This window comes from Scatophagus argus, chromosome 6 (assembly GCF_020382885.2).
Source record: "Scatophagus argus isolate fScaArg1 chromosome 6, fScaArg1.pri, whole genome shotgun sequence".
NCBI classification, from domain to species: domain Eukaryota; kingdom Metazoa; phylum Chordata; class Actinopteri; family Scatophagidae; genus Scatophagus; species Scatophagus argus.
Genome location: NC_058498.1, coordinates 16,734,545 through 16,981,485, shown reverse-complemented (window position 1 = coordinate 16,981,485; position 246,941 = coordinate 16,734,545). Strand labels below are relative to the sequence as shown.

General features: G+C 41.5%; 3 protein-coding genes across 6 annotated transcripts in view; 2 read left to right on the top strand and 1 right to left on the bottom strand.

The window, feature by feature from the left end:
- Positions 1 to 31,292: 31,292 nt before the first annotated feature.
- On the top strand, positions 31,293 to 38,762 carry rgmd (RGM domain family, member D). Its single transcript, XM_046392436.1, has 3 exons — positions 31,293 to 31,578; positions 34,703 to 35,214; positions 37,093 to 38,762. Exons 1-3 carry the CDS (start codon positions 31,485 to 31,487, stop codon positions 37,780 to 37,782), a joined length of 1,296 nt encoding a protein of 431 aa, XP_046248392.1. The 5' UTR covers positions 31,293 to 31,484; the 3' UTR covers positions 37,783 to 38,762.
- Positions 38,763 to 44,128: 5,366 nt separating this feature from the next.
- Positions 44,129 to 224,159, bottom strand: celf5a (cugbp, Elav-like family member 5a). 4 transcript variants are annotated; one of them, XM_046392403.1, is made up of 12 exons: positions 223,378 to 224,159; positions 208,151 to 208,233; positions 121,338 to 121,386; positions 77,944 to 78,072; positions 74,320 to 74,399; positions 67,844 to 67,990; positions 60,740 to 60,905; positions 52,881 to 53,093; positions 52,501 to 52,593; positions 51,149 to 51,292; positions 48,035 to 48,198; positions 44,129 to 47,610 (listed from the first exon to the last, which is right to left on the bottom strand). In XM_046392403.1, exons 1-11 carry the CDS (start codon positions 223,733 to 223,735, stop codon positions 48,071 to 48,073), a joined length of 1,590 nt encoding a protein of 529 aa, XP_046248359.1. In that variant the 5' UTR covers positions 223,736 to 224,159; the 3' UTR covers positions 44,129 to 47,610; positions 48,035 to 48,070. The 4 variants fall into 4 exon arrangements, with proteins under 4 accessions (XP_046248359.1, XP_046248360.1, XP_046248362.1 ...); XM_046392404.1 differs by having other exon boundaries at positions 52,507 to 52,593; XM_046392406.1 differs by having other exon boundaries at positions 60,761 to 60,905.
- A 16,144-nt stretch (positions 224,160 to 240,303) lies between these two features.
- The window catches only part of creb3l3a (cAMP responsive element binding protein 3-like 3a), a 7,556-nt gene continuing 918 nt past the window's right edge, over positions 240,304 to 246,941 (top strand). Inside the window, exons 1-9 of the mRNA XM_046392536.1 lie at positions 240,304 to 240,465; positions 240,847 to 241,002; positions 241,187 to 241,430; positions 241,980 to 242,116; positions 243,933 to 244,043; positions 244,144 to 244,250; positions 245,170 to 245,238; positions 245,459 to 245,543; positions 246,058 to 246,151. Coding sequence (XP_046248492.1) covers positions 240,445 to 240,465; positions 240,847 to 241,002; positions 241,187 to 241,430; positions 241,980 to 242,116; positions 243,933 to 244,043; positions 244,144 to 244,250; positions 245,170 to 245,238; positions 245,459 to 245,543; positions 246,058 to 246,151 — 1,024 coding nt within the window. The 5' untranslated portion in view covers positions 240,304 to 240,444. The remainder of the gene's footprint in view (positions 240,466 to 240,846; positions 241,003 to 241,186; positions 241,431 to 241,979; positions 242,117 to 243,932; positions 244,044 to 244,143; positions 244,251 to 245,169; positions 245,239 to 245,458; positions 245,544 to 246,057; positions 246,152 to 246,941) is intronic.

Genomic DNA, 246,941 nt, shown 5'->3' with positions numbered 1-246,941 from the left:
TGTGTGGACAGATAAGTAAGACAATCTGTACATGTGATACAGTTGTAAAATCAAATGACATGTAAAATAAGTCTATAATCTTTTTTCCGTATAGCATACAGTCTGTCCTCGGTTTTATGTTTGCACTCAACGTTTGCTGATGCAGCAGAAATGTCACGTTACAGACCATAAATAGTCACCTATCCATGGCAATAGTCCGGTGCTCGTACTCAACCATCATCCACCAGTCCCAATTTATGATTCTCTCTCGTCCTGCTCATTTGAGCACAAAGGACGGCCTTGAGCGCTACAGAAAAGAACGCCCTTGTTGCACACACATGTATCTTGTCATGCATGCTCACTGGCTCGGGAATGGATGTACGACTGTTAAGAATGGGACTCGAGAGCTGCCTGTGTGAAGGTGGCTGTGGGGACAGCGAAGGAAACCACAATCCAGAGGTGACACACAGGTGACATGTCAGACCTTCAGTAGCAGATGCACTGAAAGCAGTAAGACTGAAAGGAATTTCATACCCACAAAATATGATTTTAAAAACGTACTGTAATTTTATTTGTCCTCTCATGTCTGTACATGAGCTAAGAATGTCCAGCACAATGCCAGAGGTAAACTGGCAAAGAAATGTTCTCACAGTTTTGTTTTTGTAAGAATGTAAACACATGAGATATACCATATTAGCTAAGTGAGCTTTGGCGGTGCTGGCGGGCAGATTTTGTTACCTTTGCACAGAGCCAGGTTAGCCATTTTCCTGTTTCCAGACTGTATGCTAAGCTAAGCTAGCCTGCAGTGTCCAGCTATGTGTTTAAATAACAAACAGGGGAATAAATTTTCTTGTTTTAACTCTCGGTCAGAAGTACGTTTTACCCAATTTCAGACTTTAAAAGGTTTTGCCAACATTCTGTACATCATGTTGGAGATGATTGAATCATTTTGAAGCTGTAGTCGACGTACTTACTGCATTAGAGCATACGGTTGTGATGCATGTGAGTAGTTTAGTAGCTTGTAATAGAATGTTACTGAATCAAACAAACTAAGTAAGACTCATATGTAGTGAAAATTTAGCAAATTGTCACTCATCTAAAATTAAATTTCCTTCATTCATCAGCTCTCCGGGTTGAAACTAGCCATTGATCTGTGTAGTTTTGAGAGCCAATTAATTCTGAAAAGAATGCTAAGCTTCCTGAACACTGAGTTTGTGCATGACCTCTGAACAGTTTTCACAAAACATTGAGCTATGATAACAAAAGGAGAGAGTGAGCGAGAGAGATGGGGAGGTGGAGGGGCGGAGGGGTGAAAACCTATGAAAAGGAGCGTCAGTGTGAATAAAAACTGTGGGTGTGAGAGGTGGCTGAGGTGGCCCTGTGACCCCTGACCTCCTTTCCCCAGGTCCATTCAGAGCAGTACAATGGTTGACACCTGTGTCCTTTCAGTACTGGCACTATTATTATTTACATCAGTCAGTGGGAGAGAGAAGGAAAGACAGAAAGAGGCCAGAGGTGCTGTGAAGCAGAGAGCACCAGCTTCATGCCAACAACACCCCTTCCTCTCTCTCTTTCAGACAGGTGTCTTCCCATCCCTCTCTCTCTCTCTCTCTCTCTCTCTCTGCCAATCTCTTCCTCTTTAATTATTTCAGATAGCTCCAAACACATTGGCGGAAGGATAGGATCCACAAAGAGGAGAGCTGGGCTGTTTTTACTTCCTGTAACTAATGGTCTGCTCTTCTGTGTCAACGCGGAGGAAAAAGGTCAAAATATTCATTCACATGGCAGAAGCGAACTATTGAATAAAAAAATGGCTGCAGCGAATTATTTAACAGCTGTTACTTTTCCAAACAGACATCAAAAGCGATAGTTAACACAACCAGAACTGTTTCAGTTGTGTTTTACAAGATTAAATACAGAGTGATACAGAGAGATTTTAGTGTTTGTATGAGTTTAATGATGTTCATGGGACAATCCTTTTGTTATGTTCTTGTCATTTATCCCTCCCTTTCTGATCAGGCTGATGGGGAGAGTCACTGGGAGCATGGGTGGCAGGCTGGGGGTTACATGAATTCTTCTTTTTTCATTGGGGGAGAGAAAGCCCAATTAACAAAGGATAAGAAGTGAACCGTAAACACCCTCAACAAGGCCCAACAAACCTACAAGAACTCTCTCTCTCTCTCTCTCTCTCTCTCTCTGTCTCACCCCCCTCTGCTGACCACTCCTCTCCCTCTCCTACTCCCCCCTCTTGCTCACTCACTCTCTCTTCCACTTCCTTCACAAAAGGAAGGCTCAGAGCTTACAAAGTGCCAATTAACACTGAATGTTTGCCCCTCGCACCTCCCTCTCTGAACTGCTGACAGCTCTGGTGTTTGGGTTAATACCAAAGGCCTGCAAAGAATTATAATTCTCCTCCTTGCCCCATCCCCCCCTTTGCTCCCTCTCCTATCCTTTTATTTTGTTTCCAATGGGGTGGTTTTACAGTTCAATGCACAGTCAAAGGGTGATATAAAATGACTTTCCAAAGAATTTCATTTGGGGAGAAGAGGGGCTGTGTTGCATTGGGGCAGCCAGGGGCAGGACTGGGGATGGGGGGGACCCTGGTGAGACAGAGAAAAAGAGACAATCATAAATTTGTAGTTAAAGACACTGAAAAGATTTGTATCAAAATATTTGTGGTGTGTGCTGATGTGAATTTGTCCTATGATTTTCACAGGCATAAAATGATCATTTGCTCCAATTTCTGTCACTAAAGAAGACATTTCCATGACATCTTTCTTCAGGTTATCAGCTATTTGTTCCTCTTTCATCAGCACATTGTCTGCAAAAAGTAATGCAAACATGACCCAAGTTTACACACACACACATACATACATGTACACACACTCACCACTTCTCAACCACTGGAACTGGAGGTCCCACACGAGATGAAGACAGCAGTGTGGGTCATTTATCACAGGCAAGGCTGATGGCTGTGCTCTGCTTGTTTTTCTCCCTCGTGAACTCCAATAAATCAGCCTATTGAATAAAAGCGCGGCCAATGAGAAAAGGTGATAGGGTTAAACTCTGGGAGAAACAGAGACCACTAGACTCTTTAAGGGAGCTTCTGCCTGCACTCAATTCCCTTCTTAAACTCGGTCTGCCTTGACAATTTATGAACTCTTGGGACCAGGTCTCTCCTCTCTTTCCCCACTTTGAGAAGCCCAGTTGAATTCGGTTATTCTTGGAAAAGGAGCAAAGCATGAATTGGATTTTGTTTACTTTGAGAAATGGCCTCATGGATCCTGATCACAATATAGTTTGAAAACAAGACACTAAATAACTTGAATGTTAAGGAGAACAGTGGCCATTTTACACATCTAAGTGTGCTTACAAGTGTTGGGGAGTGCTATTGAACATGTGAAAGTTACCAAAGGCTTATTGTGGCTCCAGAAGAAGCTGCAGAAAGTCAAACTGATGACACTGAAGACCACAAGGTTGAAAATGAAAAAAAATTGGGAAGTGTGAAGTTGGAAAGAAGTGAGCTTCTCAGACCTCTGGAACCCTATAAGCTCCAGGCTATTTTAGCCACTACTCTGCATACATTTCAACCCTGATGCATGATAAAATATATTCCACAAAACACTCAAATCCAATTCAAATGTAGTTGAGTTGCATTTTGAGTAACGTGGGCATCAGGTTTTGACAAGGAATATGAATGTGTGGTATGAAAAGAGTGACACGTCTGGTTCTGCTTCAGTTTTGATGCTTTTAAAAACTGTCCATCATAAGTTCTAAACTGTTACAGAGGTGCAATGCTAAACCGTGCTCTTTTGATTGTTGTATCTAAAAGCAAACCTACAAATCTACTAGTTGAATTAAGAAGCAATAAAAACAGTTGTTCTATTAAATACACTCAGGAGTTTTACTGCTGCCTTTACTGTCTTGTATAACCATTAGCTTTTGGTGGCTAATGACAGCAAACTTAAGCTAGATATCGCTGTGTAACTGACTTTATTAAGTCACTAGCATTAGCATGTTACAGGCCTGTGCAGCTATTTAGCAAGGATATTAATTACCCTAATTGTTTTTGTCCACAAGACCATCCATTGGACCTACAGAGGAGAGTGAATAGTACTGGTGGTGTGGAACCAAGTCAGACTGGCTTTATTTACATTCAAGTAAGGGGAGCGGAACAGAGAGCTGACATGACCTGACACGGTTCATGGTTCCACCAGTGAGAGCTGTCTGGGCCTCCACCTCAACCCTGGGACCCCAGGGTCAAAATACTCTGTAGCCTCTCTGGGATGAAGGCGGCTGAAGAGACATGTGACTCTGGGCTCTGCTTTAAATCCTGAATTCTGGGATTTACTTAAGACAAGGGGAGTGCTAAATGGGAACTCAACATTGGAGCTTGGGGCAATAGATGAAGAATTCACATGGGAGTAAAACATCAGTATGTGTGCGTAAGGAATCAGATTTCCACATTTCCAGACGTATGATTGTGCTACAGTATATCATTTTTATCTGAAGATTTATTTGGAAACAGGTGCTCCTCCTTTTGGCTTAGCTGCCAGGCAGCAAAGGAGCACTCAGTTTCCTCTCTGTAACATCTGATTCACATGAACTATAATTTCTGCTTGCCAAATGACAGATCCAAAGGTCAGTGATGTGGCTGTGTCAAATGAGGGTCGTGAGAAAAGCAGAAAAGAGCACGTGCCTAAAAACAGACACATGTCAAAAATTGCTCTACTTCTCTCTCAAGACGCGTTTGAAAGCCTGAGTGCAATTGCAGGTCTCTATCAGAGAAACAGGATTTCCTCTTTCCTTCATTTCAACTTTCTTCTCTTTTTTCCTTCAATCTAGTATCCTTTATACCTCCCAAATCCATAGGAATTTCCTTCGATGAGACTGTGATGTGAGTGCTGTGTACAAGTCTGGAGTCTGTGTGACCCCATCACTAGAGCAGAGTAGACCGGCCATGGGGCCAAAGGCCCTGCGGGACCCAAATCTGGCTCAGGATCCAGGACTGTCCTGCACCGCATTGGATCCGGGGCCATAACTCACCCCCTGGCTGTGGTTTGGGACGGTGTGGAGGTAGGGGTGAATTGTGGGTCAGCCACGGAAAAGCTTGCTTTATTGTCTGTCTCAGTGAATGAGAGACAGAGGGAGGAGAGAGAAAGAGAGAGAGAGAGAGAGAGAGAGAGGGATGATCGGAGCTGAGGCTTGATGGGAGAGGAGAAAAGCTGGCGTTTATGCAAGAGGAGGAAAGAATAGGGAGAAGGAGGAGTGTGTTCAAAGGTATTGAGATATAGGTAAATAGAGAAAAAAATGTATAAAGTCTGTGAGGTGGACTCCCCTGAGTCCACATGTCAGTCTCCCTGCTTTTCCATATGGCTGAAAGACATTTCAAACTCAGCAGAATGGCTGTAAGCACGAGGCTGTCTTTAAAGCTGAGCCGATCGTCTTGACAAAGTTGATGCGTTAAACTGTGGCAAACAGAGGCAAATCTCCCAGTATGTATGAGCTGTACACTATAAGTGAATCTCTTATGAAAAAATGTATTGAGTGCTTGACAATTTTGAAATGTTGCACAGAAAAGCACAGAGAAGGCCACACAATGAAGAAAATTTTAAGCTATCATACGTATGAACAGATTTGTAGAGTTCTCTAGGTTATCAAATGAGCTGATTTCTACCAGATTTTGGGTGTCAAAGTTCTTGGCTGAAAGTGATTGATGAGTGCTTTGTAATTGTCCATTGTGAGGAGATGTCGGAGGGAGACAGCAAGTCACCTCGCAGTGAGAGTAAAAGAGCCGGCAAATGGAAACGATTACATCTAATATTCTCCATCTGGGAGAGATTGCCTCAGAAGACGAGTTTCAAAGAGAAGTACGGTGGGGAGGAAAGAAAGAGGCAACAGTAATTTGCACAGGATTTACAAATCTCCTGAATCAAATTTGGGAATCTTTGCGCACATCTTGTTCTGTTCCCTCAAGACAGTCACTCATGAAATGCACGCACACATACATGAACACCTCACACTGCACAGTTGCACAAAATCTTTGCCTGTAAGACAGCACAAACCTTCACATTCCAAAAGAGTATAGCGAGCTAATATTCACAACACCATGTTGGACAGTGAGGCTCTCACATCAATACTCAATATATAACTCTGTCTGTCTGCTAGCAATCACAAACCACCCAAGAAATGGTTACCAGTTTGTCAGAGCTGAGCTGGAGCCAGGTCAGAAGTGATCAAAGACTGCTGAGGAGAGAGAGGGAGGTGGGGGTGGGGGGTTATCTGGTCCCAATTACATTCAATCATGGGAAATTGGCAAAGTGCAAAGCAAGAGAGATCTTCATGATGAGAGCAGGAGGCCAGATGAGCTGAGGTGGTCCGTCAACATTTCTGACTTCACAGAGAAGACGAGAAAATGAAGACTGGAAACCTAATGGAGATTTTTGTAGGTTTTTTTTTTATTATTATAAGTATTTTCTCTGTTATATCATAGCACAGTGACATTGACCTTGCGATTTCTTTATTTTCATTAAGAATTTTTTCAGATTTGGGTCACAGATAATCATAATTAATTATTTTGCCAACATTTAGACGAAGAAGCTAGAAAACATACAAATAAGTACATAAAAGTAGATCAAACCTGACAAATTAAAAACTATATGTATGCACTGTGGTGCTCATGCTCATGTGACTGTGTGGCAGTCACATGAGCATTACAATAAAAAGTTATTGACAATTACATCGTTACAAGTTATTTTAAGATCCCATTGACAAATGTGGGCTGATGAACAAAAGTAAAGCCACAAGTAATGTAACATCGCTTTTTTTCTGTTGAGTAATTAATAAAGTAATTTAAGTAGTTTTTCAATCAATGTGTAAAGAGTAATTAATTACAGTCTCTAAATAACTTTCCCAATACTGCAATTCAGATATTTATACATGTGCATATAAATTGCTAACAGTTTGAGAATTTGATCACTTAACTGTTTAATGGAGCAACAACAAGCAAGATCAGCACTGCTAAAATCAAGGATTTAAACAATAAACTGTTGACAATGTGTGACAATCTAATGATAAGTTAAGAAAACCTTAAAAGATGATCTAGTTCAAACAAAGGCTTCTCTTTGTATACAAAGGAGTTGGGCAAACCACATTTCCCCACCTAATGAATGCTGATAAAGTGAGAGGAGATAACCAAACAGGCATAACAAAAGGGATTTCTCTTATTGAGGGTTTCTCTCTGATTTGTCAAGTGGTTCTGTCTTCCCTCTGATTGGTCAGGAGGACTCACCAAAGACTACCAACAAAAAAGTGACCCTCCAGTGAGCACCTCCCCTCTCTAATCCCCCATCCCCCACCTCACCCATTCCGATCTGTGTCCCTCACCCTTCCCCCCCTTCATTCTACCCACTTCCCTCTACCACCCTTCTCTCACTCTCTCCCCCTCTCTCTCTCGTTCTCTCCCAGTTGCCTCACGGCTTGCTGTGACCCATCTTGCACCTCCCGAAGCCCACAACAGACGCTTGGTGTGTGAAGAGGGTCAGGAGTTCAGGCTTGGCTGAGGCTCCATCCCTCCCTCTGCACAGAGGAGGCCTGCCCTGCGGGTTTATAATTATCTGCCGTTGGCATTCAGCACAGGTTCAAGCACAGTGCAAGCGCTGGCACCAGCGTGGGGGGATGCGCTTGGCTACACACTCGGTGATTAGTTGTCCCTAATTGTCAGTTCCTTGTTCCTTTTTACCTTTCTCTTCCTCTCTCCCTCTGTCTCTCTGTCTCTCTCCCACTCACTAGTTAGAACATCTTTACATAAAACCAGGCACTCAGTTTATTGTCCCAAAAATGCATTTGGTTGCGCTTCTTTTCTGCATCACCATTCTATTCTTTAGATTAGTCTTGCAACATTTTAGAATTCCTCTCAAAAAATAAATAACTAAATAACTAAATAAGGTATTCTGGACATGACATTCATTCACAGAGATTCATGCATCCAGTATCCCCAATCTCTGGATGACAGGAACATGAGGTAAACTGGAGACTTGAATAGCCTTTATTCATGACTCAGTGTTGAGAAATAATGAATGCTGTTTTAAATGCCATTGCTTTTTATGATAAACCTAAATGTGACTAATTCAAGGTTAAATTCGAAGTCGGATTGCTGCTGAGATGACTCATCGGAGAGTACAGCTTTCTGAACCTTACTGATGGCAGATGCAAGAAGCACACCATAAAATCCTTCGAAGTGAAAACATGAGGAGAGCTAAAGTTATATGGCCTCCACAGATGGTCTGCATGGGCCACAGTCACTGACATGGGAAAACCAGGTGGCCTTGATGATGTCGTATTCTTGTCTAAATGAGTTTATGTCTTTGACCGGAATAAGTATTCTTCTTACTCACCTTGAACTTGTGGCGTTTTCTTCTCAAAATCTAGGTGGAACATAGTGTCTTTCCCTCTCAAATGTTGCATGCATACTTTGTCTTGTGATTCACTGCAGATTTTGCCCTCAGTTTTGTGGAGTGACTGAATTGGTTTCAAAGGTGAGTGTGTGCTTTCCATCAGGCATTTATATTGGCACTGACAGTCAGTGTGATGGATGACACTGGATGAATCCATTCCTCAATGCCTTCAGAGATGTCTCCGCGCCATTAGTCACTCACACTAGAGTCCATCATTGTTGCTCTGAGAAACACATCTGCAGACCTTGAGACAGACCCTGAAATGGGCTGACAACTGAACCAATACTGTTGGGGGAACAGCAGTCAGGCAGATGTGGGGCCTGGATGGCTGCCAAGCAGCACCCAGTCATCCTACAGCAGAGCCTTCATCTCAATATGAGTGAGGCAGAAAGAGAGGGAGCTGTAGAAAACAGCAACAGGGAGTGAAGGGGGGTGGGGGTGGGGTGAAGACTTTGTACAAAGGCTCCATGACTATTCCTCTATCTGAGCACATCCTCTAAAGCTCTTGGCATCATTACTCTGTGACAGCACACCCACAGTTCAATCAGCAGTGCCACCTGATGTTAGGAAAAAAAACCAAAACAAATAGAATTTGAAATAATTTATTGTGCAAACACCTCAATGAATGCAGCACCGTGAAAGGCCTATTATTCTTTGACGTTTTAGTGGAAAGTAGAACTAGTCCTTTGAGTCTTCCATAAAAATCTATATTTAACACATGCACAGATGGTTGGAATAAAACCCACATTTGCCCTTCTTCCCCTCTGTTTTTGGTGTGAGGAAGAAGTTGAGATTTTTGCCAATTTCCAAGAGCTGTGTGAGATGAGACATGGACTTTTGACAGGTGTTTGTTTGAATATCAAACAGAGCTGTGGAGGCCTGCAGATGGCAGGCAGATTGCATTCCAGACAGGGTCTTCAGTCTATGGCCAGAGCAGTCGAGGCGAGCCCATCTCTGCTCCTCGATGGTTCTCCGGAGAGAGGGATGTACAAAGCTCTCGTCTGCATAACTGTCATCATCATCATCATCATCATCATCATGCCCTTCACCACTGGAACAGACGTCTGCAGACAGTCTGTCCATTCTGGAACAGCGCAGCACTTTGTTTTTCCATGAGCTGTGAGCAGAGATGGGCTGAATGCTGGGTCACAAACAAAGACTTTTTAGTCTAGTTTAGTGTTTGATGTTTGTTTTTGGTGTATGTGACAATATTTGTCTGACTGAATGTATTTATTTATGTGATCTAATATTTTAACTTTATTGGTCCTATCTGAAGAAAGATTTCATAGAAAATAATAATAATAATTCTGAGAAAATGTTGTTATGTTACATGAAGCCCCCTGCTCTTGGTTTGTGATCTGCGGAGACAATCTTTAGACTCCATATAGGTTTGGGTTAGAGGTATACAGTTTACAATATTTGAGAGACAGCAAAGGGGAATGGTAAAATTATTACCCAAACTATCACTTGCAAACATTCATCAGTGTTTACAGACTGATTTCCTGGTTCAACTTTGACCTACCATACTTTTGTACTAATGCAGTTATTCTGCACAATAAGAAATTATTAGTGATGTTGCTATTCTACTCAATTTCATTTGATCTATAAAGTGTTTTAGATAGGCTAGCCTGTCTTATTGCTTTGCGACATTTAATACTCTTGTTTCTTTAGTCTTTTGCCCTGTTGGAAGTCAATTCCACATTCTCCCATTCCCAGATGCAATTTCTTTGGTGAGTAAATTATTGATGGTTAATAACTGTGTAAATATCACTAATAACATAAAAAGAATACTGTTGGTTGGCTAGCTAGCTAGCTAGATGGTTGCGACCAGCAGAAGATGTCACAAAGGTTTTCAATTTTAGGGTACTGAAATCAAAGCAAGTTTTATTCCTGATTTTCTCACCTGGTTAGTGGCCTGATTTGCTGTAGAAATGAAATGAGAGTGGGAGGAAAGTATGAATTGCTGGCAAGATGCAAGTCAATGAGTCAACAGACATCAGCTTCTGCCAAAAAAGGTCCATGTGGTGTGGGCTAATGTAGAGGCAAGTCAGATTGTTTGTTCCAGGCTTTAGGCTCTGCTTCGTGTCACTGACTTTCTTTCACAAATCTTTATTGCATATTACCTTTTATGTTTTTCACCGTTGTTTGTTTCAAGTCTGTTATATTACATGTGTGGGTAGGCAAAGCACAGCATAACACTGAGTTGTTGAGTGACTAAAGAATATGGAAAAGACAGAAGAAGAGGTGAGACGCCTGAAACAGGCTCAGATCCGTTACTGTAGACAAATTCTGACGAACACGGCCAATGTCAACAGGAGCCAGGCCACAGCTCAGTGCTCCTGCCTACGCATACATCATGCATTTGGGTCTCATTACATAACCTCTTCGCAGAACAAATAGTTGAATGTGGTTCTGTTCTTCCTACAGGTTTCTATTTTACAGGCACTGATATCTTTGCTGCTGTAGCTCTGTTCACTTTCATGCAGGTCTTCTGTGTCCATGAACAGCTTAGCAACTGAACCAGCTAGAATACACCCCCAAAGGAAAAGTCAAAATTCCCCTCAGCTCTATTTTTTAGTATTTTTTATACATCTATAATGGAAAGGTTTTTCTTTTAAAGCAATACATCTGCACTTTTAAGAAAAAGAAAGTCCACACAACCTGTACCAGATGTGCTTTTCGGATCCACAGCCAAGTCTCCATCAGCAGCCTGCACTCTCGTTCCCCTGAGGGTGGCAGGCCAGCAGCATGCATAATGCCTGAGCTGTTTCATGCAACAGGTAGCTGAAATTTCCACATTCACCCCCACAGCTTTGTAGAAAAAGGATATTCTGCAGATCTCTCACTGTGAACAAACTCCCAGTGAGAGATCTCCATTGTGACCATCCCCATGCTGCCTTCTACAGTAACAATGACCTGTGGATGAATGCATGGCCTCCTGTCCCAGCCCCCACCCTCTCCTGACCCTGACCAATGCTGAGGCAAAGACAAGAGACTATTTTCTTAACCCTGATACAAGACAAATAGAACTCCCAGGGAAGGATTCTGGGACAAATTTGTCTTTTAATTGTAAAGAGATTGCCAAGCAGGGAGATGTACAGGCTGGAATGTTTGACTCCCATCTTTCCAAGAGTTAGGGGGGTTGAGCGCAAGTCAAGCAGAACTGAGGACTTAGTGGCTTTTTACAAGGAGGCTTCTCTCTTTAAGTCATACAACTTCAGTCAGGTTTCCTGATAATTGTTCCTCCCAGACACACAGAAGATTTTCACTGTACTTTCACTCTGAGGGAAACCACATGACAAGGGTAAATGTGAAAACCCAATAAAATAGCCCACTTGCTAATACTGGCATGACATTATGACAACAGAATGTGACCACAAACTGTAAACAAACTGAGACAAGCAGCTCCTGCCTCTCATCTTTAATTGAGTAGCAACAAGACTTTCTCTGAGCATATAAATCACATCTCAAGGGCTGAGTTTTGTGCCAGAGAGGCCAACAACATGGCAGTTTCTGAGCCTCACCCTGCCTGTGGTTGGTTAAGCCTACTTATCTACAGAAAGAGTTCAAGGTGAGGAAAGCCCCTCAAACAAACACAAACTCTGAACAAAGGAGGGATGGAGGAATCTCTGCTGAAAGAATGTGGCTCCTCTTTCAACTGTTGGTATGCTCGCGGCACCTCCTGTCAAGAGAAGAAAAATCCCAGGAAGAAACAAACTGAAGAAATGCAAAACAATCCCAACCTCCTGCTGCCTGCCGATTGATTGATTAGGACTTGTCGCATTTCTTTTCTTTTCAAATTGCTGAAGGCATTGGAGGAGGAAACTTAGACCTCTGAGATAATTCCATAAAGAAATAAAAGTTATAATCCTTCAGATTTTCGTGAAATCGACACCCATTTACTATTTATCAGCAATTGCCACTCAATATAGTTGCATGTTTATTTCTCTGTATAGTAGATATTTTTGTTGTGGCAGAGTTCGCCAACCCTGGGCTGGATTCAACTTGCCTTCAAGAAAATAATGCATGTGTACCATCCAACAATACTGTTTTTAATATAACTTATTGATATCGTCTTCATTGTTCACTCTCCTAATATTGTATCAGAGCTTTATTAAAGAGTTAAAATAATTCTGATATTACTAATGCAAACCAGACATCCCTGCTGTTGCTGATTCACATTGAAAGCGCTTGACTGGTGATCATCTGGTGGCTTTTATTGTGAAGCAGCCACAGGAAATGAATATTAATGTTAACATAGTTGACACTAACCATGGTCCTTTATCAAAAGTGTATCAGAGTTGTGCATCCACCATAACCAAAAGAATGGTCTTTTTGATCATTTATATTCATCAATCATTCTCAAATTTTGCAAGGGTGCAATGGAACAAGACAAAGCCTCCACAGTGAGCTGTGTGATGAAGAGTGGTTGGCTGCACAAACCTCCAACTCATCTCCAACTTTACTGTGTCCTGCTGTTGTGTGGAAAACCACTCACACCATTTGCATGATATCAGGTTGCTGTTGCAGTTTTACTGACTGAAACAATGTGAGTTTGTAAAGCGGCATACAGTTGCTCTTTTGTCCTGACAAATTAGCTGGTGTAGAAGTGCTTCCTGTAGTTTTTAACTGCACTTAGTGTAAGCTAAGTTATAATTTCAGAGAAATCTTAGATGCAGAGTGATTATTCTGGATCAGGAATTTTCTGCTTTTTTATAAGGATGAGCAAATCTCAATACAACTTTCACGCCCAAGAAGAAAATCCCACGCTTGTCACACAAAAAAGCCGCTTGTGGACTTGTTTGTTCTCTTGTTTTGCTTTCTCCCTCTCAAGCTGCAAGTCTTTAGTCAGAACTTTGCTTTGACAGGTGAAGATCAGCCAAAGTCATTGCTATCGGCAAACACGTGGGACTGGTGGGAGGAGGTGGCCACGGGGTTAGCGGCAGCAGAGGTATTCTATACCTATGCAATAATACAAGCAGTTTGTCTTCACATTTTCCTGCAAGTGCACTGCAGCACTATTTCAGATTTAACTTAAAGAAACAAGAAGAGAACAAGTGCTTATTTCCTGTCAACAAGAAATGATGAATGACATCAATACAAGTGTGTAATACCTGTGTGTTAATGACTCTTATAGTTTTCCTTTCAAGCATACCATTGGAAGAAGACAACTATCCTGTATCCTGCATCCTGTTTGCTGATGAATGGTCAGAGAGGAGAAGTTGAGCATTATAGACTTCCGTTGCAGACACTTAAAATGGCCAAACAGCGGTTGGAGCGATTAAGCGGCAATCACATTTGTAATTATGATCATGTCAATTGAGCTTGTCAAGGATGAATAATTTCAGGGGAGACAGTAAAACATACCTAACGAGGCTTTTCTCAGCGGTAAACACAGGGCTTTTAAAACTGTAATTAGCCCTTTAATGTGTAACACATGGCTTACAAGCAATCCATGGGCCCAACTTCCCTTCTCTCAACCACTTTCTCCTTCTCTCTGTAGGACACACTTTTCACATAGCTGGAAATCTAACCACACAAATAGGAAGCTCTCTCAGTGGGGTGGGGGTGAGGCACAGGCAGGCGTAATTCAGCAATTGTGGGACAAATTGTTATTTTCCTGTGCCCAAAATAGAACTAGACACACAGGAGATGCAGAATAATATTCCTACTGAGCCCGTCTTTGACTGCTTGCACTGAATGTGATGTGACACATTTTCCTGACTGTAATGTTTGTTTTGTTTGTTTGTGTTTTTCTTTTGTTCATTAGCAACGTAAATCATACATAGACAAGCTATAAATTCCCCTGCAATTCCTCCAAAAAGTTTCAGGTAAAAAAATAAATAAAAATAACAAGAAAAAAACATCAATAACATTAAACAAAATAATGTAGAACCCCGCTTTCTTTCTCTCCCACAACTGCCCTTATACATCCTCTCTATGCTCCCACCCAGAGTGTTCAAGAATTCCCCCTTGAGAGACAGACACAGATAATTGGTCACAGATTTTTGTTGGCAGGACACAAAGGGACCTCCTATTCACCCCCGCGCAGCTGTCTACTTCCCATTCTCCCATCTCTGTTCCCCACGAGTTGCGTCCCCTCCAACAGTTTCCCCCCACAGCCACCACCACCACCATCGGACCAGAGCTGAGCTGCTACTCGTCCCCAAAACACAGCCCCTTTCACTGCCACAGCGAAGCCATCGGGAGACATGCCTCTCATGACCCTGACCCCAGAGCTCGCTTTTCTAGCCCCCTCATGCCTTGAGGCCTCAGTGACACTACGAGACCTTTGAATCTGTTACTAGTTTTCTTTGATAAAAGTTGTTCCACTAATTAGCGATCCACTGGCCTTGATTCATGCACCTGTAGTGTAAGCGTGAAAACTTACATTCTGTCAAAGATTAGTGAATAGAAATTCATTTTTAATATGGGTTTGTGAGACATGGCAGAATAATCGATTATGTTTTTTGTTGTTTGTTTGTTTGTTTTTGCTTTCTTTCTTTCGTCTTTCTTTCATCTCTTCAGATATCCTGGCTATTAGTGGCCATGTTTTATAACCACATTGAATGTTAATTCATTAAATGTTTTCTTCACTGGTGGCCAGATTGTGCCACCAAAATCATTGTATTCTTGATGATATTACAGCCAATATAATACAATAATTATACAGCAGTAACATATCAACAGACCATTTATTTATGTGAACTTAATGTGGAGCATTACTTGTTGCATATATTGTATTTCATATGAGAGAGGCGCAATCTGCTCTTTAACATAACTTTATACATCTTAAAATGCAATAACAAAAATATTCTACTACACGTAAATGAGATATTCCTGTATTGTTATGTTTCGTCTGTGCTCTTCTCACTCACAGTGAGCAGGATTTGGTTGGAAAAGGTGATGTCACATTCATTGTTCACCGAATTGTTCACCGAATTGTTATGAAAAATTTAAATCTGCAGTGCAGGACTTTTACATATAAATGAACATTTCTCATTTTCAAGTCATTGCCAAACAAGTTTACACAATGCTGATTAACCTTGTCACTGCCAGATGAATATCTCTAAATTTAACAGTAGACATAAGTTTTAAAATCTGCTGTCTTTGCAAGCTTTCCGGCACTGGCATACTGGGAGAGACCAGCAAGGACTGGTTTTCGGAGAGCTGAAAGGAGGAGCAACCATAGTGAAGGAATGGGCTACAATAAATAGAACTGTAGCGAAACCTATACCGTCATAAGCATGTCAGCATTGCTGTATAATTGCCATAGGGGGGAGACAAAAGTTCTGCGCAACAGGTTTAAGTATAATGTTCCAAAACAATAAATTTGCTTTATGTTCATCCAGTCATGGTGGTCCTAAAAAGCTCAATTTGAGATCACTGAACAATATAGCAGTATTGTTATATATACATGCAGATGCAGTATATGTATTACACTTCTGAAGGAATGGGCGATGGAAATGTGTTGGTACAGAAAACGGGAAAGTAGAGCAACACATTTCACCTTCAGCTTCCTGTACTTTCTCCCTTTTCTACCTAGCATAATGGATTGCACGTGTGGAGTTGCCAATATGCTGAATACTAAAAAGACTAAAACAGACACAAGAAGAAAAAGAGTCCCAAATAAGAAATCATATGGTGCCTGAAGAGGGTAAAAAGAGGAAAATAAGCAGGAACAGTGAGAGTTCAGTGTGGAAGGGAAGAAGGAGAATGAGGTGATTACAATTCCAGTCACAACTAGCACAGCAGTTTGTGCTGTGATCCTAGATTGCCTGAGCAACTGAGCAAAGCTGTTCCCAAGGGGCTCATGGGAAGGCATAGGTCAACCACCCCTTTCCTGACTCACCACATGTTAAAGGAATTCGGTGGTGCATTGTGGGATATGACACTGGTAACCCCCACAACTAAGTTTCCAAATTACTAACACATACATTCTCAAACTGGTCTGCCGTTTCAGCATTGGAAAAAGGACAAATGTTGATGTAAAATATATGTAATGTCATAATACTAGTGAGTAAAACACATGTAGATTAAAAATCTACACACTGACTAATGGTGTGGATAGTGGATATCATTTCTAATTAAAACAAGACATAATCATTAGTTTTTCTTCTTATCTTTCATGGATAACCTTATAAGTCAAATCAAAGTGTGCAGTTTACAAATATTTATGACATTATTGTTATTATCATTATTATTATTATTATTATTACATAGACACACAGGTCTGAGCACACACAGAAAGTAGAAAGACAAGGATTTTGACATGACAGCATTAAGCAACACAAGGCTTTGTAGTATTTTAGGACATGAACGTGCAGTGCTGTTTATATCTTATCCAACTTTTAAAAAATGGTGAAATTATAAATGCTTGCTATATTATCAACTGCCATAAGTGTTCTCATGAACAGCATAGGAAATAAATTGTTAATGAAGACAAAATAGCCTTAACATTTACAGTTAATCACCATAACAGAAACTAGTCCCAAAAAGTGCAGAAATAATAGCAAAAACAGCAACAGTGTTTCACGTGGAAGCACACTTAGACCCCAAACACACAGAGACACCTGTCTTCAGGTGCAGCTGTTTCAAAAATGCTTCGAAAGAGCACTTTGTGCAAAACAGCATGGTGAAGCCAGGCTGCGTGCACACCCGGGCAGTCAAATGTAATTAATGGAAAAAGTGTTGTGACTTCAATGCCTTGCACTGAAAAGGTGAGAATACTTGAACTTTTATTCAAGTCTAAAAACTGCTAGAAAAATGCGACTGATCCACAAGAGAGGAGTGCGCCATGCCAGCGCTCAGGCTACAGACAAGATAGGAAAACTTGCCTGGAAATGTTATGCTTGTTGTGTTTACATGGCTTGAGCCAGCTCACTTCAAAATAATTCAAAAGTCTTTCAAAACAATGCTCCTTTGCTTCCTCATTTAGCTTCTCCTGGTAAAGAATCTTGCAGTTGATTTTTATCCAGTCCATTTGTGTTTTCTTCTTTCTGTTGATCTGTGCTTGAAAGGAATCTAGAAGGCAATGGGCTTATACACATGCAACTGAGATGTGGGTCTGCCACATGTAATAGCACCCCAAGCTTGAATTTCCCTTGGGATCACTTGACTTTCCCTCAGGATCAATAAATATCTATCTATCTATCTATCTATCTATCTATCTATCTATCTATCTAAGCGGTTAAAGGTTATGTATCTTGCTTAAGGGCAGCTGCCCCACACAATGCTCTAGTTTTAGTTGTAGAAAAAAAAATCTTATCTGTTTACCAAATGGAGACAGTACAAGCTATTGTAGCAGAAACCAAAGATAAGGCAGACAAACAAGATTGTTCTACTGGAGTGGCAAATGTTTGTAATTCAGTTTAACATTCAGCATGCAGCTGGAGGATTTACTTCATTTGTCACATTCCTCTCTTCTCATTTCTCTTTGACATTAAACTGATTAGAGGTTATTAGTAATCATACCTAAAAGTTATGGGCTGTAACTATCTGCTGCATGGCAGGAAATTGAGTTAGGGAGCTAATGAATGAAAACTGAGCCTTTGGACTTTTCACAGTCAGGGCCAGTGTCATTATTACATGCATTCACGTTGAGAAGGCTTGCGTTCATTGTGCAGTTTGGAGAACTAAATACAATACGCTGAGGGGACGGTGAAACAACGCGCCGTGAAATAAACAATTTGCTGACTGCTGATAGAAGATAGATTAATGTAATTAACAAATATTGCAGTAACAAATGTGCTAAAAAGGCTTTTAAACATCTTGACAGCCGGAATACTGGGTATCCATTTATAGGGCTGTTCATAGAGCAGTTATTAGCGCTGTGGGGCCTGAAGCTGTGTTGGACTTAAACAATGGAGCTGATGTACATCTGTCATTAGCTAGCCAAAGAAGAAACGAAGCTGCAGTACTATAAAGCGGGAGAGGGAAAGAGAGGAAAGAAAAAAAAGGAGAATTAACCGTGCTCTGACTATTATTAATGGATTTCTCTTCAATGAGTGGACAAAAAAGCAACAGTTTGAAGACAGACATAGTAGAGCCATCCACCCAGACTGTGAGGGTTCTGCCTGTGCCTGACCATCTCTGACATCCAGAGTTCCTGTGAGCCCGGAGGGACTGTTTGGAGCCACAACAGGCCTGAGGGAGGGCTTGGCCACAGGTGCTGTCCAGCAGCTGCTATGGGTCTGTATACACAAACACACACAGCCTGCACTAATGCACATTCCCTGAACACACACATGCATGCCATCACACCGTATAAGTGTGTAAAGTGCATGCCAACATAATTGTGTCAAAGAAAAGACTCACAGACAGAACCGCAGGTATGCAAATGCACGTTCACACACATTTGAGCCCTGTAATATAAGGAATCATTCATCCATACATACTGACAGACAGACCTGAATTCAAACACAAACACAGATATACTCCACAAACATAATCCACTGCTGAGCCAAATGATGCATGCTGTACGCACACACTTACAGCAGGCTATTGTTTAAAATATTCTGCCCGCATCTGGTCTGCACACGTGCCAGCACAAAGTCTGTCTGTCCCTCACAACCCAAGAGAAAAAAATGATTCCCCCATGACACAGTGGTATAAACATATAAACATATGCAAACACCACACATAAGTCAGATCAACCACAAACACTGCACACACACACACACACGGCTCAATGTGAAAAAGAAAAGGAAAAAAACTACCTCTCTGTAAAAAAAGTGTACAGTAGGCTCATGTGCACCCATTCTCACACCCACACAGATTCCTGTAAGTAAATGCCAATGCTGCTGTCCATCTTTCAGCTGTAATGCTAGACACACACCCGAAGGAGGGAAAGCCCACAGCTTTACAGTTTTACTGGCAGGAATCGACTCGAATTCTGGGTTATGACAGTGTACACTGCACACAGCTGAACACGTCTTTCTATCGAAAGTCAAGACCACATACTCAATTTTCAGTTTTCATTGGCTTAATTGCAAAATGGTAAATTTCAGCATTGATTTAATTATATGGCAGTGCATTTCCAATATGGTGAGTACAGTACATACAGTGTATTGCAAATTTAATTATGCTTAAATATGGAGCAGCTGAGTGGTCTGACTTTCCTTTTTCCTTAAGCATAAGCAAAATTCCTTCTGTTATATAAGAGAGAACAACAAACTCTAATAAATATGGTAAACACTCTCTAACCTTCCTAGCAAGACATCATAGATGAACAACGCTGGTAATTTATCCCAGATTCCAGAGCAATGAGGCAACAAATTAAAACAGGCATTAGTTGTGAATCTGAGCTCTCTCACAGAGTAACAAGACACATGACTGACAGCGACATCGTTATGCAAACCCTCCCACAATTGTCCCTTTCATTGGTCCCACGATTCAGACTTGTTGTCTTCCAAAAGTTCTATCCAAGGAGAGTTAGGTCTTGGTGGGTGGGATTCTTTCAAAAAAACTTGCAACAACCACGCAGTGAGAAAACAAAAACAGCCAAGAATTCATATATGACACAACAACAAAGATGTAGCTTTATAAGAGCTTCCAAACAGCTCCAAATGTTGACTTATTACCATCTGTGAATGTCATGTGTCCTCTCTTATCTAAACAGAATCAGCTCTTGTCTGATGGCTCTGGTTCGCTTGTGTGTTTGCCTTCGTGACCGCCAACCTGAGCCAAAAGTTGAGAGTCTCATCAAGCCATTCCATACCATAAAATAGCATGCAAGGACACATAAGGCATTTCTTTAGATTATTCTGGTGATGTCAAGAGGGGCCAAACAACAGAGCAGCTCCCGTTGGGGCTGCCTTTTCAGATGAAGTGGAGTGGCGCAGTGAGGTGCATCATGTACTTATGCCCCCCACCAGTAACCACACCCACCTCTAACCTCCCATTTTCTTTTCTCTGTGACAAATTTCATAGCTGCTGTAAAGACAACACAGGGCATTCAATTTGCCATGAGAGAGGCCTAATTACAATAGAGGCAGCATATTTCTCTCCCAGTGTCAAGAAAAACTGTGGTTATTATTAGGATATGATTCAGCAAGGCCAAAAATAAAGTGTTTTTTTTAACCCATGCATTCTTCTTGTTTTCAAAATCTGGTTCCTTTATTACCCACAACACAATCAAACTTTCAACAGTTCAGCATTCAGATGTGCTATTGTAGCTGATGCAACCTCAAGCTTAAACTTATTTCTTTCAAACTTAGCTAAACAATGCTGACTCAAGTGACATCTTAAGAGGAAATGCATCAGATCTCCCTCTGGAGCCTCAAAAGGCTTTATACAACATTTTTTCCCCATATGCAGCAGTACTCCCTGAGACCTGTAAATGTTCTTAAATTTGTAAAATAATTGGTGCTCCTCTTTAATAACTGAACATTATGTGTCTAGAAAAGGCAGAAGAAGTCAAGTGAGCAGTAAAGAAAGGTTGGTCTGAACTGGCTGCATAACCTGGAGCGTGAGGCTGTAATTTATGATGTGCCAAGGGAAAGATTAACAACATTTTTTTTTCTAGTTATTTCTCTCTTTGTTTCTGTTGTCCAGAGTGAGTTAAGATGATGGATTTAGGGTGTGTGAATGTTGTCAGGCATTTTGACTCTACAAGCAAAGAGTAAATAAATGCGCCACACATTTGGATCGGTAGACTCAGTAATGCTGATGCATGAAAGTTAGGTGGGTGGTTATTTGTCAATACTGCAGGCCTTGTCTTGCCCCTTGTTCTGCTGTTATACTGTATATCTCTCATCACATGACTGCGCTGGAGGCAAAGAGTGGAGTGAGCATTCATGAGAGCCTGTTTGAAATGATTGTTGTGCTCCTCTAATGTTTGTATTTGGGGGTGTAGGGGGGAGCTCTAAAATCTGACAAATTGCTGAAAATTGCCTTCAAACAGTCATTCCTGTTTGGACACACTTGGCACATCTGGTTGCGATCTGGCAACAAAAGCGGTGCGGCAGAGGGTTCAGCTCTCAGAGTGGTGCCACATATTATCCTCTCCTCCTCCTCCTCCTCCTTCTTCACCTCCTCCTCTCTCCTGGTTTGCACTGCAAGCATACTAAGGTTCATCTGTCTCTCTCCCCCCTTTGTCTCTCCTCTTTCTCTCTCTCTCTCTGCCTCTCTATGGGGTGCTAGGAGCTGATGGTGTTTGTATTGATGCCTGGCAGTTGTCCCGCCAGAGCATTCCTGAGCTCCCCTCCGACTTTAAGGGTATCAGTGAGTTGTAATTGAGGCGTCTGCAAAGATGAATGTAGCACTGTGACACTGCAAGCAGCACATATTTTCAAAGGGAAAAGCTGCTCACAATCTGGCAACTTTAAACACGGCCAGTGAAAAGATCCCACAGATAAATTATTTGTGTTTGGCATGATGTAGCTCACACATCTCCACACACACACACTTTAGTACTTCAAAAGTGGAGCATCACAATCTGCAGAGATATGTTTTTCGGCATGTGGCTCTGATCACAGTGTGTGGTGCAGCAGCATCACCAAACAGCGTCTTATAAATCCTCACTTCATTGTTGTACTGTAGCCTTTACTAATCTCTGTGCTCTGGACAACATCTGCTGGGATGAATGTGAGTTTTCCATGTTAGTGCTGCTCATGTTATAATGTCTCCATGGAAAAACACATGACACGAATAAGAAGTAAGCTGCTCCACTAACTCAAGCTGCTCTGGAAAAAGATGCCAAGCATAACTTTCAGAAGGTTTTAGACAATATTTGACATATTTTGGTCTGAAGTTTTGCATGACCTACAAAGGTATTTTTGTCACCTTAAGAAGAATTCATATTTTTCTTTCAACTAAATATAATGCTTTATGGGAAAATGGATTACAGATTCTTATGTGCATTCTTTTGTAACATGTGTGTCAAATAAACATTTGTTGGATTGTGAAGTAGAGGAGAGGTCATGGGTAAATACTCGCAATATTGTCAATCCTGCAGCTGTGTAGCTGGGAGAGAAAAACGGAGTGCACAGCTGCAGACTGAGGCCTCAGCTTCTCAAATTGCTTCTGCCTCAGTTTCCTGCCCTCTTTACCGACCAGGCCAAACCAGGCACTTATTAGGCCCACCCCCACCTTAATAATCCATGATGTCACCTCCACATCACGTTTTTGTTTTTCTTAATTATTTTTTTTATCCCTTCTGCTGGTGCTACCTCTGTTTGTTAAATATTAACAGGTGTTGGAGAGGAGGAGGAGAATATCCGTTCCACTATGGTTCTTCAGTTCCCATCTGTCCGTCTATCTGTCCATCTACAGCTATCACCACATCTGCTTCAGTTTTGACTTACCCTGGTTTGTTTGTCCATCTGTATTTGTGTTTCTTCCCCCTCCTTTTCCTCTGTCTCCCCCCTGTCAGTGGAGGGAGGCTGAGGAATGATCAGTTCGGCTTTGATGCCTCTGGCCCCTGCCCTGGGTTTCCACAGCACATGAGCCCAGGCAATTACGAAAGCGCTCCTAGCCGACTATTACTCTGTAATGCTCCTGTCTCGAGAAGGAAGAGGAGAAGCAAGTCAAAGAGGAGTAGAAGAAGGAAGACTGATTTTTGATTTGATATCATACCACATGCTGTATTTCATTACAGTACAGAGGATCCATGGCCTATATTTCTAAATGTTCAAAATAACTGGTAACACTGTGATTGGCAGCTCTCTCACTCGACCACTCTCCCTGGACTGAGAGAAGAAATAAAAAAAAACGGACATCTGGATGCTACAGCACACATGTGGCAGACAGGAAGTACTTGGCTAAGTTAGGGGGGGTGGCCCCCTTATCCCCAGCAATCATCAGACAAGACTCTCCAGAGGAAGTCAGAAATCACCATCCCATATGATCCATATTTCCTGTCCTCCCAGAATATATTTTTAAAAATATTCTGTATGTGTAGAAACAGTCCACAGCTGCTTAAGGTCTTTCATCCAGTATATAAAATGTTCTGTCTGTATGTGCAGCAGCAATTACAAATAAATCATGTGGATCATCTCTTTGATTAGGGACAATTATGCTCTGTGCAGACAAAGTGACAGCATATGCCAGGCAAAATGAACAGAGGCTGCAAGAGAAAAGGATAAACCAACAGAAGAGGAAACTTTAAATTAAAATACAATTTTCTTTTGTGGAAGATAAAGAGAAAATAACAGTTTTAAAGAGTACTAGAACATCGTAGGTTTATAGAGGTCAAAATAAAAAGAGGAGCTTTGGCTATTCCAACCAGAAAACCTGACAGAAAAAAAAACTAATTTTGAACCATGGGTGGACGAGAAGAAGAAAATACATGCTTGCTCAGCATTTCATGTTGCACCTCTGCTAGCCAGTGTTGAAAATAAAAACTCTCTCTTTTCTCAGCTAAGCTCAGTAGCCGCTGGGAAGTTATCACATTATTTATAAATTATACAGAATATTTTGTTTTCAATGAATTAGTTTTAATATCAGCGTCTGCAGCCCAGCGTGCCTTCTGAATCAGCGCGAGTCCTCACATCACCCTGCCTCCGCTTCACCTTCAGTGCACTGTGGCAGCTTGAAGATGTGTTTGATTTGTCGACCCTCCTACAGAAAGTGCTTGCCCTTTAACTCAAGGCCATCCCTCCCTTTGTGACTGCAGGTCACCAAAGACTTTGACACTTAATCCAGTTTGGCACCATTTTGGGTGATGAGTACGGGACTAATCTGTTTGGCTACTGTCAGAAATGTCTCAAAAGTTAAAATAACAAACTATAACAAAAGTATGAATCTTTCACATACAGCAAATCTCTTTGTGTTTCATATCTGAGTCTATTGGTAGCCATAATCCATGGCTAATGGCTTAATTCCAGTAAATTTTCCAAACCAATTCTAAAACAGCACGCACATATTAGGAACAATAGAAAAGTTGTTCTTAAGACTGCAGATCATCCAGCCACCCCCACAGCCAGGCTCTATGATACTCCGCCTCACACCTGCTCTGTGCCGTGAGAGGATGGAACAACTGGAGGCATGGATAGTGTGTGTATGTGTGTGTGTTTGGAAGAGATCACAAATGGACATGCAAGCTCTTGTATGAATGCGTGTGTTTACGTGTGCACAGTCCAAAAAGAATGCATCAGCGCTGGTGGCACAAGGCACGGCCTCAACTCGATTTAACTCTCCGCTGAATGCCATTGTGACGCCAGTCAGGCTTTGTGTGGCAGCATACCTCCACTGAAGAAGATATGGAAAAAATCTGTGGACCAGTAAGTCTTGGAGATTACATGGCTCCTCTCAGCTCTGGCCTCAATAATACCTCAAATCCAATGGTGCCGTGTCCAGCAATTTGGGGCTTTTGTCTTTAGAAAAAACAGTGAATCTCCATACCATGCCACCACCATACTCTTGATAGGGCTGTCCATGAGCGTGTGTGTGTGTGTGTGTGTGTGTGTGTGTGTGTGTGTAAAAGAGAGGGGAGGCATGAGAAGGGATTACATGTAGAAATAGAAATGGATCAACTGAAACACAACATTGACTTGATTTTTTAATTGCCTCTCAGCTGCAGTGAATGGTCAGTGCAGCTGTCCGTGTGAACAGCTGCTTGCCTAAAAAGATCGGAAAGAACAAACTGTGGGAGGGAGGAAAGAACAATGTGGGATGAATCACATGCAGCCCATGAGGTATTCTGCAATTTCACAACTTTAAAAAATGCATGCAGGATTAAGAATCACTTTTATTGGAAATTCACATCTGCTCCAAGATGTATTTCCCAGGGAGCTCGCAAAGATACATTTTCTATGCCGTCTGGGCAAGACAGAAACAGTATGGCGTATTACTGCACAAAATAAACTAAAGCAGACAATGTTTTTTTCTTCTTTCAGCTTTGTTAATGTGGAATATTTGAGTTTACAAGTCACAATTTACAACTGTGGAAGATCCAGGGGGTCTGAAGGATTTGATGGAGCAGTCTACATGGATTTCCTGCAGAATATTTGTCAGACCTGAATTAAGTACTGTTGTTTTGCCCTCTCTCCCCCTCTCTCTCACTCACTCATCCTGAGGCCTTGTGGCTGACTACTACACATCTATAAATCACTGCAAACGCATGCTTATATCCCAAAGCGGGCATGCTGAGTCAGTCCGGCAAGGTTAATCACATTCACATCTCCTCAGCCTGTTTGCAAGCAGCCAGCTGATAACCAAACACACATTAGGGGGAATGATCCCTCTTGTTTATGAGTTCTGCTCATATCGTGCTTTAGCAGTGATGCCTCATGAAAGAGCTGAATGCAGGTAACGCTGTGGGTCTGTAGTGTTTTTGTGATCATTATAGAGCATAAACAGCAGAGGTTCAGGTGTCTGAACAACAAAAAACAAAAACAAAGCACATAAAGAATTGTTGTAAAATGAATGAGGCAGAGCCCATCAGGGTGGAGCTGGGGTAGTATGGTGGATGAGGACTGACCATAATAACAGACAGAGGTCTCATTCACATTGCACACATGCTCAGCTTACACTGGGGCCAATGGTCGGCTGCACTCATATCCTTCTGTCTGTGTGTCTAATGGACTTCTAGAGAATATGGGAACCTTTCCAAGTGTGACACATGGTTTTGTAGCCTATGAATATCTTCTAATATAAGTAGCATAAGTGTAGTATAAGTGTGGGTGTGTTTGCAGGTGTTTCTGAATATGTATGCATGTGATTGTGCTTCAGTCTTTTTTTCCATTCAACGCTTCTGCTTTTTTTTTTTCTTCTCTTCACAGAAGTGCCCTACCCAGATATGTGGGAATTAGGCCACATCGCTCACTACCATCCTGCTCTAATCAAAGTGCCGATTCTTGAAACAGACAGCTGTTGTCATGTGCCTTGATTCCAATAGCTATCTGTCCCTGTAGCTGCCCAAGTTCTTAGTTGGCCAGCTGAAGTTGTAAGGGGAACGAGGGTTAACTGCTTCTGCCATTTAGAACTCCTGTTGGAGCAGTGCTCCAGTCCACTATACAGCATATACCACAAACACCCTGATCCAAGGTAAGTTTGTTGTTTCTTTCCTCCTCTCTGGTACTACTACATCATCAGCTTTATGTATCCACGAACACTGTTGGGCTGGTTTTGAATGCTATTTTGTTGCAGACATTCGTTTAAAGATTTAACAGATAATATAGTAATTCACTAATGTCCTGGATTGCCAAATAAAGCTGCTCATAAGCACAAACACAGCAGGTGGTGGGTTGTCTTAAATGTATCTATCACGTGTCATGCATGATGCCATATAAATGTACAAGAATTGGCTTTTTCTTTCAAATAAATGAGAATTTGAGTGCCATGTGCTGAAAAGCAAAGGGAGGAAAACTGTAATTTCCCAGCACCTTGACTTTACTCCACCAAACAGATCTGTGCTCAAAGCACACAGCAGTGAGTCAATCATATTCGACTGGAACAGTATATAACCTTGCCCTGTTCCTCCATGTTTTATGCTCTTAAACCAACTCAAGCAAAAGGGAACATTCTCTGAATGCCTTGGCTAAAAATTTAGTAGATCAGAATGGCTAATTTTAAACACCCATGAGTTATCGTCTATCCATCTATTCCTGGTTCAGGGCCGCTGCGTGGGTGGGCCAGGGCAGAAGCAAAACCAATTGTGGCAGACTTACCGAAGGGCACACTTTGCATCTGCTGATTATGTCTCTAGCCGTCAGGTGTAAAGGGCAAAGCGGAAAAACCTTAAGATTTGAGGAGGAATTTTGTCATAACATGTCATAAAGGCCTATTTAAACCTGCTGAAATGAAATCAGTCAAAAAAAAAAAACCTATTCATTCCTTTTTCTGGAAATAAAATTTAAATTTTGAGACAATGGGATGAAAACATCAAATATTAATTCCTGAGCTGGTGTGTGAAGACGTATTAGAAACGTTTCAGTTTGTGGGAGCAAAGAGAGTTGTCATAGGTCATTACAAAGCCACCTGGTTCCATAATGCAACACGGCTCTAATGACGAGGGGAGTGTTGTCATGAAAAGAGAAAGACAAGGCATGTTCAAACAGTTATGCACTGGAATCAGCTTCACAAGCTGTTCAGTGAAGTCCTACACTGAGCTGGTTTTGCTGCTTGTTTTATTTGGTTGAAAAAAAGCACACTTGGCTGGAACAAAAAAAAAAAAAAAGAAAAGAAAAATACTGCAAAATTCATGATCTTGGAGATGTTTGACCCTCAAAACACACACACCCAACCACAAACACATCGGCAGGGTTTAGGTCAGAGGTCAAACGGCTCTGAACTCTCTCCCTTTAGGCTGAGGACATCAGAGGTCCCTGTGTGTGCTGCTCCCCATTTATTTTACCCATCATCCCTCATCAGGCCGGGATGACCCCACGACCCCACGAGCTAGGGTTACCTGTCAGTTGACTGTCTATTCATGAGCATGGGTCTTGACACTGAATCAACATTTGTTCTGTAAGGAAGGAAGAGATGAAGAGGAGAGGAGATTCGTTGAGTTTGGCGAACACCAAAACAACAAACAGAAATGTTATATGGAAATTAAATATGAAAAATCACTCATCCACCCATAAGTTAAGATTTCAGGTAGTGCAGTGTTTTTTACACACCTTCTACACAGATGACACGCATATGCAGTAATTCCTGTTTACTTAGAGGAGCAGAGTAAACAGATGCCTGCATGGATACCTATTGAGGGGTATCTACAAAAACAATCCATCCCCACCCATGTGTGCTGTCAGCTATCAATCAGGGTGCTGTAAGTGGGATCCTTGAGTGAAGATGCTATCAGCGCTGGCCCGTATACACTCACACCACAGCTTCTCTTATCTCCACTGAGATAACAGATCCCCTCTAACAGTGAGAGGCCTGAACCAGACACGCTCGCTTTCTCCATTTCTCTCCATCTCTCTCTCTTTCTCATGTCTCAGCTGCGCTATAGGCCTCTTCATTTGAGACATGGGCCCTCAGAACACAAAAAACAACAAAAAAAAAAAAACAGTCAATTTGCTCTGGTTCCTGTTTAAAATTCAATAAGTGTGTCTCTTATATTGCAACCGTGTGGTGCTAGTGGAGGCTACAAAGGGCGCGTGCTCCTTCTGATTCCAATCTCTGATTTTATCAGCCTGTAGAAGAAACATGAGACATGTCTCAGTGGACTAATCTCGATGGGCATGAAATTGAACAAAAATCAGAAGCATGACACATCAACAATTTCCTGCAACTGTACCTTTTATTATTTTGTAAACATTATATTACTGAAAAAATGAAACTGTTTAGGGTTTACAGCCCCTGTTAACAGTCAAAGAGAACAGATGGTTCAGGGTTGTGCAACAGAGTGGTTTCATAGGTTAAGTGTATTCATTGGTTAAAAAGCGCAGCACAGGCATATAATTTATGCCTATCAGATTAGATTTGAATATAAAATTTTCTGTTTCGTGTAGGTATAACTGATGACCACCAGGTTTTCAAAGAGTGTTGTATGTTGACCATGTTGTGGTTGTAGATATGTCAGGTCACTACAGTTATTTTCTCTCTGGTTTGAGGACAGCAAGCCGTGGAGATGCTTCTGGATGGGCCCTGTTTTGGGGCTTCCACCAGACCACAGCTCGTTGGGCCCAATAACAAAAACAAGCATCCTGGTGTGGAGCTGGTCCCACAGTGTGAGGACCTTAATGAGGAACATGTGGCACTGCCCAGACACACAGTCAGAGGAAACCCAATCCCTCACTCCCTCTTTTTCTCCCCCAGCCACTCTCTTTCGATCAAACTTTACATTTTCTGTTGCTAAGTCCTAAACTGTAGCACTGCTTTTAGGTCAACTATTCTTGTGTGTGTGTGTGTGTTTGTGTCTGTCAGATGTTCTCAGTGTTTGTCCAAAACTCAATACACTTACTTTCCATTGAAACTGGCTCTTTAGATTTTTTTTATTGTACCAGAACAAGTGACCCACTGTCAGCAGGAGAAATATACTGGCCTTGTTTTTACCTGATATACGCCCTTGTGCTGCAGTCTCTCCAACGTGATTTAGAGTTGGAAGCATAGCTGTAGGGAAACGTGGGAAGAAAGAGGTCTTTCTCCACCCATCAGGCTTGACAGGCGATCTTGGAGTTTCTTTCATGTGCTTAATTCATCCTTACCGTCCACCTGGATCAATTAACTGTTTGCTTCAGTGGTCATCAGTCCTGCAGTGAGGAACCTTATCTCATTTAGCAGACAGCTGCTTAGCCAGAAAAACTAACACACACTAGACATGGAGATATTTTATTTCTGTCACTGTGACTAAAACTCTTCAGCTGTTATATACGAAAGTAAACAATGTGTTTTCTTCTCCAGGAAATGTCGTCTCTTACTGCTGAAGGCAAACACTGTAACAGGTGAGACATGTCCTGCAGGAATTTGTTTTCATTTGCAGCACAGCACATCCACACCATCAACAGATCTCCCTCCTGCACTACGTCAGCACCCCGTGTCCAAGTTGTTACAGGGAATACGAAGTGTAACCTGTTTGAGGGGATTTAAAATGTGACCATAAAGCACAGCCATAAAGCAGATCAACCAAGCAAGCCTCCAAAATTAGCTGAACAAACAGAGTAAGGTAGAGCCCTCTTGGGGGATAAACTTGGCACACTAGATCCAGTGTGACAGAGGCCCTTGTGGCAGCTCAGAACAATCCAAACGTTCCACTTGGGTTGAGCTGTCTTCGTTTCTCCCTCCACTATATATATCAGCCTCACATCAACATGGGCCTGTGAAGACCTTTCACAAGACTGACAGGCCACCTGAATCACGCAATTGTGTGGCCGGAGGAGCCTGCATGGGTATAGAAAAATCAGTGATCCAGTGACTGTCTGGGTTCACTTCTCTCTCATAAAGTCAGGAGGGAGGCGCAGAGGGAGACCCACAGCTACAAGGCAAACGCTCCAGCTGCACCAAAACAAAAAAGCTTTAACTTTTAATCTAATTCTGCAAATTACACAAACTTTTACTGTTGATTTTCTCAGTACCAATATTTTATTCCATAATTGGCTGGTGCTTTAAAATTCTTTATTTGCCGGGCACAAAAACCACAGCGTGTGTCTCGGGCTGAAAGCTGGTGAGTCTATGTGGTTTGCAGATGGTCCGGCCTCACAGCAGCTGTGCAAATGAAAGATGGAGTGTTGCTGAAGGAGTGAGAGAGATGGAAAGTTGGCCACAAAAGGAAAAGACTTACAAGTTTCTAACTGAAAATGTAATGGAAAAATTAATAGCAGGCTAAGATTTGCTGAGAGACAACAATTGAGTCAGGGAATTTTCTTTGAATTTTGTTAAGAGACAAAATCAGACCGTTTCTTGGCAAGTAAAATGCCACTTTGTAACCAAAAAAAATGACTGAAGGGGGCATTTATTGACCTCAAATATGAAAACAAATCAGTGTTACTGGGAAACACCATATTATATATGTGACCACTGTATTTCCATCAGGCTCTGTATTTAAAATTTTCACCAGACAGATAAAATGTGTTAGCGTGCACACACAATTGTCAATCAAATTGTATTACTTAAGCCCTAAGTCTGGAGTGAAAAAAACAACAGGTGGGAGAATCCCGCTTAAGGCAGAAAACACTAACATTTGTCCCTTGGAGGAGGGGGAGTCAAACAGGCCAGTTGCCCCTTTGCTTTGTAGTGCAAAGGATTTAAATTTTCCACACGTCTTGTTTCAGTCTTGCAGGAGAAAAGCTGTCACTTTTGAACATACTGACATGTTGTATGTGCGCATAAAATACCGTACTATTTATCAGTTATAATCAGGGCAATTGTTATTTCACACCACCTCCTCTGTTGTTGGGAAGCACTTTTCCACTGTCCTCATCCCCAGTAATTGCAACTACACGTAAACATCAAGTGGTTAGTGAATAATTAGTTTTTCATTGGCTAGCAATCACCTCTGGCCCCGGTCTGCACGTTAGACCCCTCCCTCGTAGAGCCGCCCTGAAGACAGGGGCCCCTTTTGAATGACAGCGCTTGGGAAGGAAGACGAATTTTTGTGTGATTTCCCGCAGCCGCAGCGTCGATGAGAAGCAGTCGAGGAACTCCATTCTAACTGAATGGATTGGTATGGGGAGAAGCGGACCACAAATCACGGCTAAGCGGCAGCTTTGGGACTGTGTAACGTTGACGATGGTTTTACTTTCGCTGCTGTTTCGACCAGGTAAGTGGTGCTCTTTCAATCCGTGCTCCTCCACTCCTCTCCTCTCCTGCATGCGAAGCTGCGTCCCGCTCTCCCCCGGAATGGAGGTGGTTATGGAAAAAGTTAACTTTTTTTTTTCTGGCGTTGTGTGGCTGAACTTAAACGCTTAAATCACTTCAGATTGTCGTCTCGCTGTGTTACCAAAGTTTTTGTTAGTGCTTTGTTGTTTACACGAAGAGAAAAGTCGCTGTTGTTGAAAAGCAGCCTGTCCACTGCGGGGACAAAGTAATGTCCTGTTGCTGCTGAGTATCCCAGCCTCCAGCCTGCGCTGCAATACTTCTATTGCTGCTAGCCGAGCAGCACGAGTTAACTCACTTTACGGACGTCTTTCTGAACACATTTCCAACAGTTCTCACTTAAAACAACACCAGCAAACAAGTTGTCACCAGCTGCTTAACCGTTATGTTTTCCAAAACACAAGCGCCGCCGCAGTTTGGGTTTTATCAAGTTGGGCGAAGTTACGGTTTAGCCCCCAGTTAGCATAGCTCACTAGCAAACTGGTGTGCAGCACCCGCAGTCAGACCAAAAGAAAACCACTAACTTGTTTTTCTATTTTTTTTTTATTAAACTAGAAAATGCCGCTAATCGGACACCAAACGGTCACTATTGCTATTCGAGCCACGGGTCCAACATTACCACGTAGTTCTGAGTGTTTCAGCTGCTGGCGAAGCTAAGAGGACCGTGGTATTCGCCCTATTCATGCTTCATTTATTAACATTGTTAGCTACCATGCATGAGGGTCCAACTTTCTGGCCTCTGAACGTGTTGGTCGCTCCTCTGTCCTCCAGCCAGACAACAGAAACCAAACAAACTGAGAAGCAGCTTGTGTTTTGTATTATGAATTTGATTTATATCATACGATTAGGACAACTCCGAATTTAGTGTTACTGGCATATTTGAGGCACAAAAATTAGTGTCTCCTGGCAATATATACATTGATAATATTATGATGATTATCAGTGTAATATGGGTAAGTTAAGTGTTTGTATGTGTTTGGTAAAATGGCCATGTTTCAGAGATGATTAAAATTTAAATTAATGCAGTTTAATTAAACATCGAAGCTGTAGTGCGAGCCATCACGGCTTTATAAGAATTAAATCCTGATAAAATTATGTGTTAAGATGATGAACAGTAATATTGAGTCATTGTCCAGTACCATAAATAAAGACCCCTTCCTCTTTATTTTCTAAGTACTTTGTTGTATCTTAATGTAGCACCCTTTTTTATTATTTACTTGTAGGTAGTGTTAAAATATCCAAAAATAGTTACTGAGATGCATTTAGACATATAGTAGAGTAATGTAGGTTGTTTCTTAAATGTGTAACACTGCATTAAAATATGTTTGCGTGTTTTTTTTAAGTGTCTACCTGTTATCACAGAGCTCTCCAAAGCAACTATATATGTGTATTAAAACGGTTTATCTAAGATTTAATCCTCTTTGAATGTCCTTTATTCCTTATTATGTACTAATTTTAACATGGGTCTGCATCCACTCATAGTAGTTATGTTGGATGAAAATACTGAGTTTTAACTCTTTCCATTCTGCAGTCTAAAGCCAATAAAAAGCAGTATCTTCATCTCCAGGTCTTAGCAAAAATCTGCTAGGACTTACTAAGACAGATAATGTCTGTGTGATTGTTTTGTTCCTTTCCCATTCCCCCCACATGGTCCTCAAACTTGTCGGTAGCCTACTAAGTGCTGAAGCCTAAAGACCCTTTAGGGAGATGTGTGGTTGTTGATGGCTGTGCAGCCAGTGGTTGTCAAAAAGTGTCAATCACAGCAGTGACCTCGCAGCAAGATGGGGTAGGCCTGTTGGAATTCAGAAGAGGGATGCAGAATGGCTCTAACTTGACCTCTCACACTCCATCTCCTTTATATCAGGGCTTGTGTTGAAGTGCAGTCAGTGAGCAATGATTGTGAGACGCATTAATCATCCGTCATCCCTCCCTCAGTGCTTCAGATGTATGCAAAAGGGAGGAAATGGTGCAAAAATATTCATGTGCACTGGTGTGAATTCTCCGTGCTTATCTTGTTGTCTGTGTCCATGCTGTTGGGAGATTATAAGGAGCTTCGGAGAAAACAGAAGATTATTGTGTTGCAAGAGAGGAGCAGTCTGATCATGCAGCTGATCCATTATTTTGCTGTAAAAGTGATGGATGTGTTGTGGAGGCTTGTTGATGCTGAAATGGAATATATATTCACAACATAGCAGGAGTTAATATCCTGGTCAGCGTATGAGACGTCCCCACCCAACGGTAACACAACACTGAAATGAACTTGATGAATATCCACACTTCTGCTTCCCACAGAAATAGTTGTAATTCTTTGTTTTCCTTTACAATAAGTATCCCACGTGTGAGTCATAACTTCACAGGAAGCCCTGAATTTAGGCGATACCACCCAAATATCACATGCTGTGCTTTGCCGCCCCACCCCCAAGCCCCACCACTCCAGCTTTTAGTTTAGAGTCTAAACTAAAAGAGTCACACCTGTTCAGGAACTCATGGTCTAAAGTTTAGACCATGAGTTCCTGAACAGGTGTGACTCTTTGTCATATTCCCCTTGTGATCTTCTTCAAGTTAGCTGCCCCCATGCACTGAGCACTGCTGTGCCTTATGCTGTAGCTTAATGGACTTCAATTACTTCTGCAGCAGCCAAACCACATTCAGCACCCTCAGGCAAACCACCACAGGTTGGTTTCCTCCTTCAGTGAGCCTACATGCTATTTCTGTGAGGGCTAGTTTGGGGAAATAAGTTCTGACTGACTCTGGAGCACAGTGTGGGTCCGTGGCCTTGTGAGCTCACGCATTTGGGTTTTAATGGCCCTCCTGATTGAGCTAAACTTGATAGTGGAAAAGTTTTGAGTGTGCTGAGGTAATGTATCCATAAATGTCACATGAATTTTAAGATTCTTAGTAGGAGTAAACTGCTTCACTTTCAGATTGGTAGATCTCGTCAGCATCATTTTTGCAGAGAGGGAGGTTACTGATGAACCAAGTTGAGAGGAAAACATTTTCACATTAATTGTGACACACTTGTGATATTGCAGTACAAAATGTTGACTGTTATTGTTTATGTTTTCCAGCTCACTGCCAGCAATGTCGAATCCAACGCTGCAATGCGGAGTATGTGGCTTCTACCTCACCCTCTAGTGGTCTGCAGGAGGACGTGGCTATGGATGTGGACTACTGCATCGCCTTGCGGGCCTATGCCCTGTGCACCAGGCGGCAAGCACGCAGCTGCAGGGGCGACCTGGTCTACCACTCGGCTGTCTTCCGCATTAAGGAGTTATTCTCTCAACATAACTGCTCCAGTGATGGGCCCACCTCCTCCGACAAGGTCCCCAGCACGTCTCGCCCTGCCGTGTCAGAGCTGTGTGACTATGAGAATCGGGTCCTCCTGTCGGGTTCAGCCGGCCAGCAAAAGAAATACGCCCACTGTGGATTATTTGGAGACCCCCACCTACGGACTTTCCGAGACGAGTTTCAGACCTGCAAGGTGGAAGGGGCGTGGCCTCTGATAGACAACCGCTTCCTGTCAGTGCAGGTGACCAATGTGCCTGTTGTCTTAGGCTCCAGCGCCACAGCAACCAGCAAGGTAAGCATGTGTCGAGAGTCGAGCTGAATGATTAGTTGGTCAGTAATGAACAGTTAATGTGAAAATCCAATAGCATCATCATTTTTCAAGCAAAAATGTCAGATATTATGGTTTTAAGATTGTAAAATATGAGGGTTTGCTGCTTTTCTTTTTTGTTTGTGACACTAAATTAAATATTTAGCTTTTGTACTGTTGGTCAGAAAATACAGGCAAAGTGAAGACATCACCAGTGGTGGGCTTCACAAGAAATTGTGAAGGCAGTCAGTTTGGTTTTTTAAAAAACATTTTAAAGACAAATGGTTTTTTCAAGTATAAGCAATGAACGAACTGTGAAATTAATCAACAGTGAAAATCATTTTTGGTTGCAGACCTGGTTTGGAACAATGGTTCCCATCAGTTTCCCTTAAAACAAACCAAATCTTTTCATTCTTCATCTGTTTCAAAGTTTTGATTTTCTTGTCTCATAGAAGCCTGAATAAGTTAATCTGTTGAAGTGTTCAAAAAACAAAACAGGAAAACAAACGAACAACAAAATCAAGATTAAAGAAAAGTCTGGTGGAACAAACCAAATCTTGGCTTTATTTTTTAGGGCAGTGCTTTTCTCATTACAGACACCTACGTCCATTTCAGAAATGAACACATTCTTGTACACTGGAAACTAATGGCCTCTATGAGCAGGCTGTTTCTGAGTCCGGGCTTGCTAGCTCAAGTATTGCCATAAAGTATCAAACATGTGAAGTTAATCGTCATTCCATGGTGCCTCTCGAGCCTCCAGCATTCCTCTTGTCTTGGAGCTCCTTCAGATCTGTGAGGGAAAAGAGAGAGGTGGGGAGTCCTTCAGTGGTGTTGAATCACAGACATGCTTGAGCGCTCTACCTTTAACACATGGGTGGTCATATGGTAGTGATTAACGCTCACTCAAACATTTTCCTCCACCACCACGATCTGGAATGTTTTTTCACCCCTCTGGTCAAATAATTAACTGGCTGCTTTTTGTATAAATATGGAATAATGAGGAAAAATAAAGGAATAATTGGACAGCAGCGAGGATTTTTGATTCTTTTAATTCAACTGGCTGATCCTACACTGAGTATTTCAGAACTAACTCTTCAAGGCATTTGCAGTGTTTTCTGGTTGTGCAACCTAATGTAAACCTTGTAATGTGGGCATTGTCTGTGCCAGCACCCGCATGCCCCCGTTATGCTTTTGGAGTTGTTTTCAACTGCCAGACTTGAGACAGGAAATCATCCATCAAATACAGTATCCCCTTAAGTGTAAACTTAACCACAGCCACTGCTTTGTCAAGGTACTTCGAAAAAAACAGAGGCTAGGCCACAGTTTTTCAAAGCTCAGCTGGAATACAAATCATAGTCAGTCAGTGAGTAAGCTCAAGCAGTGCCAGAGTCGGAAAAGTGTTGGAAGATACATGGAGATTTGAGGCTGTTATGAAACCATGTGGTGTGAGCCAACATTCAGAGAATGCTAGTGGAAATGTTGCTATTTTAGTGCTAGTAATTTGTTTTAGATGGAAAAAAGGATTTGTGATAGTGCAGACCACACATTGATTATATTTGTGGTTTATTTGAATTGTAACAATCCAGTGGATCATTGACAGCAAACCTCTGAACATTTTGCAGTAGTTATGAATTGGCTTGAGAGAGCGTCACTGCGTGTGGGCCTTGAACACCTTCCACAGCAGTTTCCTGCTGCCACCCTGTGGCTTCAGTTGATACTGCTGTTAGTCAAGATTAATTTGGGCATATTTTGTCTGCCTTCATATTGAAGTAAAGATGTGAGCTTGTAGCTCATTAACCAGTAAAAATAGTTTAGTAAAATACAAGACAAGAAATAAAATCTTATGTTTTCCCCTTATTTCAGATCACTGTGATCTTCAAGTCGTACCACGGCTGTACAGACCAGAAGGTGTACCAGGCCACCACAGAAGATCTGCCATTGGCCTTTCAGGATGGGACTCGCAGTGGCGGAGAGAGTGGCAGCCTGAGCATTGTAGAGCGGGGCGGCTCTGGTGTGGGCCGGCAAGTGAAGATACAGGCCCGCTACATTGGCACCTCCATCATCGTCCGGCGAGTGGGCAGCTACCTGACCTTTGCCATCCGCATGCCAGAAGACACGCTGGACTATTCAGAGGACAATGGCGGTCTGCAGCTCTGCCTGCATGGCTGTCCACGGAACGAGCTCATCAAAGAGCACACGCTGGGCCGTCAGAGCCAGCAGCCCCGCCTGCAGGGCACCAACACAGAGCTGGGTCCTTTACGGCCCCCTCATCAGATCTACACAGTGGAGCGGGCCACGGCCAAGTGTAGAGAGACTCTGCAGGTGGAGGACGTGTACTTTCAGTCGTGTGTGTTCGACTTGCTGACCACAGGAGACCCTGAGTTCTCTATGGCAGCGTATGGGGCTCTGGAGGATTTAAAGGCATTGCCACCCAGTAAACTGAAGCAGAATTCCCCAAGTTTTTCCAACCGAGGGGCTTCACGCACGTCGGCTGCATCAGCAGCCAGCGGCTCCCTGCTCTCACTCCTACTTCTCATTCTGCTGCTTTTGTGAAAAATAAAATGAATTTAAATGATTTTTAAAAAAGAGAAACATGTAGACAAACAGAACTTGGAAGCATTACTAGCTTGAGGAAAGAGTGACTAGAGCTCAGACCTATGTCTTTGTAATTTTTGGGGAGGGGACTTCGTGAGTGTTGTGAGCTTTTCTGTTTTTGTTAACTGAAGGATTTCTCTATCTCCACATCACTTTTTCTCTGGATTTCTGCATTGGTCCTATCATTTCAACAAAAATAGAAATGAATGAAATCATGTGGTTTAGGATCAACTACAGCATCTGCACCATTTTCACCTACTCACTGTTAATTGGTTTACAACAGTCAAAAGGTTAAACTCATTATCATGTGTGCTGACATCAAGGCAGCTAAACAGAAATAATTATTTTTTTGTAAATATTTCATTTTGACGGAGAAAATGAACAACCTCCAAACACTCCACTATGCATGAAGCTGCATATGTAACTCCATACTGTATGTAAGCTGTTCCTGTGCACAGCAATAAGGCTTTAAGGTCCTGTATAACCCAGTGATATCAATAGCACTTAACGGTTTTGATGGCAAGTTTTGTGTATTTAAATGTTATTTCTTTGCCTGCTTCAGCTGTTGTTTCAGAAATTGGTATGATAAATACACAGGATCCAACAACTGTATGTGAAAACTACCTATCCATAACGTATGATGTGCCAGTGTGATATTCAACAGTTCCATTCTCATCTTCTGTGAAACACTCCCTCTTCAAGCTGTTTGGCTTCCAGTTTTAAAGGTAAAAAGAAAGACAAATCTTTATATAATAATATATTAAAAGAGTGTATATATGTGTTTTATATTATGTACATTTGCCTGTGTATAGATGTTTTAACTGTAATATGTTTTACATTTGTTGTGTTTAGTAGGTTATTTGAAGACATTGTAAGAAAAGTAATATGTGTTGTGCTGTACATGTAATTTTCTGTATTAAAGGGTTGGACACTCCTAACCAGGGTCTGTTTTTTTATATCATGGGTCGATATTTGTATGAAGAGGTTCTCTGTCAGCTTCTCTACTCCCACAAATCTGGGTTATGAACCTTGCTGTAGCATTAATATGGAAACGAGTTTATGGTTTACAGTGTTAGATTTGTCTTACTGTGCCCATGTCCTGTAATACCACTTCTGTCCTGATGGGGTCCTCAGTCCATCAGGCCTGACAGCAGCCTGTATAAAGGGAGTTTTGACAAGCTGTCTGTGTAGCTGTAGGGATCCACAGTATGTTCTCAGTCCCCTGTGTAAATGTTACCTCTGAGTGCTGAGCTGGCTGCTGGCTTTGCTTTTGTGTGCCAGAGCTCTGCATGGCTCCAAATAGGATTTAGTTTGTGGTTAACACCAGGTTAGAGTCAACACACGCACGCTGCTGATATTTGCACTACATATGTGAACAGTGAGTGCTATGATTAGAAAGAGGATTGTGATCAGGTTTTATCGCCATCAGAAATGCAATTAACAAAGCTCCTGCACACTCGTTGTGAAGACATTAAGAATTAATGCTCTATAATTAACAGATTTCATTTATATCCTGAATTAATTTAAAAGTATCTTAGCCCTTACGTTACCGAATGACAGCATGTTTCGTCACACGTGCAATCATACTTAATCTCGCCACATCCCATTTCTTCAAATGAAGACACCACAGAGAGCTGTATGATTGGTAAGGGGCTGGCCAATGAAACGTGTCTCCATTTGGTCCCATTATATGTGAAGCTTGAATCAGGTCTTCTTAGTATGAGCAGGACAGTGGGGAGATGGAGAAGGATGAAGAGAGGGAGGGAGATGATGTGGATTGGTCAGTCTTGGTAAGTGACTGAAAGTATGTAATTATGTACTGAAGTATTGTGTTTGAGTACAATTGATGTACTTTCTTTCCATTCACCTTATACTTTTATTCCTGCACTTCAACAGCATATACGCTTTGTACTTTACAACTTTTATCTGTCAAATATAGTTATTTGTCACTTCAGATAATGATTTCACATAAAGAATACTCATGATAAGCTTATAAAATACTTTTTAATATTTTTAAAACTTGAAAAGTTGTTCCCAAAGTCGAGTCAAGTCGATTGTCAAGTCAAGACCCAAAGAGGTAAAATCATCCAACTAACGCCCCCACTCCCTACCCCCCAAAAATAGAAAAGTTAAAAAACAAAGAAAATCTCTCCTGCCCCATTAATCATGTCAAGATCTTTCAGATTTATCTTGTAATGTTTTGGAACTGTATACAAAGTAGTTCAAACTATCTCCACCTGCAGCAGCTACAACAAACAATGCCGCTTACACACTGACACATCAGTATCAATCATGACATTTTACTGCAGAAGAAGTACTTCTGATACTTTCAAACCAGTGCATTTTGCGATACTGAATTTCTTTCACTTGTAATGAAGTATGTTTACATTTATGTAGTGGTTCCTTTATTTGAGTAAATGGAAACTGAATACTTCTCTGACCACTACGCTCACCTTTCATGTGAATACATGACTCTAAATGTTAGGTTGGAAACTGAGCTGCTGAATTGTACTCTGTGTATGTGTATTCTTCCATTTGCTTTATAACATGAAACATAGTTAAAAAAGCTTCAGGCCTCGTCTTGATTGATGTCGTATTTTGAGCTGCAGCCACGTGACAGCACAGTCAGGCAGCTTCAGTCTTACATAATAACCCCATGTGAGAGCGCCCTCTCAGTCTGTTCAAAGACTGTGAGACTCTTGACAACTTTTGAATATCTTAAATTTAGGAGCTCTTTTTTGAAATGTAGATTTATGTTGAGAACTTCCTACTTTTTAAAAATTGGAAATAAGAAGAGCATGTCAAAGCCTCCAAAGTCAACACTTGATAGGCTGAAGAGGAGTCCCGTCCATGTTTATTAGCAGGGAGGATGTTGCATGGGTTGCAGGAACATACTGCTCGTCCACCCATCTTTGAGCCATCCTGTCTTGACTTTCTCCTGTAAACAAGGACAATTACCAAGTTAATGAGTTGAGAAAAAAACTGCTTGAGTGATTGATACTCTCAGTGGGGAAATTAATTTGATATTAATAGAGCACTTGGCAAGATAAATAGATAGTGGTGTGTGAGTCCTCTCCTTGATTGATAATGGATAGATTGATGGCTGTCTTAATGCAAGATGTTCCTTAGATTTAAATGAGGTGGCCTTGATGAGCATTATGGGGCTTCAAATTACTTTGATACAGATATTTAAAGGTACCATACCTCAAGTTAGAGAGGATATTCAGGTGCATATTACATGATAATATCAGATGATAAGGCGCATGATTAGTGATTCCAGCATGAATAAAGCATCTTTTGAAATTTGGCTGTTTAGACTCGATTTATTGATGCTAAATGATGCATGTGATGTCTGTCTGCCATAGTTGTAAACTCGTTCAGCTGCTCTTGTGAGATTGTATTTGCCTCCAGTTTCACAAGCGGCTCCTTAAACGATGACTTTGTATCATTCCTGCAGTTGCTGATGACTTGCAAGGCCCCTTAACCTTCCTTCGCTGAAGCATTTTTGCTTAATGATGCACTCAGAGTCTGATTGTTGCACCGGGTAGAAGACATTCAACATACACGTGCATTAACACCCTGTTACATGGGTCATTGCAGCAGAACAAAGAGCGAGAAGTTACTCATTTCTTGGCAAGTTTGTGTGTGTAAGTGTGTGTTTGTTGGGGGGGGCACTGCTCTAGTCGCAGTGATTATACAGCTATCTCATACCACAGGCTCTCATACCTGACCAACTCAATCCTTCTGTGTCTACTCAATAATCAGAGTGACAGCGAGCAACAAGACATATCTCACCCACTGGCTCACTCCAGAATGGGTATTGACCTACATATCAAATCATACGCTCCTGGCTTGTATGATAGAGATTCTTATAGGGGGGGAAAAAAATAACACAGAGTGATTGGCAGTCCTACTTCAGTAAACACGTTGCATCCCGTGGGTTTCTGCCTCTTCATGTGTATTTGCTGTTATGGGTAACATACCACGTTGAAGGGAAATGTGGTCTGCAAATCCTACAGCCAGGACGTCCTGCCATTTCAGCAGTGTTTTCTCTGCTACTGTAACAGTACAGAACAGCTGAGAGCACCTGGTTGTCTGAGTGTGTATTTTTATTAACGAGCCAATGTCACCAAACTTTTAACAAATGGCCCCCCGGCACCCTGACGCTCTGAAAAACCCAGCTCGGAAATTAAGCATCTGCATCATAAATCTTGGAAAGTTACAATAATTTGCAATTCACTCCCTCATCAAAGGCAATATTACCCTAATTTATTATCTCCCTGCACGAGGGGCGCGCAAAGGCCGTGGAGATAAGAGTTTATCAGGAGGGGGATTGATTTTCATTAACTGATTGTAATAAAGATGAACTGCCTGCCGTGCACACTGACCAAGAGCCACACTTTATTGTAATTGGGACAATTTATTTCATGAGCCAGTGGCTCTACTTTTTTGTCCCTCCCATTCCTTTTTTTTTTTCATACCCATCGCTGCTCCTCAAAATGTGAATGTGGTGTCTCTCAGCTGTACTGCTGCTGCTGCTGCTGATGGCTTCTGATGTATGAAGATGATGATTACAAGGTGGAGAGGCACGTCAACTGTCAGCACATACTGCATCAGAGTTTGGCTTCTGGCCTCAAAGCAGAGCTGTAGTTACTGTGTGTAAACTTGACTGATACTCGATGCCTCCCTCATTTCAATTTCCTGCCTCCCGCTTGTCAAAGTGTTAATGTTATTTGTTCCCCTGTCTCCGTCTCTTTCTCTCGCAGCTCTCTCCTCACAATCAGTGACACCCCCCAGCCACCTGATGTTTACGTGCCATAGATTTGTTTTTGAATTATGTACCCATCATATATGTTGTGACACATATTTCAGTTGTACTGTGTCTCCCTGCAACAGAGCAGCATCAGGGGACCTGCTAGCTGGTAAAGCCCCCAGTCTTCACAGTGACAGATAATCCAAATCATACTGCACTGCTGAGCTTCTGTATGAGTAAAAAAATGGGTGCCTTTCCTCACCTGAAGCTGCGGCGTTTTATGATGAATCCCGTCTAGTGAGAGAGAGAGACATCAACTGCCTCATGTGAAAAACAACATGTTTAAAAAAGTTGTACAGGATGTACAGCAGTAACCTGGTTGTCCTCTGAATGACACTATCACCATGGTTTCATGACTTAACAGGGATGAGGCTTCAGTAGCAGACTCCAAGGTGGCAAGCTGCACAAGGTCTTACAAACTTTCAAGGTCCTTGAGATGCAGAAAGGAGTAAATCCTGGTGCAACAACTCCCTCTGTCTTTGCACTGTGGTTCAGCACTCCATTCAGTATAATATGACTGGGAGAAACAAAAACCATCCAGTTTGAATTTTTATTGTAAAATTGGAAAAAAAGGAGAGAAAGAGAGAAAAGCCCCGATAAGCGTTTCTTTTTGATACATATCTTTATCTTACCGTAACCATTAAAGAAATGAAAATGGCTAAATAAATCATAAATAAATAAATAAATAATAAAATAAATAATAAATAAATAAACATCAAGTTACATACTTGACCTGATAATTATAAAATTATTAAATCATCAATCATTAATATGAAGTAATCTAAGCAGCAGGTATTAAGAAATTTCAACAGGGGAAAAAATGTTTGGTTTCTCAGGCTAATACAGAACACATAGTTTTTTTTTTAAGTTTTTTTTTTATAAAAAGATACTGCTTTCCCTGTCAGTTAATCCATGCTGTACTGACGCTGCCACAAAAACAGGTGGCGCTCTCCTTTAAAAAAAAAAAACAAAAAAAAAAGAAGAACAATACAACCTGTAAACTGCATTTTCTCCTCCAGTTTTCAAGAATAATACTGAGATTCCTCTTTTTGCGCCCTGTATGTCAGTAAAGTCTTCATCACAGACTCCATACTGCTATTTATATGTTTTTGTATGTTTTGTGCTGAGAAACCAGAAAGTTAAAATCTTTATAAAGCAATAATCCCCCCCCTCCCAAATTCAGACCCTAAATCTATATGTATCCAAAGAAAGGTCCTGTGCTGATTTTCCATAATATACAGATTTCATATTTATAATAAGCTACTATCCTTAGCATTCAAACCATAGTTAAAGAATCATATTGTTAATACGAGTAGTACCATAATCATAATCTTTAACCCAGCCCCCATTGAGCATGCTCAGAGATTGAAAGGGCACCATGGTAGGATGACAAATATTAAAAAATGGTTTAACAAATGGATGCAAAATTTAAAACGATGTAGAAGATAAACTTGAGTTTGACGACATGCAGCTTAATTATAACACCATTGAAATCAGTGCTGCTATTTCCTGTCTTTTTTCCAGTGCATTTTCAGTCAGCTCAAATGTTAAACTCCATCATATTGTTCTTGGATTTCAGTCATTTCATTACTTTTCTTTCCCTTTTCTACATTTCACCCTAGATATGTATGTTCATGCTTATGCACTCTTCTAAAGCCGTCTCCATTTACAAACCTTCACTATTTTAATTGCATTTGATCAAATTTCATTTTTTTTCCTGGCAGAATGAAATTAACTCAACATCTTTTCAAACTCATTACACTTCAGCCACAGCTGGCATCTTTAATTTGCATTACCCAAGCTGTTGTGAAGGCCGAATTTAATTTGATTTTAATTATTTAAAAAATTCTCACCAGTAGAAATCCCATAAGAAAAGATTTTCGAGTGGGTTTATAAGGCCCTGTATGGCCTGGGGAAAGGAGAGCATATATCACAGCTTCCTAAAGCTGCTGGGCCCCCTGACAGGAGAGAGGAAACTAACACTAACTCATCAGGGAAGGGGAAAAGAAGCTGTCTTCTGGAAAATATATATGGAATCTAATCTTTTCACTCATCTGTGTCATTACAGCCTGAACTGACCCCTTTTCCTACAATGCTATACTACAATCACATTATCAAATATTTTGTTCTACTGATCAGTATTTCCTGAAAAATAACACATTTAGAAGAAATTCTTAAATTTTCTAGAATTCATCTGGCACACATTTTAAGTGTTAAGGATGAGGAAATGCAGTGGATATGTTTACATAATTTGGCAATTCATAATGAGAAAAGGCATCTTCAAAAGACTCTTCATTCTCTAGTATTTCATTTCTACCTTAAGTATCCGCTGCAGCCGAACAATATACAGTGAAAGAGGATAGTGTTTGTTAACGAAACTCCCACTTTCTAATAATACTGGTCCTGTGAAGCAGTAATTGTACGAATAAAGTAGCTAAACCAAAGTAGATCTTAAAGGTACAGTCATCGGGACCTGGGAAGCCATTGTGGTGATGACGTGTTGAACCAGACTGCAAAGGTACAGTAGTCCTGTCTTCTTCCTATGTGTGATGGGGCCATAGGGACAGCACTGTAACTCGATGACTGAAGCACTGACGTGTCTAAAGTTTAGAGCAATGATCAGAGCGCTGAGGTCTCCCAGAGCCCTGAGGGGCAAGCCGCTTCACAGCAACCTGCGTCACCAAAGAGCATGTTGGGAAAAAAAAAAAAAGCAATTCAAACTAAAAGGCAACTGGATGGATGTTGAAGTTAAACAAATCTGAGCTTGAAATGGACTTAAAAAAAACAAAGCAGATAAACTCAGCTTTCATCTCGGATGTACTGTACTTGTGTCTCTCTTTTTTTTTAAAAAAAAAAAAAACACAATGATGCTACTTTGGTTAATTAATCACATCTGATACTGCGTGATGTGTCGTGACCACACTGTGTAGGAGTCATGTGTGACCGGCGCTAATGGTAAGCTGTCGTGTTGTTGAAGCAGCAGCAGCAGCTGTAGCAGCTACACTTACAGGCCTGCTGCTGTCTAATTGATGGATCATTTTGCTCTTAATTTGACCTCCTAAGGCTGGTAATGCCAGGCTGTTCCTCACTGTGTACAAGCTCTTACTGTGCTATTATACCCTTTGGAAAGAAACTATACAGCTGTTCTTCACTGAAGAACTTGTATAATCTACTCTAAACACTATATACAGATCAGATCTTTTGATTTCTCTGCAATCACGGCATGGATCTCAGTGTCTTTCAAACATCCCACAGGAGATGTCGCCTCTGTCAGATCTGAGGTCGCCTCTGAGACAGTGGACAGTAGCAAGGGGGTGAAAAGACTCCCATCCAACCACTGAGAGAAAAATGGACTCTGTCACTCAGTCAATTCATTCAAAATGCCAATGTCTAATTGATTGTGCATCTTGTGCCCTGCGGTGCTGCTCCCCATCTGATCAATATTACCATTATCCTAATTATGCTGTGGGTTAGCTCTTGGCCCCCGTGAACTGATGGTCCCTATTAAGAGAGAGATCTGCTGGCACTTGGAGGTGAGGTGAGGAGGAGGGCGGAGGGGGAGAGAAAGAGGAGGGAAGTCTTGCTCTCGCCTGCTGAGAGCAGCTGGAGGAGCTTGGCAGCGGGAGAGGGCACGACCCGGCAGGGACCACTGTGACATGCCGATGGAAATTTTTTACAACTGCTGTCAGGCTCATTTGTATATTTTATTATTACAGACGCTGTGCTGTTTTACTGCTGCGTATTCAGCTCAGCCGGGTGGCACTTTTAGCACAGTGCTTTATGGTCAGATTATCTGTAATATCAAGGCTTTAATGGTGACATGGAATTACCCTTGCTTCAATTATGGAATTTCGACATGCTGACAGGGACAGAAGACAGCATTACATGGCTAAATACACTGTAGATCACTGACGTTTGGTTTAGGAGGTTGTTGCCGTGTCACATTTGGCACTACGAGACTCGTTTCCTCTTCTGCTGACACAATAATCCCGACAGATCACACACACACACACCCGAGATGAAATGCTGCGATGAAGCAACAAGTGGCAAAAGAACATATCTGAACATGCCCAAATAAATATCTAACCCACATATTCTACGCCACTAAATTAGTATAGCTGTCTTTTTTTATACATTTTTTTTCTGTTTTGTTTTAATATCCTCAAACCCAGTAGCCATAAATGTAAACGGAAAAGAAACCAAAACCCTTTTTCTCTTTTTTTTTTCAACCTGAAGCTAGTATTTCTTCTTAAGTTTAATTTGTAATATCATTAGTAGTAGTTTGTAGTATTAGTATCATTAATACTATATATTACTGTTCAGAACAATAAAAATGTTTGGTCCTTTGGTCCCTTAGGGGTGAAAGATTTGCAGTTCTACTGTTGATAATGGAAACCTCAGTGACCTCCAAGAGTCATAGTTTTGCGCTTGCTGAGAGAGACGGTGAGAGAATAAGAGAAAGAGGGAAAGAGAAAGAAAGTCTGTCAGTGGACATATAGAATAGCTTCTTTTTTTCCACTGTTTTTCTTGATCTTCAAGTTTTAACCCTCATTTGTCCAGTACAGTAAAAGCCACAAGCGCCTCTTTCCTTAAATATAAGTGTATATAATATGTATATAGAAATCTATTTGTTGTTGCTGCTTTTTTGTTTGTAAGTTTGTTGCTTAATTAACAATTCAAGTCTCAACAAGAAAAAGTTCTGTTGTTCAGTCTCATCACATGTTTTTTCAGTTTTTTTTTCTTCTCGTCTTTCTTGTTCTGTGCCATCTGTTACTGTTAAGTCCGCCGGTGAAGCGCCTCCTCCTCCTCCTCCTCTTTTGCATCTTCTTTTTTCTGCCGTAACCTATATCTTCATAAGTAAATGCTGATATGTCTTCAAAAATTCCTTATGTGTTGATTTTTTTAAAACATATTTTGCTTTCAAAGAAAAAAAGTTTAACTCCTCCGAGATATCTTCATGTGTCCTCTAAAACCTGAAAAACAGAAAGAAAGGGCAATTTCAGATCTCACTGCTCATTAAACTGTCATGCCAAAGATCCATTTCTTTAAACTTTGGATAGTTCAATATGGCCCTATTATACCAGTGTAATGGTCCTGAGAGAGCTAACCCACACTGACACACCAATCAATCTTTGTCAATCACGATGATGACAGATTTTTCTTTGATTAAAACTCCTGCTGTGCAGCATATGAAATAAACCCTTACACTTTCGATATGGCTGCAGGCAGGAAAAATCTAGAGACATTAGAATATTTAGCTTTAATTGACAAATTTAATACTTAACATTAACTATAAGCAAACAGGCTACACACCAGGGCTGAATCTTCCGCATCAACGGAAAAAATATTGAGAATCTAAATCTTGAACCAGTGATGCGGGGGCTTCAACAAGCTCACCTGTGCTGCTGCAATGAATACTGAAGGTAGGCTGTGTCAGTAAGGGCGGCTGGCATCCTTCGGTCTCTTTAGCTGGACTTTCAACCTCTTCATCCCAATCTGAAAGCCATTCATGGCTTGAATAGCTGCCTGTGCACTAGCAGGGTTGTCGAAGCTCACAAAGCCTGTGAAAATGTAAACAATTCATTAGTCCTTTTAGGAATTAAAATAAATATGAGTGACAAGGGAAGCTTTAACATAAGCTGAAGAAGAAGAAGAAGAAGAAAAGAGGAGAATCAGTATTATAAGATGATATCTAATGCAAATGACTCAAATGGAGGTCAGAGAAAACTGCTGGAAGAAAGGTGAGAGATATAAACAAACATCTCTCTGTGTTTTCACTGCTTGATGGTCATGGCCTGCCTGCCTCCAGAAAGATCCTAGATAGCATTGTTGCAGCAGGTAGTGCCTTTGGGGTGCAGAACAAACAGTGCCTCTGACAGTATGCCCTTTAAAAAAAAAAGGCTACAATGTAGAGTAATATTAGAGCAGTTACTTTTTGTTGTACAACTTGTTATCAACAGTTTTTGTCTGCGAGAGATGTCATATCAGACTATTTTGTAATCCTTCACCGAGCCATGTAAGGGAGTGGGACATATCCAGGATTTGGGAGGGAAGCATGGAATGTCCAATTTCAGAATAATATATATTACTAATTTATAATTATTGATTCATTAATCTCTCATTAATCACAAGTCATCATCTTGGACCTTCCGAAAGTGGTCCACAGCGGCAATAACCTCATCATCACTGTCAAAATGGTGAACACTGAGCATCTTGGGTCTTGCAGTCTGAGGGCGCCACCCTCCCCTTGTATTGCCACCATGTCCTTGTGGACCTCGCTGTGATAACTCAATGAGACCAAGGTAGCAGATGACTGCACAAAGGCTCACGTTGTCTGTTTTCTCAGACAATGCTGAATTGCAATTTTCAATTACCCAAAACAGAAATACTACCAAAGTTACTAACTTCAAACTTTCTGTGTAATTACTCAAAGAGTTAAAGTGCACGTGCATGATATGAGAACTGTATAACTCATCTCCTTCTGCCTCAGGCCACAAACGTATCAGTCACCACATCATAATTTATTTGTGGATTACATTTTAGATAAATAATCTCGAAAGTAAATTAAGTTTCAAAATAAGTGACCCTAACCCAAACTATTGCTGGTGACATGAGCAAGAAGTAAACATGACTGTTGGCAAATGTCTTTTTCTAAGTCTGCTTTCTGGATTTCTGGATTTCAGTCCATTGGTAATCGGTAGCTTGAGCAGGTCACACCAAAAAAATTGCTTTTAACTCAACAATATCTTTTTCAACATAGTTTTCTAAAATCCCTAGAAAACCCCAAAATACCAAAATGAATGAGCACCAGTCACTGTGCAAAGTAGTTTGAGCAAAACAAGAGCAAACATAGTTCATCATGAGAAGCCAAGTCTGTCGCAGGCACAAAAACCCCTCAGTGCATTTTCCCAAGATACACCCCTCCTCAAATCTATGCTGAACATCCTGTTTTCATCGTGTGTAAAAATAAAGCCTTGAAGATTCAGTGACCAGAAACCTGCAGTGGAGTGTGTCTCTGCTTGATGTGCTCCCCTGTGTCTGGGGTGTCATTAGGAACAGCCGATGACCCATGAAAAACAGCAGGAGCCTCTCCACGTCCACAGCCACCTGGGAGAGATGTCTGCCCGGCCTGCTTGGCTCTGGGTTGGCCCATTAGGGTGAAGGCTGGGCAGTGTGGAGGAGGGTTGAATGAGAGTCTGAAGAAAATATAGATGCACGGAAAGGAGGTGACCTCCTAACCCACCATCAGGTTAACGCATTGGGGCTGGGAGCGGAGATGAGATGGAGACGAGATGCAGGCTCAGAGCTCTGAGCCCTCTGCTCACTCCTGTCACACATTACAAGTGTGCTTTCTCTCTTTCTCTGTTTCCCTGTCTTTTGCACACCATCAATCTAAGTTTATCCCCTCTTTCTCCTTTGTAGATTAATTACACCAGTGTGCTCCCTCCTTCCCCAGGCCTAACATTATGTTGTAAATGCATAGTGTATACGTCAATACTGCAAATAGCTCTTCTTTCATGAATTTATATGTTATTAAGTCCCCCAAGGGAGACAGGACTGGCGATCAATTTTGCCCAGGGTTCTGCAGTTCCCTGAAGTGAAAACAAATGCTGATCCATAATTGTCCTTTGCCTTCCCCCACCACCCCCCTCCCACCCTGCTGCTATCCCCGCCTGCCTCCTCAAAGTTTGTATAAGCCCTGGGGCTTGTTGGTGTGTGTAGGCTGACGGAGCTAAATGGGACAGGGAGGTGTGGAGGTGTGTGAATCAGCCTCAGCAGTGAGGGTATTGACAGATATTGGGGTTACAGAACGGTGATGTGGATGCTGATACAGCACCTCGAGGTTTTCAGGTCACACAGCTGCCAAACAGAAACAAGGACATGGGCTCTGATCGACTGCATCATGGCTAGTTTGGCTACAATGCATTCAGCACCTTTTTTTCACTCTCTCTATAGCACAGATGCCAAAACACAACAGTCATCAAGATGCAAATACAGGTCAGTCAGTCAGGGGTAAGATCATTCAGTCCTCTATATCTGGCTGCTGTCAAACATCATCAAAATCTGCAGTACCTAAACAAATATTTCCTTTTAACAAATGTCTATTGTTTGGCGTGCAGTGTAAAAATAAAAGCCCTGATTATTGTGAAAATGTAACTTACACTAGTTTCACACCTTAGCTGTGAGTTTTTACACATCACCCACAAATGCATGATTGTTTTGTGAAAACTATAAGAGATCAGACTGGAAAAACAACTTCTGTTTAGTGCAAGACTCCTGAAAACACCCATGATACATTTCCTTTAAATCAATTTTCTCAAATAGGTAGTGAGATCATTTATCCTCAAGACCTTAACATATTAAAAATCACATTAGCATCCAGACCTGCCATTAATTTCACCTTTATGTCAGTGGCTTAAAAAAAGAATTACAAATACCAACAAATATATACACAGCGCATTGCGTGTCATGGACTTGATAGCTGTGTGTGAGTGGCAGTGATTAACTCACCGAAGCACTTGCTCTGGTTGGTTGCCCGGTCCATGAAGACCTTAGAGGAGATGACGGTGCCGAAGGGCAGAAACATCTGCATGAGTTCATTGTCTCCAAACTCCTGTGGCAGGTGGTAGATAAACAGGTTACAACCCTCCGGACCTGGATACACAGAGGGAGAGAGAGAGGAAGGGAGGGAGAGAAAGAGAGGGTGTTTGAGAGCTGTGTATTTGTCATTTTGATCTACACAGCCTTTCATGTTGAATAAATCAAGATAAGTGGAAATAGATTTTCAGGACAGTCTGTGACATTATCAGCGATAGAACATAACTCTTCTTAAACGCACAAAAACTAATTGAAAATTTTTTTTTTCCGTTGATTTGCTGATACTATGCAGATATTGAGAGTGTATTTAAAAATTCTATTTACATTTTCACCAGACTTTCAGATTAAATGTGAATGATTAAATATGAAATCTCGATGAAAAATCAAGTCCTTCAACAAGCAACTATCTGCAGTGTGCTGCGAAAGAAATCAGCCCACCCCCCTTTTCTAAAGTAAGAAACTTATGTATTAACTTGTTCCACTCTCTCTACTCTCCCCAAACCCACTGGTACCTTCACAGGGGCAGGAAGGAGATATGAGGGGCCATTTGCTCCTCTGACTTGAGATTTTGTTTATGGAATGGTTGAATTTCTGGCAACTGATTTGTTCTCTGTTTCATGTGAAAAATATTGTGCATTTTGTTCTTTTGAACCTACTCAGATACATCTGAGCAATAAAAAAAGGTTAAATCAAACCTGTCACGTATGATGTTGAAAACTGAGGGCTTGATTGCTTCATATTTCATTTTTCACAACTACTCTCTGACACAGTTATTCATAAAAATTGAAATTTCACGACGTAGCCTGCCCCAAAAGAACTGCTGTTACTAATAAATTGAAAATTACACAACTTGAGCGCAACTTGAGTTACCGCCACAGTGTGGTGCCACTAATCTCACAGGTGGGGATCTTATTACATGAGCTTTAATTATTACTTGATAAAGCACAGGTCTACGAAGACAATTTATAACCTATTTTTAAGATGTACAGTTTAATACAGTTTTATTAACATTTTCTATCATCCTCATGCTTTATATATCTATTAACTGAGATGAGACGTGAATTGTGTTCCACTGCAGGGAGAATGAGATGTGTACAGTGTTAAAGTAATATTTTCCTCTCACCCTAACGTTCTTTATATATGCATTACACAGAATGAGGTGTGTACAGTGCTACAGTGATGTTGGTCTGTCGTGCTCGTCTTCTTTATACGTCTATCACACGGGATAAGATGTGTGAAGTGTAAAAGTAATAATGTTCTCTCACCCTCACCTTCTCTCTGCTGCTGCTGCTGGATGACCTGGGGTGGTTGGGGCAGTGTCTGGCCAATGGGAGTCAGTGTGGTGGCTGGGTAGATCGCTGCAGAGAGGGAGAGAGGGCGAGAGAGAGAGAGGAGGAAGATAGAGCGTGAGTGAGAGAGTAGCTTAAAAACAGGGATCCCTCGGAGGATGGTGTCAAGGATGCCTAAGGTCGAACACACTAGCATAACATGTGTAATCAAAGGCTTGCTGGTGTTATGTTCTAAGGCTGCCCGACACTATCAGAATACACAGAGCCTCCCAAAGCTTAGACATACTGTAAAATCTTACGCATAGTATAAAATCTCAAAAAAACACCATAGTAAACAAAGCGTCTCTATCTCACACCTGTGTATTGCTGTACACCTGTGAAGGCTTGCTGGAGGGTGTCAGCAGCGGTGGGGCTCTGGGTGGAGTAGGGTGGCAGGCCATTGGTGTACACAGTCTCCACAGCAGGGTGTCCGTTGGGCTGATGAGGGATGCCGGTGAATCCGTTGACGATCGGCGTGACGATGCTGGGCACAGCAGAGGTGGTGATGTTGGCTGGTGGAGAACTGAGGCCTGCTGGGAAAAAAAGATTTACTGTTACTGGACCATGAGCACTCTATCTACATAGCTCTACATGAGGCTACAAAGTGATGTAGGTAAGTGTACCGAAACGCGCGTCTACAGAGAGTAAACACTCACACAAACCCCAGCACAAGCAGATCCACACACACATACTAAGACACTCGCACGAACACGCAGAGCTCGTGACCAGGAGACACGCTGCATCTCCTCTCTAATGCAAGGACACGGCTGCGACGTGAGTCTGTCACATATCCGCAGTTTGTCGTGACACATCCTGCAGGATAGCTGGGAAGTCAACCTGTGAAAAATGAGCCTGTCTGTAGTGTTTGTGCGATACCCTGCTGGCTCCTACTGCTCAAGATGATGAAACCACTATGCAACTTCTGAGAGAGGAAAAGAAAAAAAGAGAAAAAGATCTAGACTAAATAGAAGGAGATTACAGAAGGAGATTTGCTTGAACGAGCAGGTAGCAAGAACACAAAGAAGCCTCTTACTTTTATACATCATAAAAAAAGACAAAATAACAACAGTTGGCAGTTTGACAAATGGGTGGGTCATAACATATTGTATATGGTACACGCCTGAAAGGCAGTTGCAGGATGGTTCATGAGTGAACTGAAATTGAATGCTCCCTGTCCTCTCTCATTCAATGCATTTTAAAAGGACCCTCCTTTGAAAAGTGTTTCCAATTATGCCGGGAACATCAAAGTGCCCATTTTGAGCAGAATCTCACTGTGTGATGGTCCCTCTAAAAGGGCCGCTCCATGGCAAAGCATCCAAGCTTGTTGAAGTACAGCTCCCCTGAGGACCACCTCTCAATCTGGAAACCCTCACCCTGATTGGTCAGAAAGCCCGGGTTGTCACGGAAACCCTCCAGCACCCCTTATCCTCACAATCTGGTGCTGAAGTAAAGGACCCCCTGTGAGAGGTGGTCAAGATAGGGAAAACAATCACATCCTGTATACACACAACATGCGCTGAGATTTATGTTAATACAACTGACCAACATCATATATGTTTCCTTATGGAATTGCTTTTTCTCTCCTTTATCTACAGTTTTTCCTCTCCTCTCCTCTCCTTTCCTTCTCCCTCTCTTCTTCCTGCCTCAGCATTTAAGTCATGAGGAGGCTGACAGTCAGGCAGGCAACTGCAGTGACCAGGGGAATTGCCTGGGTCCAGCGAGAGCTGTTGTGTCTTTTGCACTGTTTTATTTCTTTCTTTCTTTTTTTCTTTTCTTTTTCTTTTTTTTTTCTTTTTCTTTTTTTGTTTTTTTGAAGCCTCCCCACGATTGCTGCTTGATTCCTGCGGAGCTGTGATGAATTAGACTGCAGCTTCAGCCCATTCCCCTACCAGGACCCAGGAGACTGCCGCTCCTATTCTGAGGGCTAGAGACAGCTAGTCTGCTCAGGCCACACGCACTCTACTGTACCGCCAGATAATGCACCCTCTCCATCATCAGGCAAATTCATTTTCCAAAGCTTAGCAGTGCTGTGGGGGGATGCGTCTATGTATGTGCAGCAGTTGTAGTGATAGTAGGAGAGTCAGTGATAGTAGTGGGTGGTAGTGTGGACCCCCGTACTTGCAACTACATAAGCTCTAGGGTCAGTGGTTGGACGTGACATCTTGTAAAGGAGAACACATGACAGAAGTAACAGATTGGGGCCACCAAGTCCTTGTCGAGTTTTCATGCTGGAAATGTCACAGCACACAATAAGTATAAGAATCATAAGTGCAATAAAGACAGCACTGATACTATAGAGACTGGATGCTCTGAAACATTTCTACACAATCACTGAGCTGAATGGTAGAAATAAATATTAAAATAAATGGGGTTGTGATATAAGACAATAAACAGTACCATGGCCAACAAAACAATGATTACATGAGAAAGTCATTCAGGTAGCCTAATCATTGCCTTAATGCTCGCTGTCACAATGGCCCAATATTCAACACAAGCAAGTATTTCTTACTGTCCTAAACAAGAAAATAACAAGACATTTTGATTTTATAGCTCAGTGGATGTACAGTTCGTGCACTGTGCAGAATTGTATCCAATTGCAATGCACACAGAAAAACACCGATACACATGTGGCTGTGAGTATGTGCTGGGTGTGTGTGCCTGTAATAATGACATGTTGCTCCCCACTCTGTCATGTGTGAACACAAAGCTTTGGGACAACAAATTGCATATTATATACAGCTAGCTCTTAACTATCACTTCTCCACTCTTATTGCAGCCAGAAAGAAGCCTGTCATGCTAAACAGCATGTGTATGTGTATGCCACATCACGTACCGCATACACATGTTAAGGAAGCAGAATTCATATTCACACTCTTGCAGGCTGTTTCTTTGAGGGGAAAACTGTTGATTTGCTCCTTGCGATGATTGCTTTATGAAAAAAGTCCTCACATTCAACAGAAGTATTTATTATGCTAATTATACATTCAAATCAACAAGGAGCGCTATACCCATACTGGAGAGTGCAGTCATTACCAGCACAAGGACTGTCTTTCGCTGGAGCAAGCAATAAGCACTCAAAACAGATGCTTTCATCTAGCTGATTTAAAATGTGATGCATTTACACTCAAAGGAGAAAATGTCTGTCGGGTCCTTAAAGTGTGAATAATAAATCTGAATATGAGAAGGGCACCTTTTTTCACAAGCCAGTTGGTATATCAAGAAAAAACAATGTGACTTTGAATACTGCCCCTTAGATTACTAATAAATGTTTATGAAGCAAACACAATGGAAATGCACTTGCAAATGATTGTAATTCCTTGTCATAAGTACATTTTAAATGTGACTGGAGCATAGTATATTCTGCATTAATGGGTGGATAATGGGTGATTGTCAGCGATAATGTCATCCACAACTGCATGCAGCATGTATAGATCCTCCCACTTAAAGGTCCTCTGAACCATTAAAAGTCCATGATGTTGTAGAGGAGAAGGATTCCATCAAAGCTTTAACTAAACTTCAATGATTATCACTTAGCTAGTCTACTGAAGAGCCTTACAAGTAACAATGAATAGCAAACTGTCATGCTCCATACACAAAATCATCAGGGCAGGCCTGAGAATGGGAGCTTGGAGGAGAGTTGCAACTAAGCTAAACATACAGAGTTACACAGCTTCTTTCTACCAAGCACAGGTCTGCATTGTCATGGCTTGAAATTGGAAGAAAAGTACAGAAGTGGATCAGGCCACTATCTGTTTTCCCTTCTTCTGTGGGATTCACACCAACCACTGGACCTCTAAACCATGCTGCCTCCACCCCTGGACTGGACCACTGAACCACCCCTCCTTAGATAGAAGACCCCCGAGTGAGGTGCTGGACAGATGAAAGACACTGGTCTCAAAGCCTTGAATCTAAAATAATATTAGTTCCATGTGATATCAACTATTCCTAATATATGTGGCTACAGAGAGCCTGTGTGTGCCTGTATTTCCTCAGTGTGACACCTTCCTGCAGGCTTGTCTGCTCCCTCTCTTCTTTCACTGTCTAACTCACTCGAACCTCCCCTCCTCCCATCCTCCTCTCCTCAAGAGAGCGCAAAAGTGAAAAATAATGTTTCTATTTGCACTGTGATTCAGATGAGCTCCAAAAGTTAATGGGTTCTTCTTTGGGCCATGCTACACCCATCCACCAAGCTTCAAGAACCTGTCTGACAAAAAGACAAACAAACTGGACCAAAAACATAACTTTGCTGGAGGTAATAACGTTTTGTGATTTATCTTGGGCTAATATTGAAGACTATGTGAAACTTGCTAATGTACATACAATGCACAGCTCTTACTAATAAGCATGGCTTTCCAATCCCTTAACACACCAGCTGGACAGCTTGTGAAGCTCTGCTGCTTGTGCGATGCTCAGTTTTGCTTACACGAATCAGATTTGGTCCAGCCATCTGAAAGTACTCGCACACACCAGGAACAGGGGTACCTTTTGCTGCCACAGAGCTGCCTCACTTTTACTCCTGGGATTTGTTATGATTCTGATGCAATAGGCCTAATTTAAACTGAAAAGCAGAGACATTTTTATCTGAGGAACAATTGCCCTTTGTGCATATGGACATGTTTGCTCTTGAAAATAAGTAGTTTTGGGAAGACTTATAGAAAGCAAGTAGTGTAAGTGTAAGTAACAGTGATTTTGTTTTGGTTTTTTTTAAGTTTGAGATGGAGAGGTCACTCCATCAGTTAAAGCACACGGGCCAATTCCTCAAGCTGTTCCATCCGACTCTGAACAGACTACAGAATAGTGCTTTGTTCCAAGTAGCTTGGATGTGATGCATCAATCATAGAAGTACATTTTTAGGATTCGGTACTGATGCAAAGTTGGCTTCTAGCCCTATCTGCCCTTTTGATCGGTTCATATTAGAATTTGTCATTAATTATTAAAATGTCTGCATCTAATGTATGTGTGTCAGGTGCACATATTGAGAAAGACCACTGTGTCAAACAGCTCATTAGTTTCATGGTGTTTATCACCATGGAAGTGTTCTGCATTAATGTTGTAACTAAGATCGAATCCAGCGGGGGTTTTGTGGCATCCAGCCTGCCAGTGAGTGGGTTGTCTCTGGGTGTGGAGCATCTGCTGTACATTTTGTGTAATATGTACTTGTGCATGTACTTGTTCAGTGTAGAGAAGCACCATGCAACAGAACATTAGAGGGACTTTGATTACACACTTCTCACATCCTAACAAAGCATCCTTGACACAGTGCGTTCCTCACCACATACACTCAGCAGGATCCGCATCTCTCTCTCCGCTTCTCCCTTCCTCTCTTCCCTCACCCTCTTTATCCCACCCCCCACCCCCGTCTCTCTTCCTGCTACCCCAGCTCTGCCTCTCTTCCCCCTTGTTTTGTTTAACTTTTATTTCTTCAGCAGCGCTCAGGGAGCGGCACCTGGTGAACATTATTTTCAAAAAGCATCATCATGCATCATTGTAAGGATACATGCTCTAATCAGCTGAACCATCTGGCAAACGGCTTATGCACCATCAAGCTTAAATGCTTTGCATCTGTTGATCAAATGGATGTCTCATTGTTTTCAGTGTAACACCCTTAACCTCTGAGCCTCATTGTACTTCAACTTGCTGTCACAAACAAATTTTTTTTTTTTATGTTGCAGAGGTTATACTGATCATTTAAATAAAAGAGTAATGTCACGCATTTACCTGAATATCAGACAGCGTTCATCAATCAAGCAAGTTACTATTGGAGCTTTATGTTAATGCAGAGCAGTGCATGTAATTCAGAAAGGTGGTTCTTCAGCCATGAATTGGCAATTGCTCTCATTTTGTAAGGAAAGAGGACATTAACCTTTCTACCTTTTATGCTTTTCTACATTTCACACAGCTGGCAAATGCCAGAATTTATAGATTTGTTTAGAGCTCCAAATTGGTTGATGAGACAACTTAATGCATAAATTACTCCTCTGTCGAAGCACAGAAGCAGTCTGCTCTCAGACCCTAAAAACAGACTCTGATATTACAATGAATTATTCCACTGACTCGTGGCAGACATCCGGCAGTCTCTCAGTAGTGTCAGAGTCTCTTGGCCTACTTATACAGACAGCCTTGCCAGTAATGTTATGTATTCCTTCAATGAACTCTAAATAAGTCATAGCCACAAGTGTGAAAAGGGAGAGAGAAAATAACTGTGTATACCAAACACAAGCAAGACTACCACTCCTGCAGCTGCTGGCAGCTACACTCAACTTAATGAATGAAGAGAGAAGAAATAAAACATTTCATATTTATGATAGCCCTTGAAAATTCACGGAAGCCGTGCTTTCTCTTAAGAATTAATAATATATTTCATTCAACGATAAAAGGTAATCAGTCGACTGTAGCTTACACAGAAGCATGTCCGAAAGCAGATAAACGGCATCGCTTCACACACATCTGACTCACAGACGGAAATGCACTCACTTCTTTTCACTCCTTTTACAATTTCTTTTCTTTGCCAAAGCCAAGTTGTCAGCTCCTGGCATTGTCAAGTGATATAAAATTGCCTTTGTAGAAGTACTTTTGTTTGGCTTTTAAAGAATATCTAACAAAATTCTGAAATATTTCCTTTAGAGTATGGCATTGACTTTGGCTTCTGAGAGGCTACAGTTCAAAAAGTATACAAAAAGCAGCACAAACAAGACGACCAGACATGCGTGCATGCACACACACACACACACACACACGACTCGCACACACACACAAGCATTCCTTGCAATACAGTTGCGCTATCTTTCATCAGCACTATTGTGTTGCAAAATACAGGTATGCATGCAGAACACAAAGATCTGAATTGCCATACTGTCAGAGCTTCACCCATCAAAATAAGAGGCTTCTCAGCAAGACTGAGCTCCACTTTTAATCACTGTCTCTGATTGATTATGCCCGCCCAAAAGTGCACGCTTTGCACTGAAAACATCAACGTGAATATTTGACAAATGGGCTTCCTCTCCAGATCTATCGCCCAATGCTGAAAATTATTGTAGATGTACTGTACAGATACAGCATGTGTATCCACTGGCATGTTCCATCATCTCATTGCATGTACATGTGTTTATTTGGCTTGATGTGGAGACATGTGTCATTAATAATGGTCCTGTGGCATTGATTTCCACACTGTTCTGCTGTCTGTCCTGTTTATTCTAATTCAACTGTCTGTTGTGAATTACTCAAAGTAAAGCCAAACCAAATCAAAGACCCAAAGCAGAATCTTTCATTGTGTCTGTGGCTAAATGAGTAAACGGAACACCAACTTAAGAGAATATTTTTTTGTCCCCACAGGAATCATGGTGCAGAGAGAATTTGATATAGTGCTGCAAGTTTGTAGAAAGCTAAGCTCCCACAATGGCTATTAAAAAGTCTAAAATCAGCTTTGTTGCACTGATGGCGGTTCTCTCACTGGCTTGAAGTTACCAAAGTCATCACCTTAAAAACTCAATACTGCAGTGTTGACAAAGTAGGTGAGCGAGGCACAACAAAGACTTGGATACTGTATTATTTATTTCGGCTCATGCTTTTGTTGAGTGGAGAATCTTGAAGTTTCCTCTGTCTCAAGGAAAATGAAGCACTGCTGAATAAGCAAATGTTATGCAGTAGGAAGGTATTTCAAAGTCCTTCCCTTTCCTCTGTAATGTCTCTGCATAGGAGGTGTTTGTTATGGAAAACAAAACCAACTGCATGCAGATCATGCCCAAGTGCTTCAAAGCACAAGGTCAAAACACTACAGGGAAATTAGCGCCTTATCTGTAAACTTAGTTATTGATATTCCATATTCTGCTGCTGCTATCCCCAAATATCTTCTGCATTCACAAACAAAATAAACATGCAAATCCCATTAAATGTATTTTTTCATATTAGACTCTTTTTCTCTCCAGTGGAATAATTTTGGATTACCAGCAAGCAGGCACCCTTTCTCTTGGCCTTGCTGCAGATCTATTTTTTTTATCTCACACTGTGCACGCGCGCGCACGCACACACACACACAAATATTCACACAGACATTATCAAAAACACAAGTTTATCTACAACAAGCTCACTAGTATGTACATATACATAGACTGGAGACCCTTCTTGTTGAAATACACACACACACACAAGAGGAAAGGGAATGAAACTGAGTGCTCACCCAGGGTTTGATGAAACTCACCCGACACCGGGGTCATGGGGGTGGGTGGGAGACTGTTGATGTTGAGCGCCCCCATCTGGTGGATCTGTGTGGCGGGGAAAGCCACGCTAGGCGTGAGGTAACCTCCGTGGCTTGCTGCCATGATGGCTGCCTGCTGCTGCATGAGCTAAAGAAGAGGGACAAGGGGAGATGGGTGGAGGAAAGGAGGGTTGGATGGGGTGTGTTTGAGAAAGCAAGAGGAAGAATGGGGTGCAAGAGAGGTGAGGGGAGGACAGATGGTAATGAAAAATATAGTAAGTTGGGAAGGAGTCAGACAAAGACGGGAGAAGGGGAGCGAGAGAACGAGAAACATAGCAAGGGTAGAACAGAGGGAGGGATGTATGTTTAGGTTGATGGATGGATAGTGCACGGGAAGTACAGAGAAAGTAGAGCGGAATAAAAGAAAGGGAAGAAAAAAGAAGCCTGTCAACCTATGTTTAGTGAATCTGTCTATCCTCCCAGCAGGAAGCCTGTCACCAGCTGCAGAAACGATTTAATAGCTGTCTGTTGGGCTCATACAAATCAAGGCATTGACATGTGCACATTATCTCTGTGCTCAGGGAACAGGCAAAGTTTGCAGAAGTGTTTCAGTGCTTTTTTTTTTTTTTTTTTTTTTTTTACAATTGTCAAACTTCACAATACTCCTTTTGGCTGTATGGAAATCCTGCAGATGTCTCACACTAACTTCTACTTTTCCCTGGACTCTTCTCTAATTTTTCTGATGTATTTGTAATGATTTCTGCTTGTAGCCTGACTTTCATCCAGAGTCCAGAATTTGCTTTGTTTTATAATTCAGTTATGAACCAGTCAGCCTGTTTCTGGTCTACTTATGCCAAAGTAGAAGACACTTCAGAATACATCCAAGGTTGGAACATCACTAAATGGTAAGTCTTATCTATACAGCATTGTGTTCTTTGGTAGGTGGAACTGCTCTCTGTTTTGAGGTTTTGAGGAGTCATCACAACAATATTTTTAAAGAAGGAATAGCTGGCAACTCAGATTCCAGACCATGTTAGCAATACAGTATGTTAGTCAGAAAATTGCAGTGACAGTCAATTTTCACCCATTGGACAATCCCACAAAGAGATAAAATCAATATCCTTTCATTCACTCTGCATTTCCACTTAGTATCAACTGAGAAGCGAGAGCTGAAACTATTTTCCATCAAATGCAGCCCCACAGAGTGTTTATTCATATGCATAGGACATGCTCACATGCACCGTTGCCCTGCACTGTGCTCCCTCACACACACACACACACACACACCACATGCTGAATGCCTAATTCAGAGGAAAATCCATCAATTTACAATGGCTTTTGCAGCTTGTGAACCAGTGGGTTTATCTAGGTATTCAACAATCTTGTGTGGGCAGTGTAGCCATGCAAATCTGTGTGGTATAGGAATACAAACGCAGCTGGACCAACCTCTTACCCCTGTCTCCACGTCTATTTAATACTGCATAGCTGCTATGTTTCAGGGGAGCTGCTGATGGCTGTGGCTTGAGAATGACTTGTATAAGCAGAAATCAAACTCTTCTGCCACTGGCACTAATGCTAATGACGATGTTGTGAGACAGTGGAGGTATAGAATGCCACTCTGCCTGCATTTGCATGGGGACCCTGCAATGGAAAAGCCAATTATTTTCCCTCAGTGCCCCTGTCAGGTACCCTGAAAGCAGCTGTCCTGTTGTAGAATGCCCAGCACTGGCATCTCATCCATTAGCCGCATACCTTACCACTGCTATCTATTAATGCCTTTTGTCATCTGCATAATTTCAATGTGACAAATTGGGATCATCCACTCCTTTCCAAATAAGATGAATTGAGCCTTTTAGAGGGCATAACTGCAAAAGGCAGCAAGGGAACAAGAAACTAAACAAAAGTAATGACATAGAAACAAACAAAGAGGTCTAGAGGATTTGGGGAGTGGCAGTGCTGTGACTGCCCTCCTCTATTAGGATGTGAGTAAGGCTGGACTTGAGGATTAGGGGTCTGACTGATCTGTTATTACAAAATAAACACTGTCACACCACTCACTGTTTTCTTGTCCTTTATTGGGCTCTGCTTGCTGCTTTCAGTGAGTACCAGGACTGATTCCAATAAGCTTGCAGCCTATCAGTTCTGGACCCAGTAGCCTAACACAAGCTACAGACCTGGATGGAGTAACGATGGAGTGGGAGTGAATACTAGTGACTTCAGAATAGCAGCCTCTCTCCCAATGCATGTCTCAAATAATGCAATCCTTAATGCCATCCATCAGATTTTCATAGATAACAACTCTAGCATTCATTGATGCCTTGTTCCAAATTAAAAGACAGCAAATTGGAAACCCAAGCATGTAATTATGTTGGAATGCAGTGATTAATACAAACGGGCAATCACCAAAAAAATAAAATGAAAAGCAGGAAGAAGAGTGGTTATGTTGTAAGAGATATTTAAAGTAGTTCCATTTCACTTTTCAAATGTACATGCTTTTTTTCTTCTTCAAAATTTCAAGGGCATTATATTCAAAAGCCTTTCTCACTTCTTTATTTATGCACTACCCAGCAGATAACAAATGTCTCTGGTGGAGAATGAGCAGAATGAGTCTTCATCATCATCACAGACGCAACCTTTTCGGCTTCCTCTTGAAAAGAAAGGAAAAGGGAAGAAAAGGCAGACAGAAACAAGGGGGACAAAAGAGAAGCGCGTGAGATGAAAAGGGAGCAAAGAAAGTTGCCCGGACTCAAGCAGCATTCATTTAGTGTCAGACATCTGCTTTTTTATTGTAACCTGATGGCATTACTCTCCCCTGGTGCCAGCAGGCAATCACCTCTTTATCACATGGCAATTATCTCAGTAGCGCTGCTCTGTGACTCGCTGACTCTCTCAGCACTGTCACATGTGACCCCTTATAGCCCAACCAGGACAGAGGGAGAGGGAGGATGAGACAAAGAGAGGCAAAGAGGGAGAGAGAGAGAGAGAGAGAGAGAGAGAGAATGAAAAAGGTTGAAAAAATGGGAGAGAGAGGCAGACAGTAGGTCAATGAGGTGAACTAAAAGACTGAAGACAGAAGACTGAAGCTCAAGTGCCTCATTTTTTACCCTCATGCTAGCAGGCATTATTTCTACAGGAAGATTGTAATAGGTTTTTTTCATCTGATGCACTTTGTTATATGCATACATGCGTGTGTGCAGAGCTAGTCCTCACAGCTAAACCAGGTCACACACATGCCTGTTTGGGTGTGTGTGCGTGTGTGCGTGTGTACAAGTGATTTACAGCGCAACCAAATGATGCAGTAATCTGTTACCATCATTTCACATGTGTGCTGTGTTGCAAACAGCTCTCTTTGAAATGTGAGTCCCTCCAACAGGGGGAGATGTTTCCTAATGTGAGTTTACAGTCATCATCATCCTCCCTCTCATCCACCCACACACTGTCACTATTAGCACCATGTTAAACCATTCTCTCTCCTCTCATTTATCTATCTCACACTCAGCCTAATGCATCTTTTAGGGAGGCAAGAGGGGAACGGTGCTGGAGGTGCCTTTAAATCTAAAAGTCGTCTCTTGTCCTCTGCCACAGCGCACAGTCCTCCACCCACGGAGACCAAATGGCTTTGGAAGGCAGAGGAAGAAAAGTGACTTGAATCAAATCTAATCATGTACAAATATGATGTTTGCATCTTGAAGGGGAAATACAAAAGGTAATAAAAGCTAGTTTTATTGCTTGCATTCAGCAATTCATGGGAGAACTATTATCACTCACAAGTAACACTGCAATGAAACATGGACTCTCACTTCACTTCGGCTTGTGTTTTATGAAATCACCTTTTTGCAAATAGGATGTCTCCTGTCAGAGCACGCCAGTGTCTGTGTCTATCATGAAAATGGCACATTTCTCATTTTTGGCATATGTCGTCAGTGTTGTACCCCTCCAATTTGTGTTCTGAGCCCCCTCCTCCTTCTCCTGGTTTGACTAAAATCCAATTTACTGGCTGTCAGCTCAACTCTATAATCCTATCCACTGCTGTAGTGGAGAGGTAGCTCTTTGAATTTACCATTTACTGTACACCCTGGTTATAGCTATATATACCACCTCTCCCCACGTCTGTATCCTATACTGTGCCACCTCCTCTTCTCTTGGCCAGTGTATATGGAGAGTGGGCGAACATGTAGTGTGTCTTTGGAGATAAAGACCTTTTTCTGTCACTGCAGGTTTTTCGTCTTGGGGAAACATTCATCGCATCACTTCAGCGCATTCCCAGTGGCTGCCGGGGCATCAAGGCTGCACACCATGTGCATGGAGTAATGTAATCATAACCATGGCACGAGCTGGACACCCACACTAAAGATAACTAATATTTCCCTTTATTCCACATTATTGCGTACCTAGCTGAGTCAGAACCAGTATACCGATTCATTAAATAAGTCTTTAGCAAGATATGAAAACAAGAGCCTTCTTGATAATCCATTACTGCCTCTCACACACTCATTACTTCCCCAAAGTTGGTGTGAGTTTATCTCCAAGGTTGCCTTGCTTCAGTTTCTCCACCGACTTGCTTTGTTTTGCTAAATTCATTATATGCAGGTACATGGAATCCACAGTCTCTGTGATTCATAACACTAATACAAGGAGAATTTCACCTTCACTAACATCATTCATACTGTATAATCTTGAGAAACCACGTACGTACAATTTCTCCTTTACATTTAATGATAATTGATTCTCTCTAATGCTGAAGTATCCCCCATGCCCTTGTTACTCTCACTACGAACTCAATTTCTTGGCATCATCCTGCTCTCTGTCATATTATATGTGTGTATGAGAGAAAGGAGAGAGGGAGGGAGGAAGAAAGAGAATTTGCTGCGCAGCGCGTGTGAGTGCATACACTCCTGTGTGCGTCTGTATGAGTCGACACGGGTCTCTGCCACAGTAAATAAGAGTCATGGCCAACCTGAGCGGGGCACAATGGTCTCCCTGCAGACTGCCACTGCCTCCACCACCCCTTAAACATTTGCATTTCTCCACATTTCCTGGGAAAGGGCTGCATTTCATGAATGGTAATGAAGGTGGGAGTTTTACTGGAGAGAGTACAAGAGATGGCCTTGCAATTACTCTGGGATGGTCAATTTGCACATTTCACACTGGGTCCCATGGCTGTGATGTGAAAATGAGGGAAATGGATAAGCCCCCAAGACCTGGATAACGTCAACAATTAATCCTGGCATTTAGAAACAGAAAAAAATATACATCTCTGACATCCAAATAAGTAAAGGGAGAAATGAATTTGTGTTTCTCCTTCTCTGTGAATAAATACTCTGTGGATGTGTATTTATGCAGTGTGTTGTGACAGGCGCCCAGGTTTTTATCTCAGCGCTAGATGGAAAGCTCCTCCTAAATTCATTTTAGCCTTCTTCAAGTAGGTTGTGCATGCGTGTGCATGTGTGTGTGCTCACCCTCAGCAGGGAAGAAGAAAGTTTGTGTGTGCATAAGTTGCCCATGGAATATTCTGAGTCAACTATGGGCCCTGAAGCATGTCATGGGCCCAAAGGGAGGGACAGTGGGAGGGAGATGGGAAGGGTAGAGAAGGAGTGTGATAGAGGGTAGAGGGGGCACATGGTGAGAGGGGCTGCATAGGCTGTCTGAACTCATCAAAGGGCCGGGGGTCTGCTGTGTGTGTATAGTGCCATGCCCTGGGGGGGACAGAGGGTGGGGGTAGGAGGGCAAAGGGAAGCTGATGAAGGGGTTGGAGGGTGCAAGCTCACTAAATATGTGTGTGCCTACGTACTGCGGTTAGTGAAAGCCTGAATGTAAAGGCAAGACAGTGCTGCTTCAGATGGGGAGGAGAGGAAGAAGTGGTGTTGATTAAAATGATGGTATTTGAGCTAATTTTCATTAATGACAATGTCTACCAAGTAGCGACACAGTGTTGAAATTACCATAAAAGTTCTGAACAAAGTAAATGTGTTAGGATATGTGATGTTTATTTGGACCAAGCTAAAGACACAGAAAAACTGAGCTGAATCATGTGCCCCACGTGTGATGTGAATTCTAACACACCGGTGTACCCCCTTCTTAATATACTGAGCTACCTGCACAGGATTACAGGTCAAACAAAAATGTTGTCTTCTACACTAATTAGCAAACATGCAGACAGCATCACTGGCTGAAGTCACAACAAGACCAAAATACTTGTTAAAAGTCACTGGGTGTCAACTTTATATGTGATCAAGCAATCTGTCACCTTTAATTTACCATCATACCATACTTTAGCAGCATGATGACTGATTGGACATTTGCTGCAGCACCTGTGCCAATCAAATCCATCCACGCTCTATCTATTGACATGGGGCCCCAAGGGTCAGAGAGATGCTATTGATTATCTTATCTTATCCATATAGGACTGTAGCCACACATTAGTCTGACTGACTGACTGTGCTTGCATCAACATGCAGCGAAGGTCTGTCATAGTGCTTATGAACGTGACACCTACTCTGACAGCAGTAGCGGGAATTGAATAAACAAACAGTATAAACTAACCAGTCTGTTAAAATAATGTTGTATTTTTATATGATGACCATTAACATAGCACATATATCACAAACAATGTTTTAAGTCCTCTTGTGGGACATTGTAAGCACTCTTGGGGGCCCTATGGTGGCCTCTGGTATAAGCAGATACTTAGTTGGCTTTTGAGTTGGGGCAGCTCTGCTGGTCACCGATGAATCACCAGCTGCTCCTGAGGGAAATACCTGCTTCTTCAGTTGCTAAAAGCTCTTATATGATCACCAGCTTCTTGCAGAATGAAAAAGTAGTGGACTATAGGTTTACAGAGCATTTTGCTAAAAATCTAGCCTATGAGACCGGGGTTCAACCAAAGCAGTGAAGTTCTTGACATAAATTAAAACAAAGAGCTGAAAGACACTGAAACACTCCATAGAGCTGAGGGGAAATGCAGAGTCCATTATCAATTCTCCGTGGGGTCATTACTATGATCGACGCCTGTCATATACACGTCCATACTACTATTTTAAAAAATCATTATTTGTTCTATGTGTGCTACATGTGTCTTTTCCAACTCACCGCATGTGCGTAAGAGCTGTAGGTGCTGAAGGGAAGGGCGATGGCTGGGTTAAAGATGCCAAACTGTCCGACCATCTGCTGCATACGTCTGATGGTGCGCTCCTTGTCTGTGTCTGCAAACTTGACCACCAAGCTGGAGGAAGCACCCTGAGAAGTGGAAGAGAACAGAAAATCTGAGGGAAAAAAAGCACTGATACTTAACCCTGATTTACGGCAAGCACCTTTAACACCAACAGTCACGCAGGCAGTCAACCGAGGGACCACGGTCTCACGGCATCTAACGTGAATGTTGAATGTAATGATTTACTACATATTTCTAGTCAGCTACTAAAAAAGGCTTATAAATAAATAAAAGAAGATGAAGAATGTTATTGGTTATTATCGTTGATTTCCTGGTATGCCATGTTCATTAGCAACAACAGCAGCTGTTAACATCAATACCTAAAGAGTTCCTCTAATTGCATGTCAGTATTTTTATTTTTTTTTTTTTTTTTTGTTTTATTTATTTGTTTACTATTTGTGGCTTTCTAAATGCAACATCATTGCACATTTGACTATTTGCAAGGAATCATGCTTCTGTTTTGTAGCTGGCATACATAAATATGAACCTAATATGTGCAGAATGAAAATATTCTACTGAGAGTACAGATCTGTAGGCAGATGGGCAGACAGAAACAATCCTTTCCTTCAGTCAGTATTTATAATGCTATATGCAGAAAGACACTCAAGATAAAAGCAGCCGTGCTCTGCATGATATAGATACCTTATATTTCCCACCAGTTCACCCCCTTCCATATAGTACATGCATGTAACCTTGGTGCTCCTTCCCACAAAAAGAGCTGTAACGTACAATCATTTGAAATAGGAGCTACGATTCAGAGTGGATCTAATTGACCTTGGTGAAAGTGTGCTTCAAAGAAAATGTTGCTTTTTAGGGCAATTTCTCTCATTCTGTGCTCCTTCTGTTTCCTCCCTCTTTCTTTCCGTGGTTCTGGGTATCCATCCCCTTATTAACACTATTACCTCATTCTGCAGTCCAATAATGAAACAGCAGGTGTGTCTGCCACACACCCTTCATTAAGAATCTTCAAATGATTTAGCGCTACAGTTGACCTTTTGTGTGCTCCGTTTCTCCTCCCCTCTGCACCCCCAAACTGGCCAATCGATCCACATAAAAGGCCGAAATATTACTCTGATCTGACAGTGTAGAAAGGTTGGGTGTCAGTCACGATAAGAGGCCCCCTGAAATTGATGCAAGACTGTCAATAATAGCGGTGACTGGTGAAGTGCCTGGATTGAAGGTTAGCGGTTGGGGCATTTAAAGGGCTAAAGGGGTATTTCTTGGTCTGGTTGAATCTTGAGGAAACCTGGTGGGAGTTTGGCTCTAGACAAGTTGTTTTAACTGATCACAGTAATGTAAGATATTTTAATATGCATACATAATTCAGAAAAGTTTTTATTTTCCTTTGTTTGCATTTTTCCTTGCCTGAGGTCCCAGGAGTTCTGCTAATAAAGACATCTGCAGATTCCAACAGAAGTTTAAAGACAGGTACTGAATCTTTCGACTGTAACGTATAGATTTTATCCGATACCTTTTCCTTTCTTCCCCTTTGCTCCACATCCTCCCCCGAGCCCTCTCCTCTTGCCTTGTTCTCCAGCTGAATTACAGGTTTTAAGGATTGTAGGTGAGTAGCCAGTTGGTTAGTTGGCTGTCTGACTAAATGGCTGATTGTCCAGTTAGTTGAATGATCGACTGACTGGCAGACTAGTTGGCTCGATGGCTGGCTAACCAGCCGACAGACTAATTGTCAGACTGTCAAGCTGGCTGACAGCTGTACTCTGGCCAGATGAGTGACTAATTGTTTTTCTTCTCACTGTATGTGTCATTGAGAACTGAGCTGTGTGTGATTCTACAAAAAGGAGGATAGAAACAATAGATAGAACAATCATCTCTCTGTTTCTCAATCTGTTATGAATGACACATCATATTTAAAGAGTACCCTCGGTCACTTTGGCACAGTTTGCAGGTTTAGGGTTTGTCTGTTGTGTCAGTCCAGCTTTTTACTATCTGCATCATTAACTTTATTATGAGGTTTAACTTTGGGAGAGTCCAGGACAGGGCAGTGCAAGACCAGAATACAGAGGAGATTTGCTAGTACATACTGAATATTTCAGCTCCCTCTCACAGTTAAAAACGCTATTAAAGGTCTACCCTCTTTGGTAATGAGAGCTGCGTGTCCCTGCTCTGCTTCTCTAATTTCTGGGGAAGACTGGGTTTTATAATCTAAGGATATTAACGTGGAACACTGCAGTCAACTTCTTTTCCAGCTAGTACTTCACAGGAGTGTGCCAGCTTGAATTATAAAAACACAGTTTATTGTGAATTGACCTGTCTGGTTGTACAAAAGGCTTTGTGCCATTCTCGCTCTCATACAATGTATATCCCACTCTGCAAAGCTTTATTTCCAAGAGGTCTATACACTGACTTTGCACTCCCACTGGCTCTCCTCAGGACACCTGAATCTTACGGCTTGTCGGTTAAGCATCCGTTGCCATCCTTATTTATCTTCCAGGTTTGCCCAGTTAGGCCTGTCAATGTATCAGTGAGCAGAATCTCCATTGCTATAAAGAGAAGAAGATGAAGTGTGAAGTAAAAGTCTCATTAAATTTTTAAGCTGCCAAGTGTAAGTAGAACCCCGCACCCTCCCACCTCCCCTACCAGGCGGCTTCCAGCTGCCCGGAGTACCACTGAAGGGAAGGGAGTTGAGCAGAAAGGAAAAAAGGCACCACAGAGATTCAAAACCAAAAGGAAACTCTGCCTCTTTATAGTTCCTTCTCATTGCCAAAGGAGGCTTGTGTCTGTCCAAGCTACAAGCCCAGCTATACAACCCACACTTTTTAAACTTCATATGCTGACATGAATAAGTGCAAAATAAAGATAGAAAGACTGATCCTGTGTCCTCTGTATGGATTATTCAGGCAATTATTCAGTACAATCAAATGCTCAAAACCAAATTAAGAAAAGCACTCATCTTTTCCAACAGACTTGATTTCAACATCCTTAACACAGACAATTTTTGTAATCACTGCATGCAAAACAAAAAACATCTCCTTTAATCAGAATGCCACAACATATGGTATCATATAACATCCACTTTGCTCACCATAGATTAAACAACAATTCTGTATTCAATGTTACATTGTTTTGAGGCTATGATGAGTTTTATGTAGCTTTATATTAAACATATTTCCCTTGGTCACACTGAGAATCTGAAAATGATGAGTTACTTATTGGGCTCCCCTGAGTGCTACATTGAAACTGAATATACAGTTAGGTGCTCCAGTATAGAGCTTACAATTTATGCTCTTTGCATGATACTATTGTGCTAATAAGGCATTACTGCCCATGGAGTCATGTAAATACACATCCTCTTTGAGCTTGGCTGGTAAAATAATGCTTGCTGGTAATCTATCAGGTTATTAAAATGTAAATTGTCTGGGTAGAAATATTTGTGGGGGAAATAACTTAAAATATAAATGCAGAATGCTGTTTAATGAGAATCACTACAAAAATCTATCATCCTCGTGAAATACTGACATTAAATCCTACATCTCTTTGGATCCAAAAGATTATTACTGTATACTGTGCAGCTTTTTTTGCCTTTCATTTTATTATTATATAAGGCAGCAAAACCGTAAATTAAAATAATGTGTCTTCTTGAGTGTCAAATCCTGGCACTCATGGCACTTTCATGTGTGTGTTTTCTGTCTGAACTTATAGAGAAGATCCAGCAACAGGGGAATCACAGTAGGATATACATTTTTTTAACCTTCTTTCCTCTTCATTCTCAGTCATTCAGCTCTCTTCTATGAAAACTTTATCTCATTTTCTTTTCTTTGTTCTGTTCTTATCCTTCCATCATGTTGCTCCTGTGTTTCCATCTCAGTCCCTGTGTCAGCTGAAACATCCTTGAATCCAGGCTGAGCTGACGTGAATACGAAGTGCGAAAATCAGCACAGCTCTATGGACCTGACCTGGACACCGGACCCCCACCCCCACCGTCTCAATGTAATTCTGTCCCAGGACTTACTTCCAACACAGCTTGTCTGAATCCCAGCAATTTGCTCTACAGCTCTAGCATTTAAATGTTTAATTGAGCCACTCATATCCTGAACCTGTGTGTGTGTGTGTGTGTGTGTGTGTGTGTGTGTGTGTGTGATAGCTGAAGGAGGCTGAGGGATGGTGATGGTGTGTAAGAGAGGCGGAGGTCTGCACGCTTGAAGTATGACAGGTTAGGGTGTGATGGAGATCCAGCCAAGGTCTTGTATGTGACCTGCTGATGCACATGTCTAATTCATACACTTGCAGCATCTATAGTTAGCTCTTGGCAGATCATTTTCATTCTGTGTCAATGACAGATGTACACAGACGAATACACAGACATGTGATGCTCTATATGCTCCCACATATGTATGCATACAGACTGTGTATTTTCACAGGTGCTGACCATACATACACTCTCTTCAAACAGGTGCAACATACTCCATGCTGATTTCCTCTTTCTTTCCTCACTCACACATACACCACATAAAATGCCCATTCCTCCTCTACATGAATAACACAAATGTATTCAACTCAAGTCCTCCGAGCTGGAAAATAAGATCAGTCAGGGAGCCTTTGACCCTAGCCTGTGGCTGTACGAGCATGTGACAGTGAAACACAGAGAGAGGCAATACACAAAGAGCACATGTGAGTGTATGTGTATGTGTGTGTATGATGCTTCAGTTCATAGACGTATGCGTGCACATGCATTCATGTGCGCATGTGAGTGCACACCGACAAACTCTAGGAAGCCAGTCTTCATGCTTTGGGGGATTGGCAATAGATCTTTCAAACTGCCGCCTTTAGTCGCAGTGTTAATATTCAATGCACTTCAACACCTCCTTTATGCTATTGGTTGGGGTTTATTCGTGTTATCACACCTTGGTGCAGTAGCAAAAATATAGACACTTATACACATGACGGCTAAGTCTTTCTTAGACCAGTAAGAAGGTTTTCTAATTTCTATTAGCCCTAGAGAAGTGGATAGTTACAATACAGTATGTATCCTGTATTGTAGCTGTGACTCAACTGCAAGCAGAGTGAACTCAAACAGGAACAGGATGTGTGGTCCATGGTTTTTCCAGGATCTTTGCCACATTGATGGACACACGCTCTGAATAGCACCATCCTGCTGAGGTGTAATGGTCCACCGGTGGTCCACTAATCTCAGCGAGGCAGGCACACTGTGCCCTCTCCTCCAGCAGCCACAGGATATGAGATGCTGATCAGATTTCTATAATCAATTTACCAGAGCAGGAGGTATAAATCCTGTCCATTCACTCATTCTCCCTTTGCCCCCCCACCTTCTCTGACTCTTCCTCCCCTTCCCTCTGCCCCCTACTTATAGTTAGATGAATAATTCAGTAGCTAATGTGGTGAAAGGTGGAGTAAACAAGTCTATTGCCTAATATCCCAAGAGGCTGCCAAAGAGAGACGAGTGAGAACAGAGAGCTAGCAGAGATAGGGGGATGGAGCAACAGAGAAGGAGAGTATCTATGGAGAGTGGACATCCAGAGTCTTTCCTCATGACCTGCAGTCATTTGCACTTAGATTGACTCTGAGGTTGCGCCAAAATGGCACAGCTGGCTTCCAGTGCCTCTCTCTCTCTGCTTTTCACTCTAGAGCCACACATTGGCAACCATTAATAATGAAATCGTACAGTGAAACACAACATCTGTGAGATGGGGTGGTAAAGAGTTCAGGGTCCCTGCTTCTCTTAGGCGAGAGTTCCCGAAACAAAAATGGGTATAAAAGCAGAGAATACTTCAAGTCACTTTATAATATGGGACATGAATCTCTGTCCGCTTGCCGGATGTCACAGAAAATAACTCTATTCAGGTTTGGAGTGCAGAGTAAGTAGCTTTTGTTTTGACACCATCAGGTATACAGGGACCATGCCTAAACATGAGAGAAATACAAATGAACAGTACAGATTGTGCGCTCATGGTAAATCCAATACAGTGAGAATTCAGAGGACACGGTGTGCTTACATAACGAGCAAATGTAATCTCACACTGGAGTTATAGTCACTGACTATGCAAGCAGAACTACTGATTGATGACTCACCCAAAATTCAATTATCATTCTAATCAGTTTTATCTGGAAATTACATTTGGATTTTTTTTTTTAAAGATCTGAGTTAATTAAAGAGACAGAAGGTTATTTCTGGTTGTATCTGTATTTGAATCTGGGAAACGGATGAGGATGGTTGTACTTTTCTGAACACAAACAACATTCTGAACCTTGAAGTTGAAAACTAAGGGTTAATCAAGAGACGTGGACTAAACATAACTCTTGTGATTGCATGTTCTGAATGTTGCCAGGTGTGTGTATGTTTCTGTGTTTTATATTTGAGGGTGAGAGCTGTACTCACTGGCATGGTCTGGCTGCCATGGAGGGCACTGATTGCAGACTGAGCCTCAGTATGCGTGGAAAACTTGACAAAGGCGCAACCTGGAAGACAGAACAGATGCACATCATGCACATGTAGGCACACACACACACACACACACACAGTATATATGTATATAAACAATAAATGTAATAAATCAAGTGAGTTTAAAAGCTGGTACAGTATATTAAAAGAGGATGTTGAATTATATTTGACACTGCAGAAATCACTGTGCAGTGAGAGGCTCTCATTGCACAGCAGGCTGCCCCACTCCGAGCATTAGGCAGGCAGACAAGCAGGCAGAAGCTGCAGGGTAAAGATTGCACTGATGAAGCAGAAAAGCATGCTATTTAACACCACATGCCTGTCTGTGCATATTAAATAGTAGCTAAACTGGCTAAACTCATAATATTTTCAAATAGTAATTCCAATTCCATTCCAATGAAGAACTCAGTTGAGCTTATTGTTCCCACAGCAGAAATATTCTGATCAATATTTGTGAATATGAAGATGTCTGTCCAAAGGCCAGAAAACCACAGAACCAACACTCTCAGCTCTAATGTCCCTGAGGAACACTGTGAGCAGTAGATAAATTGAAAACAAGTGGAAGAGAGTGAGCTGTAGCACATCAGTTACTGAATTATTAAACTGACGTATGCCCCCCCCAAATAAAGAACTGGAAATATTTAAAAACATTTTACTAATTGATTCAAAACTGTGACCTTTGTGTTGTATAGAAAGACTCAAATTCCCATAAATTTTATAATTATACCTGATCCATCAACTGTCTTTGTTAGTTTTATCCAGATGTCTTTCTGAAGGCACTGGGTTGAAGGCAGAGACCCCAAAGCTAACAGATAAATACACACTCTCAATGATTCATGTGTGCCTATTACGCTGCTCTTGCATGTCTCTGGAGTGAGTTTGATGAAGGTAGAGGAAACACAAATCAACAACTCAACCCTAAACTGTCCACACAGAAACATGTAAGGCCTGGCTCTGTTGCAGTAAGGCAGCGTGCCAACTACTGAACCGCCATGTCCTTTTATAATTATACCCAATTTCACCTAATTTCATTTTATTTTAAGTTTCTTTTCTATTCTTATTTAATCTTTCATACTTTATTCTCCTTATCATCTATCCTGCTTGACCCAGCCGCCTTGCCATTCTTCCATTCTTAATGGGCTTACCCCTGTGGACACCAGCCAATCAAGATGCCCATTCAGCTGTCAAACTGCCAACCATTATTGAGATATGGATAGAAAAGAGCTACAGCTCAGCATGACCTGTACAAGGACTACTGCTGCAGTAGAACAAAGTACATGCTGCTATAATAATGCATTCAAGTCTTTGCGTACTTGGTAAGCCCATGCAGTGTCTCCACCTTTTCGAAATAAACCAGACTGGAGTGTTAATATGGCCCTTAATCTGTGCAACTGTGTGCAGCAGCTACAAAGAATAAAATTGCCTGCTATAAAACTTGATTACTTAAATTATACTGTTTCATGTAATTCTGTACAAATATGATTCTGAGAAAGTGAAAACAGATCTCATTTTGTCAGCAACTGATGGGGAACTTTTGAAGTTTGAATCTAACTTCCAGCAGTGGAAGAAGTATTCAGAAGTTTTACTTAAGTAAAAGCAACAAAACCACAGGGTAAAGTGAAAGTCCCGACTCACAAATTTAAGCGCAGAAGTATTAGCAGCAAAATACTTAAAGTATCTAAAAGTTTTCATTATGCACAATGATCGGAATACCACAGTATTACTGGATTCATATGTAAGCATCATCTTAATGTTGCAGCTAGTAAAATTTAAAGCTACAGCTGTCCAAGAGCAGCTAGATATTTAAAAAACACAGCCTCCCTCCAAAGCCACTCCTCTGAAACACATGAGAGCTCACTGCCTGACGACGCTGACTGCTCTGTAGCTTATGCTGAAAAATATGTGTGAGCAGCGGGTTTACCATGTTCAACAAGCTCTCTTAGCTGTTTTAGTCTGATAAATACATAAATAAACAAGTCTGCTAAAGGTCACAATGAGATTAACACAAGGATTTCCTGCTCACAGCACATCACTGTCATTGCTAAGCATATACAACTACAGCATGTCTATTGTTTCACATGTAAGGAAACACCTAATATCATCATAATGAAAAGTAAACAACAAACATGGCTATTGTTAGTACTTACAGTTGTCAAGCTAGCATGTAAGTTCTGGGAAATTTTGGCTACACTCTCTCTGCCATTCATTTTTGACTAGCTCGCTGACTGCTTTGGCACTATATCCACATAGCAGACTGTAGAAGACTGCTTGTGCACGGTGAAAGGGCCAGGGCACAGTACATGCAGGCAGCAGGTGTGAAGGTAAACAGGCTTGTAATAAGAGCATTTAATTTTTTGGATTGCTGTCAGGATGTTGATATCACAAAATGCTTCTAAATTGCATTACTATCTCTTAGTTTTTACTACTTTATGCATTTCTGGTTAGCTTACATCATTCCTTGGTGCTAATTTTGCATAAATATAATATGAATCTGCCAAGTAACCAGCGACTTAAGCTGTCATATCAATGTAGCGGAGTAAAAAGTGCAATATTTGCCTCTCCAGTGTATTGGAGTGGAAATATAAAGTAGCATAAAATGGAAATACTCAAATAAAAGTACCTTAAAATTGTACATAACTACTGTACTTGAATAAATGTACTTTCCACCAATGGCAACTTCCCTTGGCTGCCCCCTTCCTCACAGTGGGGACACTTGAATTGTTTTGACATCCATCTTTCCCTTCTCCTCCAAACCACTGCAGAGTAAGAGGGCTCTGGCTTCAAACCCCTTTAGATATAATTCCCTAACAATTTCCATAAGCGATGGCTGGGGAATAGGCTTTAGAGACATGAAAAGCCACTAGTCAGATTGCTCTTTGCTACATGTCAGAAGGAACTGATGCATCCAAAAGTTTTCAGCTGTCTGAAAAAGGCCTGCAAGATATCAACACTACAGTACCCAAGTTACAGCACAGGCCTGCAGTGCATCCATAGGAAAACATGCTTCAGATTAACACTCAGTGACAGAAAGGAAATCATGATATTGTAATGTAAAGTTTTTCTTTGTTTGTCTGTTTCTTTTTTTTTCTCAAAAGAGATACTGCAGGGAAGGAGTTTGTGATGGCACAGTCAGCATTTTAAAATTACAAGCATTTTTTTGAATCATTGCTGTGTTTGATGGGATTATCACGATAAGATGGGGTGTCTTGTTTAGCTGGTGGCTACCTTGCAAGTGGAAAGTCCTGATTTTGTGTGTGGCCTTTGGATTTTATCACAGATTATCCCTATATTTATTCAAACCTTTCCTGTCTGCCTTCAAAAGATCCACTATTATCCCTTTTAAAATATTCAAAAAATTCCTTTTTTTGTGCAACTGCAAAAATATGACAATTTTTCTTTTCAGACTGAACAGAAGGAAAAAGTCAAACTAATTATCCACTTGAAGTCAGACATCAAACAGTATTTGATACTTCAGGCTTAGGCTGACGCAGACGCTCACACACACTGTCACTTCTCTGCAGGTGACCTAAATGACGCTGACAACTGTATCACGGCTCCTACCTTTGCTGTTTCCGTCAGGACCTCTTAGGACTGTGCACTCCTCAATGACTCCGTAGGGTTCGAAGAGGCGGTAAACATCCTCCTCAGTCTGTTGTTTGTTCAGCATCCCAACAAACAACTTCCTGTCTTCTGGAACAAACAAAGAGACAAAGGGTTAAATTATAACTTTGACCTTAATTATGAAACCAATTTTAGGACATACGGTAGTGAAACCTCATCACTGATGGCGAAACAGGGTAAAATTTAAAGCATACATTATAGACATACCAACATAGACATACGTGCACAGTAAAGTAACTAAGCTTATTGAGGTTGGTCCTGAGCCACATTGTCCCATCTCTTTTCCAAGACTGATCATGTTAATCTCTAGTATAACTGGGTTTAGTCCCATATGGGGCACATATTCTGTAGCTGCTGGGGGTAAACGACTGGTCAGGGGCTGGGGGGAAGAGCAGTGGGAAGACTAATGAAGAGGTTTCACAGATAGACACACACACACACACACACACACAAAGAGGCACAGAGACCCAAGACAATGAACAAGTCTTTGGTCCTTTAAAAGCATCAGGGGCTCCAGGCAGCTCCAACTTCCTACACACCACACTGTACAGGCTAAAAACTTTCTCTCTCTCTCTCTTTCTCTGTGTCTTTCCTCTCTATTCATCTCCCTCTGCCCTCTCTTTTCTGCCTTTCTTTTTCTCTCGCTGATTCTACATTTTTCCCCCTCGTTCTTTTTCAACTGCCTCCCTCCCTCGCTTCCTCTCTTTATCTCTCTCTTACTCTACTAATTGCTGCTGATCCAGTGTTTTTTGTGTAGCCAGAGAAATATTTCAGTATGCTCTTCAGTGAACAATGGCGTGTCTCTCCTGAGCAATGAAGGCTGGGAGACATGCCATGAATAACGCTGACTTTTCAATAGATAGCCTGTATGCTATTGAGTTCCCATTTTATGCTGTGGGATCTGATCTTTACCTTGACCTGACACACTGTGTTTACTGATGTACTCTGGCCATGTATGATTAATGCTACTATGCAGCATGTCTCTCATGGCAGCGGAAGCACTAAAAGCTTCTCTTTATACGGATTGTTTTTCCAACTTTGACCTGTGAAGTCACAGTGGAGAGACTGAGTGAGGGACAGGACCACCAGCCACTGCTGTAAAGAGGTTTAGAGCAGCATAAATTGCTTCCAGAGCTATTGCACAGTGTCAGGGTGACCTGTGACGACTACTGAGTGTGTCGTGTTATTGTCATTCCCTGACCCAGACACAAGCCGATACCCACATTCCAACAGTGGGCACGGCGCAGAGTGTATGCGGACACGGTGCCCAGCTAGGGTTTCAGCACTCAGCACCACCAATGATGCACCTTTAAAATAATCACCCGTGTCAGAGCGTTGTCTAGGGAGGGGCGTCCCTGGTGCTGACTCCTTATTGCAAGTGGCAGGATCAGAGGCTATGTATCAAAATGGAAGTGATGCAATGTGACATCTGTCAGGGTGGATTGGAGAGCATTTATCTGCAAAAAAAGGAAAGCCCTGAACTGGAAAATGAAAGGCCAAGATGGTCCTTCCTTTTGCTGGAGGGAGAATATAAATTCTGAGGTTGGATGTGGGAGATGAGTCGAGGAAGAGGGGGAGGGGCCGGACTGCCGCCAGACCACATCTCATACTTGCTCCTGTATCCAGCTGGAGAGCCATACGCAGCACACACAGAACCACCCATGCAACTGCAGTTGCCCTTGTTCTTCCTGCACTTTGGCTGTAACTCCCTTCATCAAGTAGATGATGGGGGTCTGACAAGTTTTGAATTAATGCATGACCTTTATCAATTTCATATGAGCTGCACTCTGATGATCATACTATGAACAGCTAGGCATGTGGCATGTCTTAAAATACGACACTGCATCTATCCTTCAGCTGAAAGATTGGTAACCGGCATGTCACCTCCAGCTGAATGGAATAATATTTATAAGACTCCAAGTACAACAGGATCATTGGCCACCATATATCACATTCCTGTGCAATACTGGTTCACAGCAAGCTACACAAAAAGCCTAACACATGTTCAGTCTTTTTGTATTCCATCTTCAAGGAGGTGCAAATCTGAACACAAATGCAGGAGTTGACTGCAGTGTAAGAAAGATGTGACTTTATATGATATTTTTATTTACAGCAGTGGCATTTAGTAGGAGAGAGAGAGATGGAGTGCATGTTCTGCAGCGTGAGCGTGCTTTGAAAACAAGCTAACAATGCATGAAAACAGATCATCTACAGTAGGAGTTCTGCTCCACCGTCTAGGATTCTGCTGTGGCTGCTTTGAACTAAAATGCTACCTTGGGAATTTAGGTGCTGTGTTCATCGCCAGCTGAAACATTATCTCATTTATCTACAACACTGCAACACAGGCTTTGTGAAAGCAGACACACAGACAGTGCAAAAGACCTACAGTCATTTAGTCATTTACAGACATATCTGAAGGGGGGAAGAGAAGAAAGAAGCAAAATGAGGAGGAAGGGAGGAAGAGGGAAAAAAATACACAAACTAGGATGTCTTCAGAGTCCTCACAGGTGATTACAGATGACAGATGACCGCACATACAGTAGACACAAAATGAGTTGTACGTGGTACTGTTAACCACAATGACTCCACTTTTTCCTCAGTGTAGCTATCCTTTATACTAGTGCTGTCTAATTTGTGTTTTTCTGGGTAGAATGCAAAAACTGAAAAAAACTGCTATTGTAGCCAACTTAAATTCCGCCTGTTAGCAGCAGTGTAAGGTAACTCTGGTAAAATGGTGAAAGCTGAGGGAGTAGACCATCCTGTGTAGGAGCTTTTCAGTCATGTTTTTCAGTCGTCTGTCTCACGCTTTTAAACCTGACCCAAAGCATATTTTTATGCTTCATGGTTTTTACATGTATAACAACTGTGATTGCATATTGGGCTATGTGCACTGTCAAAATCCAGGTAATGTACATGTAATACTGTGACTGAACACCTGCCACCCACAACCCCATTGCACCTATAACAGCTTCCACTCTTCTGGGAAGGCTTTCCACAAGATTTTTCTGTGTGAATTTTGCCCATTCATGCAGTAGATCATTTGTGAGGCGCTGATGTTGGATGAAAAGGCCTGGCTCACAATCTCCGTTCCAGTTCATCCCAAAGGTGTTCAGTGGGGTTGAGGTCAGGGCTCTGTGTGGGCCAGTCAAGTTCTTCCACACCAAACTCAAGAAAAGGGCCTTCCCCATCTGTTTTGGTTGTGCCAGAAAGGTTAAATGTGCTTACAAATGTGTATAAAAAAATAATATATAGACACAACCAAACTAACTCAGGCATTAATGAATCTGATTGAAGGAGGCACAAAGCTTGACATGGCCCACTTGGTCTTGAATGGGTGTGACCAGTATGTGCCTGAGAGAAAGATGGCTTACTCACTGGACAGGGAAGCTACTAGGAACTGGACCTTTAAGCTAATGTCAACTGTGTTTTGCATTATTAATAATAATATATAAGTCATGGCAAGATTGTTTCTGATTAAGTCATGTATCTTGGTGAATTGAACTGTCACACACAACCCTGAAAGCATTCTGTAAAGCTGCGAGGTTGAAACATGATTAGCAGCAAATGCTTGCCGGTTCTTTTCTCTTATGCAGCCTTCAAAAACGGCTGAATCATGTTTCTGTTAGAGCTGCTCACCTGTGGAAAATGGTGCATTTGTGCATAGATGAATACAAAATAGGACAAGAAATTATTATCTGTTACATCTCAGCACAGCCTAGTCAACACGAATACCATTCTAATTTAGAACGACTCTCTGCTCTATAGTGTTTACAGTGAAATGCCATCACTTAAACAATTCAGCGGTCTAATAACCACCAGCAAGTTAGCTGTGAAAACTGTGCAGCATGCTGGCATTAAGATGCATTTACAGCTCACTGTGGCTGAGTACTGTAAGCAACTTCATTGTGACACACACCACTGCCATCCTGAAATTCACCCCCATCATGTTTAATTTACTCTGAGTTACTAAACAGATGCTTGTTTGGAATAAATGCATTGGAAATTAAACTCCAGAATAATGAAATGGCTCTGTGCTGCCTAGTTATGCATACTGAAGATTACTGGGTCCATTTGGACCCTTTCAAATCAATATAAGCTTTTCAGTATGAGCACATTGGCCCCGTGTGAAGTCTTTGAGTCACTGCGCTAAAGCAAATTATATGAGTAATATTTCACATCTCAGTTCTTCATGCTGTAGTCTGACCATTACAGCTTGCACACGATAAGCAATGCCACTGTAATTCCTTCCCTATAAATGCGCTCCAAATCTCTGCACAGTTTGAAGGATCTCCTGTCCATACAGCATACTCTATTTACTTTTAGCAGTACAGTACAGTATACAGTAGACTTGTTATTGTATGCTCCCTGATTACACTGCAAAGTGCTGAGGATTTTGACAGTGAAATGAGACTTATTGAATAACAATGGAGCAGAGTAGGAGTTTTTGGAACAACACAATAAAGGAAGGAATGGAAAGAGCTAGGAGAAGTGGAGGCATAGAGAAAGAATGAAAGAGAACGAGATATATATTGAGTGAACGTGTAGGGGAGTGAGAACGATGCACCCATACAGTGAGTTGATGTGCATACAGTCCTGCAGTTCTTGATAAGCCAGGATGGATGAAGGAGGAGCACCTCATGAGTTGGTAAATCATTGCCAGGAGTTGGGAGGATGAGGAAAGGGAAGGGGAGGCAAAAGACTGAGAGGGGAAGGAATTTGAATTGGGGTGATGCAGGGAAGGAGAGGACACCAACTGCCTTAGGTGCTCTCCCCGGTTTTGAAATTTTCTTTCTCTGTCTGTCTCTTTCTCAATCATTGCGACAGCAATGGGATGGAAGGCGGGAGGGAGATATTGTGACAGAGAGAGAGAGTGTGTGCTATAGAGAAAAAGCACTTGTCAGGAGGATGGTTGCTATGACAACTACTTATACAGCAGACTGTCAGTCATGTTTCATTGGAATTTGAAGTGGAGGAGAGGAATGAAGGGAGGAGAGTTAGGCAGGGAGGGGTTGGAAAAGGGTCATTCCTCCATCTGTCTGCGGAGCTGGAGTGTAAATTTGACTGTCAGGCTTGGAGATAAGGACAAATTATGAACAATATTAGCTGGCCGATAAAAGAGAACAATAATGAATGGATAAATATATTAAAACCAAATGAGATAGCATCCAGGCAGAAACAGGGGCCCTGAGAAGCCATCCAGGTTTTCTCATTTGGAGGGGAAGATAAGAGCTGAAGAGAGGCTGTGAGGAAGGGAAGGATCCATCGTATTAGAGCTAGCTACTGTGGCATACTTCCTTGTCAAGAGAAAGAAAGAAAGAATCAAAATCACTTTGTAGCCGGAATACCAAACATCGTGGCGTCCTCTCTCTCCTTCATGAGCCTATTATACTTCTCCAATGAGCGGGGTGCCACACAATAACAGTGTCAGCATGTGTTCAAGCATAAAAAACACAGACAGAATAGAAGGAAATTAATTAACCCTAAGAGATCACAGTGCTTAGCCAGTGGAATTTAATCCAATTTATTACATATAGGGATCTAACTAGGGTTGTGTTTGCATTAATGAGATGGTGAGTATGGATGTATGCATGTGTGTGCTAAAGGACCAGTGGTAGGGGTGGCAGGGACCAACTAGGAGGTAGCCTGAGGTTTGGCACAGCCTTAGGGTGAGAAAACCCTGCCAAACTGTCTCCTAAATAAACAGCCTTTTATGCGGCGTGTTTTCACCAGCGAGAGGACGGTCACATATTTTGTCATAACATTGGAGCCACTTCAGACAGACCCTGTTAGTAGGTTCCACCAGCATACCTTCAACTGAGAAAGAAATGCGGCTTGATAGAAAAGTGTTTACCAATTTTGAAAGTAAATTAGCACTCCTGTGTGTATGCGTTGTATTTGCAGCTGTCTTTTGAAGTTTGTATGCTAACCCACAGAGTTGACAGCACAAACTGTAAGGCCTACCATGAACCAGCCCTAATGAGGTAGCTTATTAGTGCTGTTTCCCCTCACAACTTCAGAGATGTTGCTTGGAAACAGCATTGCAAAGAAAACAATACTGTAGTTCTCACCAAAAAAAACAAAAATAAACCTCATCTAACCCACCGCTCCCTGTTTTGCAGTTTTACAGTGATTGAATAAAGAATGAAAAAGAAATACTGAGACTGAGTTGACATTTAATCATATATGAATGTTAAACATACTATATTTCATTTCTTGCCCAGGTTGCCCGTAAAGTCCAGAGCCATGCCCTGCATATATTCAGTCTATAATTCACTTTAGACATGTTCCCTTTAACAGCAGCTTCAACAACCTGCTTCTCTAACTCTTGCAGCACCTGCAGTGACACTGGCTTGATTTCATGTCATAGTTTCATCATTTTGGTGTCAAGGCTGCTCATTGGTAGCTCGGCTACGACCCATAAAAGCCATCAGTAAAAATGCCACTGAGCACTGTGTGCAGGGCCTTGATAGCCATGCTGCAGAAACAGAGCATCCCCCTCTAAGCACTCCTCTGGGATGGATTAAGCCTCAGCCTCCACATACATGTAAGTACACATAAGCACCCTGACACTAGGTTGCTCATATATGCATACATACTGCAAACATGTGGATAGCTACACACAAAGTAACCATAAAACTGCATACACACATGTTCAAATCACAGAGAAATAGAACAGGCTGCAAAGGCAAGTAACTGCATCAACAGGCACACATACAGAAACGTATCACATACATGCTGTCCTGAATACATACAAATATACAGTGTAAAGAGGCCCTTTCTAGAAACACTTTCTATAAACAAACATTGCTGTAGTGAGTGGGAGGTTGTGGTTGGTAACTGTTCTTCACAAGCCCTGTAGCGTATTAGACAGGTCAAAGAGCTCTGGATCAAACTATAATGTGTTACCAAACAGCAGCCTCACGGGAAGCGAGCTACTGCATTCCAACTGTACATACTTCCTCCACACACACCAACCAGAGTCCATTCCACCTCAGAGAGGATTTGGAGATGGCTGATCATGAATTCTCTCTGTGCCGCTGGCAGAAAGCATGATGGATATTAAGTATGACACCTAAAAGACTCACCCACACATCTCTACGTGCATGCACATATACACGTATACGTTCACATGCACATATAAATGCACAAAATATGCATGCATCACATGCAGGACCTCCTGTACGCCACCCCAGTATTCTCCAAAGAGCTCCTCAGACTTTATGCATCAGTGCGATCTAATGGCTGCTCTGTTCTACACAGCCTGCCGGGGGATTTCAGCTGCATCTTGGCCCTGCTGGAAGCCTTGGACGTACAATTACAGTCTTGTGACTTGGTTCCCCTTTCTCTAAATTCTCCACGTAAAACATCTGAGTAAGTATAACTGTTGGCGTGCATGTGTGTTTTGTGTGCTCCTTTTCTCTCTCTTTCTGTGCGTTTTCAGTCAGCTCATAGCGGCGCTGACAGCTTTCGCCCCCCCACCTCAGAACGGAGCAGCTGAGAGAAGAATAGAAGGAGAAATTGCTTAAAATATTTTATCTCCACCATATACGTCTCAGCAAATTTACACTCAATATGATAACAAATGTGAAATATTACTCAAAGCCTTGTGTTGAATTCAGTATATTACGGCTGCAGTCATAAATCCTGAAACTGCTGTGCAACGTGTATATGTACTGTATATAAACATTTACAATATGGCAGTGCTATTTATATTGTCTCCCTTCATAATGCCATCTGAAGGGCATTTTGGCATCCGTTATGATATGGATTTTCTCCCCCACTTTCCCCTATCCCATTTATTGCCATTCTTCTCCTCCGTCCAGATTGTGCTTCCATACAGTAGAATACAGGCTTTTTACCTTTGGCAGTATTTAACACAGTGCTAGCCTGTTTCTTAATTATTTTCTCATCGCTCCACTGACACTGATTCATGAGGGTAATGTTGGACACACCCCCTCGGCCTGCCCCCTCAACCAACCCCCACCTCCCCTACACATGCAGTTTCTCCCTCTTTCCTTTCTCTTCCTCACAGCAGAGCAGCTCCTTCTCATATCATCTCTCTGACATGTTTCTTCTCTCTATGACCATTTCTCCTTGTTTGTCCCTCTCCTGCCACCTTAGTATCTCCATCTCTCTTCTTTCTCTCAGATTACTTTGTGATTGTCTTGGATGGATAATGAGTTGCCTTCACACTGACTCATTAGCCTGCATGGTTGCTCTCAAGTGATTACCCCTTTTTCTCATATGGAAGGACAAAATTGACTACAGTAACAGACAACAAATGTCATTATACACTGAGCCCCATGTGACATGCTGCTCTTCTGATCATATCTGGTTAAACATAGATAATACTACTATCCTCTTACCTCCCCACCTCTGGAATATTGCAAAATGTAAAATCATGCTGAAACAAAAATGTCTATCTGAGAAAAGATAATGAAAAGGTTCACAGTCAGACAAAGCAGTAATGGACAAAAAGAGCGTAAGATAATGGCAAAAGGTTACAGTATTAGCACTCAACTACTTCAGGCAGCAAAGCAGAAATATAGGTGTGGATACAAAGAAAGAAAAGTAACAAAAGTAAAGAGAAATGCAGATGAAAAAGAGGATGTCAAATGTGAAAAAGCTGCATGAGCACAAGAAAGAGAGAGAGACAGAAAGAGAAATGAAAGGGAGAAGGCTTAGGAGATAGAGAGTGAGGGGCCATGCCCAACTCCAGCTCAAGAGAGAGCAAGGATGTACCAGAATATGGGCTATCTCTCCAAAGCTTTGTCTGCTGGAGCAACTGAGCTGGCAGATGACTTTGCTGCACATGGACAAAAGAGGCTTACAGTCCACCCTGCATGTCAGCTTTCCCCTGGCCAGAGGCGCGAGAGCTGTAGGGGAATATAGGGTACGTTCAAGCACTCACCTGCCTAGACCTACAGAGACCTTGGTGAAAGTGGAGTCAGATTTGCTCTATACAAATGGCATCAGCCTGCAGCTTTGTTTTGCATATTCCTCAGTTCAGTGCAGAGCATCTCTTTACTCTTACAAAACTGCAGTGTTAACAGTTATGAGGTGTTGAAGTGCTGTATGAGGTAAAGTTGCATAAATAACATAAATAAATACATAACACCTGAAGCATGTCACTGGTGCACTTTTATATTTTCCCACCTCCATATTAATAGTTCGAGCCAATACTTGATGCTAAACTTAGAGCTTTTCCGCTCTCTGTGCTGTCGTGTGCGTTTTGTATGCATGGCCTCTGTAGTGCTGATGTGACTGCAGGGGGAGAGCCTAACCCTGTCAGTCACACTGACAGCCAAGCCGTCTTATCTGCTCTCTGTTAGTGATGGTGCACTTTAATTAGGCTAGAGGGCCAATCAGCATTTTTTTTTTTAGAAGATGTGATTCTACTGAAAGCATTTCATGATGCGAGACATGCGAACGGGGCTCCCTTGCTCTCCGCTGTTCTCTTTTTTTTTTCTTTTTTTTTTTTTTTTAAATCCTGCTTCTCTGAAAAATCAGATCTTCTCATATCACATATTTTCACCTGCATTGCTGAACTGCTGGAAAGGTTTCCACAGTATATTTTTTATATAACATTTGTGAGAAAATAAATATGCACAATATCCTTAAGCCCACTGTCACTGACTGCTATAGATGTGAGGATGAACAATGCTTTGCTTACCTTCAGGTTCCAAACATGGAAATCTGACTTGCTTGTTGCTTTCAGAGGATTGCTTTTTATTTTTCATGTGTGAAAAGAATGATATGAATTTGTCAGCATCACCATTATCACAAAGAGAGGATGTGTGCCATCATCATTAGTGCTAACTGGTCGAAGCTGCATCACATGTGGTAGCAGCAGGCTGTAAGAAGCACTTTCGTGAGAATAATCCACTATAGAGAAAAAATAATATGCCACCTTTGAGAATTTAATTTACTTCTTGTTTTCCTGTTCCTTTTTTATTTTCTCTGTCCTGCTTGGATAAATGCATTGCAATTTTGTTGTTGTGCAAACTGTTATGAAGCTCTACCATCAACTGCCAAATTGGTTTCCTTAAATCGTCCCTCGCAGGTGCATAGTAAGGCAGAATTGTGCACTGTTGCCTGAGGTGGGTGCGTTCACTGACATTGCTTTGTATGATTTTTTGGGGAGAGTAAGTGAAAATGTCAGTTTATATTGTATATATAATTTTCCACGGGACCCTTTGGGGCCCCTTTTCTCTGTGCCTGTGTTCACAATCATTGTGTAAAATAAATGGATTTAAAGATAGACAGAGAAAATACAGGGTTTTGGAGTAAATCACTACTGCTTCTACTAAATCAAAACCTTTGTATATCCCAGGTAGAGGCCTATAGGAACAGATACACGTGTGTACATGTATGCGTGTGTGTGTGTTTGTGTGAGCGTCTGCGCACACACTTGTAGGATGGATGGCCAGCACTGTCTCTCTTTCCCCTCCACCCCAATCTTCCTGACAGCTCATTTGTTTTCATTTCCAGAGTATTTTGCTTGATATCTAATGAAATAAATATCTATATATTGAACAAATCATCAAGATGGGAGGCTGAAATTCTTCATTGGATGTCAGTTACATTTTCGCATTGCTGTTTTACTTCATCCATTAGATTTATTGGATTTGTTTATTGTCATAGCAAATCATCTAGTGTCTAGAGATGTATTGCAAAGCACACACTGTCTGCTGATGAAACCCTTGAACCGTGAGGCTTGTTTTGCATGCAGAATGTATAAATGCAATCTATATCTTGGAATATGATAGATATGAGGGAGTGGAGACATTTGGACCTGTCAAGTTAATACCTAATCGCATTAGACTGCAAAAAGGCTGACTTATTTCTCACCAACTTAGACTAAACTATCAGGCAGATGGCCTTTTCCTCTGGCTTTCTATCTCCACCTAGCTCACTCTCCCTCACACAGACAAACCTTACAGTAAGCATTTTAATTCCCCCTGACCTTTACCGATCTCACCCAGGCAGTTTTGCCAGTTGCTTAGGGCCAAAACAAAATGAAGTTTGAATTTGAGCTCAGAATAATTTAAGATGATCCTTTCTGTGCAGGGAGTCTCAACTATTTTGTAGTTTGGGTGCTGCCAACTGACTAAATGGACTTTTCGTAAGAGCTCTCTCTCTCCCTCTCTCTCTCTCTCTCTCTCTCTCTCTATTTCTCTCCCGCCTATGGGGCTGTGGGCTCACATTCAGTGTGATGTGAGTGTGTGACAAGGGGTAAAGCGAGGAAGTGAGCGAACAGAAATGTCCCCGATATTCACATGTATGCACGCATGGGCACATGGCACACACACACACATCGTGCTCCAGCTCTAGTACACTGAGCACCAGAGGGCTTTGTGTACAAGGCTGAGAAATGCCATGTCAGCACAGACCACATGGAAGTTTAGAGGGGAAGGAAAAGCTAAATAGTATAAAAATGAGCGTGTGATGAAAAATGCATGGAGGGGAGAGGGGGACAGCGACTCCCTGCACACAATTGTCTACTGAAAATCTCCTGCGGATTCTCTCCTCCTCTTAATCCAGTTGCCTCTGCTGACAGTGCTGCTGCCCACACACACGCGCACAAACACACATGCACACACACACCTCTTAACACATGACAGATAGATAATAAAAACAGATATTCATAAAACTGTACATACAAACACTTATATAATAATATACACAACAGTGAATGCATAGCAATCATGTTAGATATAAACAATAAATAAAAACTGACTGTGAGAATGAGCTCCAAACCTCATCTGTACATTAGTCTGACAATTGATGCTGGATTTAGATTTTGACTCACATGCTTTTACTCTAAAACAAAACAAAACAAAACAAAAAAAAAACACAGAACCAGGTGAAGTTACTAAGTACCCAGCACAAATGGAAAAATGTCCTCAAGTGAATATTGATGTTTTCCTCATTCACTGTGTAATAAGTACTGTAGCTGCTAACTGCCTGGCTGTTTAGTCACGTTAGTTTAGTCACGTTACATGAGAGCTCCCCAAAAGTGAAGCCAAAATGTCTCCATTGCCCCCTGTTGGCCGACTCCTGCATAGGTCTTAAACCCCACCCCGTAAACCTTGCTGATATAACTTTAAATGTTCATTTCTCTAAGTTTAATGAGTTATTTGATGCTTTAAAAGTGGAGAGAGCTCACAATTGGGTCAGACTGTTGTATGGACAGGAACTTGATCCCACAGCTCCACTGCCAGATCACCACTGTGCAGACTCTGCTCCAAACCACATCGCCAGGTTAAGGTGGCTGCGCTTGTATCTGAGTTACTTTGGCTTCTTTTTGTACAGTGGGAGGAAGTGAAAACACATTGTCTATAGTTATACAGTCAATGAGCTTCACCCACATAGCTAGCAAAAAAAACAAAAGAAAAAAGACACTTATCAAGGTGACTTTATCCATATGTGGAATATGCACACGATTTTCTTTTGGAACAAAATTAAAAACTGTTATTAAAATAATAAAAGAGAAACCAAAAGTGATAATATAAAATGTGCTCAGCTGTCTTCCTCCAATAGCACATGCAGCGTTACCACATGCTACAGAGCGGAGCAACACAGAGATACTGATTCAAAGCAAGCCAAAGCAACGTGTAACGAATGCTCAGAAAAGTATCTATAACAACATATATATTTCTGTATTTAGTTGACTGAAAAAAAACGTAAGCCGTCAGTTTGCAGTCTGTTGCTGGTTCTAATCAAAGAATGAGTATTCTGGTCATTTCTCTCTGACAACCTTCACAAGACTCCTAATCACACGGGTAGAGGTGATGTAATGTGAAGAAATACTGGCAATTAGACACCTGCAGAATGACTCAATTAATTTTAAGAACATTTGTGTCCACCTACAATACCTTTACATGTTTTATTCACATGAGTGTGTACATCCTTTTTTCTACCGCAGACTTTGAGACTTTGAGCTCATTTCTTGTTTTTACTTTGCACGCTGATGGCTGATGTCAGGTTGATCTGTCAAGAGTTTCTTCCAATACAATGAAAACAGCATGTTGTCCTTTTCACTCCACAGCTGTCTGACAATGTTAATCTGCAGGAGAGGACCATTTTGACAGAACACATTATGGAACTTGAACGGGGGGGGTTAAGCATCAACACAGAAATCCTTGCCCTTTCATATCAAGTCATTACTGCTTGTGCATATATGCACGCTAGGAACTGCGGCCCATGCTTCAGGTAATGTCACTGCGTATGTGTATGAGGCTGCATGTGGATACGGCGGTTTGTCAGACTGCACACAGTCACGTCGAGCTAGAAAATTGTTTTAATCTTCTCAGCTCTCCATGGGCAGTTTATCAACCACGCCACCTTTAAATGGGGGTGGGGGGGTGGGGAAAGGGGGCTGGGTGTCTATTGAAATGATTGGCAGAAGTCAGAAAGGAGGGGTCTCTGCATTTCAAATATCAATTGGTGCTGTCAGCATGGCCCAGTATAGTAAAGAATTATCTGAAATTAGTTTAGTTAATTCATCATTTTAAAGGGCAGTTGCTTTGCCGCTGATTAGTTATTGTACACAGTTGTCAATTAAGGGTCCCTGGAGAGTCTGTCCCATGAGGACTGAAGCTGACATCAAATGCATGCACAGAGGAAAAGAAAGGGATAGGAGTCTGTGACAAAGTAAAGCAAGAAGAAAACACAGAAGTAATGAGACGCAGGATAGACCGCCTCACGTGAAATCTGTGGTGACCCATTTGAAAAACATGTTTTTGTCTTGCTACAATTAGACAGATGTGGACTCAATCAGAAATGAAGAGATAAAATATGTTTTTGTTCGTGAGCGGAGGTGTGTGTTGTGTGGTGATTGCACCTGTTGTGAATTAGAAAAATCAATGTGCGAGCCTTTGTACAAAGAGGCCAAGTGGAGGCCATCACACTGACCTCTCCACAGGTTTCTATTCCCACAGTTACTGTTGCTATGATACTGCATCATGTTCACCATGCTATATATGGCCCAACAGAGAAACCCTGAACAAAACCCTGTCAGAGACAAACAGTGAATACATATATGGAGTACATCACTTGTTTGAAGACAAGCAATTTTTGTAGCAGCAGCAGCTCACTTTGAGGATGCACCACTGACAGTTCTTAATTTATATATATATATATACATAGAATAAAATCTCAAAGTTTCTTTCCTTAATTTTTTTATTAACAGCAATATGTTATTGACAATTATTCTCTGGTTGTTTTTTTATTTATTTATTTATTTTTACTTCACTATGATGTAAATATCTCAGCCCAAAAAGAAGTTAAGAAAGTTTTCTTGAAGTTTTATTCAGCACTGCACAAGCATTTCTCTGTTCTCCGTAATTAATTCTTAAAGTGCTTTTCTGGTTAATCCAGCAACCCGTGGGGAAGAGTGAGAGGCAATGTGCCAATTTTATTCAAGGATACATTGTAAACACATCCTTATTGGACAAAAAATAGGCTTTTCAAACCTGCACGTTTCTACATTTTTGGGAAATATAATTCATCTGGGAAGGACGAACATTGAAAATGAATAAGTTCAAAATGTTTTGGGGAAAATAAGGATGGAGTGTAAAACCCTGGTTTTGATTATTTTGAAACATCAGCAATTTAAAAAAATGATCATGCTCATGCCATAAAAGCTCATGTGTACAGTAACAGTCTCTGGTAAGAATGAACATTTCCTCAGCTCTTAGTGGCGTATGCTTTTATCATCCCTGCTTGCCCATATAGAAACAGAGTTTTTTTTTTTTTGTAACCACATACTTTACATTACATTCAGCAGTGACTGTTAGGCCTGTTCCTGGGGACTCATAATAATGCTGGTTTTTAATCCTACCAGCTCGTATAATATCCTATCTTACAGTTAATTATATCCAATTTTCCCAGGTGGAAACCAGTCCCTGATTAGGTGTTTAGAATGAAAAAGCTACCTATTTAATCCCTCTGGGGCTGTGGCATTCCTACCCTTGTGTGTGTTTGTGAAACACACAAACACAAAAAAACTTGATTGGCTCAGACAATCATTTTTCAAGTATCTTATATCTTAAGAGTAAATACTGAAAAAAAGAAATCACAATAATGAACAAAAATAGTTATATTCCCTGCCTACAAATGCAGCCATCAGCTGTCTGCAATTAACGGGCTGTTCTCACAGCAGATATTTTGGACTTATTTTGGTCATAGGAAAAGCACACGTGTCACCAATAACATTCACAACGGCTCAGTTCTGTTTAACTGACAGTGTGACCTTGTGCCAGCATGAAAAAGATCAGGACCCTTAAATCCAAGCAGCTAAATGAAATGTAGCCACCATTAAATGTATTATTTGTACCTGCGTTTTTCCAACAAAGAGTCGTCAGTGAAAATGTCACAAATAGTGTGCGGTAATGGATGGATGTGCAGAGAGCCCAGACTCTGACATAACAGACCTAACAATGACGGGTTTGTTTTTGCTCTGAAAGCAGCTAAGATATGAGATATAGAAGAGTAACTTGCAGGTACATGACATGGCTGTGTTGTTGATGTGGTACTTGTGGGGGGGGGGGGGGGGGGGGGGGGGGGGGGGGGGGGGGTGTTGGGTGGAAACCAGGATGGGATGTTTGAAATGTAACCGATTGTACAATGCAAAAGCAACACCTGTCAACATCTGCATTGTAACTGATTGTACAATGCAGATGTTGCACATTTTACAGGGTGTGTGTGTGTTTTTTCCCTTTTTTGACCAGAGGAGCATTACAGTGTTCTCAGCAGCATGGACCCTCTATTCTAGGGGTTGGATGACAGGAAATGAGTGCTCAAAAATTGACTGCAAACCATGGAGTTAACTTAACTAGCAGACACTGACAATGGAGCTAACTAGATCCTCTGCAAATCCTTGTTGATTGTAATTGCACTTCAAAACAATTACACAAAAGATAGACTGACTTCTACACCACCAGTCCAACAAGCTCTGCTGCATCCGTGTCTTCTAAGATGAAATAGTGGCACAGCAACTTTGCTCAACTGCACCCCATTTCTCCAGTGTGACACACAGACTGACTGACTGAGCAGTGAGCACAGTGTGCAGATGAAATAGCCTGTAAGTACACTGCCAGAGCTAATGTAGGCTAATCTCCTCCTCCCGGTCAAACAAACTCTGTATTACAGGTCCAAAAGGAAAACAAAAGACAACATTATGATAAACTACCTCAGAAATCATAATGTACTAAATTTTGCTTATATGATAATGGGGCTACGTCTCTTCTCCACTAACCTGTTGTCTTAATGTCACCTCAGCACAAGCAGGAGGAGGACAAATACCTACATACTCACAGTTATGAGGAACACCAGCGGTTTGACAATGATTTTCTATCTTTCTTCTTCTTACTGAAAACAACATTTTTTAAAAAATATTTGGTTTAAAATAAATATTCGAAAAATGTCATAACCGGTGCTCTGGAGAATAGTAAATTGAGATTTGGCTCTACCCCTGGTGGGAATTCGGATTTTCTGCTGCCTCAGACATGCAAATATTCAGTGCAGGGATATACAGCAAAGAGCAGTGAAACTTAAAGCACTTTCTACTGAGATGCCCCAAAACTACCTCCGTTCTCCCTACTATTACTCCAATACCTAACCCCTTCACCAAAGGTAAAATATCACAGGAAGGAATCCACAAAAAAAACTGACTGAATTTTCTCTGTGTAAAAGAGAGCTAAATCCAAGTGCACCAAGGAAGGGCATATGGCAAAGAAAAGGAGAAAGGGCTTTCATAATTGTAAACCAATGTGGTGTAAAACCACAGGGGTGAATGTAACCTTTTGCATTGGAGGACAGTGTTATTAGAGAAACCAAAGTCAGAGCAGTCATTTAACTGTCCTGACAGTAGCTGCTCTTCCCATTGCAGTACTGACTTCTGAAAGTGCAGAGGGAGGTGAAAAAAAAATACAAATGCCAGAAAACGAAATAATAAGAGAGTTTCTACAATTTCCAATTCAATTTCCTCTCACTGACCTGCAGTGACAAGAGAAATCAATGCAGCTGGGAGTAAAACATTCTGAATTGAGGGATGGCAATAGCTTTCCTTTTTTTTCCAACAAAACCAAAGACCATCTTTGTTTTGGAAGATCACTCAGTGAAAAAATAAATCACTCGAGGGTAAAAAAAATAAAAAATAACTGGCACTTTTGCTGTCTGCAGAGGTAGGCACTAACCGAGACATATTCACTCTCCTCCAGGTTTGCCTTATAGATGGTATCGGTAAATCACAGCTTTTAACCGGCACCTCTGCCCTGTACATTATGTCCAGCCTCCTGCAGGTTTGAAAATGTTTCTTTTTCTTAAAGAGAGAAAAAATACTATATATATATATATATATATTTATATTTATATATATATATATATATAACACAAACAAAAACAAAGCAAAACAAAAAACAAGCAAATTAACCTCAAGTGTGGAAGACTGCTAACGGGAAATTTGCACAATACTCGCAAAAAAGCAGGTTGTAATTTCCCTCAATTTCCTGTCACATCTTGTGTTTGTAGCACCTGGAAAAAGGTGCAAAGAGAGAGATCGCTGCCTCTCCTCTTGCCTGAGGCAAAACCCATCCATCACCTGTGTTGTCAACACAGCACTCTGGCCTGTAAGTTTGTGGTGTGTACAACCTTTCAGGTCTAAATTAAATCCTTCATCAGAGGTGTTACCTGGGATTAATGCAGGTGCTTCCATTGAACACAGGAAGCTTAGACAAGAAATCAGGCCAGAATTACAGCCGCAACTCCCTCTCTAGACTTCAAAGATGTAGGGATAATAGTGAAACGAGAAGCAGAGAATAAGTACTGTCTCCATGGCAGCTGGTGATGGAGGCCCTGCCCTCTGAGACTGTTAGAGCACCACATCTGGTCTCTTCAGCGAGAGGGCAGACTGTCAGCAACATTACTTCTTAACTTCTGAAGAATAAAAAAGTCAAAGTTTCATAATGTGAAAAGAAATAATATAGAGAGACCTAATACAAGATTCTCACAAAGCATCAGCTTATCCAGTGCTCCTTCCTTTACATAAATGTGATACAAGGTGATGTTTAACATGTTTCTTTCACAAGATCGCCTTCTGTAGTTTTACAGTATTCACTGTAAAAGCATTCACTTTCTCATGTGAATTGTCAGTTAGTCTGATGTACTACTAATGCCCATGCAGCAAAGGAACTGGCTTGATAGATTTATAGCAGTACAAATAGGTGACCTTAAAATTTATTCATGTCCAAAGTACCCACTGCACAGCAGATAACATCTTTTAAGTAATGAAACACAAAAGGATAATATTCGTTTCATGCTGTAACCACATCTTGCTGAGTAACTGTCCACTTGTGAGTGACTGAGCTGTCTTATGTCAAAATCAAAAAATGTGTAAAATGTTTTTTGTGGCCCATTCCAAATGTCTATATTATTGTGTATCATAACCCCAATGTGTTATCATCATGATCTATAAAATGTGATGGTGATGAGACGCCATTAGGTTCCACTGTGGGAAATGTAGGATCCACCATTTTGGGACCTCTAGTCTACACTAAAAGTTGAGATTTCTTACCCTCTCCTAGTTTTCATCATTTTTTTCTGTATGTTTCTTTCAACTTCATGCTAGGACAATACTGAAGAATCGAAGAAGAAGAACTGAAGAGTCACAACTCGGGTTTGAAAGAAGATACAAGTGTAGAATCAATATATCAAGCGGTTGAACATCAAAGTACTACACACATAGCTTTACAGAGTACATACATCCCCGCAAGCCACACAAACAGGAGCACCACTCAGCATAGTGTAGTTTAGTGGCTGACTTTGCAGCAACAAACTGTAGTAGGGCATTTAGCTAGATTTTCCTATAAGTGTGAGAATGTGGGAACCAGTGAGCACATGACTCAACAGTGGAGAAGCAGATTATGGTCTATGGTTTAAAACGTATCTATGGAGTACATTGTAAGTTGACCAGAGCCACAATGAAAGCCATGTCCCACTCTGAAAATAATGAATAGTTTGGAGTGTCCTGGGGCAAAAAAAGTAAGAAATATCATTGCAAGATCAGTTAAAGGATCACATTTTGAAAGAAAATGTCCCCATGCAGAGCTGTTATATATGAACTCTGACCTGATCGTGTAAATCTATCACGGCCTGCACCACCTTTGTTTTGGTGCCAGAGGGCTCTTCCATTCTTGTCAAAATATGAAATATGGTTCCTCTAAATTTCCCTTCAAACATGCCTTTCAACCAACATATGTCTTCTCAAACAGAAAGAAGGACCTTTGCTTCCAAAGTGTGTGTGAGAGAAAATGGAGGAAGGTGACTCACTGGCCGCAGAACAGGGAAAAAAAAGGCCAAATAACTGTTCAAGCGTGAAAGTCTGAAAATTTTCTTTTCCCTTTCCTCTTGGAGAAAGAGAAAGCTTTCAGGGTGCAGAGATTGTGAAATGTTATTTTTCATCTCTCTTCTTTGAGTCACAAGGAAACCTGAAAAGCCATGGTTACAGCAGTTTAGTAACCATCCTATTTCAAAATTGAGGGCTTTTCAGATGTGCGCCATTCAGGCCTCCTGGGATTCTCTGCAGTGTGCTGTATGAGACCTGCGGTGTCTATGGGCTGGGATGAAATTGTGAAAAGCTTTTTTTAAAGTACGTTGTCACGTTTTCCCTTCTTTACTAGCCATAGCTTACCCTGGAACCATGCAGAGCAGCTATCTAGTGCTGCTTGACGTCTGAGCTTCTCTCACGCGAATAAGTCCTCCACACCACCATCTCTTCTTACCCTCTTTCTCATTTCATCATCATTTTTACGCTATTAAGCTGTGCATTGATATTCAATGTATGACAATTTTATCTCTTGCATGTCTTTTTATATCTTTCCTCCACTCTGTACTGGAATATGTTATGTCGCTTTGGTCGGTAATTTCCAATCTCTGAGACATGCAATCACAGTTTGGGCTGCTAGATTCCTTATCTGCTGTGACAAATAAGTGTTGAGGAGCAACAACAGTGGATTGCCATGCAGAACGGAGCCTTTAATGCAGCAGCAATACAAAATGAAATAGCTGTGAAGAGGCAGATGTTATAAACCACTCACTTAACTTCAGAACAGTTTTCTTCCATCATATTAGAGCTGTTAAACAGGGCAGAGTGTAGCACAGAGATGTTATGTCTCCCCTATAGAAAAACTCATGTTCTCATCAGAAGAGCCTCCAAAGACTGTTGTCGTCACTCATCAGTGGGTGAACAATAAGCCATTGGTGCTCCGCATAGCCTTGATAGCCATCTTAAAAAACACCGTTGGGATTACTCCTTGCAGCAAGTGTGTGAAGTGTACATTATGGTAATGCAACCATCGGAAAAAATATTGTATTTCTTGATTTTTACTTAACCCTCTTCCCCACCTCACCCATCTTCAGCTCCAAGAGACAATTTAGACTCGTCCTTGGCTCAAAGGCAGCGCTACTTGAAATGCCTTTAGATTTGGTGCACACATACACACATCAAAGAGACCAGGAGCTTATTTTCAAGTATTTTGCACCCTGAGGCTAGGAGCTACTTCTGAGGCTGCTGTGTTCCCTGTAAATAGCTTGGTTTTCTGTTCCACAGATCCCAGCAAAGCTCCATCTACCAGAGAGCTGTGGGCACGGGCCTCCATGCTCTCCCATCACCAGAGGTAACAGGGAAAAATCAGTGTGCATAATAGTTCTGCCGATTGCTTTCCTACGGTGTTGATCAGTAATGCTCACAACAACTAAACTAAACTCAGTCCAAGTCTGCCAGGGCAAAGGCATCCAGAGTGTGTTCTGCTTCTCGCCTGTGAAAGATCAAACTTCTCGTCTTGCGTTTGATGGTGCTACCCTGTGATGTGCCAGAAGTTTCGGAGCATTCAGAATCTCTTTTATTGCATGTTCATCTTGTGAGGACAGTAACATACTGTACATATAAAGGATAATCCACACCAAGAATTTTACCACCTGGCGATGTTCTACTGCTGTCACTAACCAAAAAAACTGTAGATAAGTGTATTCATCTAATTTTATTTTCATTGAATAAATGTTTAACAGACTTGCTTCTGTCACTCTGGCTATCCTTGCACTAGTCAGAGTGATTAAACTATATTTTATAGTATGTGCATTAAATGGCATTCACACACTCAGTGGGTATTCACTATAACCACACTATAATGTATGCTTTACATATTTACCAAAAAAGGAAAGCTAACTGAATTTCTGTGATGTTTGACCTGACTTCACTCAGTGTCTCTCTGGTTACAATGAATCCTAGCAGAATTTGTGGGATTCAGCTCAGCAACTGACTACACTACAGACAAAGAAAGAAAGAATAGGCCATCAGGTGGATGCCAGAAACTCTCCATTCCCTGTCTATTTCAAATAGCATCAATCAACATTAAAGATAATGGCACCTGGTGGAAAAGTGACTTTAGAGGAAGTTGCTTCAGTCTACTGCTGTGTCTATTGCTTTGTCTCAGATCATCCTCTCTACAATGATGTCCTTCTTCTTTGTAATGACTGCTGCCAGCCAGCGATTCTGATGCCTCAAGTGTATAGCATCATTCATGAAAAGACTGCTTGCTGTGATTAGCCCAATGCCTTAAACCATATATGAAAATTCATATTAAATGTCCTTTAAAAACCCATAAAATATCCATGTTGACTTGGGGCTGCCATGCTGTAGGGTGTTGCTAATCAGCTTCCTCTATGGTCCATTTAGCCTCTGTGTCATTAAAGATAATACAAATAAAATAAGTGTTAACATGAAGGCATTTTGACTCCTTCCCTCAGAAAAAGAAAGGCCAAAAAAAAAAAAAAAATCAGCATCTCCTCACCAACTGTCAATAATTTGCACTAGAAGATTTTTTTTCCATTTCCCACGCTTGCAGTGCATTTGTGCTGAACAAATTCCAGTTAATTACAAGGCAAATGGTACAAAATGTGCTCTGTGACCATTACAATCCTGTTTGCTATGCTCGGTAAGGATGCATCACTCATCACACCCACACAAACACTCGCACACGCGCACAGATAAATGAAAACACATAGATATAAAGAGTCCAGCCAACACACATTTCTGTACAGCACTCACATTCACGCTGTTTTTTTATCTGTCCTGATTAGACACACATGCATCGTTTTAATCTCTCAGCTTTACACAGATGCAAAATTTCAACACTTTGCTCTACCCTCTCTTGACTTTGACCAATATTGTGAGATAGTAGTATTCCAGCAATGGAACTTTAATGAAAGGTTTTGCAACGAGCATTGACGCTTGGTTGATCTAATGAGATCCCTAACTGTTTCTGCCATCTGCCAGACCCTAGTCATGACATTAACTATGCAGCCATGCTAAGCTTCAAACCTCTCTCAGATGAAGCAACCCTCAGACGCACTGTGTGAAGTGCTGATGCACAACCAGATGTAGACCTCACAGAAAGTCACAACACCAAACAAACACCAAATACTTTCGAAAACATAAAAAATATACTGTGGCTATGCAGCACACTGAAGAACACGATTTAAACTTTATTATATTGCATATACATGACAAAATGCCCTCCCTGGCCCTGGTCTAATGTAATGTATTTTTTTGATTTCACTGAGCTTTTGTAGCAGTATTGACGTGCCTAGTATATAAGGCCTTGCTTTTAAGTCAAACTCATCTGCAGTTTACGAGGGTGCCATTGTTCGCCTGGCTGGGGAGAGGTCACTGCAAGGGAGGAGAATAAATGTGGAGTGATTGACTAGTCTCTGTTGGAGAAATGAGTTCTCCATTCATCCCCAGGCTTCCAGAGGGGAAACGTCCTTCAGGAAAGTAAACACAATCTGACAGGGCCCTACAACAGACGCAAAGGCACAGCATGGCTAAGTCAGTAAGGACGGAACTTTGCTCCACATTCCTCTCCCACGTCCCTCCTTTCCTCCCAGCCTCCCATGTGTACCATGAACCACAACACATCCGCTCTCATTGTTGTATCTGGACACCTTAGTTGGACATGTATGCAACATTCTCGGGTCACGCTCATACTTCTTTCTTAAATAAAAACGGGATTCAAGAAGCCACAGAGATGAGGTGATCATTCAAATAAAGATATTAGTGCAGTTTTCTCTAGAGGTTTCCAGGTTCTACCAGATACACAGGTCCCTCCTGGAAAGCAAATTGAAAACCACAGCACCCATCAGAGACCAGATTAGGCTGTTTTCCCGACATGCTTAAATTGCGGTAATCTCGAATGCAGATCACTTCTGCAGCTAATTGATGGATTTGCCAGAGGATCTGAGAGTGGTAGGGCCCCACTGCGAGCTCCTGTTTATTTTCAGAAGGCAGATGCATTAACCCTTCTCTGCCTGCTACCAGCAAGGACTCCAGGCTAGTGAACGTTGGAGCTGGCAGCTCACTGTCATCAACTGTGACATTACTGTCCAAAGGCTTTGCCCAACATTCACCCATAAACTTGGCCTAATTAGAGAGAAGATATGCCTGGGTTTCTGTTATACATTGGTTTTGCATGAATAATTCAAAGCACAGATGACTTACTGTTGTTCTTCGGGTTCCCTCTTGCCATTCATGGTAGAGACTCCCAGTGTGTATACGGTTTCCTGCCATCCACTCATGCAAATATGCTTACAGAGAAAGTGTGGTTAGCAGCTTATCACAGCTTGTCACATACAATTCTGTTAGATGCAGCCACGAAAGTTTACATCATGGCTACCAGCCCACAGAGACCAAAATCGTACCACTGTACTTTTTGCTCTGAGGTAGACACACAGAGGAGCACAGCAAGGTTTTTAGGAAGCCAACCTAAATCTGCACATCTAATGCCCAGTTTTTCTCACATGTAATGAGGAAAAAAATAAAACCAGTGCTGCATCAGAGAAGGAGTGAGTGAGAAAATGAAGAAATGCCATAAACACATTTAGACACATGTAGGCATTTTTGCATGTGAGTGCACACAAATATGCATGAGCACTGTATGTGTTGATGTGCTGTGTGTTACAGTTGTGGCGAGCAATGATCTATTTTTTCCCATTACCCCACTGCATACGTGTGGTTCATTTACATTCATGGTTATCCAGATAATGAAGCTTTCAATCCGGGGGATCCTGTGGTGAGAACAATGAACCCAATTACCTCCTGCCGCCTGTGAGATGGGATGGCAGACTCTGAGACAGATGGGAGAGGCTGCACTCGGCCGGCAATCCAATCACATTCATCTCGCTTGCTTCCCGTTTCCCCTGTTCATGTGTTCTGCAGCAACTTATCAACAGGCAGGGGCCAAAGAACCTGGGATCATTATATCACACACACCAACAATTCTGCAAACACGCACCCACATGCACTATCACATTCCCTGAGGTCCACTCGACCCCCGCAACTCCCCCTTCCTCTATTCCCCACTGCCAACATGCACCTCAGGTTTCTCTCTTTCTTCAGACACAACGTTGATTTTAAAAGCTCACATATTTCACCTGCTGTAGGAGCAGAAGGAGGTAAGGAAAGGGTTCTGTGGGCGAGGTAAAATCTACCTCAATCTTGATCTCCTTATCAGCGCACCAGGGTCTGACTGGGAACATTCCTAATGATTTATTCAAGACTTTCAAGTTTCCTTTTTCTAGCTTAATATTTTAGTTACATGCGCTGACTGAAATCATTCAAAGATGTGCTCAGTAAGAATTTGTGACTACTTTATGAGCCCTTGTGTGCATGTGCAACATGATGGAAGAAAATGGAAATAGTGTTGATCAAGAAAGAAGTTAAACAAGAGCATCCTTTTTGATCATGTCTCTGATGCAATCCCATGAAATGAAATCAGTGAGGATGGCTGTCGAGTGAGCTTTACTGTGACCTAGACTTGTGTCATCTTGCACCATGGGGATTTGCTAGATGACGACGTCCAGTGCAAAACAGATAAATTTGACAATATAAAAATAAAAACAAACCAGAAATTGTGTATGTATAGAATTAAGAGAAGTGTCATACATAATACACTGAGTGACGTCTCCTGGTAAGTTTTATAGGTTAGGAAAGGTGTAACGTAGCTCCTATAAGAGAGGACTTGACATTCAACAGTAAGCAATGATACAGACTGTGCCTGGACCTAGACGGTGCTTCAGGGAATGTATTCCACTACTAGATAATTAGCCAGTGATTGCGTGAGAGCTGATACCAATTCTGCATAATACTCCAATATTTTCTGCATGTTTAATGCAAAATATACCCTTATCTCATATTCTTCCCTGCTTATGGCCCCTAATTGACACTGTGATCAATAGTAATTGACTCAGTGATCGATGTATCTCTTGAAGTTTTCCATCAGGCTGTACTGCCATCAGTTGTGTCCAGACTACTGTAAGGTAGTGTATGGTTTGTTAGAAGGGATCTGTATGCTAATGCTTATTCCAGCTCCCCTGAGTGACATATGGGTGTTTTTATGTTAATGAACGTCAGGAGATGAGATCTCGTTGGTCATCCCTGGGTACACACAGGTGTGTAGGCACACATACTCACACACCTGCCTACCCATGCATGCATGATCCCCACATACACACACCTGCACACATACACACACATGCAGACTGAGACTGCACACCCACTGAACCCTCGGATGCATTATTGATAAGCTACTAATTACGCTTGTTGCAATTTCAGCTGACCTTTCCCGGGAACATCCCGGATCATTATAAGCTGCATTCTCTCTCGAAATTGCAAAGGTAATCTAAAGTCCACCTCCCTTGCTCCCCTTCTATCTGCAACATCACCACCACCACCCCCACCACCCTCACTCCCCTCAATTCACTGCTGGATGAAGATATGTTCTTCCATCCTGACCAAGGTGGAGAAATTGTGGAGACAACCATACATCAAGTTAGAGACATGGAGAAAATGCAAAGAAACAGGCAAGATACCAGAAATGCTACAGTACAGCATGGCAGCTGAGTAAATCATAATTTGAATGTCAGGTTTGTATTTGAACTGTTTTTTTCCATAACTTCGCCATGACATGTAATCATTTGAGCAATAACTGAAATGAATTTTTAGAAAGCCACTTGAAGTTTATGGTTAATACTGTAATGCTCACCATCTCATTCTGTTAAAGGTTAAAAACTACAACATCTTACGCTATTATTCCTGTTTGCATGCCATTATGACACTTTGGTCTGAAACATTCTCATCACAGTTCATCATTACGACAAACGCGTTAGCGTAATGGCTCAGCGTTCCTGCTCAGAAAGCCATTTCATATCGGAAAGGCCAAAAAGTATAATGTGAATGGTTGTGCACTTGGTGCTCAGGGACTGTTGATCAGCTGGTCTGGCGGCTGCAATGACTTGGCGTTCCTGCATTAATATGTATTATAGTTCCAGTTAAAGATACACAAAAAAAGAAACTTAATTTTCAGGAGAATGCAGACTCTCCTTCAATTGATGGTCATGGCCTTTAACAATCAACTTATTGATCTGGAGGTTGGGTCATTTACATGATTTTATATTGATTTATAATATATAGCACAATTACTGTGTGCTCAAAGTTTCATTAGTAACATTTAAGAAACTATTTTACCAATTCTTTTAAAGCTGCAGCAGCAACACACAACTTTCACACAGTCTATAAAATAATGATGAAGTACTGATTACATGTTTTCTGCTATTGCTTTTTAAAGTCTGGGTGAACATACAGGTGCTGTGTAGCCTGTAGCATAAATCCAACCCATACATATGACATTCCACTACATTTAAGTATTGCAGTAAACTGAAAATACTACATGTATTAGCAAAATGTTTTTGGGGCACTAAGAATGAAATTTAGCCAGTTACTAAAAGCAAAACATTCTTAGTACATCTTTGTGCATTCAGGCAGCTGATTCATTGACTTCTTTCCTACTGAAACTGATTGATTTTGGTCTCTCAGTCTTTACACCTATTGCATGTGGAAATAATATGGACAACAGATAAACTTGAAGCACGTGTCCCCAGACCATATATAAAAAGTCTGACCATACTTGTATGATCTTGTTCATCAAATGTAAAGATTTCTGTGTACAGCGTGATACTTAATGTGGGGCATTTTTTTTGTTTGCGAATCTACCAAGTTGTGTCCTAATTAATGTATTAACTACATGTGGATGTTCACCTAAAAATCAATATCTGATCCCTCATCTGAGACTACTAAGAAGAAATCTGTCCAAGATTTTAGCCACAATGTAATGTACTGTAATCTGTTGCAAGGTGGGAAGAAAAAATGAAGAAAAAAAATAAATATGTATTTTCTCAAACCAGTATGTGGTGAAGAAGCTAGAGCAAAGACTGTCTGTGCTACTGTATAAGGTGTTTTTTAAGTTTTGCATATCATTCAGAAAACAGAGGCCCTGTGTGAAGGTCATGATGACAAATCTCTGTACGAGTTTCATTCTCTTTTCTCTTTACCAGCTTTTATCCTTCCACCTCCATAACTTTCCTATTTCTCTAAAACACACACATACACACACACACAACAAAACATTTTTACAGATTCTGCAACTCTCCCTCTAAGAAGGGAGTCTATATGCCTAAAGAGTTATTCACTCAGCTCTTCCACTGCAATCAGATTTTGTTGGTGATGGGAGCTGACTCGGAACCAAAATAAATAGATAGAATGGGAAAAGGGCTGGGAACAGCACTTTGCTGGCAGGGCTGTGAACCAGGTGAGCCAGTGCAGGCAGGAACGACACCAGCCAAAGGATTAATGGTCTCAAGGGAAGCCAAGGTAAGCCTGCTGCTCCTGCTTGACATCTTTGTACTTGTAAGAGCACAGAAATTAGCCAGGCAACGCGGTGAGTAATGGCCAGTGTGCTTCCATCAGTCCCATTTAACAATGCATGCAAAGCCAACAGAGGAAAACGCAGGGAGAGAAAAACGTAAATGTTCTCTCTTGGGCATGTGGGCAGAGTTGCATGAAGCAGTTTATCACATAGGGCCTAGTGTTGTGAATGCAACAAAAACATAACACTCATGTCCAATCTGTTACGTACACTAAACATCAGCTTGGATACAGCTTCAGTGTTATTTAATAATTAAGATATGGAAGGTTTTTCATATCACCTTAGTGTGACACCACTTGTCTGGCAATGGGTAAGAACCATGATCATCTCACAGGAAGAATGATATGGAACAATGTCCTAACAACAGGGTTAATGTAAGATAATCAGCTGTAATGACTCACAGAGGGAAAAAAGACATTGAAACATCCAGAGAAACTTCTCAAACCACTCCTACAGCACAACACACCTCTCCACTGTCCATCCGAGCTCTCATCATTGTATCTGACATGAAGTCCAGCTGACCTGTTACTGTTGTTTGTAGAAGAGCAAAAAGTTATCTTGGTGCCTGCAGTGCATGATGTTCAAAAGACAGATCACTGAAAAGACTTTGTAATACAAGTATGTGTTGTATATTCCAAATTCCAAAAAACAAAGTTTGTCTTCATTAAAACTATTTACTTTAAATTTGAACTATTTGTGACTATTTGTCAAAATTCATCTTGCTTGCTTCACACTTATTTTATATCCTGTAAAAATGCTTATTTTTAAAAGCTGGCAGAGCTGACTGCTCATCGGTATGTTGCTGTCGTTTGAGGTGTGATTTAGTTATTTTAATTCCAGTGCACTTCATAGTTATTTCACCCCTTGTTTTTTCCTTGAAACAGCAGTACCCAGCCTCCCTTCCACCTGATCTGTAAACACTGATGGGGAAATATGTAGTATGTATGTATGAGGTAGACATGGAGCTAAAAACCAGGCACAACATATCATGACTCGGTGCCTCTCCAGATGTTTGCCCACTGTGTCATACAGACACGGACATGCTCTCTCCACTTCACTCAGTCATCAAGATGAGCCTCATGTCTCAGCACACACCAAATGTCAATGACCCTTAAGTCAGATGGTATCACACATGCTCAGAATTGTGCACACATAAAGATAAAGCAAATGACAAAGTCTACGTTCATATATTCATAGAATTTTTATCTTATTTGGATAAAGACATGGAATTTTTCAGAAACTTCTCTGATTTTGAATGAGAATGAATTCATATTTCAAATCTTTGTTCTTTCACAAAGAATCCATTTAACAATCTGCCCTCATGGTGAGAATCCTCCTTGGGAATGGATGGGGGAACGGATGGACGGAGGAATGAAGGGATGAAGGGTGATAGAGGTCTCCCAGCTGTCTAAGACCCAAGCTCGTCCCGGCACACTGCTTCCCACTAATGACCAGGGGCCCTGAATTCCCGCAGCTCCCCTGGGACAACAGCTGCTGCCATCCCCAGCTTCTCTGCAGGCTTTGAAGGGGACGTGGCAGCAGTTGAGCTGGCTACGGTCCTGCCTAGCAGAGCAGCAACTCGGGGATGGGGACAGACAGGCTTGTTGTGCCAGCAGGGTGGCTAAGCCTGCTGAAACCCTATCCAGCCAATTACTCCGACCGAATGCCAAGCTGGCTGTCTAATGGAGAAACTGGGGACCACACGCTGTTAGGTCCTCTCACAGGTTTACAGGTTTTACAGGTAAGCACTAACACTCCCACTTCAAGTCTGGTATTTTTTTTCGGTCCAACCTGACAGTGCAGACTAAAAGGGGAAAAAAATCTCAGTTTGATTCTCTCCAAACCAATTTGTTTAAAATGACAAATTCCTTTTAGAGCTCTTGTTTCTCTCTGTCTTCCATCCACTCACACATAGCCCCTGGTTAGGCTTACCCTTTAGACTATTTGCAGAGAGAGAGAAAAACTGCTATACAGAATAAGAAGTGAAAATGGCCAGTCTAGAGGGGGTGGATGCCTATGGTTAGACTACCTAATCATTCTGTCCACGTTCCTACTGTTCAGATAAGCAGCACAGTGCCTCCAGTGAGCCTTCTCTCCATCGACAACATACATATACTTTAACACAGCTAATTTGTGCAAGTCTTGCAGCACTTGCACACCATTTAGAGATACACTCTAGATTTCACTAGAGAACCAGTGGACTGTATAGTGGGATGGAGATCAGAATAAACCAAGCTGCTAAAACTGAGGAAAAAGAAACTTAAAATATATATCGTTTCACCAACCATTGTTCCCTGTCAAAGCTGGTGAAGTGGCAGTCAGCATTCTTGATCCTTATTACAAATGCACCATACCAGCTATGGGTAAATACAGTAAAATGGAAATGTGTTTTCTCTGCCACAAAATCAACAAAAAACTAATCTAATTAGGCTCTTGGTTTAATGTAAGAAATACTCCAGCTTTTCTATGACTTATTTAACCTATAGAATTCAAAGAAATTGAATCAGAGAGAAATATGGAATTACAGGCTGAGAAAATTCATTTTGTTACACATGACAGCTTGTGGACTTTTCCTCTGTGTTTACAAAACAATTTGTGGGAGTCCGCTGAACCAACTTTCCTCTAACAATGTGTTATGAGACAGAGAAAAACAAGAGAGAATCAATAGGACCTGTGGTCATGTATAATTTGCAAGGCCAGCACCTGGCTGCCAACAAATAAAGATTTTTTTTTCCTGCACGTTGCATTCAAGGATATTGGACAGTTTTGTTGGAGGTGGGCGGCTATTTTCACCAAATCCTGGCTGCAGGTCAGCTGAAATGATTGAATCTCTGTAAGCTCTGTGGGTGCACACAGCACTGTACCAATGTAAACAGGAGGCCTGAATGTGTTCTTCACACATCTTTGCGTGTTATGTTTATATCCATGCACAAGCTCAGCTGAGACACACTGACAAACTGCACTGCAGAAGTCATAGCCAAACCACATTGGCGGTAAAATAAATCTTTTTAATTGCATGGAGAGTAGTGTGCGATTCTCAGCATTTTTTTCTGTGCAGAATCTTCCTCTATGCACTATGTGATTGTGTTTGTGTGTGTGTGTGTGTCAGGTTGGTTGGCAGGCTGTGAGGCTGCCTTGGCTAGTCAGAGAGCTCTTCTCCCTGAACCAGCTGGGCCCTCCTGCCTCCTTCCAAAGCAAGTCAGTGCAGACCACATGGTCTCACCCCCACTCTGAAAGGTGCCATTCAGCCTTGCACAGCCAGACACACATGGACACACATACTCATAGACACAGAGAGAGAGAGAGAGAGAGAGAGAGAGAGAGAGAGAGAGAGAACAGCACATATAGTGTACAACAAAGCTCGAACAGAGAAATATTCAAAGCAACACCTTCTGGTGTCCACACACAGCTGAGCCGTTAACACTATTTAGAATTTCACCAGTCAGCTAAGGTACATCAAAACATGATCACAGTAATGAACTACAGCAATATGAATACAATGTCAGTCAGAAGCCTTAGACCTACTGCATGTGCATTGCAGTGGCTTAGATGGAAACTGAACTTGAAATTGAATGCCTCTTGTGAATATTTCATCATATAATACATTTAGAATTAAACTCTTCATCTTAATATTTACTTAATTCTATGAATTATGTAGTTTGACTGAACATTGTCTTTCTGTGTGTGAATTTGATAATGTTATGACAGCTGGTATTGCATGTCTGTACATGTTATTTTTGTCCTGTGATTTTTGTTTAATCAAAATGATGTTTTGAAGATAAAAAGTGATTATAAAACCTCCTCAGTAAGATGTGTAAAATCGACTTGCAGAACACAAAATACAAAACACAATTCAATCATTTTTTGTGTTACAGTCTAAAAATACCCAATTAACAGTCAAATAATGCTATAAAAATCATGCTATTCTGCCAATACATCAATAAATACCGCAGGTTTTGTTCTCTATAAACATAAGCATTCTCAAAAAATGCAGTCATTAATCCTTCATTCTGAGGTAAACACATAATTTACTGTACTGTCTGAAGTATTCAGATGCAATTCAAACATATTATTCTCAAACCAGTTTTGTTTTTGTATGTCGAAGCATGTCAATAGTAAAAGAGTGACTTTTGAACTGTGCCATGTTTGGTGAAGAAATCATTCATAGTTTGTTCAGTTTGTTCCATCAGTCTCTCTGGATGAGGTCACCGATGTGAACAGGGATGAATAGATGTGGTTCGGAGAAAAGGCAAAGAGGGGGAGGAGGAGAGAGAAGAGCAAGATGTTGGTAGGTCCAGGTCACATGGTGGGCCCCAGGACCTTGTGGTGGAGGTAGTGCACTTCCCCTGAGCTACATTTACCCTTTAGCTGCAGTCAGGCAAGTGGGCTGAGTGGACGACGCTAGGTGGGGGAGTGCGGGGGCACCGAGGGAATGAGAAAGCGAGACGAGTGAGCTGGAGAGAGAAATGTAGCATTGAATCTTAATGTCAGATCAGAGCTGAGCTGAGCGGCGAAGAGATCTTTCCTGCCAGCAGCGTACGAACACGCATCTGTATCAAGGGTAAAATATTGTGATCTTTGATTATTCCCTCTTTCACCTTTTATTAATGTTATCCAGATAGAAGGCAAGGCAGCTTGACATGCAGACACAAGAACAGAAAGGGTTTCAGAGACACACTGGTAAGATAGAACCCTTTGTTTCCTCTGTGCTGTTGCTGTACATCTCTGCAGTTGTAGGTCACATTCATTTCATACTGAGACAGAGCTGTTTTCAACCTTTAATGCTCTGTTTGTGTGCCCATGTGATAAGAGCAGAAATAGACAATTTGCCTTCATCATGTACAATAAAGACAGAAAGGGCTTTAATAAGTGGGTAACTAGGGGAAAAACACAAAGGTAGAATCACTGTCTCACACACACACACACACACACACAAGGAGTGATGTGTGAGGTGACTGCAAGGAGGACAGAAGCAGGTCAAGAACTGGAAAAAGAGGAAGGTGAGATTATATTGACACATGACATCATATGTCATAAAATAATCTCTAATAAAATAATCTTGAATGAAGAATATCAATAACAAAATTTTGTTTGTTTTAATGGAATCAAATGGTACAAATAAAATCCTGTTTCGCCATTGTGTAGGGATCCCATTTCTCCAGATAAATAATTCAGATTGTACATGCTGGGAGGCCAAGAATAGATTCCTAAAATAACAGGAGGATGGAGGCAGGCTGGGAGGATAGCAAGAAAGAAGGACGACAGCCAGCGAGCCAGGGACTTCGTCATTCTCTCAACATCTCAGCCCTCCCTCCATGACCTGAGGAAGGGGAGTGTGTGTTCATACCTTTGCTGTACCAGCTATCATCATGCTCACAGTGCAGCCAAAACATGACGTCCCCCTGTCTTACACCTGATAGGCAAAGATTTAACATGTTCTTCCTGTCATTGGCTACTGACCTGCTGTCAGTTTGGTCTTGTTAAACTGAGCGGCCATAGATTAACAGACCAGATCAGATTAAGCACCCGTCCCTCCTACAGTCGGAGTAAGACGGTCAGACCAGTGCTTCAAGGTTTCGCTTTAATATTCAGGAACCAATCCCTGCTTTCAATCCAGCGTTTTAGGTTGATGTGTGCCAGCAGTCCAGGCAGGCAGCTGTTGCGGGCCGTACCTTTCCCTAAAGCACATTGTACAGGCACTGCTCCCCGATTCCCTGATAACATTAATGCCAGCCAAATGTCCCTGAACTAGTTCAGACATTTTCTTAATACTAAGGTTGTAGACTGGCCTCTTTTCTTTGCCCAGCCGAATTTCTTGAAAATCTCCCGTGGCTTTTAACAGAAACACAATATTGACCTACGATATCTTCCACATCAACAACATCCGAGTCATTCGCTTCCCTAATGGTAGGGAAATCAATAGGTAAGTAGGTAACGAATGGGGTTGTTTATATTTGAAGCGATGATGTGCCATGTTTTGGGATTTGTGACAACTTTATTGTTGTATGGGAATACTGAGGAGGACAAAAACATGTCTGTGGATCTTTATCAGCTGTTATGTCATTCTACAGCAAACAGTATCATTCTAGATGGGGATCTCTTTCTTACACACACTGCTCCAGTTTAGTCTAAGCCCAACTTAGCAGCTAATCTAGAATAAAAAGACGGTTTGGCCCCTCAGATCTCACTCCATGACTCCCTACACTATCAAAATGCTCTTTGAAGTTCACGTTGCATAAAACTGGTTCAAGTGTCAGGTCAGAGTTCTTGTAGCAAAAGGTACAGCAGTCATTCAAAGCCCTATTTTTCATTCAGGTTATTCCCCTTGCAACCTCAGCTGTCTGTATTCTTATTGCAAAAAGGCAATCAAGATATGGCTTGTGTTGGACCTGGCCACAAGTCCCTAACTGAAGCGTCCAGGGATACGCTTATTAACTTCTTTGCACAGAGACCCATTCACCAATCATCCTTGGCAATGCAAGCTCGCCTGATAGACTCATCGATGAGAGGGGCGCCAGGGGAAACGTCAGCAGAGTAAAGGAAAAAAGAATAAAGACAGAAAAGGCAATCTATGCACACATTTTGGGGGACAGGATAAAGCAGGTACTAATATCAATGTGGGCTCTGAGGGATTTATTGAGAAATAAGAAAAAAGGAGCTAAGTTTTAAAGGACACAATACAAATCCACATTATGAGTTACCATGAACCGTAGCAAGGCCAGGGCAGCCAGAGCATGGCCACATCAACACTCATACTTCAGGAGGTAGTGCTGCAATAATGACACACACACATACAGGAACACTTGCAGAATAATGTTAAAACACTCTTTCCTTGCCCCAATCATCTTTTTCAGTTGCCACAGTTTTACAGCCCCAGAATGACTGCTTCTCTCTCCATTACCTCTGCACTTGTTTGACTGGCAGATGGGTGGAAAGATGGTGGATGGAGAGTGGGCGGGTGGGCAATCATTGGGCTGTGTGTCACAGTGCGTGCGTGCGTGCTTGCAGCACTATTTGTCGTCTCAGCAGATGAGATGGGAAAGGCAGGTGAGACGTGGCTGTGCCTTATTTAAAAGCCTCTTTACGGTGCCCACTGAACCAACGTTGGCATTCCCTAATGGTGCATCACAGGCACGACATCTTATGCTCCTCCTCGTCATCTCCGTGTCCTCTGTCCTTGTCTGCTGTCATTGCTTTAATAGCTGACATAGCTTAAGTTGCAGACAGTATAGACATTACATTACATAGCCGAATTTTCATACAGATTCAATATTCTGCAAAACTGTATTTTTGTGGCCAGCAGTACTAATCTCTGTTTAATCCACTGCTTCCATATCTCTGCTTAAATCATCCTGCTGAAGCAGGTGTCCTTTCCAGTCCACTGGTAGCATGATGCAGTGATTTAAGTGAACAGCGTAGACTGACAGTGAGAGAGACAGAGGGTGATTTGAGAGGTTAATGGAGTTAATACGGAGGGATAGAGGAAAGGAGAGGTTAGATTGGAGGGACAGACATGGAGATTGAGTTACAGGTACTGAATCTGAATGCAGATCTACATTTACAGCTGACTGTTTTCTCTCTAACTGTGATTCTCCACCTGCTGCTGCAACTGGCCTAGACATGCAGAGCTTCGATTCATGTCCAAATGCATTATTGTCCTTATGCATGCGCCTAATGTGTAAAATTTATATATTACACAGACACACACACACACACACACACACAAAAAATAAAATATATGAGTTGGCATTTTCATTTATCTGGTGGTGGCAATTTGTTATATTCCATTTCCCCATGCTAAAGTGATCCACAAACATTTCCATCAGAGGGAAATTACAGTCTGCTGTGTTGTGTAGAGGAAACGAGAGGGTGACTGCATTGCATATATTTTGAGTTCTCTCTCATGCTGATTGGAAAGGCCTTTTCCTTTCTGTCCATACCCTGAGGTGTCATTAATTATTTGCTCCATCATTCTTTCTCTTCTGTTTGCTCTGTTTCTCCTTCCGTTATTTGTCACTCGTGTTCATGTCCACAGTCACGAAAGATTCGAGAGCTTTTTCATATCTTATGTCACTCTAGAAACAAAACACATTTATCTTCACGTTAAACATGTTTAAATGTTGTCACACCTAAATAAACAACACAACCTTTAGCTCTGAACAACTAACAACTGGAATCTGCAGTGTGACTTTCCTTTGTGTTTCTGCGGGCCAATGTTTGTGCATGAGCAACAATTATTTTTGCTTCTCTCTTGTCAGTTTTTGTATACACAAAAGCTCCAAATAGTCTTTGGCCTCTCAGTGAACAAACAGGACATTTTCGTTCCACATGAAGTGTAGGGGGCAAAGGTTTCACAAAATTAGGGCAGAGAATTCAGTGCTGGGCAGAGGCCAGGCAGTGAAGAGAGGAGGACAAAATCTAAAGTCTGCTGTTGGCCTGAAAATGAAACTGCAGGCAAAATATCTCAGCAGCGTTCTAGCATTTGTCTAAATGATTATTTCTTTGTTAATAACTTGTATGCTGTAAATATAGACTTCAGAAACCCAATACTGCACATCAAGGCCACCTAACTCAAACAAATCTAACTCAACCCCAAAGTGGGGACTGAAGTTCCTCTGATGTATGGGTGTTACATTTATGTGTGTGTGTATGTGTGTGTGTCTGTGTGTGCTTGAATGTCTCCAGTCTGCTTTAATCTCCACCCATCTGCTGGTGGACCTCCTTTCCCTGTACAGAGGCCTGCCCTACCCCACCCGATCTGCCGTGCCTGACCCCACTGCGGGCATGTGGTGTGTGTGTGTGTGTGTGTGTGTGTGTGTGTGTGCTTGGCTGCTTGATGAGCCTGGTTCCTTATGAAGTGTCATTAAAGCAGAGAGAAGGAGCAAACGGGTGATTGCAGTGATTTGGCAGAGGTTGCACAGACTCTGTCCTCCAATCAGAGCCCTCATTTGGCCTCCTCCAGTTCCACTGCAATCACAGAACTCAGGGCCCACAGAGGACACCCACACACCCATACACCCACCCACATACACACACACGCAAACACACACATAAATACAAATTTATCAACCTCAGGTATGGCCTGGTCATTACCATTATCAGCTTACACTGTGAATACATACCAGAAGGTTTGACTTCTAGTGTATTTACCAGAAGTGCTTTTACAAGAACTTCTAAAACATTGTGAATACTTTTTGTTTTTGATTTTTTGTTTTTTTGTTTTTTTTTGTTTTTTTCCTCTTAATGTACTGCACACACATTGTTTTAAGTTTATATGAAATGGTAAATAAAATGGAAAAGGTTTAAAATGGAAAACAGAATCTAAGTCAGGCAAGCCTTTAAAGGTCACCTTCCTTATCCATCTCCATGCCACTGTACTGTATATATTCTAAGAAGGTTAGCATAGCAAGCAAATGACAATAACAACTCACACATCAAAGCATGAAATTTGTGTGGTACAGAACTTATTGTGGACAGCAATGTTGACAGCTGTTGTTCATTTGTTCATCAAACACACGTTCAAAAGGTTCGTAGAAAAAAGCAGGAGAACCACAGGGGTACAAAGACAGAGACAGATAGAGAGGGAGAATGAATTATAAAGTGTAGAGAATTGAGCACTAAATTGATCTGCAGTCTGTCTGTCCCCAAAGAGGTTGAGGTGCCGTAATGAGAATGGCAGACCAGATGCATACGGTGGCCGTCCCATCCCCGTCTCCATCCCTCTCTGAAAGAAGACAAGTTTGTTTCTCAAGGTGATTGTTGCGGTGATAAGGGAGAGGGTGTTATTAAGGGTGACAGCGAAGGGGCTGAGAGGCAGTGGCTGACTGGATAACCTTGTCCCCATCCCCGCCTCGCTTCCTTCTGCATGAGCATCTCCACCACTGGCCTGCCCTGCCTGCTTGCTCGTCTGAACACAATCTGCTGGCTGGAATTACCTCCCGGCCCCAGGAAAACTAAACATGATTTCTGACCTTTCCTTTCTGTGTTCAACAGTAACCTTTGCTGAACCGCCTACGCTACGAGACCATCGCGAATGAACAAGGGTGGGAGCAGAGGGGCTGTGTGTGTTTTTTAAAAAGCGGAGTGAGGATGAATGTGTTTAGCAGAATTTATGTATGTATGCATGCATATTTAAAGGCAGGAACAGGAGTAGATGTGATAACACATGTACAAGATCAAATACAAAAGCCCTGCGATAAATGCTGACTGTCATTTTGTGTCATGTAATTTCTGACTTTGTGATGTTGCACATGCAATATTGTAAGGTTTTTCTGTTATTTTGTCTACATGCTGTAGTTGGTTGCTGTTTCCATCTGTGTATGTGCTGACAGAGTGTACCACAGAAGTTGCAGTAATAGTGTATTTTGTTGGGAAAAAGAGTACAAGACACTGTGTTTGCAGAAATACTGCATCATTCAACTAGCAAAATTCATTACACCATCACTCCACTTCCTCTTGTTGTTCTTCGCCGTGTCTGCAAGTTTCACATTGGTATTATCATTAGCAGTTTGTTAGATAAGCCTAATTGATCTCCACCTACTCAGTGTCTTAGCAAATTGTTGTGATCTACTTCTTCCACTGACTCTGCATAACTCAGACAACCTCAGCACAATCTGACCCCCAGGAGCAAAGCATGTCCCAATAGAAATGATTTCATCATCATCATCATATCTCTCTCTCGCTCTCTGTTTGTTCGTTGCTCTCCCATTTTCTCTCCCATCGTCTGTCTTCCATAAATTCTCCCCACTCTTCCCTTTCAAAACAAACCTGCCTGTGCTGATGTGAAAATTTAAGAGCTTACAGGCAGAGTGACCTGAACATCCCAGACCAGCTTGGTGGAGTTAGCTGACTGAACTCTGAGCTCGTCGAGGCCTGCGCATCAGTATTGTTTGTGTAAGAGCACCAGAGGGGATTTGGACAAGAAGTGTAAGAGCTGAATGTGTGACCCACAGCTGGCCTTACCATTGGATTAGCTCACCCTGATCCTAACAACCTCTGAACATGCTCCCTACTATTTCAAGATCTCTCCGTTTATGCCCAGCCAAGCACATTGTGACCAGTAATCTATAGTTTTCTTCCCTCCAAAGGGAGAAGATATACTGTTCAGCTCTTTGCTTTGCCCCTGCTGCCCCTCCCTCCTTGCTGGTTTATCCACACTTTTCCCTGTTTATTTTGCCCTCTCTCTCCCTCACATTCAGTCTCAGTACAAATTCCCTTCTTTCACCTCTCTACTCTCACCATCCATCTTTTTACCCCTCATTCCTCTCCCTCTAACTACCCTTCTCTCCTTCATTCCTTCTGTCTTTTTAAAGGGGATCAGTGGAGCTTAGAGGCCTTCCTGCTTGGTTCATTACTGAGCTGCTCTGACATGGGGAGCTCGTCTCTCTTGTAAGGAAAAGGAGAGCACCACTGATGTTTAATACATGGACTACTCTGTTGTCTTTCACGCCAGATAAATTCATCATCAAAAACTGAGCGCAGAACAGCAACAGAGCATGTAAACCTGCTCTCTCAATCTAGATTCCCAATCTTTCTTTGTTTTTTTGTCCTCACTCTCCATTTAACTTATTGCCTCCCACTCTGGTTCTCTCTCTCTCTCTGTCTGTCTGTCTGTCTCTGTCTTTGTTCCGTCACATCTCAGTGAACTGGAGCAAACCTTTTCATTGTCCTTCAGTTCAAGTAAACACACAAACACAATGCAACACCGCTGCTTGGCCCGCAACATGAAACACAGCTCATGAAAAGAAAATTGACCCATTCCATTCAGCATATACATTGTGTATATTGTGTGTGTGTGTGTGTGTGAGTGTGTGTGTGTGTGTGTGCAAATATAAAACATGTACTGGACACATCCCTGTGTGTGCACATGTGTTCCTATTATCATGTACATCCAACTTCCTACTGCCTGTGTATGTGTTAGCATTAGAGACTGTGTGTGTGCATGCATGTGTGTGTCAGTGCCGTATGGGTATGTATGTGTTTGCCTGTTTGTCCTCTCTGTGTGGGCGTGTGCGTGGGCGGCAGGCCTGCCTTGATAATGCCAGAGCCTGTTTCTAATCCAGGCCTCCTCAGTGGGCTGCAGCTCTAGCTGTGCCAGGCAGGCTTGCTAGAGCACCAACAGAGCCCCAGCTGACAGCAAGCCTGCTCCTCTCTCTGCTTTTTGGACAATCTCGAAGCTCTAAACTGTAACAATGGGTTAAGCTGGGCACTGCGAGGAGCCACAAAAGAACAAAAAATGCACAACTTACACAGAATAACAAGTTAGCCTGAGTACAAGATGGCTCTTTTACGATAATCTTAAAAAATGATCTAAAAGAAAATCAAATTAAATGACAGCCGGCAAAAAAGGGGCAGGTAGAAGGGGCAGGTGGTAATGGGGGAATACTGAGGGGGATGCCACAGGTAGAGGGTTTAGGATGAAATCAAAGTGGTTAAAGCTGATTTATCCTGTGCAAGGATGCCAAGCCCTCTAAGGAGGTACTGAACAGCCCTTCAAAAATGAAATATCAGCAGCAGTCAGTGCCAGTCATCAGAGCCATGTGTGATGGAAAATCAATCTATTTCATATCAGAGACCTGTGAAGAGAAAATGAGAGAGACAGGTCCCTGCTGCCTCCTCGCTGCACCTCTTTAAACGCCTCTCCAACAGAAACATCCGAGAATGGTCTGCGTCATCACTGACGGAGACATTCATGGTGCTGGTGGCTCAGTGTGTAACGGCTGCTGTTCTGCTAGATTAGGTAGGTGATTGGCCATTAATATTCATTTCACAGTGTGTCTTTGTTAGGCGGCAGCAGGGGCTGACGGAGTGTTTGGATGGATTTACTCTACTGTATATTTCCTTTTCATTTCTATCGGTAAGGTGGTTTACTCATTCGGCCTTCATGAAGCTACCTAGAGGCGTCTTGTACTGTAAATTTTAGCCGTTTGTTCTGTCAGAAAAGGTGAAAGTTATGAATACCTACGAAGGGAAACCGCTCAGTTTTGATCAAATGTACAAGAGTCATCAAAAATCTTGCAGAACTACCTAGAATTATATGTTCTACTGCGTCCCTCTTTGTTGACTATGGGAAGGCAGATTCATTTTTACTGAAACAGTAACCAGGGAACGTACGCTGATCTGGTCTGGGCCTTAATAACAGCAGAGATTTGCTCCTGGAGGAGTGAAGGTCCTGCAGGCATAAAACCACAGTAACAGGTCTTTCCCTTATGGACTGCCAACCTAGCGCAGGTGATCTGAACAGTCCTCCTCATAATGAGATTAAGGGACTAATTAGTATGACTGTATGTTGTAGTGTGACTGGGTGCACTGCGGAATATATTGCCCCTATCGGACTAGCAGTGTAGCCCCTGAGAGAGCAGGCCAGGCTGGGTCTGTCCCTCGTGCCCCTCCTTCCACTGCACTGAGAGGCTAATTAATATTTTTTGCATCTGCTCTTCCAGCTACTGTGTATCATGCTGAGTTATAGTCTGCGTCTGAGTTCTAGCTGAGTAATAATATTGATCTGGATTCTGGCAGGTAAATAAAGATCAAAATAACAAAAATATTATCTTGGCAGTTCTGATGATGTGAAATAAGGAGAGCAATAATTGCATTACTTTGAAATTACATGATGAAATCCTCTTTAGACTTTTATAGCAAATAAAATGCTAAGGCTTGCAAAAGTAGGCCATGGAGGAGCACCAGCAGAACAGTGCATCAGCTAATAGTAGCAAGAGCAACTGAAAACTGAACCAGATATGGAAAAAGCCAAAATTATCTTTCCCAGCGATAATCACAGAAAGAATTCAAACCAGAAAATTGGAAATATGACTTGAATGCAAGTTTGAAAAATGAAATTCAGATCCATCCCCCTCCACAGATTTCCTGTCATCCCCTTTTCGCTTCTACTGCCCAACCCGTTAAAGTCACGCTAGTGTTTGATTGCCCCTGTGGCGCCACTCTGACCTGTTCATTTAAGATGATGTGCAACTCTCAGGTCTGTTCCAGCACTCATTTGTTCCTCAGTGGGGTCCCTACAGCTGCCCAGTAAGAGGACCCCATACTGACCGAAGTGCCCTGGGAGCTCTAAAACTGGCCACTCACAACCAAGTAAAGAGATAGCTGAGTGTCATTGTTAATGTGGACACACAGCACCACAATGGCAAAATCAATGGAGCTATAGGCAACATCAATCTTGACAGCACAAGACCCTTTTGCTTGTCTCACCACTGCTTTAATGCTCTGTTTGAATGAATGGGAGGATGAAGAAAGAAAGAAAGAAAGAAAGAAAGAAAGGTACTGACAGTGATCTTTATTGGCCTTTCTTCCATCCATCTCAAGGGGTTATGCTGTCCTTTGAAGATTGTATGTATTTGACAGGTGGCCAAGTGGCCAGCAAACCTAATTCACCCAAAACAGGCAGAGGTTTTTAGGTAAAGCCTCAGAAGTGCAACATGGCAGCTGTATGCAGTTGGCATTGTGCTTGCATTTTCTCTCCTTGCCTGTTTTTCACTTCCAAATCGCTCTCTCGCTCCTTCCAGTGGGATGAGAACGGCTGAAAACAGCATTCCTCTTTTAAACAACAAAAAGGCACTTGGCGTTGTTACGGGGTGACACATGAGATGCACACCAAAAAATAACAGCAGGGTTCATTATCTCTGCCACTGACTTGAAGGATGCCTCCTCATCCCATTAACATATATGCAGATAGGCAGGGAGTAAATGAAAGCCTCCAAAAACGGGAGAGATCAAAGACGACAGAATTAAGGCCAAGTAATGAGGATCTTGGCAAGAACACTGCAAATTTATTGATTGTTTGGCAAGCTGTGCGTGCTCCTGCTCCATTTTCCCCTCCCTCTATACCATTTACTCTCATTTTTCAAATGCACAGAGACCAAGCAGTGTGGGCTTTAACATGGGACACAGTCTGTGTGGCTATGGCTCCAGTATTGAGCCTAATAACTATATAATTTACAGCGCAATGTTAATGTACTTGGCATAGGGAACAAAAGCTGCAGCAGTGGAGCTCATCACAGCCTTACAAGCTTTCAATAACACATACACAGACTTTAATCAGTTACAGTAAAGGGTGCACACAGGATGAGACTATGTGAGATAAAGGCTCAAACCCTGTGGATTTGAACCAGAAACAAGTCATGTAGCTACAATGTGCATTAGGTGAGACTACAGACATTTCTACTAAAGTTTGTTACAGACTGCCACAAGCTGAGAGACAGGCAGTCGAACCAAGATGACACCAAATCTCCTCTGTCTGATGTCATGTAACACACACTGAGAAACTGTTTGGTTTAAACTATTCGGTAAATTTTGTTTGCGATGTTCAGGCTGCTAAAATCGTAAAGGGTGCAGCTACATGAGAACAAAGGGAATTGGGATAAGAGAGTTGGCTGAAGAAATATTGCATTGAGAGCAGTGGAACGGATGAGATCAGAGGGAAAGAATGAAAAGAATTAGCCCAGATAAGACAGATGAAAAGGGGACATGAATAAATGATGAAGAAAAGAAGACAACTACCTCCACGGCTCTCGCTGTCAGCCGGTTTCACCTGGATGGGGCGAGTCATCTGGAGGAGAGAGAAGAAAAAGCAACAGTGAGGTTAGCGCTGGCCACTCATTCTGACATTGCTTCAACAAGAGGCCACAAACTAGAGGTGTCATGGCCCCCTCATCCATACTAATAGCTGTTCAGAGATACTGATCAAAGTGCTTTGGCTGGAGAAGAAACCAAAACACCATCATGCAACCAAGCTGACCTGACACCATGGTGTTTCTGCTGCTGGTTATTCCATGTAAACAAAACAACAACAGGATGTGTGTGTTTGTGTGGATGTATATTCCTGTAGTTGTGGGTACAAAAATCTCTTTACACAGCCACATTGTGAGGACCCAACTTACTTATGGGGACAAAACGCAAGTCCGCACAATGTAAATCATTAAGGGTGAAGACTTGCTTTAAGGGTGAAGACTTGCTTTAAGGTTAGGTTGAGGTTAAGGTTAGGATTAGGCAAGTAATGTTTATTGTTATGGTTAGGTAGTGGTTAAGTCTCCAGGAAATGAATGTAAGTCTATGTAATGTCCCCAGAAGTGATAGAATTGTGTGTTTGCGTGTATGCGTGTGGGTGTGTATTTCATGGCAGGTGCATGCAGAGGCTGCATGGCTGCATATATGTGTTTGAGTGATAGAGGCCGAGGCAGTCCTAATAAAAGTGAATCCAGCCACAGGAGGAGAGAGATCAATGCAGGCCTATTGATCCAGGCCCTTGGGCTGTGGAGAGTGTCTGGCTAGGAAGGATTCTCTGGTTAGGAGGCTCACTCTAATCCACTGGACCCTGATAAGAATGGCATTGCCTGGATTAGATGCCTCTGTCATCACAGTCTTTGTGTCACGCTCTCCTCCTTCCCCAATTTTACCTTCTTCTTTTTTCATTATTGTTGTTCAAGTTGAACAATTTCACCAGGCTTGGTGTGCAATTTGTTTGGAGGAAAAGTTTTAAAGATGTATCTGGGTATTACAATGTGTTTGTCTCAGTTGCAGCAACATTTTTTTTTTAAATCATTATTATTATTTTTGTTTTTAATTGAATATATGCCCCTGGGTCACATATCAACACAAAGATTGTTTATACACCCGCCCACACACACAAATAACATGTATATATTTACTGTGGCAGCACATAAAGCTTACAAGATCATTTATGTGCACAGATATAATGCCAGTACATCTCCTTCCATGATTCAGTCCTAAACTAATAGATTTAACAATTTAAAGCAAAACATCCACACATTTCTTTTTAATAAAATTGAGGCCAAAATGGCACATAATTTATAACATGATTATTGGAACTTAAAAGGAATGTCTTACCACGCTCAGACATTTACAGTAAGCCATTTGTAGCTGCTATTTAACCATCTTTTTATTGCGAGAAACTGTTTGCCATTACTGGGCATGCCAGTGAGATCACCGAATACCATCCAGCACTGATACCTTTATACCTACATTTGTATGTTACGTTCTATTGCCCCGTCATGTATCTCTTTTTTTTTTCCTTTCGATTTTAGAGCAGGGCTGAAAAGGTCAGATTTAAAGACAGGGCAGTCCAATAAAAGCATGACATGTTCAAGGAGAAACACCATAATGGGATTTTAAAATGTCTTAATAACATGCTGATATATGGGGGAGAGGCCGAGGCCCGATTCATTAAGTACTAAACGTATCCATTTTCACCTTGAGGAACTGAGTAACCTTCCCTCACTGAAATTATTCCATAAATTTACCCGTCGTAAATAATCACTAGTACTGGCTAAGTCTTTGTTGGAAAGCAGGGAGGATGTTATGTTTGTGAAGGTTGAGGTTTTAGCTCCTTGTTTCTTAGTTTGCTCCCCATCCTTCTCCCTCCCCATCTACAAGTGCCTTCTTTTCCATGTAGAACACGAGCAAAGTAACCCTACAGTATGCTGATGACAAGCCACAGGGAGCTCTGCTCCACAGCATGTACGGATAGATTACAGAATCAACCGCACACTATCGCACACATGTTTCAAAGCAACCTCTGAGACAGAGACAACTCTGAACGGAGGGGAAAGATGTCCGCAAGACAAATTCGCAGATAACTTTACAAGCCTCTGCTGCTTCACAACAGCACAGGAAATCTTTGAATTCGCCTTTGACATGTCAAACGGACAAAAGATGCTTCCATCCTGCCAGCTGATTTTTGTTCAAAAGCACGGTGGAGGAGTCCAAATCCACGGCTGTGGCTCCTCTACCATGTTATGATCTCAGCCGTCTCTGCAGGGTGTCTGCGCGTGGGAGGCAGCTCTCTCTAAAGCTAGTTACTGTTCAGCCTCCAACATGCCAGCTTAATGGTCTATTTATTTGCCCAAGAGCAATGCATTATGGTCTTAAACAGTCACTACTGAGTTTGTTCCATTCCCCTAGAACACACACACAAAGAAAATTGTGTAATTCCAGTAAAAATTAAGTGCATGTTGCAAAGAAAACTTCTACTTTGTGCATGCTCACACATGGCAATTTTATTTACAATGTATTAAGTGCTGTCGTTGCCAAGGCAACCATTCATTAGCTCTGGATACTATAAGAAATGTTTTCCTTCTGCCATTTGTGGGTTAAAGTTTCTCGACACACCCACAATGAAGAGAGTGAAACACTGCTGCTTCCTGCACAAATAAGAATGTTTAATTGTAGTGTTTTCAGTCCCATATTCACTGAGTTAAGAGCGTGGTTTGCTGAGGGAGGAGAAACAGAAGAAAAGTGTGAGGCTAAGGGTAAGAGAGATGGAATACGTACAGATAGAATGAGAAAAAGAAAGAGAGAGAAAGCTGCCTGTATCTCTAAAGATAAGATTGCTTTGCTGCTGACTTACTGCTCTGACTCCACCCTCCTGCCTTTCAATTTCAAACACATAGTCAGACTTCCTTTGCATGAGCTGGTTGGAGAAAACCTAAAAGCCCAGTCAGAGATAATGAGTATCACGACTGTGGTTGTCCGCTTTTCTTTGTTGACTCAGATTTTCAGATTTTGTGAGATCCCATGAAAAGGAGAGTCTGGTGCCTTATTTGACTCTTCTTCCACACAAAATGGACCGATGACACGCCCCCTACTTCAGTCAAGTGGAACATGTTGTTATAGTGGAGAGCTGTGACGAATATAATAAATATTACAGCAAAAAGCAACACTTTTACTACAAATAAGGTGACAGAGGAATGCTGGAAGAAAAGAGGTGATTGTGTAAATTTGTAATTTCATATTTTTATTTTGCCACCTCTCAATGTCTCCTCTTTATTTCTAATATGACAACTGCACACTGTAGAGCTCTTCAGCTTTAAACTGGATGCAGCATAGGTGAGAACTGCATTCAGGTATTGACAGATATGAAAAATCACTTTAGTTTTTGTCCAAATCAAAATGAAACCATTTTACTGATTGGATATTCTTTGAATATCATAATCTGTGTTTAATACCTATAGAGTAATCAATGTTCTAATTGGTGTTCTCAGTTTCGGTGCCAGCAGTGTGAAACGGACCTGGCAGCAAATCAGGATCAAGCATACAAACATAAACCGAAGTGGTCTCTAGCTGCTGTACCTTCTTCATTCTTTTAGTGTATGGATGACAAGCTGTGTAGAATTTGTTGTTTTGTTTTTGTTTTATTGTTAAAAACACCTGAAGAAAACATTAAAAAATTATTTTTTGCATCAACATCTGACTGTATGAAGGTTCCTGTGACAATAAACACAGCACGATGCATGAAGTTTGTGCTGCTGTAGTTGCACTGCTTCAAGAGGTAATATTACTAGTAAATCTGCATATATATCACACTCTCTCTAATGAGTATCTTTATCGCTAATACAGAAAGAATTGGTGAAATACCAGTGTTGTTTATTGACCACTATAATCTAAACCTCTGATCATAACCTCCTCCAGACCAGGAGGATATAGCCAGGTTAAAAGAGAGCCAAACTCTGGTTTTGGGCTCAACATTCCTCACTTAGCCATCAAATTCACTTCATAGTACACCTTTCAGGACAACTGCACTGTACAAACACCGTTTATTCAGAGTTAAACAAAGACCAGACGCTAAAAATGTGTTTTAAACTTCAACAGATATTGAGAGAAAATTTTAATCTGGCTGTGTTGATATTCTGTTTGTTTGCCATGTTTATCTACCCGAGGACGTGCCTGTGACACAAGTTCCTTGATTTATCAAACAAGGTTTACCACAGCAGGTGTGACATTCCTGGATAATGAAGAATTTATTTTACAAAATATAACTACTACGGATATTCTTAATTCAGATGTGATATTCAGTGAAGCATAATTTGTCTGCTACAAATATTTGTTCTTGCTGGATTTGTTCAGTTTTATACAAATCTGACGACCCATGAGGAAAACACAGCTCTAGTTCACTGACGAACACTTGTCTTACAGAATACTGTGTTGTGCATGTGTCAGTCCTAAAAATTAAATATTGTGTACATCACTGTCAAACATTTCTAGTGTAGTACGGTGGTGAATGTATTTTTTGTATGAAAACAAACTTGAGGTAGATAAGAGATAAAAAAAAAAACAATACAAAGAAAAATGAAATACAGTGAACAGTGTGCAGTCATGCAGTCAAAAGATTCATCTGACAAACCTGTTCTGGTTAATGATGCAGTGATGTGCTGGTGAGAAACTGTAAAATATACTGTACATACTATGGTGAAGAGACAGATAAAATGAATGTGGAAAGGACCTTTCTGGGGACATCAGTAGTATTTTTACAAATACATTGAATAAACAAGCTTCCCTGACGACTCACTCTTGACTTCCCGACCTTCAAATCAGTTTATTCTTCATCCTCCTCCTCTAGTGGAGAACAGTTTTTGTTTTCCTTGTACAAACTGCGGTCTTTCTCTTTCTCACTCCACACCCTGTGCTGCTCTAAGGGCTTAGACAAATCTACAGTTCCATATGTTTTTATTAAGCTGTTTCATTTGCCCAGTTGAGCCTCCAGCCAGTTGAATTAAAGCTCTTAGCACTCGTATGTTGCTGTTTTATATAGAAGGTGAGAAAGAAACCCCCAGGTCTGCAATGCATAATGTAGTGTGAAAAGGAATATACATACATTGCCTCTTGGTTTGTCTGTCTTACATTCATACCAGCTACAAATCGATACACATTAATGTGACCATTCCAGTATATGAACACATATGCACCTTTGCTTTTTCTGGCCTCAGTACCTTAAAGTTTGGCCTCGTTGGGCAGCAAACGTCTTTCTACAGAAACTATTATTAGCCACAAGAAGGACCAAAGGCTTTGGGCTCAGGCCACAAAAGACATTCCACTGTCTGGTTTCAAATTACACAGAGCAAGTGAAGGAACTGCAGTCAGGACTTGGCCTGTTAGTAGTGTGGAGGATTTAGAGTCTACTGTTGGCACTATCTGCAACAGTAATGAGTTCATGACTAGTAGAGTTTAGCAGGCTTGAGCAGTACAAAGTACAGACTCCATGCAGCTGAAACCCCACAGAGGGCCAGTAGCAAGACAATAATAATGCTTTGGAAACAGTTTCAAAGACCTGGTGAAATTCCAAGTCCCAAACTTTGCTAGTATTTAACTTTCATATTATCCAAAAGAGAGGAACTTCCATAACAGGGGGAAGCAGTCTATAGCAGTAGCATTGCAGTAAATCTCGTCCTAGTTTTGCAGAAGCTCATATCTCAGTAGTAAAAGTCTTTTTATAACAGTTATGCAAAAGCACTTACTTACAGTGCTTGCTATAAAATAGCTCTAACAGCCATACAATATGTGTGATGTCTTCTGGCTTTCACTCAGGTTTAATAGAGAGTAATGTTTGTCCTGGGATCGTTAATACATATTAGTGGGCCATCAAAGCTCATGTTGCTGCACTGCTCAGGAACAGGAGCATAAACAGTCCCCTTCTGACCGGGTCTTCTCTGCTGATATAATTAATATTTCCAATTATTGATCTGAGGGAGTGCTGAGTGGTGGATGTCCGGGGCCCAAGCTTCAGCTAATAAATCTGTACTGTATACAGTGGGAGGTAGACGGCAAGAGTAGACAGTGGGCTATAGTGTAATAATTTATAGTCATGACATGCTTCATTTCAATCGCAATAATTATTCATTGACAATAAAAATTTAACAAATTACAAATGGAGAGCAGATTTTACGGGCTTGCTAAAGCTTGGTGATGTGCTATTTCTTAATATTGCATATTAACTGTATATGAAAAGGCTTCTCTTTTCATGAAATGAGAAATAAAATACTGTGACAATATGATGAGTCCTTGTATAAGACAACGGGCTCTAGGGGTTGACTCCTGGTTCTTTCATTGTCTACCTCCCATTGTAGAGAAGAGTCCTCTGTTTGATCAGCCATGTGGGGTATTCAGGTTAGAAAAAGGTGGAGTTTTTGTCTACACCTGTGCTCTCTATTTTGGTCCTGCAAACTACATTATTGCACATAATGAATTGTCAAAGATTAATATGATGTTTTTACGTTTATACCAAAGAGAGAAAATCCTCAGATTTTTAGAAAATAAAAGACAAAATCAGTAAATGTTATATCTGTAAACTTTAAATCTTTCTGCTTCAAAAAAGAGAAACAATTCATTCCCTGTTGACTAACATATAATTAATCAACAAATAATTTTGGCATAAACCCTAACCACAGATTTATTCCCAATAATGTAATAAATACATTTATTTAGTACTTGTACTATACTTAAATACACTTTCTCTTTTTACATGAGCGAGTGAGTGAGTACCTGCCTCACTGAAGTATATACTCCTGATACTCTGGCTGCTTGTCCTGTGTGAATATACTGAATCAATGTGAGGATGTTCATATATGCTCAAATACATGTGAGAAAATATTTGCAGCAGGTGAGTTATAATTTACCCATATGTGAAAATGTGCTGGCGGCAGCAGAGTGGCGGTCCTGATAAGAAGCATCAGTCAGTGTTGGGGGAGATGGCAGCCACTATAAGCTTTGGGATTCCTATCAGTACCAACAGGATTTAGAGCTTGAGGCGCTGACATGGACTGACAGACACCTGCAAACCTTGGCTAGTCCATAACGCATTTGTCCCTGTGAAGTTCTACTCCATAATCTCACACCCGCTTTGAACAGAAAAAAATATGAAGTTGCATTTTGTAAAAGTGTTTTTTGTTTTTGTTTTTGTTTTTTTTAATTAAAAGACAAAAATGCATGATTTTGTGAGGAAAGTGCAATTTGCTTTTGCCTTGTGGATATTTTGTACGAGCAAGTGTTACTTTTTCAAAAGCTCAATGGCTCCTTTTGGAACAAAACTGTTGACATCCATCTGTTACACTGAATGCGTCTTGTAATACACAAATTAGCAATGAGGCCACAGCTAACTCACAAGCATTCGCAATCTGTAGTACCATTATTACTAGCAACACTACTACATCTCTGATTAAGAACATTAGACCTTCTGTTGTCTGATGCCATCCAAGTTCCTGTTTATCTCTTCCCCCAAAACACTAACTGCCTCCCAGAAACAGCCTGAAGTTCATCTACCAATTGCTTTCCAAAAGGCTTTCCAACCCTCTCTATTATCGTAGCTTTACTTGCTGGAGTGGCTGGCCAGCTGTCTGACTGCTACAGCCCTCATTACACAGACAGCAGAACTCAGCTCTCATCAAGATTTCATGAAGGTGAATGTCACACATCAAAACCACCTCATTTGTGGCACCCCATGACTCAGCAGACAGAGCTGCATGGCAGGAGCTGATGTTGGTTCTCATCAAAACTGTTTATTACTTCTGTATGGAGTCTGATTAATTCAAAATTACCAAATCAAAATCTCACCCTCCACCTCTGAGTTAGCTTAACCGTCCCAGCCCTTCACACAGACACTGTCGCTCGCGCTTGTGCCATGCTTGTCCATCTGCTTGATTATGTCTTTCTGTCTTGTGGAGTGTAAGCCCTCCACCCATACTTGTGTAAGAGACTCTGAGTCCTACAAGACGTGTGCAGTGGACTAGGGTATGTGGGTGACAGAAACAGTGTGCAATCATGAGGGGGAGTAGATAGGGGGATTGAGCTAATGCCTAAATCCTGTCCTACTGAGCCTGTAGCGGGGCGTCCAAGAGATAAAGAGAAACAGAGGGAGAGAGGGGTAAGAGACTGAGAGAGATGTAGAAGGGGGAGGGAAAGGATCATAGAAAAGTGACAGAAAAGGAAAAACTAATGAAAATATGCTAGAGAAGATGAAGAGATTGAGAGAGAGGAGTGGGTGGGGATTTATTAATAAGAGAAAAGAGACACAAAAAGGCAAAAAAAAAAAAAAATCCCCTTTTCTCCCTCTCCTCCCCCTCCTTCTCCTCCACTTCCTGACTTATGAGCCACACTTTGGTTATCAGGGGAAGGGCATCACTCCCAGACATCTTTGGCACGGCTGCTTTTCAAGCCCAGAGAGCTATTGACATGGTGTGTTACTGTAATGCGTGAAGCAGTGGGAGACTCATTGTAAATCTGTGTCAACAAATGCTGGAGCAGCAGCAAGCTCAATCTCTCCCTCTCTGTGTGTCTGCCTTGCTTTGCCTCTCTCTTGCATTTACCGACCTATCTAATGAATCTTATCTGCACAGCACACTGGAGGCTTAAGCTTTTGGTGGGCTCACATCTCTCCCACACACACAGACACACACTCTCTCTCTCTCTCTGTTTCTCTTTCTTATTCTGCTTGCTGTTTGATGTGGTTTGTGCTCTTCAGTTCATTTTGAGGAACTGTCCTTAGAAAGATAAGATCATGAGGACAGACCCAACCCAGTGGCTTCAGAAGGGCAACATCATGCCAATCCCAGCAGGCACCACAGTGAGGGTCCAGAGTGAGCAGGAAGTAGTGAAATGGCAGAGAATATGTTCCGTGACAGAATTACAGATCTGGAGTTGCGAGAGGCTTTAATGCTTAAAGGTGCCCTTATGCACTGACGCCATGTTCCCTATCTGGCTACTGCCTTGATATTTGCTTTGAAGATTATTTCCTGCCCGTCCGTCAGTGAGTTACAACTATGGTAATGATGTGCAATAGCATGTACAGCATGTACTCATGCAAGCACACCATCGCATTTGCACTTGGTGCGGGATAGGAACTCAAATTGTTCTCACAATTTAATTCTAACACTGACCTCAGTAAGAATAAATTAAATAGTATCTTTTATCAATACAATAGCTGACAAGATTCTCTGACAAGATTCTCCATCTTCGCAGTGTGCTGAACAATAAACAGAAAGTCAGAAATCGGCGTCAAATCCTTTTGTTTGATATTGTAACAGGCTGGGTTGGAATATGGCAACCACAGAGATATATAACAGGAAATGACCTTTATTGTCTTAACACCTTTGAACAGAAAAACGAGTGAACATGCGTTCAACCTGGATAAGGGTAATTCACATTGAATACCACTTTACTCTTTTTCAACAAAAGTAACTGTACCCTGTTTGAAACTTAGAATTAATGCAAACAACAACAACATTAACAACCATGTATGAACAGCATTTGTGGCACTTTGAACACTGTTTATTTAGGTCAGTAAACTTAAATGCATGCTCTCTCTCAGAGCCTGCTGGGAAAACCCTGACCACTTAAAGCCAGCACGTTACAATATATTACAGAAGCATTTTAAAAGCAGAGTCAATTCAAAATAAGAAATATATATTAATACATATAAACAAATGGATTCTCTGATCTCATTCCATCTGTGGAACGTAGCCTTCAGCGTACTAGATGAAATGTGCCACGAACAAGTGTGTGGTTTTCTGTCATTCTCAGCCATGTGTGGTGATGACAGAATGTGCTCGTGTTTCCTCTCAAAGCCACAACTATTTCGCAATAGTGCTTAAATTTAGCTTTGTCTTGTCCTGCATCCTGCCTGCTGAAGCCAAATTGTGTCAACACAGATTATATGGCACCTTTTTTTCTCTCTACCAGCTCTATCCTGAACTGCAAAGGCACCCCCAGCCCTGCACTTTCAAGTGGGTTCAACTAGGCATGCATGCTTTATAAAAATGATTAAAAGTGCTAGGTGGAACAATGAGGACTTGACTTCCTGAGTTTTGGATTAAACCCACACGATGATGCAAGCACGGTGATTAGTTGTTTGTACTTAGGATTAGATGTGATTCATCGTTGTTCTTTCAGGTGCATTTAAGGGGCACGGTGCAACTGACAACTTGCTGGCAGAATCAATTTACTAAACATATCAACATGACTTAAATTAAGTCATGAGAGACACATAATTCTGTCAATTTCTCACTTATTGCACAGGCTTACATGCACTCGACCACACTCATACAGGCTTACGGATGGAGACATACACACACACAAACACACACCCCCTTAGCTGCATGTTTCCTTTACCCTCTGTGTTGAGCCCAGAATGCTCCTGCTGCTGTCACAGCAACTCCAGGATTGTGACAGATTACGGCCTGCTGCCCTAACCAATAGGAGCCAAGAAGTGTTGCCTGCCCACTGACTCATAATTCTTGGCATACCTATGCCGAGTTGACGTTTCTTTAATGGTCCCAAGACCTCCGGTAGGCATCCTTGTCCTGAGCACCATGATTACCTATTAGCAATTCACCAGCACTTGCACTTTTCTACCCCTGCACTTCTTATGCCACCTCTCACAGGAGAGGAGGGGACCAGGAAGAGAAAGCCAGAGGAGGGACAGAGATAGATGGAAGGAGGGAAGGAGATAGGGATGCAGCCAACCATGTTGGCTTTGAATTGGAGAGATGTCGGAGGGGTGCCAGAAAGAAAGGGACAGACAAAAATCCAGACAGGAAGCTGAGAAAAAAATATCTATGTCAGAAATACAGATATTAAAACAATATTTCCCATCAGACAACTGCATTATTTCAAAAATAGTAGCTGGTTTCATGAGGTAACTCTTTTTCCCCCTTTAACTGGCCATATGCTTTCAGTCTATGCGTCCTCTTTCCCACATCCTGCTGTCTATTCTCAGATGCCACTGGAGGACTTCTCCATTCGGTCTCATTAACCAGCCACATCTGCCATAGCTACAGATCAGCACGACACACTGGTTATTAATGACAAGATGATCGACAATTCGTTATCCTATAGGACCATTATCAAGTTGGTGAAATCTGGACTCTGCACTTGGCTTGTGCGTATGTATACGTGTGTGTGTGTGTGTATGAGTGAGTGTGTGTCCATCAAAGGGGGGGATTGCAAGAAGGAGCCAGAGCTCACAGGATCGACACAGGGCCAGCCTGCTCTGTCCATCTGCTCTGAGCTTCATTCCCAGCATATCAATACCCCACGACTCATACACATAGACACACACACACTCAAACACACACACACACACTCAAACACATATACACAGTATTCTGTCACCTGCGACTTCAGCTGGTTCCATCACTCTCCCACCACTCCAGCCCTTGGCTGCAAAGCCTGCTTATGTTTCATCCTGACACTTAGAGAAAATCCCTGCTTGTCTATAAGCGCATTCAGTATCAAACAAAAGGGACAGGCCTGTTTTCCAGCTCCGTCACTCATCTCCTCCTCCACCTCCTCTCATGTCTGACACTGCAGCATGGTAAAATTGTTTGCTAAATAAACAAAGAAAAACTCCTCTCACTGTGTGTGGTTCAACCTTGAACTGCACAGAACCGGAGGGCCAAACAAGCAGTACACTGGCCCTGACCTCTCGCCATTTCTCCCAATCTGCAGCAAACACAGTCTGACGAAGTGAGATCAAGAAGCACTGGAGCGGAAAACACATTGGAAGTGTCCCTGCCGACTCCCACCCCGCACCACCTCCCATGGCCTTGGGTGGCTTATTTCGTTGGTAGGGTTTTGAGTGAGTGGGTGGTTGTGTTTTGGGGCAGCTTTTTGAACGCGTGTTTGTATGTGTTCATGTCAAAATTCTGAGCACAGAGGGGAAATGAAATAGAAGTTGTGTCATGTATTGCAGGTGGCTTTCAAAGTGAGAGGCAGAGTTGAGAATGTTTTAAGACATGGAGATTTAGATCCTCCAGGATGAACTTACACTCAAGAGCGATCAAGGGTTTGGGACAGCAGGCAAGGGATGGCAAGTGCAGCAAAATCTTTAAAAGAAATCTTTTTTTTTTTTTTCGAGAAAGAGGCCCAAATACAGTCAGACCTGACCCAAACAGACCCACAGATAATTAGACCCAATCCAAAATGCAGTCGACCTGATTTGACATTAACAGAGAGAGAACATCCACACTGACTTCCTAAACTATTTTCTCCAGCAGTGATTTTGACATACCACGTGATTATAGCTGCCACACGTGATCGTGTCCCTTTGGATCCACGTGGATATTCAACAAAGTCACACACAGTAGAGAATAATTTGGAACTAATCAGATCTGAGTCCCGTGTTGGGTCTCAGATTTCTCAAACAAACTGGACCTCTCAAGACTGTTAGTGAGTGATAGGCCATATCATCCAGCTACAATGCCCTAACCTCAGGTGCAATCAAAATACCAGACACATGTCCACCTTCCACATCACCACAACTACCCTCATACCTTATCCTCCTCCATTTTTACAGCAGCATCCTTGACAGCCCATCACCTCACTTGCTCCCACCATCCAGGGACATTTGTATGCATGCATGTATTCATGAGCAGGTATTAAATTTAAATATGATTTTATGATTTTTTTTTTTTATTTTTTTTTTTACAGTCAACAACAGTCACTGATACAGCTAATGCAGGCCAAGAAGAGAGAGAGAGAGAGAGAGAGAGAGACAGGGAAGAAGAAAGGGAGTCACTCTGTGCACTCTGTATGAACTCGAGCTAAATTACACTCCGAAGCATTCTGCACTTCAGCTCCTCCTTGTCTTAGCTTTTCATTATTTATTAATTTATTTATTTTAATGGTGTTCATCTGAGCACATTCATCTTACAATTAGGACTTAAAGGTTTAACATTGTGCAATATAGAACCTTAAAATCCTACTGAAATTGCATTTGGGATTTGAAATGCATTCTCTCTTTTCCCTCCTCCTCACCACCAAAGAGGTGAGGCAGATGTTCTGTCTGTTGTTTCCTGGTGGTCAGGATTGTTTTGCTCAATTCTTTGGCTCTGAGGGCAGTCCTGGGAGCTCTAATGGCTTGTTCACACCCTCTGCTTTGCATTACTTCCTAACTGCAAATGCCAAGGGACCGTGTAACACAGAGAGCCATCGTGAAGCACTTAACAAAATAACCTAAATTCTCTCAAGCATGGACAGAAACATGCATGCAGAGACACTAAAGCATGAACATAAGGCACATGCACACAATGTCAGGGACATGGGGGATGGGGGGTTCACACAGGGGACTCTTTATTTGCTCTCAAACTACTACTGCCACCCACAGAGCTCAGTCCATACAGTGTACAGTGCTTATTCCAAAGTTAAGAGAACAGAAGAAAAAGAGAGGAATAACAGAGACGAGTGCAAAGAAAATGAAAAGGACCAAAGAAACTGATTTTGCCTCATAGTTCATCTTCATCTGGGTGCCCTGTCCCAAACCCCAGTTCATGAAATAAGTCCTGCTGAAAATCAATGGCAGTCCGAGCCGTGTAAAGGTCAGCCATTCAGCAGCGCTGGCCTTGGTGGACCAGTCGAGCCCGGGCTTGTACTGTGAAGCTCAGCTAAGTAGAATTAATGGGGGGATCGATTATTCTGCACACAACTTAAATTGAACTAAGCAGAGAATCATTTTAAGGCAGGAACTGTACCATGACGTAGAATGAGATGCATTTGCCACATAGCTAGCCCCAGAACCCATTTAGCAAGCACAAAGTAAAGGTTGAGAATAAAGAAGAGATTTTTAAATCTAGGATCGCACACTCTCTCACTCTCTCTTCATCTCCGCTCCATCTCTCCCTTTCTTTTTGAGTTCACCCTCTGTATAGTAACCTCCTGATAATACCCTGAACTCACACGGGACCCAACTCATAGATTTGATACATAGATGGTCTTTTCCTCTTTTCTTCTTCCTCCCTCTTCACTCTCTTTCCCCCTTACCTCCTTTTTTTATTTCATGTCACCTCTGGCACCTCATTCTTCTTGTATTTTTCTCTTGTTTAAAACAAAATCAATATGGAACCGGAGGAGACAAATCAACGTATGGTGGCACTGCAGGGGAAGGCCCAGCAGGCTCCCACCTTACTGGTCACATGTTCCTCGCTCACTCACTTGCTCCAAGGTATGGGGGGAGGGGTGGAATAAGTGAAGGGAGGAAGGGTGGATGGGTGGAAGTAAAGATGTAAGGTTTGACTTATGGAAGGATGAAATGATAAGAGACCAAAGGGCTGGAGAGGGATGAAAGGGAGCTGGTGAGGGATGAAACAACACTCCAATGGGAGGGCATATGGAAGGAGAAGTGAATGGAGAGAGGGATGAGAGAAAGAGAGGAGAGGAGTGGGCGGCAGTGTGATGGCGGTGGTGGGGGGGTGGGGTGTATCATGGAAAATTCTGCTCCAGTGACTGGAGTGCAGAACGGGAGCCCTCATCTATAATGTATATCATGGATTCGTGAGAGATTTTCATACATATAAAATGGAGCAGCACCAGGAAGTGTCTCGCTGCCACAGCACAGCCGAGAATCGCCCATGGGGGCAATTTCAATATTCTGTTCTGTTTGTACTTCCATACTGTTAATTCACATATACCCCTGTGTTCCTCAGCACTGCTTCATACTGTGTAAGTCAAAAAGGATTAAAAGCCTCTGTGACAATATGCAAACACTTTTTATTCAAGATTATTTAAATACCTCCACAAAGAGAAAAGACGATTTTTGCTTATTTAACCTCCCCACACTTAAAGAGAACGTGCTGTATTCTGACGACCTAAAAATAACCGCCATCCAGTGGTGGAAGAACTATTCAGATCTTTTTATTAAGTAAAAGTACTAATACCATATTATAAAAATGCTACATGACTAGTGAGAGTCTTGAACTTCAGCTAAAGCATGTAATTATTATCAGCGAAATGTACTTAAAACATGAGAAGTAAAGCACTCATTCTAAAGTAAAATGCTCCCTGTCAGTGCTTTACTGACTTCATCTGATGTTTTTGGATTAATATTACTGCATTACAGCATTTGTGTCTAAGTTTCATTTTACTGCTGTAGATGTTTATGGTTAAGCTCATTTTAACTACCTTGTATACTGTTGGGTAGTTTAATCTACAGCAATACATGGTGTTCTATGGTGTTCTATCCATGTGTTTGTAGCTTTGCTGCCGTGTCAGAGCCGCGCTCTAAAAAGTCAGCTTCACGTCAGCTCAGAAAAACAGTTTGTTTTCAGTTTTGTGACAATGCATTTTGCAGCTAGAAAGGCATTGTGAATATTTTAATTATCTCAAGAAGCAGGATTTTTTTCATTACATAAAGAAACACTTCATACTTCAGTTCATCACAAACATTCAAAATCATCACATTTGGAGAAATGTAAAGTAACTAGTAACTAGAGCTGTCAGACAAATAAGATAAAGTATTAAGTACAATTTCCCTCTAAGATGGTGGAGTAAAAGTATAAAGCTGCATAAAATGGAAATGCTCAAGTACAAGCACCTTGAATTTGTACTTAAGTACGGCAGATAAGTAAATGTACTTAGGTACATTGTGCCATAGCTGTCATCTCAATTTAGAAAAGTTAGAAACTAAAAATTTCTGAAACACAGCAGACAATAGATGCGTAGTTATGCATCCATCATAAGCCCTCATTTCTCCCTCTGCTCTCGCATTTCTTTCTAAACAACTTGGACAGCCAACAGAGACATCATGTGGGAATCAGGCAAAAAAAATGAAATAAATAAACATGACAAGTGGCCACTTAGCCACAGCCTCCCTCATTGAAACCTGATGAGGGCCCTGTCTCGGCTAACTTCAACAAACGCTAAGTGACATGCTTAAGTGGGTTCAGGTTGCGCATCCGGGGTAATTCAGTAAAAATACAAATGAGTCTGGCTGGGGAAACAGATCGCTATGCACCCATTCAAAATAGAAGGAGAGAGAGAGGGCCAAGGAGCGAGAGAAAGACTTTCATTTCTTTTCTCTGTCCTTCAGAGGATTCTCTTAGCCTCACATTGACCGCCTGGTGCACACACACACACACAATCACACACACAGCACTGGCCAAGCCATAAACAGCACTATATAGACCTGGTGATTTCCCTCATTGGGAATCGATAACAAATAACCTCACTTTTCACTGGCCATTACGGTTAGTGTCGACCATACCCAGTTGTCTTTATCTGCACGCTAGTGTCACGCCTGACCTTGAGCTCCTCCGCTCTCCTCTCTTTTTGCTCCCCAGGTAGATTTCAGGCAGAGAGTTTGGTCCTGGTTTTTGGAAAGGTTCAAATTGAGCCCTATGGGAGCGAGGAGCAGGGAGCAGCCATCTCCCATGACAGATCAATGGTAGGTCTCACCACAGGGCAGGGGGCCAGAGCCTCGCGCAACCTGCTAATAGAATCCCAATGTCATTGCTGACACTACATCGCCTGGACTGTTGGAGGTTAGCCTGAGGTAGGACAGTAGGACAGTCATGGTTTAAAATGCCTTCAAGGTCTCCTTGGCCATGTGAGTGTATGCATGTGTATGAAAGAAACACATAGAGAAGAAAGTTTTTAGTTGAAACAACATTGTTCTGATACATTTATTTGCAGTATATTATTGACTTGAGTTCATGCAGCAGCCTGTGCAACTTCCTTTAGTTTCCTTACGCTCCCTCCAAACCTTTCGATCCCTTGCAGTCTATGCACCCCTCTTTAACTAAAGGGTTCAGGTTCTTGCCTTCTCTCCTTTTGCATTTTTAAAATTCTCTTCTTCTCCCTTTCAGTTCAAAGATACAGTGGCAAGTTTAGGCCTTCATTAACATCCCAGGCATTCCATTGCAGTGTAGAGCAGTGAAACACATGATTCATAGCACAAATCATTTCATATGCTCCACTACAAGACAGGCTGCAGAGGCTGTTAAGCCACTATAAACACCTATACACACACTTATACACACACAGATATATGAGTGAGCGATGAGTGCAGCGGAAATTTTGGTCACCAGAGGAATGTCTCAGAGAGTCTTAAGAACTCCTGATGAAGATGAAGAGAGGATTTAGACCTTTGCATATTTTACACCCACTTTTACTCTCTTGGTGTTCGACTGCGTGTCACATATACCCTGTATATATAGCATAGGACTTTTTCTGCCTCTCTTCCTTACTGGATTTTCTCTTCAACACCCACATTAAAGTTTTTCAGCTTGAGACACAAGTTTCAGAAACTTTGTGCTGGGGCGGAGGCTCAATATCTCATCTGCTGTCATGTGATGATGCTTCTTGGGGTCCTGACCCCTAATGTAACAGGCATTTCTGACATGTACAAGAGCCAATCTGGGGCATGTAATCTGAAAATGAACAAAGTGTATCAAAAGTTAACACTAAGTCAATATTCTCCATCAACTTTAATTACCCACTGACCCTTCTAAGTCCACCCTCTTCCTACTGTCAGTGGGAGTCATGGCATATGCCAGCTACATAGCATGTCAGCCCCCGGGGGCAGCATAGAGATTCCCAGCAAACAGCTACTGTACATTAATTAACATGAAATGAGAGTACCATCTTTTCAAGTGGCTGCCTCCATTACATTAGATCACCCTAACCCCCTTACAGTATCTGTGCACAACTTAAATGAATGTGCGTGCCATCACTCCCCTTCAGGACAAAGTCAGAATCTAAAGGAATCTCAGCTGATGCACACAGACATGGCAAAGTAGAAAAAAAGAGCTGAGTGGCAAAGGCAGCCTGAGTGACATCAAATGTTAAATGAAGAAAGACAAATCCTGATGACACTTGATTAGATTGAGTAAATTGAAAGTAATTTGCCTGATATTACCTTAATGCAGATTTATCAATATTGGCATGTATCAAAGAAAAAAATCATGTGAAAGACATGGTGTTGATGTGAAAGTTTATTTTTCAACTGTACAGTGTCCCAGTCTTTGTAAAGCCCCCTCACAACTTTCATTTGTCTGTATTAAAAATACTTATTAATATTATTTTTTTTAAAATAAATATAAGCTGAGATGTTGTTATCAGACTGTTATCCACTGGCAATAAAGATATAAACATAAGTCTGAATTAGAGCAATTTAAAGGTCAACAGGAACAACTATTATTTTAATAGCTGGATGTATGTTCAATAAAAATACATTAAACCAAAGAAAACAAAACATGAAATATGAATTGAGACAAATCTAAGTCAAACAAACACACACACAAAAAAAACTGCTGGTACAGGATTTAATCCTGCTGTTTACTGTTTTGCAATTTCCTTTTGCCTGTCCGCCCACACACATGCTACACTGATATCTCTGTCATAACCTTATATCCTCTGATAATACACGACTGCCAACGTATGTGTTGGGCTCTAGCACACTTCCCCCCATCCAACAGGACCACATCCAAACATCACAAATTAGAATTATACTTGGAATGATTTTGTGATTTTGCTAGTGTACCATGGTTACATGTCACCCTGTGCATATCTAGCTGTATGGCTGTCAAATTGCTCAATGGAAATAGTGTATACCACTATAATAGGACAATAGCTTCAAGGAACTTCATTCCAATATTCACGGCCAAAAGAAATATGGTGATGACAGCAGATGGAGCAAGTGCATAAGTGCCACACTGAAGTGATCACACACAGAATAATGTCCATCCCTGTAAGTGAATCCAGATGTGTATGGATGGTTGGTTAATTTTAGTCCTCCATGATGTAATCAAAATTCCAACATGCACACACAAACACACACACATGCAGACAGACGCATTTGCAAACACTCTGACACTTGCTTCCAGATCAGGCAAGCAGAGAGGAGTTGCATGTGCTTCTGCCTGCATTAATTCTGTTAATGATCACAGAGGGTCAGCCTGCCTGTGATCCCTGTCCTACCATTAAACAAATAAAAACAACACTGATTACCAGGATGTTCACTGGATGCATCAATCTTGAGTAATTAGAGAGTGGTGTTTTGACTCCCCCCTCTTTTCTTTTCCCCCTTTCTTTCCTTCTTTCCCTTGCTTATACTGAAGTCAGGCAGCAGAGTCCTTTTAATGAACTAATAAGGGTGCGTGCTTGGCTAACCAAGAATGAGACAGGAAAGAGACAAATAAGTAGGAAGAGAGGTTGCTTTACCAGCTAAATAAAGCCGCCACAAGCACTAGCTTTCTCTCTCTCTCTGAGGGTTCATCACTCTCTTTTTAAGAATTGGAGATATTAATACTGTTTCTTGTGTGGAGATGCCAAGTGTGTGTGTATGTGTGTGAGAGAGAGAGAGAAAGAGAGAGAGAGAGAGAGAGAGAGCGTTACGCCGCCTTGAAAAGGACACAGCTGTCACATTAAGATCATGTAGGCCTGTAGCATGAGTCTGTCTTGTAAAACCTTGAGACCTAAAGTACTATGGTACTTAGGGCTACACTGTGTATGTGTGTGTGTGTGTGTGTGCGTGTGTGTGCATGTGTGTGTGTGTGAGAGAGAGAGAGAGAGAGTGTGAGTGACTTAACATGTGAGTGGTTGCATGTGAGATGAAAATGCTATTGAGGCATATGGCTCCGGATTTAAATCCAGATGCTCACGTAAACCAATGGCGTGAGACTGTGGCATTGAAAGAGAACATGATTGAGGGAGAGAAGGAAAACGAGGGGGATGAAAGTAAGATTGAAAACTGGGGTTTATGAGAGGTAGAATATAACATAAAGGAAATGAAGGCAAACAAAGAAAAAATTGACAGCAAATTGAAAAGGGGTTGAAAGCTAGCCATGAGTGTGGCACAGTATTGCGTCCAGCTAAAGGTTTGTGCCTGATGATGAGCTGGATTGTTGCTCACACTCTGCTATGCTGAGCTGTGTTATTCCAGCACTGTGATGTGCAAAGTATACTATACTGTTTGTGTGCTATGCTAACCTGACTGTGTTGTTTCTCTGCTATGCTGTGCAATGCTGTGCTGTGCTGTGCTGTGATAAGCTGGATATGTTGTTTCTTCGCTGTGCTGTCCTGGGTGGTGACAGCATCAGCCACTGACAGGTCCTTTAAATTCACCACTGCCAATTAGAGTCACTCCAGACCTGGTGGTGGGTGCATGGAGGAGGAGGGGGAAGTGAAAAAAACTGCTGGGACGATGGTTGCAGGCCTGACAGGCCTGATGTGGAGATGGAAATGCGGTAATTTGGAGTAATTCGGCAACTCGCTGGCGCTTGCCTTGCCTGCCTGTCTGTCTGTCCGCTGAAATAAATGGGGTCAGCAGCGTGTGATCGGCAACTTTCATTTATATGTAAATGACCCCATCGTTGCTGCAGCAGCTGCTGTGGAAGCTGATGCTAAGTCTGTACACACAGTGAAATGCTTGGCCTAAAAGAGAAAGTCAGTCAGTCTGGCTGGCATTAGCTCTGTGTAGTCTTCTTCATCTCTCTCTCTCTCTCTCTCTCTCTCTCTCTCTCTCTCTCCCTCTGTCTTTGTCTCTTGCTTTCCCCGCCTCTCTGTATACTACACTACGACAATGACTTACACGTATACTGAGTACACCTCACAACTGTTCGCAACTGTTTTGTGAAATAAAGGCAAAAGTCAAACCTTGCTAGTTATAAAAGTATATGCTCAAGAATGTGATAATAGTCTGTGCTGACCTGGACTGACTGAATGCTCAGTCAGGTGTTATGACATAAAAATGTGAATCCTCAACCAACTTTCTCAACATCTACTGCCTTCTGCATGTTGGTAATGCTCTGACAATAAGAACAGTAGGAACTTGTCTGCACTCAGCCCAAGACATGTGGGGCTACAACTAATAATTAATATCTTATTTAATTAATAATTAAATAATGATGTACATCACATTTTACCAGTGTCCAAGAAGATATATTGTATTAATAATATATTAGACACATCCTAACATCTGGGCAAATGGAACCTATAACTGATATACAAATTACTGGATTAATCAACTAGCTGTTTGGGAATTTTAGTAATTTTTATTTTTATCCCCCACTGCCAATCAGTTTTTAATAACTGATAAGAACTGGCGATCCTGCTGTTTTAGATTTTTGGTATGCATCTCCTCAGATAAACCGCAGTATTGTAGACTAGTGTAGCAAAAAAAAAAAAAGCAACAGTGAAAACAGTGGAGCAGATCAGATAGTGTATTGTAGGGCCTGGAGGTGTGTTCGCTTCATTACCTAGCTAGCCATTGTGCTGATGCAGAACCGGGGTCCTGTAAATTCTTGCCTGCTTGTGACACCATAGATAATTACACTTCCATAAATAATGGAGTGTGCCTTGCCCACTTCCTATAGAGCTCTTCTAATGAGATTAATATACAGGGAGCTGCTGAAAACACTTGGCAGGTAAATCTTAGGACTTCACTTAAAGGAATAAGTCACCTTAAAAAATTAAAAATATTAAAAACAGCTACTGGCAGTGAATTACCTACTCCCGAGGCAATTTCAATGTAATCTCCTCTACCACAAATGGATTAATACCACAAAGACAACAAGCATTTCACACCTGCTCCTCACAAGTAACCAGGGTTGACAATAAAGTGAGGGTCACGGGGTCAAAGGCAGGAATCTGCTGTAAACCCATTTGATAAGGTAAAGTTTTTGATTATGTTTCATCACAAGTAGTTTTTCTTCTCCACTTCATTGATTGGTGATAGATTTGTCTAATTCCTAAGGATAATTGGCCACATGTTGGCAGCATAACATCATGGCGTGATTTTCTTCAGCGCAGCAACAACAATGTTTGACGGGAGAAAAGTTTTCGGCTTTCAAAACATCAATGAGTATCTGCCAGTTTTGGTGTCAGTCCCTCAGAATAAAAGCACAAAGGATTCTCCCAGCCTCACTCCTTTGCACAGGTGCTCAGAAATAATACAGAGAGAAATTTTATTTCCAAATACAGAGTTGTACCAATTTACCTACCAACAATAATGTCTACGGACTATGATGCAATGCAGTGTGAGCTGAATAGGGCAGAACTTTTATGGTTTACAGCTGGTAATGCTCTTCTTGCCTACATGTAAAAACAGGAGCAGAGTTTCCTTTAGGAGCATTTCACCAACCACACATACCAATGCATCAACCACCCAAGAAACTCAAAAATAGTTGTTAGCTCACTAATTCATAGTCCTGGATGCGTTAAAGAAACCTTTTATGTATATTGCTGTACCACTTTTACATTTTTCAGTGCCTGTGAGTCATATTTATTTGTCATAACTAATTCATGAATGAGATGCCTTTGATGATGCATCGATTTTATTATCAGAATCTTTAAGTTATCTTTCATCTGGACTGCGTCTTTTATTTATGCCTTGTCTTGAAAGCTGAAATATGTGGTAAGATCTAATTTGGATCTCTGGACCAAACTGTTTTGGATTTAAGTAGAGTAAATAATTCATGTGTTGAAATAGTTCCATCTGCGATACATATGGAGTACGGCAAAGACACAGCGGAAAGTCTGGCATCTCTGTTGGGAAAATGAAATACCTTTTAATAAACTTGTTTCTTCTGCTCCCTTCCCCCTTTAAAGTAAGAGATCTGAACATGCCCCACAGTGTGAATCAAGATCTGTTCAAAGTGTGGTGATAATCCCACAGAAGATGTTTCAAAGACAACTTTCAAAAACTTTATCTGTCTGTGCCAGATCTAAGTTCTCCCTACCACCTGCGTGTGTGTGTGTGTGTGCGCATGAAGTCATTGATAAGGCCTAAAAGAGGATACCATTTTTCTCACAGTAGTAAGTCAACACATAAAGTACCATTCCACAGTTTGTGAAAATACCTCCAACAGTGTTATGGACACACACACACACACACATACACATGCATGACATTACAATTCTTATAGTTTCCACTCTGTTATATTCACTATGGTCACCAGTTCCTTCCTAGCTGCCAAGTCAATAAACATAGTGGCTAATAATAAATTTGATCAATTTGATTTGTTTAGAGACCACACACACACACACTCACATGAACAAGTATCTAAAATCTATACTTTTGTGACATGCTGACTGCATGTGTGAATGCATGACAGGAGTTATTCTCCAATAAGACTGAGGACTGACTGGCTGAGCTTGAAGGGCATGCAAGAAGTCCAAAAGAGCTTGATTTCACTGAAGTCTGAATCCCAGGAAATAATCTAAAATATGCATTTTCCATTCATAAGTACAATTCTGATAAGTGATGTGAAATAATTTCAAAATATTTAAAGCGAGAAAGTTAAGTTTAGATGAAATGGTTAACAGCACAAGCAGTGCATCCCAAATCCTCAGAGTCAGCGATTAAACAAGAAAATAGCCTGTTTTTAAGACATCTCACTTTCTTCAGGTCAAGGACAAATTCATGATTTTCTTGGAGCCAGAAGGCAGCTGAGATGTCTAACATGTCATCAAGCATCATGTGTGGAACACGTACAGTATAGTGTGAATTCTCAGTTCACTTATTTTTCAACACTTAAGTTTTCACTTCTTTTGGCATTGCCGAGGTGGACATGCAGTGTGATGATCTTTTACTTCAGCTTCCTGTTTACTGCTGCACTCACAAATAAATGTAAACCTGCATGTTTCCATTAAACTGAATATTGTACTCGGCTGTGTACTGTGCACACTCCACATACTCCATAATGACATCACACAGTGGAACTATGAACAAATAAACCATGTGGGCCTTTAAACTTAAATCCACCAGCTCCCCAGTATCCCATCACTGGGTTAGGTAATATAGAGGTAGAGAATAGTTTTGCTGGCTGAACACTCAACCACAATGACTGGCTGTGGAGGGGAAATAAAGACAGGGCCTAATTAAAATTTCAGAGGTACCAGCTGGGTGTCTGAACCCCCCCCCCCCCCCCTCCCCTCCTGGTGTCTTTGTGTCTGGATTGAGACACACTCACCTTGATTTCTTCATTTATTAACCTTGACAGAAACAAATCTGCATCCCCACTCACAGTGCCACAAAGCGTGGATAATGGGGCGAGTATGCAAACATACAGTACCCAGTACATGCACACGCTCCCTCATGCATCCACACAAAGCTTTACAAGCACGCATACCAGTGTACATACACATCCACTTGTACACACAATACACTTGCAATACACACATACTGTATTCACATTTATGCACCTGCTCGCATACATGCACACACACAGATACATGCACAGACAGGCACACACACACACCCTGTAGGCCCAGACAAGGCCGTTCTTTAATGAACAGCTTAATGGGCAAAGAAAGATACAACAAAGCCGTCTGGGAGGGCTGTTTGTAGTCAAGTGATCAAATACACTCGGCAATGATATCCTTAGCATGAATAGTTATGATGATAAGCACGGATGAATATGAAATCAGATTCATTTTCACCAAACTGAAGAATAATTTTGCCACTGGTGCAGCATCCAGTGACAGACAGATCAACTGGAAAACTCATTCATCATTTAACGCAGTTGATAAAAGATGCCACTTAGCATTTCGATTTAGTTGTGTGCTTGATTGCTATTTCAGAGCTATTCTATACTTGGAAACAGGGCTGACTGAGATTACAAAGGTGAGAATTAGGTGGAATTCAACACAATGTGTGTAGATGTTGCATGTACTGGTGTGTGGATATGTGTGAGGTCCTTCCCAAAGGGTTACTAAATTGAGGGCCGCATCTTCATTTGGCCTGCCGGATGGCGACCTTGCAGCCCCGTGTCTGTGTGCTTTGCAACTGCCTAATGAAGACTTCAGGGCCGGGAAAACAAATTCTAATAAATTGCCGTGCAGTGACTGAAAAGTAGGTGTTTGACCACACACACACACACGCACACACACACAGACAAACATGCACACACAGACACAAATATAGAAAATACATACTGTATAGACACAGTGCCCATGCATAAATTAGAGCATTACCGCCTTGTGGTTGTATGCTTCCGTGCACCAGTTTACACCCATGTCTGTCTTGATTCATAAAATAGCTATATGCAGTGAAATGGAAATTACCATTATATTCAAATATATGATTCCAGGGAATAATTTCCAGTGAGAACTATGCTGTCTTCACACAGAGACTATTTTTACTGAGGACTGACACAGCTTCATCACATGGTGCAACTGCAATCACCTGATGCTCAATATCATCAAAACCAGTGAGCTTGTTGTGGACTTCTGCTATATATCTATTTGTGTGTAAGTTCATTGAGTGACAAAAAAACCAGAGTCAAATTCCTTATATGGGTTCACAGGCTTGACCAATAATGCTGATTCTGATATAACACAAAGAAGCAAGAAATACTGAAATATGGATGCTTCACACACATCTTTCAGACTTCCCTTCTGTTCCTGGGCAGAAAAACCCAAACATCATGGTGTCACTGGGAAGCTGAGCTTTGGACTTTTGGAGATAAAATGTGATCACTTCATCACTTTACACTGTTAGACATTTGTGTGAAATTTTGCCAAAATTAGCCTATACATTCTTGCATTATGCCCAAAAGTATATTTAGTGAGGACACAGTGACTTTTGACCATTAAGTCCAAGTGGACATTTGTGTCATATTTTTAAAAATTGCCTCAAAGCGTTCCCAACATAACGCAAAGATTAAAGTAATTGACCCCACATATTAAAAGTTTACATGTTTTCTGGGCTGACACCTGAGATGTACAAATCCAGATAGAAAAAAAGGTCTGATGGTCAGACATCACTCAATCTAATGTTACAAGCACAATGCTGGCCAGCAGGTGTAGTGCATGAAATGAAATGAATGTGCAGTTAGCAGCAAAGACAGTTCAGCTCAGACTGTATGGTTATATTAGAATCTTTTCCAATTACTGAATAATAATTTAATGCAAGTACTCGAATACGGAAAATAATTAAAATGTCCATCTCTAATACCTGGGGACGTACGGATGAGAAAAAACATAATGCAGGTACACACAGTCATTGAATATTAGGCAGTGCATTAATTCTCATCAGCATGAGAGCAAGAATGGATGTGATGGTGCCCTGTGAATGGCTCCTGTTAGAGAGCTAATTCTCTCTTTCCAAAAAAAAAAAAGAACAAGCTCCTCTAATAAAAACATCACAATCAATAACTAATATCCCAAGTGACACCTTAAAGAAAAACACGCCCACCCATTGGCAAACCTTTATCCAATCAAAGAGATACACTGCAGAGGAGAGAGGGAGCAAAACAGTGAGAGGGTCATGCATGTGTGAGAGCTTAGGTACTTACGTGTGTGTGTGTGTGTGTGCGCACGAGTGTGTGCTGAAAGCGGCAGTTGTCACCACAGAGATGTCTGACCTTTAACGGTGTTCCAAAGTTAGGTGAAGTTGTCTTTCTTCCTCACTTAAAGGGGACTGACATTTAATAGTCCCCACAGGTCAAAGAGGGTAACAAACACCAAATAAAGGCTGCCAGATGCCTAAAAAAAAGAACAATCTCACTCTGTTTAGTTGAGTAAATGAGTATTTGTATATGCGTGTGCCTTGCTGTCATGTCACACAGTACACCAGCCATTAAAATAATAATCTGCCACTTTGCCTTGCTCCTTCACTCCATCTTGTCATCCCTTTTGTCGCTGCCTAAATTCTTCCACTTCTCAGTTCCACTTTTCTTCTTCTGCACCACAACACCTGTCCTCTTCCTGTTCTGTGGAAATTAAGTGTAAGCAACAGAGAGATGGAGGGATAGAAAGGAGGAGTGATGGCCCAAGATGTGCCACACGCCCCAGCAGACAGACCCTGTTGCCAGCGGCCTCTGTAACAGATCCACGTCTCAGGAGTTTTAAATGATTCAGCATTTGCCCTTCGCTGTTCCTGTGGTGGTCAAAGATGTTCCTTGTCTCCTCTCCTGCTCTCACTCTCCTAACCCTCCCTCCTTTCCCTCTACTCACTGTCACTCAACTTCTCGGCCACCTGACCACTTATGCTTATGGAACACACTTTATGGGTGAGTGACTTTCATTTTTTGTTTGCATGGTCTTCTTTAATATTATTTAACTCTATCTCTATCCAGGATACTAAAGCAAAACTGCATTAAGTATAATTTCACTGTCTCATAGAACAAAATGACCTCGACCACTTGTTTTTGCTGGACATGTGCTCCAATTAGAATCCTTATGCATACACGCTGTATATACAGTAGAACAGCATCCATGTGAACAAAAGCCTATAAAATGCTTGATACAACATAAATTTGGCCATATAACCTCAGTGAATATTCACTGGACACTACCAAATAAAACCATGGCCTTACAAAACTGAAACAATAATAAACTGAAGTCTGGAACAGAGAGATTTATTTAGATACAGCTGGCAGGTCTTTTCTCTGTTCTAACAGGCACCATAGTGGAATAAAAATGAGGAGAAATGTAATGCTTTCAGTTGACAGAGCTCCAAAGAGGTAAATAGTTCATTCCCAAGAACTTAACTGCAGAGATGAGCAGATGAGGGGGGTGAGAGGTGCAATTCCTGCAGTGAACTGCAGTTTAATGTGACAACACAACAAGTTTATGGTAAATACATGCACTGAAGTACTTCAGCTGAGTATAAATAGTTTCAGTTTGGAATTACAGACACTTTACATCCATGTATATTTGACCAAACTTCTGTCAGTGATCAAAATAACTGCATACAAAGAATGAGGTGGTCTAAGTGGCTTCAGAGCACAAAGACCTCAGTACAAAGACTGAGACAACCGAGACTGAGACACAGATAACTTCTCATATTGTTTTCCATTTCTTTGAGTAGGGCAAAATATATTTCCGTTCATCCATTTTCTATACCCGCTTATCCATCAGGGTTTTGGGGACTGTTCGCCAGTGAATCGCAAGGTTGACACACAAAGAAAGACAACCACACACACACACTCACACCTAGGGGCAATGTAGGGTAGCCAGCTAACCTAATGTGTATGTTTTTCAGACTGTGGGAGGAAGCCAGAGTACCCGGAGAAAACCCACGCAGGCTCAGGGAGAACATGCAAACTCTGTACAGAAGGGCCCAACCTGGAACCCTCTTGCTGTGAGGTGACAGTGCTAACCACTGCACCATCGTGCCACCCCACAAAATATATTTACTTATATAAAATATATTTCCTTCCTCAACATATGAATGGTGTTTTTATCATCCACTAATTAACAACTATAGATGATTGTAACAAAGTAAAGAAACATTCTGATCGATCTGTGATTGCATCAGCCAGTACCACTTCCAGCTATCTGTGATCTGCATCAAAAATCACGATTGGATCACCTTTAGTAAATGCATTATTTACACAGACCGTGGCCAAGCACAGCTGAATGAGCCAAGTTGAGCTGAGCTGAGCAGGACTGAGCTGGGCCAAGTTGAGTTAGGCCTCAGTACAGGGCTACTGGAGGATGCTTGGTCTCTGCAGAGCGTGCTTTGCAATCCCCAGGCCTCATTAGGGATGCAAAGAGGTTCTGACTCCCATCACCTGTGAGCTTTTTATATCTGGAATAATCTCTTAGTAGATATTTCTTACATCCAATAATGAGCAAGTTATTACTCCATACAACAGAGAGTGGGAGCAGAGATGGGGAGCAGGGGGAAATGAGAGAAAGGGGGAGGAGGGAAGGAAAGAAAAAAGTGAGAAAGCTTAACTACAGAAAGAGACAGAAACAGATTTAACAAGCAGCAGAGGTAAGAAGGCATCCCTATGCAGTTAACATCAGCAGTGTTGACAGCGCTGACCATTATAAACACAGTCATGCCCCAAGTTGCCATTCTATCACCTCTGATTCGGATTCTACAAATAACAGGGAAAAAAAGCTATACAGAGGTTATATCTACTCAGGAAGCTTTGTGACTTTGGGGTGTGCCAAAATATTCCTGAAAAGGTGAATGAGAATGTGGTAGAAAGCATCTTGCCTTTTACTTAACGTGGACGGACACTTGGATGTCGAATGTAAAGGGAAACTGTCAAGAGCGGTTAATCCGGCCAGCAAAATCACAGGGAGACCACAGACGCAACTAAGTGGCAGGCGTGTAGTGAATAACAAAAAGAAAGCGACTGACATAACAAGTTGTCACATTTGCACACTGTTTACCTTAGAAAGGCGCTTTAGACTTAAAAATGTTTTCAAGAAATCATTTGTACCAGGCAAAATTAAATTTTTATATTATTAAATACACAGTCAATTGTACAGGGTGACTAATTTACCTGACCCCTTGCTGAAATTACATGTCATGGACAATAAAGTTTCCAGGCTAACCTAAAATCAAATAACTTGACAACCCCCTGCCTGCTGCCTACTCTGGCCTCTGAGGGAGTGGAGGCGAAAAACGAGAACACAGAAGGGGAGCGGTGCTGCCTAATAAATACATAAATACGTGCATAAATAAACAGAGCATCAGACCTTTGCCTGACATGGCAGAGACAGCACCTGAAGCATTGGAAGTCAAGACAAGTCATCTTTCTACTCTCTCTTTCTCTCCTCTCTGCTGTCTGCATTGATTGATGTGAGGGAGGAGGATCAAAGGCTGCTGAACAGTAGTAATCAGGAAGATGGAGAGATAGAGAGGGAGGGAGGAGAATGGAGGCAAAGGAGGGATGGGGGTGGAGGGGGAAACCGAGAGAGAAATGGAGGGCCCCTCTGTCTGTCAGTCAGCTCCACGAAATGACCCTCTAACTACAGGGCTAAGTCAGACATTAAGGCCTCAAGAGTCAAAGAGGATTCACTCATTCTTATTCTCCCTCTCTCACGCTGCGTTCACCTCGCTACCCCCTCCCCAACCCGTCTCTCCTTTATCTTTTATCCTCTATGTCCCATCCAGAAGAGGAGGAGCAGGGCCAAGCACCATTAATCTCCTATCTAATAACACTGGTAATGTTACACATTATTGGAAAGAGATGGGCAAAATGAACCAATAAGTTATCTGATATGGGTCTCCCTTCTCCGCGCACACTCCAATCCCAAGGACATTTAGGCAAAAAGACGAGACACAGATGCAGAGACTGGGGAAGACGGGAGGGGGGATAGAGAAGGAGAATTGTGGGCAATGTGAAATATTTCCTGCTATCGACCTCTTGGCCAGGGACATGCATAGATTTCTGTATGCGGAAGATAAGTGTCTTTGATAAAGTAGGTTAGCATTGATTAATCCATGAAATCTTGGGGCTGTGGACTTGAAGTTAATGAGTAAGGTTTTCTATTTTCTCTGCAATCTCTCATGACGTACGTTTTCAGCACAGCCTGGGGACCCCGCAGCCACAGCTGCCGGCACCCTTCATTTTAGATGTCTGTTATTTTGGGGTGAGGATGACCAATCAATGAAGTTGACATTTGTTACTGTGAAGGATTCACAATGCAATCACAGAAGAAGGGGTTGTAAGGGCCTGCTAGGTGCATATAGAAGGGTTGGAAAGGTCACAGCTAATCTAAAGGGAACAAGAGTTATTTATCCATACACACCAGAATAAAAAGAAGATGAGAGACACAATCTATATGTACTGCCCCTGGGGGGTTATGGAGGCATCGCAAACACACACAGGCACCCACACACATACACAGCCACAAACAAAGCATCTTATCTGCCACAAAGTAACCCCCTCCACATCAACTGGTAATAAACACCGTGCATCAAGTGACCTAGCTGTGAGCACATAACTGAAGCAGCACTCAACAGCTCACGAGGATGAAAAAAATCTGAATGCACCATTAAACACTCACCCCTGTACGAGGTTAGGCTGGAGAAAACCCTGTTCGAAAAGTCCATCTGCAACATTTGTGCTGCGTGTTTTTCTGCCACATTTAATAAGGTATGACAGTCTTTTTGGATGCAGCTGTAGTGAAAGAAAGCAAAGCAAACAGCACATTGGCTGTACACATCAGTCACATTTAGAACAACCTTGAAACAAATAGCACCATGGACGCATCCTCAGGCGCAGAGTGCTGGGAGAAAGAAATCAAGGGAGACAGACAGGCGGGCATTGCAGGCAGGCAAACAGGCAGCTTTCTCTGTCTTTCTCTCCTATCTCTCTTACTGACTGTACATCAACACCTCTGTTGCCCACATTCTTTCACATTCGAGTCCGTCCCTCCTCTCACTCGCATTAATCAATTTCTTTCTCTCCGCTGTAAATCATCCTTCTCTTTCTCAACCTCAGCAGCTGTGTGGAGGAGGTAGAGTGGATGTCAAAATATTTGGCAGCCATCTCTAGTGCCAGTGTAGCATTTTAACCTCTGTGGTTATTACACATACACAGGTTTGTCTGACATCCCCCCAGGCATTAGCCTTGAAATCTCTCTCTCACTCTTTCTCCCACTCACTCCCTCTCTCCATTCATCACATCATTATCCTTACAGCAAGGATACACAAACAAAAAAGCTCACCCCCACCCTCGCTGCTCAGCGCTCTGTGAATGGCTGAAGCTTTATGCCAAACACAGCATGTCCCTAATCCGCCAGAGTAAAATCTGGAGTAAGGCAGGGGCCTCACCTTTTCAGCTCACTGCAACCACTAGTCTGAGAACGAACAAACAGTACACATGCGCTCAATCTTAAGTCTTGTATAATTGCATGCCACACCCCCAACTGCACCTACACACCTACACTCCCACACACACGCACCTAAATAAACACCACATGGCTCTATTTCTTTCACATACACAGTTATTTTCAGTAGCTAATTATTTAATTCCTTCCCTCTGCATCAGCCTGGTGTGTGTGTGTGTGTGAATCATGAGTGCTGCAGGAACTCTCTGCCCCAGGCTCCGCCTTTGCCGTGCAAACATACATGCAGGCGCATGCACACACGCACGCACACACACACACACACACACACACAATGCATCTCTGCCCTTATGTCTTTGTTTTGCTTTTTGCAGAGGAGGTGTAGTTTATTCCAGGAAGTGAAGAGAGCCCCACAGGGCTCCCTGACAGCCTGTGTAAATCAGATGTCATAGACAGATCTAATGGTGCTGCATGGACCTGATATAGTGTGCTGACAGTTGCATGTACTGTGTGCATGCAGTACACGGCAGCATACAAACACACACACACACACATTGACACATAGGAACAACCAGCATGTATACGCTAATGCACCACATAACGTGCAGTTTAAATGTGGCTGACAGTTGCCTTGCTCAGCAGTACAAGGGCTGTATTTCCCCTTTACTGAACTGAATGTGTCTTTTTATGGCACATAAAGTTCTAAACACACAGACACACCACAGGATTACACACACCATACAATGCCACATCTTCTTTTTCTAAATATGAACCACTGTTTTCAGCCGAAAAAGTCGTCCCAGTTTAAGAAACACAAATACATTGGGAATTTATTCATTTCAAGCCTACCATTAACTCTTTATTATTTTCCACAGAAGAGGAAGAAAAAAAACTCCATTTAACTGAGGTAATTAATTTGTATTTTCATCACAATTCACCTGTTTAACGGATCCTCTTGAGATAATTAGAAATGACATGTAAATGGGATGGTCAGTGCAATCGGAATTACCACGTGTTTCAAGAATATTTCCCATAAAAAGTTGATTCACAATGAAAGTTGAAAGTGCACTTATTTCATATCATTTTTACTTATTTAAGAAAAATAACACATAAGGACTAGGAGGGGACTAAAATAGAAGACTTTTTATAATCAATGTTTTGTAAGAACGTTCCATATACATGCACACAAAGCATTTGCAAGCACATATGTGCATATAAATAAGAGGAAAAAACACAGTCTCTGTGTTTGTGTCTTTAGCTTTGTTACGGTGGATCAAGGAAAGCACAAGAGTCACCAATGGCATTGTTGCGGTTAAGATACACAAACATGTCTCCTGCCCCATTAAAATCAGTTCTCTCCTGTGCCCTATTATCACTGATCCTCCTCTGTTCTTCTGCGTACCATCAAAGATATTTCCCGGCAGTGCGTGATAGACTAACTAACTACAAAAATCCACTTGGTTAGCATATTTCTAAGTATACTGTGACAATACCATAATACACCAATGACACAGTTTGACAGTAAAGCAACAAGGGATTCGCTGCTATGGAGGATGGACTAACACAACATTTTGGCATTATGGACTAGAATTCCTATGTACAGGACAGCCAGTATAAAGGCATGTGAGGGCATAGGATTTTTAAGTGGATTATGGAATGTGCCCAGAAAAGCTTAGCATGAACTATTGAGTGAAATGTGACTTAATACAGTATTAAATATACTGGCTGATTCTGAATGTAAATGTGGATAGCATAAATTTTACATGTGGTGTGACCATATTAAGGTTTCACAATGAATTTCACAGTAAATTACAGTTCCTCTGGTCTGTGTTCCAGCTGCGTTGGTTCACACAGTGCAAATGAGGGACATGGAGATACATGATATAATCATGGTGGGTGTCATTAACAAATATAAGGATTAAAGCCTAGAGAGAACAGGGGACAGAAAATAAAAGACTTGAAATTTTGAACCTTGTGGGGTCAGAAGTTCATGGTTGTAGCTGTCCAGCTGAAATTTATAATTTTCCCCATCTGCCTGATGCATACTTATGCACATCATGCCTTGGTCCGACAACTGATTTGACAGAAGAACCAAGCACAGAACGTGTCGACCTGTAGGCTCACCACCCCAGGCATAAATATTTATTGAGATACCAGGAGGCCAAGGAGAGTCATTACAATCTTGTGTGGACCTGAGTACAACATCCTTGAGTCAGAAGTCTTTATCATCATCTTGGATAACAGTTACTGCTGCAGGCAAAATATGAGAAGAACAATAAAAGAAAAATAAACGCATTTTTCAAAAGGCCTGATGACCATAGCAGAGGTTTAGAATCTGGCTGAGAAGGGAGCAAGTCATACTAGAGGCAAGACTGTGAGTGTGGGTGTGTGCGATGAAACATTAGGGGGGGGGGGGTCAGTATGGATGATAATGAACTATACGAAACCGAGAGACAGAGCTGGATTCAGAAAGCAGCTTACTCACACTGGTGGTGAATCACTGCACTCTGCCTGATAAGCTCTGACTCACTGAGAGGAGGGGAGAACAGAGGAGGAAAAAGCAGAGCGCGTAGGTGGGGAACGAGCAGAATGTGTGTGTGTATGTTTGTGTGTGCGTGCCCCCATGTGCCCACCACATGAATCTGAGCTACATACATGCCATGGCAGCCAGAACATGAACATGGACCTATGTGAGTGCATGCCTCTGTAGTTTGCATATGTGTGTGTGTGTGTGTGTGTGTGGGAGTATATTCCTGTAGTTGTGGGGACAAAAATCTGTTAATACATAACACGTGACATTGTGAGGACCCGCCTTACAAGTCCTCACAACATAAACCATTAGGGTGAAGATTTGCTTTAAGGTTAGGTTGAGGTTAAGGTTAGTATTAGGTAAGTAATGTTTATTGTTATTGCAATGTCCCCAAAAGTGACAAAAATACAATTCTGTGTTTGTGTGTGTGTGTGTTTGCTGCAGTGGTGACAGTGAAGGTCAGTGGTGTGGGTGTGTCTCAGGCCTCCCAGCTGTGGCCTGGGGCTCAGGAGCCATCACTGTCACATCTCTGTCTAACTGCTGTGTGCTGCTGGCCCTGCAGCACAGCAGCACTGACTCACACACATACACACACAGCCCTGTGGGTCTGAGCACACACACACACACACACAACACATCATAAACTAACCTCAGGATACATAAGCACATGGAGACACACACATAAATACACAGAGTGAGATGTCAGAGGAGAATATTTTGCGCATGCTCTTCCCATAGCAACTTCAGTTTGGCTACACTCACACACACACACACATCATCATCATCAGCAGCAGCAGCATCAACAAAACAGTCCCTTTACAATCCTGAGATGGAGAGCATAAAACATGTTTCTTGTCTAATATGTGAACCTGGTGACCTTGTCCACACTCATTCAATCAGAGAGCGCAATTAACCCGGCAGCCTGCTCTGTGGTCTCTGCTGGGTTGTTCTCTGCTGTATTCAGCAAATATACAAAGAATCTTTTCTGGAAGTTTTGTGCTTCTACAAGCACAAAGTCAAGCACAGTGAAGGTTTAGAGGTGAACACAACCTGCTCGACATGACACCTCAACCATCAACTCCGTCTCTATACCGGTGTCTCTGTGGGTCTTTTCTTTTCTTTTTAGCCTTCAAAAGCTTAGTTCTTCAAAACTGAGTCTGAAGGTCCTCTGTTGACATGTAAGTCCAAACAAATGGATAAATCTAGAACCTGCCTTGATCTGAGAATACAGTCTACTGCATCTAATCTAACACTGTTAAATATGATTTACTTTACTATCATAAATGACACGAGAGTGAGAGTGAGAGACACACTCTTAAGGTGACTGCCTCTTTCATTTGCCCTTTCACAGCAACACAGCAGGGGGTTGGGCATCTATTGTACACTTAAAATGGGCTGATGTGATAGCACACACCTTGGTGTAGCTGTCTCCTGGCCATCCTCTCTCTGGCCTCTTTATGGCCCAATGCATGGCACATAAAAAGGAGAGCACATTGCACAATTACTGCCTAATTAACTGTCAGATATTTTATGTGGTCGGTGCGGCCACAGACAGACTGCAGATCATTTGCCAGTTTTTTAGAGGATGTGTGTCTTACTGGACCACTCTTAGGCTGATTTACTGACCTCCACAGCTAATTTGTGTGCATTTATGTGTGTATGTGTGTGTGTGTGTGTTGTCTATATGTAAACTTGCTTAAATAAAAGAGGGCACCTACTGTATGTCTTTGGAAAGAGTAGGCTATTTGTCTAAGTCATGGTTTATTCCTGACGCTGCTCCCCATCTTCCTCCCCTTTCCTCCTTCCATCCCCGCCTCTCCCAGCCCTTAACAGCAGCAGGTTTGCATTGGGATTTGAGGTGTAATTAAATTCAATAAATACGCGAAGGTGAAGAAATAAATCAAGCGGAAACTGATAAACAACAGGAGATTAAATGCCATTGAGCCGTGCAAACAAATATTTCAATAGAATTTTCAGCAGAGGGCACTCAGGGGCCCCCAGTAAAGCTCAAAAACTTTTTAAAATGACTGTCAGCTCACCAAAGCTGCCACTGCTGTAATTACATTTGACGCTGTCGTCCTTGTTGACATCATAATATGGCACACAATGAGGAAATAAATAACCATTTGAAGGACATAGTTTTTAGGAGACTACAGGCTCGGTTCCCTGCCCTCCGTCTCTTGCACACCTCATCATCCTCCTGCATGATCGCTTATTCAGAGGCCCGCCAACTCTTTATTAATGACTATTGAAGTAGCAATTAATGCTGCATAATACATGAACTACAGCTGTGCAAATCTGAATAATAGTCTGATTAGGTGCTAAAGAGGATAGGGAAAATACTGCTGCTGCATATTAATGCTGCCATTTTAGAAGGGGGGGGGACTGGTCTTTGAGGTGGACTGGCTAGATGAAGCCCACAAATCAGTTACCCAGCCAGTCCTAAAAGTCGGTCACCTAGGTAGTCAGTAACAAAGACCAAAGAAACTCAGAAGGCCATGGTACTCATGCTCCTGTTCAATTTTAAGCAGTGTGAGTCACAGTGCCTTGGTTCACACTGATTTGCTTGCTCTACTCAATACAGCACCATACTGCCCTCCTGGGCATAACAAGCCTAAGTGCTTAAAGTCCCCAGAATGGAAATGAGGTCTTTTTTTTAACAGGCATCGTTCAAGGCCACACCTGGTGCACTGAAAGCACCAGGGTCCAATGCTGTATGAATTAATGAAGGATCCCAGCAGCAGTGAGGTCATTCTCTGACTCCAGCTACCCATTCACAGGATTCCAAACAGGTATGAGAAACCCCACTAAAATATCTGCCTCTATGCAGGTGTGTGTGTGTTGTTTGCCTTCTCGTTCCTCCTCCATGGTCTTGATTGAGATACGCTGTCCAACCCCAGATTAAAATGACAAGGACAGAAATGCTTCCACTCTTGTCTTTTAAAATGATCACCAACGACCATTCATCTCTCCAATGCACTCTCTCTTTCTCTCTCTCTTTGTTCGCTTTTGCGCTTTCACCACTCAATAAATCTATAATTCCTAAAAATACAGTCTCTAGTCTTCCCGCAACCTCTCTCTCTTACTTTCTCAGGCTTCCTGTCCCACTCTTTACTTCTCTTTTCTCCTCCATTCTTGTTCTCTTTTGAACAGCTGCTCTGCCTTTATTTTGTTGGGCTCTCTCTCTTTCTCTGTCTGGCCTTTCACTCTAATCGTCCAATTGCCTTTCACATGCACAATATTCCCCCCTGAGCCAGCCCCCGCCTGCCCATTCCTCTGACAGTCTTTCACATATTAGATTAGGCTTAGCTTTGTTTACTTATTTATTTATTTAGTCAAGGCTATTGTCTCTGAAACTTTTCCCAACCCGAAGTCTCCCAAAAAAGGCACTGCTGACTGCAATTTACAGCTTGTTTCTCTTTTCCGGCAGCAACATTCTGTTACATATCAATTTGGCTCTTGTGTGTACTACTGCAATCATTCTTTGGTGCTAGTTTTTGGCAGTGAACATGGCAGCACTAACAGAGTGTTTTAGAACAGGCTGTCTAATGGAAGCTCACAGCATTTTGTGGTTTCCAATCATTTTGTGGTAAAAAGAAATACACTGTAGCAAATGGGTTGAGCAGTCACCCATTAAGCCAGGCCACCAGCACCTCAGTCTAATTGTGATAATGAAGTCCAGGCTGACCCTATAATGCAAGGTCCATACATGCTGCCACCCTGACGCTTTTATAGACCTGACCTGAGTTATGACCCTCTCTCTGATAGGCTAGTGGAGAGAGAGAGATGGAGAGATGCATGGAAGAAGGTTGGGAGGGGAGACAAGAGGAAATAAAAAAGCAGAGAGGGAGAGCAATAGACAGGTAAAAAGTCAGGCAATGACAGGAGGACAGAGGAAGGGGTTTCCAGTAAATCACTGTGATGAAATAAGTAATTTACCTAAAGGACAGTGTAGCTCCAAAGGGCTGTTATTGAAAAGCTCTATCCTGGCCTGGCCCCACCCTTTGAGCCTTGCCTTTGGCCTGTTAGCCCTTGGGCTGGCCTTCCATCTCTGTAGCTATCTCTCTAACCTCTCCAGTGAGCAGGCCCAATCAGGAATCAATAACCATGTCACAGGGAACCCACACCGCTTTGACACCAGCGGATACGACAAAAAAAAGTCTATTACACGGACGTTATCTCCATTACTGCTGAGCAACTTGGTGGCGGAGAGGCAAAGAATGGAGGATGGCAGGCTGAGGAAATCAGCGAGGGTGGTGCTGGTGACAGGTTGTGAAACTCTAATTCAGAGCAACATGTCTGATTAACCTGCATCCCTCCTTTGGGATCTGGTCTGTGTGCCTGGAAGGAGACCAACTCAAAGACACGCATGCTCCAGAACAGGCAGACAGACGTGTTTATGTGCTCTACTGCCACATACATTCACAACACATAAAACCTCCATAGAAATCTTGTCATTATTCTACTCGTACAGTCCATATATATACTGCCCATTTACCTTAGGCTAATAAGAGCTGGAAACTGGGAGTAGCTGCTGGTTCCACAAGTGTTTCTCCCTGCTTTGAATCTTCATTTTTCTTTCCATTACATCTTTGATGTAGCTCATCACAGAAACACAGGATAATGTAAAGATTCTACAGGTATGTAGTATGACCAGCAGTTTGAATTATTTCAGCTGTGCTTTTCCTGTCAGTTACACATGACAGATGGCTCTAAATACGACAGTACCCGTGCTGTGGCTGCCATTGCTACACATAAGAAGAAGCCAGTCAGAGGTGTGAACCCGAGCAATAGCAAATTCAAAATGAGTTGTTGTTGCAGTTGTAAACACAACGCTTGGCAATAACTGATATATTCATCCAAAATTCTGAATGACCTTTAAACTAATGACTGTATTTTAATATTAACAAAAGCTTAACCTTAAACAGAAATTTAGGTTGTGTGCTGTTGCACTTAACTTCTCACTCTTCTCTCTCTGTGTCTCATACTTTCAACATTTTATCAACCAAATATTTCCTCACACAGTCGTTCTTCTTTTGTATTAATCATTCAACAATGAGAGTTTCATGTCCATCTAAGCTGTGAAAGTACTCCAACTGTGAATTGCCTAACATTGTTTAGGGAGAAACTAAATAGGTCTTTTTCTTCCAGAAGCAGGAGCAACCAAAACAGTTTCTTGCAATTTTGGAAGTGATTTGTTAGTACATTTTACAATGCTCCATTACTCACATGAGTCTCTTCTGATCTGTCACCCTCACGGTTGAGGTACTGTTACACTTAAACAAATAGAAATACAGTACCTTGATAAGGTTATAGAAAGATAGCAGACCTTCAACATTTATGAGACAATATACAAACAATGCTTATGGGACAAGGGTTTCAAATTTTCCATCCATCAACCCTTACCATCTCTCTGACACTTGTAGCCGTGCTGTAAAACAACATCACAATACTTTCATTTTTGCCACTGAACATAACCATGTGTTGTTTCCAAAAACAGCAAATGCTGTCATTTTTCTAGAGATGGCAGCTTGGTGTCTTCATGACCACAAGAGGTTGCATGCCAGGAAAAGCACAGGTTGTTCTGAGCAGAACTGATGTTTTTCTGATGAAGACAGTTTCAATGTACAGAGTACATTAGTGCACTGAAGGGTCCACGCAGAGGGAGACCTATGGGACAGGAACCATAAAGCAATGTGACACTGTTCATTGGGCTTCACCTTGGCCCAGTAACCTTGATCAGTCAGGGCATCAGTCAATGTTTAATTGCTGAACTGTTATGTGTGGGCCATGGGAGGTGGTTTGGGTTTGGTCTATTCCAAGAGGGGGACAGTCTACATTAGAGGGCTTCCTCTGTACTACGCCTTGCTCCTCTCCCACCTCTGGCTTGCTTTATGGGTCTTTATGCCTCTGGCTTGCTTTATGACACTCATTTGTCTGATTAGCTAAACAAACGTCAACCGCTCCCTCACTTACCTCTGTGAATGTATACACACGTTCACTGTTCTGTGTGTGATGTGGGGGCATGCGGACTATCACCTTCGTATTTCCACGTGCAGTGCTTTTGAATGAACAATGTGCATGCTGAAAATTATCAGCTGTAAAAGTGCTCATAAATCATTGCAGAGCCTGATTTAGCAAACAGCAGCATTAATCAGTGGCTTTAGAACAGGTACTGTCCAATTAATGCAATCTATTTATCTTCATTTAATATGTGTGGGATGAGCATTCTGTACAAGCTCTATGCTTTATAATGTATGATAGGTTCAGAATGAAACAGAAAGATACCATTAATGTTTTTATCCTTTACTTTGTGTACACAGCATGCATGTTTAAGGTATGCAAATGGAAATTCAGACCCTCCCCCCGTCGGGGAAGCACAACGCAACGTTTATCTTAGTAAAATACAGCCTGTGATGCACACAGCTTCGGTAGTAATGAAAGCAATAGGTCTCTGTGAGTGGAGATTGCTTTTCCAGAGCTTCATTTTACAGCCTGGTGTTGAATACACTCCTCTGGCAACTCCTCTTGAATGTTTCATCACAGACCAGATCCCAGGGGTTGGTACAACTCTCTCATCACACACACACACAAACACACAAACACACACACACACACGCACATACATACACTATGAGAAGCCTTCACATCATGCATGTGGAGGATATGAGAGTCAACTGGATGCCATTTCATCTGCTAGGGGAGCGATTTGATTGCATATTCAATGTGGGAGGATACAAACATGATAGAATGTCAAGCCATGCAGCTATAGTAGCTACAGTCGCCCTGGTGTGTCGGAATAGCTTTTGGAGCTGTCAAATTATCCCTTCTTATCTATGGTGGAAAGCTTAAAATACAGTTCTCGTGTGGCCGCATGTACACGGTCGCATTTTTGAAAACATGCTACTATAACATTGTAACTGCAATTTTGGTGCTGTCTTAAAGGCTTTGGTTTCACTACTTTGATTTTGTTATTTGACTCCAGCTTTTGTGGCAGGTCAGAAGGTTCTAGAAAACTGCAGTAAGTGGAGCATAATGAGTTTGCTTATTTCTCTGCCATATAGTCTTAATATGATTATGCCAGCCATAAATACTAGCCACTGCCAAGAAGATGCCAGCTGGCTTATTGAGGGATTGTGATTGACGCATGCCAGCACAAAAACAGAATGATTTTCTCCGACTCAGTAGTTCAGCAGAACCACACAGAACATCTGTCTCCTAGAACAGGCACACAAGACGAAAATGAAACGGAGTCAGTGGAGCCTAGTCTTTCAGGAATGTTGGGTCTGAGTCTAGATTGAAACCACCTACCTTGGAAAAGCCTGTTTGTGTGTTTCTGCGTGCATGCGCATGTGTTTGTGTATCCATAGGCATCAGAGCATGTAAATTTGTGCCTGTGTGCAAGTCATTATGTTTGAGTCGCACAAATTCCAGTGTAAAAGTGTGCGTGTGTGGGTGTATGTCTGTGTAGCGTCATGTGGAGAAATTTACGTGAGTGAGCGAGAAGCACTCGTGTGCTTCTGCCTCAGAACTTGTCTTCAAAGGCACGCTTGGCAGCTGCTTCCATTGTGCTGCACACTGGGCCATGACTGTGACCCAGAGGTGTGTGAATGGCAATCCTTCACCAATAATAAACACACACACTGACAAATACAGGACACAAATAAAGATGAGAACATGTGAGAGAACATAATTAAATTGTCTACATGTATGGGAAATCCTTATGAATACATTCCGACTGAACAGTTTGAGAGGTTCTCTGATTGTCATGCCATGCCATATGAGCTGAGAAGATCAGTTGTACTGGTATTATACATATTCGTCATGATTCCACACGCTTGTCCGACATATACGTGTGCAATAATAGGCAATTTTCTTTGCATTGTGCTGAGATCTACAGCTGGACACTGCTGTCACAGCTAGAATTGAACCCATTGCTCAAAGACCAAAGGCTGCAACTCACAACACAAACTCCTCAAACACATAAACACAGTAAAAAGTGAAAATAAAACACATGCACATATGCACACGTTGGGGAATATTAAATGAGACAGAAGGGAATAAAGAAAGAAAAGGGTCTGATGCTTCAAACATCGCACAATAAGGGATAAAGCATTCAGCTTTTAATTAACATTAGCCATATCAGCTTGGAGTAATTTGAAATTGTCTTTAGGACTTCAGAGAGAAAGCGTAAGAGACAGAGACTTTAAACCATTAAGCTCAGCTGATAAACCAGTCACACCGGTGGAGTCACTATCTCTCGCTATGATTTGATCTCTTTCACTTTGTATGTTGCTCCATTTTTAGAAACACATGGTGCTTTCCTTCCTCCTCCTTATCCGTTTGATTCAGCCCCCTTTTCTTTTCACATTTTCTTCCTTCAAGCTCCATCTTTTTTTTTCCATATTCTTTTTAACCATGTTCTTTATTTCTTCTTGCTCTCAGCTTTTCTTTTGCTTTTATCTCCACTTCATACAGAATAACTGTGCAGCTTGGTGAGTATAATGAGGCTGTTCCTCTACAACTTCAAACCTTCCCTTCACCCGTTTGCCAGGGTTTTAAAACAAACTCGTAACAAATATTTTGACATTCAGACACAAGGGAAGACGTGTGCAATGGTTCCAAGCATTCTGATTCATCTCCCACAAAAACAGGGAGAAAATCCTTTTAAAAACACGGTAGAGTAAATGAGAAACAGAGGCCAATCAAATGCTGATGTGGTTTCTTTTCTTCCCCCCTTTTTTTTAACTGTAGTGATCTCTTTGATCCTGATATTAGCTGTCCACTGTGGAATTAGAAAGCGTGATACTGAAGCTTAGTTAGAGTGAGAGCAATTAAAGCCAAGAACAGGCTCTATATGTTATGCTATAAACGATTTAGCAGTTCAGTACCACATTGTCATGAATCACAGTAAAATTGGCCGAGGCAGCTCATTGTGCAGATACACAGTCACTGTAGTACGTTTATAACAGTAATTGCTGCGAATGAAACGACCATGGTACTGCATAGCACGCCACTCCACAATAAACTTGATTATTATGGTAATTATATAAGTATAAAACACTTTAGCATGAGGGCCTAGATTTATCATCACAATTGCTCTAAGTGCATTTACAGAGCTGGGAATTGGGACTGTCTATTCAAAGGCCAAACCATAGAGTTGATGGGAGTTTAACAAAATTGGAAATCCATATGAAAAAAAGGCAACTTTCTTACCATTGTGATCATAATCATTTTTCTTGTTCTGCTATTGATTTAGCTACGAATTCTCTGGTCGCTTTTTTGCTCATAAGGATAGAAAGGAAAGGGAGTGGTTAAGGCAGGATGAAAAGATAGAAGGATGGTGGGATACGGGGGCGAAGGAGGAGGGTCGGTGATGAGTCTTGAGCCGCCCTGAGCAGTAATGAGGAAGCAGTAAAAATGAGATGGCATTGTGTTGTACTTTAAGGTAGTTCATCTTTAAAATGAATAGTCCCTGAAGGGCCAGGTGGTTAATGCCATTTATTAATAGACAGACAGGGCCAGCAGTTTGGGCTGTGGCCCTCTGAGAGCCTTTAGTTAGTATGGAGAGAGAGAATGTGAGCGACTACAAGATTAAAAGATAGTGCGTGTGTATGTGTGTGTGTGTGTGTGTGTGTGTGTGCTCAATTGCTCAATTTGCAATTGAGCAAATTAAGGACAGAGGGATCAAGCTTATTGATTGCAAGGATAAGCTGTAACGTGTAGGAAGTTGTCAGTAAAGAATTTTTTATTAAAAAGTGGTAGCATTTGAGGTGCGATTAACTCTCTAATGACCAGCCCTTTAGGTCAAGGTCAATGGGACAGGGGTCAGGGCTGTTTTGACATGTTTTGTTTGTTTGTTTGTCTTTAAGGTGATATGAAAATTTAACATGTCACTAAAGTGATTTTTTCTCATGACATCAAGGGAGCAGAAAAGACATACAAATATTTTGCATTCACGCATACATGGGTAAAAGCATGCAGGCTCTTGTGTACATATCAGCATATGTGTGCATATATAAGAGAACATCGTATCTGTCCATTACCCTGAGAACAGGTAGCACAGAACAGTGTATGTATGGTCCTGAGCCCACAATGACCTGGCCTACTAATGAACCAACAGGCATTACCTCCCTGTTAGCCCACTCAGTGCCCCATAATTTGTCATAAAGTGGGGGGGAGCTGTCACAGGCGGCCGGGCTGAGGAGACACAACACACAACGGCAGCAGTAGTGCAGCTGCCAGAGCCAAGCACTGAGCTGTTTTCACAGTGAGCCAGAGCATCTTTAGCTGCCTCCCAGGACACCACACAGCGACAGCTCTTTCCAAATAGCTTTCATTACACGGGAAGTATCAGTCTTGATAAAAGATCCAAACAAAGGACAAGAGGTGGATTTACTGTGCTTCTCCCACCTGGGTTCTGATAATATTGTTGGTGTCGGGAGTAAAATATCACTGCTGCCATTTGCACACATCTAAATCTCTGAGTGCAGACGGTGTCAGCGTGTAGCTAGCTACGAGCCATATTGCTATTGATTGGTGGAATGATAGAACAATTTCTTACCTGATGTTGAGGTTCACCAGAGGCGATGACATGGGGGAGAGAATGAGGGAGAGAGGGAGAGAATTTGATTAGTGGCAACCTTGTACTGTATAACATCCATGCTCGATAGGAAAGTACTGAGGTGGTTGAGTACACCTCATTACGACACTATTGCAATGACAGCCTGCAAACTGCACCCTGAGTATCAGTTCAACATTTACACTATGATTTAACCCTATTATGTATGGCTCCTCCGATCAGGATTTTTTGAGGGGGGTAGTCTCCAATCACAGAATGCGAGAAGCAGTATTGGCTGATGCTGAAAATGTTTGGGTTTTTTTAGTTATCATCTGTCTTTGCTGGTTATTGGTAGCATAATGAAAACACTATTTATATATTGAGTAAATAAATATGTATTTTTGCTCTACTAAAAGAAACAAGTTGAATCAAAATGAAAATTTATCTGTAAACTGGGTAAAAAAAACAAAAAACAAATGAGAAACAAATAAACAGCACACAATATCTTTGTATCTGGCTTGTTTCATGTGAAAGATGTTTGGCCAAATGTACACTAATGTAAAAGTGTCTGTAACCTTCAAACTGTACTCTGAACTGAAGTACTTCAGTATGTGTATTTACTGTAAACTTGTTGTGTTCTCACATTAAACTGCAGTTCACTGTTTAATGCTTCATGTTCCTCTGAACTGAAACTCAGTCCTGCTGTGTGTTAAGCTCTGCTGTAAGCTATTAGCTCCCATAGCCAAACACACTGCAGGACTCTGCAGCTCACAGACAGCTAACAGCTAGTTTAACAACTGCAACATATTTGGGAGGCGCTACCAGCCAGCCATTTGTGACTGAAGGGATAGATGGACCAGTACTGAGGGGATATATTTGAATCTTTACTATTTTTCATGGGCCTCGTGCTTAATAGCCAGCTAGTGATAGCAACTATGGTAATGAAATGAAAAGACGTGCTCTGGCCATGTCATTCAGTATGTGCTAAACGATAGTCTGTCCGTCCCAAGCACATTTTATGCCATTTGAGGGTTGCAGTACACTATGACATTTGAGCAACATGTAGTGAAGTTCTCACATGTTTATCTGGTCAGATCTTCTTATTTGCTTTAAGGCTTTTGTGTAAAAAAAAAACAAAAAAAACCCCTAAAGAATAATTTGCTGTTTCACCTCCTCTGATGAGGATGAAGAGCAACACCACAACTAGTCAAAACTGGAGTTCAAACTTCATTCGGATTATTTGCCTATTGATGTGGGTGTTTGTGTTAATGTTGCAACTCTGATTTTGTTGGTGAATGATTGTTTCACTTTATTATGATCTTTTTAATAATATTTCACAATACTGTATATCGTACAACTAAAATTCGTGACCTAAGCTCTACTTGCACCATGTTTACTTTCCTCCTCTTCGTCTACTTCCTTCACCATATTAAAAATAATATTGAACATCTGTAACGAAGGTTGACTGCCCACTCACCCTTACAGAATATGTATTGTATATTCATGTTCTAGTCCTAGTGATAAAGACAAAGACATTTTAAGCCATAAAGCTCACTGAATAGGAATCCTCATCCCCCTAAGCTACACTCCAGTGCCCCTTACACCCCCCTGACACTCACTAAGGCTCAGAGTCAAAGTCTTGTTCTCATATCCACAGGAGCCTCCCACCACAAATGTGCTTTAAACACATAAATATTCATTGGCATTGCACATAAACCCTACCCATACGCCAGCAGAAGCAGCCATCTGCATTAACAGGACTCAAGCTGTGAGTTAGGCTCCATCCACCAACCTTCTTCATACGTATACATCAGTGGGAGCCTGGGCAAAGCCAAATCCCAGCACCCAAGTCCAAAGCAACCTACACTTGGCAGGTGAGATGGTGAAAAGTACAGCTTGACTATCGATGTTACAGTAGCCCTGTGTCATATATAGCTGCTCCTCAAGATCTTACTTTGGAGTGTTCAGTGGGCGAGTGTTACTTTTATGCTAGTTTTGGAAATGCCTCCACACAAAGCTGTAGCTTGAAGAATATATCGCATTTGTTTGTGTACTTTGCTTGGCAACACAAAAAGATGAAGAACATTTATTATGTGTAGCTTCAAATCTGTTTCTGTCAGTTCCTCTGTTCTGTTTATCCACTTGCACACCGTGTAAACAGTAATGTCTTAGTGTCACACAGCAGCAGAAAATTACCTTCATGTTCTCATAATACATCTGACTGAAACAATACGATATATTTTAATAGCCAGGCCCAACGTATATTTCCAACAAGTCACTTTAGAAAGCATTGTATGGCAACCTTCCCCACACAATGTGCACAAGTGCACAGTTTTTCAGGTAACACCATAAACATCGTCAACACCACCAGTGATAGAGGAAACCTAACCTCTGATCTGCGTAAACTCTAAAGTAAGGATCATCCTCTTTTTTTCCCAGATCCTGTCACTCAGAGCTCTCTCAGCAGACAGATTCCCTTTACAGATAAAGCTTGGGGATCTCCAGCCAGATACTCAGTCACTAGAAAGCTGTTTTCCCACAGATTACATCAGCCTTGGTTTTAAACAGCCAGGAAAACCAGCACAGAGACACACACGTAAGATGATCATAGCTTCGCCTATCAGAAGCCTGCTTTAAGGAACCATAAAGCGATGCACAGTGAAGGGGTTAAATTTCAGTAAGCCCTCGCTTCCCATTGGAGGACTTTTGTGTATAATTATTTAAAAGCCTTGTATTAGAGTGTACAACAGGAGCGAGTACAGAGAGGCAGAGAAAGATAGAGGAAAGAATGGATGGATGAAAAGATAAAGGGAGGGATCAGCCACCTGCTGAGAGAGAGTAAAGCCTTTCAAGCTTGTCCCAAGAAAAAAATAGCTATATGATGTGTGTTACCTCCATGTTGCCATGCTGTGAGGCTGCAATAGTCCACAGCCAACAGCTGGCTCCTGGGATCAGCCACAGGGATGAACTAATTCCCTGTGAAATCAGAAATGAACCAACAGCACCACTGCTCACGCATGCGCACACACACTCACTCACACACACACGCATACAGTATACGTCAGCGCTAGTCAGTGTGCTAATTCTGATGCAACAACCTGGAGCCAGAATGCTCCAATGATGATAAACAAACAAGATTTTGGATGGGGAGGGACGAATGGAGGGCTGGATGGAGAGAAGGCGAGAGGGAGGGAGAGAGCGTGGCAGTGCTGGGCAAATAAGACTCGGGGGCTCTTTTTTTTCCAAACATGAGATAGTTTCGGTTCTTTTAAAATGTATGTTTGAAGTTGGGGCTCAGCTGAACACAAGCTGTTTGAAAAAGACTGATGCAAGAGTGCAGCAGGAGATGAGAGAGGGGCCAAAAAGAGGGAGCGGGAAAGGGGGTCGGGGGAAGACAGAAATCCAGGATCCACGAGAAAAACACCCACAGAATACAGTGAGAGAAATGTATGGAAAGAGCGTGAGGTTATATTGCTAGCAAGAAAATAAATGGGGGAGACAAAAAGGAGGCCTCCAGTGGTACAAGGGGGATGTTACAACAGAAATTCGATATGCAGCTAATATGAACTAAGATAAAATAAAATAAAATAAAATGATGAAGAAATTAAAAGCCAAGTAAAGTACAACCCCAAAAGACAGGCATTATTATTCTAAAACTTTCTTTAAAAAAAGCATGAAAAAGAAATCCAACATATTCTGATAACATAAAATATGATTCAGATTGTGCATAGATTCTGTTCTTGTTAAGGACACTCAAGTGGGAAGGTCAAAGATGACAAAATGCATTTTTTTCCTTCTACCATCCAAAGCCCATGTACTGTCCAAGACTCACACACACACACGCACACACACACATGCACGAGCACACAGACACATTTCCGCGACACTTTAATCAGAGCGTGGCATGCTCTCAGTCCAGACAAAGCCCAATCAGGGCGGTGATAATTTGGCCTCTCCTTCAATCAGCAGCACCGTAATTGCATCAGTCACAATCTCCATTTCATCTTTCATCTCTGTGTCAGGGTGGCAGACAGGAGACAGAAGGACACTCTGAGGCTCAGACCTATCACTAAAACAGACAACCAGCAAATCCAGGGGAACGTATGCGGAGAACAATACAACAGATTGTTGTCATTTCAATATGGCTCTCTCAAGTCCCTCCTAGCATGAAGCTTCATGATGAAAAATTTTATCTTTTGTCCCTTTTCTATGTCAAAATAATAGCCTTTTTAAAAAATAAAAATGGCATTAGTAAGTAAGAGACCTTTCCTCACTTACAGTCTCTGATTGTAGTTTTTTTATTCTGCTTTTGGGCCACGACAAAAAGAGGAAAACACACACAGCTGCGCTGGGAATATTAAACAATCATATTTATTTACAGAAGAGGCAACAGAATTCATTAACTAAATGCAATTATCAGTACATCAACAGTGTTAGTGAGCGGATGTTTAAAAGCGAATGTATGGTAAGATTAGCACAACCAAACCAAACTAAAGAAAACATATGGTGCAGGGGGGAGAGCCAAAGAATGGCAGGGACAGCTGATCCTAAATACAGTAATTCTGGAAGAACTGGCCCAGTGCATCCAGTTGCACTAATACAAACACCGTCTGCCACGACCTGACAGAAGACACAAAACACAAATGGCAACCCAAAGCAAGACACAAACATGCAGGCTGTGGCAGAGCCAGCAGGCCTTCAGGTGTTTGACATTTGTCTACATCTCATAAAACACATCTAAACAACTGATTGATTTCATAATTAGAGTTTGGTGATCTTTTTTTTTTTTAAATTGCAATCTGATCATTTATTCAGTGAAGGAAGAGTGACAATAAGAAATAGCAAGATGATGCAAAGAAGAGGAGAGTGATAGGTCAAGGAAAAATGTAGGACTTCAGAACTTCTGTTATCTTTTGGCAAAATTGGTCATATGTCTGTTTTGTATGTAGCATAATGCATATGTCATGTAAGTGAAATTAGCCTGTGAATGATTAATGGGACATTTAAAATTTTCATTGTGAACACACGGCACGGAGAGAGAGGATTCTATCATATATTAAAGAGCAGTACAGACCATAGGATGGGGATTCACATCTAGACAGGGAGCTGTGACCACTCAAGGTACATGTTCATTTATGGAGAATTAGCTTTAAATGCAAATGATTCATTTCACAAAATGTTTCAACAAGGAACTTAAACCTGCTGTGCCACATTTAAAGTAAAAGGACTCAAGCCTGATTTAAAAAGGCCACAGGGATCGGAGCCCCACCTGGACTGAGACAGTCCCTCAACTTGACTGAAGAACATGAACACATTTGTCAGTAGTGGGAGGGAAATACAGATGATCAGTGTCTCCTGCAGAGAGCAGAGCTGAAATGCTGCAAAACAGAGATTAAAGACATTGATGCGATGACATCTCCCTGATAAACCGATATATCTATAGTTGCATTCATGCCGAACACACATTCTCAAACACACAAACACACACACAAGTACTTCTCCCCTGTCGATACAGAACCAAATACAAGATGAGCTTGTCTCTTCCTCCAAACTAATGGATCCATGCTGAGCAGCATAGATAAAAGCAGACAGAAGGATCAATTTAGATGATCTATGAAAGTTATTAGTAATGACATTTATGAATATTTTATAGAAGGTAGAGAATGTCATCATAAATTTTTATATAAGGAAATGAGGCAGGAATATAAAACAAACAGCATTAAACATTGAACATGGCCCCCATATCAAAAGGATTGTGTCCAGAATAGCTGGTGAGTTAACAATGAGGAGGGGGCGGAATGAAAAGAGAGGCGACAATCAGTCGTCCAGGATATCTCTGCTTCTTTGTAGAAATGGAAAGGTCAAGCCAGTGTGCCAAATGAGCATTAGAGGGGATGCCAGGGATCACTATGGTGAATCAGTGTATGTGTGTGTGTGGGTGTGAGTTCCCTGTGGGTTCCCACTAAGCAGGCCTAAGAGCAATAATTATATATTGATTTGATGTGTCCCGAACAGTTGTGTTCGTCATATTATTGTGCTGCATTCAAAATAATAGCCAGCAAAATGTTTTCCGTTCAATATGCCTCATCAGGCATTATTAACATGCACGTGCAGCAGATTCATGTACCACACACAGCAAGAGGGAAACCATTCGGGACACTATGGCTCAAACAGCCAGATACACTCAACCACATGGAGACAAGGGACACCTGATCCACCACTTCAGACAAACTGTTTGCTGTTTTGAGAAAGCGTACTCTTTCCTAAAAAGCTAGTACAACTGGTGCTTGGGGCTTTCCAGATTCTTTTCAGTCTTCTCTCCACCTTGTGCTTCCCTTTTCCAGTGTGTATTTGTATGACAGTGGATGGACCAGTGTGTATCCTCCTGTGTATCCCTGTCATTTCAGGTGAGTGCTATAACAGGAGCAGCTGATCCCTGGCACAGACGGCCAGGCAAAAGTAGAAATAAAGAGATACTGCTCATTTTCATTGGGATGGCACTCAGGCAAAGACAGTGAAATGCACTATAAATACGAGCAGAGGAGCTGACATTTTTACTCCAGACCATAGTCAAAGTGCAACAGCTGAGGTAGTGCATGCTGATGTCCTTGCCTCAGTTAGTGTATATCACTTTAAAGTGGCTATATTTTGCCATTTAGCGCTGACGGGAGCAGATTTCATGGGTACAGGAGAGGCATGGAACATCTGGATAGCGTTTGGGCTGTTTATAAAGACAGGAAGTCCTCTCTGACCTGTTTTTCACACTTCATTTAATGCCATGGATTGATGTCAAATCTTTGTGAGTGTGTGTATGTGTGTGTGTGTGTGTGTGTGTGTGTGTGTGTGTGTTAGCACTTATGTCCAGCTCATGCACCCCCATCACCATAAGAATAGGCTGCCATGCCATAATTCACACATATGCCCACACCATAAAACCCACTGTACACGTTCAACAGAAGCTCTACATTTTAACTACACTTGACATGCCACAACTTAACATCTCTGGGCAGCCTAATTATTGACCACACACATGCAGCTCCGAAAGAGAGTGCAGCTTTGGAGTGTCTTTCCGTCTGCTAGTGACATTTGGTTTGTCAGAGGCCAGGCAGAAGAATAGCATGTGGCCAGGGGGAGGTGATTAGCATTCACATGGCACCTGTTGCCAGCCAGTGTGCCCATGCAGGCTACAGATAATTACAGTGATTTTGTGGAGGAGAGGAGTGCAGGGGTAATTGTAGTCTTGGCAGAGCGAAGGGAGAGGAGAGAAAGGAGGACAGCGCTTTCACTATCTCACGCCACAGAGCTGTCGACAAACACACTCGTTTATGTGCACGTGTGAATACACACACACACACACACACACAAAGATATAGTGGCTAAAGCTGAGAGCCGCACACACACACGCACGCAGGCATACAAACAGAATAGTCACATGTAAAAACCATAATTAAGCCTCGGTTGCCATAGAAACACCTTGCTGGACAGATGATAGCGTTATGCTAAAGTGACACAAACATTTAGAATGGTAATCAAAAGACCTAATGGCACGGACGTCTGCTGGCCTGCTGTAAGTAGACCTGCCAGGCCTCCATAGATCTGTTTTAATAATAAAAAAAAAAAAAGACATCCGTCAGCTATTAAACACTTGCCTCTGCTCACTCACTTAGCAGGCCTGTTGTGCCATCACTTAAGCCATTACAAATTATGTTATTTAGTAAACGTCTACCGCGACACCCGAGGGATGGCAGCGGGGGTGGGAGTAGGGGTGGATGAAGGGAACCTATAATATTACATAAAGCGTTAGCACGGTGTAAAGCTTCAATGATTGGTGTTAAGGTTTTCATTACACAAAATGAGTAATTGCTTGTCATTCGGAGCTGGCATATCCCACAATCATCCTCACTTCTGTGCCATCAATCAAGCGTTTAAGTGCTGATGACTCGGCTCACATTTAAAGCAGGGCAGCCGAGCCACAATGCACTGGGGAAACTCATTGTTTGCTTCGTTACTCCTCAGAGCTCAGCTACTGTGCGTGTGTTCCTGTGTTTGTATGTGTGTCTTTTGTCTGTGAGTGTGTGTAGTTAAGTGTGCTTATGTGTGCAGAGGAGGAATAAGATCAGGACGTGGTCTTGCTTTCCTAAGTAGCACTTCATTCATCGGCCCATAGCACGCCAGGCAGTGCTGTGAAGTAGCTTACAGAGCATACCTAGGGGCAAAGTCAATAAACTCTACTGTCGTGCACCATTTGTATTTTTGTGTGTGCACGTGGGGCCACACATGTGTCGTCTAGGTGGGGGACAAAAAGCAGACAAAAACTTACTGGGACTAACTTTAAACTTTAATAAGCTCCTTGTTGACTGTAAACTCGGACAATTTCCACACACACACACACACACACACACACACACACACACACACACACACACATACTGACACCGAGAGCAACACTCACAGACAAACTTTGTTTGGGTGATGCTCCTCCTTTGTGTGGGGCCACAAATTTGCTTGTACCAACACAGCTCAGTGATCTGGAAGCTGCGGTGAGTTTTCATTACTTGTACCCCTGCTCATGACTAGCAAGACATGGGGTAAACAGCAACTCATACACACACGCACACACACACGCACGCACACACACACAGCTTTCTCCCCAATCTGGAGGAGTGCGGCAGAGGGCAGAATGGGACAAGAAATGAGAATAAGGATGGTGGTGGTGGGGTGGGGGAGAAGCACACCACGCCAGTCAACCAAATGATTTGCTCAGTAAAGTAAAACTCAAGTGGAACAACAGCTAACTCTCCGGTGGAGCCTGAGCCATCATCTCTCTCTCCCCTCACCTCTCATCTCCCTCCCTCATCCCCCCCTCTGCTCCCGATTCCCACCAAATCTCAAGCTTGGTTTGACAGCAATAAAGTGTGCTGCTCAGGCAGGGAGAGCTAGTAATATACTTTTTTCATACAGATCATTTTGGACCAAGATATAGCCAGAAGGCAGAAGATGAAAATAATGTACAAAAGGATGACAAGGAATGATTCACAAACTACAGAGAGGGACAAAGATAGATGGACAACAAGGACTGCCACATACACGCATGAGATTAAGATAGCAGTACAAGGTAATAAGAATTAACATTTGATTTAGTGCACTAGATCACCAAACAACTATCATCCACATTCTGAAATCTACTCTAGTTGCATTAGAATTCCAGCTACTTCTTTTGTGGCAGCCAGCTCTGTCAGGTTCTCTGCTTTGTTGTGCATGTGCAAGCTGCTCCTCTTTGTTTATCCACTATGCACTAGCATCATGTTGAGCGGTGTCTGCAAAAGTTATCCTCCCGCTGCAAGAAGGGCGGACAGACGGGCAGACGGACGGGCAGCATGAAACTGAGCTAGAGCCCAGGGCCAGGGCAAAGTAAACAGGTATTCATAGCCAGTACACAGGCAAAGCTGAGGCAGAGAGAGAGAGATCAATAGCTTAATGGAATTAGCCTGGCTTTGAAACATGACTGCCAATCGTATTTACTGAAAGCTGTTTATGTTTGCTGTAGAAGCAGACTCAATATTTAAAAGCTAGATACAGAGTAGAAACTTGTTCCAGTTGACAATAGAAAGAACAAAATCTTCAATGCTGCTTTTATACAACAGCAGCTGTCTGCAGTCATTTGCCTCTGAAGGAAAGACAACGAGATATAAGACCACATTAAGTCCACAAACACATCAAATGCTGCTTCACTCTGTTGTATCAACAAAGAGGTTTATATTAAACCTAATTTATTTAATCCATAGTCTGAACGCATTTCCATAAATGCCTTTATCCCAGGACCGCCATCAACAGCACTGCTCTGTGTATGATGGTGAAGTGGACATGTTAAACTAAATCTGTGTCAGCTTAGATTCATTGACATGGCAGTCTCGCTAAATTTCTAACTTTCTTGACCCCACCTGACCAAGCCACAAGTGTTACTTCATCCTCCAGATACGGTGAAAAACATGTTGGACTTGGATTGGTGCGAACAAGAAACGGTAACCAATGAGTGAGCTCCTGTACTGCAGCTCCCGAGCCTGTGCCTGTGAAACCAGCCTGCAACTACAGAATAAATCCCCCTTACCCCTGACTGAAGGCAGCAGAGAGGTGTCACACCGAGACATCCATACTGTACACAGATATAAATACATCCCTCCACAGACTCACACAGTCACAAAAAGCCAAGCTCACCACAGGGATGGCGGGTGCGGCAAGCGATTAAGGGCACGGAACAGATGCCCACCTGCTCCCCCTGAACCTGGCCATGCCTCGGCTATGCCAGGGTGCCCAGGGTTGCCCCTGGGTGCCTTAATACACTGTTTCCATCTGTTGCCTGGAAAGTGAAGGGCAGAGATGTCCAAGTGCATGGGCATTAACCCCCCCCCCCCCCCCCCCCCCCCAAACACACACACACACACTCTCTTTCTTTCAACCCTCCCTCTTTAAGCCTGCCATCTCTGTTGCATCCACCTACCAATCTGCTGTGAGAGGAAAATTGTACATTATTGGAATAACACAATGTCTAATGTCTTCCCTTCAAGACACCACATCAACTAAACAGAGTCTGCAGCTTTCAGCTGACAAACCAGTTCTGTGAATTTAACATCATGATGGCACGATGGCAGGGAGGGAAGAGAAGAAGAAAGCTGCCCAGCATGTCTTCTTTGATTTAGCTCATTCTGATCTACTTATCAAAGAACAGCCTGTATTTGCACGCTGAACAAAACAGTAGCAAGATTAAAAAAGGGGTCTGCCCATGTGTAGAGTGCAGTGTGTTTACAGATAAGGCAAAACATCAATAACTATATATAGAGTGTTGAAATTCCTGTCTGTCAAGTGAGAGTGATTCTGGATTTTTTCTCCGCTCTCCTTTACTGCAGTTGTAAATGATTATTATCAGCACAAAACCTGCCTTTATTCTAATTACCTTGTAAATAAACTTGCTTGTCATTACTTTTCAAACCAATTACAGGCTGCCTAATGGAAGCGCTTAATTAGCAGACACTCTACCGGAAAAAAAAGAAAGAGACAGGGGGGAAAGAAAGGGAATGAATAGAAAAAATACTGGTGGGGGGAGGGATTGCATTCACTGTGTAATTATACAGTCATCAGATGTTTTTTTTCCCATCCCCACTGCTGTTTTGCAACGGTGCCACAATAGAGGTTGGACCTCTCTCTCCTCTCTCTGTCTGTTAAGCAGGCAGCTGACAATGGAGCACTCGGCAGGCGGTGACCCGGACCCCCTAATAGTGCTGTGGCAGCCGTGGCCCTCACAGCAGGAGGACAGGAAACAGCACAACACTGCATGTTGACCGGCCCACCCGCCCCCACCGCCTCTTCCAAACTACAACTCCCTATATATCTCCTATGCACTCCCCTCAACACCCCGTCATCACCCCAATGCACAGCGATGCAATCCCTGCAACTGGAGACATCTTCTTCCTGCATAATAATGTCATCAGTGCCATCAGTATAGCTGGGCTTTGTTTGATGAAGGTTACAGCATGATTAGCCTGTTTCCATTTTAGTGTATTATTTATTAACAATTCGGGACTTGAATTTTACTTTATAGACTTTCACTCCAACAACCTTTGAAAAACTGCTGAACATTATACACGACAGACAAAAAGCAGATTATTTTTTTCAGCACTGATACTGCCATGTTTGGGATAATGGCAGACCTTTCTATTGACTGTCACAGTTAGTCACCATTATCATAATTAGAGTCTATTTTCTTTGACAGAGAGCTTTGAGAAAGGGGAATGTCCCTCTGTTATTAGCAGAAAATGTTCAAGTCCTAGTTACTGCCTCCTGAAAGGGTCGTGACTAAGTGGCAGAGGGAACAACTGTCCAGTATTTCCATGGTAGTCCTTAAGCCTTTTCTAATGAGTAATGCTGGGGGGAATATAAATATAACTGACAGATGAAAATGGAATATGGCACGACACTCTACTGCTGGTGGGCTAGGAACAGGATGACTTAAAATCATGTGTGTCGCTGTTTACTGTGACATGTATTCCCCCATTACAGCCTCAAAGATGCGCAGAGTAAGTGTGAAAAGCATTAAGGAAGAAAGAGGAAAACAGCTGTAACTATCTCTAAGTTGACAGGACTGCTGGCCTCTTCCACAGAGGGGAGAAAAAAATGTTTCTTCAGCGGTGCTGTTATCAGCCGCAGTCCATCTGACTGGGGAGGGTTGGGTAGAAGAGGGGGAGAGCGGAGGAGAGAGGGGGTGAGGGGTGTGATTACAGCCATGTTAAGACCTGAGAGAGAGATCTGTACCCATAGAGATTAGACACTCATCATTCACAGGAAGGTAGGGATGGAAGGATAGAGGGATGAGGGGTGGAAGAATGGCGATGGAGGTGGCAGCAGTGTTTGGGGTTTAATATAAGAATTCTGCCAGCATAATTGCGTTTCGGCCCTTATCCTCGGCTGCATCAGGCCTCGTTTGGCGACAGTTTCGGGTGCCTTATCTGCTGCCATTCTCTCCCTATCCGGACCCAATCAAATTTGCTCCGGCTAGCTAGGGACAGGCAGAGGAGGGTGGAATACAGCAATGATAAGGAGGAGGAAACTTGTATTTTTTTATGTGCGAGGGATTTTTTTTTTTTTTCTAATTTGAAATGAACAGTTTGCTTGGCATGCTTATCTTGCTTTCATTAGTGGGCTGTCATACTGTGAAGGCAGCCACAGAGTAAGGCAGAAATGCAGACAGGCAGGGGAGAGAGAAAACAGACAGACAGGCTGTTAGAGGAGTAAGAAGTCATGCAGGTAAGAAAGAAAGATGGGCAAGAAGAGGGAGGCAGACAGCCAGCTATGGGAGAAGGGATGCAGGCAGGGGACTATAGACAGAATAATGTCAGGCATTTTCTCAGAACAACAGCTTCTTAAAGGCAATATGTCAAGAATGACTCCCAAACTGAGTAATAAAGTTACCTGATATAAGAATTAAATTATATAAGAATTTAATCTGTATTTGTGAATGTGCATACAGCTTGCAAGCAGAGTCAGGGTAAGTTCAGTTCTCAAGTGCAGTCAAAGTTGAACCAGAAAGTCTGTCTGCAATGGACAGTATTAATTGTACTGTATTTTACCTTTATTGTCTCCTATGAGTGAAGTTTGTCTAAAGTTTGTTCAAAACCAATGTGATGGCAGACTGCTTGTGTTTCATGGCTTGTCTGATGTCTTCTTACATCACTTTGTCTTACTTGATGAGTTCAACTTTACTATTACCAACATCAGTCAGGTTGTATGAAACCAGAAGTTTGTAGATATTGCATGTACGATAATACATGTAGTGCATCTGAGGTAGAAGATTAACTGCATTAAATCACAATAATTCCCTCTCTCTATTAGCAGGAATAATGTGATGTATCAGCCACCTACTAAGGGCCTAGAGCAGCACATTGCCATGCACCCACTCAACACACGTGCACACACATACACACATGCTTTACAATTGTGCTATTGTGTAGGAGGTCTGTGAGCTGCCTGTGCAGTTTCCATTTTAAAATGTATTCTTCCTTGGACCATAAAATATTGCCTCCTCGTTGCTCAAAATATTCCCTGTCATTTTCCCAGCATTAGTCATGGTCCTGTCTGAAAGGAAGAGACAAGGAAACCGCACAGGGTGGCAATGCAAATGCTGCATGTACTGCATGACTGTGTACATTCGTGGTGACTTTCGAATAATGCGAAACGCGCATAGGTATGCACATCCACATCACAGTGCTATTATACTCCCAATACAGAACAAGCTATTCTGTTCTCATTATTCACTTAAATTAATAATATTTAAAAAAAAAAAAAAAAACAAAAAAAATGCTGTTTTAATAGTGAAATTAAATAAACACACATTGATACATTTTCAAGTTATGGATAAGCCCTTGAGTCACAGAGATGCCTTTGAATTTTAAGATTAATTTGTGCCAAAGAAATACAAAACACAATTGCCTTGAAACAACCGTGTGCTCTCAGACGCGCAGTAATATAAGTGAACATGTTCAGCAGTCTTGGGCGAATGCCCTGTCATCATGATCTTAGCTCGGCTGATTGCAGCTGAAAAGTTGGCGTGTGTACATGGTTTAATTACAAATTAAATTGAATTCTGTCTGCATTACATTATTAACTTCTGAATTAATTTAACATGAAAGAATAATCTAAAGGTATATTATGTCATACTGCAGAGAGTACAGAAGAGAAATCACATTTGAGAATAACAACATTATCTTGACTTGCAAATGTTAAATGCTGCAAGGTTATTCTCATTTTACCTTGAAGTGTGACTTGTATAAATGTCGTGATGCTTACTTGGAAGACTTTGCAGGGCAAAACAGGTTGTGAACAGTAGTTGTAAACCTCAGACAACTCATTAATTTCATAGTTCTCCCAGCAAAATAGAGTGAAAGTTGATGCAAGAGCTGTTCTACAAATAAAAGGGAAAAATGTGCATGGCATGTTATCAACAGAGTGTCAAGGGGTACATGCAGCATAGATTACAGAATGAATTAAAATAAACCAAAATGAGCATTGGCTACATTTTTGTTCTTAGCCCGCAGTTTGTCTATATTTGGGCATAAGAACATTTAATAATGCAATCACGTTATGCAGCCGCACTTCAAAGTATTTACTGAATCATCGCCTGGGGTTAGGATTTGAATTCTGAATAAATGTGTTTATGGATGAGGCAGGTAGTGGTGGATCTAATCTGACAGATTGGAACAGAAGAGCAGAATGTATGCTAGAACCAGGTGAAGGTTAGCATAGCCCCACAAGGCATCAATCTCCATGACAGAACACGACAGACAGATGGAAAGCAAGTGAGGCCCTGGATGGAGAGAGTAACTAAAGGGAGACTGATAGATGGGGGAAAGTGAGAGCGAAGTGAGAGTGAAGGCAAATGTAAAAGGAGATGAGTGCTGGCTAGATCAATAGAGAAGTGTTGCCATGGCAACAGGTCATTGAGAACCATCATTGTCATGTTTTTTCACTCTTTTTCACTATCTATCTTCACAAATAAAAAATAATGTAAAAACAAAACATAAGTGAGGGGTGTCATTTCAAATACTAAAATGGATGTTGAGATACAAATACAGTGACGGCACACGCCTTCTGGAGTGACACGACAGACCTTTGTTTGAGTATGTTTGTAGGACTAGGAGCCATTTTGTGGAAACAATGTGACTGGGTTTAAAGTGGGATTGCTGTTGGTAAATTGAAAAGGTGGTTGGATTAGGGTGAACAATGTGTAATCAGACTGAAGAGGCCTCGCCTGCAGGTTTAAAGGGAAATTTCTTCATGCAGCAATGACGGCTCAGACATTGACAGCTACACCAACACAAAGCACAAATATGACACTCACTCTTCCACATGCACAGTTTACACCATGGGTGTAGGAAGCCTTGAAAATGTGGATGGGACACAGGAGATCATTTGCCTTATTCTCATGCCTTTTAACAGGTGGTTTGATCTCATTATATTAGCATGAGAAGAACTATGGGTACATTTTGTAAGAGGAAGTGATTGGCCCCAGATGGCCACCTTAACGTTAGTGGCCACTCATGTATGTGCATGCTGTGTGAGATTCTGCCTGGGTGCAAGATAGCAGTGAAATTCTAGCATGGCATTTCAGTGATCTGGGCATTTTCCCCATAAGTAAGTGAAATGGATTCATGGACTGACACAGAGCTCTGAAAAGAGCACTGAGTGGAGAGATTGCATTTGTGATATGGGGGTGGTCTATACTAATAATTTTAAAAAGTTGGTGGGACTTGTCCCTCGTGTAATAGCTGCACCTCCCAGGGTTTACTGAGCCAAAAGCAATTTCATATTTCAAAAATAACAAAAAAAAAAAAAAAAAAAATCACACATATAAATTACATCTTCAGGCTTATACCCATTACCACCTTAAGTTCTGTAGGCGGTGGAGGGGAGAGATTCCCCACTAATGCCTACTGTAGTTATTAGCTGCTAGAATTCATTCGGAGGGTAGGTTGTGTACAGCTGATGCTCTAATCACCCTGGATCTATTCGATCCATTTTTCAGCTGGAGAGAAGCTGCCATCTTCCCCGGGCCCAGATGGTGTCATTACTGCGGTAAGGCTGAGTGATTATACACCGCTCACACTGGGAGAAACAATGGTTGAGTTCTACAGGCATCTTCCCTGACAAACACTCCCACCCTCTTTCACACTCATCTCCTCTGTTGTCTCACTCTTATTTTTCTCTATTCCCTCTACCCTGCTTTATCATCTCATTTTCTTTACTTGTTTGCTTCTTTTTCGGCACTTTTTGGTCGTCATGCTTTTGTCCCTTTCGTCACTTTCCTGCCTCTCTTCCACTTCCACTTTCACGCATAGACAATTAATACAGAGAAGGCCTAAAGCTTGTTTTGGTACACACACTCACGCTCCACACGTAGAAATATGAACTTGCTTACAGCCCAATCTCAAATGAGTGGTAGGTCGAGATAGGGGCAGCCGACTGGAAGCCGACAGGGTGGCGTGCCAGGCAATCTTGTCAATCCCAGCTGGCAAGGAGAGACCTGTGAGTGGAGTTATCTCTAAGACAAAGGTCACCAAGTTGAGAGATTGACGGAGAGAGCCGTGACACACCTGTCACACCTCTGACAGACCAAGAGGGGATGAGAGAACCCAGAAGGAGTGTGGGAGGGAAGGAGAGGAGGGCAGAAGAGACAAGAGAAGGCAGTGTAGTGAAGGAAAACATTGCTAAGGCTAGAGCCCCCCCGAAGTGTATATATAAAATTAAATGAAAGATAAGCAAGGGCATCTAGTGGTTTGAAACACAATGGAGTGAAGAGTGGGCTGGAGCTGCAGTCTGTGATCTGCTGGGAATTGGGTAGTGGGGAATGGAGTGGAGGGGGGGGACAGATTTTGTTATTTTTCCTTTTCATGGTCTATTTGGTTTGCCATGCAGCTTAAATACCCCTCATGCAAATTCCTGTTTGAGGCCAAAACACGCACACACACACAAACACATCCTCGCATATACATATAAAACACAGACGCATGCATATGATGAGCACATTTCAGCCACTGCAGCCACGGAACGTTTTAACGCTTCAGAGTATTACAAGATATCTAAATCATTAATAAAACAGGGGAGGTACGCTTAGCATGTCCAGAGTGATTTGGAACATGCTTTTAGACAAGCTTAACACACACATACACACATGCACGCACACACAAAGTCATACCAGTGCAGACACACATTCCCAGTTTCCCTTCTAAGCCATTTAATCCCTCATCGACCCAGTCGCTTTCTGGGACTCTCTGTTGCACTGCACAGCCTAATAGTCTCTTTACTTTTTTCAGACTAGCAACGTAGACTCCTCTTTCTTTGTCTTTTCTGCTTTTCTGAAATGCAACTGCTCCACACCCCACCCCCGCCACTTCACTCATCTCCCCACTCTCTTCAGCCTTGGCTATTTTCACCAACCATACAGGACCTTCCATGCTGTTTCTTCAGACCACCTCCCTGCATTGACCCTGCCCCTCTAATGTTTCTCTTTTCTATATTTCTTCGTGCCTCTCTATTTATCTCTCTCTATTTATTTTAATGTCTCGTCTCTCTCACCTCTCTCTCTCTGTCCCATTTCCTGTTCTGGTGACAGAGAGCCATCCTCGTCTCCAACAGAAGCCTACAGTTTCCTAGCAGCAGCATCTGCTTATATAACTCAGTTAGCTTGTGTATTTCAGACGCTGGTTTGCTCCTGGTATCCCATCATTTCTTCCCTTTTGCTGTTCTTTGTCTCACCCCTCCCTGTCTCACTTCCTGTCCACCATGTGCTCCATGTTCCTTCCTACATGTGTTTCCTTTTGCACATTTTCTCATTTTAATGTCTTTTTGTATTACAACTGTCTCTTTCCCTTTCTCTTCACCACATCTCTTAGTCTCGCTCCCTTGCTATCTGCCCCCACCCATTTGCTGTCTGCACTCATTTTCATTCTCTCTTGTTCATCTCCACTCTTGCTCTCTTCCTTGTCACCCTCTCTTCTTTTCTCTTCCTCTGTCTTTTTCACCCCACCCTCTCTCACATGCTCTCCTCTCTCACACCTCTTTCAGCATGTTGAGATGGGAATCGCACAATGCCAGTGAGGAGAGGAGGGGGTGGTGGAGTGCCATTTCTGCACAGTATTCACACTTCCTCTGGTGAGGATGTGAGAGAGCGCTGCAATGTTTGGAGGGAGAAAATATGTGGCAATACTTGTCACAGACACACACAACTGAAGGTTATTCAGTGCCACCACTTCACACTGATGTAACTCCAGAATATTCATGAAGTGAAATAAAATTGCATTTGAGCAATTGACAAACTAGTTTGAATCCTGAAATCAAAAGTTTCACTCACTCACTCACTCACACACACACAGACTATTTAAATACTCCACAAAGCCACCAAAGCCATAATTTGGTTCCATCCAGGTTGCAGTATTGCTGAGAGGACAGCGCGACTGTCTCTACACGCAAACATGGCAAAGTGCCTAGACATCTCATAAGGATGTAAGGAGCGAGGAGCAGCACAGGGGGAGAAAGAGGAGAGAGAGGGGGGTAGAGAATTGGTAATGCACTCCCCGAGCATACAGCGAGCCGCATGGAGGAGCCAGATAAGACACCCTGGCCCCTGCTCTGACTGCTGGAGTAAAGCCTCTCCACCGACGCAAGCGATGACTGCAAGGCTTTGGCCGACGCTTCGCTCTATCCATCTATAGCCCAGTGATGCCTCTATTACAATGGCTGCCCCACAGCTACGTGGGCCCGCACCAGCTGCACAGGATTATAATTAGAGGAACCATGAAGTGCCCTGGACACTGGCAATTGATCTGACTGACAGACCAATATTTCCACGGGGGAAATAAACCTTGGTTTGCCACTGAGGCAAAAGTGGACGGGGGGGGGGGGGGGGGGGGGGGGGGGGGGGGGGGGGGGGGTAGTGGGTGTAGGGTGAAATGGTTTGGGGGGGTGTTGGGAATTTTTGTCCTGGCTGCACTTTCTTTTTTTTCATTCTCACTTTAGGTTTCAAACAGAAGGTTGATTGAGTGCATATGAACATGTCAGTACTCAACATGTGGGTGCTTTTCTGTGTGGATGCGCGATAGTGCTTTATGACCGAGACGGACTCCTGTTCCCACTTAAAATTCAAGTAGCGTCTCCTCTTGCCTTTAAACAGCAAAGTCTCATTTGTTGTAGCGAGTTACTCCTGCTCTTAATAATGTCTTGACTTGACAAGGGTCTTCCAGCACATATGCGAGCAGGCGCTGCCGCATCTGAAGAGGAGAACTACATTTAACAGTGTCAAACTCATCTGCTTTTCTGTCTCTCAGAAAGCAATATGTTGTGTGGTGACAGTTTTCTGTGGTAAGACTGAGTGCTGTTTTGAGCAAATCCAGGTCAGCCTGACAAATACACTGGTTTGTGTCGACATTTTGGGGTTGTTCTAATGTTTGCTTCTGTTGTTTCCTCTGAGGCTCTGGGGAGGCTTTCAGCTTGACAGCATCACTACAGTTCCCACAAGTCTGCTGTTAGGTCACATGCCCAGAGAGAGACAGAGAGAGAGAGAGAGAGAGAGACAGCTGGAGTATGAAACCAGAGAGAAAAGAAGCAGCAACAATAAAATGATGATGATAACTTGAGACAGATTTAAAAGCTGTGAAATATTTAGGCAGATAGACATTGGCCTTGCTTTATGTATACTAAATATGCCTACATACATCAGAAATATACTTTGGGTCTAGCACACAATACCCACGCATAGATAAGTGTAAGTTTCATAATGCAATAGTTCACACAGCCATCTGCACATTTGGCATTTTTGTCATTAAATCCCTTTTTCCAGTATTAAGACAGATGGTGATGTAGGAGGTGCAATGCATTTCAAATTGGAAGCCTCTTGTATTAGCATACATTCAGTATGGTACATATCAAACAGAATTTTTATATGGCAACTCAGTCATTAATGTTCTGCATTTTTTTTCACTCAAAGCTACTTTTTATGTTTTGTGTATCATTAAAATTTGAATAATGAAAAGCTTTTATTCTTCAATATCACAGACTGTCTGAACGTGGCTCTCTTTGTATTCTCTCGCAGAAACAAAGCAAAAATATATGATGAATATGGGACGAATATGAACAGACTGATACAATTATTAAAATCAAATTTAAACAACATTATTCAACAATACATGTCAATATTTCAGCTTTGCATTGCATAAGTTTGTGTAAGTGTCTCATGTACATATTAAGACCCGCAAAGTTGCAATTTGAATATATTTTAACTTTTCTTTGTCAATGTATTATTTACTGAAATAAATTTTGCATTGGAACATTACAAATTAATAAAGTATGAATGCAGCAAGAGCAAAGAAGGGAAGCACTGATGCATGCAACAGCCTAAAATTCTGTAAATTCTGCCACTCAGCCTGATGCATGAGGTTTATAACAGACTCGGATGCTCTGTCCTTTTGAATTGAACCTCCTTCACACATGCAAATTGATGTAATCCACTACTGAAAAGTTGCAAATATTAAAATCACAGTTTAATTTTAAATTCAAATCATTCACAGAAGGCCCTCATACTCCTTTTGAAACTCTTAGTTTGCAAATTTAGTTTTGGTCTAATAAATGTGCATTTACTTTTAATTTCTGTATTTATAAACACTGCACTGCTTTTATCCAGCATCTAAGATTTAAGACATCTTGACTGCAGCAAAAACCAATCTTTCTGCACTGACTTTTTTACTAACTCGCTGTGGGAGAGAAGCACATAGTCACTGTATCATTTTTATGAGGTGTATAAGAAATGTTATTTTTCTGCATTTACTTTATAGCTTTCTTAGTTTTGTGCTATTTTGTTGCCTTTTGTTGTGCCTTTTCATTTGATTTCTTTTTCTTTTCTACATCGTCCAGTAATTAAACTTAATTCTTCCTCTCTCACTACATCTCCTTCCATTTTGCCACCTTTTGTCCTCTGTTTCTCTCTCTTTTATCCAATCCTCTTCTGCCCCTGCAGCATCAAGGCTATTCAAAGCAGGCACAAAGTGAGAGCTTCATGTGTCATGTGCCATGGTGACAGTAATGCACTATTTCTTTTCATCTTCGACCAACGCCTGCATTATCAGCGTATAAGATGTATGGCAAGACAATATTAATGGTCTCTTTCTCCCGTGCGAAATGAAAGAGGCCTCAGCAAAACAAACAATCTGCTCTTTCTTCTCAAGGAAACTGAGCAGGTATATCAAAGGAGAGTAAAAAATGACCACTAAGAGTGCTGTTTGTCTCTGCTGGATCATGAGAGGAATGGCTTCCTACAGCAAGAGGGCAGCGATACTTTACATGGGCAGGATCCACTGTTGAAATGTGACTGTGCTGCATGGAGCCGTGAATGAGCACTGACACTATATAAGATGATAAAGCTTAGAGTAATGCTTAGCAAGTATCAAAACGCTCAAGTGAAGCAGTATGTGATGCTGACAATGCAGAATATTAATAAGATAAGTAATAAAATCAATTGAATGCTAAGATTTTTGTGTTACTGTGCATTGCATCATCATACAGCTTATCACCAGTGTCAGCACTTTGTATTCTCCTCTCAGTCAGAATCCATATCCATTCAGAGTCACTTTTTACTGGTATCAGAGTACAAAGAATGAAATCTGAACTTACTAAAAGTAGTGACATTTTTTGACCACAAAGCTTGTGCACATAGAAACTGGCTGTGCTGAGCTCGGGGTCTATTTGTCAGGAACAGGGCATGACTACAAAGGACAGAGCTGTCTCTCTGCATTAAAACAAAAGTAGCCTACTAGAATAAGGGGCTTTCCACGTGAATGAGTGGGCGCACAGTGATTTAATTTCTCATGCAATGTGGCGGACTGAGTAAAAGAAGGGTTCAGGGGTGAATGAGATGAGAGGGGGAAAAAAAGCTGGTTTGAAATTAAGGCATGGAACCCTTTTGGCTAATTATAAAGCATAAGCTTAATTGGACACCAAAACGGTTATTTCATATCCATAATCCAGTGAATGCTTTTTGATCTATTTTTTTTTCTTCTATCTTCAGTCTTTATGCAGATCTAGATTTTAATGAGCCTCACTTAAAAATTATGCATGGAGAGCAAGCACGTCTGATGGAGAATAGGTTAGGAAAAGTGCATTAATAAATTACCCTTCTTGTCTGTATTCATCCTTGTCAGGACCTACTTTACCAATGCTGATTCTGTGCATTCATTCCAGCTTGGAGTAAGGTCTAAACAGAAAGGCGGGGCAGATTAAATCCCTTTTATTTATTAGACACAGACGTTTTAATAATAACGGTTTATTGGAAAGCCAACGCTGTATTCAGCTGTTTATAATGCTCTCACATCCTGGTAATGTATGGATGGGCTATCTGCTGCTGAGGAGATATATTACAGCGGGAGATACCTCCCAAGCAAGTTATTAAAAACACTAAACCATTAGCTTGTGGTGCTGGGGCTCACTCCTCCTTCACTCTGCTGATCTCCTCACTGCTCTCTTCTCCTGAGAGCCTAAAATTAGACAGAACATCCCTGACACGCACACACAGCAATGCACCAGGCTGCACACACATCCACACACACAACTATTTATAGCATATTACTATAACAGTGACCTATTTGTTTGGATTCTAAACTGTCAAGACTACCAGTTTTATGCAGTGCACACTAAATTAGACATCACATTAGGAGTGGCATGTCGGTTGACTTGAACACTTTTGTACAAATTGGTATACTACAGACTGGTACCTTGACCTATATCGGAGACAGATCCTTTGTCTGATGCTCACCGATACAGAATCCAGATATTGGCTCACTACACTTTATTTAAGCAGGACTAATAAAAAGGAGTCCTGTCTGGCCTTAGACAGAGTGTTTGTAGGCTGCGGTCTGGCTTGAGGGAAGCCTGCGGCGCTCTAGCACCCACAGTCCCGAAAGGAGTGCCACCACTGCTGAGTGAGGAGAAAAATGGCTTTGAGATACAAAGATGGAAATATGTAGAAAAGAGGGAATGAGAGAGGAAGACCCAGAGTGAGAGAGTAAAGGTGAGAAAGAGGAAAGATAATGAACAGAAGACAGGAATTCAGACAGGCCTTTAAAATATTTCCTAAAGGTAGAGGGTAGACATATAAAAGAGCACATCTCCTGTCACTGACAGTACTCAGAGGACCAGTATAATGGATTATCTTAACAGTACTAATTTATTAGCCAAGGAAAACAAACAAACAAACAAAAAAAAAATTACACAAGATGGACCACAAATGTTTACATTGTCAACAGCTCAGGGAGAGCTGAAAAATACCATTACAGTCAGGCCTACATGGGTTTGGGTAATTCAAATAGTTCGGCAGCATGACAAAAGACATAAATCAAAGGTATGCATTTTGGTTTATACAAAGGCTGAGCTGAAATTACAGGTCAGAAAAGCAATTACTCTTTTCTGAGGCTGTCAAATCGAATAAGAAATGTGCTTTAGACAAAAGGAGGCAAGCAGTCTACTAGATGGGTGTCATAACACACTGCAGTTTTGCCCAGACTAGTAAAAATTGTTTCTCCTTGCAAAAAATATTTTTTAATGTGCATATTTTACGCCAAGCAGTCCACAGCCTGCATCACACACATTACATGCAGGTTACGTGTGTGAAATTATGGACCACTGCACTGCTGCCACAGATTGTCTCTCTCTACTACTACTACTGTTAAAGGCCAGGTGTAGAAAATAAGAACAGGTCATATAATAGGGAATTTGGTCATAAATAATAATAATCCATAATTCACACTACAGAGAAACAAACAACTTTCAGTCTATAGGGGATGGTGCCTATGCCACTGGCCATTTCAGGACCATGGACAGCACCAGAGCCAGCAGAGAGCAGAACTGTGGATGTAGAGTTACATTGTGGTAAGTGGGGTTCACTCTTCGTGTCATAGTTACTGCTATCCCAATCAGCTGTGACGTTAAAACAGCTATGCATCAGACGTCACAGATATTTGATTAGCGGCTTAAACATAATTGCAACTCCACTTTCGTCTTCGCACCCTGCGATTATCCAGCTGGAAAACAACACATAGGTAAACAAACAAACAAGCGAACAAACAAATTAAAATAGTGGGCTACAAAAGCATACATCCCTAATTTTGGAAGCCAACAATCCAGTTAAAACCTCCATCTGTTGGAATGCATTCCCGAGGTGCTCCTAGAAACTGTGAACGCCCACACAGAGAAAACTGCCAGGAGAACAAAGACAAACATTTCAGACCCCCCCACCCCACCCCCCACCTCGCACCTCTCGCACCACAGCGCATGGAGAAGAAAAAAGCTTTTCCCCCTGCTAAATATATGGGCTTGACGTGGGAGCGTGTGGGCTGAAAGCTCAAGATGCAATGCTTAATTTCCACACAGCTCTGTAATATTAAGACAGCCATAACTCTCATCATCCTTTCCTTACTCTGAACAGTACTCACATTCCCACAACACATAGCCTAGTTTAGCGGGATACATTTGTCTCACAATATTTTAAGGGTAACAATGAGGAATGCTACAGCGAAGCCAATGATGCCATGTACTTAAATCTGTTAGTGCTCAGTGTTTCCCCGCTGTCAGTGTTCCTCTCCATAAACATTCACAAAACATCTCCAAACAAAGATTTCTATACAATAATAACCACAGCCCCCAGTCCATTCATATTTATAGTCAACATCAAAGGGAAGAGGCAATGCATTAGAGCCCTTTGTGGCTCAAGGGGAGAAGCCATTTCCACAGTTTCTCAATGGGGGAATAAAACTGCCTTCATCCTGTAACCCACGACAATCCAACAACCCAACCACTGCGACCAAAGGTCAAACTAAGGCATGTCTCATGTGAGGCAGTAATGCTAATTTGATTCACTCTGACCTAATGGCTCGCAATCAGGGGGCCAATGGGCCTTAAGGTTTAACACCCCAGGCAGAACACAATTTCAACTGATAACTCTGGAACGTAATGATGGGTATTTTTCACTAGTTTCTAACATGTTATACACCAAACTATTAATTGATTAATCAGGGAAAAGATCAGTATAATTATCCCATTCTCCGTGCTTAGGACTTTTTGTTCTTTATGTCAACACATTTTTTTTTTATTAACAGCTATACGCAAATGCAAAACACAGGTACACATTTAAAGGAAATGTTTACTTAAACTGTGGAGTGTCAGTCAAGTATGATGTGTAAGTTCAACTAAGTCGATGTGAATTCAACGTAGAGGCTCCCAGACGATGTGTGTTTCTAGTTGCTAGCAGTAATGTTATTAAAATATGTTTGAAACAAAGACTTTTTTTTTACTTCTAACTTGCTTGGAACCATAAATTGGGACAACTGGACATTACTACTGTTAGTATTACTACGATCCGCTTCCACTTCCATTTCCACTGAATGTCAGTAAATGATACTTTAGACTTACTGTCCTGCCTCCCCAGTGAGCAGCTGCTGCTGTATGGCTTTCAACAAGTGATGCTAATTCAATGTCAACACACAATACACAGTAAGAATACTTTCATTATGACTTCCAATCCAAATACGTGCTGGATGACATATGTAAAACACATGTGTTTCATTCAAATAAAGTCTGCACCTACATAACCATGGAGTGAGCACTTCAATTCAGGCCGTAATTTACATGCTTATTCTCAGTCAGAGCATTTTTGAAGATCATCTGAATGATCTTTGTCCCCATTGTGTCAGGCTGAAACATCACCACAACATGCAGACATACACAAAACGTTCTATTAACCTCTTTCCACCTGTCACCGAAGATGCCAGCAACATAATAACACCCACTTAAAAAGCATGAGGACATCCATTTTGTTCATTGTGTTTGCAATTCACATGGTGACACTAAGAAATCCCATCCACCTCTCTGTCAGAAGAAATCCATTAGTCAAACTAAACACTGACACTTACAATGTCAAACACACAAGGTAGCACATAATTTGTTTCACAACAGTGTGATGGCTCCAAATGGTGACTGCTGAATAATGTCTGCCTGCTGTAGAAAAATGAACACTTTGAAATCACCAGAGGGGGGTTGGGGTGTTCAAATGTTTGCGTTGTTTCAGATCTCAGGAACAGTTTGTGCCTTTGGTTATGATTATTGTGTACATCATTCAGTGAGGATTTTTGTTACCAAGACTGCATCAAAAATATAAGATGTTTTATGCAAGGAATGATCCATCCATTTTCTATACCGCTTATCCATCAGGGTCGCGGGGGAGCTGGAGCCTATCCCAGCTGACTACGGGCGAGAGGCAGGTTGCACCCTGGACTGGTCGCCAGTCAATCGCAGGGCCAACACACAAAGACAGACAACCACACACTCTCACACTCACACCTAGGTGCAATGTAGAGTAGCCAAGTAACCTAATGTGCATGTTTTTGGGATTGTGGGAGGAAGCTGGAGAACCCGGAGAAAACCCACACAGGCACAGGGAGAACATGCAAACTCCCCATAGAAGGGCCCAGACCGGGATTCGAACCTGGAACCCTCTTGCTATGAGGCAACAGTGCAAGGAATACACATTTAGAAAAAGTTAAAAAAAAAAAGATGTTTAGGGATTTCTCAACTGTGACTACAAAAATGCTCTGAGAACATATGCAAAGCTTGAAACCTCTAAATGTATTTCTATTGAGATGTTTGAATTGGTGTTTTTAAATGTCCTTGTTTCTGAGGCTGTCTCTTCCTGTAAGAGACGATGCAGCACCCAGAGCTTTGTTGTTCTCCCTAATGTGAGTTAATCTGGACGCTGTCACATCAAACACACGGACATCTTAGGTGTTATGTACATAGTGTTTATAGAAACTTAGCTCTGTCCCTGTGGGCCCCCTCTCTTGCCTTTTCATTTGGATGTAAGCAGAGAGACAGGTCATCTTCAAAGCCCTCTGTGTCTCTGTGTATCGACCACACTCCTCTGCAGCCCTAGAGGCTTCCTATTAGAGAGGATTTTGTCTTACAACTTATGTGTGCAGCTGCTCTACAAAAAAAAGTAAAAAAAAAAAATATATACAAAAAAATAATAAAAACACAAGTGTTAGTAACGTGCTTTTGTCTGCAGAAGTCCCTTAGCTTCCAGGTGCTTTTTGTCTCTAGCTTTTAATCAGCCATCTTATTCACTAATTCAAACCCCCTTCTTGTTGATCTGTCAGCACACACTGCACCTACAGGGCCATCTGACACTGCGAGATATCATTGCGCCTGACTGACAGAGCCACATCGAGCTATCAAACACACACTTTACCGTCATAGCTCCATTCACATGGAACCCAGGCAATATGTCATTGTTCTCGCTCATTGCAAGAGGGAATAGCTCTTTCTGCCCATTTGGTTTGCAGCCAAAAAAAGAGACTGGATTTAGAGCTCAGTGATCCTGCATTTTGATAGGGTAGAGTTGAGCTTGGCCAACATATATTTTATATATATATATTTGGAATTTCTTATTTTCTTTCAGCTGCGCTCCATGCTGATCCATAGATACCTTTCCATTCTGCCTTTAATACTGCATGTCCCATTCCCATAAAGCTGTAGCCACACCACCACCAAGCATCTTCAATGAGAAGGATGACAGAGTAAAAAAAAAGTGAGTGTGAGAAGAAGAATGAAAGAGAGAGAAAGAAGAAGAAAAGGCTTTTATTTTCTGGTCTTTGCCACAACCTTAAATATACTCAGGCAGCCTTACTATAGCTGGCCAGTCCATACCCACAGGGCCCTCACTATGAACAAACACTGTAATAAATCGGACATTATCAGATCCTGGTCACTCAGCAGACACAGCCAAAGTGCTTTTAGATGTGTCAGAGGACATGACAGACTTTCACTGCCCTACTGATGACTTCTCATTCATCCTGTGTTAAGCTTGTTAATAGTTCCCTGCAGAGCCTTAATGATGGTTTTGTTTATAAACAGCATTTTTCAACAGTATGTGAAAAATGCTGTAATACCAGTTGTGTATTCTCTAGGCCTAACAAAAGCAGTAAATGCATTTCATGGAACATTTGCAACGACAGACCTTTATTGTTTTCTTCTTCTCTTTTGTTGGCACACTAATGATGCATTAACAGCTCTTAGAAGAGATATGCATCAAGTCACTCCAGTGCTTGTAGCAAGGATGTGCATCCACGGAGTCAGTTATGTTGCTAGGCTTTCAGTGTGGTGAGTCCCTGGTATCCACACGTCCTTGGTTTCTCAATGAATATTTGTCAGATGCTTATGTTTGACGTCATCGGCGTACAATTATGGTTATATTCATGTATTATATTATATAATTGAATTTCCCTCGGGATCAATAAAGTATCTATCTATCTATCTCTGTATGCTGGAAATTAAAGACCCACTGTGTCAGGGAAAAAAATGGATTATTCATAATATTATTATTCACAGAAATGGTGTGGTTTTGTTATCTTAGAACAAGATTTTTAAGGCGACAGAAACGACTCCAACACCCTCTGCCCCTGTGATGACTCTCAGTGAGATCAGCTAAACCAGCCTGTGGTACAGCCTCCTCTGCTGCCGTCCACTGTGATTGTCTCTTTGGCTGACAGCACTGTCAGCTCTGATGCTCTGTGCTGCTCTGGGATTTTATAACTTAAGTATGAGCAGGATAGACGCTTTTACTTCTAAATCTACTGTTTTCACATCACAGATCTAATCTACAAAATTGTAGCAAAAAAAAAAAAAAAAGTGGCTTATTTGTATGGTGTCCACAAAGCGCATCCCATGGATGGTAAAATTGGTCATCACCAACATGAACGTATACAGCACTCACCGGAGTTGATCATTTTTTACGTTGGTCACATGGGTTTATTTACCAGTGCAAAGTTTGTAGACTTGATTAGTGAAATAAAATCTGTGCCGTTAGAACTGTGCATCATGTTGCAATGTCTGAGACTATGAACAGGGTGCACAGACAGTGAATAGAGAGTTTACTGCAACACAGGAAGTGTTCCTGGCTACATCACTCATCTGTAAACCAGGAGTGCTTCACAGAGTCACTAGTGGTCAAAAGGTTCAGCTCCAGAAATACATTTAAGCTTGTCAACTGGTAGGATGAGAAAAAAATAGGAAGAAGAATTTGGGGAGAAAGAAGTAGTTAGAGCAAGAGATGGAAGGGGAAGAGGAAATGAAGAAGTGGGTTGGACAACATGCACTATCCTTACCCAGTCTTGAAAGAGGGGCACGGGAGAGTAGTCTTTCAGGAATATATTAATAACACTGCAGTGAAAGCACACCCATGAGCCGAGTGGGTACAAGCAGAAGCCATCTGAGATAAATTTGCAAGTCATCATTATAATTTAAAATATTTTAGAAACTGAATAAAAGATCAAAGAATAAATGGAACTAGGACCTGGATGACAAAGATATAGGATGAGAGACAGCAAAAAGAGAGAAAACAGGATGAATTTGCATATAGCACACAGATTTTGATAGACAAAGAGGCCTTGCAAAGCCAGATAGACAGACAGACACATAGAGGCAGGTAGATGGGAAAATGGGTATGAGTGCAGTCAGCCAAACTCTATATGCTGTGTGTCATACAGATTGATAGATTCATAAATAATGAATCAAGAAAAACAGGTAAAATAAACTCTGTAAATAAATTTGCTGTCTCGTCCTCTGCCCCAGAGCCTAATGGATTGTGCCTCTGCACACGTTGCTTCAGTGTATATTATGCATGTGTGTTTCTGTGCATGTACACTCACTTAGGCGGTGTGGCGGCCCACGCTACCATGGCAATCATTTGCCTGAGCTCCATTACTGATGTTGTGTGATGATGATGATGAGAGACAGCTTTATCCTACCTCACAGAAACACATGTGCATCCTTATGCTTGTCTGTCAGTGTGCATATTTTATGCACTCACATTCATGTGCCACCTTCTACGTATAACCATTAAAATACACGGCCAGATTTAGAAAGACACTTTATATGCTGAATGTCATAGAAAAACAGCACAGAGGAGTACTGCATTTCTTCATAGAAGGTGCTTGAAATAAAATGACATCACGTCAGTTTAAAGATTGTTCCCCTTTAAAAGGTGAAAATCAACATACATACACTATATGGACAAAAGTATTAGGACACCCGGCCATTACACCAACAGTGACTACTGACATCACATTCTAAATACACAGACAGCTTTGCAGCTGTAACAGCTTCCACTCTTCTGGGGAGACTTTGGGGAGATTTTGTGTGTTTGAGTGTTTCTGTGGGAATTTTTGTCCATTCATGCAGCAGAGTATTTGTGAGGTCTGACACTGATGTGGGACCAGAAGGCCTGGCTCATAATCTCTGCTCAGTTCATCCCGAAGGTGTTGGATGGGGTGGAGGTCAGGAGTCTGTGTGGGCCAGTCAAGTTCTTCCACAGTAAACTCACTAACACTCACACTTTCCTTTGTGCACTGGGACACAGTCTTGCTGGAATAGAAAAGGCCCTTCATCAAACTGTTGCCACAAAGCTGGAAGCATAGCATTGTCCAAAGGTCTTGGTATGCCGTAGCATTAAGATTTCCCTTCATTGGAAGTAAGTGGCCCGACCCAACCCCTGTAACAGCCCCATCCCAACACTTTTGTCTAAATAGTGTACACACTGAGCTTAAACTGAGTACGTGTGTTCTTCCACTGCATTATTTTTAGTGCAAGTACATGTTAAAATCAATCAACCAATGTCACATTTATTTATACACAGGAAGACACTGAAAATATATATGATTTCTTTTTTCCCCAAATTTGTATTAGCATGCTCAACTATATTCTTGTGCACTCAGATGCCTAAATACCTCTGTGAGAATTTTCAGGCTCTTTTAAAGCAGCATTTTTTATTAATTAAATACTAATATCAGGCGGTATGAATTTTGACTAGTAATAAATATTCTTGTCCAGTGGATTTTTTTTCATCTAGCAGTCCCCCAGACACAATAAATCTCAATTTAACCTCAGGATACAGATCCAGGCTGAGTTTCATCACCTGCAACAGCTGTGCACAATCAAACAATCATAATTTAGAGGTGTGCGAATGCTTATTTCCCAGTAGGTAATTTGAGCAAGCCTTGCACTCGCTTATCAAAGCAAACGAGGAATGAATTGTTTCTTCATACTTCTAATATATTTTCCTTGGTTCCATTTCTGTATATCTTTTGAAAAGTTTTATCGTGATTCATGAGTCACGATTAGCAGTGGGTGGATATCAATCTGTTGTGGACTGAGGTACGGCCCATCTGTGCTGCACTGCATGGGCAGAGAAAACAGAAACAAGTTTTAAACTGCACATTTTGTCTGAATCCATATCAATCAACATTGTATCACAGACTATTCCTGGTCAGTAGACAGTGCCGCTCACTGAGATACATTAACACAAGGAAAACAGTCACTCAAACTACGTACAATAATTAGGGGGAAAGACACAGTAAGTGATTTTGTGTTTATATGTTTATATAACATTGTTTATATGTCAGGTGGCTGACAAACATTATACTTAAACCTCAAATTTACATAAACTGCGGTAGAAAACACTAATTCCATCACATTTGAATGTAGATTAGTCAGGACTGTAAAGAGTGTGTAAAAGGTTATCCCTCTCTGTATTGCATTTGGCATCTGTCCTTCAAAAAGAGACTTGGATGCAGCAAAAAGACAACCTGCACTGTAATACATGACACAGTAGCTTATATAATAAGGAATTTTGCAATACAGGATGTATCACAATATAGGGTTTATGATACACTGTGATACTGTAAGCAGGAAAAGTACTGTTTCATAGGCCTGAGTTCTTTGTACTTACTAGTGATATGTGCTTACTCCTTCCTGCCTCAGTTAACATTGTTAGATTATTATGAGTCAAAAGGCTGCAACATCACATCACTGTCTAGTGAACCACAGCCACAAATCTTTGAAAATAAACCATTAACTGAAAATCGATACAGTTGATACAAAATCAATATGATACACACAATAGAAAAATATTGTGATACTCGAGTGTATCAATATGTTTGTAGACTCCTGTTAGACAGTATTATGCAGTTAGTGCATGCAAAGTAACTATATTATACACTTTTAATGTGATATTTTTCTGTTGTCCTTTTAACTTCTATAAAGTGTTGAGTACCATCAAACCCCCAGTTCATGATATGAATATGTATTATCACTGTTATCATTATGTAGCTGTTGGGCTATGGTAAATTGTAGTATATGACAACTACTCAGGTTAAAATGGTTATTTTGTGAGTAAATACACCGTCATATACTTAATACATAATGAAATAACAGAGGAGTGAGGTGAACTGCTTTGGGTCAGTGTTTCATCAAAAGAACTGCCTGAAGATCTTTTATGGGCCCCTATATCACACAGTATATTAATATATTGACAAAACAGAGCAAACAGTAGACTGAGATTCCATATGAAAAACACAGATCATCCAGGGGATGTGCAGGGATCAAAGCTTCATGATTGCTTTGGTTCTTAGGATTTTTGTTCATTTTGATTCTCCTGCCTTCTTTTCTCTGTTCCTCCATATTCTAACCTGACAAATCTGACAGGCAGAGGATATTAAGGCTGGACTCCCCTATGAGCTGAGAAATATATCACAATAAAATGCTTAATTTCAGTTAGCATTCAGTACTTTTTTCTTTTAACAGTTTTGTTTGATGATAAAAAAAAATGTCCTGTCCCAAGTGCACAGGTTTTAGTTAAAAAGTTTTAGTTTTTTTGTCTATCTTTTTTTTTATCCGTCTCTTTTCCTTCTCCTCTCTATCTAATCTACATATCTTTTCCATTTTCTCCCTCTTTTCCATTTTCACTTTTCCACCTCCAAGTTGACTTCAGAGAGCTGAATCTTGTCTAAGAACTTGCAGAAAGCACATTAAAGGATGCACACCAGCTAACCCTGCAGAACAGACTCTAAATTGCCTCCTGCAAAACGTGCCACACGGATGTCTGTGTGCCACAGCTCAGGGGGCCACAAGTGCTGACAAGAGTGAAAGACCATGCAGTCACTTTGCACTGCACATTCACTTTCTCTCACGCATCGTCACTCACGCACACACATGCACGCACATAAATGCAAAACTCTGCACAGTGCCAACAAACTCCGCAAACAACAACAAAGCCCAGTGACGTGTGTGTCGCTACAAGCGCTTCACAGGTATCAAATACACAGCCCCACTAAGGTTTAGGGGCTGTGGTAGAAATGAGGGGTAGACGCGAATTTAGTGTTTCACCTAAATGTGAGCTTGCTGCCTAGAGGACATCTAGAATACAGTTTTACTCTGAATTATTAAAAGCTGCTTCTTATTGCAGCTAGGACTGAAATAGTTTAAAGGCCACAGACTGTAGCTGTTGGCACATAACTATATAATTCATATTCCAAACTATTCTGCAGCCATCCAGCTTATTGTTATTTTCAGTTTGAAACACTTGAAGGCTTCTACATTGGACAAAACGTAAGCACTTAAAATGAAGCGTAAGGTAAAATCTAAGTTTGATTTAAAAAAAAGAAAGAAAAACAAAGAGCTGCTACAAATACACTTGCGGAATCCTAAGACAAAGAGTGTGTTGATGTGCTTGATTTTGTTATTGCTAGCATAGCTATATCCAGTGTCCTGGAATTCTGCAGGGCACATGACAGAAGCCTTCGCCACTAGCTATCACCGTGACACTGGCTCCCTGAGCGAGCTCTACTGTCATGTACTGACAGCCCTCCTCTGCAATGCAAATACTTCCACATGAGCAGACCCATCACAAGCACTCGCCATACACTTAAATTCTGTGTCATTATCCCTGGGGAGTCTCGCACACACGCACACAGTCCCTGCACCTCATGCTGCTATCCTTATCTGGGATGAGAAGGGGACTGGGGCTTAAAACAAATCTGTTGGACTGGCTTATGCATTGGTAGCCATGAAGGAGGGCTGCCATGGGCTGTTTCCACTTATGCATCCTGTCAGTTACACTCCTCTCCGTGCCCTCCAGCCATGTGTACTGTATTTCATTAGACCTGATTTTTGCTGACAAACGCTTGCTGTCGTGCTGTGCGACCCCATTACCCTCTCTATGGACACTACACCAAAGCATGGCTAGATCTGCCTTACAAATGAGGTGCCCCTGGTTCCACCACATAACTGTGCCATTTGAACGGAGCACAGATTTGCAGCACACGCAACGTGTCCATGGACAGTACACATGGACATATGAGGGAATGGCTGTTTTAACTGTGAAGGTATGGCTTCAAGATATCAATTTGACCCTGTGCCTCCCCCTTCCTCCTCTTCTCTTTTCTCAGTATTTCAACTATTCTGTCACTTCATCCCCCTCTAATCTCTTAGACACCCCCCCCACCCACACACACACGCACACACACACACACACACACACAAGGTCCAGCCGGTGAGATGTCAGCTCCGATTAGTCGCACTGGGTGATGCTTTTTAAGTGTGTCCTTCATTATTGAGTAAAGTGACATGTTCTCAGCTACACTTGCCTCTGCCTTCTAAATTGTCATCTTGTCTATTTGGATATCTAGTTTTTGTAAGCAAATCTTTTCTCTGCTCTCTTTTAATATGCGCACAAGGACACACTCAAGGAAGCACACACACACACACACGCACACCTCTATTCAGGTCCATAGTTTATCATCCATATGCACACCCCCTCCACTCACTCCCACTGTTTCTGGTTATGTCTGCGGGCAGTGGCACACCTGTACAAGCCTGTACAGGGACCCACAGATGGATTGTCAGTCAGTATCTGGGTCTTGCCTCTTGCATGGGTCTGCACACCCATGCCTGTCGGCCTGAAATTAAACCAGACTCATCTGGTTCAGCCCCACTGGTACAGGTGATGCTTCACAGTGCCAGTCTGAACTGCGCAGCATCAAAATGAGTAAAACCAGCTCATGTTTGTCTGGTATACAGACAGTAATGTTCAAAGTCAAAAACAAAACTACCTACAACACACACACACAGAGTTTCCTCCATTACACACAAAACCCAGCTCTATAACCCAGATCATAGCTATGTCACATGATTGAATCTCGCAGACAGGCGGGTGAGCAGTCTCCAGCCATAACCAGAAATAGGTTAAACAGACTAAAAATATCAAAAACATTAATAATTCAGATTTTTTGCTAACCTGTACTGTTCTAAAAAATAGCACACTTCTCACTGTGAAGCAGCTTAATGGGCAGGTTGTGCAGTGGATTATTTTGGTATTTCAAGCAATGTCTGCCCCTAAGAGCCAGAGCCAGTGGGAGGGGGAGCAGCACTGTAATGTCATCACTGCTAATGTCACAGATGGGGTCAAAACACGGTCATCTGTGACTCAAAGCAAGTTCTTGAACCTTTAAAATTGTGGCAATTGATTTCCTCCAAACATGATGGCACTGGTAGAGATACTGAATTCAGTTCATTCATTCACTGAAATCATATTTTTAGATTCATTTGTAAGTCAAACACTATCCAATATATATTCTGTATGCAATGAAATGAAATTTCCTGATGAAACACATTTTCAGTGTTTCACTGGGTGTTGTTTATTCTCTGAAGGCAGGTGCAGAGTGCAGATCCTGCTATTTCTTTCTGAATACCCTTGGAAGCCAATTCCCTGGGGAGAAGAAGGCTTTTCTAAATATGTGGCTAATCTACCACATGGAAAAAACGAGCTGAACAAAAGAGAGGTGTATGTATGTCAGAGAGAGATAGATAGAGAGAAAGAGAGAGAGAGAGACTGTGTCTGTGTGTTAAAGGGGTACCAGAGGAGCAACAGTGAGACAGAAAGAGACAGAAGGTGGAAAACAAGCAATGTTGTGATGGCTCCAACAGTTACCCTGTGTGTTTTAGTCTATTTCTAGCCCCTCTGCTTCAGGGATGTGTGTGTGTAAGAGAGAGAGAGAGAGCATAAGTACATGTACATGTTGTAAGGGTACGTTGATTCAGTTCCCTTAGAAGCAGTCTGGTACAGCAGCTCTTTACTGTGCATTCATTACAGCAATATGCCATTACAGCACACACAGACACACAGACACACACACACACACTCAAAGAAAAGTTGTTTTGTTGTGCTTACATACCTCAGCTGTAGTAATATTGCTGCATGCTGGGGGTGCAACCTATGATTAGTATACACAATATTAAAAACAAAAGTCAACTCACACAACAGCCCCAGTCCTCCAGACTTTTTATAACACCACCTGCTCCTTCTATTCATCAGTGTGATTTAACTTGAGTATTAAGTTCAGAGACTGGCCAGGTCACAGGCATAAAACCACTCGAGTGCCAGTATCTACAAAGCCCTCTTTATTCTCATCTCAATGTAAAAACAAAGGCTATAAAACACAGACATGAGAGGCAGACCTTGTATGCTCTGAGATCAGCTCCAGCCATACAGTTTTTGTAGAGTTGAGATCAGAAGGAGGTGGGTTTAACAGAGAAGTGGGTCCTTTCAGATGTGTTTGTTACTTACAGACACGCAGAGATTTTACAAGAGTGAAACCCAAACAAAACAATCAAGTTCAGTAATTAAAGTCATGCACACAGCTAATATGAAAAAAAACAATAACAGATTATAGGCTGGGCAATAGCATTTTACTTTAAACTCAAATTCTAAATTTGCAACATGTATCTCTGTATCATTAATAAAGCAGAAAAAGATACAGCTTCTCCACTACGACACACACACACACACACACACACACACACACAGGCAGCCAGAGTACACACACGTTCTAAATTCTAACGAGTCTCCACTCCCTGGCTACAAGGCCTCCAATTCTGCCAGCACCCACTGGCTTCACGCTGACCAGTCCGCTCCACCCCCACCCCTGCCCACTCTACACAGGCACATACAGTACACACAACAATACAATACATTACACTCATACCTTTCCAACCTTCACATAAAGTTGCATTGAATTATTCAGCCTTTGCGGCAGCCAGGCCTGCGCGGCTTTTCTGTACTTCATAAACAGGTGAATAGCTTGCATGCAAAAGTATGAGAGTATATGTTATGCCTCTCTCTCTGTCTCTCTCCCTCTCTGTCTATCTATCTGTGTTTGAGTCTGTTTGTTTGTGTGTGTGTGTGTGTATGTGTGTGTGTGCGCGCGCGCCCCTGCAAAGCCCAACAGAAGGCTAGGCGGTTTGCAACATTTCAAGAACGGCTCCATCGCACGACAGCCTCATTTCCACAGCACAAGGTCGGCCACTCTCTGCAACAGAGCCCTGCCCTGCTCCTTGCTTCTCATACATCCTATTAGGGCTCAGCTGAGCACTGGCACATACAAACAATAATACATACAAACACATATGAATTCATGCATGCACACATGTATACAAACAAACAGGGAGCCACGTGCACTCACACATCAGACTAACAGAGCAGGTATGTCTGCAGCAAAGGGCACGGCGCAAGACTGAGAGAGTGGGAGAGACAGAAATGGAGACAGAGGGAGACAGAGGCGATTGAGAGGGAGGGGATCTACTTAGAGTGTTGACATTGCAGGAGCCCACATGTGTGTGCCGGAGCATAATCTTCTCCCTGCTCTCATTGGGTTTTTAATGCGCCTGCTATTTCCATAAACCTGCCTCCTGAATCACTGCCAGCCTCTTGCACTCCCCCCAGGTCGAGCTGTACTAATACTGGGAGTAAATGCATGCAGGAAACACATTTCCATCGTTGCTTCTCCAAGACAATCACTGTTGTACACAATGCTAGCATGACAAAAAGGAGAGGGTGGCATGTTTTTCAGTGCTACAGCAAATGGACCTGCTGCAGCGGCCGAGATTATTTCTCGGATCTGCTGGATTTGAGCAGCAGCTTTGAGAGGAAAGAGAGAAGGGAGGAAGAGGGGGATTGAGGGAGGGGGTATAGTGTGAAGGATTCAGGATTTTGTAATGATGCTGAAACAGGGTGGAGTAAATCTCCTGCGGACTTGTGTAGAGAGATGTGACACTCACAAGCGCACACACGCACACACATACAAACACCAACTGCTGTAGAAGCAGCCAGTCCAGGTCATAAGGGGTGTTTCAATTGTATTTGGCGAGAGAAAAAGAAGGATTCTTGAGTCCTAAAGTTAACACACGCAAACATATTAACATACACAGAAGCACTCATGCGGTTATGTAATATAAAAAAATAGTGCAGCAGCATCCCCATCAGCAGCAAACAAGCACGAAACAGCGCACAAAATAATACATTCAAGTCTCACTGTCGTGGGCGGCGTGTGATCACGGCAAGCTGCCATGTGCACATGTTTTTCTTCCCACCTTTATACACTGCTATCTGTAACTACATAGGGCTGGCTGCAATGCAAAGCCAGCTTACCACACACGCGCAAACACACACGGCTAATAGAGCCAAGCAACACACACCTGGTAAACTGTCAGAGCTTCTCCTGTTCGGTGGCCAAACTTGTGTCAGGCACTCGTGTCCCCAAGGTTCCCATCACACTTCACCGCAGGAATCTATATTCCAGTCCAGTACACTTCCATTAGGCCATACTGTTCCTTTCAGCAGCTAATGTGTAACAGGGGGACATGGATAATAACATCCAAGAACACAAGCACTTCTTTCTCATAATAAAAGGACACTGGGTCATGTGTGTTTGTGTGGCAACCAGTGCCTCATGCTAGCAGCAGAGTGTATGCAGATATACAGGGCCCTGCAATCAATCAACACTTGAAAATGAAAATGTTTGAAGTTATAATCCTTATCAAACTTTATCAAACAAGAGTTAGCACTCCACAACTGCCTCTGTAGCAGGGATGTGCACGATTAGTCCACTGGTTGTTTAGACATTGCATCCACTCGCTAGCTGTTACCAGAAATACTGCTACAGCGAGAACCTCAAGTATTAACTTGTCTATGCAGCTCCTCTGTGGCTTTACGTTTAGGCTTAGCTGCTACAGTATACATTCAAATAATATGTTGACATGACTTGCAGTATCATGTTTTCCTGTTGCTTTATAGAAAAAGAGCATCTGGTACCAATATTAACAACTGTTAACTGTTGCCTTTAAGATGTTGCTGAAGAATGTGATTAAGGGTTGAAAATGGCTCTTATACCCAACTGTGATGAATTTTCCGACTGGTTGACTATTGTGAGTTTATGCTTTCATTTAAATGTCAGAGAAATGTATTGTTAGGAACATCCCTACTCTCTACATAGATGTTTTCATTGTTTTGGAGGAGTAGCCTGTACCTTTACCCTTTTAAAGTACAAAGAAGATGATTCATGCACATACAAGAAGTGATGTGGATGACAAAAAAACAACAATCAATCATGACTTCAGTACTACATGTCTGACTGTGTTCTTAGGAATACGAAAACATGAATCCTCTAAGCTTATGTTCTCAGTTTATTTGACTGTGCAGCAAACAAATACATGAGTTTGTCATCTTCCTTTGATTTTCTGACAAGAGTAGCCACTCAAGGCGTGTTTGCTGGCACAGTGGTCAATGCAAGCGTGATTTCAAACTGATTTCTGGATCTTTTTTTTTTTCATTAAGCTTGTAACTTCTGTTTAAATTTTTTCTCTTGCCATTTTTAACAAGAAAGGTATGGGATTTAGTGCTTTGCCCAAGGACGTAACAGAAGACACAGGGCGTAAACCCAGGCCTTCTAGCTGCAGACTTCTCCCAAAATTCTAACGCTCCATCTCATGAAATTCAAGTGTGTGCGTGCTGGTGTCCATGTGTATGCTGAATGTGTGTATGCGGGTGGGCTTGTTTGTGTTCAGCAAAGGGTCCTGCATGAGATTCAGGAAAGCTTGTTAGATGTTTCAATTTTTCATACATGGTACTGCTCATTTGCAACAACTAAAGTCCAGCTGAATTTTGGTGTTTTGACATGAATACAGATTCAAACATCTCTCACAACAGATGTGGATGAGCATCCACATCTGGTCAAAGCCCCCTGCAAAAGAGCAGCAACGCAGGGGTTAATGACAAACCACAGAAGTTAATAACTCATAACTCATCTCTGGAGAAATCCTAGTTTACATTAATTACAACACAGCCCCTGGCAAACTGCATATCAAGCAGGATTTTGCAAACAAACAACTGGCATATCTACTTACCATCAAGCAGTGAAGCAACAGAGGTCATATCGCAAAAGATTTAGAAGCAGGGAGGCTCAAGAGGGAAGGACAGGAGAAGCAATGGGGGGCAGTCAAATGCAAACACACACATATTTTTACACACACATACAGAAACACACACACTTCAATGCAGCATGGTAGTTATTTTACAGCAAAAAGGCCCTGCATGATATTTTCTTTCGTTGTACATAATAATTATCTTTCTTTAAATCAAAGATTTTGCATGGGTAAATGCTCCAGATGCTGGTTCATCAGCAGATGAACTGGGTCTATAGGGACACTGCCATGCTGTGGTAATTTTGCGTGGCTGGTGTTGTACCTGTATGTGCGTACGTGTAACTGGAGCATTATAGCATACACTGAGTTTCCTTAGAGCGCTGGTGTTTGTGTGCATGAGTGAAGTTGAAGGGAACAGCAGAGCAGCCTCGTCTGTGAGGCCTGACACCCATCAATGTCGGCCTGTTACTCTTCTATGACACGGTCTGTCTCAGGAAGAGCAGCCGCAGAGGAGCAACGGAGACAGGAGGATGTGGGGTGGACAGGACTGGGTGAGGTAGAGTAGAAGTCAGCACGAGGACCAAAGCAGGGCCAAAAGTTACACAAGAAGGCTTTTATTTCAAAGTCACTGAAAAGAAAGAAAAGCTTTCAGACCTTGTGTGTAACAAATGCTACATGCCAAGTGTATAGTCAGCACTTGCTACGAGGCACTGTTAATATTAAGTTATGTTGTTTGTAGTATAGCAGCACTGCATTTGGATGACAGTTAACCTTTCAGAGCGCAGATTATTTGATGATCTGCTCTTCTCTCAGAACACACAAAGAAAAGGACGGAGGGAGCAGGAGCATGAGACTTGTTAACATCTACATCTGTGCCCCCATGCCTCTCATTTATACTTTCAGCCACATCAACTGTTTCATCCCAATAGTAGGTCAACCTTTGTGGACGCTTTTCTTGGCTGGCAAAAAAAAAACAAAAACGGGGGGGTGGGGGCTATTAATGATTACGAGACCTGAGAAGGAAATTTACTGTAAAGACAGAACACTGACAAAAACAGTAAAATTAATAAACAATCAGGGAATAGTTATAACCTTTCCTGAACACAACCTCTGGCATTTTAGTGAATTCCCTTTCTCTGTCTTCTGTCTTGTAATTCAAATGCAGGGAAGAGAATAACGCCCTCCAGCCTCGTGCTTGGCTAATTTGCTAGATAAATGAAACAAGTTGTTTTGCAGGAAAGCCACCGGTAAAATGTCCAAAGTTTGTTCTAGTTGTATTTGCATGTTTAACTGAGACATGTGCCTTTTGGCTGGATTTCTAAGGTTCTTTGTCTTCCATCGGAGGGGTTGTTGGGGGTGAGGGGAGGAGGGGGGTGAGGGGATTTCAACTGATGTTCCTCTCCAGTGCAGGCCTGATCTAAGCATGTGAAGCCATGCTGCCTCAGTGGGGAGCCATTTCTACCCACCCCTACATGCTTCTGTCCCTTTCTGACATTCTTTTAAGACTTGTCAGGGTCTCACACAGATGAAGGAAGTCACATTTGTGTGTGAACACCTCACACGCAAACGCCGAAGAAATATAACTTCACTTGAATAAAAACACCATGAGCACAAATAAATGTGTAACATAACAAAATTCTCAGAATCAAATTTATTAATTTATTATCTTAAATGTGAGATCTGTTGAACATTTTTTCTGCTGATAGCCCCTTTTCAAAAACGCAGAGCTTTGCTCCCTAAAAAGTCATTCTGTGCTATTGCTTCAAAAGTGCGAGGCAGAGTGGATCTGATCAATGCTGGCAATATCCCCTGGAGAACAGACACATGGAAAAGTTGAAAGCAGCCTTCAAAGCGACTGAGCTATTGATTGAATTGCTTTCCAAAGTGTTTTTCGTCTCTGGGACTGTACAAGGAGAATGCCGGCTGGTGTGCAGCCGAGTGCAGATGGCACAGCTGACCACCATAGAGAAAAAAAAAGAGAAAGAGAGACAGATAGACAGACAGACAGACACTTACCCCTGGCAGTGTTTTCTGTTCATGGAGGGCGTTCTGGGCTTTGATGGCCGATTCTCGAGCGCAGTAGGTGAGGAATGCACAGCCTGGGACACACCACATATAAACTTCATCAGAATCAAACATAGCATAACATCAGACTCAAGCAAACAAAAACAATGTATAAAATCTTTGATATCATTACAAAAATACACAGCAGTTTTAAAGAAATAATAACTAAGGGGAAAAAAGCAATCGGACCATAAGTTTGGCCTGCTTTAATATAATGAGTTCTTATACCCTGATACTGAGCAATTAACAAAATTGACAGACCAGCTCTAGACTGAGGGTCTCGTGGCTTAGTGAAAAATTGTTGGAATGAAAAGAACAAGCTAACAGAAACAGGCACCAGTGCAAGTCATCGGGATACATGCTGATAATTTTCAATCGTGGGAGGGCAAAGGAGGGAAGCAGAAGAGAAGAGAAGAGAAGAGAAGAGAAGAGAAGAGAAGAGAAGAGAAGAGAAGAGGGAGGGAGAGAGAGAGGACATAAGATGGAGAGAAACCAGATGGAGTATTGAGGCAATCATTTTCCCCCTGACTGTCTGAATAAATAGATTTGCTTGTGTTCTATTAATGAGGTTCATATGGGTTACCATGCATCATATTTCTGCCACTCTAAAGATGGTTTGATAGCAGCCACTGCATTTTGGATCTCATTTCAGCAGCCAAGTGTATTCACTGGGTGGTGGTGTATTACATGTCTTTACACAGACAATATTCCAATCCATTTTTCTTGTTGCATGAAAGAGCACTTTCAATTTTACGATTTACGATTACGATTAGTTTACGACTAATTTTGGCCATGTGCCTGTGAATGTGTATGTTTTTCGCCATTTGACCCTTGCACTTTGGCTGTCTCCCCTGTAACCTCTGCAGGACTGAACCAAAGAGCGGGGTTAAAATGCCATGTCAATCATTGATTCATTGATTGGACCGTAACATGTTTTGCCTTGCTGTCCTAAGCCTAAAGTGTCAGCACAAGTGTTTGTGTGCTTGCACACCTGCACATTCATGTGCAGCAAGTATTTGATCACTCTTATCCAAATCACATTCATTCTCTCTCTTCTATTTCATAAACTTCCTCCTTTTGTTTGGGACAGTCAGTCGGCACACTGCCATCCTGTTCAGCGTGAGAAAGGGCAGATAGTGATGAAGTCTGTCCGGGGTCGTGACCTTTGAGTTGGCTGACTGTAGCATTGGTGTCATGATGCAGCCCTCCCCATAGGCTCCCTTGTCCCAGCACCCCTAACCTAATGATTTCCAATGGCCACCAAGCAAATCACTCAATCACTCACACTGCTGTCTAATTCCCTTTCTCTCTTAGGCATCAGCTCGTAAAGAAATACTGCGACTGTTGAAATGTCATTGTTGTTTTTGGTTGGTTGGTTTGTTTGTTTGACAAATGGCTGAGGGTAATAGGAGAGAATGGCTCCATTTTGGTGGTTGTTTTTCTCTCTTTTTCGCTCTCTCTCTCTGGGCTTGTTGTTGGTTTACTTGACAAATGCTGGCCCTATCTCTGAATAAGAAACAAGTATTTTGCATTACAATCACAAACACGATTTATTTGTTAATGTGTAATGCATAGGGCATTGAGAATAAATTAATAACAACCACAACACTGGCAAACAAAAGAGAAACATGAACTCCATTTAAATGTGATTCTGTGCTCTTTAATGTATGGCTTAATAAGAATTTGCAGGCCACAGGCAAAAAAGCTTTATCAAGTCCATAATTGGAATCCAAACACGTACAAATTGCCAGTGCTGCATTGCATGCCAAGTGCAAAAGTGTGAGGGGGAGCATGATGAAATTGTTTGAAACACAACAAAAAGCCACTGTAATTGGAGTCTGCTGACACAGCAATGGGGAAAGCCTTCCTATTGTGAGGAGATGATCCTCTCCACCATTTAACAGAAACCTAAAACAGCCTTATCTCACACACTGATTTGAGTTCCAAAAAGAAGAAATTCCCCCTCTCGTCTTTATTCCCTTTTCCCTTCTCTCTGTTCCTCATTCCCGACCTCTTTATCTTCATCAGTGCCAACTCCAGCTTCTCTCTTCTCCCATTTCTTAATGATATATTTTTAAGTGTGCATGATGTGTGTACTGGGAAAAATGTCTGAGAATCTCCATCTTCGCCGTGTTGAACTGTCATGTAATTAAAGAGTCTTCACAAGTGAGAGAGAGAGAGAGAGAGAGAGAGAGACAGAATGAGAGAATGACTGGTGGTACATACTGTGGAACGGTGGTGACAGCAGCCATTTACATTCATTGCGGCCTGTGCTCTCCATCACCCAAACTGTGTGTATCTGGTGCAGCGCAGTAGAATATTATTCTAACTGTTAAAGTCAAGTACAGGTCCAGTTGATAACATCTGTGTGTACGTAAACACACACACACACACACACACACACACACACACATATATATCTGAACGCAATGCTCTCTCTAAGCACTTTTCTAGCACATTTACTCAATCAACACACTGACTGTGCCCAGATTCCACACTGCATATTAAAAGTGTGGACTGTGTGTTCTATAATTATCACTTTTGTATTTAGTATACAACAACCCATCAACTCAGATTCATTGTGTAGTTCCTTTGTGTAACCCACTTTGGGATGAAAGTGAAACATAGTGTCCATAAACAACATTCAAAAATCAAGGTTATATTGTCATCATTGAGTAAGCTTTAGTTGGTCACCCATTACTACTACCTGTTTGAAATTACAGTGTTGTGTAGTATTTACCTTTACAGACAAATGTAAATGCATACAGACAGATATGAACACACCAATACATAGATATGAACCTACTGCACCTTTTGTATGATATGTTTCACTGTGCTCACTTTCTTATTTACACACACACAAATGCTGTCCATATGAAATATCTGTGCAAAAACCATTTGACAAAGTTTGTATCCTGCAGGGCGGCACGGTGGTGCAGTGGTTAGCACTGTCGCCTCATAGCAAGAGGGTCCCAGGTTCGAATCCCGGTCTGGGCCCTTCTATGTGGAGTTTGCATGTCCTCCCTGTGCCTGCGTGGGTTTTCTCCGGGTTCTCCGGCTTCCTCCCACAATACCAAAAACATGCACATTAGGTTAATTGACTACTCTAAATTGCCCCTAGGTGTGAGTGTGAGAGTGTGTGGTTGTTTGTCTTTGTGTGTTGGCCCTGTGATTGACTGGCAACCAGTCCAGGGTGTACCCTGCCTCTCGCCCGTAGTCAGCTGGGATAGGCTCCAGCCCCCCCGCGACCCTGACGGATAAGCGGTATAGAAAATGGATGGATGGATGGATGTATCCTGCAATTATTAAGATATTGCTTTATCTTCATGGTTACAATGAAGTATACCCAAAGCTTTTGTTTACTCTTAATAACAAAGTGGCATTGTGCTTCTTGGACACACGTCACCAAGGTTAAGTGTCACCTTTGACCATCTTGAATTCGTTGCTTGAATTTTCCTTGGGATCAATAAAGTATCTATCTATCTAAGTTTTTCTTCTTACATGGAAACATGAGCTCTGATAATATTTGCTCGTGCTCACCCAGGGGGCAGGTATCGCATCCCAACTTTGGCACATCAGAAATGTGCTTTGTGAAAAAGCATATAATAAAATTACTGACATTTTACCCTCAAAGCAAACACATTGCCCTATCTGTCCCTAATTCAAGTCCACAGCTAAGGCACAAAATGACTGAAAGGTAACTAACTGTGGTGAGGGAAAACACAAGACAGACTGACTGAGTTATTCAGCATCATCATCAATCAAACTCATAAACCTGTCTTGCATAAATTAGCCAAAGCCACTATCATTCATAAATTATTCTACAGGACTATTAGGAGTATAGGAGTAAAATCAATTCTCCTTGAAAATATGTACGTATTAATCAATACAATGACCTTCAACATAATTAACTTTCACAATAAACACTATAATCTACTAAAAATATATGATGTTGTCCTCCTTATAAGTCTTGTTGCACACATTTTTCTGCAGCAGCTTATCTCTCCGCACTGGCATCTTACTCAGAAACTGATGTGATGCCCCACAGGCATAGATAAATAATAAAAGAGATATATGTAATATTATATTATATTATATATATAATATATATCTACATAAAAATAAAGTTAAGTATTCTAAATGAAGTACGACTAAATAAAATGTGCAAGAGGTCAGTCACTGCTACTGTACAATACAGCTACATGGACAGTGGGAGGAAAGATTTCCTGTAGCGGCCCTTAAGACAACGAAGCTGTCGAAGCCTTGTGGAAAAGGGACTGGTGGAGACATGAATGTTAACATTACAATTCATTTTTATGCAGAAACAAAATAGCAGGAAGCAAGCTTTTAATAAGGAGTGTTAAAAGGGCTAGGGTCAAGTAGTATTTGTTGAATAAGCAGTGTATTTAGCTGACTGTTTTAGAGTTGATGCAAAGGCCTTTATGAGCAGTGAAACTGTTTTGTCATGTTGCTGCCAAGGCTGTCTGCATTTGTCTAGTGTTTTGCTGTCAATTTAGTTAGCTGATAAACTTTTATTTGCTGTGACGATGCCATCATTGGGCATAAATCGTGTACTGCAGAACTGTCTAACATATGAATCCTATTCATATGTTCATAATTCATGCGCACTTTGCTCCCTTTTCTCCATCTCGTGGCCCCAGAGGAGCCAAACTGCCCCAGTGTTATGAAAAGGTGTGAACTTGCTCTCAGTGTGGCATTTCCTTAGGCAGAAAGTGTGAAGGTAGCAGAGACCAAGCCAGTCCTGGCACCAACCTCGTCTGCACCCTCACACATCATTTACACTCTTTGTAAAATGCTATCACTGTGGGTAGATTACTTGCTTACTTCATTTACTGCCATGTGGGGCTCCGGGGAAACTTATTGCCTTTCAGAGGGGTCGGAAGCTGAAACGTACATCATCAGCGCTGATACAATGTGATTATGACCTGAATCATTGCCAGCCAGGGAGGCAGGAGGCTCAGTGGCGCAGATTGACCATGAGGGGGGTAATCAGTCTGGTCTCGGAGAAGCTTTTAACTCATATAATCACTCCCTCACCTTTGAAGAAAAGATCCTCAGTTTGCTCACATACTCAAACAATCGTGCTGATGTTCAGGAAGAAAGAGGACAGAGTGAGGACAGACATAGAGCTATAACAAGGAAGAGCTGGAGCATGGAGTTGACAGGGACTTTCCAAAATGCTCTCATTCATTGTTCTGACAACAATATTTTCTCTGCCCGGGCCTAATGGGCTTGTAATGAGTGCTGTAATATAAGCAGTAGCCTAGCGTAACCTGTTAACCTTAATTAAGTCAGACAGCCACCTTAAAGGCAGCCAGCGCCTGTGCTCAGTCACCATCTCATGATCCTAAAGCTGACTACACTCTTCCATCACTCCTTCATCAATCACTCTATCCCTTCATCTCTGCAACATCCACCTCCAAATCCTCCTCTGGTACTCCTTTCACTACCCCTTCCATCATTCCCTCACCTTGAGGAATAGCTGGCAGAGGATGAATGTCACAGAGGAGCATTCGTGTCCATCATGAGGGCAAGAAATAGTCCCCAGACCATCCCTAGTATCCTCTCTGACCCCTGAGTAAGAGACCTAACAAATTGATTTGTTGCTACACACTCATAGACACTACGCTGGTCTCCAAGCAGCAGTCAAACAGATCCACACACAGCACATCCCGAAGGACAGCCTGTGTGCATGCATGAACATGTGTATTTACATTTACATTAAGGTGCACATAATGTTGTGGCATGCATTGCCTAATGAATGTGACAGATGCAATAAATTGTTTCTGTTTGTTTCAGGATCAATAGTGGGGCAAAGAAGCTATCATGACTATGAAGAGAGATGGACTTTGACATCCTCATACTCACAATATGTTGTGTTGGTTTAAGGTTAAATAGTTCTCTAAGGCCACAATGGGTTCTTCATACAGCTGACATATGTGTCTGTAGGTGGAGCAGCATTAAAAACTGAAATGAGTAATACAGTTCCAAGTAGTTCCAAGATTATTCTGTTTGGCAGTAGGTGCAATTTCGAGAGGTGATGTGATATAAGGCAACTAGACACTCCATCCCAAAGTTGGCCAGAACTCCTTCAGTATGGGGTTCTCAGATATAGCACTTTGGCATCTTCCACTGTGCTGTAGCCGTCAAAGTCAGGCCAGACATTTGTAGACTACCAGTGTACTTCATCCCTCTTCTGCTATTAAAGCCGGGGCTCGATCTATAAATACATCTAGTGGCCTGCATCCCTGATGAGCAAGCTAATTGTCACTGTTAATGGATGGAGTTTCACAGAGCTGTAAATAATGTGTAGCTTCACACTTACTGCTTTCTGCAGTGCTACTTCTGGGAGGGCAGCATGAGTTTACCTGCCAAATCCCGTCTCTCCAGCCCATTGTGGCTTCCTCCTTCCCCCAGCCTAGTCTGCTCCAACCAGGGGATTTACACAGAAATCAATAAAAGTTTTTCTGAGCCCCCCTCCAAAGGCAAAGTCAGAAAACAGCATCTCCTTCTTTTCGTGTACTGTAACAACCTACTGGAAAAACAAACAAGACCAGGCAAAAGGACATAATAAAATCACATTGACTTGGCTCACACCCATGGCCTTCTGCTGTGTATAGTACAACACATTTCCACTGATGGAAAGTCTTCATTTAATGTTCCTAATAGACATATTTGATGTAATATTCTTAATAATGCAGATGGAAAAGGCATTTAAACCTTATGAGAATGATCAATTGATCATAGCAAAGTCACCAACATAGATGACTGACAGCTACAAACGGACTGCTGACTAAGAGACAGATCATGTTTTCAGTCATTTTGATTTTAGATACCTTTAAAGGCAGCACTTCAAAGACCCAGAGGTTGCTCGGATGGAGTGAAAGAGGAATGAGGAGGAAAGACTTGTGAGGAGGGGAAAAAACACTATGTGGCTGTACCACACACGCACGCGCGCGCACACACACACACACACACACACTCTTCTTCATTTCCCTGCTATGCACAACCCACCTTGAGCTGAAACATTAGCTTTATTAGCAAACTTGTGATGAGTGCTTCTTATAATTGTTCTTTCTATTCAGTGCATGTACGGAAAGGAGCAGCGCATGCTGTATTCCAAACACTTACTTTCAATTATGCTCTGCATGCCAAAAAACAACTTCATGTCCTTGTCCCAGCTTTCTTTCTTTCTTTATTTATCTCATGTCACCACTCAGCTGGAGAAGAGTAATAATTAACACTAATGGTCTGATTAACAAGCAGGCACCAGAGTGTTAATTGCATTGACATATATTTTCTGGTAACCACATTCAGCCTTGTAGATTCCAGAAATACCATCCTGCTAATGACCAAATAAGAAAGAAATAACAAAATAAGGCAAAGATAGATAGATAGATAGATAGATAGATAGATAGATAGATAGATAGATAGATAGATAGATAGATAGATAGATAGATAGATAGATAGATCAGAAGAATGGCAAAGAAAGAACTCTTAAGTGAACCCAAAGAGCACATGAAACAGAAATGAGAACTAGTCAGCCATTAATTAATTTGAGTAGCCTTTTTTAATTAAGTCAGATCTACCGTTGAATAGAGAACCACAGAACAAGTGCCACGTTGGAACTCATATTAAGTCCACATACTCTGCTCGTTCAACCACATTAACATTTGATCATCAAGTAAGAAGCACAAATTCCATCTTTCATCCGTTTCTTCTGCACTATTTGGCACACAATTTGCTTGTATCACACTTAAAAAATGTGGATGCGATACATCTCCAGTACAAAGCCCTTGACCAGTTTGTGTCTCTGGCAATAAAGCACAGAGACTGTTAGCCACAGTGTCGCCACTTCAGGGGGGGAAGATAGATGGAAGAATCGAGGGGAGAGATGGCTGCGTGATGGAAGGGATGGGGGGGGTTGATGCTGGAAATGAGGGGGATATGGCCCTACAGTCGCACACAGATGCTCCAACCCCCTCCCTCCCCATCCTCTCCCTCCTTTTGAGCACAGTATGGGAGCAGTCTTTTGGGGGAGGCTGGCAGGCAATCAGTGATGTCATGCCAGCAGTGCAGCGATGGCAGCTTAACCTATTTTCGGAAATACCACAGAATTTCTATTTATAACTGTGCTGAGCAGCATGTATCTTCACACATCCCTCATGGATGTGAGCACTCATAGACATTTTCCAATCTAAAAAGTGTCTTCATCACAAGTTGGAACTTGTTTAATATCTGTAGGAGAAAGGCCTTGTTGCTGATGGTGTTGTTTACCATTATTAAGAAGGTAATGTGGGTATTATTTTTGGTGTCAACATACTTCCTTTTGGCCTCTATTGTTAGATATAATATACATATTTTTACAGTTTACTTTTGGAAATAATAACAGACATTAAATAATAAATCGCCTCTGAGATCAGTACTAGAAGTCATACTATTTGCACTGGCAGCAGAAGCAGTAATATTGGAATAAGTATTACAACTGTTACAAGGGGGAAATTTTCATGTTAACAGTTTTCAGGTGATTATATTACACATCTGCCAAACTTGGCCTCTGCTGCTCCTCCTCCATCAGCCCTGCCCTTCGGGGTCCAAACGGCTCTCAGCCTGTCGGGGGGGCAGGGGTACCCCATGTCGCCAAGCTGAGCCATCAATCTACTCCCCCATCAGCCTTGGGATAAAAGCAACTATTTGTTTCTACGTCTCTGACAAACACTTCATCTTTTCCCCTCCACTCATCCGTCTGTCCCTATATCCATTGTTTGGTGCCCACGTGTCTGTCTGTCATTTGCCTTGTGGACCCCGCCGCATGCATCTGCCATCCACCCTGTCCAATTCAATCGTGTGACAGTGCTAAGTCATATTCACGTGGCTTTGTGTTCGCGTGCACTCTCAGGCAGATACATGTACGACATTTATGCATTGTTCATTCACACCAGCATCAAGGGCTCAGCCATTTGGCAGTCAGAGTGATGTGACAGCTTGACTAATCTGTGATTGTTTTTTGGCCAATACACGGGGGTTAGCGAGCCCTCCAAGAGCACAGTACTATAAGGCAAGACAAATAACTTATTATTTTCCAGGCTTGTACAAGGCTTTATCGCATGAGTTCTCCTGAACCATTCCAAAATGGAGAGGGATTATCACAAAACATTGCATTAAAATCTCCTCTCTCCCCTCTCCCTTGTTATTTCATTTTCCTTCTAAAATGAATCTGTGCCCAGCCAGGCTCAAACACAACATTAAAGAGCTCATGCTATTCTAACAGAAACCACCAACCCCCTCCTCTCTCACTCCCTCCTTTTCTTCCCCCTCTGTGCCTTTATAACTCCCCCCTCATAAGAGTACACTCTGCTCTGTGGGCAATGGCACTCTCTGCTAAGCTACCCATACAAAATAGATAGGCTTCTATCCCTCTATTTAGACTAAGGAAATAGCTGTGACCTTTGTGCATGAACAAGAAAGAGGTACACTTCTACTGACTCTACCTTTAAAAGAGAAGTGTGACCTAAAACACTGCAAAAATAATTCAGCACAAAATCCTAAAACAGCCACAAAAGGCAAAATGAAGTTTCAGTTTCAACAATTTTAATAAATTCAAATTGATCTTTTCTCTTGTTTTTGTCAAAAATAGCCATAGTATTTCTAGAATTCATTCATAACAGAGAGCTTCTTTCTTTCCCTTTTCAAGCATTATTGGTCATTTTTAAAATACATGTTAAAAACACATTTTGGGATATGTTCATGACATTATTATATCACAGAAACAATTATATCATCAAAATATTTGCATCAACAAAATCATAAGTATAAGCACATGCCAGAGGGACAGAATAACAAGAGGGTTTACTTCCAATGGCCGTGGGATAAAAAGCCTTTTATAGTGTCTGAACACCCATGCTAATACACACCATCTGAAACAAACCACCGCAGAGCTTCAGCTAGTCTATTTAATGAAATACAAGTGTTGAACAGATTCATAAACAAATGTGTCAGTGATTAAAATGGTCCATGTTTTCTCTTAAACCTCACAGTACATCTTCCCATATCTGTCTCTGCTCCAGGCACCTATTAAGAGCAAACATATTCCAGAAAGGTCATGGAATAACAGCACTTCCACCACAGTGCAAGCATAATATACTGCGAGCCGTAATGAATGTTGCATCGGAGCAGGAAATCAATCCATCTGAAAGGCTCTCTCGAGCAGGGATTAAGGGGAAAGAAGCGAAGACAGAACAAAAGCCAGGTGAGTTTTATGTGCGGACACTAACCTCCAGCAGAGCACGGCCTTGTCCGCTTCTGAGATTGGCAATCTCCTTGGAAAGCCAACAGAATAGTAGAGGAGTGGGAGGCGACGCTCCTCATCCTGAAGTCAAGGCCCATAGCGCCTGTCAGTACCAGCTGAGCTGCTGCATCTTTTATGAGGAAAGCCCTGTTGCTTATTACAATATTTACAGACGTTCAAAGATTGCAAAGCAAGTGTTGTTACTGCATTAGCTTGGCTCGGTGGCCTTCGCTCACTAGCCCTGACAGAAGATTTTATTCTGGATTGTTAAATCGAATCACCAAACTGCAAGGAGACTGAGAATTGTTTTTCCTCTGTCTCAGTGTTCACATGCTCAGCTGAAATGGAATCAATTCGTTCTTAAACCCTATACAAAGTTGTGTAATTTCATTAGCAGCCATGCAATAGTGAGGCTTACAATAAGCTACACTGATGTCTGTTAAGTCAGTAATACCATCACAGCATGTTGTGCATGTACCGTCCATGTCACTTCTACAGCTCTGTTTATAGTCTGTAAGTGAATTTATCCCATCTGTTTCCTCAGGGGAGATGCTGTCCTACAGCAGTGCTATGATCTTTGACACTTTCCATAAAGCACACACACAATATGGAGACGTGTAGATGCACTCACACTTCCATCATATAAGAGAGGAGAGAGAGCCTCCAGCAAATCAGAGTTCAATCAATGCTGCTGCCTTTCAGGTACAATCTCATATATGAAAACTGCAGTCTCATGTTAATACCAAATCATTTTAATTTGATGCATATGCTATGTTCCAACTACATTTCCTTCCCTTTCTCATTTTTATTGTGAGGGCAACCCACAGAGGAACGCTATCCATCAGACGAGCTCAGAGGGAGAAAAAATAAAAACTTGAATAAATATTTCATTAGATTATTCAGTGATTTAATGTGCTTCTGCTTGGCCGGGGTCTAGGGCAATATCTCTGGTCCATTTATAAATGCATTAACACAATGATACCCCACAATAGCTTAATATTGAGACCAGGACTGAGTATGTCGGCAGACTGAAGCGGTGTACGGATTGTTTTTGTCCGTCTGCTGTGCTGAATCACACCTGCAGAGGAAAAAAAAAAAAGAAAAAGCTTCTCTTCACTCTTGTTCACTCTAGTTGGAGTGCGTGTTACTTAACTGCACGAGGGAAGATTAGTCAACCTCAATCAAACTGAAAGGATAAAATCTGTCCAGATAAATAGAGCAATCCAATAAAAATCTACACTGAAACCAACTCCAAATTGCTCTGTGTGCTTTTCATGTTTGCATCCACTTTTTGAAAGATAAATAAAAATAAAACAGCAACCTAAACATACAATATACAAGGCTTAAATCATTGGTTCTGCATATATGCATGCGCATAAACGTGCTAGTGTGTGCTCTGTATGTGCTATAAGTGAAAGCTAATTAGAGCCAAAGGGAGAAGTTTTCACAGCCTATGATAAATTCAACATCAGGAAATCCTCCACCTATTAATACCAATTGGGCGACAATAATTGGCAGGCCATCGACAGCGTGGGCAGAATTAATCATTTCAAAAGCCAGACTAGACTGAATTTTTAATTGGCAGAGGCAGCCACTGTTTAGGGAGGCAACCAGCTGATCACCCAAGAGACTGCTGCTTCAGACAATGCACATTTGCTAATCCTCTTGAGTCAAGTTATTATGGCCATGCATTATTATCACGCTTTACAAACTAATTCCATGTTTTCCCTCATGGATTACCAAGGGGAGAAATAGTTGCATAAGAAAAGAAAAAATACTAAACACACAAAGCACAAAGTGGATGAAGTAAGAATCAAAATGATAAAATAAGTGCAGTGACTACAAGTGCACTACACTACTGATGAAAGTGTGTGTGTGTGTGTGTGTGTGTGTGTGTTTATCCCTCTGTCCAGTCTTTGAGGCTGCGGTTCTAGTGTTTCCATCAGGATCCATACTCGTTAATCCTTTTCTGCTTAATGACATGATTAACTATAAAACAACCTCATCAGAGATCATTGTGATATTAGATTTTGATTATATATTGTTAACTGTGTGCCTTGGATTCATTACATTTTAAACCATTTAGACCAATTGACCTAACAGTGCTTATCTAAAAAAATTATAAGTCATTTATAAGTTTATGAATAAATATAACTCAGATCAAAGACTTTTTTCTTCCTACATTTAGACAAGCTAATTTTTAAATTTTGGGGTTATTTAATAAACCAAATTTTAACAAAACCTGGGACTGATAAACATTGAATAGAAGTTCACTTCTTTTTGGTCTTTATACACTTTTTAAAGGGGTGGGGGGGTCACTTTCTTACAAAGCTTTTTCAACTGTTGAGGACCTGAGAAAGATATATTTTTACTGAATTAAAAACAGTACAGCTCATTTATTTTTTTCAACTGATACTTAACTGTCAGAGGATGAATGATGTATTAACTGATGTTAGTTATAATAATATAAAGAACAAAAGACAAGAAAGTTTTCAAATGTAAAAAAAATAAAAAATCTAGGTGAGCAAAATAATTCACTGTATTCATACTAAACTTCAACTATATATCATAAACTGAGTTAATTGAATACTTGTTATTGCACCATATATTTCATTGTAATTCTTTACACATCTATCAAAGCTGTATTCTCTGTGCACGGAAACACATCTTAGAGCCTGAACTGCCTTTTTCCTGTCACCATCATAAGACGACCAACACTCAGGAGTTAAATACTGCAATCATTATGCAACACAGGGCAATGACATTTTAGTATATGTATGCACACACATGCACAAACACATATCGATGAATGCCAAGTGAGTGCTGCACTGAAAGAAATATCCTCCCTTCTACACACTGACAATATCAACTGTGGAATCGGGAGCGTTCAGCTTCGTGAAATATGTGGCTAAGAGAAGCTATGATAGGATAATCTCATGATGGGATCAAGCCTTCATAAACTTTTTTTTTTTTTTTTTTGAACCAAAATGTGATCACAGATATTTTTCAGACTCAAGTAGATATTTTAGATCAACAGCTAATTTCAACTTGGATATGCCCATCAAAAATAAAAATCTGTTTATGAAAATATGTTTTTCATTTGTAGGATCTTTCTTGGCTCCAGTTCATTTAATTTCATTTGTCTTAATCTTATTTAAAGTCTCTTCTTCTCTTCAATTCTGTGTTTCTGTGTTTCAATTCTGTGAAATCAACCCTAGCATGTTAATGAACACACTGGCACTGACGTAAAACGTAACCAGATTTCTGATACAGTGTCAGTGCAATGGCTTTGTGACATCTTTGGCCAACCTTTGTGATGGTAACAAATGTAATAGCTGCTGATGGTGATTCTATATGTCACAGAAAACATAATATTGTTTGCAGCATCTGCAAATGGCATTCACATTATTGTCAGAGATTGTCATTTGTCTTTTCTAAATGTCACTGCAATAAAAGGCTTATCTCCTGTACTAACGTCTTTCTCATATCAACATCTGCTCTGCAGGACTGCAAAGTGACGAATCCAAAGGAGGCGAAAGAGGCCCTTTTTTTGTACCAACACCGACAAAGTGACAGTCATGGTTTTGGTCTGTGACATCTCATGGACAGTTTTACAAACAGAGGTGACAAAAACATGCTAAACCATAAATGTTATGCAAGAGAATAAAGCGTGTCAGAACTTCTGGGTTAGAATGATGTGTTTCAAACAAAATCAACAGTGTACTGATCCAATACGGTAAAATTATGATTACACTGAAACTAATTACTACGATGCTGCTCACAGTCATTGCTATCATGTGTCCTGATGTCTGTAAAGGTCACTGTGATTAGGTCAGCCAACACAGAGGTACATCCCTGTGCAACTCCAAAGAAGTTATTGTTTTTGTCCAAACGGCTGAGCAAATGAAGTACAAATGAAATGAAATAAATTCGACAAAATTAAAGTTCATGATGATGACGACGACGACGACGTCAACATTGCGTGGATTGACAGTGAGGGGACTACTGTAGTGTGTGTGTGTGTGTGTGTGTGTTTGGGGGGGTGTTATGGTTTATCAGTCCTATCAGTCAGTGATGTTCACTATACATCCTTTGGTAACCAGCTTCATGAGCTGAGTGGATTTACACCCGCCTGCCTTCCATTTCAGCAGAGGCAGCGCAGCATCACTGCCCACTCTCTGTGGCGCCGTCCGTCATCTTGCGACAGCTCTTGCGCCCTTTGGAGACATTGTGGTATTGAACTGATTTCGCCGTGTCGGGATTGCACCCAATTCCATTCGCACATGGGGAGATGTTAAAGAAATCATATGGATGAATAAATGATGCCGCCCCTACGCAAAAAGACGGGGACTGGCAGAGGAAGGCTCTTTAAAAATGCATCCTTTCCAAGCGCCTCTGCCCCACTTAAGAGCGCGTTAAGAAAATACTGTTCAGCTGCGATAAAACACGGAACATGGTGATACTGTAAACGCTCGGGACATTTGACTATCTTCCATCTTTGTTGTCCGTGTGTAGAAAAATGAGGAATTAACAAGCTGGAATAAGAAATGCTCTAAAAATAAGAGGCTGTGGGGAAAAAATAATAAGAAGAACTTATGATTTATAATGCAATCATAACCGACAAACATCATGCATTTTGGATGGAAATGTGTAGGCTAAGCAATGATGCACATGGTTTCATGAATTGTTTAGAACAGTACGCAGATATCATATCTGGATTAGACGATAGCGTGATGAAACGCTTTGGGAAAAAAAAGTGACAAACCCCCGTATTTTCGCGTCACTATTTCAACACCAATGAGTTGCCAAGGTACAGGTAATAATAAACAGTTATTTTATGGGCCCAGCCATTGGAGCGGCGACACATTACCTTTGTGCATGCCGGTGTATCGGTCCTTTAGAACTGTCAGTTCGTGGATTTTCCCAAACTGTTCAAACAGCGGTTTCAGGTCTTTTTCTTCCAAGTTCCGCGGTATCTGCCCGATAAACAGCTTAATGGCATCTTGGTCTTTCATGTTGCCGCTCTCCGGATGAATTGAAATGGGTTCTGACCCGTTCATGGGTTTCGGAAATGTGATCTGAGGGTACTGGTGCTGATGTGGGATAAGTAGTAGTGGCTGTTGGGTCGGTGGTGCCCCCGGTCCGGTGAAAACCAGGCTGGAGTGAGCGGGCTGGGGCTGCTGTGGATGGTGCTGCCTTCTTGTTTCAGTCTGAGTGAATCTGGCCATTCTGAGCTGGGAGCAGAGTGGATAATAATGACAACACACACACACACTGTGAGAGAGCAAGCACTCAGCTGGAAACCAGGCTGACTTTCTATCCGACACACAACACACACGCACACACAGTACAAGGCAAAAGGGGGGGGGGGGGGGGGGGGGTGGTGGCGGAATAAGCGCACAGGACCGATATTAGATGCTGTGGGGCGACACCCAGTGGCAGTGATGGAGAACTGTGACTTAGGCTGGTAAGTATTGTTTGCAATGTGGGCTCCGACCGCCTTTTTCTTTTTTACGTTTCTTTCTTTCTTTCTTGTTTTGAACGTGACTGAGCGTACATAAATAAAGCTGTTCTTTCTGTAGAGGAACAGTAGAGGAATTGCAAATCCTAGCAGAAAATACTCCACAGGTCTTTTGCACAGCAGGCATTTCAACTTGTCCTAGCAGGAAAAGCACAGGTGTTACAGATAACCTTAATGATGGCTCCTTTTTTTTAAGTGTCCTGATGAGTCATTAAGTTTATTATTTACACCTGTGCTTTTCCTTCTGTCACAGGTCAAGATGTCTTCCTTGAAAAAAATCAAATGAGTAAAAGCCTTTCATATAAACTTTACTTGAATTAAAGTATGCAAGTGTTGGCAGTATGTGAACATTAATCATACAACGTTCTTTAAAAATGATTGATTTGTTACTGTGACAGCAGTATGTCAGTATAGCAAAATGCTGACGTAAAGTAAAGATGTATCTACAAAGTTACTGCTGTGGTTGGATAAGAATTAACTGAATGTGCAGAAACGTTGTAGATAAATGAGGTGAAGCAGTGCAGCATTTCCCTCTGAACTGTGCTGAAGAGAATTATAAAATCTCACAAAGTTTTAATGTGCCCAGACAAAATTTGTGCCTTGACTTTGCTTCAGCACAGTACTTGAGTAAATGTACAGAATTACTTCTTCTGCAGCTAAACGGAAAATATTCAGCAGGTCCAGTAATCCATCACTTCCCAAGTCCTAATTATAAAAACTGTCCACTGCAGTGTGTGAAATGCAGAGGATTAGTCACAAAGAAGCTCAAATCGAGCAAAAATATCAAAAAGCTTAACGGCCACCTTTGAGCCAAAAACGGATGGATCGCAGTTGTCTGCACATTTGTGTTACTTTAAAACTGCAAGATGTAAACTGAAATCCATGTTCGAGCGTTGTTTGTCAGGACTTTTCAAACTTCATAGATTCACACCATCTGAAAAGGACAGAAGGAGGAGGAGAAAGGAGAAAAGGATAGTGATCATTACAGCCTTGTGGTCTCTCTCCTGTTGCCAAGAGAGTTGAGCGTGCTTTCTAAATTTTAAAGAGCACAACAATATAATGTAAAGTGTCTTTACTTACCTCAAAAGGAAAAAAAATGTTCGCTGCATCATGTTTTTCAAAACTCTTGCTCACTATAATAAAATGCACACCTCTATTAAAAATACATACACAAGCTGACATGCCTCTTCTGCAACTTGGTCACCATGCATGTTGTACAAATGCTGCTGCAAGTGGTAAGTGCATTATTTATAAGTAAATGGTATTGCTATCTGCAATCTCTCATTAGATAGAGTCAAGGGACCTGCAAACATTAACCACAATTAGGAGACTTACTGTAAGTACTTTTCAAATAGCAAGCGGGCTAATCCCCCAAGAGGGAGTTTATTTGCATCATTTGCCTTCTCTTTGCAGACACTGTCAATAGCACTGAGATCCAAATCCATCACTAAAAAAAAATATCTAATTTAACTGTTACTGAAAGAAGAACAACACTGACAAAACCAAGGCACAACAGGCAGCGTAGTTTGACTTGCAACTTAGCCACAAACCACCCTTTAACTAAAACACATCTGCTGGACAGCTTTCTAATTACAGCCTATTTAACAGTGGATTAAATAAAGTGATATATAAACAGTCTGTGACAGCGGGCTCAAGGCTGCACGGTGAATCAATGCCGCTGCTGGCTGCCGCTTGTCTTACTGTGAAGGAACGGCACCACAGGGGTCCCCTCACAGAACACTGACTTACGAATGGCTGCATCACTGTGTGAGAGAATTGTCTTCAGCTGCCTCTTATCGCTCCGAATGCAGCAGTGTACCTGAAAAGCAAGGAAAGGCTCACACCCAAATGGCCTTGGCGTGCAGCAGAAACAGATTAGTCAACAATGTTCAGGGTTGAGAAGTTTGGAGAAAGAGATGCACTATCCAGAGTAGATGGTTGTTTTCACTGGGAGGGAAGTGGGGATAATTTCAGCTCTATTGAACTCTGCTCATAATATTTCTTTCTGCAAAGCTCAATAAGTGCAAGTGTTGAGGGAGAGACAGCAGGCAAGGGTACACATTGACATTACCAGTCAATAAAACAGTGTGTGGTAGCTACACAGACACAGGGCATTTTTTTTTTATTGTAAACTTGTTCTTTTGAAATGTGAATGTAATTCTTTGAAGCAATAGGTCCCCGAGTGCCATGCAAGATACAGTTGCTGAAACTGCTGTTTGTTTTCGATTAGTCGCGGTGCTATTTTATGCTTGGTTCATCGCGTTATAAATGTATTGATTAAAAGAGGCGGGGTACTCGCTGGATGTGGCTGGCCGCCTGAATGAGAGTTGGCAGGGACAGGAGTCAAAGTGAAAGTGTTTGGCCGATGGCTCAGCGTGTTAGCCCTCTTACATCTGTAGTGAGGAAACAAAACAGAGACGCAGTGCAGCTCATATTGAATAAGAGTACAGAGCTGTCGTGGCACTGGCTCAGAGGACTCTGAGGGAGGTTGAGCGGCTATTTTTAGGGATGTGGTCAACACAGGGGGAGGGGTATTGAGAACTTCCACTTCATGGTTTTTTATTGACCAATGCCATTAGTGTTTCGCCAAGCTGAAAGCAGAGACAAGAAATCAATAAAGGTCACACTATTAGTGTGAACTAAAAAGTTACATACAATTTAACTGGCTAGCGTTTATTCTGCTGCTTGTTAACCAGTCTGGACCCTAAGAGGGAGGCAGTCTGGCTTGATCTGTTCGGCTTCACAAGTCTGGAAGGCCCAGAGGGAAACAAAGGCAGCTGAGGGAGTCATTGTGCATTCTGTGTAGACATACAGTCAAGACAGGCAGGCAGAGACACACGCATGCATACTCACACTTCCTAATTACCCAAATTCAACATTGTTCTCCACATCCAGTAACTCACTTGCATATTGTGCAAACACTGAGATGCACATGAGCACAAATGGCAGTGAATATAAACACACATGATTTAACTTGCCATATGCTATCTAGTTAGAAGCTAAAGTCAATGAGTGAGTGGGGAACTTGACGAAATCAAATGTGCTGTTAAGGGAAAGCTTCTTCTCTGCTTGGGCTGGCTTGTTGAAGTTTTGAAAATGCAGTTGTGGTTTAATAAGCGGTAAGTGTTGGAGGTGTCCCCTGGTGCCTAATTCACCATTGCACTCTTGTTATGCATTGCAAAGCATGCTTGTTCAACTGTAAGGTGTTGTTCAAGGAAATTAGGGTGTGATGTGATGACGGCATATCACGCTGGAAGACAGTTTTATGGAACACTGAGTTAACAGGCTGATGAGATGTGATAAGAGCAGGCTGAACTGTGGAGTTAGCGTGCTGCACCTTTCACTGCAGACCTGAGGTCTCCGGTCAAAAGTCGTGTGGAGTTCTTCGATATCGATCAGAGCGTTTCCGCTAAAGAGAGCACTCAAAAATGTCTTTGCTATCAAGAAAAAAAAATTCAGTTTCATGAATTTGAATTTGTTCGCATGAAATTCCCCAGTTAGAGCTGACAAAGAGTCGCATCCAGCTGTTCAAGCATCTGAGCACCTTAATTCCAATTACCACATGGATGTAGTCATTAGGTGAGAGGCTGTTGCACCTGGGCCCCCTGTAACTCGCTGGAAATCTTGAACTGCCTGGAGAAATTTAAAAAGTATTATTTATCCATTTAGGTTGTTCTGGTGAGTCTTGTCTCTGGAGATTTTATCTACAAAGATGTCAGCGCTCTTTTCAGTATAATGGAACTGGATGGCACAAAAAAATTAAGATAAAAAAATTAATATCACTGTCTCTTTCCAGGAATCATGACATGGTTTCTCAAGATGTTGCACAAACTTTGTTGGGTGCAGTTTCATGTTGGAACTACATTCTGCCCCATCACAAGAACAAGCTTCTCGTCCGTCCTAAGTGTATGCTTTTTCTATGCATTTGGAAGGAAGGAAATACTTCCTCCATGAAACTTCTCACAACAAGGTCTGTGCATTATACTGAGTAACCATCCGTTATCTTCAAAACTCACATCAAAATAATCTAGGTGGATAAATAGCTCTGCATGTAATAGGAATAATGTGCATTTTTGATTTGGAGTAAACTGTCACCTAAAAACTTGTATGGGGATCTTTAACTAAAAGTTTAAATGCCTGACTTATATGTATAAGGAGTATTTATACCCTGTGATATGGCTAGTTGCTTAGTATTTCATCCATCAGTATTTTTTGCCTCGAGATCCACACAAAACCAAATCTACTGAGCAGGTTGATCTCAGTCCCACAGGTTGCAGGATAAGAGAAAAGTAATAATGATGGGAAATCATAAACTAACTTTGACACATTGAAGGTAAATTTTATCATCCAAAAGTGACCTCTTAAAGACTCCCACTATGTCCCACTGTGACTGAGAAATGGTCTAGTCTGCAAAGCAATCTGGTCTTTCTTGCTAAACTCAGTCACTGCTGTGACCTGAGTTGCCTGTGCAACTGCCTTAATTTCAAGACTGTCTGGACTGCTGCTGTTTTTGTATTTCTATTCAATTATCTGCAGGGAAAACACAGTCACATCTTGTTCATTTTGTATCCACAATATTTTGCAATATATATTGCAAAATATATTTTGCCTTTCACACATTGATCAGAATTATTGGAAATATTCCAGAGTTACAAGACAATCCTCGCAATATTGAAACAGAAAACTCACAATAGTGAGAAAAGTGAGAATGGGATGTGTTCAGGCTGTTTGAAATTATCAAACAACATGTCCCAGGTTCCTGCAGCAAGTATCTTGATTTATTTCTGAAAAATGAATACAAGAATAGCAGAAAGCACAGACAATACAAATAGTAAATACACTATCATCTCCAATATTACAAAATACATGCAACAAATGTTGTGTTGTGTTGTTGGACTGTTGTAGCATTACTCTATAGTCAAGTCTCAGTTTTGGTCATAGCCTATGAGTTTATCTTTAGAGAGCAGAGAAGCAACACTCATTAAAGGTAAAGGGTTTCCTTTGTCGTTGAACTTTTGATTATCTTGGTCCTGCACTGACGTGTTCCCACCTGTGCAGGAACTGATGTTCACCTTGCTGGGAATACAGCAGTGCAGGGCCCAGACAACAGAACATCAACATAAAATAAAACATCAGTAACTGCTGATCCAAGGATTCATTTGTACTTACATTTTAAAACCACCAGATGGAAGCTGTGTTCCATTGTGATTTCCTCTCCTACAGTACCAGTCATTTAAGGACACCTGTGTCTAAATATTTGCCAGTTCCCCTGAAGCTGATACTTAAATATCACATTTGCTGTTAATAATCCATATCGGCAGAAATCATTCTCTTACAGAAACTGCCAGCCAAACAAGCAGGGCTGAGCAGATAGCTCTGGATATTTGGCCTTCTCATTTGGCTGGTTATCTCTCTGCTTTGGCACAGTGTATATGCAAACTGGATGTTTGCACAACTTATACAGTGTGTTGCTAAAATCAGCAGTTGTGGATCATTTAACAATCCCAAGGTATATGTATAGGAAGGCCTATTTTGTTATAGTAGGGGTGTGAAAGTGAAATGTGGTTGGCTCTGTCGAGTTCGGACATATTGAGATGAAGCTGTTTCAAGGAAGCAGAACAGCTGCTGTGTTTAGACTTCAAGGAGACATTGATGAAAGGTGCCCAAACACTCCTCCCACACATATGTCAATATCTGACTGTATGATTTTCATCTTTCATTACCTCAACACATTTTTCTGGGTCATTTTTTTCTGGCTGTTTTAATCCCTGCCTGAATAACACATGTAATGACTCTAGCATAAGTACAAAACAAAGCTTTCCAGTAAAATGTTACCAGTGACAAAATAAAATATATATTCTTTTTAAAAAGTCACGGTCTAGAAAAAACACATTACCATCGAAAATAAACCACTCGGAAAATATGACACAACAGAAAACAACACATCAGCCCCCCCAGAGTTTTCACTTTGAACACAATGATGTCTTCCTTCAGTGACCAGATTAAAGCTTGACAGAGTGAAAACAAAACAGAGAGCTGGCTGACATGAAAACTACCATAGGCATTTTCTTATTTTAACTGCAACCTGTCCGTAATGCAGCATTGTAAGCTAAAAGATAAACTTAACATTTCAAATGTCAAAATCAATCTGTGTTTCCAACTGCGATGTCTAAACTGTGTTACATTGCAAACTGTGGGATTCATTTCATGGTAGAAGCATCAAGTGCTTGTAGCAGTTGTAATGAATTTGATCAAAATTCATCAGGAAGATGTAGCATTACGTTCATTTGTTCACTGGCCCTCCCTGCTCAGCACGTCTCTGCGACATCCAGAAGCAGTCTTTATGACATGCATAAACAGGTAGGCTGATATTTGTACATCATCCCAACATCTGCGACACTGCCGATGCTAGTACTATTATTCAGTGGCAGCTCTCCTCTGTCTTACATTTTGCAGCTTTTTTGTTGCAGGACCTGTAAAATGAGGATCTGGCAATCTGTTTACTTAATAATTACTTCAAATGCTTAGCTAATAAGATAGAAAATCCCTTCTATAATTATTTAATCAAGTATTACATGTAAATAATTACTTAATAGTATGTCCTACTGTAGTACTACTCTGTACTATGGTGTACAGCTATATAAAGCATCTTACTTCAACATCTTAGATTGCATTTCTTTTTTATTTTACAGTATAAGCAATTTGGCATTCAGTCTCACAATGACCTGCTGGATCAACATGTGACACTTCAGACTGAATCTGTGATTTACATAATCCCTGTTTTCAATGCATTGTTCAAGTTGTGATTAACATAACCTGCAATATTATTATCCATTTACTGGATACACAAAAATGTACACCTAACTTAGTAGTAAAGCTTGAATGTGATTGAATGAGACTTGCTGGAGTCTCTTTCATAAACAGACTATGTTCCATGAGAGAAAAAACACACCAGTTTTTAGAAAAAGAATCTATATGTGGAGAGAGAAAGGGTTAGGGTCAGTTACTGTTTTGTCAATATGTGACCTCCACAATGATTTGACATTACCAAGCAATGTGCTGATACACTGCTATCAAATTGTGATTTGTCCCTAAACTCCTCTTATAATAATTAACCACATATATAATGTGTTTACTTGATTTATGATGAGATTTTATGTACAAGTACAAATGCATAGAATATGTTTGTCAGTGATTATCAGTGCAAAGAGGATGATAAGAAGATGGAGAGAAAGAGGACAGAGAGAAAGTGAGAGCAGGAAGAATCGAGAAAGTAGACAGATAGTGAACCTAAGACTGTGGCGAAACATAAATTGTTTAACTAAGAAAAAAAAATAAACCATTTCATTGACAGTAGAATTTTCCATGCGTGGGAGCAGAGTCCCACTCTTGAATCGCCTGTGTAGAATATGCTTTTCAATAACACTTATTGCAGTGAATTACATCATGCAGGAGATTTTACTATTTGTCACCCAGGACAGTGAATTTTAGTTCCATTTTTTTTTTTTTCAAGAGCTTCTCTTTCTCTTTCTCTACGAAGCAACATGTCTGTTTTTACTGGGTGAACTGGAGCTGGTATTCATTTAGTCTGACAACAATCTCCAGTAATTTCAGCATTTCTGTTGATGTAATTTAATTTTTTACTCATGTTATTTACAACAACATGACGTGCAGTTATGCCCCCCCTCCCACCAAGATTTTGCAGCATCATACAGTGTTTTATTCCATTTTAATAACATTATCAAAAAAACATTTTTAATTTACTTGTAGCCACTTTAATTCATGGTTATAATCATTGATTATAATTGATGTGAGACCAGGGTTTTAAAGTGAAGATTTTACAAGGTATGCACGATAGTACTGCCATGTCATTGGTACTGGCAAACAGAAGGCTTTATAATGAATAACAGTTATGCCAATATGACATGCTTGCGGACTGTAACTATTACTGTACCTACAGTATCAATTCTCTCTTCCCAAAAGTCTAAATTATTGTGCAGTAGACCATATGAACCATGCAATAGTAAAATATGAATCCAGAAGTTGAAAATAATACTATAATACAGTACAATGTCTTTGTAAGAACCCCAGGTGTTACTTTATTCCATAACATATTTTCCCGAGTACCCACATATGCATTGGTACATTTTATGTTAGCACAAAAGATTACACAGTGACTCCAGAGTAATTACACTATACATCGCAGGTTGTAATCCAAATGGTACCACATAAGGAAATGCAAAAAAATAAAAAATCTGTTGTTTCATTTTATTGGCATAAAGGCCACACATTGTGGCAAGAGAGCAAAGCATCCCAGATGTCCTATTGAGCAGGATCCCTCAAGCTGTGCCATGCCTGATTCTCCAGACATTTCCATTCAAGTGGCAGGAGAAGTCCCTGCAGCATGTTTGCAGGCCAGCTCTAAGCAATGACCCTCTCCTGCAAGATTCAGTGTTTGAAGCTAGAGAAAATCTGATCTCTTTAAAGTTTTGAAGAATAGGTGCTTTTTAAAGTAAATCTGAAGTTACAAAATATGTCAGATATTTCTCTTTCTTTTGACTGCATACAAACAGACAGACTTTCCTTTGGTATGCAAACGATACAAAGAAGGTCAAGTCATTAATGGAAGTGACCTCTAAACATCATACAAAAACACTTGCACATGGTTTATGTTGCTATGCGACAGTGGTACTAGGCTGGGTAACTGATGTACAGAAAAGCTCCATAGACAGTTTAGGCCAGAGTAGTTTTAACAACCTGAACGACCTGGAGAAGCTGAAAATAGTGCGGGTTCACTGTACTAAAACATGAAAAGTCAGTGAATAGTCAGTCTCTTTGTTTTGAACAGCAACAGAATATGAATGCACATGAGAGGTGGGAACAATTTTATGTGATGTGCCAAAAATTCGATTGAACAAAAAAATCTGTAACCCACAGCAAGTCTTTGAATGACATCAGTTTTGTCTGGATTCAATTTAGTGAGAGCCATTGTAACATTGCCAGGGTTGGCTAACTGACATTGTTTACTGGCACAGTTAAATAAAACTGAGCAACCATTAATTTTATCTCTTACACCTGATCTGGGTTGAACTGTCTGTGAGAAATACCTTTTAGTTACCAAGCAAGTAATGCCAAAATTGTTGTTAAACATGCATCAGTGCTTTTGACTACTACAGGGCAGGCTCATTTAAGCAACTGGCTCCTTGTGGTCTCACGGTTGCCTAAACTTCCAGAGGACACAGAGCAACATGTGCATTTCTCATAGGGTCCAATATTCATTCACAGTGGTGAACTCAGAGCCAAAGTGGGGGGACAGGGGGGACAACTGCAGAATAAATGCCACAAACGTGTCCTCTTGAATGCCCCTCTGGCATATAAAACATGATAACGTACCCTCTCTGGTGTCCAGTGTGCAAGAAAACAAGATGCAGGGTCCCCTTGGGTGCCGCTAAAATGGAGAAAACGTGTTGCAGTGACCTGTATGATTGGTTTGGAATTGTTCCACCACGAATGCATTACAACTTTCTCCATACCTGTGCCCTTTTTATCCTCTGCCACTGTTCGCTCACCTTTTAGTTGTGGTTTCATCTCTCAGCTCTTTTTGGGTGTTTTATCTTTCTCATCAACAGTCTCTTGATCACTTTATCTTTATATTCCAATCCATTTGTCATGTGACAGCATGCAGTCAGATTATCCAAGCATCACTGTCAATACAGAGCTGTGAATGGGCAGATAAGTGCTGAAGAGTTTTCTTGGCTATGAGAGATTCTTTAAATCTTCAGGCTTTAAGGGCCACTATACCAGCACACATTTGTGTCTTTAATACATTCTAAAGCAGAACTGAAAACATCAGAAATAACTAAATTACATCTGAATCTAAAAAATATCACACTTGGTGCTCAGCTTTTACATTGAGAAGCTCAGGTGCTGTGAGTTATGGTTGCCGCTTGTAGCTAGAAAAGACAAAAAATGTGAAAGTGAAGGTTAATGACTACTGAACACGACTTATAGCTACTAATGTCTGCAGGCAAGATTGTGAATCTTGAAGGTTTTCAACTTATTGTGGAAACATTAGACAGGAGTCGAAATGGTAACTTCAGGCCGCTCCATTCATCTGTCACTATCTGTGACTGAAACACACACACACATTCACCACACAGCACTAACACTTTATATACTAAAACAATAATGAAATCCAGGTTAATTTCTCTATTAAAGCTATTTGGTTGCTGCCTGACTGAATAATATACAAATTTCACACTTTTTTATTTCCCGTTGATGAAATGGGAATTAATAAATACGCCCTATCAAAGGCAAAATACTCTATCAAGTTGTGCTAGAGTATTTGTTACTGTGCTTGCGCTATTCTGGGTTCAAATCAATATGATTTCTATTACTCACAGACTGATGCATCTAAGTGGTGTACTAAAACTTTACTCATCTGTTATGAACTGTGAGTTTAGCATTATCAGCAGTTTTTATGGTGAGTACAGGGACAACACAGTTAGGCCCGACTTCAACAGTCTTTACTGCTGCTAACTTTGCTGATACCATCGAAGTTGATTGTGCATGCTGATGCTGTCCGATGAGGCTGCCATGAAACTGGTGCCTCAAAGGTGTTTGCATGATACATATCAAAGAGAAATGTGTTGTACGAACTTTCGGCCAGAAATAAGCATGCTTAACATGGTTATTAGTGTGCAGCACATGTCTTCCTGGGAAGATTTTTGTCTTTTGTGGAAGACAAAATGCACAGAGAGCTGAAGAGCTGAACCTGCCTTAGATTCTGGCTGACAGTGAGTATCTATAGCAGTATCTATCTGATCATTTTAACAAAGGTTTATTAATTCATTCATTGATTAATTGCCGCAGACCAAGGAGCTTTTGTGACAAAGACTAACAGAAACTGTTCATGATTCCTGAAAAATCATAATTTCATTTAATTATGCTTGGGTCTCTCGGTGTTTAATATTTAATCTATACATTGTCAAAGATTATGACAAATTGTTATTCCAAATTATGTTAAAAATATGTTAAAGTGATCACATAACTGCTCATTTTGTACAATCAACATTAAGAAAGTTTAAAAGAAATTAAGTGATATAAATGATGCGGAACAGAGATAAATGAGTAAATCTGTCTATTTCAATACCTTAAACCACCACTAATTATGTTTTAAGTGTAGGCATGTAGTGATGTATTTCAGATCTTACAAACTTGTTTTAGTAATAGCCTACTTGGAGCTATCACTTTCTATTGCATCAGAAAATACAATTCAATTTCAAAACATGATCTCACACAGATCTCAGTTCAGAGTTATAGCTTTGATGCTGGTCTTTACTCACTTCATGCAAATTAGCCTGTTGTCACATTTCAGGTTGGATATGCTAATAGCCTCTCAGAACCAGACCTTGAGTGTATTTTGTACGTTTGAAAGATACAGTATTAGCTGCCACATATTATTACATCTCAATGGGGAAAATTTTGTTTCTTTCTTTGTTTTTTCTCATCACTTAAAGGCCCAGTATGTAGAATGTAGAGGGATTTATGAATTTAAATGTAAAACTGCCATGTTCTAGAATGAGAATTTTATATCTTTGCACTGTCACACCATCATGAGAAGAGGGGTGTTGACTTGCTTACAAATCCACCTTTAGAGGTCAGTATTCCAATTTTTGATTGATTGATTGGTTGGTTAGTTGGTTGGATGATTGTAATTTGCACAAAGATATTGCTCCAGTGTCAATAGTTCCATTGCCAAACAATAAAAGACAATAATTTTACTGAAACAAGATGCATAGGATAAAACAGGTAAAAAAAAAAACATATGTTCGTTCAAATGCTGCAGATATCTGAAAAATATGAAGAAATATTTTTAGACCAAGGAGCTCTTCCTTAGGTAACTCAAGGTCATGAACAAACAGGGTTGTGTTGAGGATGGTCGAAATGTTATGTGATCTAATCCTAGTACATAACTGGTTCAAAAAATGCCCCACCTCCTATGGCTATGCAGACCAGTGTTTTTTTTATTATTATTTATTTTTATTTTTACATATAAGGAAATTGCAAAGAAAGGGCATGTTGCTATTAGTAAAGATGACTCAAGATGATACATTATGCGTTGTGAGGTGATGGCAAAATCATACCATAATATCCAATAATAGAACAGTGTAATCAAAACCACTTAACAATTAACATTAAACATATAACAATGAAAATTCAGATGATTGAAACATACCCATGTTCAAATACCAAAATAAAAGTTGCCGGTTTTAGATGAGAAGATGTCATTAGAATAATTACAAGACTCATGTGTGCAGCAAATGTGCCATCGCCAAATTATTGTATATTAGTATAGTATTTCATCAGGGGAAATATAGTATCTTCTGGCATTTTTATTTTAAATTATGTATGCCACCTGTGAGGTCTCTCAGTGTGACAGTTCTTGTCAGACTGGCATTTACTGTAATGATTGGCATTTGGTCTTCAGCATCTGTACATCTCAGTACTGTGTTGTTTTCAGCAGCTCATTACAATATTGTTTCCCCCACCCAACTTTCAATTAGGAATATGTTGTCATCTGACCTTCATTTCAGATTTCTGGAATATGCAACACTGCGGACAGCAGCGTTCAAATGGGGAATTAATAAGGTTCTGTCAAATGTCATATCAACTTATCAACAACAACAGGCACAGAGTCCATCTAGTTCATTCATTATGCATATTTAGCTCTTATTTCCTCTACAGGGCTCTAATCGCTGCACATAGAAGGCAACTATCTACTATACTAATATACTATCAGTTCAGAGAAATTAGAATTGAAATATTTTGACATACAGTAAATTAATAAAAAAAAATAGCTGCAGAAGTAACAGTAGGTCAAATGCCTAACTGCATCTGTCCAGACACCTTCAGATTAATATTTCACAGTGCTGTCAGACTGCTGACCTTATACTCTGAAGAAGGCAGTGTCTCCTGAGTCCCAGGTGATGGCTCGTGCTCTTGAATTTGTGCATTGCAGCCTAACAACCACTTCACACCCATGATAGAGAAACTTACTGAATTTGAGTTTATTCTGTTGGGTAGTTGTGATTCCACTTAATAACATCTGTGTTTTGGATTCATGCTGGTGATGGAGGTCATCTGGAAATGTTTTGGTTTTTTGGTCTCTGTGTTGTTTTTCCCCCTGCTGTGTGCAGCGTCTAGAAATTACTGGACTGAGCTCAAACAAGCTCAGCTGAAACACACTCTATTTGTGCTCAAAGATTGCCTATATTGTTTGTGTAAATCTTGTTATACACTATATGGATAAAATGTTTATACCAAGACATTTTGAATAATGCTATTCTGCAACAGTCTGGGGAAGGTCCTGTCCTAATCCAGCATGGCTGTGCCCCAGTGCACAAAGCAAGGTTCATAAAGACATGGTTTGATGAGTTTGGTGTGGAAGAACTTGACTGGCCCACACAGAGGACCTCACAAATGCTCTACTGCATGAATGGGCAAAAATCCCCACAGAAATGCTCCAAAATCTTGTGGAAAGTTTTGATAGAAGAGTGGAAGCTGTTATAGCTGCAAATGGGAGACCAACTCCATATTCATGTATTTAGAATGAGATGTCACAAAAGTCCCTGTTGGTGAAATGGTCAGTGTCCCAATACCTTTTTTTTCTAGGATATGTCCATCCATCCCTCATCTATAAACTCTTATTGATGTCAAATTAAAAAAAATAAAAAATACTAAGATTGTCTATGATTTGGAACTTCTTCTGACATCTGATATCAATTACTCGCAGTACTTTGAGTGAAATGGTCACAACGACAATACTAACTTGATACAACAGGTAATGTTTCCCATGTTCTGCACAGAACAGTCAAGATCTCCAAACATATAATTATTCAGCTGTAAACATGATTTTTATTTCAACATTTCATAAAAAATTGATTGATCTGATCTGATCACTGCTGATATTTCAGTCTGGCCTGAAGTAGTGGACTGACTGAGCAGTCAACATCACTGCAGCCTGGCATAACAAAGAACTATTAGTACCATCTCAACATTACAGGCTACAACGTTCCATAAAGCACCTTATAGTACACATCGTATTTGTCTTTGCTCATACTACTAAATAATTACTGCTGTATTTTACAATTTTCAAAACTAAATTTTAGTTAGGCAAAAAACTAAAAAATGCCAGAACTCCCTTTGAGTGATGAAACATCTATCACAGCGTGAGGGAGTTTCCTAGAGTGAAGACTCTGGGATGAACGCACACAAACAGGCTGAGATAAGTGGGAAGGACTAGACTCACTGGTGTCTCATGAAACACAACTGTCTCTGCCTAACAATACTGTTGATAACCAAAACGAAGTTGGGGCCATGAAACTTGACCATAACAGTTTACTAGGGTACTGTACACACACTCTGAGCCTTTTCGTTTTCAGAGCTGAAGTTTTCAAATACAGTTTGAAGAATAATTACAGAGCTTTTGCCCTTTGGAACCCTCCTCCATCAGATAACGAAGCAATAATGATTACATAACTCTTCTTTTATGAAAACCCAACAGACTGGTCCCGGCAAGACGATCTGTGCCATGTCAGCTGACAGCCAGTTTATCATACCCATGAAATCTGTGCAGTGATCAGGTGGTCTATTTAAAGGTCCTCATGTCGCTGCTTTGCCGCTACCGAAAAACCTTGTCCACCGCAGCCTCCAGCTCGTCTGACTCTGCTTTATCCTCCCTGCTGAGGTCAGATCCTTAAGATAAATACATGATTATTGTTTGCTCTTCTCCCTCCAGGTTATTTATCATGTGTTGTCTTCTCAGGGGAGTCTGCCAGACTGAAGATTATTGTCAAGTCAAATAAATTCCAAATGCAATACACACCATCAGTAGATCTGATAAAACGATGGTTACTGGTGATGACCTCATTCTAAATGGTAGACAGCTCAGAGAGGATGAGATTGTGGTGGAATGAAAAGAAGTGGTTCTGGCATATTTTGTGCCTCATTGACAATACCAAAAACTAAAACTGTTGCAACATTTCTCCCAAAAATTCATTCTAGTGAAAGGAATATTTTGATAATTTGGGAAAAATGTTTGTTGAGGCCTGGAGGCAGGGGAAACAGTTAGCCTACCAGAACCTCTAAAGCTCATGAAAAAATACGTAAGTCATAAATAAAAAAAAAAAATGTAAAAATCATTTAATTTCTTTTTTTATATGGACTGAATTTGAAACACTCACAGGCAGACTCAAGCAAGCTGTTTTTCACTGCTCTGTCTTTAGCTAAGCTAAGCTAACCAGCTTCTGGTTGTACAGATGTATCAATCTCATAATAACTCTGTGCAACAAGTTTAGAATATTTTCCAAAATGTCAAACTATTCCTTTGAGATTCAAACTTTGAAAATCAAAAATCTCAAAACTACACAACCTTCTGCTATCCTCAAAACAATGCTCCTGTTGTCTTCTTCTGTTTTATCTTTTATCTTTTATTCTAAGCAGAAAATTCATCCTCATAACTTATTTTTCATGTACAGTTTATATTGCACATATTCTATTTTAATCCTTATTTTTGTCTTATTTGTATGATTATTATCAAGGGGATTTTATTTATTTATTTTTTGATCTTATTTACATTAATTATGGCTTTTCTTTCCCTGTTTTTATGCTCATTCCATGTATTTTTATGTGAAGCACTTGGTGTGTGTCATTTCTTTGTTAATGAAACCCCTAGACAAATCACATAGATTAAAAAGAGAGGGTTTAAGTTGTTTCTGTGAAATTGTGTTTTCAGCCACCACTTTGCAGTATCTTCACGTTTTAAAGCCTCCTTAAAGGTTGACTAAGATGCCTCAGGCTCCTTTTTAGTATTCCCAATTATCCAACAAATAAATTATTCCTTTAATAATCCAATTCCCTTGAGTACTGTTCCAGACTGGTAATATGCTCTTATACAATATTTTTAAAGCCAGTGTTGAAGACTGTTTCTAGAACCATTGTGTGTCCATTATGTTATGAATATATGCCAAAGGTCAGCCTTATCTTTATGTCAATAAGATATCAAAAAAATAAGAGGAAAGAAAACAACAGACTTTGACCTCTCTGGCGTTTTACATCTTGGTGGAGTCTTCATGTCCTCAGTCTCCAGATTGACCAACTTTTCTAGTTCCTCAGTTGTGTACTCTAGCCTACCAATGAAATTACATCTTCTTCTAGCCAATGGGGACAAAGTAAGCTGGTTGGCTGGTTGGGTGTGTTGTGTTGGAGTTTAGACTTTGGACTCACGAAGAAGAGCTGAGAGATACAGCGGAGGCTCTTTAGAGACAGAGACAAAGCTACTCCACTACAAAGTAAATCAGATATTTTGGCTCTCTCTTGGGGGCTTATTTGGTGTGCCACCCAAGCAAGGAAACTATGGAGCATTACAGAGATCAGGTAAATGACCTAATACTTTCCTTTTTTTTTTTTTTTTTTTTTTATGCATTGTAGTTCCGTTGTTATGGGTTTGCCCACAGAGCAAAGGTCAGGCTTGAGAACAAACTGAAAATCATCAGAATCATAAATCTACTAAAATCTCTTTAAAAACTGTAAAAATGATGCCAAAAGAATGTGATTGTTACTGAAAAATGATCACAGAGACTGACAGATTGAGGAACATATTGTACCGTACATTGTGTTGAGGGAGGATCATGGCAGTGAAAAGCAGTTTCCAGCTGCGGCAGTATATGAAACCTTTACCTTCTTGTTGTCTTTGCTTCTGAAAGCACGAAATACATAATACTCTGTGTGACATTAAATGTCATGATCTCATCTCAGGGATGTGATGGCACTGAGCTGCTCGACTGGCTGTTTGATCAAAATGATAGCACTGAGAAGCTTGAATGGCTGTTTGATCAAAACGATGGCAAACTTCGTCATGAGGAAAGAGAACACCATGGCAACCATCACACCTGGCCAATACAGGATCTAAATGTGCGTGAGACTGTGGGATCTCTAATGTCACTCATATATGTCATAAACAACTGTTTGCTTTGTATATACTGTGTAGTTTCTCTTTGACAGACTCTGTAGGTCTGTTTTTAAAAAAGACTGTCCCATCTCTCGCCTTGTCGTCATGTCACATAGACAGGCTAATGATAGTGTTTCCACCCAGCAGATGCTACGGCCGGCCGAACAGGCAGACAATGACTTCCTCAATGCCCTCCTGACTGGAAGTGATTCTGTGTCAGGCTCACCTCTCTGGTCCCCTTCTCCCAGTGACAGTGGAATCAGCGAGGACCCTCCGTCAGACCAAATGGACAGCCCTCAGCGTCCCGAGAGCCCCCCTGGTGATGCTCAGTATTTCACTCCGAGGCCACAATCTAAGGCATCCCTAGAAGCCAATGTCTCCACTGACTTCAGTGAGTCACAAATATCCACAAGAAAAACATTTGCAATGGGACACATTGGGGAATCTACTGTGCGGGTTTAACTGCTAATTGTTTTCATAAGTTATTTTCCGATTTAATGTTTTTTTAAAAGAGGAAAAATAGTTATCACAATTTCCTAGATTCACTGAATGCTTTATCTGATGAACAGTGTGAAATTCAAAGATCTTAAATGCACTCGCAGAAAACTATTTTTCCATGAAAATGATTTAAACATCTAATCAATCGTCACATTAGGTCACATTTCCAGGGATGGAATGATTACAGACAAAAAATATGAATATAACATTTCAGTCAGAACAAACGTCAGTCAAAACACTGACATAAGGGCTGATGAAAAACCAGAGTACACATGCTTAACACCAAACACAGTCATTAGCAGTTGCATAATGTTCAGGTTACAAATATCATTTCTCTCGGCCTTTTTTAATTATACATAATCCAAGCTGTGACACTAGCATGTCTTACTGATCTTTGTTTGCACGGGCTTCATGTGTATTCTTGTGTCTGGTGTGGGTGCAGATGGCTTTGGGATGCCTGCATTCCCAAAGGGCAAGACAAGGATTGCACAATATCCCTCTGAAGTACATAGGCCCCAGCTGTCCTCTGGCTTCCAGCTAACTGTCAAGGATCTGCTACTGTCTGGCACACCAGAACTTGTAAGTGTATCATGGTTGTGGTGGAAGTTTGACAGTCTGTGCAATGGTAAAGCAGTGGTAGGTGGAGAGCAGTAGTGTCTTATGTTTGTTTGTGCATCTGGCTGCTTGACTCATGCACAGGACCTGTTGTTTGTATGAATCAGTGTGTGTGTACATGTTGAAAGCAGGTGAGTACAATCGTTGAAGTCATGAATTATCCAAAGGGGTGAGGCATTTGGAAAAGCAACTTAAATTCCTGTCTTTAAACTTTTGTTTATGGAAAGGAGGGCTACACTCTCAGCAAACTTTTGCAGTAGCACTCAGGTTTGTATGCTGACACAGAAAGAAAGAAAAGAAAAGAAACACTGCATTTATTATATGGTTAAGGTTGATATTTTTCTTGAAATTTCCCATAATTTCTGTGACATCTTCAAAGTATGGAGAGTTTGCAGTTATGTAAGATGACTAAATTGCATTTTGTGGAGGACGAGTTCAATGCTGTACCATCCATCCATCCATTAGCCATACCCTCTTATGCTTTGAAGGTTCACAGTGATCTGGAGCCAGTCCCAGCTGATACTGAGCTAGAGGCAAAGTACCCGCTGGACAAGTGGCCAGTCAATCACAGGGCTGACACAGAGAGACACACAGAGAGAAAACCATTCATGGTTACATTTACAGTCATCGACATTTTATAGTCAAAAGAAAATGTTGTCATTGTACATTTCTGCAAAATCTGCAAACCACGCAAGTTTCATATGTATCATATGAAACAAAGTATCATATGAAACACGTTGCATGTATGTAAGCTGACTTTATTATCAGGAGGAAGAGGGGATGGTGATGGCATGATATGCAGATTCTTTGCAAGGTCGAGACCACTGACTGAGGCTACTTCATAAGCACTGCTGTTCCTTTAACAAGGGATTTGTTTTTGTTTGTTTTTTTTAGCAGTGTGGTCATACAGTGCCTAGAGCTATCACCTAATGGCAAGGAGGTTCTAGGTTTGAAATCTGACCGTGGTCTCTATGTGTGGAGTTTGCATGTCGTCTTTGTGTCTGTATTTTTTGCTCTGTGTGTCTTGGCTTCCTGCCACAGTCCTAAGACATGCATGTTAGATATTGATTGGTGACTCTACATTGCCTGTAGGCATGAATGGTGTACCCTGCCTCTTGCCCAGTGTCAACTGGGATAGGCTCTAGTCCTGACCCTGCAACAAATAAGAAGAAATACATAATGGATGGGGAACGTACAGTGCCAACATTTATCCTGGTGATTGGATTGCAATTTAGAGACACCATGACTGTCTGCAAATCAGACACTGGAACAATGTGCAAACACATACACAGAAACATGGCCGGCAGGTTCGAACTCAGAAGATGACAGTGCTAACCACTGCACTATATTAAATGACATTTGTGATAATTTTTTCATTCCCAACAAAAATATGCCCAACAGTGAAGGTTATGATGGTAAGACAGAAGGCACAAGAAGAATAATTGTGCTTTTGAAACTTGAGGGTATGCAGTGGATTTCAGCTCTCTCCAGATACTGATCCCATCTTTGCAGTCCAGCTTAATCAAATGAAGGAAAGAGTGGGTTAGGGAAGCAATTCCAAAGTAGGTTCTCGCACCACAATTGCTTTTAGGTAGCCATAGAATGAAATTGATAAAGGTAGCTTGATTGTATGCACTCATTTAACTGCTTCTTGTGAGGCTCTAGGGAGAGAGCAGAGTGGTGGTGGAGGAGGAGGAGGAGGAAAAGATGTGGAGGCACAGAGAAAATTTAATCAAACAGCAGTGATAATGTTTTTAAATATTGGTATTCATATCACCAGCCCCCGCACCCCTCCCAACAGTCCATCCAGGAGCTGATTCTTAATGAAGATGAAAAGAAGCTTTTAGCAAAGGAGGGGGTGACTCTACCCAGCCAACTACCTCTTACAAAGGTAAATTGCTATCAGTACCTAAACAATGAAAACAACCAACTCCCCCGGTATTTATGCCCTGGAGGTTCAAAATGAAAATGTTTCTACCTGTGTCAATCAGTATGAAGAAAGGATTCTGAAGAAAATACGCAGAAAGATACGCAATAAGCAGTCTGCCCAGGAGAGCAGGAAGAAGAAGAAGGAGTATATTGATGGACTGGAGAACAGGTAAGAATCTGGAAAAATTATGATTTTTTTTTTTGACACGTTTCTTTCCCACGTGAAAGACGTTTGCCCTCAGGGCTTTCTGCCGGTATGTCAGCCTAATCATTTCCTGAACCGTAACCCCCCGTGGCCTAAAGCCCTGAAGCATTCTGGCAGAAAGAAATGAAGCATTCTGGCAAAAAAGCCCTGAAGGTAAGCTTCTCTCTCAAACAGTTTTTACATCTTAACATATTCAATATGCTGACCAAAGAAAACTGAATTTCATAACTGTAATCCTTCTGTACTCTCCAGCCATTCCTTGGTCAGTTCATTTCAGTACGTTATTAAAGTCACTTTGTGGGGTCCTGATGTGCCGGTCGTGCCGTGTATCTATGGTTTAATTGTGAACTTTGTCATTTGTTGTCCTGTTTGTCATTTTATATCTTTATGGCTCCTCATATTTACTGTCCCTCTCCATTATTTTCCCACAACCTAGGTACTGAAATATTTTTTAACATCAGCCCGAAGAGGCCTGAAAGTTACTTAGCATATGTAACTATTTCATTACCACATTTGTGTTAGTGTTGCACTATGTTGTCATGACGTGGTAATGTATTTGTGAGCAGGAATGGTTTAGAAGACCACATACATGCGAGTTTTGGGATTATTGTGCTGAACAAGTGGGAAATTAATCAAAAACATTTAGGACCATGTGTTATGAAGTATGTCACAGTGATGCAAAGTAAATGCACATTTAACTGACTACCTAAGTAAGGAAAGCAGCTTTAAAATTCTCCCTGAACAGATTGTGTTACTTTGGCCTAAAAAATATTTATTGCTTAATGGAGCTTTAATAAAAAAAAAAAAAAAAAGTTTGATTAATAGTTATTTGCAGGAAGTGAGATAATTCTACTTTGTCATTGTACACTATGATCTCCTCTAGGATGGCTGCCTGCAATGCTCACAACCAAGAACTGCAGAGAAAAGTCTCCCAGCTGGAGAGATGCAACATGTGAGAGATTTTGAAATAAGACTTCGCCTTTCATTTCTAATCATTCATTTCTCTGTAATCTCCTGGCAGCGTTTATGAACATAACTTTTCCTCCACTCAGAAACTGCCTTTGACATCTTGCTTCACCATCACATAACACACACATTGTTGTCTTTCCCATTCTTTTTCCCCTCTTTCTCTTCTGTCTCTGTTTGTCCTTTGTTCCCTGTCATCTCTGCAGGTCACTAATGGAACAGTTGCGCAGGCTACAGGCTCTGGTCATGAATACATCTAACAAGCCAGCCCAGACTGGGACCTGTGTGCTGGTATGGACACCCTCTGTGTGTGTTTCAGGCAGATAAACAAGCTGCCCAGCCACTCCACATGACTCATCATTAAAAACATTCACCTTCACAGCAAACCAACTAGCAGCAACCATTATAACTGGATTAGCCATTGAGAAAGGCCAAACTCGATATGTACACAATGGACAAGACAGCACAGAAAGACCCCAAAAAGAGAAATACAGTGTTTGAACAGAAACCATCACCTGCCTTTGATCTCTCCAGTGGAATAAATCCTGAATAAAGACCTGAGACAACACTCATTGGCACAAAGTACTTTGCTTCATAAAGCAAGAAAGCAATTCCTCAGAACATTGAAACCTGAATAGTCACAAAGGAAATATCCAAACCATTAGCCATTCAAAAGCTCAACGACGTAGGCGGATTTTCAAGTAACAACCTTCTCTGACTGGATCTTGGAGTGTGAATGATATTGATGATGATATTTTTCACAAATTCCAGCCATTATGTAATTCTCTTTGTCTCTGTCCTTCAGGTGCTCTTGCTGTCCTTCTCCCTAATCCTGTTCCCCAGCCTCAAGCCGTTCTCGGACACCAAGGTCAGCCAAGGAGACTTCAGTCCAGTCAGAAGTGAGTAACCTTCAGATAGCTTTGCGCGCACCCCTGCCAACTAATCCAGCACCTCTGTGTCACAGTGGAGGAGCTTGTTAGAACTGTCTCACCCACTGCTTGAAAGGTTCTCACCTGCAGAGTCTCAGTCTGCCCCGCCTGTCTGAGGATTTACTGTCGACTTAAAACTTTAAAGATTACAGCTAGCTCACAGAGAGCTGTGTTATTATTACAATTATTAAGCCAACACTCTGTCAACAGCCTCTGATGACTGATGACTCACTATTAGTTTTCACACAGAAAACCCCAAAATGTCCATCTTTGATTAGGAGGCAGTATCATTATTTGCACAGCATTGAGGAGTAATTTATTACCATAAGTTGTCTGACAGCCTTGAAAAAGCAATCAATGCTGCACTTTCCCAGAGCGCTAAAGGCTGTGTTATAAGTTTTAGAGTCTTTATATACTGATTTAGGCTTGAGTTTGATGTACTTACAGCACACAAAGGTGTGGATTCTTGCAAGTACACTGACACACACTCGCTTACCAGGGGTGCCAGCACAGAAAACACACTAAGGTTTATATTAGTTCATGTTGAACATTTAATGTTTTTTTGTTTAAAACGTAGTATAGTGTTGTTGCAAGCATGAGATATGAGAACATTTAAGGTGTTTATCTTAATCTACTGTGTTTGTAACAATTTGACTCACAAACACATTTTATATTATCACAACTGTTCTGCTTAGTCTTTCATCTGTTTATAGACCAGCCTCCACTTATATCTGGTACCCATGCTTATATCTGCTAATAA

What these genes read in the sequence shown, in the direction of transcription:
- rgmd (XM_046392436.1), top strand. Translation starts at nt 31,485, where the DNA reads ATGGGGAGAAGCGGACCACAAATCACGGCTAAGCGGCAGCTTTGGGAC. An exon ending in TTCGCTGCTGTTTCGACCAG is followed by an intron (nt 31,579 to 34,702) that starts GTAAGTGGTGCT and finishes TATGTTTTCCAG; the next exon opens with CTCACTGCCAGCAATGTCGA. An exon ending in GCGCCACAGCAACCAGCAAG is followed by an intron (nt 35,215 to 37,092) that starts GTAAGCATGTGT and finishes CCCTTATTTCAG; the next exon opens with ATCACTGTGATCTTCAAGTC.
- celf5a (XM_046392403.1), bottom strand. Translation starts at nt 223,735, where the DNA reads ATGGCCAGATTCACTCAGACTGAAACAAGAAGGCAGCACCATCCACAG. An exon ending in TCCTGACGGAAACAGCAAAG is followed by an intron (nt 74,400 to 77,943) that starts GTAGGAGCCGTG and finishes TCTGTCTTCCAG; the next exon opens with GTTGCGCCTTTGTCAAGTTT. An exon ending in ACAGCTCTTACGCACATGCG is followed by an intron (nt 60,906 to 67,843) that starts GTGAGTTGGAAA and finishes CCTCTTCTTTAG; the next exon opens with CTCATGCAGCAGCAGGCAGC.